We start from the raw sequence: 243,793 nt of genomic DNA, 5'->3' as shown, positions 1-243,793 counted from the left end.
TATCAGCTTATTACAATGGTAAGTATTTCAACAACTTTAACTTTACTGAATTTGTTCATAACATTTAGAATTAAAATTTGTATCGTGTTTGTTATGAACAGTTTCCACGTGTTCCCCAGAGACGCGGGCAGGGCCTTCCTAGTTCCCATGGCAACACTAAAAAAAACTACGAACTCTAGCTAAGTACCAAAATTGAAATGCTAATTAGCTAATTGCTCTGTTTGTTTTCTCTAAACTACCTGGCCTCCCACCCCTCCACGCTGCCATTCTGGGACTAACATGCAAATAAAAACCCCTTAGGATCATGGGAGTATTTTTAGGAGATAAAAATGAATATAAATCAAAAACTGAACACAATAGAGGAGTCTAGACAAATGCCCTAGCTGAGGAAGAGGGAAACACATCCCCTGACTGGCTTTTAACCATCGCCATCACCTAAGAAAGAACAGACTATATTAGGCTCTGAGAAGCCGGGAGATAGAGACAGAGAGCTCTGGTGCTGCCACCACGGAAGGAATGGGGACAGCTGTTGTTCTGGACTTCAGCAACAGACTCTGCACACCACGCCTCCTCATCCTCGGGCCACTGGTGTGCCACAAGGAAAGGAGAAAGGACAGCTGCTACTCGGGACTCCAGTGACAGACTCTGCACGCCTCCTTCCTTTCGGCTGCCTGGGAAAGCTACGACTGCGGGGGTGAGCTCTGCGTCGAGCCCCCTGCCCAGCTGATCTTTTTAATAAAGAGCTGATGATTAATAAAGGCATTAGCCCTGTTCATTTCAGTGTTCATCTTTTCTCACTTCCATTTCAAATTTTCACCTCCATTTTCAATCTGCTTACTGCTAGTTGGACCCTCCTCTAGGCAGGGACAGAGCTCTCAGCAAGGACAAATACTACAAAAATTAAACAATTCTTACATTTGTCTTGTCCCGGCAGAAAACAGATATTAAAGGTGTCTTTTCAGAGGCATCTTTAATGCCAGGAAATAACTAAGCACAGGTGTGCTTTCGGTAGCTCTGCTTAAGCACCAGCACAGCATGGCCTCACTGCTAAATGAAAACGGGCAGCAGAAACCCCAACTATCCCCGAGTAACATGAGCTCCAGTTCCAGAAACTCTAGGAGAGGCACCCTTAGGAATCCATTCCCGCACCTTCCATTGACAAAACTCAGGAAATTAGCTGCAGATTCATGTTTTTACTCCCTTAGGGGGACAAGCTCTGAATGCAGGACAGGGAAGTGTGAGGGGGTGTGAGGGTGTGTACGGCTACAGGAGCAATGAATGCCTGGATGGGACCATTCAAGGACGAATGGCTCCTGTGTGTGGGTGTCTAAGAAGTCCAGGGGAATTTTACGGCACCTTTTTTCTCTGAGCACCGCCAGCCTACGGAGGCCAAAGCTCGTATTTCAAAAGAAAGCCTCTGCCAGAGCGCGGCCTCGCTGCAGCAGGGCCAAGCCAGCACGGCGGGTAAGAGCTGTCGCCATATCAGCCGAGAAGGGGCGGGACACCGCTCGGCGGAGCGCGCACGCGCTCTGCTCGCGCAGGCCCGGCCGCGCTCCGGCCCCTTCTCTCTGCCCTGCCACGTACGGGCGGTGGCGGCGGCGGCCGTGCCCGGACTCGCGCGGGGCTGGACGGGGGAGGGGGGGCTGCACCGGCGGGACGGCGGAGAAGCCAGAGTAAGAGAGCTGGGGCTGCTCCCGGGGGCAGCCGCGTGTGGAAGCGGCGGGAAGGAGGGGGGGGGGGGGGCAGCTTTGGGTTTGGGGTGAGCCGACCGCCACCTCCTCCCGGCCCCATCGTTCCCCGGTGCCAGGGGCGACGCGGCCCCTGGCGGAGGAGCCGGGAGACCTCTCGCGTCCCCCCGGCCGCGGCTGAGGGAGGCGGAAAGCGCCCGCGGCCTCCTGGGCCCGGGGCAGCGGGAGATCCCGGGATCCTGCCTTTGCACGGCCCGGTGTTTCTTGGGTCACCCAGCCGCTTTCCTTTGGGAGCCACAGGAGCTGCCGGCTCCTCATTGCCAGGCAGGGATTAGCTGTGATTTCTGTTCCCCTTTGGGCCGGGCCTGCCCGTATGGGAAGTGGAGAAAACCGAAAAGAGTTCTTCTCCGTTCTGCTCCCTCGCGTCACCCCCCCACCTGTCTTGGGAAAAGTCATGGCTCTTTCTCGGATGGCGTTTGGGAGGCAGTCCTGCTTGCTCTTGTTTCTGTCGGCATCACCCTGATCCTTAACCCTGTTTTGACAGAAAAGATTGAAGCAGGAGTGTCTGTCTTTCCCCTGCCTGGGCAAGACTGTTTTTCTTGCTGCTGTGCAAAAAGGGTAGTGAAATACAACGTGGTCATGAGATGCTGGTTTTAGAGGGGATCCTGAAGTGACTGGCCTAGATTGGGCAATCCCAGTCCACATGCAGCACTTAGATTTGTGCATGATTGGAATGGAAAGTGAGCCAGGAGGGGAGGAAAAGTCTGTACCTGCAAAATGCAAGTGGTACACCAGGAAGGTTAGAAAGATGTCAGTGTGATTCTTATGGGAAGCAGTCTGAAAGATGGAGACATAAACGTTTTTTGGTTGGTTGGTTCCTCCCCGCCCCAGGAAAGTAGACACTGATTTTGTTAAAAAGCTCATTAGTGTGCATTCTGGATGTGTTCTCCATAGAACTGTCTCAATGGAGTCATCCATTCAGCTGTGTCACAGTGAGGGAAAAAGCTTCAGTGCTGTGTAATTCAGCAATTTGAGTATTTCACATAGTTTTCTGTAACAGTTGCAAGCAGCTGTGTCTTTAAATCTGGACACCTTCAAGCAGAATGGAGAACAGCTAGACCAAGAAAAAGTGCATTTATTCTCCTGCTACCTTTTTGTAGTCTGTGATGGATAGCAGGTGTCTGTGGGTAATGCTGGTAAATAAGGCATTACAGTAGCTCCTTTCCTTGCACCAAGAAATGAACGATACATTCAATCTGTTGAAAGGCCACAGGAGTTCAGCTGTGTCCACTAAAATGTGCGTGTGTATGTTTAGGCCTTAGAGATGAGGTTCAATTCTTACTGTTAACAGTTTCTGAGTAGCATATGTTGTAATGCTGAAGAAGCAAAACCAGTGCCCAGATCTAACACTTAAACAATTTGAGGGGGTAGCTAAATGAACTCTTTGGTTCAACCAGTCTTTGATGCATTATCTGTATTTGTCCAGTGCAGTAAACTTAACCTGGATCTGTAGCAGCTCTGGGGTGAAAGGGGTGCTATCTACATGCCTTACTCCTTTCATAAGATGTCAGTGAGGCAGCAGAAAAGTAGTCTCTTCCTGTTCCCCTGCTTAGTGTGTCACAGCACTCTCTCACTGTCAGGAGCAGGCACAACCCTTTTAAAGGGGAGCACTTCATACCCAGGATGAAGGAAGCAGCTGCCAGCCTTGGAGAACCAGAGTGGCTTTGTGTCTTCTCTGGGGTTTGCTTTTTCTCTGCCTTCATCCTCTGTGTTCCAGTTTACTTCCAGTTGAGTTGAAAGAGGAGAGCTGGGAAGCCCAGCTTTATGTGAATGAAGGGGAACCTACTTTTTTTCTCTGGTTAGCAGTGAAACATCTAAAAATCAGATTATGGATTTTTGAAATTGGCTGTGCACGTGAAAGAGAGGAGTTGCTAGAAGGATTCACCCATGGGGTCAGAGGGAGGAGCCAGGTGTGTTCCCTATTGGAGTGTTCTGTATGCCGAATCATCTCTTGATCTTAGTCCTGGAAAGGAATACATTGCTATTAGGAATTCCTACATGCCATTAGAAAATTAAAAATTATTGTTACATTGTGGATAAAGCAAGGGCTTTTTTAAATAGAGTATATTCACTAAGATGTTCTAAAGTGAAAGATTGATGTGAATTGTGTCATTCTAGGGAAGTGTGACTGTAAATATGTTTATTTTCTGATGCAGCTTACTGTTCTCTGGCATTGACAGTGCATGGCGGCTTACCTTAACTCTGTCCTGAAGTGAGGTGGGAAAACTGTCCAATAATCCAGCATCACTAAGACAGACAAGGTAATGAGAAACGTGTATTTTTGGAAAGGAGATGAAAGCAAACCTGTGGGTCAATACTGTTTTATTTTTTAATACTTAAATTAAAAAAATCCCAACTACCAACCAACTTGTGCAAAAACCCTATGCTTTTAAATCTAATTTAAAATTAATTAGGCTGGGTTGATGTGCCTGCAGTCAAGACTCCTATGTTGCAAAACCCGACTAATGCATTAGTGAGCATTAACAATCCTATAAACCTCACAGTTTCATCACAGTGCCTCAGCAGCAACGTGGCTGTGTTAATTGCTGGTCCCTTTTCCCTGCAATTAGGCTGTATCCACCTACCTCGTCTTACGTGTGATGAGGAGAGTGAGTTTTGTTCAATAATTGCTTGTATATTTTTGGGCTAAACAAAGGGCTTTGCCTGAAATTTTGCTTTGTATTAAGTTAATTACCAACACCCCCAGAAATTTAATTGCAGTCTAAAGATAGCATTATACCCCATCTTTTTAATGCAAAATATTGTCACTGAAACAGTAGAGTTAAATATATACAGGTGCATCAAGGAATGTATTAAAGGCTTTAGCTGAGTGTCTTGTTTCTGGTTGGAGAGAATTTTCAATGCAGTACTTTAAAAATAGACTGACTATAGCAAAATTCATTTTTCTCATAAGGCACTGTGTTATAACATCCTTAAAGGTAAAGGAAAAATATCTGCATATCTCTGAGAGTTCTTGTGCAACAGAATGAACAACATACTTGCCTGCATGGGGCTTCAGAAATCTTGATTTTGATATGGACTGCCTACATTTTAAGATCTCCTGTAATTGTATTTCAGATGTTAAGATAACTGCTTCTTTAGTTGCTCCTCTTTCCAGATCTATTGTTTTGGCCCTGTCCAGAGTAGTGAAAAGAGGAGGGGACATTTGACTAACTACCTGGCTCTCTTTTTGTGTTTTTTTTTCCTCCTCTCATCCTCTCATTCCTCTTTTGAGTAACTTCGCTGTAGTTTCAGATTTTTAAATGTAAAGCCTTTGTGTTTTTGAAGGAGAGATGATTAATACAAAGTGGTAATTTTAAAATTTTCTTACATAAAATGTTAAAGATATAACAGAAGTATATGCTGTCTGCTGCTAGGACACAAGGTGACTTTGTTGCACTTCCTACTCAGTTGGAGCAATTGCTCGCCTCTTAAAACATTGAGAGTAACAGACTGTTCGGACCATGTGTTGAGCCCAACGAGTAGCTAATGTGTGGTGTACTGAACTGCTTTTAAAAGTCTCAAATTTTGGTTAAAATATCCCAATCAAAGTTACCAAAAATTTAAAAATTGTGTATCTTCTTTTCTGGAGAGGATCACTCAGTGAGTTCTGATCATCCACATGATAAAACCAATGTTTAGCCATGCACTTATTTGTTCAGGAAATACTACATGATTCAGCTTGATCCCCTTAGTAAAGCCACCGTAGAACCTGAAATCTTTGAGGTATTTGTTCTGGCAGTCTTTTCTTAAATGAAAAAAAAAGCCATTTGTTCTTTTTCAAAATAGGGGGGCATGTAAAAGTAATCCAGTTAGGTGATAATGTAAAGCTTCAGAACTGTCATCAGATAGATGATGATAAAATAGATATTATAATAACTAACAGTTCAGTTTTCTGAAATGTTCTTAATGTTTTGCTGCTAACAGGTCTGCAGGTGATAAGGAATCCACCATGAATGGGCAGCTGGACTTAAGTGGGAAGCTGATCATCAAAGCTCAGCTTGGGGAAGATATTAGGAGAATCCCTATTCATAATGAAGATATCACTTATGATGAATTGGTGCTAATGATGCAAAGAGTTTTTAGAGGAAAACTTCTGAGCAATGATGAAGTCACAATAAAATATAAAGATGAAGGTAAGGTTTAATTACTGCTGTTGAGGTTTAATTTACTACTGTTGCTCTGATACGGTTTATCTATGGATAGAAACTTTAACATTCACCTTTTAGAATTGTCCAATGTCACAGGCAAATGCAAGTGATTTCTTGTGATCACTTTTTTGATCAGACAATAGAAGTTGTATTTCATTATCTCCTGTTATGTTCTCTTAACAGCATTTCCTTCATTTTTTTCCTGAAATATTTCCTCAGTTTTTTCTCTCTGAAAGTGTACTTTTTGCTGTTGCAAGAAGTTGATTGCAGGTTTCTCTTCTGTTCATTCGTGTAATTTTTTTTTTGAGTTTTCAGTGGTTTTGAAGGTGTAAAGAGAATAAACATGTATGATCTTAACACAAGTTATTACAAGACAGAAAGCTTGATCTATGTGGTAGTAATTCTTGATTATTTTTCTCCATCAGTAAAGATTAGAAAAATAATTTTAACTTGAAATATGCATTAAAAGTTATCTTTCCTCTCTGGGACCATTTGAATCTGTTGCACATTGGTTGTTCCAAAGAAAATACTGATCATTAGTGTTAAAACAGATATAACCTTGAGGACTTCCACAGAATGAGGAGAGCCCTATTTGAGATGCATAGAGACAGAAAGTTGTGATTGGAGGGCTTTTCCGCTTTGAATGTCAATGAGGCATGGGTAAGTTGTTTAATTTGGGACAGAGGGATGGTGTTCATAAAATGAAACTTGGAATGAAGTGATAAATCCAAAGTCTCTTAAAGACTGATGATTATGCTGTTGCACAGTAAAAAGTGCCATATTACTGAAGCATTCAGATTCATTTCTCTTAATATTCCTAGGAAACTTTAGTGCTGCCTGTGATGCTTAAAATGTGCCTGTGCTGCCTAACTTTTGTTCATATATCTAAGCAATATAATTTCACTTTGAAGAGCCCTGAGACATGTTTTTGAGGTTCATGAAGTTTTTGAGATGCTGCTTATCAAAACTGTAAGTAGCGTAGGCCTTGGGTCTTGACCAATATTTTGGGTCTTGATCTCTAGTGAGAGGGAAGTCAGTGGATTTGTGGTGGTTTTGTTTTCCCTCTTACCACATTTTTTGCTTTCTGAAATGAGAAAGGTGAAAGGAGACTGGATGCTTTTTCATTAGATTAAATTGAGTTATTTTGGGTTTTTTGCATTCTTACATGTGCTTTAAGTATGGTCATCTGGGGTTTTTGGTGTATACTACTCTGTTTTATTCAAGATAAGATAATGATGTATGATGAAGAGAGTAATTAGTTTCATTCTTTGGTTGTCTTTCACAGTCTAGAGACTTCCTGCTTTCACTTTTAGTTTTCTTTGTCTCAGAACTGTATTTGGTTTGCATGGCCAGGTTTTGGTAGTGGGGAGGGCTACAGGGGAGGCCAAAGCCAGGCAGCTCCAGGACAGACATGCCACTGGCCAAGGCTAAATCAGACGTAGTGGTAATGCCTCTGTGGTAACGTATTTAAAAAGGAAAAAAAAAAAAAAAAAGTTATGGCACAGATGTAGGTTTGGCCAGAGAAGAGAGGAGCAAGAATATGCAAGAGGACTAGCTCTGCAGACACCAAGGTCAGTGGAGAAGGTGGGCAGGAGGTGCTCCAGGCAGCAGAGCAGAGATTCCTGTGCTGACCATGGTGAGGCAGAATGTGCCCCCACAGCTCATGGAGGTCCATGGAAGTGCAGCCTGTGGAGGAGCCTTACACCATAGCAGCTGGATGCCTGAGAAGAGTCTGTGATGCTGTGGGAGGCCTGTGCTGAAACAGGTTCCTGACAGGACCCATGGAGAGAGGAACTCATGCTCAAGCAGGTTTTCCTGGTAGGACTTGTGACCCTATGGGGGACCCATGCTGGAGCAGGCTGTTCTTGAAGGACTGCATTCAATGGAAAAGTGATCCACATTGGAGTAGTTCCGGGAGAACTGTTGCCAATGGGATGCGCTCACACTGGAGAAGTTTATGGAGGATTCTCCCATGGGAGGGACCCCAGGCTGGAGCAGGGGAAGAGCTCCTCTGCCTGAGCAGTGGTAGAAACCATAACCTTCATTCTTTGTGCCCCTGCACCACTGGGAGAGGAGGAGATAGAGCTGCAAAGGAAGAAGGGGTTGAAAGGTGAATTATCCTGCTCCGATTTTGATTGGTAATACATTCAGTTAATTTTCCTAAGTTGAACCTGTTTTGCTCATGAGGGTAATTGATTTGTGATCTCTCCCTGTTCTTATCTCATGTCTTGTTCTTTCACTCTATGTTCTCTGCCCTGGCCACTTGTGGAGGGGAGTGGTGGAGTGTAGCAGTCAGAGGCCCTGCAAGGCCTCCATGGCGGTCACTAGCCTAAGATAAGAAATGCAGAGTCATGATGAGTGGACCAGAGCTACCCCTCTTCCGCACATCAGACCCCTGTTATCTCTCTGTAAGGCTATAGGTCGTATTCTCCTCGACCCCAGCGATAGGTCAAATCCTGATCCCTCAACAGCCTATAAACCCATACCATTGCCCAGCTCAGACGGAAGAGCTGTCACTGGAACCCTTTGCAGAAGCTGCCAATAAAGACATCTTCGCAGAACTCCACACAGCCTTCACCTCTCTCATTCCCTGCGTCTGCTGAGGCACTTTGCGAGCACAGAGCTGAAATCACTAAGAGCTGAAATCACTCCACAAGTGCTCGCTAAAGTAGCCAACGGCTCGGAGCTAGCCGGATGGCCCAGACAGGCTGCGCCTCATCAGCACAGTGCTATCTGGGACACCTACGGCGGCTGCTGCCCCGGGGGCCAGACGGACCCCTGGGGACCCCAAGCCATAATAATGGAGTGGCTTTGGTGGGTACCTGGCATCCAGCCAGGGTTAACCCACTGCACAGAATGTGCTACTATTCACTGTGATTTCAGTGTATGTTATGCTAACTGATCATCACTGCTGTAAACTATGGTAGCTGATCATCACTATTGTAAACAAATAAATGTTCTTGCTATCAGAGTTAGTTGCAAGTGATCAAGGAAAAGGTTAACAAGGCTTCAGTTTGCTTGTCATGTGAGAGCTGTTATATCCTTAACTTCATTTCAGCTAAGCTAAGATTCTTCTTTAAATCTATTTCAGTCATTAGATGCATTGGAATATATACATTTTAGCTATTTCTGTTTTGTTATTTATCCCTGCAGATCTGCAGGAATGCTTGTCTGGATCTGTTATGAGGAGATTAAACTTAAACTGGTCTAATGATGTCCACTACTTCCACAACCTCCATCTATGTCTTCTCTGAATTCATGTGCACAGTCTTTCAGTGTTCAAAGAATGTTTCATCTACCCTTTCATATTCCTACATTATGTTTAGGTTATGTGGTGATTTTATTAATTACCAAAGAAAAGAAGCCTCAGGTTGAATTCTGCTTTGTGAAGTCAAGTTTTATATTCATGCTTTCAAACTCCTGAGCTAAGGAAATTGCTCTGCTAGATGTGAAACAATTTTCATGTCCTATTTAAAGTTCTTGAACACACAAAACCCAATGTCAGCTAAAAAATCTCAACCCCAAACAAACTGAAGAGGACTGTCAGCAGTGAATTTGTATGAATCAAAGAGTAAAATTGCATCTTAAGCACACCATGAGTTACACATGCTAAAAGGCCTGAGAAAGATAAATTCCTAAAATAATAGGATTAGAAAGGAAAATAAAGGAAAGTCTGTTTTATTTTTCAACCAAAAATAATTAACATTGTGTAATTCTATCTGTGTCATGGTAACAGGAATTAAGCTTCATTGGCATTCCTTAAGATGAGGTTTTTTGCTATATCTAACATACTTAAATTGTCAGACAATTCCATGGCTTGACATATACCTTATGAATCCTAGCCTATACTCTACTTGGATAATAAATTGATGGCTGTCAATAGGAATCATAGAACTGACTTTATGCATCTAACAAAATTCTGTACTTGGTACTTCTCAGCCTTTTTTTTTTTGTCCCCTAACAATTTAAAATACAAATTTTTTTCATTATTCTTAATGCCTTCAACCTAAAGGTTAAAGTAGGTGAGGGAGAATTAAGATGGGATGATCCTAGGTCTTTTGGGTGACATTAATCCATGTAAGCGATGTGTATTGATGTGCATTTTCATTTCACAGTGCAGGAGAGACTGTTTAGAAAATGCATCTTTGTTCGGGTAGTGAATCTGAGTGTTGACTGGTATGACAGAAGAGCATCAAAGGATGGTTTGCCAATGTTGTGGATTGCTGAGAGACATAATTAGAGTGTTACCATGATAATAAGGAATAGAAGGGCTTTGTGTTAAGACACCGGTGGATTTTGGTATCAGCATTTAGGAAAGGTTACTGAAAACCAGGAGAAAGTCTTGAGTTGGAGGGAGCACACACCTCATCACACCCCTCTTTACTGCCAAAGCAAAAAAAGATCTGTTTAACTTTGATGAAGTCTGATTGTCCAAGTCCTGTTATGGATCATCAGGGGAACTGATCCTCCTCTTCCTGGCACTGGCAAGGTGGCACCAGTGAGGCTGCATGTCTGTGCTCCCTTTTAATGTGTGCACTCCAGGACAAAAAGAACTTGGAAAGGCTGCAGAGGGGTCCAGCAGGGTGTGGTGAGGACAGGGAGGGACTTTGTGCAGGTGGCCTTCAGGGAGCATTGGAGGGAGCTGAGCTTATTCACTGTGCTGCTGAGGGCAGAGCCAGTGGAAAAGGAGTTGCAAAGATCATTGAAGGTGAGCAATTTGCAGTAGCACCAGATGGCAGCAGCCAGAAATTTCAGTTTGAGAGGCTGAGCATGAGTTTTGGCAAGGAGGCAGTGTGTCACTAGAACAGGCTGCCTGGTGGGGTTTGGAGCCCTTGTTTGTGGAGACTTTCCAATCTCTACTCAGAGAATCCATGACTGATGCTGCTATCAACAGATGTCTTTTGAGATTGTGAAAGTGAAAACAGGAACATAAAAAAAATCTTGGGAGGCAACAGTATTTCTTTCAGGAAAACTTGAAAATTATTTTATATGCCATCATTTTATTAGTGTTTGTAACCTAAGAAAGCACCTTCTTTCAAGACAGACAGGCTCTGTGAGATGTCATTAATAATACTTAATTTAGGAAACTTTCCTTTGCAGAGGTGTTACTTGTAGTCAGGGATGATAAAATTAGAATGTGTAGTTTTTGAAATTCTGAGCTGTTTTTGACTTGATATCATGTGTTTTATTACTCTTCATATTGAGACATTAATTTATTTGAAAATTTTTACCGTAAAAATGCAGTTTGCCCTTGTCACCAATGTGTAAGGAATTTATATACACAGAATTTTTAGGCAGTAATCTGTAACAGAAAACATGTTCCTGTGTCTGTCCACAGAGGCCCCTTGCTACAGTGAAGGAGCCGGGGCAGCCTGGAGTTGGCCTTGTTCCAACCTGTGTAGCATTTATCTAAACACTGTTACTTTTCAAGATGAAACTTCACTAGATGGTGTTTCACCTCAGTTTTCAGTTTTCAAACTGCTCCGGCAGGAAGCATTCCTGCAATCCCTTGTGCCAGTACACGTTTTCCTGATAAATTGCTCCCACTCTTTCCTTTGCACTGCTTAGCTTGGGTTCATTTAAGCTATGAATAACCTGTTGAACATGTTAAACACCAGAAAATCTGTCCTGTCAAAGACAATAGTTTTGTTTTAGTTGTGATTTTGTTGAGTAAGCAAAGATGTTAACGCAGCTTTCTTTGACTCAACTTAAAATTGTGAGAGACCAGACTTAATGGGAACTTGGTATCTCTTTTGAGGATTAATGCAATTAAAGGTGATCAGTGCTTTGTGCATAGCCCTTTGTATCTTAAGAATAAATGATCCCATCCAGTTCTAATGTAGTTCCTGTGACAGATGGCAATGTGCAAATTCATTAGGATCCTGTGACATGGAAGAAATCCATGACTAAGATTTGTGACTTTGTGTAAAATTCCTGTTTGAGAGGAGTTTTCTTCTATTTTGGCGTCTTCATGCCTTCATACTTATTTGTGTGTTAAAGTTGAGAGAGATCTTTACTATTCACTTCTACACATGAACTTTGTTTGTCAGCAAGGGAAAGGTAATAGTCTTGCAACTCATGTTCTGAATGTAACCTGAGGAAGTGTTCTAGACATTTGAAATTTTATTTGGGTTTTTAAAAACTGAATTGGGTTTGGCTTGTGCCGTTTATCTGACTCTTGTCTGTTCATGAACAGCATGGTTCTGGAGCCACTTTGGCATAGGCATTTCACTTTTAACTTCTTCCTAGTGTTGGACTTCATGAATTCTTAGCTCTAATATTTCATCCTGTATGTAAACATAAAAGAATGATGAACTATATGGAACATCAAAGGGCTAATGTCAGAAAACTCCCTTTTGGAGCCATTCATGCTTCTGTCTTACCTTCTGTGCACAATTTCTCTGCACACTGGTTCTTGCACTAAAATAATAATCATTTTTTCTAGTGACTTCACAGTCAAATACGAAGGTTATTTTTGAGTAATGAAGGAACATGTCCTGATGTGAAGCTCAGTAGTCATAGGCTGTGATTTTAATGTAACTTTTTCTTGTTCTTTTTAGATGGAGATCTTATAACAATTTTTGATAGCTCAGATCTCTCCTTTGCAATTCAATGCAGTAGGATACTTAAGCTGACATTGTTTGGTAAGTATAGTAGACTGTATTTTTCTATTTATTTTACATAATATTTATTAAAATTCAGGCAGTGGGCTTCACTGAGAGGTACAAAATACTTCTATTTGTCAGAAGGTGAAGAAAATGAAACCAATAAGTTGGTACTGCTGAGTTAATACATAATACCTATTTTCTCTTGATGTTTTTCATGGCACTTTCAAACTTAATGGACGCGGAAATTACTGCTTTTTACACTTGCTCGAAGTGTAAAAAGCATTAAAGTATTTGACATGTGTGCATATACATGTGATCAGTGGTTCTTTCTTCCTTAGTGCTCTTTTCCATGTTCTCTTCCACTCTAGCATTTGTGGGATTTTCTTCACAGGTGCATGAGAATTTGAAGCTGACACTTATCTTGCAGTAGTATACTGTTCCAAACTAGTGTTAGTTGCTTGGAGTTGAATAGATGTTAACATTTATCCTTTAGCCTTTGTGTAAAAGTTCTTTATTTTCAAACTACCATAGGTAACTTAGCATGTAATTCCAAGCCTTTAACCTGGACACTGACCTTATTAATGAATTGCAGTGTTGTGTGGACTGTGTTAGTTCTAAAGGGACAGCTTTCCAGAACCACTGCATCATTCAGGGTATATTCAGGGAAATGAGTAAACAATGCAGACACTTACTGTGGACTTTGCTTTGATACTGTAGCTTTTGCTGAACTGAGATTATATTAAAGGAACAGTAAGCTCTAGAATGAGTTCAGTCTGTGTGGACTAAACTTTGTCACTTTAAACTCGACAAAGGATGATGATGCTACAAGCAAGTAAAAGTTGGAATTTTTTTGGTCATCTTAAACTGGATGTTACTACAGTCTTAAGTTTATCTATTTGCTGTTTTGCAGTGAATGGACAACCAAGACCCCTAGAATCTAACCAGGTGAAGTACCTGCGCCGAGAGTTGATAGAACTTCGCAATAAAGTCAATCGTTTACTGGACTGTTTAGAACCACCAGCGGAACCAGGGCTTTCCACTAATCTGCCTGAGAGTGGTAGGCAGCCTGGCAAAGAGTTGTTTGCTTTGATTTGCAGAGTGGTGTGCTGTTTAACAAAGTAAAACAAGGATCATTCTTAATTGTTGCTTGATTGCCCAGAACTTAATTTTTAATGCTTTAGTTATTTCAGAGACAGAATTTTTGTTTGATGTGTCTGGAGTAAAACACTGTAACTAACACCTGTGAACTCCAGCAATGTCTTGAGAGGGCTTTTAGCCAAATTAATAGTTTGTTGTTGGCGAAGAGTTCTTGCTTGCAGTTGAGTAGTCCCTCTGCTTACTTTGGGATAGCTCTGGTGCTTATCTTGTGTTGCTAAGCAAGTTTGATTCACTAAAACAGTAAGAAGTGAATTCAGCAAAAATTATATCCACTTTTTTTGCCAGGTTAGGAAATTGAATCCACACATTTTGCGCTCAGACCAGCATCAGAGCTGTCTCAGGGTAAGCAGCATGAGGGTGCAGGTAGGGGTGGGACAGGATTTTTGGGGGAGGGCAAAATGGGAAAGAAAGTCTTGTTATCACAGTTTCAAGGTATTAATCTAGCTTAGGGCAGTTGTACTGCAAATACTGTATCTCTGTGTGCTTAACTACAGAGTTTAGGTAAGCTGGACACAGAAAATAATTAGACAAAGTCATTAAGTAGAGTGCTCTGAGTAAAGAGGTGAACCGAGAACATCAGCCTGCCTTTTAGGAAATGTTGCTTTTGTATTTGCACTTTGAAATTTTACTGCTTTTGTTGTTTAAAAAAAAATCCCAGCCCTGTTCCTACAATATATGCAATTAGTAATTTCAGTAAAATACCATGGATTCTGGTTACAAACTATTTGGAAGGAGGTTAGAGTGATGATCTAAGAGTGTAAACAAAACTAGCCAGTCTGTATCTATCTGTAGTTGTTTGCTTTTAACAGAAAATGTGGCAGTATTAGGTAAGGCATTTCTGATCAATTCAGCTACTTCTATAGTTGCACAGATCTCAACTTCACCTGTCAGCGTAGGAAAAATTAGTGGAGAAAGGTAGAGTACAAACCAGAAACTGCAGATGATAAAACACCATAATAAATTGGAACTATCCTGTATGTTTTCCTAATTTTGAATTCTTTGTGGGCAATTCATTTGTCTGAAGCAGGAGCTTTGTGCCTTTGACTTTTATAACACATGATATATTTTACTGATAGTCCACAGTGTTAGTGTATCTTTAAGTAACTGTGAAAGAAACCTAAGCTTTGTGATCCATCCCAGTTTCAAATACATCAGTGATTCTTCACTGTTATCCTAACATGCACATTTGAACAGTTACAATTATAAAGCCCCCAGCTGTGCGATGTTGCAGTTGCTGTAGTGCAATGTGTGTGTGTGCGCTGGTGTTTCAGTTCTGGAGAGCTGGTAACTGGGCATTTTGCTTTGTAGATGCTGTAGATGGTAGGGACGAAAAGCCTGCTGCTGCTGACGCTAACGTTAAGCCATCCACTCAAGTTATAGCAGCGAGCATGTCTGCATTCGATCCGCTAAAGAACCAGGATGAAATCAGCAAGAATGTCATGTCAGCCTTTGGCTTGACAGATGATCAGGTGTCAGGTAAGGATGTGGCTGGTGAGAAGGAAAGCTAAACCTTTTCATAATCCATTGCTCCAGTTTTGATTTGTGACAAAGCATTTTTATGTTGGATGTATTAAGCTGTGTTCTGTGTTCACTATGTCTTTTCAGAATTCTAAAACTTGCTATGTTAAGGTGTTGTATCTGTGTGCTAACTTTTGTATACAAAATATTGAAATGCTGCTGTTGATTTTAGCATTGTGTTTTAGCTTGGAGTACAAAATGGCTTCATTTTTTAAAATTTGAATTATTTAAAGCTATTGTGTGGACTAACTTAATTGGTATCTGCCAGTGATAGTAGAACTCACTGCTCTGCTTTAAGGTTTGGTCTTGCAGTTTGTGTTCTTGGCTTGTGCTTCTGCTGTTTGGGTAATTCAGAATGTGTTGTATGATCCCACCTTTTCTCTGTTTCATTTTAGAAGTAAATAGAATCAACTTTTTCACTGTTAACAGAAAGTAATAACGTACTTGTCTGAATTATATTTATTTTTGAAGAGCTGAAGGACTGCTGGCCCTAGTAATAGAATGCTAAGCATATGAAAACTGATTATACTAAACTGAATGCTGTCAACTTGAGACAGGATAACTGAAGCTAGAAAAGCAGTGTAGAATGTGATAAGGAGTGTGATGCAGAACTTAGGGAAGTGATTTTGCACAGAACCTGTGCGGGCCTGGCAAGGTTTAATGGTTAATTGAAACATGAGAGTGAAACCGCTGTTAGCTAACAGGATTTGCTGTGTACTCTCATCTCCAGAGCAAGTGAGTTTTATATGTTGTGTGAAGTAATGATACAGATGAGGAAACCAGTAGGAACTGGAGGTCGTTCCTCCAGTATGCCTGCCATGGCAAAAGTGTGGAGTAAAAGGAACAGATCTGCACTGATTGTGACTGTGCAGTATCTAAAGTTGTACCCACAGACAGTGATTAAGTTCAATATGAAGTACAGGTCTGTGGACTAGGCCTGTTGTGTGATCTCTTCCTCCATGGCACATTTTGGGTATTGTCACAGCATGGTTCTTTCACAAACCAGATGGTACTTGAAAACTTGCAGTGGGCTATCTGAACAAGTAAGCAATAGCAAGTGAAGCACAACTGGCAGAAAATTTGAGTTAATTTTTGAATGAGTGGTTTTGTCAGTGTCAGTTAATATTTTGATGAGGGATATTTCAATATTGTGTCTCCATAATTCTTCTGAGAGAGTGAAATTACTTGACCGTTCTTTGAATGTACAGAGAACTCCACAGAGGACCATTTAAGCAGGGTGTAAGAAATCCCATTTCTAAAGCTGTAATCCTGCAGTTATGTATATAAATGTGAATCAAGTAGTAGGCAGATTTAATTAACTTTCCCTTAATATGGTTAACATGAAAACACAATTAGGGACTTGTTGGATGCATATTTATATTGTGTAAATGTAACTATCTTAAAATTGCAGATGTATTGCAGTTCTAGTACTTGTGCTTAACTTAAAGCATATATTTGAAAATAGTGTATCTTAGCATTCATACAGTTGGAACGATCCAGGTTTAAGCTCCCTTGTGTCTAACAAAATATTTTGCATTAAATTGTAGTATATTATATTTGTTCACATGTGTGTTTCAGAACTTCTTACTAATGTAGAGAAAATCAGAATTCCCAGTTTCCATGCTGTCTTTGGGTGTCAGGTGGAATATTTTCAGAATTAGCAGAGCAGACAATTGCTTTTAGACTAAAGCCTGCCATATCCCGTCTGGGAATGTGATTTTAACACCTCTTTGGAGGTTTTCTGTTCACATGCTGCTTAACTATCAGTAAAACACTTTGTGGCCTGGTCCATGTGTTTCACAGTAAGACACTAATCCATTTGAATAGTTCCATGCAACCTTCTACCTTTCCTTCAGATAAGAAATAGTAGGTAAGTGCATGTTGTGTCCAAACATGGGCGACTCCTCAGTGTGTGTGTGTGTGAACAGTTAACACTAGAAGCTGTTGAAAAAATAAAAATATGCTGTCATTAAGGGTTTTATCTCACAAATGAGTCAGGTTCCTCAGAAGAATGAAATCTGAGTGACCTAGAGATAGGTGGAAAATTCTGCCCCCTCTGCCTGCGTGTCCCACCTCCCCCGCCCCGAGTATTTTCAAATGAAAGTGTAGGTGTGCAAATATACACTTAGTTCTTAGTTTTAACTTGGATATGACACACGTGTAAATCTGAAGTGGAAAAAATGTTAAAAACATTGCAAGGCAGGGATCTTGTATTAGAATTTTTTAATTCCAACTGTGTATGTGTTCATTTCACATACTGTATTTTGTTCTTGCTCCTCTAGGACCACCCAGTGCCCCTGCAGAGGAGCGATCAGGAACACCGGACAGCATTGCTTCCTCTTCTTCTGCAGCCCATCCCCCTGGGGTTCAGGCACAGCAGCCACCCTACCCCAGCACACAGCCACAGACAGGGCAGGTGGAAGGTAAGCAGAGTGCTTTTCTACTGTCCAGGATGTGAAGGATGGTGTCTGATTCTGCCTTGAATTAGCAGACCCAAAGTGTATACCAAACTGCAAATCGATGTGCGCCCCTAGGCAGAACAGCTTTTGTCCTCACTGCCCGTGCTGGTTCATACAAAAACAGCAGGTGGAGCAGTGGCTGTTTGAAAGGGCGGGTGGTGTAACACGAGAGAATTTTCATGGTACTGTTTTCTGCTTGCATCTGTGCTTGTGTCATACACTGTGTGTTGTGTTGAGCTTTCACTCAAGTAACAGTTTGTGGACTTGTCTACTATGTATTAAAACTGTTGTTTACTCACCATTTCTACCTAACAGACTGGAGCTAATATTTCATTGCTTCCCTTTTGTGTATGGCTCTGTGCTAGTCAGGTTAAACCCTGTAACCATCTTAAATGCATGGTAGTTCCTTATAACTCCTGACAGCTCAGCTGGCTCTCCTTTAAAGTTAAGGTCTTAACTCTGGTATTCACATTTGTTTGCAATATGCCCTTAAAATGTTATTTAATTTCTCAAAATTTACCTATTCTGAGGTTTCCTACATTTGGGCATCATTTCTTCTGGTGCTATTTTCTAAGTGTGCTGAGCCTTCAGACCTTCATGCTTCTGGATTAAACTGTCTTTGAGATAACCTGCTTTGTTGCTTCTTCCTCCATATGAAGAATAATATAAAATTGTTTCTGTGCTGGTGTAGGCACAAGTGAGAGCCCCCTGATGCTTGCTTTACTGATGTAATGGCTCAGACAAGTGTGAGATGGTGATCACAGTATCCATAGTCACTTGGATTGTCTTGCCTGAAGGGAATAAGTAATATTTTGATCGAGCACAGCATTTGAACAGATGGTACTTATATATAATATTTAAGAAGGTATGAATCCTGTTGGTTGAAGTGGAGCTTATGAAACACTTCTGCTGCTTTCAGCCTTTTTTTGCTTATTAGTCAAGTGTTATAACATAGCAAGAGACACCTTTGTAGCTTAAAGATAGAGCAGTTCGGTGTTTATATATAAAAGTTACTTTTGCAAAAAAGGGCTGCAGGTTCTTCTGTTGGCAGCCAGAAAACTTAATGTTCAGCAACCATATTCTCAGCTACTGAACTTGCATTTTATGAGTTTTAATTTTTTTACTTTAGTTTAATGCAGTAAGGTAAGAAGTTTTAAGTGTTGCCGTTAAACTGGAACTGAAACAAAGAAGTGAAACACTTAAAAGCACTAGCAATGCTAGCTTGGAATCCTGTGTGGCTGCTAACACCAGGGAAGGGGAAAAGTGTTTGTTTCAGTAAAACTCATCTTACTTGGGGAGATGTTATCTAGGCTCATGTATCAGAGTAGATGTAGTTATTTTTCTAAACTTGGGTCAAGGAAAGTATAGTGCAACAGCACTAATTATAAAGGGTTTGATCTGTAGTTTTATGTAGTTTTTATTATTGCTACTGCAATCTTTTAAGTATTGATTATATTTTCTTCACTCTGTGGTTCAGTCTTCGGGAAGAGATCAGAAGTATCTTTTGTCTTTGTTCATTAGAAATTAGAAATACATTGCTTATGCTGTGTGTGGTACGTATGTGGTAAACAGCATTCTCTCACCAAAGCTGGGTAATGTAAGTGCGATTATCAATTTTATTCCAAAGTGTTCCAAAGTGATTCTTTGAAGCCTTCTTTGAGGTTTACTGAGGTTTGATATCACCTCAGTCCAGTGGTAATTTGGGGGCTTGTACTGTCCCCACAAAGCCATAACCCAGCCAGAACTTTGGATAGGTTTTGACTGTTAGGTTTTCATACAGGATGGACTCACATAAATGACACTGCTGGTGAACAGCAGGTTCTGTTAGAAACTAGTTTTGGAACTAGTTTGAAACTATTAGTTCACTTTCTAAAAAACCCAAAACTCCCCAAGCTCTACTTCCCCCACACACTTTCCCAGTATTTTGAAGATATAAGTAAACTGGTGATGCCAATCATGTGTCATTCTGGTGTATCGGGCTTTTTTTTTAATGGCTTTCTCTGCCAGTAAATGCTGTGATGATTGTGGTTGGGTATTAGGTTGTTACATGTGAATATCAAAGTCACCTCACTTCTGTGTGCTGATATTACTGAAGGGCTGCCTCCCTTAAGGAGTTTTCAGCATTCACTAATTTGAATTAAATTGATCCAGCAAAGATGTTCCAGTACAGTGCTGTGTCTTGTGGCCTCTGCTTTTCTATCATTAAATTCAGTCCTGAGCACACACAAGAAGCAATTATATACCAATGTGGATGCTTTTTTTAGTCTTTGCTGAAATACATGTGAAATCTCAGTCTCATAAGCACTTAATGATCTTCTAGGGAAAAGAATATTGTGTGAATATATGTAAATGGTCTATATTCTGAATCAGACTAAAAGTCTTATTCAGTGCACAGGAACAATGGTAAATGCTGGCAGACCCTTCACTGCAATAAGCACTGCTAATTACAAAACCAGACATCAGTGCTATAGTTCATCTAGTTTTCAGAATAAAAATCCAGGGAAAGAAAAGACTCTGTCTGAGGACCCAGAGTATCCCTGCCTGTATTCATGGCTGTAAATTAAGAATGTTTTCTTAAATGGCACTGGAACACCTCTCTGTTTGTCACTAATATCTCAGCCCAGGAGAAGACAGCAAACCTTCTCAGAAACCTGTGGTAAAACTCCATGCTGTTTCTTAGCTATCCCTTTACCTGGGATTTCCAGCAGGTGCCAGTGTGGTCTCTCCGTTAGCCTGTAGGGAACTATCCCAAGATAGGCAGCCTGCTGGTTATTCTCCCAGAACTTCCCCATGTCAAATGAGCTTCAGAAAGAGAACTTTCTGAATTTCTAATTCTTAATTATCAAGCTATCAGGCTTAAATTCTCTTCAAGCCTTGTGTTTTGCACTCTCATCATCCCACAATAATTGCACACCAAAACATATTTTAAGTGACTGCATCAGTATAAAGTATTCTAAACACCTTACTGTGAATATAAAATACTGTTACTTTCAGCTGCAAATAATACAGGCAAAAGAAGAAATAAGGAGTTACTTTAAATCAGTGTGGACAGGGATCTATCTGGGGGAACTTGGAGCACAGTCGAGTTGCTTTGGTCTCTGTGCAGCTCTGAACATAGAGTTTATAGTCTATTTATACAGTCTGCTGATCTTTGCAGAATGAATAATAGTACAGTAACACTTCATAATAGTAAAGTTTCCATGTCTGCTTCAGTTCAGCTAAGCTTTAGTTTTGGCAGATAATTGATTTTTTTCTTATGCTGTGGCTTTCTAGATTGAAAAACAACAGAAGCATAAAGCCTCAATAGGACCCATAGGTTGTGTAAACAAATATTCTGCCTCTTCTTGCCAAGAAGTTGAAAACAGGGAATGTAGGAAAAATAAGCATTGACTTGGACTACCAAATTTAAGGATATATGGTTTTATTTTTGCTTCGGGTGTATACCGCTGTGTCTCTTAAGAAAACTTGGCAATGCTAAGAGGTGGATGTCTTATCTGGAAAATGTGGTCAGCATAAATAATGTACCACTTGTTTACAGTACTTGGTTGCAGAAATGGTCTTAAAAAGCTAATCTAAATGGACAATCTGAGGACATGTTTAACATTTGAAGTACTTTTATTTACAGTGTAAGTTCTAGAGCAGTTATGAAGATGTTTAAAGATTCCTGGTCTGTTACCCACCAGAGTAGTGCTAACTAAGGAGCATAGATTCTGGCAGGCTCTGAAAATGTGCAATAGTAAGCCTCACATAACTCTTTAGATAAACTTCATTTAGTCAGAGCAGCATGTTTCAGAAACTAAAATCTGTACTTTGATGTCACTGGGTTTGTTTCTGTGATGTTGAACTGTCAGGGTATCATTCACTGTAATGCACCAGGGTACTGGGCTTCAACGAAATGCATTTTTAATCCCTAGGTCAGATGTATCAGCAGTACCAGCAGCCTGGTTACCCTGCTCAGCAGCCGCAGGCTCAGCCCCAGCAGCAGTACGGCGTGCAGTACCCAGGTAAGCAGCTCTGCAACAGCAGCTCAGCAGAAGGACCTTTCCTGCAGTGCCTGACCCTGTCAAGCTTCAGTTCCTGACCTTGTGGGGCAGGTCAGGGTGCTCAGCTGCCCAGATTCCTTATGGGAACTGGCACAATTCAGAAATTGCCGGGAAGAGAGAGCTGTAGCTGTTTATGTTGTTAATATGTAGTCAAAGTTCAGTCCTACTTGATTATGACCAAAGGCAGACCTCATTATTAATCAGCAGAATGCCTTGTTAGAAAGGCAGGCAAAATTAATCACCTTAAGGGTGAGCAGCCTTCACGATTATATTCTGCAGTCATGAGATTCTAGCAAGTAAGTGACTAAATATCTCAATTTAGCTTCCTTAAATATCAAAGGTGGCTAAAGATGACCCCTATTTCTTGCATCTAGAATGATTTCCGTGTCCAAAATTTACTGGTGTAAACACTGTAGTTCTCATTCAGTAAATCCTTGGCTAATAGACATACTGTAAATCCCAGAGACACTTTCATAGTTTCTCTTTCTTAGTTAGTTAATTAGTTCTTGACAGTTTTTCTTTTTTAGTTTTTGATTTTGCTGATACCTTAAATAAAGGTGCCAATAGACTTTCAGCAGAAGAATATTTTAGTGCACTAGAGGATTATGTACAGTATCTGCAGTGAAATACAAAAAGCTGGCTTTGGTGTATGCCCAAAATAAACAACCTCAGAACTTGCAGATCCTTTGGGAGCAGCTGGCACCTAGGAATGCATAGCATATGCTAGGAATGATAATCCAGATGAGGTTTAGGGATGAACCTGTAAGAGTAGATTCTGTAACAAATTGCATTTTGCTTAATAATTTTAGAAAATTATACAAAGCATTTATCATTCCTTGTTTTAAAAAATCCTTCCTAAACTAAACGAAAGACTCCCATTAAGTGACTCAGAGACAGTGTGACCTTTTCTTGGTGCACAGTTCGGAGTGCATCACTTTTTATATAGATGAGAAGATTTGCAGAGCTCATGAAGAAATTCCATGCTTAGCTTGGATAAGAACCCTAGAATACTTGGACTAAAGGTTTGTGCCTCAGACCTTGTTCCTGTGCACTGTGTGAGAGCTCGTTGGTTTGAGTGTCTAAATGGTATCTTGTTCTCTGCAGACTTCTTGCCCCCCCCCCCGTTTCTAATTAGAATACAGAGGCAGATGTACTGAGGTATAATTTCAGAAGTAGCAAGCCTGTTGGAAGTAGAAGAGTCTATCTGACACTCTAGACTTAAAAACTGAGTGGGGAAACAAAGGAGTTCCAATCTGCTTTCTAGACATATCCTACCATCATCTAATCCATTATATTACTGATCTTCCTGTGAAAGCTGTAGTGCAATGTGAGTTTTGCTTTCAAGCATCATTGTCAAGTATGAATGAAATGCCACCAGAAACTTACTGGGGCACCTCTGTTTGTCATAACTTAGTTCACAATTAATGTTAAGAGTTTGCTTTGAGGACCTATTGACAGCAGCCTTTGGAGATGTTGAGTCATAGCATCTTTTTGTTCATTTTGCTTTAGTTCTCATGAGTATTGTCTCCTTTCAAACCCATGTCTCCCCAAGAGCAGGATACCTTCCCATTCTTGTAGATCTGCTAGGCAACAGTGGCTATTTATGGGTGTATAAATGGACCCTTCAGAGGTTTGTCTCATGAGTAAATTTTGATCCCAGTTTCAAGGTGAGTTTACTGCAGTGCATTCTTACCCTTACTCTTTCCATTTAGGGCTGTGCAGTTTTAATAATTTGTGTGTCTGGTGTTTAATGCTGACAGGATTCCAGTCACTGGAGAGGTTTCATTGCAAGTAGCTGCAGGTGTGTTTCATGATGGATAGAAGTAGCTATTTCGTCATGAAAGGACTTTGTTCCATTTTAAAATTTCTGAGAAGAGAAATTCCTTTTGGAAGCTAGTGTTATACAGAAAAATCAAATTTGGGACATGTGTAAATGGAAGTTTTGTGCTAAAGTGTTCTGTTCTACTTAACCTTTTCACATTTAATGCTAAAGAACTGAAAACACCTATGATTTCACCTATGATTTTTTTTTAATACAAAACCCTGAGAGTATTGTCAAAACAGTTTAATTAGGAGGTTTTATTTGGGAAAAGGATTGAATTTTGCCTCATTTGCCAATGAAGACTTTATATTTTTTTTGTGTGCTTTAAGGAAAAGACTACTTGCCTTTTTTTTTTTTCTTCATTTCTTGTCAGTCACAGGAAAACTGTTTTATAGTAGCTGTTGTCAGTGTGCTGTGCTGCCACGGTGTGCACCAAAACCCCGGCCGTGTGCTTATGTGAAAGGCAGGAAAACTCGCATTTCACGCTTGGTTTGCCTTTTCTGTGCTTCCTGCATCGTTTTGCGTTTGTCACTGTGAGCACTAGGAGCAAAAGGTTTTTCTGCAGGCACCCACGGTTCCTTAGTGTCTCTCACCCCACCTTGCTCTCTGCCTTTCCAGCAGGCTACAGCCAGCAGCAACCCCCATCGCAGCAAGCCCAGCAGTTCCCGGCCTACAGCCAGGCGGCTGCCCCGGCCCCGGCCGCCGCCTTCCCGGGGCAGGCGCAGCAGCTGCCGGCGCAGCAGCCGCCGCAGTACCCGGCGGGCAGCTTCCCCCCGCAGCCCTACACCACGCAGGCCTCCCAGCCCGCCGCCTACAGCGGGTCCCAGGCGGCCCCGGGCACCTTCCAGCCGCGGCCCGGCTTCACCCCTCCGCCTGGCAGTACCATGACCCCCCCGCCCAGCGGGCCCAACCCCTACGCCCGCAGCCGTCCCCCTTTCGGGCCGCAGGGCTACACCCAGCCCGGGCCCGGCTACCGCTAAGGAGGTGCCCCTGAAGACAGCGACTGACACGTGCGATTCCATCCCAACGGACTCCAGAATTTTTAATTGAGATTCCAGAACTGTAATGAGGCAAAACTATAGCTGTTGATTAAATTCTGCTGAGGGGAGGGAAATGACCAAATCTTTCCTGCTTTAAATTGTATTCGCTTCCTAGTTTAATTTGGGGCTGGGTGGTTTTTGGAAAACACTACTTAAATGTCTGTAAAGTGATTGACATTCTAGCTTGCCTTGTCTGAAGGATATGAAGATACTAGTTGGAAGTTTAGCCCACTTGTCAGGCTTGTTTTTACTAATACCATGATGTACTAAATTAGATTCATTCTGGAAGTCAAACTAGATATGATGTATTATAAATTGTAATGTTCACATGAAAAAACTAATAAAAAACCCTGAATCTATTAAATGCCTGATCTTGATTTTAGAAGTTAGGTAATACTGAAGAAGACAACTGTGATAAGACCAGTGTGCATGCTGGGTGCAAAGACTCTGGTGAAGAGCAGCAGTGCTGGGGTTTGGAGGAGGAGGAGCAGATTTCTGGGTGTGTAAATGGAGAGATGCTGGGACTGCAGATGGCTTTCACAGCAGGGGGTGGTTTTGTGCTGTCTGCTGTCATTAATTGTCAAGTGACTCTTTAACTAAATCGTTAGGAACTAATCCTAAAGCTTAAAGCCTCTTACCAATTTTGCTTTAACAAGGTGTGGGAGAGAAGTCATGTATTACTTGAAAATTTAAACCAAAAGTGTATCTTTAAAAAAGAACTCTTAAAAAAACCCCAACTTTCTACAGGCTCTTTGCCACCCAGAAGAACTTGGGAGTGCAATCCTAGTAACTCAATTTTGAGCCAAGAAAAAGCAGATCAAGGGCTGTAATGAAGTCAATAGACCACATTACAGCAAAGGGCAAAACATTTTCCCAGTTAATATTTTCCATTTTGCAGATTCCAGGAATATGGAGAACTAAATGGGGAATAAAAAATGAGCTGGAGCAAGCTGCTTGAGCTCTCCTAAAGACAAATCAGGAAGTTGACTGAAAATATTCCTACCTTCAGCATCCTTAAATAGTGCTGTGCCCACAGCTACTCAGTAAGCTGTGGCTGTACCATTTCTGCTCTCAGACCTAATGCACCCCATGTTCATTGCACTATTCAACAGGGGCTTGGTTCCAGCAAGCAGTTTGTTCTGAATAATAGCATTTAGCACAGAAACTAAGCCTTGTTTTCATGTAAAACACTTGAAAAAACCACTTGATTAAAAAATATTTTATTAGGAGTACAGTGTACCTGCAATGTACTTTATAAGGTATTTTCTATAAATGACTGCTATATAGATCTGGTAGTTCTTGTTCATATTTCTTCAATACATTAGTAAGGTAATGAATAACACCTTTTAAAAAACCTACATCTCTTTATTTAGTTCATAAATGTTCAAGCAGTACAACAAGTAGCTTTGGGAGAGGTTTTAATCAAAATAACTATAAAGCAGTTTTAAAGTTCAGTTATCAGTATTTCCCCTTTGTCCCCAATGAAAACTGTTTTAAACCAGAATTTTTCTTTTTAAATAAAAGAAACCTGATCATGCTGTTATAATTAGCTTATTCTTTTTCAATTGTCTTTCCAAATTCTCTTTCACAGTACATACGTTTGGCTTTTGAACCAGTAAGTGTCAGGCTCTGAAAACTACATTTTCCTGAAAAACCCCAGCCCTGGAGGCCAGCTTTGTTTTTTCATTCCATGTACATATGTACCTGTCCACTTCAATTAGAGAACACCAACCCTCCCTGCTAGCCACTGCCAGGCTCATGGGCAGCAGCTCTGACTCCATAGTGACAGGCTGAACATGGCTTTGGCTGGGGCTGAAATATTTGAAAACAAACATGGAAGAAAACCCCACTGAACTTGATCATTTAAAGCTGCACATACAGCAACCTACCTCGGCATTTTGGCAGGAGCATAAACTGTACATGTAAGGAGAAAGTGCTTCAAGTTTACTGGCTGCAGGATATTAAAAATTATAGGATCTTTTCTATAATTTATGACGGGGAGATGTTACAGATGGATTAGGATGGGTAGCTTATGGCACTTGCATTACAGGACCAGTGAATATTTAAAACTAACACACATTGCATTCCATGACCAACTCTGGCATATCTGTGCCTTAAACATTTATTGCAACATCGTGATAAATAATATACACACTATCTTTTAAAATACCATATAAACCATACCTCAAGAATAGGGAGCCAGCTTCCCTATACATTATCCTACAACATGTCCCTAGCCTGTATTTGTTTTTTAAATTCTAAAAACAAATTTGTAACACTGGATAACTACAGTAAGCAGCCTACACTATTACACAGTGAATGCAGTATTGGCATTTTAGACTGGTATAAGCCTTGCACGTCTGCCAACACCGCAGTGCCGGGTGCACCGTAAGCATTGCCTTCCTGCAGCCTGCGCTGGGCAGTCGGGCCTTTGCGCCCTCTTCGTGTGGCATCTACCACTTGCCAGGTATCGATGTGCCACACTCGTACCAGCGCACGTAGTTAATCTGAGTCTCCCCGCCTATCTTCCCAAATTTGACAGGTTCCTGACGAACTGCCCTGAAAAATCCTGGAACAGAAAACAAAGTTTTGTTTGCATGAAGTTCTCAGGACAGTACCGTGGTCTGGTTCCTTGAGAAGTCTGTAACTAACAGTGAGTGGCTGAAATAGTCACCAAGCTGTTAACCCACCAAGCTGTTTGCTGCCCCTACATCCACTAGCACTCTGCAATTTGCCAACCCAGCTCAAAGCTAAAATGCTTGGGATGGCAGTGCAGAGGTGAAGCCTGCCTTCCCTGGATATCCCAGCACCCTGCCGTGGGTAGGGCTGGCTGGGTACAGCCTGTGCCCCCTCCGTCCCCTCTCTGGCCATGCTGGGCTCTCAGAACAGGAGGCTGCTCTGCATTGCAAAATGACAGTGACAAATAGTCCCCACTGTGCAGCCTTGACACTGCAGTGAGCCTCAATAAAACCTGGCCACTGGGGAAAGTTCACAGTATCTCTCCATCCAAATCATCCTCCTGCTTTCAGTCTGTTGCCTTTGACAAGACACTTGCTTCCCATTCGAACAATCAACATTAGGTTACAAATTAAAGTGAGGAATTGGGGCTCCATCCAACCTGACCATAAGGAATGTATGTGTGGCTGGAACAGGCACATGTACACACACACAAAAAATACTGTTCTGCAGCTGAGAGACAGCATCAGCCGTGGTTCTCTCACAGCACTTCAGGTCAAATATGTGTAATTAATTCAGAAGTCAACCCGCTGCAGCTAGAACAATTGGTCTGTTGGTCTTTTCTTTCCTCTGTTCAGTTCATGTGCTAGAAATACAAGCTACTGACAAGGTGAAGTCTTTTGTTTGATTGTTTTGTTGTTTATTTTGGCCTAAAAATGATTGTAGCTCATGAATTCACTCAAATACAGTTGCCAAAATAAAACTGGTTATAAGTGTCTTTTAAACTGAGTAATAAGGTTGTTAGGTAAAAGTTTTTTAAAATATTCAAATATTTTTAAAAGTGTGAGTCTGGTACAACTGAGAAGTTTGCTGTCCTGGCAATGCAAATTGGATATTGACCATCTCTTAAGCAAAATATCTTTTCAAATGGGCAGCACTGACTGGGAAGGGAAAAGCAAAAACCTCTTTAGAAGAAACTCACAAAACACAAACACCCTTCAGACCGTTCAATTACTTTGTTTTTTGGAAAAACTTGTGAAAGACTTAGGAACTTCACATTCACCTCCCACACCTACTTCAATGCGTATCTGGACTCCTGTGGGGTGTTTTGTAAATGAAGCACAGGAAGGTTTGGTCAACACGCTGATATTGTACTGAAAACTGTTTTGCTGTTTTTCTCAGTAAAATGTTCCATGACACACTCAGCATGTGTGCACGTACCAGTACAGCCTGAGTTCTTACGCCACAAGGAACAAAACACCTCACCCTGGCACTGCTGCCAGCAGCAAGTTCAGCTGAGAGAAGTACAAATTTCTTATACCTCAGCCTCAGCAATGGGTGAAAAATAGCCAGGCAGGTGATGGCTGTGTGTGATGTCCACTTAGACCTGACTGGAATTTTGGGCACCCTTTTGCAATCAGTACACACAAAATTACTGCAGCATGAATTATATTTTCCAGCCATAAATTTTCAATTTCTCATTTGTACCAAACAAGGTATTTAATGCCCAACTGATTATGTACTGTGCTTTAAATCAACCTTGCTAGTTTGAACACACCACTTAATGCCTTTCTGCAAACTCAAATTTCTGGCTCGGTTTAAATACGTAATACCAACTGTGAATAATTTGCTGGGCTGTTTTAAACAGGAGAGAGGCTGTTTGCTACCTAACAGAACTCAAGTCATAACTGTCTTAATAAGTCATCATTCACTGTCAAAGAACTTCTTGACCCTCTTCTGCCTGCAAAGCTGGCAGCTCCTTTCATTGCCCACCCCAGCAGTGGGCATTGAATCCACTGGCAGGAAATAGAAACAAACAAAGGAATTGCCAAGGCTTGCTACAGAGACAGGTGCTGGGAATTACCATCTTTGACTGGTAGATCTTCTTGCTGTCCTGTCCTTCCATCTAAGAATGAGTCTACAAATTGGCAGTGATCTTCTCCATGGCCCCTCTGGTCTCCTATGTTATAAAATTTTCCTGAAAGCAAAGAAGCAGCAGAGTTAGTGAAGGCTATTTCCAAAAACCACTGGAGGCAATGGGTTGTGCTCTTTCCTCTGTGAGGAAGCCAAGGTGAACGCTATGATTCTTTTCCTCTCAGGACCTGTAGCTGTAATTTGAACATGACGTGCAGGCTCCAAGTGCTCATGGCTAAGGCAAAAGTGCCCCACTCCTGGCCAAAATCTATGCCTGGACATCATTTTTCCCCCTCCTTACATTTCATACAGTAAGGGAAATTCTGTTACTACCAAGAACATCATCAAAAAGCAGTAGTGATTTGGTAGTGATTTGAATGGAAGGCAGGTCTGGTTCCCTGTCAGGAAGCCCCCAGTACCTTCAGAGATGTTTTTATAGACCACCTCCTAACATAGCCAAGGCCTGTTGTATAAATCATCATATTTTTACAACATGTATGTGCAAGTGATAGACCTTAACATAGGGCTTGGATACTAAGTACTTATCCAGAGCATGGAGTGTGCCCATGTATTTGCTTGCAGGATTGCTTAACAGGACACTTGACTGCAACTGAGTAGAAATCAAGGTCCTAAATGTCCCATGTAGCATGTGCTGACTTTCCAGGCTGTGCTTATCCTGCTAACAGGCACAGTGAAGGAACTTTGACAGATGTTTTTACTTGCTGATTTGATTTGCAAGACATTAGTAAAATTCAGTTCAGAAGATGGAAGAGAGCATGCTACCTTCTCTTCCCAAACCTGGGACAGAAACCTTTGAAAATAAACTTACCATTCTTTCTTATCATCTTTCACAGCATTTAGTTGTCAGTATGTTCAACCTTTGGCTGAGATGTTGAAAGGAAAGGAGAGAATTTAGAAGAAGGCTCAGGATGCAAGTATAAGCTAGACAGAAAGTCCAGTTACTCATTAGATATTGGGTGTCCTGGAGCCTTGAATCCGTGCCAGTCTGGCCATTTGAGAGGTGGTGGGGTGGGTTATAATACTGCTCCCAAAGAACAATTAATAAAAAAGCAGCCTACCAATAAATTCCAATGTTTTTGTGATCTGAACAATACTTTGCCAAAATTTCTCACCTCCAGTTCATGGCCTCTGTGCATGTGGTTCTTCTCTATAATAATTTACAAAATTATTTATTGCTATCTAGCTTTGGCTGCAAATATGTTTTTTTTCCGTAGAACTGGTCAGAGGGAGTTCCTTTCAGCAAATTTTTGCTCTGAAATTAAGAACATTCAGGCTGCCCAAAAAAGCCTTTTTTTTTTTTCCACAGCTGTAGAAGGTCACACATAGAATTAATTTTTTTCCTTCCCTCAATAAATACTTATTTTTAGGTGGCCTGCTTTTCTGGAATGCCTACAGTGACTGCTCTGGAGGACTGTTAAATGAGGTCAGCAGTAGATGCTGGTTTATGGAACAGGTCTGGCATGTGAAACAGAGATCATTTTTTCTCCATAAGAGAGAGAATAAGCCAGATATTTTAATGGCTAACACCAGACAGTAACTTGCAGATACACACATATTCTTCTGGCCCACAGCTTAACCTATGTATAACTCAAACAATTGGTCTTCATAAATTAGCAGCATTCTCAGTGAGTATTACATTCTTACTGCCCAATTATTTCCGTAATAAAAGAACACACTTAAAACTTTGTGTGTCAATTTTTTTCCCCAGTGTTCCCTTGTGGGTGGCCTTACAATCTTACATACAAACTTTGTTTTATACATTGTAAATTCCACAGCACTAGAAGAATAAATTAATGCTAAAAAACAGCATGCAAAGATACAGTTGCTGCCTGCCTTATACAATGGCATTTGGACAATGCAGCCAAGTTTCGAGGCAATTACACTGCTTCAAGAACAAAGCTTTGGAAGATTTTTCAGTGTCCAGTGGAATTCAGAGCTCAGTGCAGCCCTGCATGCCGGCACACAGGGTCCAGCTGGCTGATGCTTGCAGGGACACTTCCGCTGGCCTCAGGGGCACCGCAAGGCGAGGTGACCGTGAAACACATCAGAACAGAACTTGGCTTCAAACAGGAAACTTTTCACTGCACACAGAGGCCTCACCTAGCAAACCGGCCAAAGCAGCTTTCCTTCTACATAAATATTTCACTTTTTAAAAATATTGTGACAACTGGTCAGCACTGGCTGTAACAATTCAAGTGCAAGAACCAAGCTTAGCAAGTATAATGAATACAGTGTGTCTACCTCATCTTTTTCCAGCAACGTTAAACCACCACCCTTCCAGCAAGAACAAAAACAATCTAATGAAAATAGGAAAATGGGCTCCTGATATTAAACTTTTCAGATTGGAGTTGCTTTCATTGCAGTGTTAATTCACTTGATTTAGGGCTAAAGTCTAGTCCTGCTAGATTAGCACTGCTATTTCCTCTGCTGGCTGGTTTTGGGACAAATCATGCCTCATTGCCAGTGCTTGTCATTTGATCAGAGCTGGTTAGTACAGCAACAGTTGCATGAATGATACATCTGTTCAAAACATTCTCTTTTATTCACATAATCCTAAGATATTATTTACATATGGAGTATTGTACTTACTATTAATGACAAGGCTTTCCTTCCTTTTCTACTCATCAGAGAATGGTGCTGGATGCAAGGCAGGGAAGCTTAAAATTATGGCAACATGGGCTGCCGTACACATCCCTGCTCTTTTCCTTCCATATTCTTTCCACACAGCCCAGAGTCCTGCTCCTGTGAGGTGCTGAGCTCAGAGATGGGGCAACTTTAGGTTATGAAAGTGGATTCTTCCAGCCACAGCCTCTCCTAGCTAATTCAATGTGATGTGTTGAACACATTTGCCTGACTTGCTCTCAAAAGGCATTTCCCACACATCTTTGTGCTTAGATGCCATGATAATGCCATTGTCACAGAGCTGTCTGTGATAAGAGACTTCACACAGAAAAAAGCCAGGAGCCCAGGATGCATTATAAGAAGTTAACATATTTCTTAATGTAGCAGATACAGCTTGCACAAGCTGCATGAGACACAAAGATCTCCTATCAACTAACTGAAAAACACTTCTCACAGGATGTTTCCCTAGCATGTCACCTGATTCAGGTCTTAAACACGTCACACTCAACTGGTCTTAAAACACCAAACAAAACTTGACAATGTATAACCAGGAAGTTTCCCTTAGTAATAAAATATGATATGAGGAAAACAAAAAGGAGGGGGGAAAAGGTCATAAGCAAAAATGGGGCAGGTGAAAACAAAGCAAAAATGTCAAAGCAGGTGAGTAAAACCTGTTAACTACATACTAACTAGTTAGTATGATATATATGATATATATGTATATATCATATATAAATATCATGTATTTATAAGCCTCCCAGTAATGAAGTAACCAGATGTTTACTGAAAGGAGTGGGAATGCCAGGTGTAAACCTGGTATAAAATGAGGTCCTCATCCTCTAATTAATAATTATTCCAGGCTACTTTTTAAACACCAATTTGGCTGTTTTACAATATATGCTGTTCACTCTGTTCTTTATCAGTTTTCTGTATGATCCCCAGTATATGTATAGGTACTTAAAATCAGACGATCACCACAGAGAGGTTCCTTTGGAGTCTGAAAACTCTGTATCAAACATATCAATGGTTACTGAGCACAAGCAGATTACTGTTTATGATTAATCCGTGGACTAAATTAAACAAATCTGATCACACTTCAGCAGAGCTCATCTTCTTAAACCTATTATTTTGGAAACCATAGTATCTTTCAGGGATATATAATATGGACAGCATTGATTTGAATGTTGCTTACCTGTAAGTGAATCACTGAGGTATATCTTGTATCTCAAAGAATTGCACAGCTGCACACCCACAAACTTCTTGTACCAAGTCCTCTTTACATATTGTTTGCCTTTGCATTCTGAGTATGTGTCTGAATTGAATGGGATTTCAGTCCAGATAGCATCTTTCCCCACTGCAGAAGAGGAAAAAAGAGGCTGAAGTATGATGCTGCCTACAAAATTACATATAACAAATGCATCTGAATAACTAGAATTAGAAGCCTTGATGGAGCAGAATGTACTATGACACCTGCATTTTGAACATGAGAAATATTTCAGGGAAGCGCCAAAGTATGCAGATACAATTGGTGCTGTGAACTCCTCCTGCTGTCCTCTGGTGCAGGTTTGGAATAGGTTCATTCTAGGACCTTGTTAGGGGGACAATGTTTGTACTGGAAATACTCTCATTTACGAAGTGTGTGATACAGTCACCATTCTTCAGTGCATTCAAGCCAAGACAATCAACTTGCAGCAAACTGTGGTCTAACAAAAATACATATAAAAATGAAGTGCCATTAATTATGTGGAGAAAAATGGTCCCACAGTGTTTGTCAAAGTGAAAGTGATGACTATTACAAATACAAAAAAGAGCCCAATTTGCTCGAATGATCTCAGCTCTTCTTCAAAAGCTCAGTCCACCTTCCATCAAGGACAGGAAGAGTCTTGTAAGTGGCCTAAAGCAGAGCTAGATGAAGCCTTCTGAAGCAGAAAATTTTCCTAAAACACAAAGACAGATAAATAGAATCCTCCAAGTTGTGCTCTGTTAACTCACTTAAAAACTTTGGAGTAGCTTATTCATTTTGCAGAGCTTTCTTTTCTTTAATGACAAGGTTGAGAAAATATGAGGCTGTCCTTTGCTCATTTGTGTACATTGGTTTGAAGCCATCCCAGCTGCCATGGGAGCTCCACATCACGTTGATTGCCTTATGCTCAGGTAAACAAACAGCCTCACATGAATTCCTTAGCAGGGCCATGGGTGGAAGGAGTGAAAATGTGTGTGAATGCTGTTCGATTCTGTAACTCATCCAGCTGGTGCAGCAGAGCCACCCTCCTTGTAAAATTCTGCTATCTCATTTCTGAAAAAACTGCTGATCAGATTTATACATAAAACACTTACTTGGAATTGGCTCACTCACTCTTGGGTCCGCTGGGGGAAGAAAACAAACATTCAATCAGACACTGTAAAATGAACGTTTCCAATAATTCTATGGAAAAGCATTGGTAAGTGATTTTTTACAGCTGACATAAGCTGGAATTTGTGAAACAGAAAAAGTTTTGGAAGCAAAGTTAACTTGTATCAAATTAAATTAGAAGAAATATATTTCTTGTGTGAAACTTCAGTATCAATGAGCTTTTAATAATTTTACTTATGGGACAAAACCAGCCAAGCAGAGTTCTAGTAAAAACAAGTGTTCAAACCTGTAACCAGCAACACCCAATTGTACTGTGTCTTATTAAAATTTCTATTTCAAAACCTAAATAATAAAAAGGGCACATCTGTAATACTGGCCACAAAAAACTTGGTTTGAAAGCCCAAATGTGAGAAATGGATGTGTGCAATTAAGAAAAAACAAAACTGGATACTTAATTTGTGCAAACTAAATAGTTTTGCACCTTGTCATTCATGAAAACTGCACTTGGCACAAACATTTTTATTCACTTTTAACAATCTGGAATTACAAAGAGTGTATTCAGAGTTTTTAAATATGTGTGGCATAGTCTGCACTCCTCCCTGAGTAATCCTTTGCTCAGCCAAAATTTTCATCCATCAGTGACAGCACTAGTTGAGGACTATTAAATTATTACACCTGGCTCAAAACACAGATTGAGAAACTCCTTTTAAAAAGGCTAAGTCCATTTTGTGTTTTGTGTGGTCTTTCAGTACCACCAAGCAATAAACACTTCTGCACAAAAGATGGTATCTTGCTTGCCTAAAGTCAACAAGTCAGCAAGAATAGGGAAAGCAAAAGCTTTCTGATTCTCACCTCTGAGTCAGAGAGAACTTGACTTAGGAACCAACCAGTGGTGAAAACAGGCTTGTATACAGCTCTTTAACAGTTTCACTGGAGAGTAAACAGGGTGGAAGGACACTGGGACACTGACTTTTCACAACAGCTCTTTCTCAATCCTTATTTCAGCCAAACAACATCAGTGTTTTACAGCAGCCTTATTGAACAGGTAGCAAAAACACCTATGAACACACCGGCACAAAAAACCCTAATGTTCCCCATCCAGAAGCTGCTAATGAGCTGGATAGATGCAAAAAGGTCAGGAATATAAATCTTAAATGACTGAGCCCTCTCTAAGGATGAAGTAATTTTCTTTGCAATGAATACCAGACAATGTTCCTCTGTTTTTTTCTCTTGCAGTCTGTCCATCTTACATCCTCACACAACATAGTTCTGATCCCAGGCTGACTTTCCAGGCACGGTGGTAAAAAGCCAATGAGGAGACAGTAAAGAGCAAGACTGAATGCACAAAATGAAATAAGAGAGCCTTTCATGCATCCCACAAACATGAGTACTAAAGGCACTGTAAATGATGGTCTGATCTTTGAGAGTTCTTACCTGATTCAGTACTGAATGCCACAACATTGCTGCTTGGACCTTCGCCAAGGGGGTTCCTAGGTTTCACATGGAATTCATAACTGGGGAATAAAATAGAAGAGATTAACATTTTGCAAACTAAGCATTCATGAATAGTCTGGAGCTAGCAAGCAACACACACATTGGTGCCTCTCCCCTCCTGGAGAACAAAAGAGCCCAATTTCTTGCCACAAAACCACGGAGACATTTTCTGTCCTAACTGTATAAGACTTGAACTGAACACAAAATTAACCAGTCCTTTTGATGATTCTTTGCACACCTACTATTAATATTTGATTTAATTTAATACTGACTTGTCTGTCTCCTCTCACACAGCAGTTTTAGTTCTGGCAAAGGGAGCAAGTTCAGATTAGGTCTGAGGCAACCTGATAAGCAGAGACTGAGTAAAGGACGTTGCTATTTATTTGTACTTTTTACTGTTTTAAGAACACAAACCTCCAATTCAATGCCTGTTAGGCCCACCCACAATGACAGACAGGACCTGTAGGGAAACACAGGGCAAGTCTTCCAGGACAGGAGCTCAGCCAAGGCAAAGATCCAATTGCTTGAACGTATGTTAAAAATAAGTATATGAAGCAATGACAAGACACTGGGCAGAGTCTCTTTTGCATGTGTTTTTACTGATGTGGCACAATACCGGTCTGTGCTGTAGTTATCTCATGATCCCTTTTCATCACTGTGTTGGGAACCAAACAGAGTGCTGTGAAAACAACACGACTGAAGAAAAAAATCCAAACCAGCCTCCTCTTCTTAAGCCTCCCCCACCTTTCAGTGCTTGATTAACAGTGGAAGTGCCATGTATAGTGGGACATCTCCCACGCTCTGACCACACACACGGTGAATCTCTCCTAACAGAGAGGGTCTCTTCGTCAGTGATAGGGAGCCATAGGACACGAGTCAAAGGGACTGTAGGTCTGGGAAATGGGCCCCAAATTAGAGGCACTTTTGCTGTAAACACATAAAAAAAGGGAGTCCCAGAAGTGGGCACATTCAGCCCTTGACCCGAGAAGGATCATTTACCCATGATAATTTTGGTGGCTCGTGACTGTAACATAGCATTGTAATGTATTGCTGGAATCATTTCCAAACAGCAATTTTCTAAAGAAAGAAAACTCCCATACCACACTCTGCACAGTTTGTAAACTCCATTTGCAATTCCCCAGAAGAACAATTCAATCCCAACTTTGGATTACCTCTCATTCCTCCTTGGCTCCTGCAAAACCTCAGCTAATTAACCTCAGTGGAGTATTCATGCAGTACCCAGCAACTGTTTTCCATCCACTGTACTTCTAAGACAATATTTAACTTTAAAATTGCTTACTTAAGCAATTGCCTTTATTTCTAGGGTTTTATTTTCTTTTTGAGGGAAATACTTATATAGACCAGTATGCTGAACAGATACATTGTGGAAATTCATGGATATTGCTAAGAGAAACATGGGCTTGTTTTGAGCTGAAAAAGTCTATTTGGAGAAATCTTGACATTTATTTAAACATGTCAAAAAAGCATTTGGAACTACCCATATTACCCCACAATAGGAGGGAGACATTAACTAAATAATCAATTTAAGAAATTTATAAATCTTCATTCTCAACTTCAAATTGATTAAACAAAGACATGGTTTAAAAAATAGGACCTGAGTAGTTAGTATTCACAATGGCCATGTGATAAAGTAACTTTTTTGGTCAAGAAGTATTCTCATCTGGTAGGAAATGTCATAATACAGAGAACTGTAGCAAAGGAGTCGGAGATTCTTTCTGAAGAATCACTGAAGCATAAACAAAGATTTTGTAATATATTGGGGGTCTTAAAGTAATAGCTAGATGATACATTTTAAAAAATGTAGAAATTAATCCACACCTAGAGATAAAAGACTGCAAAGAAGTTTTCCTGCTTCCGTTACAGGAGGAACACCTGATCTAAAGCTATTACTGTAATAGTGATCATCAAGATGGAATGTTCTATTGCTTTATGGGCAGTTTATGGTTTGATCTCATGGGTGATAATAATCTGGGTTTGTCCCTTTGTATGTATTTTGCTGATTTTTGAACAAATATATTGTTCTCAATAGTTGATATACCCTACATTGGGCTGCATCAGGCAACATTCTTCATAGGAATCAGAATTGTTCCCAAAAATCTTTAGTCTATGAACTTGGACTCACCAATTCTCTAATTCCAAAAAGACAAAAACAAGAACTGAAGGTTATTTTCCAAGCACTGTTTTTCAAATTGTGGTTTAGAGATCACTAGGTTCTTTGCAAAAGACCAAACCACAGCTTGGAAAATTAAGGCAAAATTTAAATAAAGAACTAAAATCTACAGATAGAGATTTCAGCTTATGTAAACATATAAAGAAAATTGGAGAAAAGAAAAATAATAAAGAAATGTCCAAAGTTTGGCTCAGTCAATTAGGGAAGCCTCTTATTAATAATGTTAAAAGGAAATTTTAGACACTAAAATACAGGCAATTTTACAGTTCTGTGGTATGTGTTTTTACAAGCATCACTGGCTCCTTTCCTTTGCCAATTTCAATCCTAAAACAATACCAGTGGCTTCCACAGTACAAAAATAACAAACAACCACTTTTGGAGATGAAGAGAATTAGCTAGTTGACGGAACACTGAAAGGCAGAGGAAGGAAATGTCGGACTGGGATCACAGTATGGCATAGTTTACTGTATTTTTAAAGCTATATTGTAGCTGTTGTAATAGAAGACAATCTAAAGTCTTCCTTTTTTTGTGTCAGGTGAAAGATCTGAAAAATATACTTAAAATGGTGAAAAAAGGGTACCATATGCACTGTTATGCACTCCTACAGAAACCACAAGGAAAGGGGAAAATGCTTAGAGTTTCAAGAAGAATGTATGGCAAAATTAATAGAATCCATGTCTACTGCTTATCTAGACTTACCTAACAAGAAATTGGAGTCTACATTCCATCTTTATATCTGCCTGCCTAATATACCCAAAACTCTGCTGTCCTATGCAAGCAGCAATCTAATGCAGCACACCTTTAACATCTGTAAGATTGTGCTCCTATAAACTTTTGGAGACCAGGTCTTTCAAATCCTCCCAAACTGTGTAAGACAGTAAAAGTCCTTCTGCACATTAAATGGACTTGACTTACAGTAATTACTACTTGGAGTGTATTTTTCCACCACAGGAAATCACTATACCACATGGAACTCTGGCAAATGCAGCTGCTCCTGCATTTTTCAAACCATGCAAAGGAGAAGATTGAAGATTGCAGAACTGAAAATAGGTGAAGAGAGATGTTCACCATAATAGGAGAACTGGAGCAGCTGAGTACAGTCCTGGGACTTCAGGTCAGTTTCTGAAGAGATGCTGGTGTTGGAGGCAATTGTGCAGGGCTCCATGCACAGAGTCCTCTGTCTCTGCAGAGTGTGCTTGGATAGCAGTGTGACCATTAAAGAAAGAGAGAGAGAGAAACAAAGAGAAAAGAAAGAGAAGAGGAAGAAAGAGGAAGAAAGAGGAAGAAAGAGAACAGACTGCTATGCTTTTTTTGAGGTATCTTTCTCCTAACACAGTAGGAAGAAGGGCTAAGAGCAATGGGAAATGCTTATCCACAAACCCTGATATCAACAGCAATTTAGTACAGTATCTGATAGTTTTTTAATAAAACAAATAGAAACCTCCAGCATTTTTCTGCCACTTTCTGAATTTTGCTGCATTGAAGCTTTCTTTGTAGTTTCTATCTCTTGACCCTTGCTGTTAACAAAAGCTAAACTCTCTGCATTGATAGAGGTTTTCTTGGGTTTTTCCTTGTATGGGATTAGAACATTTGAGTGCTAACTACAATACAAAACCATATTAGATAACGGTGATAACAGCCTTGGGACAAAATTGAACCCAAAAATCCAACAGAAACAACTTGAGACATTTTTAAAAAGGAGAAGAGTATATTTGAAATCACCAAAATAATTAATAGGGAAGCAGATTAGCTTCCCTAATGGGAAGCTATACAAAACTATGGAATGCAAGCATCACAGGCTGTTTGTTTCTTATTAATACTCTTTTTCTACAGCAGTAGGCTGATGGGACACATCTTCCAATGGCTACTCAAACTTCCCCAGATCTATTTGTGACAAGTCTTAATATTTTTCTTAAATACCTTCCAATTACTGCCATCACAAACATACATGAGAACAGTTTTTAGCAGTCTTCAGGCTCTTTTTTGAAGGCTTGTACAAAAATTTGGGCTGTAGAACTTCTTGGACACTATGGTCTGGGCTATGGGCTACACTGCCCTTAAACAAACCACAATGTACACTGACTGAAATAAAAAAGTTCCGGGATAGGGCAGGGATACAGAAATAAGAACTACATATTTTGGCAGAGAAACCAGCAGAAATAACAAAAAATCTCATTGGAAAAAAAAAACCAAACAAGATCTGCATTTAATATTTTAGGCTGGGAAAGTCCATGAAAAAACTACAGGTCAATGAAACCAATTTTTTTTTCCAAGGAGAATATGCAGAGGAACACCATTATTACTACAGAAGAGATGGAATTAAGACAACCAAAACCACAGTAAGTCCATTTTTTTCTCAGGCCTTTCAATGTTTATTGCAAACAGGCAGCTCAAGGAAAAAAATACTGAAAATTGTGGATAACCTTATCTTGGCTCACATATGGAAGATCTTGATTGACTATTAACAAAGGAGAAGTTACTGCAATGCTTTCTTAGGAAATTTTAATGTAAAATAAGGAAAGAGCAGAGTCCTGGGTATGCCATTGGGAGTTCCAATGTGAGCAGCTTTTTAAGGAAACTCAGAAACTGAAGACCTGTATGACAACTTAGATGGAATATTGCAGGTCTCATTCCTCAAATGGTTGCTTGGAAGTTAGACTGTAACTACTTTGACCAAAACGATCAGTCTTGCAGTTTGACTCTCTTCCAAGTGGAATAAACACTGCATTTCCCACTATAAGAATCACAGAATTTCCACGTGGAGGATGAAAAATTATTAGTTCGTACTAGTGCATTTTTTTCTCTCACTTTTCTTTGCTAAGATAGAAATGACATTTGTATTAACACACTAAGCCACCTCTGCCTGCGTTAAAGAAACTGGAGGAAACTGAGATCTACAAGACCAGAAACTGCCCCTAAGGTCCAATCTCACATATGTGTTGTAAGATATCTATGAAGGTGACCTGGTCCAGGCCCCTTTTCATGGCAAGGCTGGCTTAGCAGCTTTGAGCTCAGGGTTCATCAAGTACAGTAATAACAGACACTCAGTGTTTGAACAGCAGAGTAAAGAATGAGTAGCTGACTATGTTCAGACTAATCAGGAGAAAGAAGAATAAATGGAATTTGGTTGTTACAATCTTTTCATTAACAGAAGAATAAAGATAGCAAAAACTGCAGAAATTTTGGTGTGCCCTTTAATGTGATACTGAACAGGGGGCTGAGTGAAATGTGACCTGGACCTACTCTAAAGTCCTTGGAAATAATATGAAGGGTAACAGAAGCTAACTGCAGTCATAATCAACACTGTATATGTGAATATTAGATCACAGAAGTACATCTATAAGAGAAACATTTAAGCAGAAGACATTCATAAAACAAGAGGAAGTTTTCTTCAGGCACCAGTTATATCCAATGAACTATCTGTATAAGGAATATGTATATCGTTATCTAGCTCACATAGCATAACAACACTACATGCTTTGAGACATTTCAGGTAAAGATTACAACCAGAAGCAAATCTGATGAAATTAAACAGAATTCTAGACTGAAGCCAATCAGTAGCTTACTGACAGCAAGAGTACCAATTTTAAGAACTGACCAACCAAATAATGGATATCAAGATTTGAACTTTCCACGTTACTTAAACTATCAGAAATCTTCTAAAATTTGAAATCCTCCAATCCTGCATTTGACAATTCTCTAGGTGAAAAAGAGGATAAAATATTTGTCCTATGAGGAAAAATCCTTTAAATTAATGTGTGCTTGTCAACTGTGAGGCATGTCTCACTGTGGGAAAATGGCATGGATATGATATGTCTTTCCTTGGGCAAAAAACATGGATCTCAGAATTCCAATGAAATCACTTTGTACAGGAGGCTCTAAAACATTTTTTAAGAAAAACCCCCAAACAACTCATTGCAATAGAAAGCAGCTGACTGTGCCCCACATTTATTTAAAGGGTCTATATCCTCATAGTCAGAAATTTTTCAAATCTCTATTTTACTTTCATCTCAGAGTATCAGACTTGCAGTAAAGTCACCAGGAACACACAAAGGTGGCATATATAAGACAGAAAAGCAACAAACTTCCATAATATACACAACTTGATTTGTTTAAAATTAACCTTCACAAGTTTTGGTACACTTATGAAAGCCCATTTTCATTTCCATCTCCATATTATCATGGTATGAATCTACTAAAATCAAATACTTGATAACTGTACTTAAAGTCTAAACTCTTTTTTCAGCCAGTGCATTTTTTCTGGATCTAGTCACTTTTCAGACAGATAAATGGACACACAGAATACTACACCATAAGCCTCATCCCATTTAACCTCTGTGTTTGTACTTACTGACAGCTGCAGTTGCACATACAATTTTTGATGAGCGACTGTAAAAGTCTCTTTGTTGCCACTGTCCAAATTCCTGAAATATTTAAAGTCTGGCAATTAGGTCCTAATCTTAAAAGCTGCCTTGTGTAAAGGCCAGCTCAAAGGGAGAAGGGTGTCTGCCTTGCTGCAGAGCTTCCCAGAGGTGTAGCAGCATGATCTATTTGAAGAATGCAAAAGAGTGAAGCAAACAAACAGCATGATCTGGTACCCAGTTTTTCCCTGCTGCTCGTCCTCTCCCTTCACACCAAAAAGTTGTTTGTCTTGCTTCCCTCCTGTTGGGCAATTAACTCTTTAGCTTCTGGGCCAGGCATTACCATATCCTACCTGAAGTACCTCAACAGGATGCTGGACCTTGACTAATATGACTGCAGACCATCTCTGAGAGGTACAGCTCCTCAAGAGCCTACATCTGCACAACTACAGGCTTCAACTGGCTTGCTGCTAGAGGGCCTTTCTGGTTTAGACTTACCCATGGAGGCTGAGATAACAGGTTCATAAACATTTTTATGCCTTTTTGGGAAGTCTCTGTTTCGGTCTGTCTGCTTTAGATATGTCCTGAACTGCCTTTAGCTCTGAATGCACTGGACCTTCAGACCAGCACAGGGGGTTCACACAAGCCTCACTGAGGGTTTCAGGAAAGCTGGAAAAAATAGAGTCTCTAATTCAGCTTGTCAGTTTCTCCAAAGTGTTCCCAGGCCAAGAGGTTCTTCCCAGTTAATCCACCTTCTGCTACTGAGCATCTCTCTTTCTATATATTGCTGGAACTTTTGCAAATGCTGATCTCTTGTGGGAGGGATTTCTATTTCTCTTCCAAGTTTCTTTTCCAGCTCTACCTCTTCTACAGCTCTTCCCTTTGAGGCTAGTTATGGAAAAGTTTCCTTCCCAGTCTTAATGTATTACTTGATACATTTTTAAACATACCAGGGACTCTGTTAATAAATATTGAGCTGTGTTTAATTTTTGCTCTTCCTCCCATTTGCAGTCAGTTTTATCCACAAGCCCATTTCCTTCATCTAATGAGCATCTCCTGATAGACAGAAGACTTTTATTATGGACATGTGATGTTTCTTGGCAGAACAGATACTGTCTACATGATGCCACCTGTCTTAACCACTTTTTTGTTTTCCCTGAATTTAGCGTGCCAGCAAGCCTGGATTTAAGTGGTAGCAGTACCTTCTTGTGCTTCTGCCAAAGCTCTCAAGGTGTCCTCAAAATTAGGAAATACACATTTTGTTTGGAATGGGAGTTTTGTTCAACAGAGCCACTCTGAGGACTTTAAGGACTATATCCTTAAATCTGGTGAGACTTGGGGGACATGCACCTCTGCAATTTGTATCAAAGGTTTTCAATTTTGGGCGATGGCCCTCTGGATCCAGAAAGGCTTTCACTGTCTTTCCTTTTTGAGGCTGTGGTTGGTGAATGGTAGCTGTTTCCTGCTCCAGAAAAGTTATCCCTTTATATCTCAGATTATCTAAAACAGAAATATCCATTCACCAAAGCAAAATGGATGGTCTTGCAGGAAAACCCCCAAGTGTCACTCATTAACTTTCTGATCAATTAGCAAACAATGTAACAAAAGACAATGGGTTTTCTTCTCTGCTCTGAATTTTACCATAAAAAGAAGACTACTTTTAAATGAGATTTGATATCTAAAGATTAATCATGCTTATTTGAACTACTTGCATGAGAGGCACACCATGAACTGGAATTCATTCACTCATTTTTAATTTGCCAGCTTTTTTAAGACACTGAAACAAAATTATATATTCAGGACAAACATGTTTTTCCTCTCCCCGGTAATTTTCTTACTTTTGACAAGTAGTCTTTCTGATACAATAGGTCACTTCTGCAGCTTGTCCAGACCAAAAATACTCTTGGAAATTTCCTAAAGATTCCTCAAATATGTTTTATCTGTTAACTTACAAGAAAGATAAACCAAACCATACATTTTTTTTTCCTATCAAAACAGGACTAAAACCGATCAGGTCATATTTCCATAGGTATTTCCATTTTTTTTGTGGCAGACAGCTGAGAGTCTAAATTAGTTGAATTAACTTAGAAAATTATATTATTTAGCTACCTTGTGTCAGGTTTTAGGTTTTCCACAGTAGAATGGGTTTGATTTGTAGTGATAATTGATTTCTCCTTTTCACCATCACTTCCTCCATTTTCAGTTGACACAACCTCATACTCTGGAAAATTACAGTAAAGAAAAATTAGATCAAGTAACATCTCTTACTTGAACTTCTTAAATACAACCAGATAGTGAATGAGTATGCCATTTTACAGGGATGCAACCTTTCTGCCTTTTGCCAGCCTGAAGTCAATATACGATTTGGACTTTTGAATTCATTCAAGTTGGAAAAGAAAAAGCAGGAAATGAATGAGCATGCAAATATGTGCATGCACACACAGACAAACACCAAAAACTACTGGCTCCATCCAGTGCCTGCTTGTTACTCAGTGCACAAGGCAACAAACTGCCCTTTATTTCTGTGGCAACACAAAGGAGCAAAGCATGAGCAGAATGGTCTTGGCCCCTGGCACATGCAGTTTTTATGAAAACAAGGAGGTGAGTGTGATGACTGTTTTGGTTATTATTTGTCAGACCTTTCCATTATGCACTGGACCCAATGAAACCCATTGTACACAGTTAAAGTCAAGCAAAGTAAGGATTCAAAAAGCAAAATTATGCAAGAAATTATGTTTTCTGTTTCCACCTTTCTATCTGAAACAGCACATTTATTTAAAAAAAGAGATGTGATGCTTAAATAAGATGATTGGAAAAACATGCATAAACTACAAAAATAGAAAGAGATGACAGGAAAATTGGTTTAAGCCTGTCTAAACAAGTAATGTACTGGTGCCAATATGAAGCAATCACTGTTTTCAGAAAACAGGATTCAATGCCTTCTCTTGAATTCAGAACTGATTTTGATGAGTCATTAACTGAGTTGTTAGTTAACTTCAATGTTCAATTTTTGTCAGCTAATGTTGAAATACAGAAGACGATGGAAGAATTAAAAATGGCCATCTTGCATGTTTACCTGCCTGTGTGCTGTGTCCTGCATGACTCACAGGCATTTATTCTTAATATAAACCCCTTGCTTTAGAAATGAAAAAAACCACAGATTCGTTTAACAGATGGGCTTGTTGGCCCTCTTGCAATGGGTCGTAATACTGCAAGTATTACACTGGCAAAGTTCTGCTGACTAGATGGATGTAAGCTTTGTGTCTGGCCCACTGTGAATCTACAGCCTCAGGTCAAGAAGGATGCCTACATTACGTGTGTGCATCTAAATATAGTGGTGTATTGTTGGAACTTCTTGACTAGATCTTACCAGATCCTCTACAGAGAGGAGCCAGAAAATTGGAGGAGATACGGACTCATATTTCTTAAGTATCTTTTCATGTCATCACTGACACCAAGATCCTTGTTGTGTTAATCTTGCTATAATCTAGTAGCATTTTCTTATCCACACTTCAGCTGACAGTAGCACAAAAAATCCCCAAACCACTGGGCTCCTTTAATCCCTGGTGATTAAAGTATTTTTAAATGGCAAAAAACTACTGCAAAAGTAAATTAAGCTGGAGGAATGGAGCTTAATGGAGGAAAGAAATCAAACCAACCAGTCACAGTGTCATTGTCTGGTTTTTCCCAATCCAATATGACAAAGGATGGACAGCCCTCTACAGTCACCACCGTGAGGTTGGTTGGAGGATTTTGCGGAGGACGAGTGGGTTCTTCCTTACTGCCAACTTCTTCTTGAGGAAAATGTTCAAGAGAGCTTGTGATGGAGCAAGGCACATCATCATCTTTCTTCATGTACTTGACATGGGGGGCTAAGAACAATAGGAAAGAGCTGTTCAGTAGAGTGTTTTTGCAAAATGGCAATGCCATTTCACCTGGTGCACAACATCCATCCCAGGGCACCAAGCAAAAGTCTGCACAAGTAAAACACTAAGCTTTCAGAATAAACCCCAAATATTCAATATTAAGCTGCTTTTTCTCATTTTTGTTTGTTTGTTTTGGATTTTATGTTTTTGTTTTTTGGTTTTTTTTCTTGTTTTTAAAATTTTACTTGTTGTTGTTTGACCTGGAATCTGCAGTGCTTCACCCCCTTCCCACTGGCACCACTGATGAAATGACATTCTGAAGGTATTAACAGGTGATGTACACTGCTTGAAAGAATTAAAAGCTGTCACAAAATAGAAAAATCATAAAAAGAAATTATATAATAAAATGAGACTATAATTCTACTTGCAGCTTTTGAGGGGTATGCTAATACAAAGACATCACATACACTTTGTTTCACCAGAAGGAGCAATAACTTTAGTCCAGAAAGTAAAATTTAGTCTAGAAAATGCTGGTTTGTACTAGAGCTCTTACATCTGCCACTAAAGTGACAGAGAATCAAATAAAATGTTGGTTTTTGAATAACCAAATAAGATAATTTGATGCAAGATAGCTCAGACTTCATATGCTCCCTAAAATAAAAATACCAATAGCTATGAATATCCTACCTTGATACCTTGGTTTTCCTGAAGAATCTGTTTCTGATGTAGGACTTGAGCTGAAGACAGTTGCATCAACTGAAGAAAACACAGTTATAATTTGCAATAAATACAAAGTTTCAGCGTTAGAACTGCAGCATTTCAGAGTCCCTTTGGCATTTTAAATAATTATAAGAATAGATAAATGGTAGGCATTTGCTACCAGATCTGGCTCTTCATTTTAGGGTTTTTTTCTGTGGTGCTGTGTAAACCCTGTATTTACCTGCTAGTCCAGCCAGCCATAATCAAAATGACAGATTTCATGACTGGATTCATGCTGCTGGATTCAGTTCATGTAATATATGTAAAATACTTTCTAGACTATTGTCTTGCATTTGCTTTAATTTAATTATTGGTAAGGAAGAAGAAGGTCAGCCATGGAAAAAGGATCTTTTTGCACTGTGCTGGCTGTTTAGCTTGGAGCTTTTTTGATGTTCCTGGGATATATAGAACTATTACATTGGCACAGTAACTTCTCTAAAAATGAAAATAAAGAAATAAAAAAAAAAATCTGTCTTCAGAGTGTACAACTTCCACAAAATTTGAAGGAAATTGAAAGCGAATACACTGGTGAAGAGAAATGTGCTAAAGCAGTCAGGATTCATGATACAATGTTGTATCAATTAGCCACTACAATGAACGTGATGCAAATACTACGATGGACCTCAACAGATAAAACACAATACCTTCCTAACAAGCATTTATAAATAAATTTAGCATCCAGCATGCTTTACTGGGCACTGTGGGTCACAGTGAGTTCATGATCATTGTAAGGAGACAAGAATTTAAGTATTACTATAAATCCAGGAAAATTAGAAGCAGCATCATTCCTGACAATATTCATGACCAAGAACTACACATTTGGGCTCAAAAATTCTAAGCACATCCTCCTCCAAACCCATTACTGTATGCCACCTTGAAAAGACTTAGCTCTGAATCTGTAATCAACTCCCAGTTTTATAAAGGACAAATTATCCACTGACCACTATGACTGCACTACTACAACTTTTTTTTTCTATTTAAATGGTGGCATTTTGATCAAATAAAGGAAGCTATCACATCCATGATGAGCACTGTCAGTAACTGACAAATATGTTGAATTTATGTCCTGGGAAAATTGAAACATCCAGGAAAAGAAGTAAGTGCCTTATCCAGTCTTTGCACAGCTTTAAATGGGCACAGAATAGTATTGAAAGCCTACTAAGCATGTATGAATTTCTAGGAAGATGGAAGCCTTGTCATGTTCTCAATTACCAAGATGTGTATGAGAAGGGAGCTAGATCTCAGTAAAATCAGAAAAGTCACTAAGTGGCATAAAAGAAATCAGAATTACTCCAGACAGAATACTTTTTACGTTAAATATGCAATGCATCAATAAAGTTCAGGGAAAGGAGGAAAAAGAAAAATGGAAACCTTAATGCTAATTAAAAAAAAAAAAAAAAAAGAAAAATTAAGGAACCAGAACAGTTTGTAACATGCTTACCATAATACTCTGGAGTTGCAAAAGCGGTAGGTGTCTTATATAATGTTCCTGTCCTCACAGGTAGTGTTGGTCCAGCAAGCTTAGCTATAGTGAAAGATGGAGGGAATTGTAGCAACAAGACATTCAGCATTTGAAGGAGTAAAACTGCTTTCTGATTTCTAAGAGAACTCAGTTTTGTGACAACTCCTTCATGCAACAAGTATTTTCATTCAAATCATAGTAATCCCTCAGCTGGATTTAGGAAAGTTCTGGACTGTGCTAGTTGCAAATGTAACCCAATCCTGAAACCCAGTAAGAAATTTCTTTGCTACTTTGAGGTTGTCTTGGAGGACTTTAGTTGATTAGAATATAACCTGGTTTAATGCATAGAACCATCCTATGCAGACTGGTAAAAGGATGCAAAATGACCACCACTGACTTTGCTGTTCCTTGAAGAAAGAGCACATTTCTTCCTGAGTTGCAAGGCACAATAGCTGAAGTCAGCAACTGAAACTTGGATTCTTCCCTCAAATATAGGCAAGATTAATTTCTGCTCTCAATACAGCACATACATTAGTGGTGCTGGAACATTTCTAGTGATGAACACCAAGTCCTTAACTGTGGTCTGCACTAAGAGTTTAACCACAGAACAGTACTGGAGCTTCCACTAAATGAAATTAAGATACACTTCAAATGAAAGGAAAGAAAATGCAGCCAAGTTCAGCATTTTCAACATTTATAGCACTGTATCTATTGCTCAAGAAGAAAAGTTTCCTTGCTGAAATCATTTCTGTAGTAGGTTCCATATGTCTGGACAGAAACCGATAGAGGCAATATTATCACTTATAATTAGACAACTATTTTAAAGAAGTATTTTAGATTATGTGACATTGCTGTTATTCTTCAGCTGTTACCACCTAATAAAGAAAACAGATTTCTAAGAGGCAAACAATCCAGGGTAAAGGTCTTGATTTCTTGCATAACAGCTGTAAAAGACAAGAATTAAATTCATAAAACATGCAGATACTCCCAGATAATCATGATATGACAGTGAAATCTCAACCCTGAAGAGTCAAGAACTATATAATGTAGTTACCTCCCCGTCATATGTGATACAGAACATGGCAACTGAAGGCAGAACTCTGGTGAGCCAAGTTTAAGACAACAAAAATCCCTACTTTCCAGTAATTTTCTTAATAAAGTGGAAATCTGAAAGATTCTTGCTAGAGTTCAGTTTCACAAAGTTTCTGGAACTCTCATTTCCATTTTTTTACCCATTCATGAGACTTTTAATGTCTGCATAAAAAACTTTCCATAATATCCACTGGATGAGTTAGAAGGATGCAAGTAAGGAATTAATCACAGTGTTAATGAGAAAGGGGACAGAATTCTGACAGGTAAAATCCAAGAAGAACATTGAGGCAAATTTTTCCTGTTACTACAGTGGAACTGTCTCTCCAGGGAACCAGAAGAAACAAAATTATAATGTTTAAAACTAAGCTGGATAGAACAGTAGGAAATACAGAAGAAGGAAAATCTACTGTCCCCACAAGGAAGAACCAGATCATTTAACCAATTTATTCCATCTTGAAAGCCTAGGCAGGTATGGCAAATGCTGACTATCACATAACCTGGCCTTCACTGTAAGGAAAAAGGTTAAAATTTCTAAACACTGGTAAATTAATTAGACACTTAATGGAGAGAATTAGTATAGACCCCAATACAAGCAAAAGAAAATATATCAGGTCTTAGGACTGATGATGTCTTCTGTTTTCTTGGAACTGTTACTAAGGAAACACCACCCAACAACAACAAGTACAGACACAGTATTTCAATCTTGGCTCTGCTGATGAATAAATACATAGGCTGCTTCATCCAATCTGGAGATTCTTGCTACTCATCTGCCACACAAAATACTAATAGCACATAAAGTCCCACATGAAATACACAAAAAAATCCTCAATAGGAAATCCAGTATAGCTGTATATTCATATATAGCTGTATATTCTAATATATAAAGACCTTTATATCTCCAAGGAACTACAGAAATCAATATGAAGAGGAAAAAAGCTGTCATGATGTTAAGCTTAAGGAGATGATAGTTTCTGACTACATGGAATAATGTTAGCCTAAGGATTCTTATATGGAATCCACTGACAGAACATCCATGTGGATACTGAATACCCACTTCAGGATTAACTTAAAATAAAATAGGAAGGGTGAAAGTTTCTATGTCCTCTTAAACCAATACTGAGAAGCCAGAATACTTTAGCACAATAATCAAACTAAACTCTGCACATGAAACAACTCAGCTTGCTCCACCTCCCAGTGCAGTTAGTTGTCTGGGTGACTATTAGCTCATTTTTTGCAGTAGTTAATGGATGTACCATATATATATATATATATATATATATATATATATATATATATACACACACATATATATATATATATATATATATATACATATATATATATGAGCAATTCCATAACAAATAACCAGTTAGGACTAGGCACTGAAGCACAATAGTCAACATCTCCCATCCAACATGCACATTAAATAGCAAAAAATTGTATTAGTAGACATTAAATATTCTTAAAGTTGATCTTAAAAGATGACTTGGAGTGTGCTGTTTTGCTTTCAGCTCCCTTACTAGGTGTGATTTCGATATAACTAGGTTAGGGAAACAGAAAAGAAACATGGTTTTTGTAAGAAGACAAAAGACACAAGGCCTGTATGTTCCAAAAGTCTAGTTTCTATAGATATCACAGATCAAAGAAATCTATGCTGTAGAATTCCCTATACCCTGCTAGCCAGTATTATCTCACACACAATAAAATATTTATGCTGAAAAGGTTGAAATACCTGGACTCCCTGGTTTACCAGTCACAGTGTTAGGAGGCAGAGGTTTTCTTCTCATTTGTGTAGGTCTGGCAGGAGGTATAGGAGGGTGCTGAGGGCCAGGTGGTATAGTCACTGAATGACATTACAAGACAGCATTATTAATTATTTAACCTCAAATTCCATAAAATCAGAAACACACTAGATGTTGTATTCTGACTTCTCAAGCAATGTTTCATGTCTGATTTAATATCAAAAGTGGAGAGGTGAGATTAGGAGCTGATCTGAGTTGTATTTTCAGCCTTAAATCTCTGAGAAATGTGTGTCATGAAGTTTTAAACAAAGTTTACACTGAAAAAATGTAGCTCCTTTGAGATTTTGCATAAGTGTTTCAGTGATTCATTTTCTTTGTTGTTACTCATTTTTGTCAACAGTAATTTTTTGGCATTCAAATAGATACATCTTCACATAACAAACATCAACTCAATGTGCTAGGAAACATCTTTAGTATCCTACTCACAAAATTTCTGACCTCTTGTACTTTCTGACTAATAAAACCAGCCACCCTCAGCTTGAAGCAAAAGACATAAGAAAATGAAATATTCATTAGGAATGCTTTATTCTATGTCATTCAAAACTGAAAAAAGTACTGTCACCTCATACACTGACATGGCTAAAGACAATTGCTGTTGTCGAAATTTCTGAAGCACTTTACTTGGTTATTTCAATGTGCAGCTCCAGCCAGTACCCATTACATTTATCTGATAATTTTTTTGACAGTGAGGTCTAAAAGGAAAACCTAAGCTCCTTAATTCATACTTACAAATAATTTTACTGTATTTTCCAGACAATTATGAAGGGTTTTATTATGCAAAGGAAAGGCAAAGGAAAAGATTTTTGTTCCTTTGCCCTTCTTTCCTTAAGAAAATCCAGGAGATATGTGCAACACATTTATGTAACAAAAGCCTTTTTGTACTTAAAAGGAGAAAATCCTCAAGAGTAGTATAATTCTCATGAGGCTGCCAATGTCAACAACTATGCAAGTTGCCTGATACTGAATTACTGGCTCCATAAGGTACCTCAGGTCCTGTGTATCAGATCTCAGTTTACCGTATAAATAGAGAGATTGTGGGCGAGAAGGAAGCAGATCCAAAGACTCATTTAGGAGAGCTTTTTTGGAAATATTTACAATATACGAACAGGAATATCTCCATCTCTCTCTCTTCCTTTTTCCTTTTTGGACTCTTGTAGTCACTTATAAAATAGTTGGTATTATTTTTTTTTAAATGCCTCAGATCAAGACAGAAAATAATGCTCTATCTAATTTAGGAGAATGTAGTGGTTTTGAAAATAGCATTTGTAGGTTTCATAGTCATTCTTAACTTCCAGATGGAGATGAAAAAAATATGCTTAAGGCCTGAAAAAGGTATAATAAATTCTTGTATATATGTTATCATACCCTAGATATTACTGTATGGTAGTATTCATCATTACTTTTCCCCCTGCCCATAATTAGAGAAAGGATTGTCCAAGATGTTTATGAAGTAAAAGTGTGCAAGTACTGGCTTGCCAGTGGTTTCTATTATATTTTCTGAGCAGCACAACTACAACAGTTACAGGCAAACTAAAACATCACATTCAGTGTACTGGTTCTCAAGTGAATCTACTGTACTGTACTCTGGAAAAACAAGAATTCCTGCTTTTCCCTTCTGCTACTTCCCATGATGACTTGGGCGCTGGTCGATGATGCTACCAAATCTAATTACCAGTGTGTGGACACTGAACTTGTAAACTAGGATGCACAATAGAATTTAGGGATTTTGTGTGTAGATTCTTGTAAGGACAACAACATGGTGAAATATTTGGATTTAATTAATCTCTAGGCTTATTACGGACTGTGAGTCCTTGACTCAGTCACTCTTGATGAAGGAGAGTCCATCTCCTTCATCCACTCTTCTTGATGAAGGAAAGTCCATTACCACCTTTATTGGTGACACAGACAATGGGAATGATTGCACCCTCAGCAATTCTGTGGTTGACACCAAGCTGGTCGTGCAGTAGACACATTGGAGGGAAGGATCCCATCCAGACAACCCTGGCAGGTTGAGTAGTGGCCAATGCAAACCTCCTGAAGTCCATCACGGCCAAGTACAAAATCCAGCTCCTGGATTGGGTGCAATCACCAGTCTCAGCACTGGCTAGACAAGAGATTAAAAACATCCCTGTTCTACAGATATGGACTTGAGGATACTGGTGGATGCAAAACTAGAGACTAGCCAGCAACATGGCCTCGCAGCCCAGAAAGCCATTTTTATCCCAGGCTGCACCAAAAGGAGTCTGGCCAGCAGGGCAAGGGAAGTGATTCTACCCCTCTGGTCTCATGAGGCCCCATCGGGAGTGCTGCATCCAGGTCTGGGGTCTCCCGTAAAACAACAACATGAGCCTGTTAGAGCAAGTCCATGAAAGGGCCACAAAATCCATCCGAGGGCTGGAGCTCTTCTCCGATGAAGAAACTTAGAGTTGTGGTTGTTTAATGCCGAGAAGAGAAGGCTCCAGAGAGACTTCAGTGCAACCTGCAGTACTTAAAGAGGGCTTGTGAGAGAAATGGAGAAAGGGATTCTAACAGGGCCTTTAGTGGTAGGACAAGGAGAGACAGTTTTAAACTGTTTAAAGGGTAGATTCATATTAGATAATAATATACTGGAAGAGAGTTGGTTTAGATTAGATATTAGGAAGAAATTCTTTACTGTGAGGGTGGTGAGGCCCTGGCAAGGGTTGTCCAGATAAATTGTGGATGCTCCATCCCCAGCACTGTTCAAGGCCAGGTTGGATTGGGCTTGGAGCAGCCTGGCTTGGTGGAAGGTGTCGCTCCCAAGCCAGCTGGGGTGGAATTCTTTGATCTTTAAAGGTTCATTCTTACCCAAACCATTCTATGATTCCATGAATTTTGATATACATTTTAAGGCCTCATGAAGAGAGCTGAGATTGCAGTTATACAAAAAAATTATGAAACAGTACCAGCTAATTTCACAACTATACCCAACTGCCTTTTATGACTACAGTTCAAGGTATTGACTGACCTCAAAGATCTAAAAGCTTAACTTTAGACATCAAATGTCATAAAACAAGTAAAAGTTGGTCTTAATGTCCCTTCAAATCTATGTGCATAAAAAACCTTCACGTCTCGGCAATCACAAGTTGGATTTACTTAAGGAAACACCACTACCTGACATTCAGTAACCAAAAGTGCTGAGTATCATCCTTGTTTTGAATTTACACTTTGCCTTCAGCTGCTAATAGTACATCACGCTACACTTTACAAAGTACAGTGGTCAGACTGAATAAACTTAAAAACAATAAAACATCAGAACCTGGCCATCAAGATAGGCTCTTATCTTTGTAGAGGTAAATTAGGTGCAAAGGAAATTCAACATGGATTAGGAACACACAGTAGTTTATAAAATAGTGTTTTAAAATCCAGTAATATGTCCTTCAAGAAGCTACCTAAAAAGAACATCTGCAGCTGAGTAGTAAATCCAAGAGTAAAACAAAAGATTTCATTTTCAGTCGGTTTCTATGTCAGTAAAAAACAGAGCTAAAGCAAATTTCATGCTTGATTATGCTTATGAAACAGAGAAATTTGTTACACATTAGGCTATTTACCTGTTTTATCTATGTTCCAGTTAAAATATTTTGATTGTTTTGAAAACATGATTGCAAGACTTGCCAGAAGAGTAAACCTTACAAGTCTTATGCATGTAAAAAAACCTGTAACCTGTTTTACTCCACATTGTTATTTTCCTTCCAGCCTAATATTCTAGTTTTTCCAGTCCCAGTATTCAATGAAACTTCCTCATACATCTTGGTTATGCACATACATTCCCCATACAAGTTGTTTATGCTTTTACCTTATTCAACTTTGCATTGTGGAAACTATTAGCATGAAAAAAATCAGTGCTTACAGTATTGTAGCTGCTAGGTCATAAGGATGCAACTCTGGTGATGAAAATTTTTACCATATGTAGTGACTAAGCATATGTAAGTGACTAAGTACTGGCTAAAAATTACTCCTATTTTTATCCCTTTTAGTAGCATCCTGAAGCCATAAGAATGTGCATTGATGAGGATGATTAAGAATTATTTTTTCTTCTCAGTGGAGGTGCTTTTTGTGCAGAAAAGGCAGCATTTTTTTTTAATAACAACTGTTAAAAATTGCTTTATTGTTTACTTTTATTAACCTTACCAGAAATCAGCTTTTGCCAGGTGTCACCATATTCTGGAGGTCTTTTGACATCCATGTCAATTGGTCTGGCAGGAGCCTCAGGTGTATAAAGGTCATCTGTGAAAAAAAGGAAATTAAGTAAGTACTTACAGTGTGGCACCAAGTCATGGTATACTTGTATATTGAATATGTTCAAACTCCAGCTGACATGATGTGCAAAACCAAAATGTGTCTCATCTATCATTTTACTGATAACTTAGTGATACCCATTATCTTCTTATTCAGGTAAGTGGAAAGTGATCTGGTTCTACAAAGTCTGCAGTTTAATTTTAAACATTCCTCGAGTAAAGTATATTTGGAAAGAGAAAATTAATAAGATGAAGAGATAACAGATGAGTTAAACCAAGATTATATGTGGAAAAATGAGTAGAGAGAATATTCTAGTTTTTCAGTGTAAAGAATAAATTGTCCATTGGTTCTTGCAAAGGGCAAAATTCTCCTTCTCCCCATTATATGATCTCTGGTCATCCTCCATATTAAATAGTTTGAGCAATTCTGGACCAAATATATTCACCATATTTGGAGTACAGGAGACAAAGTATACACAACTTCCAGTTTGTATATAAGAGAAAGTCCTACTTAAAAGTTATATAAACACATTTTTTTAAAAGTAAGTGGCACTAAAAAATCAACACAACTCCTGGTACAGAACAACTGGTTCACATGATGATATTTATAGGACAGCCAAACGGTTAAATTAATATCCTGTCTCTGCATAAGGTAAGTATGTTTGCTTTATAAAGACTGTATATACAGTAAAGCAAGAAGATGCAGTGCAACTTCATAATGTTTGTGGGAAAAACTGCCCCGCACCCTTGCTCATGATGTAAGACAAAAAGCCCTAAAATTTGTTATATTAAAAAAATAAATCTCAATATTACTTTAATTATCAAATTCCAACCCTGTTCCAACATGATCTAATCACTCCAGCTAAAGATTTCATAGATTTATAATCTGGTTCTCAATTTGTTTTGATATTTCATTAGTATTTTAATGGTATGAAACAGATCATTTTTCAATTACTTCACTATTTGACCTTTTTTGTTGCATGTTCCTTACAAATCCACAGTCCAAACATGATAAATAATTTACTGAAGATTAAAGTAAGCTGGGAGTAAGACTTGCAGTAAGCTGGGAACAGGATGCAGGTGATCAGGTCCCTGTGTCTAAAATATCTGAACATATCATACGGTTTTATATAACTGCAATTTGTCTTCAGGTAATTAAAAAGATTAATTAGATCTTCAGCTATACAAAGCACCAGAGTGATAAATCCATGTTTCCTGTGAATGATGTTTAAGGAAGAAAAGGCATGAGAAGACCAGCACCAACCTTAAAAAAAAAAAAAAAAAAAAAAAAAATTCTTGTACATCATGAGGTATAGTTAGAGCATGTTTAGTTTCTCAGCTCACCTTTAAGTGAACATAAACAAAATGTGGCAGCACATTGACTAATTCACACTAAATCACCCAAGTGTATATTACAAGTCTAGATTATTTTTGCATGTTACCGTCTCTAGAGAAAATCTCTCTTCTGCTTCTTAGAACCTAATTTAGATTCACAATCTTTTCTGAGTTATGTCAGCTGAGAATGAACAAAATATTGTACATGTTCTAGTTCGAAAAAGTAATTTTGTTTTCTTTTCAGAAACATGCACTGCTGTTCTGCCATTAGTAAAGTAGTAATGAAAAATAAGTCAACATTTCAAACCACAATACCTTCATGTTGACAAAATCTCCTATTTCGAGTATTTCAATACACTTTAAAGTTACATTAAAGTTTGTGTTTTCACACGAAGTACCTGCACAACCAAAGTTTGCTGTATTTGTCATAGCATTTGCCTTATTCTACCTAATGTAACTTGCTTATTAAAAACACTTACCACATTCATCCAAGCTTTTACCAGAATTTAGAATAGATCTATTACTTGCATATGTCTTTGTGTCTTCTTTTAACTCTATTTTTTTTTTTTCCTGGAAACACTCATGGGGTCTTGGATATGTTAAACTTACCTCTCTGTCTTTCATAGTAGGAATACTATTAGAAGGGTGGATCATTTAAAGGGAAATAATGGAAAAAGTGCCCTTGATAAAATAAACTGAAATACCTTTATACTTGAGTTCCTCTGGAACTTGGCTATACACACACAGTTTAAAAAATAAAAAGAAAATAGAACACAAAGTTAATGGTCATTTTAATGAAAACCATGTATGCCTCCCTTCCACAAGAGACATAGAAATGTTGCTCTAAGTTTGTTTGCTGACATTTGTCAGGAAGCAGTAGATCATGAGCAGTATTTATATGGCTAGGATTAAATTAAAAAGCAACCCAGTAAGGTAAGTTGCATACACCAACATGAAAAGCCTTCTGGATAAAATGGCATTCTAGAGAAAATGGCTAAAATGTGGCAAAAAACTAAAAGGAATGCTAGTCATGAGGAAGCAATTCCTGCCTCTTTTCCCACAGTCCAGTTTACCACCTGGCACTACAGCTGGCCAGGAGGCTGAAAAGCCTGCGAGGAAAACAGCCACAACCCCATGTGCTGGTGGTGGAATAAACAAATTCCACTGCTTATCATCTGGGCCCTGCAGCCGCCAAGCCCTCTCTGCATGGGGTGAAACATATTTGCACTGAGGCCAACGAACCCAGTCAGGAGGAAGAAATGGAGCACAATCAACAGCAGTGCCAGTCCAGCAAGGTATTAAAAGATCCAAACTGGTGTCCAAATAATGGAATATCCAAGAATTGGTGATGTAACATCTAAAGGTAAGTCTGAAAACATATTGTTACATATATGGCATATTCCTAACAGCCTACTTTAAAATTTTAATCATCTTAGGTCAAAAGTTCAGGATTTTGATAAGCCAACCACAGAAAATAGTTAAAAAGGAACTTTTTTTGTCTTTGCTCAGCTGATAGGATTTGGGGTTCCAGGTTATACAGTTCTTTCCCAAGACTCTTTTGCAGACTTATGAATTCTTTTGCAATAGATAATTAACTGCACATTGCTTGGGAGAGATACAGAAGATTTCTTTAATTGGTTATCTGAATTCCTTTTTGTGCAAATTTATTTTTGTGGGCACCGTCAGTCTGGTGTCTCAGACACTGGTGCAATACCGTGATGTACTTGCCTTACAGAAGACTTGGGATTTCACTTACTGATCATCCAGAAAAGTACAGACTGAAAAGTTGTGACAAGTTGCAGTCTCCTCTCAATATGCCACAAATGTATGAAATTCATTGTTGATTTCTCTTACACTTCTGAGAAGAAAGGTGCAGATTCACAGAAAGGTGTCTATGAGTTGTTGTGGCAGTGGGGTTGGAGGTACAAAGAAGTGGGCAGGAGATAACAAAGGCCTTTGGTACTTTGGATACCAAGTTTGACGTAAAGGGCTCACTTGGCAGCGCACAAAATTTAGCTAAGAGACATCTACAGCATGTTTCTTTAACTTAGAGAAAAAATATACTTATTTAACTTGGCAATGGAAACCACTACTGGAAGTATCATTTTTCAGAAGAATTCTAAAAGAAGGTACTTATTTACCAGTGAGTACACATAGCATGCCCAATAATTAGTAGTTCTGTGCTGACTTCTGACACCATCTACCACAAAGAAGCTCTAGTTCTTCCTCATACCAGGCACTACTATAAAGACATAGAAATAATAACAAATGGTGGACACACCAAGAGGGCCACTTAAAATATGATTGCTTAAAACAATACTTTAGCAACTTAAACCAACATTAAAAGCACAAAACCCCCCATGCAACAGTTTACTACTATTATGTTTATACTACTGATGTACTTAGCATGTATTCATTTTTGCTGGTGTTTTTAATAACCTACCAATGCCTCTGCCGAGGTTATGACTATAGGGGAGAAGAGAAAAGCTCAATGTACTGTGTAATGTAATTGTCTGTTTGTCCATAATTTCATAATGTGATCACTCCTGGAGATCTGTGTGCATTCTCCTATTCCAGTAAACACTTAGAAAGCTCACTTGTAAGGTGATTTCAAGTGCAAGTTAACAACAAAACCTTTTGACCCACAACTACTGAAATCAGGAATTTATTGCTTTAACTGACTCTGATGTCCTGGAATTTGATGGCCTCATTTAATTTACCAGAAGGACTATGAAAGGTCAAAGAACACGTAGCTCTAGTGAAGGCATTCCCTCCATGTGTAATACAGAAATGTATGCCATACTCTAAACAGGTTAAATTTAATTCAATTTAAATATACAACCATCTCTGCTGAGTTTTTGCCATTTCTAACAACATTGTAGGCTTGTGAAAATGTACAGGAATGAGTAGCTCAAGACATTTTATAATCAGCAACAGGTATTAAATTGCCAAATATACCAGAAAGAAACATTACACAGGCAAAAATATTTAGAACAGATGGAAAGATGGAATATCACTCAGGCTATCCTAATCTAGCTAGCATAGAAATAGTAACAGGAACCAGCAATAATATGGGACAATAGCACTTTTAGTGGGTGGTCAGCCAAAAGTTTGCCTTGAATATGTACATTATTTACTTATTTATAATTTCAAACTTGAACTGTTGGTGAAGAATCCCAAAAATATATATTTAATTAACCAATGGCTGTATAAAAAGAGAAATCCCCAATGCTATTTGTATTGATACAATAAATTAATGCTCTATGAAAAAAAAAAAAAAAAAGGATTCATTATGAATTCAAAATACTATGATGATTGGATGGAAAAATCAAGTACAACTGAAAAAGGATAAATGATCTTTTCCCCAAGCAGACCTGTACTTTTAACAAATCTTTGTGGTTAGGGATGTTTATTTAAGGATATGTGAATTGAAGCTCTCATTGTCATCTGCTATCCACCAACATGGAATTTTTTGGTGCTGAAGTATCCAAGCCTGAATACTGCACAGTCCAAATAGTGCATGGTCTGAATGTGAGTAGGTCTGATGTGAACACAGCACATGCATGGAGAGTTACTAGAGAGATATTTGGCTTTCAGGCTTCCCTACCAAGCCTCCTGACTTGGACTCAAACAAATGGGTGATCTTTTTCAATGAAGTGTTTTCCAGTACTTATTGTGGATCTGACATCTAGAAAACATTAGTAAAGAGTAGCCACACAGTAATCAGTCTGTAAATTTACACAGACTGAGTGCCAATATAATTTCATAATCACCCTTGAGAATTGTATAACAAGATCAGTAGAAGCAATTACACATGGCACTCTGAGGAATTAAATTCTGTAATAAAACATGATGAGATATTTTGCAGGGCTCAAGATGACTTGGGGAAGTCACATTCCAATCTTTTATTGATAAATTAAGAAAAACCACCTCAAACCCAGAACTCTACCTGTTGTCGGCACAATCCACTTTGGCAGTCCAGGTGCTTTTGTTCTGGCTGGTGCTAGTGTGGTTTTACTAAAAGCTGTGAGAGAGTTTCGAAAGAAAAAAAAGAAGAAAAAAATAAAGAAATTCCATGAGAAGAATTTCGAACAGACTTCTATGTGATGCCAAGAATTCCACGCTAGAGAAGAAGTAACACCTGCTGTGATGACACACATAGTTTTGGTTTAATTTCTTTTTCTTTTTTTTTTTCTAACTTGGAAATGCTTTACCACTAGACTTATTAATTGATTGAAAAATACCCCCCTTTTTTTTCTTCCCAGCAATACTTAAAATTCCACTAAGAATAGATAAAATTAATTAACTATTTAATCTCCTCCCCATCCCAGACTGAATAAACAATTATTACCAGGTCTGGTCTGTGATTTATCCGATGGCTGTGGTCTTGCAGAAGTGAGACGAGTTTTATGAGGTGCTAAAAGAAATAAGGTCTTGTTTCAATGCTGTGTGTAACAGAACACGGACAGAGCAGCGCGATTTGCCAGACAAAAAAGGTCCATGCACCAATGTGATACAGCAAAATGGACACAGGAGAGTTCTATGAGTTCTAATCCAAAATGCATGTGGAAAATGCTAGTTTCTTTAGTGGCCAGATGACTCCATCATGCAGTCTGACCAGTTACATTCATATGTAGGTTTAGGAAAAAGATATAAAATATTTACAGCCAGTTACCCAACTGTATATGGATACAGAGTTAGCTCTGCAAGGTATCCATGGCCTTAAGATATTTAATTAGGTTCTGTAAAAAACAAACAAACAAAAAACCTCAAAATAAAACACCAAACTGAAGCCCCCCAAACCAAAGACTTAGACAAAACTATCAAACATCAAAATATTGCTGACAAAACAACTGGGAGCATTCAATGCAGACACTGCGCAGGGCAGCTGAAGCACAGTGTCATCAGCAAGGTTGAAATCAGAAGCCCTCAACCTTTTTTCATTGTTGCCTTTCACTTGCAAAATAATTTTGATAGTTTAGATGTTATGGGATCTATGGAAGCTGAAAGCATAAGCAGTAGTCACTGTTATCTTGTGCCCAATTAGCAATATCTGTAAATCAGTTTCTTTTAAGTAAAGCTGGCTATTTGATATTCAAGACAAATAAACATTCAACCCATAACGCTTAATTCAGCCTCTCCAAAGCATCAGAGCATATACTCATATTACAGAGAACATATTACTCATTTTTGATATTTAGATTGGGGAAGTTTTACAGATTTAGATTTTGCAAGGAAAAAGTTGGAACTCCGTTAACTCACTGTTTGCAACAATGTATACATATGAATATCCAATACACAGCTCTAATACTGTTTACAAACTTCATATAATCTTCGATATCTGAGGCAATACTGAGCAAATTGCATTTTCAGAGTAATAAACTAAAATATTTGATAAGAGGAAAAATAAATTTTCATATTACATATTTGAAACAGTTTTAAAGGTAATAATGAGCAGACCATTAAACGTAAAACTGTACTGATTTTACTTAAGACCTACAGACTCTCAATACAACAACTTAAGAAAATCTTTAAAAATTACCTGTATTGAACCGAGGAATTACGGTTGCTTGACCAGTTTTGGGCCTGGGTGAAATGTGGTATGTTTCATTGGGAACTGAAAATGGACATATTACTGCTTAGCAAGTGCAAATGATTTCCTTTTAAACATAAGACATCACAGGTGGAAAGGAAATTCAAACTGTCTGTGCAGATCATAAACAAAAGAGTCAGTGCTAGAAATCTGGCTGAAAATCATGCTTTTATACATGTAAAAGACTTTTTGTGTCTGGTAAGATATATATCATTAGTAAGTCAGACAAAACCAGAAAAGATTATAAGGCAATGCCTTTTTACATGACTCCTCAGCCTTGTACTTATTTCTATAAAGAATCACATGAATAAGAAAAATGGCTGGAAAATTAAAACCAGCAACATTTTATACATGCACTGGACTGTAACTAACAAATGAACATGACAAAGATATATTAAGGTATTTCTGTTGATTAAAGTGTAGGTTTAGCCATATAGCAAAAGCAGAGAAAGTAAAGATTGATGAAAAATAAACTGATGTAATATTCTCATTACCCAAAGTTATTTTGGACCCATCAACAACATGAACTGTTATAAGGTTAATTGATCCCAGGTGTGTTGCCCTTGGAGCTATAAAAAAATAAACCATTGCTCTGTGAGAAGGCAAATTAAAGAAGTTGGATTTCATGAAGGATCTGTCTCCATTGTTTCCTTAAAACCTATCTGCACATCTGCTAGGAAAATTTTAACAGACATGAGACAGGCACATTCTGATTAGTCTGGATGTATTTTCATGCTGACAATCAGACAGTGCAACTATTCTGCTGGGCCCCCACTAACTTCAGAATACTTGCCCTAAACCTGGAGTTCTGACAGTCTTTGGTCTTTCTCATACTTGTTGATTACCTTACACTTCTCAAAAAATTCTAGAATTTTTGAGTATGTACTTATTTTTCAGACCTCACTCAAATTTAAATGAATTAATTGAAAGGTCTCTAAGTTACTGGATGAAAAGGACAGACTGGCAGGCAGAGGCACACACTACATGGCTCTTTGTCTTTCAGAAATAAGATAAAAGTATGGAAGCTGGAAAATAACCTACTTACATACTCACTAAAAAGTGCCATTTATATTTCGCAGTAAACATTTGTTTACAATTTTTCCTACCAGTAGCTTGTTTTACCTTTATAATGATTTAAACTTTAAAAGGCAAAAAATAAGCCTCTAAATTCTGTTCTGTAAAATTCTTTCCCTAAAACTAAATTTGTAGTGGTACTAAAAGATGGCACTTATTAACTATGACATGATTGGAACTAGCACCTATTGAACTGACACTTAGAATCTAACTTGGTTATTGAACAGCCTTTCAAAACATGGTATTTAGAAAAGAAATCTTTTTCCTGGACTGTTCAGTTTGATGTTCACAGTAATACATATGTAGATATGGTATATGTATAGATAGAATATAGGTCTTGAATGAATAGGGTCTCTGCTTGAAATATTTTTGGCCATAAAAAATGCACAAGGAGAAAGCAGTGGGGGGAAAATTACTAAACTATTCATTAAACTATTTGTCTAAAAATAAAATTTTATCAATTCGGAGGTTAGATCAGAGAGAAGGAAAGGTCAGGAACTGCTCTTATGGACATGTTGTCTCTCCTCACTTAACTTTGTTTTTCTCCTGTTACCTTCCTCCTTAGCAAGTTTTATTGAAATAGATCACCCGATGGTAAAGCTGAGATATCATCACCCTTCATTATAGATGTGCATCCCTGAATCTACAATGGTTACTGCAAAAATCACTGGTATTGAAGGCACCTCTACTCTGAGCATGTAAATATCTTGGACTGAAACTCTGTAACCCGATTTTCAAAAGTACTTGAGAAATTGAATCAAATGTATTTAGAATAATAAAATTCCACCAAAACAAAAGAACTTTTTGAATGTAAGCACAGAAATGTATTTTTATTAAAATTAATTAAATTTCTCACATTTTTGATGGCTACTAAACCCATCCAACTGCTTTCCATGGAAATTGATCCAATTCTTGGGCGTTCACTTTGATATAATTTATGAACAAGTTCTCAGCTGAACAATGATACAAAATTCTGTCTACTTATTATGCATGCTGCATGACCACAAAACTCAGTGACAGCAGAAATATAACTAAGGCATTGCCACAGTAACACTTCTAAAGTTACAAACTGTAAATTACCAGGTTTAGTTTGTGGTACTTCTGGCCCAACAGATGTTTTGGATTTGGAAGGAATGAGCAGTGTTTCTTTTGGAGCTGAAAGAAAAGGAAAAATATTATTATTGTATTCTTCAGGAGTCATGATCCAATGCTATACTTAGCCCACAGAAAATGCGTATCTCAAATGCCTGAAAAAAAGACAGTAAGAATTCCATGGCTTTCTGGAACCTGAAACAAAATGACTAGCCAAAGCACAAAAAAGTCCCAGCAGTGTGCTGTAGGATAAGTTGAGTTAGTGGCTAAAATTCTTGCTCTAAAAGAAAAATTAGGTCACTGACTTTGGTTGGAGATCTGACAAATACAGACTTCTGACCAGACATAAGCTGTAGGCTATTTTTGCTTTATTTGACAAACAGAAATGAGAATCCTCTGTGCTAAGATACATGCACATGGCAGCAGAATGAAAGATAGTGGAATGGTGTTATATAAATACCACAATGGAGCATGTTCTCTAGAAATTTCTCCATTGAAAAATTAGAAATACCTGCATCTTAATCTTAAGGAAACTTATTTACCCATTGTTGCCCTTGATGGACCAGTAGTAGAAGATTTTGTAATAATTGGTTGTGGAGTTGTCGGATATATTGCTGTTAAGGAGAAAATGTGAAAAATCTTAGAATATTAATCTGTAATCTAAACAAAACAGCATTTGCTAAAACCTGCAAAATGTCCCAAACTAAGGAGTAGAGGAATATCTTGATAATCAACTGCTGACAGATATAATTATTTCTCTATTAACTTCTGCTATACATTTATACCAAAAATGGGAAGCCACACAGCCCCTCCATAACTATTTTTAAAGCTACTTTCATTTCAGTACAGCGGTCAATGTCTGTTGCTAACTGCACGAGCACATTGTAAACAAGTTCTGCTGCATTTCAAGAAAAGATAAAAAAAAAAGCTCACAGAGGAGCACACAAGATTACCAGTAATCACAGAGAACTCAGTCTGCCTAGCGACTGAAATTTGTCAATACCCACATTACTACATTTCAGCATTTCAGTCATCATTTGCTATGTGCAATAGACAGAGGAATACCATTATATATATTATACATATTTACTATTATTTGTAGTGCAGTTTTGGTTTATTTTGGAATGATCATCTGAAATTTAATGCATTTGTTTCACCACAAAACTGGCTAAGAATAATCCCATTAAGAAGCACAAAACCTGAAACTTGGGGAAAGAATGATTAAACACAAAATTAAAATAATTACTCCATTACCAGGTTTGGTGTATGGCACTCTTGGTCTTTCAGTTGTTTTTCGTTTGGTATGAATGAACTGCTTTTCAGTTGGAGCTGGAATAAAAACAAAAAGCACCCAAAACAATAATTGAAAAAATGCACTGCTTTTCACAGCACACAAGGAACATAGGTATGATCTAGAATAAGGCAAATTATGTAAGAATAAGCTGAAAGCTGGAATTCCTGCAAAGAAAGGAAAACAAATTAAATGGTCACTTATACAAGAAGACTTCTAAAAAATATATATACAAATTTGTAGCTTTGCATCAAGCAGTCTGGAATAGAGTCATTACCATCATCATACTGTAATAGGACAAAAATAGACAGTGGTAACCTGTGTCTTCCTCATCTGCCACACATGAGTATATGAGGACAGGCTTTCTTTTTCAGTGGAACATTTATGTCAAAGTTGATTTCTAAATTAAATTATTTTGTTCTTATGTGGGAATGATTTAGTATTGTTAACCTCACACTATTCAGATAAAAAAATCTTGTAAATAAAAGTAGGAATCATTTACTGGAAAAGGTTATCTTACCACTTTTTAGTCTGTGGTCTACACCAATGTAAGGCAAGATGATCTGCCTTGCCTGTGCAGTTTTCATCCCCCTTGCTCTGAAGAATCATTTTCTGCATGTGATTATTACTCAGGTAGCTCAGGTGTTTACAACAGAGCACCTACTTCATAAAGCTAGATGAACAGATACTGAATGAATACTAACCTAAGTATCATTGCATACAGGGAATAGATATTGAAATAGAAACATGTTTAAAAGCAGTTTTAATTTCCTCTTCCTTCAAAAGAAAAGAAACATAGTTTGAATATTATAAAATGCCTATTAATATTTCATTAAATATTAAATATATACCATTTCATTCTCAGGAAATCACAGTCAAGGTCTGTCTCTGAAGCTGGGGACAGAAAACTGGTTGAACAACAATTGCTCAAGCAATGCTCCTGCTCCCAGATACTGCTTGGGCTCAGTGACCCTTACTTGGTCCACATCTGACAATAAAGTTAAGAAGGAAGAACACTCATCTTGAAACACTCAGGTTTCATATGTGGTTAAATATATGGTTTCATTCAGGTTAAATATATTAAACACTCAGGTTTCATATATTTAAGCAAGTTTTCTCAACATAGATAACTAGAAGAAAGCAGAGAGGATGGTTTAAAGAAGTAGAGTGGGATTTAGATGGTCACATAGCTGGTCTGGAGACTTGATGCTGTTGTTGATATATTAGATTTTTTTTCTGTAAAATTAAACCATGAGGAGTGGAGAAGAAGAGTATTTTAGAATGAAATTATCCACAATTCACATGAAGAATAGGGGATTAACTCAGTTGGTTAAAGCATGGTGATAATGCAAGGGTTGTGATGGGCCAGTTTGCTTCAGAGTTGAACTTGATGATCCTTGTGGGTCCCTCCCAACTCAGAATATACTGTGATTCTGTGAAGCATCACTATCTGCTCTTTAAATAAAGTCCCCTTTTACTGGAAAATAGATAACATCTGGAGGAATTGCATCATCCTGACTGGAAAGGCTAGAAGAGGAGGAAAAGAACCTTTGAAAGTAAATGAGTTCGCGCATTATCACCCTTATCAAGAGCAAAGAGCAAGTAAGTATCTACAAGTAGAGCAAAATTTCATTATTAGGTTTTAATAAAATATAATGAGCTCTCTCTAAAATTATATTCTCTAAAAAAGGTGGAAAATAGAATAATTATTTATGAAATAACAGTTACCAAATGTTGCTTTTGTTCTTTCAGGAATATGAGGAATCATAGTAGTATCTTGTTCATCAAAGGTTGGAAGAATCTCTGTTGAAAAAAAGTCAATAAATTATCTGAATAATGAAAGGAATCTCCCTTTCCTCCTTTTCTCAAAAAACCTTTCAGCACTATACTGTATACAACAGGAAAGTGATGTTTTAAAACAGCAATGGGCATTTACCGTCAGAAATTTATGGTTAGGAAACAACAGTAACAAACCTTCAGTGAAGTCACTGCTTATATTATATAGGTCTGTTGGATTTATGATGGGAGTCACATAAGCAAAATGTAATTGAAGGGAATCCTTACACTAATCTGGGTGAAAATACATGTATAAAGAAAAAGCAATGCAACAGCGTTAGGAGGTTTCTCTCATAAGAGCTTCAAAAACATGTTGCAAACTTGTACACTTATTAAAGTGTGTTGCTCAGATAGAAGCTGCAAATATCTTTTTATCTTTGATTAAAATACATATGTAGGTACTTTTTCTTCTGTTAATATCTGCATAAAATAAAAAAACTCTTGAACTGTTGAAGTTTCCATCAGATTTAATTGCATCCCTGCAGAGGTTTCTTAACCTAAAATAATAACCAGGTAACAGTGGATGCACTGATTCCCCTCCCCACTGCCACCCCAAAAGCAACTGTTCAATTATCCACTGAAGCTTCAAAAAGACCAGATAATTTACCAGGCTTCCTGTATGGAGCATTCGGAATGGGAGTTCCTCTAGGTTTAAAAGGAATACGTTGTGGTTCTTTAAGAGCTGAAAAAAAATATCTGTTTTAAAGCTTTATACTTTGACAAAATTAGGTTTGTTGCACAGGTACTGCATGTCTCATGCTTGCAAAGAAAAAACAATCCCTGCATGACAGCCTGAAAAACTGAGCGTCAGATACATACAGGAACTCAAGAGAAAACAAAATCCTGAATGAAAATATGGGTGGAAAATTAATCAGGTAAGCAAAATCTAGAGTCAAGCAACAAAGCCCGAAAGAGTACAGACAACTAAAGGGAATATATTTCCATCTGTTTTGCAGAACCCATAACTGCAATACCCATGGTGTGCTAGTCTCCTACAAGTGTCAAAGGAATTACAACGTGTGTGACAGGGAAAAAAATTTTATGTAAAGACAAGAAACCAGCTAGGAATCTTTCAATACCTGCAAGAGAGTAGAACGTAGCTCAATTAGTAGAAAAGAAAATAATTCAAAACCACAAACAGATGTGAAAAACAGACTAATGGTATATAAGCATTGGCCCAAGGAATAGCAAAAAAATAATAATGACCAGCTCAAGGTAACAAATTTACCTGCTGCTGTCTTTTGTTGTTCAACTGTAAATGTACTAACTGCCAAAACTCCATAAAAGCAATAAGATACCCAGAGTCAGTGGTGAGGATAAGTTAGTGGTAAAAATACTCCCTTTAACATGACTGGTTTGTTTTCAATTTGGAACACATTTTTTTTTTTCCCTTTTCTTTGTAAAATTAGTGAATATACTCACTCAAAATAATGTTCAATGGATACTCTCAGAACTGTTAGAAGTTACAGAGGTTTGGCAGTTCATTACTAAGTAAATCCCTATTAAGTTTATTTTAAATGGGGGCCTTCCTTTACCAGGTTACACAAACCTATGAGCGATTTCAGTGAGAGATATTTGGAGTCATACATAAAGGCCCTCAAATAGGTTTTCCTCTAAGCATCTTTTGCCAGGCACAAAAGAGATGCAGTTTCTTCCAACTTCTCATAATGTTAGTTGTGTGTTGTCTACCCTGATGTCCAGATTATTCATCAGTGATAAATGTCATGTGGCTGAAAAGCAGAGGTAACTACTAAAACTCAGACATTAAAAACAGAAATCAGCTCTGCTTTCCTTGAAACACCTATTTAATGATCATCAGAAAATGTATTTCTAATATGAAGAAATATTAATCAACACTTGATTCACTGAGGAAGGAGAACCCAAAAGAACCCCTGGATATTCAAGCACAACAAAACAACAGTGTATGTACCAGGTTTTGTGTGTGGTATATCTGGACTTGGTGATGCCCTGGGCTTGGAAGGGACTCGTCGACTTTCTTTGGGACCTGTGGAAATGAGCAAAGTTTTGAATTTGTTATTGAGGAGGACTCAATAACAATTGAGTCAATTGATTCTTGGACTTGTGAAGATGTGCAAAATTTTGAACACATTGATTCAACATATGTCTGTGGTAAGCACATTTCTCTCTCAGGATTTTTTATTGAGGTGCACAGAGAGAAATGAAAGAGAAAACAATTTCTATTTCTACTTTTTGTTTTTCTCTTGTGGAATGTGTTTAGAGAATTGTTTACTTAGAGTGAGCACTTAGTTAGATCATAGTAGATTGTTTGGGCTTGATGGCCAATCAGATCCACCTGTGTCTGGACTCTGGCAAACAGGGTCACGAGTTGTGAGGAGTTAGATATGATAGAGAAAGTAGCATGTAGTTTTTAGTATCCTCTTTTATATAATATATTAATGTATTAGAGCATAATTATAATAAAGAAATCATTCAGCCTTCTGAAATGGAGTTAAACATCATCATTCTTCCCACTAGGTTCGCCAACATCTACAACATATGTCTTTCAATTTTTCTGATGAATCAGAAGATTCATTTTCTGCTAAGAAATGTTTTAGGGATTATTTCTGTCATTTTAAAATAACCCCAAAGAGATCTCCTGTTAGTGCAATCAATACAATGCCAGTGCAGAGACCAAAGACAAAGTGACTTTTACACTGCAGTGTCAGATCAACTCCACTCCTAACAGCAATAACAAACACAGCTTTCTACAGAGTAAGCTGCTGTAGTTCTAACACTTCCTAGTTGTGCTTCACCAGTGTTTCATATTCAAAAAACCTGCTGCTCATTTAAATCAACTTGGCATTTAAAAAAACCAAAAATCCTCAGCAAAGCAGTCAAAGCAGAAGAAACATGGAAATTTACCTCTAATTTCCAAATTGACAGAGCAATATCCAAAGTTTTGGGAACAGCAAAGTACTGTAATTTTACACTTTTAAAGAAGAAATTCACAAATATTTCTGTCACACTCTAAGGAAATCAAGATGCAGATTTTCCTGTGTGCAAGGTCTAAGGATGAGTGTTAATCGACACATCTCCATTGTGTGTCACTGACATGTATGATATCCAGCTGATTATCTTATTACATGACAGCTGAATAGCAAAATTTGATTATGACAGTGAAGCACAGCCTATACAATAAGTATCTCTGTATCTTCAGAGGGCTCCTCAATTTTTAAAATCTTCAAAGTGATGAACTTTTGTGCACTAAAGGGTAAAATATTGATAAGCTTACTTGCTCTAGTTGGAGGAACACGTGGACTGGATGATGTTTTAGGTTTGGAAGGCCTGTGATACGTGTCTTTAGAAGCTGAAAGAAAGAAACTGGGTTAAGCATTATTAAAGTAATAAGCAGCTTCAAATACAAATACACTGCTCTGTAATGACTGTTGTCCTGGAATGATTCACAATATCAAATTCAAGTGACAAAAATGCCTTAGTTAAATGGATCTGCCTCAAGCAATCATATGACCCAAGATGAATGAAGTGATTGTGTTCTGACAGTAAAATTGAGGTTTGAGTGGAACAGAATTATTTTTCAGTCCTCTGTGAAGGACTGAATTTCATTTCATAAAACTGGAGGGGAAGGGAAGCAGAGAAAGAAAGCTTTCAGGATGCAGCTCTGCCCACCCATGGGGCCCTGCACCTGCAATGGTGCTACCTCCACAGGATGACTGAGAACATATAATTAGGATCATGTTCTGATCTGCACTCTGCTTCTTACCATTAAATGTTGAAGGAAATTTCCCTATCTTATCTGCATAACATCTTGAAAGAAACAAGGATTCTCCTAAATTGTTTCATAAAAAATAAGAAGAGACTGAGAACCTTGACTGTTAAATTATTAAGGAACATGCAAAGAAAGCTGACAATTTTTTTCAGGTCTGCTTTTGACAATTTGTGCTGAAGAACAACAACGTGAGCATTCAAACAAGAAAGCATCATTACCTATTGTTGCCTTTAGTTTCTCAGTTCTAAACCTAATTGTTTCCAGAACTGCATTAGCATAATAAAACAACAAAACCAAAGTATTACCAAGAACAATCACTGTCTGTGCAATAATCATACCATCCCTACTAGGATTGATGACAAATAGTCACTCCTCCCTGAAACTCAGCATCGAAGTATTATGTTCCTCAGAATTTCCTCCAGTTTAAGGTAACAGCTCTAATACAGAACAGATGCCAGATATAAATCTGAAGTTTTTTGTAAATGCCACAAAGAGACTGTGGGTGGGTTTTTTACCTTCAGCTTTGTACACTTTCCTGACTTATTTCAAGGGTTTTTTTCAAGCAATAGGTGCAGACTTACTGCGAGAAAAGGAACCTGACTTGTTGTCTCTCTGCCCATCTCTTCACCAACACCATCTAATACTCCATGTATCTTGGATACCCATACTGGGCCTGGCTGACATGGAGGTTATTTTCTTGATAGCAGCCCCTGTGGTACTCTGTTTTGGATTCATGAGCAAGGAAGTGTTGATAAAATACCAATGTTTTAGTTGTTGCTGAATATGCCTTGTTACAGCATCCAGGAATTCTTTGTTTTTCACTCTGCCCCTAAGCAAGAGAGCTGGGCTAGGGGGTGGGCAGGATGCTCAGAGAGGACACAGTCAGGACAGCAGAACCACCCTAGCCAAAGGGATATTCCACCTCACAAAGTCATGAGTAGCAACAAAACTTTCCAAAGCACCCATTGCTCCTAGACTGGCACTGGTCTGCTTGTGGGATGTGGTGTGTGGTTTCTTTGTACTACTTGCTTTCTTCCACCTCTTTTTATCCTTCCTTATTAAACTGTTTTTATCTTGAACTATGATTTTCTTTTTTTTCTACTTCTGCTCCTCGATTCACTCCCCCAGACCACTGTGGGGTGGAATGAGTGAGAGGTTAGTGTGCGCTTAGCTTCTGGCCAGGGACAACACACAATGGTACCTCACATCACACAAATGTGAGTCGCATACTTTACTTTCTCCCTCTTTAATTCTCCTAAGGTTGTATATGGGTATAACAACCCATGTAGACACAGTTATAGGAAGTATGACACATTCTTAAATCTCTGAACAACACAAGGGCTCTGGAAAAGTGAACCAACAAGTATGAATGAAAGCTTGTTCCTGGAAAAGAAGAAACAGGCACACAATTTAAGAAATACAGAGCAGAATCCTTCCTCTTCACAATGACACCCCTCGTTCTCGCCTTCACTTTGCCAGAACACAAGCAAGTTACACAGAAAAGACTTATTTTCACTGAGAATTGTACAGAAAGCATTCATTGCTGCAGTGACTTACAATGTAATAAAGAATTGAAGATATTTTCAACTTACTAGGTTGCTTATAAATTTTATATGTCACTGGATTTTATCCCTCAAGGAATGTTCCAAAATATGTGCCCAAGGAATGCATACAAATCTGAAGGTCCACTGATTATAGTAGAATCCATAAGACACATGTGTCAGCCTGAAAAGGTAAAGGAACAATGAACTTACCAGGTCTTGTTTGTGGCACCTCTGGGCTCGGTGATGTTCTAGGTTCGGAAGGAACATACTGTGGTCCTTTAGGAACTTGAAAAAAAAAAAAAAAAAGGAAAAAAGGACCAACTACAGCAAATATTAGATTTTTTTGGGAACTGATACTGACAGAACATTAAAGAACACATGCCTTTGGGACCCTATGGAATCACAAAAAACTTGAGTAATGGAGAAATATGAACACTTGGTACATAACAAACCCCAGTGATGATGGAAAACCTCTGTAATAGGACAATATAAAACAAGGCCAGTGTGGTTGCACAGTATAAAAGGTGAAACAGCACATGATAGAAATGGAGTATAGAGACAAACAGTCAAAGGTAGGTAGGTTGTGGTGCTTCCATCCCCTTTGCAGAACACATTTGTGTGAGAAAAAAAGAGAAAAAGATTATTATGAATTGTTAGTGAAAAATCACCCAACCCCCCCTTACAGGATGAATTTTAATAGTAAAAAAGTTATGAGAGTGGAGTGCAATGAAGCAGTGCTTGTGATGGTCAGTGAGAAAAAAACTAAATGTGATGGTCCCCAGGTGATTTACCCTGTAGGTAAAGCTGTTACCTATTGCTGGTTTTAGTTGATCAGTTCTAAGTGTTATAGATTCCAGGACTGTATCAGAAACAAAACAGAAAAGATGTGTTGAAAGTTGAAAAGTTACAATTAGCACTACTTTCTGAATCATGTATTTTGTATACTGCCTCATATAGAAACAGTTGTATTAAAAGAAATATCTGAGAAAGCGGCGTAACCTTCAACATAGTGTGTGCTTAGTTCTCCCACAGACTCCAATGAAATATCCAAACATTATCATTCTGTTATTCAGAAAATGGATATTTAGGGACACAAATCTCTGCCCTTGGTGATGTGTTTCAAATGCACTCTATGTACACAACTGGAATCAGACAGCACTCGCTTGTGTACTGAACACTGTCATTAAAGAGCATTATATAGTGTATTGCATTGCACAGTCATATAATTCAGCTCTAAACTGGAATGGATCTAGAGTCCATTGGTTTAGAGTCATAAGGATGTGAAATTGATGTGTCAATTCTGTGTCAATTCTTCTGCATGGATTGCAATAAAAAAAAAAGAAGATATATCTGCATATTTTAAGACAATTACAAGATAAATGGATGATGCTGTAGAAAACATTCTGTATATTACAGATTCTTGAAGAAACAGTAAGTTGTTGGGCCTTTTGTTTTTGTTTATTAGTTTGTTTTAAACACAGATCAATACAAGCTCATAAAATTTGGGTGACAAAACCATAAACCATTTCTGAGAAGGCCAGACTACAATAACAATGAAAAACGGCCACAAAGGTAAAAAACTGGGCATATGAGAAGTGGCATCTTAAGGTGTAACTTGGAAACAATGTTTTATAATCAGATGCCATGGTTAAAAATTTATGAGAAGACAAGAATTTTGACTGTTTGCTACACGAAGAAATCACATCTAATAGATAACATCAGATTTCAAAAATATTGGTCTGTGTCTACAATTTAAAGGTCTGCAATACAGTGTTTATCCTTAAATTTTTCACATTTACCAAAGGATAATGGATGTTGATATTTGAGACCCTTGCAATTTTCTGTTGCTATTACCAACTGGAAAGCATGGGACAGAAAGTAATTTTTTCTGCCTACTACTTAATTTAACTGCTCTCACATTTAATGAAATAAAAATCTAGTATTTTGGAATACAATATAAAGGATCGTCAATGTCAAGAAATGTTTATACGCAAATACTAAGTATGCATGTATAACTGGGCAATTTACTCCCTCATGCAGAAAATAATAATGACATGAAATTCATTGATTGTGGCTTAGAAGGGAAACAGATTTATTTTAACAATGCAAAGCAACATTGGAAAGAATTATACCCCCCAAGTAGCCTTACTACACACTTTAATTTAATTTGTATTTGGTTTAGTTAGCAAGATTAATCTGAGTGTAATAACACTATTCTCATTCTGTTGCCTTGAAGTAGCAGAGGTTTGTTCTTTTGCTCAGTGAAAAATATCTAGCAAATGTCACTAGTCATGAAAACTGCAATTAAATTGCTGAACAGCACAGAACAGAACTCCATTCTGTTTTAACTGGCTCAGGTTACTAAACAGCTGCTCATAAATAGATTTCAATCCAAAATAAACCATACTAGAAACAATCACAAAGTAGTTTACCATCTTTGGCTTGTGGGATGTGAGGTTTGGGTGAAGTTTTAGGCTTAGAAGGAACACGTTGAGTCACCTTTGGAGCTGGAAGAGAAAATGCGAGCAATAAGTTGGTTAAATTGCACAGCAATTGGCATCTGATACCAGCTGAACACACAAGCACAGAAACCTCACACCTGCAACTGAGAAGTAGGCAAATCAGGTAATACTCTCCATGTGTTTACAACAATCTAAGCAAGAAAGTGGAATTTTAGTCATTTTTGAAGCTCAGTTTTTGTTTGTGTTTTTAAAATAAAAACTGGAACAAGTGCAAATAAGCATAGTTATGAGAAAGGTGATTCAGAGCTGCCAGCATAATTTCTTTTTTCATAAAGGACACATTCCAGCTATGAAGAGAGCAATACACCCAATTGTTTTGAATGCCAAGCAAGATAATTACCTAGAATAAAAATGAGGTTAAATGAAACAATAAAAATGAGGTTAAATGAAACAATCCTGAGGCATAAGGTGACTAACTTCAGTGATGCTTGCTGTGATGTAAATAAAGCAAACAGAACAGCTTGCCAAGGAAATATTATTACCTATGGGTGACCTTGGTGGTTCAATTCTAAGTGTAATAGGATCCAAGACTGCAACAGAAACAGTGTGACAAAGTGAGTAAGGAACACACTACAAAATTTTAAAATTACTCCAGTGGTAAGTAGAAAAGCAGGCACTAACACAACACCACAGTAATATGGATCTTCACGCTGACTTTTAAATCATGGGCAATTAAAATTCGTAATAATAAATACGTAATAATAAGAAATAAGTAATTGGACAAACTTGATGGCAATAGAATCAAAAATATGTGGATATAAATCAGTAAATGCAAGAACAAGCAAGAGAAGAGATTGCAGAGTTTAACTCAGAGACAGCAAGGGACTCTTGATATACAGAATGTCAGGAGTCCCCACACTGAACTCTGTTACTTGAAAGTAGTGTGCTGACCATGACAAAATACTTGAATTTTTCCTCCAAAGTGAGCAATTAAGCAGAGGACTAAAAGGCTGCTACTGGTAGAGCTGTATTTATTAGTCATCTGAAAAAAATTAGTTTGATAAAGCCTGTTCACCTTTGCTCATATCCACTTACAATCTGGATCAAAAAACCAATATACCGTGCCCTTTTCCTGGTCACAAATGAGACAAAAAATTGTACCAAATGAGACAAAAAATTATGAGATAGCAGAATCTATAAAAAATTCTTGGCAATAAAGAAAGCCTATTAAAAGAATTTTAATGCACTAATTCTTTCCTCTCGAGGCAGTAACAAGTAAAGTAGCATATAACACACAGATATAGACACCTAAAGATAGAACCTGTTCTATAACCTACATTCACTTATCTACCAAACTCTCTTATGCAACTACCCATTTTAAAAATGGGTTTCACAGTAAATAACACTATAAAACTTTGATTGCAATTGAGGGGGCTAATACTAAAGTATTTATTGCATGTCTATTAACATACACAGTACAATAATCTGTAGTATTAATATTACTGCAGATGAAGAAAAAAACCCAAAACAACAAGTATTAACTTCTACTGACAGTGGCCAGATACTCCACAGAAATGTCAGACCAGTCACTAATTTTTCAAATGTTCTCACTAGATATGCCTGGTTTGCAAAGACTTTGCCATTATTCAAGCTCATCTGTTATCTTTGGAATTCAAATCCAAAATATTTTCCTAGAAAACAATAATTTATATTTTCAGGTTGTGTTTGAAAAATCAGTCATTTGTTTCAAAGAGAAAAACAGCTTCCAATAATAGAAAGATATTTATATAATTTGTTAGGTCTGCAAACTGTCTTCTGGAGCAATATGGTTTCCTTTTGTACAAGTACTATCCAAAAAAATGGGATGTCTCTTCTTCCCACCTAGAGGAAAAAAAAAACGTTGTTCTCTTCTTTACTTTCTGCACTAATAGCAAGTCTCAAAGTAGATAACTTCAAAAGAAGTGCCTAATCAGACTTAGCTTAAAGTGTTTTGATCTTAGCAGATCATTTGGGCTTCAAATGTGAGGAATGTGTATTTTGGATACTGGGAAAAGTTTGTTTTGTGAAAACCTGCATTTAAGCTGAAAGTAAATGGTCCCATAGTAAATCACATTCAGGTTCAGAAATGAAGAAATGAAGTCTAGGAAATGAGCCTCTGTCCATGTCAATGAACAATCACAAAAAAAAAAAAAGAATTCTACCATGTGTTTAATGCATGAAATGTTGTTGGATATGAACAAAACAAGCAATGATTATCCATTTGATGGATAATCAAAGAGCTGGATGTTCTTGTGCAGCAAAATTGACTTCTCATAGTTTAGTCAAAAGCCAAAGAAAAGACTTAACAAGCAACGCTAAGAAAAGGTTGTTATGCGACATTGATCTTGACAAATCAATGTCATTAGAGGAGTTTTGAGAGTATTTAATGGTGTAGAACTTGTTGCAGTTGAAAACTATGAGTTTAAGTGAGTTGCTGCTAATTGACCAAACCAAACTGGTTCTATTTTATCAAATAATTTGAGTAAGGCTTCAAGCTGTCCTTGTCCTGTGAAGTATCTTATATGTAGTCAGCTTCATCCAGGTTTTAAAGACCAAAGCTAGCCTGATGATAACATCTTGAAGCCCTTCTCAGAATACAGCCTGCACAGTAAATGCAAACAGTGATCCAAATTTTCCTTTGCATTAGATACAGCATTTCGGGGCTCACTGCAAGAGACTCTTGTTCTTAGCCTGCATAAAAAATGTATATATTAAACACATCACTTAATATATATTCCCATACTAAAAAAGGCCATATATTACTTTATATAAACTGTGCTCCTCATTAAAAACAAAATTACTTTTTTTTTTTAATTGAACACAGGTTTGGATGCATTAATTGAATAAACACAGTATTTTCCATTACATGTGAGAAATTGTCAAGCAATATGCCACAAAACTCCTTCTGCAGGAATTGTTTAGCAGTATGTACTTTTAAATGTCATTTTAGATGATGTTATTTCTATATTCCATAAAATCTTTATTATTGCAATAATTTTTATTCTTTCTTCTTCTAATGTAAGTGAAACTTTCAAGTAAATACCTTTGAAGTGATATCCTGTCTTTTAGAAGACATCTCTATGTTAGAAACATGGAGAAATAATAAAGCATCAAGATCATACTTCCATTTGCTGGGTTTGGACCACACATGAATAAGCAAGAAGCCTCCAGGAAATGCTGTTTTCAACTGCACATATTATGAGACCAATGAAAAGAAGAATGACTAAGGATGACTCATAATCATTACCCTCTGCAGTCTTTGGACGTTCATATGTGTAGGGACTCCTAGAAGTGACTGACCCTGGAATGGTTGCTGTTGGAATAAACAGAATTTTCTTAAGAGAAATACAGGTGTATCTGTATCTGCTTTCTAACTGCTGGTACAGCTCAACTGCTCTTGCTCCCCAGCTAAAATCCACCTCTTCAAAACTCTTCAAATGGAAACACTAAGAGAATGATAAATTTACTGAAATTACCCTATGTGCCTTTTGCTGCTTTTGGAAAATACAAAGTGCATTTATGCTACAGGAACACACTGGGAGAAAAGCTCTCTAAAGCTTCACCTTCCTGTTTTACTGAATTTTTAAAATCTGTTTATGGCTGTAGATCACTGAAAAGAAACAATTCCAGAGAACTCAATTTTCTTTGGTAAATCTTTCAATTAATATTCCTGGGTTTCTCCCATAGTGATACAAAGGATAGATATGAAAAGCTTCAGGTGTAAATAAATGTAAAGTCACAGAAAACAAGGCTGAAGATCCCAGCAGATTATCTAGTGCCACAGCACATTAGATCATCAAGTTAACAAGCTCCCCATCTCTATCTAGAGTACTTAACTGGGTTTGAAAGGAACAAAACCCAAACAGTCTGAAAAATATAAAGAACTTTGAAGTCAAAATTGGTAGAATTATTTGATATTAGTGTGACTTTACAAACAGAATCCATTTTCATTCCTAAACACATCTACAATCATTGAGTAATCTTTGTGCTTACCCTTTCAATTTTGCTTTGTTTACTCTGTTTTGACTCTTAGACTCTGTCCCTCCCAAGAGATTTTAATTAGGAAGGAAAAAATGATGGATAAATATTGCACGATGTTCCGCAAACTATATTTTTGGACGCACCAACAATTTGTCATGTTGTATTTCACAAGCACTTTAAGACTCACAAGAAAACTTTCTTAAAGGAAGTTACCTTAAAATTTTGAAATACAATGAAATCTGAGACCTAACATTTCCAAAATCCTGTCAGTTTAGATAGAAAATCACATTCTTAATTTAAAAGTCTCTATTTCCCCACATGAAGGTTTATGGTTGTTTACCTGGGTGGACGGTGTTTAAATTTAAAAGACTGAATTATTTCAGATTTCCAAATTTTCCCTCTTTACTGACATTTTTATAGCTTAGACAGCTTTTATATTTGATAACATTGCCACTATTTTAAGAAGGCAAAATACTCTAAAATGTCTTCAGGATAAATAATTTTTTTCATTTAAGGAAATGCCCAGAGAAGTTGTGGAGCCTCAATCCCTGGAGATATTTTAAAACTTTTCTGTAAACATTCTATCATAGAAAATTCATCATTATCATTTCCTTTTCTGAAAAATGGACAATGTTTAGAGAGAGGTATTCATGTTAACAATAGTAAAAGTGAGGACTACGGCTGGGCATGATCATATTGGCAACAAAACCTTATTTTTTTTCATGTAGGCAACAGATTCAGTTCTCCAAATGCAAGAAAGAGAATGAAACAGTGAACTTTCACTAGAATGTATAGTTGGCTTGCTGGAGAGTCTGAAAATGATTTAAATATTTGGGTTTTTTTATATGAAGTCTTTTTTCTCCACTGCCAAAAAAGGCAAATACTTTACCAGAAACAGCACAAAAATCATATTAATAATGAGAGCCAAAATTAATTGCTTCATCCAAAGGCAGTTATTTGGCAGTAATGGCAGTAAGTCATTGATTAAATATGAATTTGGCATATATTGCTCATTATTTTGAACATATATTTGGCATATTTTTGTTCACTCTGGTGACAACCACTATCACGACACTATCAAGTTTCTAATTTAAGCTGAACTTCCAGGTGATACTGGAACACAGAGATGCTCCTGCTCTTTGACCATTTTGCCACCTAACCAAGAGCCAGCTTATCCCCACGCACTGCATATTTTATGCTCAAATAACATTTTCTCAACAAGAATATCATCTGTCACCTCAGAACACATGCCAGCTTCACTACCTACTTACAAGAGAATCATGACAAGCTTCACCAAGATTAAAAAAATGTGTCTTAGGATTCTTACTTGATTGATTTGTGAGACCACTACTGGGAAAGAAAAAGCCAGAGGCATGTGTACAAATATGGAACAATGCCACTTTCCTTGTAGTCATACAGAAACTTGCTATAGAGCCACTCGGTGTGGAAACACCAGGATAAAATCTTGATCTTGGCAGTCCCAGGGTTTAAAACAAATCTATGCAACAGTTTCCAAATGAGTTGCTTTTTTTTTTCTCAGCCATTTCAAAAAACAACATGCAGGACTCAGATTTATATTCAGACATAGACATCTACAGCAGAGACAAAAGTAATTATTACTACAGTACTGGATTTCCTACACTAAAAATTATGCAGAAGCTATAATCAGCATAAAAAACTAATTATGCACAGTATTCTGAGACAATTCCAAGTCATAAGTGCATTCCTTTAACAAGCTTTAATTTGGCCTGAAGAGAGTTAATTTCTTTTTATGAGCAAAAAATAATTTTCAGGGGATATGGAAAGAATTTAATAAAATCATCTGATCTCTTCTAGCATTGAGTAATATATTCTTACAATAAACAATTATGCAATTTCAAGCTTTCTAATTTAAGTATAAACCATGTAACACCAGAAATATTTTTACAATTCTATTTATTCTTCAGGTCCAGAAAATGCCAGGTGTGTTTTACTATCTGCCATATATCATAGATGAAATTTAACCTTGATGTGAATGTGTTATTTCATTTGGGATCATAAAATATGTCTTTACTGAATTGCAGAACAAAATTCCATTCTTTCACAGTTTCAGGTAAGTCTACATATGCTCTAATGATCACTGAATCAATACAATCCTATGGTTCTATGCAAGATGCTATAACCATCAGCAAAACAGTAGAATTTGTGTTTTCTGGACCCTATGCTGAACTAAGCTGGAAAACTTGTTATTCCAAAATGAAAAGCAGTAAAACAATTTGCTTTGATGTCTGGCTATGTGACTTGGTGACTTGGGATATAGAAGTTAAAAGTTTTTTTGCTTTGCTTCTATTTTTGGGGGGGATCCAATACAAAAATATTATTCCTCAAAGAGGAATTCCTCACCTTTCTGATGATTAAGTGCTGAACTTCACATTCACACAGAAGAAATTCAAACTAAAATGCACTACTTAAGTGATACGCTATAACAAATATTTGCTATGGAAATTAGTTACCAGGTTTAGTTTGTGGCTTTTGGGGTCTGGCAGATGGTCTAGGTTTAGATGCAGAAGTAGTGAGTTTTGCTGCTTTATGAGCTGAAAGAAATATACTGGATTATAAATTTATGTTTTCCACTGTATCACAAAAAAATCAAATGAGGCAATGAATAGCTACTGGGAACAAAAGTAAATGGTAGAATCAGATATGCCAAGAAGGCTTATCAGAAATCTTCTTAAGAATTGACTACTCCAGCAAAATCCCTGTTTGTCTTTCATTGTAAAAGTGAGTAATTGCATTTAAATATGCAATTGAAGCTTGCAATCACATCCAAATATTCCTTTCATTAAGTTAGCGAATTCATTTTCGCAAGATACCTAAGAGATAAAACAATAATGCTTTTTATAATTTTGAATTCCAGGTCAATTTTAAGCCATAAGAAGACATATATAGACAAAATATACAGAAATGTCCTCATTTTTGGGCACAGCAAAGAAATTACTGGCAAATAGCTGAAAGAACATGGAATCAATTTTTAAAAATTTGAACTGCTTCATAGCTGCAGTCATTGAATTCTGCTAATGGAATAGAAGCAGCTAATATAATTGAATAATATAAGTAGAATAGCAGTATCATGTAAATGGTAAAAATTAAGAACAATGAGTCCTAGAAACCGTTTTTCCACTTCACACGCACGGGTTGAAATTGTAATTAGTTAAGCTGCCTGTTAGTCTGACTTCAGATAAAGTGCAAACTCAGTTTCAGGCAGAGGTAAGTAACTTTGTGCATTTTTAAAAAGCAGTACTATGAGACTGCTTTCCAATAAAATGTTTCATAGCAATTGACACAGTGTAAAAGTGTTTGATGTCTACAAAAAGAGCAGAGAGGAGTGAGCCATTAAATGACTGAGAGGTGTTTTTCAAGCCACAATGACATTCAGAAGAATTCATAAAGCAGTGGAATTAACATGTTAACCTAGTACCATAGGAATCCTTCATTGAGAGTCCTGGGATTAACATCCACAATACTACCTTTACACTTGGCAGTTCAATTGTGTTTCCAATGAGTTTTCTGAATAAAGAGTGTTGGTGTAGAAAACCTCTCAGCAAAATGGAAGGCAAAAATTTTTACTGTACCATGGAACTAGCAAAACTGCATGAAGAAAGTGGTTTCTTTTTCTTCTAAGTTTAGAAAAACATTTCTGAATGCTTATCTCCTAATTTTCTTCTTCTTTCAGAGAAATGGATTAAATACAGCGAAAGCTATGAGACAAAGTAACAGAGCACAAACTGTGGCTTGGACTGCAAAGAAGAGTGACTAACAGCTACAGACACATGTATTACCTAGGGTTGCCTTTGGTTGTTCAACAGTCTCAGAAGTTTTAGGCTCCAAAAGTGGTGGTTTAGGGGCTAGAAGAGAAAAATTCAAGTGTAATCAAACCAATCAGTAGATGTATCAACACGAAGCCAAAAGTGTTATCATTCCAATATTTCAGGGGAGTTGTTTTTTAAACAGTCTAGATAAGCCTTACTCTTGCATGTAACACCCTACATCCTTTTTAATTGCACACTGAATGATTGTCTGAGAGTCTGCTTCTAAGGCTCCTTCCCTATATTTATGTTTTCAAGACATTTTTAATGTTGTATTTGAGTCAATCAGCAAATGAATTTCTCTTCTGTTATGGGAGAATAGAGAGAAAGGAGTGATAAGGAAGAAAAGAATGTAGGCTGTAATGAACACCAGAGAATCTATATGGAAGGAAATTTCTAAAGTCCAAAGTTTTGCTGAAAATCCTAAATCAGTACCTGAAGTTAATTGTAAGAGAAGCATAAGACAATAATAGCAGCTCCTGTTTTTTACTGATCTGTCTGTTTATGAGACATGACAACAGAAACATTTTGGGTTTCAAATAATCCCCAGCATAATATTTTTTTGTCCAGTACCTAAATCGTTAAAGGAGGCAAACTAATTTCTCTTAACCCCAAATCCAAAGAAAATTAGTAGAGGTCTGTGGTTTTTTTATCAAAAGGCAGAAAATACACAACACAATGATTATGTTCCTACAGTATTAGTAAAGATGTCATATTTGCTATAGTACGTCTGTGTGAAAATGGGAGATGGGGAGTGGCAAAGGAGATTATAAAAATAATAATCATATTTATTGCTTATAGGAATGATATTAAAACACCCTTGTGCCACCCAGAGTATTTTTTTTCCATTCCAGTCCTTTAAAAAGGTTACAACACTAGAAAACTGGTTTATATTTTTATCACAGGACCCAAATGCATAAAACTGAGGAGCTTAACTCTCATTAAGTTAATGAGACTTCATGACCTATTTGAGAATGATGAGTTAGTCAGGATGTTCACATATTACATAGCTCCTGTCCTTTTTAGGAAGTTTTGCTTACGCATTTTTAGAGAACATATCTCTCCGCATACCATCTTATGAAAATGATGTGCACAATTACCAGGTTTCACATGTTGTACTTCTGGGGTAGCAGATGGTTTCGGTTTAGAAGGAATAAGTGGTATTTCTTTTGGAGCTGAAAGAAAGTGCTCAGTTTGCAATGAAAAATTGTTTAACATGCATTTCCCACAACAAACAGCAGAAGTCACATGCTTATACTGAAGACAACTTAGTATGGAATGTCAAAGCCAGCTGATGAAATCAGATTTTGAAGTGTAGAATGGAGCTGATACTGAAATGCTGTACGTTGATCAGAAATAAGATTCTGTGAGTCCAAAACAATTAAAATTTCCATTTTGAAAGCTGTACATATCAGAGACAATCAGCACATGTGTGTGCATTGGGAGTAAAAGAGATAGAACACTAATAAAAGGATGATGTGTTTTATCATGCAAGAGACAAGTTTTACTTCTCTGAGACAGTAAATCCACCCAGAAGCTTGTTCTCATACACAGGTATGTCAAGAACATTCGATATAACAATGATGGAAGAACAAGACTCTCTAACCAGGAAAAAGAATGATTATGCATGTGAAATGATATGTGGAAGGAATGCATTCATATGGGATGGAGTGCTCAAAACAAACACAGAGTTTTTCACTGGGTGAAAACAACATTACCTAATGTTACCCTTGGCCATTGAAAAGGATAGGAAGTTTTAGGAGTGAAAGATTCCAGAATGGATTCACTTGCTGCTGCTGGAAGAAATGATGACAGTCATAAGAGAGCAAAGAGCTAATGGAAGAAACTCTTCCTTCATGAGCAAAAATAATTTTTTTAAACAAGAACTACAAATATTTCACTAATGTTTGGACATTTATCAGTTTAGTATGCATTAGGGAGAAATTCAGAACTGCACAGAGCTTCAGTGACTATAAATCAGCACATCTGTGATGTGCAAAAATTCTGGATGTTTATTTCCTCCTGCCTTCATTGCAACTGGTCTGGATCTCAACCACTGCCAAGTAAGATTTTAAGTAGAGCTTCTGAACATTTTGAGTTTTGGTCCAATACTTAAGGGAGGTGGTACTGGGTACAATGCAGATATTTAATGAAGAGGACATGTTGAACAATCAATTAGTCACACATTAAAACATAAAATTTGGAATAGAAACCTGACAACAGATCCAGCTGTGGTTTCAGTCCAAAACCACTGAATGTCTGTAACTATTAATCAATTTCACGCTGTTAAGGATGCACTAATGTTAACATTTTTAATGATGTTGCAACAACAAAATGCAACCTACAGTTCACATCACAGTTTTCATCAGAACTACTCCACAAATACTGTTTTTCAATTTTCTATGTGGCACATTTTTTAACATACTGAATCATGTGACTGTGAGTTACCATATGCATTATAGCTGTGAGAAAACATCAAGTTCAACCATTAGCAGCAACATAAATTTGAAATCAGCTCTTAGGGGCTAATCCAAACGTCCACTGAAAATAACAGCAGTGAATTAATTTCACTTGAGTTTTAGAGCATGGCTTGAGCTGCTGAATTAAGAACTAGGTAGAGATTATTGTACCTGGTCCAGCTTCTGCTATTTCAGGCTTACTAGGTGCCACAGGACTTGAAAGAACAGGCTGAGTACCACCGAAAACTATAAAAAAAAACACGTCACATTGTCTGTGATTATTAATTCAACACACAACTTTTTTTGATCACAGAAAAACAACCAAAAAATATGATATGTTACAGCACACCTAATTTGCACTTCACCATAAGCACACCTTACCTCAGGAATGGAGCAGTATTGGATTAGAGTGTGAGCTGAAGGTAGTACTTAAAGTGAGAACTAAAACTAAATTGTCAGCCAACCAAAGCTAACATTGCTTTGGATCACATGGTCCACAGAGCTTAAAGTGACCCAGAAAATACAAAGATAAAAACTTCTGATACCACAATTATAAAGTACACAATCCCCCCGCCACCAAAAACTATAAAAACTAAAAAGCATTGCAAGTTTATTTCCATGAAGAAAAGCAGAAAAGCACCTGCCTTAGTTCTCTTCAGTGCTTTGTTTTGTGTCAATAATTTTTAGTGAATTTTAATGTCATATAATCTGTCATACACACAGGAAAAACAAGGGTAAAGTTAAAAAAATTGCTAAACAGAAAAAAAAAATAGTAAGGAAGGAACTTCCTATGCTGGTAAGACAATATTACAAAAACAAGTTATTTTAGTATTCTTATTAAGATTTAGTCAGTAGTAGTATTAAACCTAGTTTAGTAGTATTAAACCAGGTTTACTTCATGGAAGTATATCTCAAAATAGCCCTAGAAGCTTTCTGAGAAATGAATGTGAGATCAGAAACACTACCAGGAGAGTTTCTCAGCAGAAAACACAAGTTCTCATGTGAAAAAGGATGCTTTCAATGATCATGACTCTCACAGAAGCAACATGGAAGATAATGAAAACATCTAGAATTTATAAAATTTAAGAAAAGGCTGTCCAAACACCAAAAGGGGTTTAACTGAAAAGCTAATGAATTACTATTACCCGCAGTTGTTGTTAGCACATGAGGTGCTCTGAAAAGTGGAGGCATAGGTTTTTCCAGGTCAGCTGAACTTGTAACTGTGGAAAAATGTAATTATCCCTGAGACAGATGCATATTGATGCAGACATAGCAAGGGGGGCAAAAATCAGAAAAAAATAAATTGCTTTACACTGCTTTGCAAGATGCCAACACCACTACAAAAGTGTCATAAATTTCCAAATTAAAAACAAAGTAACAAGACTTCAAAGTTTTGAAGATGTCACATGCACCTAACAGACACACCCTGACAGGAACTGCAGTTCCCGTAAAAGCAGATTTATCAACTGGAGCCAATTGATCTGTACCCATGTAACATGAAAAAACCTGTGCTTTTGACTTCATCTGCACCCATAGAAAGAGACTCATGTACTTTAAATGCATGCAAATGTTAATTTGTACAACCAGGTATTTCTATTGCCAAAGCTTTGCATTTTTCAATATAGCAAAAGCCAGTATTTTGACTAACAGGTTTTAACATAGTACACCTCATTCAATTTGTCATTTGTGGTATTTTATCTAATTGACATAATATAAATTAACACAACTTCTGTGATATATCAAAGAGACAGACTCAGGCAGAAAATTTAACACAAAACTGTTGACATATGACCCAGCAATAAAAGTTTCAAGGTGCAATAGCAACATAACCTGAGAAAAAATTCTTATGAATAGAGAAAACTGCAAAATAATGTGTATGATACACCTAACAGAAAATCCCACATGGTGACATGCCCCAGTCAAGAACATTTCTTTATAATTGATAATGAACACATCTAGCTATTGGTCCTATTAGTCTTAATCTATTCAACAGCTTAAAACCACACAAAAAATATTAATTCCTGTGGTTTCATATGTATTTGAGCCTATACCACAAAATATCACCATGTAATTATAGAGCCTATCAGACACTGCAAACAAAATTCTATTTCAAACACCAAGCAATCAGAGCAAACAGCCTGTAACTGAAACATCCTTGATGCAAAATCAAACACTAAGCAATGGAAGTACCATAAATACAATTACCAGTCTCTGTTTTTGATATTTCTGCAGATGCAGAAGTTTGGGACAGGAAACTAATATGATTAAAGTCCAGTGAAGCTGGAAAAAGAAAACCAAAACAAATATTTTTTGGTATCATCTGAACATATAGACTGTACAGGTTTCAAGACATTACTAAGAAACTAGGGATTCGGGAAAGGAAAACATCTCAAATGAACATGCCATGGATTTCCTAATGTAAATGTATGACAATGCACTGATGATGAAAATGATGAAGGAGCTACTGGAAGAAATATGAAGAAGAGATGACATTACAAGAGAAGTAGAATTGCCATAGCCAAAGCCAGAATTAAATGTGGTTTTGCATGTATGGCCCCTTTCACCTCTATGCTGAACCTTTGCCGAAATCTAGGCCCAAGAGAAGTAGCAGGTTGGCTAAAAGTACAATAATATCTCTTGGGACAATTCCCATCTCTCATCACTACCAGAGCTACAACAAATATCATTACTACCACAGGCAGCTGGCGTCTCAAACTGTGAAGAAACATCTATGATTCACCAAATGCTGAAACGAGGTTTTGATCTTAAAACTCTAACATGGCCTCAAAAGCAGCAGCAAAGCAGAGCATTCCCAATTCCAGGTGATGGCGATGGAAAGGTGTGCCCTCTTGTGCCAGCCCAGCTGGGTTTGCCTCTTTGGAGCGCTGTCGTGTTTGAATGCATCAGAGAAAGCAAGACCCACCCACCACACACAAAGAAGCAGGGGAATGGAGCTGAGGGCCAGGTGCAACAACGTGGTCTCTCTGCAGAATGTCACATGCTTCCTGCAGAAAATGCTCATCGGCCATGGAAAAAGCGTGGGATCAAACAAGAGAACTGCAGAACCGGTGTGGCGAGTGCTTCGGCAAGCCAAGCTGCACCAACAAGACTCCATCCTCTCTATGGAAGATGACAAGGATGCCAGGTGGTTTGGGGTGAGAGGTGTGATGGCAAGTGAAAGAGATGGCAGACAATGGGAAAAGAAGGCTGTTGCTAGTTACCCATCCCAGTTTGTTGAATTGCCGGGGAGGAAGGAGTGCTGGACTTCGGCCTTGGTCTTCGACCAGCTAAGATCAAACACAGAAACTGCCTTCAGGTCCTCTCATAGGCTGCTGTCACACAGGTCACATCAAGACACAGCTATAAACAAGGGGACGTGGCCCTGCTTGGGCCAGGCTACCATGTCACAGCTTCACTGCCCATGGTGGTGGCACAGTGCTGCCTTTCAACTGGTTTTGGCAGCCAAGGCATGAGAGCAAACCTAGAAATGCTTCCCCAGGAAATTTACAGGTAGAATGATTTTTAGTAAGGAGCCATAAGGCTCCAGCCACACCGCTGACCCACTCTTTGGGACACCAGCACATCTGAACAGGCTCATCACTGCAGAGAAGAGCATGGCCAAAGAAAGCAGTGAAGGAGGGAACCATCATTGTGGTTTCCTGTGAGGCAGACAAGGTCCATTCCAGGTCTGATCTCTCGGTTGCTGTGGTCAGACACAGAAATATCTTGAGATATCCACTCAGGCTTGCCACAGCAGTACAAGCAGCACCAGCAGTACAACACCCTAAATGTCTGTATTTAGGGCTACATGTGCCCTTTCCTGGCAGCACCCTGTGACTCAAACCCGCAGTCAAGTGCCTTGCCGTGGTTGCAGCTGCCACAATACTGAGCCTCAGTAGCTAAATGGCTCTACATCCGCAGAAAAATGCCAAAATATCCAGTTCACCAAATCACTCCTTACATTTCCTTGACAGATTCTAACAGTTCTTGCAGAGGTAACATAGCAAGTAATAATCACACCTATGTATTTAGAATTTAAGATCTGATTTCACTTTTTCCTACAATCAATGAAATCCTTCATTCTATGGGTCAGAAATTACTGTCCTTGGCACTAAGAAAACACAGTGTAGACAATTTATCTGTCTGTATATAAATTGTTGCAAGCAAGTGAAAAAAGGAAAATTTTCCACAGAATTCTAGCACATCTTACCACTTACACTTGTACAACTCAACATCTCTTTGTACACTGAAGAACAAGTTCCTTTACTCAAGTGATCTCCTCATACCCTGTTATCCTAATTTTGCACAGGAAGAATGCACAGCCTAATACATAAACCAGTGTCAAATCTGGACTATGTGTACTCACTACTACTGTGCATATTTGCGCATTGCTTTGGGCTTGGTTTCAAGTTTAAGGCAGGCAAGACTTATGACAGTTTACAAATATGCCCTTGGATGCAGCTGATGGCAATAAGGAAATAGTGCTGAGTGATTCCTCTGGGATATTTCGACATTCCCAGTCTTTGGAAATGGAAATCCTTCTGTTCAAGTCTCTTCAACTTGATCCTTTTCTAGCAACATTCAATGACTCACTAACCAAAATGTTTGCACCTGCTTAAGAACTGTAGATAAATCTTTTTTCTGCCTGTGGAGGAGATTTTCCAATGTGCAAAAGGAACAACTTTGATATATTAACACTTATTTAAGCCACTCTTAACAATGGGCCTCCACATACGTATATATACCCATATATACAAAAAATCCTTCACCAGAAAACCCAGACAAGCTAATTGTTTACCAACATAAAAAAAAAAATATCTTATCATTGCAATATTTCATTTCAAATGTCTCAAACATTGCAGCAGATGAAACTAGTTTCTGTCTCCCCAGCTTTATACAGAGCAAGTCAGAATAAACCCTCCATTTAGCAAAGCATTGCTGTCTCTTTTGAGAGACTGCCTAGATGTGAAGAGAACTACAGAGAAGACAGATATCATTACCAGCTGAGACTGGTGGCATTTCTGGCATGCCAGATGTTGTAAATCTTGAAGAAGGAGGCTTCCTTTCACCTAAATCTGGAAAGATAATCTTGTATTAAAAGGCTTAATTGCCTCGGAGCTTCCTGAATAACTCAGGACTTGGCAAAGAGACGTTGCTTTGTTAAAATGGAAGCACAGGGAAAATTGCTTGTAAGTCAGCTGGGCATTGCTCTGTCTCATGGATTGTTAGGCTGGTGTGGAAGTCCTGGGGAAACCAGGTGACCTAATTATTCATACTAATGAGAATTCTTATTACCTAATAACCTTAGCACATAATGCATGGTGGATAGTAAGAAAACACCTTTGGATCCAGAAAGTTGTCAGGGGGCTAGACTTTTAATGGAAACATTACACAGAAATGTGTAAGTTTTTTATTCCCTCTCACAACTAAGTTCTCTCAGCACAGGAAAAAAAACCACTCAAAACTAAGGAAGGCAGGTCCATAGCTGGGAGTCTTAATAATGAGAAAACCAAACACAACCAACTAAAGAGAACTCTCCTCTTTGCCTCTGATCCTCCATCTACAAAGATGAATAATAAGTGCAGATGAGAATCTAGTTAACAACAGCAATAAGTGTATGAATTACTGTGATGAGAACAACTAAAGCAATGCAAAGCTTCAAAAAATAGCAGCAAGGATAAAAAAAGAAGAAAACAAAATTTTTGAAACTATAATGAAGCCAGCTTTTCAATTTTACCCCATGCCATTCTAACAGCTGAAGCTTTGTAGTAATTACAGGCATGGATATTTCCAAATCAGTAGTACCCCTAGCTGCTGTTGAAAAAACAAACAAACAAACAAACCTGAGAAATAATTTAATGCAAGTAAATAAAGAAGGAACATCTGGTGGAGAGAAATTTTACTTTCCAACTCTGCAAAGCATTTATTATTTTTACTTATTTATTTACAAATTAACTTCCTTTGTCAGTTTCAAATACCATTACTAATTACTTAGCTGAAGATCTTAACTTGGGCATCCTCACCTAACTAGGCTCCAGGAAAACCAATATATTCCCAAAGCTGTTACTCGAAGTATAGCTTATTGGAAAGATCTGGCCTTAGTTGTGTTGACTTGCTTATTTTAACACAATACATAGGAAAAAAATCACAGCAAACTGTATGTGAAAAATTGGCAGGATAAAATAAACAAAAAAATCCTATCACTAAAGAGCATGGTATTTTACTTGACTGGAACAGCCTTAAGCTTTGCAAAATTTAAATCTTTTCCTGACACACCTCTTTGATCAATACTACAATTATTCTGCAAGCTACTTGCAGACTTGCTTTAAACTTGTGCTCTGCCTCAACACAAGAACGAGGATGGTGATAGAGGAGTTGAAAAAATAAGATGTAGGGCAACACCCAAGGCAAGCAGTATGCAATAGCTGAAAAGGTCTGAAATCATCGACATGGAAGCAGCAATGAACTTTTCATCACAAACCAATCAAAATGGTATGAAAGGCTTCTGAAAGAATATTATTATAATTTACCAGTGTCTGGTATTTCTGAAGATGTAAAAGTCTGGGGAGTAGAAATAACATGAAGAAAGTCATGTGAAGCTGGAAAATAAAAGCAAAAAAAAATGCTGTATTGTTCTGAAGTGACAAGACTGACAAAACTTCTGGGTAATACTTAACATATTGTGTTCCACAGAAAGGTAGAGAATGAAATGTACAATAACTGATTAAGCATGACTTGAAAATTATTTCCAAAAACATGCATTAATGCATAGTGCATTTTATGACAATTTTAAATTGTTATCAGAGTCATACAAAAAGGTGAAATATAGAATTAAAAAATTAAAATGCAAAGCTATTCAAAATAGGAGAACAAATTATTAATAAAAACTAGCAAACTGGAGAAGGAAAAAGAATGAGAAAACAGGAGCTGGACCAAATGAAACATAGAAACTGTCTTTTGTCATACACTTGAACAGTTGACTGTTGTAATCAATCTGCCCTTCAGTAATGGATTTCCTTCAATGTTAATTTCTTCCAAAAACATATATATCAGGCACTACACTATTGGCATGCTAATGAAATGAAATCTTTCCAACTGGATCTCATCTTATTCTTTTTTTTTCCTTATTTTGGAAAACTGTCAGTTGCCCTAGGCAAATAACGTATATAAAATGATAGAAACACATAACAGAAATTTTGTAAGGACCAACTAGAAAGCGTCTGAATCTTCAGTGATATGTTTTTATGGTGCCAGTTTAGAATTCTGGGCAGAATTATGCCTATGTTTATAGAGAAAGGCTAAAAGGAGAGTGATAGTTTCAAAATATGTTGGAATTTCTTCAGTTTCCATTAATCTCTAACAACTCAGAATCCTTCAGCAAATCAGGATATTCTATTTATGAAACTCAGGTGTGGACAGTCTTATTTAAATTTGATATTTACAGTAAGTCAAATTTAATTTTAAAACTAAGAATTACATGCTGTTGCCAAACATGGAAAACCCCCTGAGCTACTAGCTTAGTATTTCACATAGGATCTCATAAAGAGATCTAATACTTGATGCAGTACTTTCATACCCACACCTATTCTTCATTTATGTAAAACTGAACAAAGTATTTCATAAGGAGCACTGTCTCCTCCAAAAATTCCCAAATGTTAGGGGGATTAACCTCATGAGAAACCATTACCGGGTCGGGTTGGTTGCACAAACAGTCTTTTTTCCCTCAAAAGCTCAAAAAAGAATCTAAGCTTAAAATGCTGAGAGAGCTATGACTTGATGGAGTAGCATCAAACAGCTGAGTGAGGGCTGTGCATTTCCAGATGATGCTAACGCTGAGCTGAGCAAGATGGCAGATGGCTTCAAGTGAGACGTGGGACAATGGCTGCGACAAGGGGAGGGGATGGCTGGGAAAACAGGTTTCTGGCCTTGGAATGCAAGTGCCACGTGCTTGAATGAACTCTTACCAGCAAGGAATTCTCTCTTATTAAATTTTCTGGGTAAGAACTGCAGATATACCGAAAGAAATAAGATGATGACAAGATACGACAACGCTGTCTTTGGGTAGTTTTTAAGCTGACAACAAATACATTTTTCAGGCAGTTACACAGACACAAGAATGGTGAATAAGCAGCTCTCTGTGAATGCTGGTAGCCAAGATTAACATTTGCAGATCAACATGATGCTAAGATAATGGAAAAAAAATCATGGAACTAATCTGCTCATTACCCATTTCCATCTCTATTGTTTTTGCAGAAGGTAGAAATATGGATTTCAAAGCGGGACTCTGAGTAGCTAAGAGCAAACATGAAGCAAAATTTTATCATTCCAAGATAGACTTGTCTGGCAAGTGATACAAAATCTGATTTCCACTGTAACTAACAAGCTTTTTTTTTGTTTGAAGGTCTCTTTGTTCCATCAATTTCTACTCCATTCATATTTAGCATATCCTATCTAATCAAGCTGAATCCTTATTACTTCAGAGGACTTTATTCACAGCAAGGCAGCTACAACCCAATATTTGATATTCACACCACTTGCAGGTCTCTAGTCACTACTGCAATATGTATAACTATTTTTAAAGGAGTTGTAATGGCAAAAGATAAGGGAAGAGTAGTACAATGAAATCAGTGAAATAATTTTTGAAGTTAGTAATAACACCTACTATCTGTTATCTGTGATGAGGATTATTACAAAGACCTTCTGGTTTCCTCACTTTGAAGTATGGATAACCTGAACTGTGCTTTAATGAAATTGGAGTCAAGATGCAATTGCGCACTCTTACCCAAAAACCATCATGAACAAGCTTCCATCATGTGCAGGTTTTGCACTACTGTGCTGCTACTAATCCTACTTAACATTGTGTACTGGTCATTAAGTATTTTTCTTTCTGTTAAAACCCCCATTCAAATAATTAGATTGTAGTGTTCATTTCTAGTACAGGAAATCTGAATATACATGCCAAAAAGTGAGCAGTCTTTTTTTTCACACATTGGATCTGCTTTCCCATTTACTTTCAATCCACTTTATCACATTAACAATTTGGATCCCAGGTTACTATCCGGATATAGCTGGACTCAGCAGTTGGACCAGATGATCACTGTAGGTCCCTTGCAAATGGAACCATTCTATTCTATATTTCTAGAGAAGAAAACACTGCCAACTAAAGCCATATGATTCACAGCTTTTGGCAAAAGCTCCCATTGATCCATTCACACCCAGTAAGAACTACAAGATATCTCCCAAAGGCATCAGAACATTGAAGACATGTTCACAAAGCTATCTTTTCAGAAACATTTGAATTCAAAATATCGTGACCACACAGGAAGTTTACAAAACAAAGGAGAGATCTCCCTCTAGCACAATCCAGATAGATAAATAAAGAAAAAATTCTTCAGGGGAACTAGGGCAGAATATAGGTCAGATGCAGTTGAACTTCATAAATTAAATTTTGCTTCCTTTGCTGGTTTTATGACAGCAGGTGATCAAGGCATGCAGAGGCACAGTGCATAGAAATGTCCTCTGTATAACCATGCCCTAACTCTCACAGAATATCTTTGACTTCAACAGTGACTTCATGGGGAGCACAGATGCTCCCTCTGACCCAATGGCTGGGCCTAGCCTCACATATTTAAATCCCACTTTTGCCAAGTGAAACTATTCAAAGGGAATGGAGGACATGAGAACAAAACCATAATAAATACTTGAATTAAACACTTATTTTATCCTCAAGTGTTGCTATTATTCCACCTTTACCACTGAGACAAACATAGAATTAAATTATTGTTCCCTTTTTTTACAGAAAGAAAACATAATCCCTAATAATAATCCCTAATCCTAATAATCCCTAATTATTTTCAGTTCTTCAGACACATTTACAGCAAATAGCTTCTTAAATCATCGTGTTTCTCTTTTTCCAGTGCTGCTGCTACTTGGATTTAGTCAAATGTTTCTCTCCATCCCCTCAAACATATCTTGAAAAGAGCTGTCAAAAAAATCTAACAAATTAAGAATAAATTGTGAAGATTATTTTCACATTCTTAAGAACCTGCTTCAAATATGCATTTCAAGAACTAAAAGGCATTGCTGGAAATTATTTTAAAATTTGGCAGACTACATTAAACAAAAGTATGCCGTCCTAATAAACCAGCACTATTCTATGATAACTTCTTGACTGATGCTTAATGAAATGTAAATGAATCTGATTCAAGGGCCCTCCAGGTAACTAGTGTAATAGCTGTTAATACTGAAAGCAGCAACAAGCAATAGTTTTGGTAGAATGAGCTATTTAACACAAACACAAGGAAAATATGGGCCTGTTATGAAATCAGAGGTCTTGAGAAAGGGAGACAAAGGGTACAATGTAGAGGAGCAGAGGGACGACATTGTGAGAGATGGGACTAAATTTGGCACTGGACACCCCTTGCCACAAACAGCTCAACATCAGTTGAAAAAACTGCACACTTGGAACTGGACAAAAATTAGTTTAGGGTAACAACAAGGACACAGAAATAATATCTACCATACATAAATGGTCCCCCATGCAGTGAGCTCAGATCTGAGCTGTCTCCCAGCAGAAGAAAGCAAGAAAGAAGGGAGGAGGAAGAAAGCATCCACACAAACATCATATTCTTCCCAGCACAGGACTCCAGATGCTCATAACTTGCTGAAATATCCCCACTCACCACCAACATAAGCATCAAAGCACTGAGCTTAGGGTCCATTTACGTAATGAAAGGGTGTACAGAGCACCACAAAAAGATACAATGTAAGAAGTTTGTGTGTTACTGTTTTAATTACAATACTTCTTTTATTGGAGCAAGCTTTGTGAAGATAGTTTTTCAGTAAAATTTACTCATATTTACAAAAAAAGTAATTACCAAGTTCTGTCAATGGACTTTTTGGAGCATCAGGGATTCTGGATCCAGAAGGAAGTAGCTGTATTTCGTTAGAAGCTACAATAAGAAAAATAACCAAAACATCTCTTGATTAAGAATAATACAAGGCACAACATGGATTTATACTTGGCTTCTGGACCACTCACTCCTGAAAAAATATATAATTAATTAAAAAAAAAAAAAGTTCCAACCAAGAGAAAAACCCACATAAATTGTCACTTTAAAAGGTATGTGGAACATGAAGGAAGCCCTTTTTTCCCTAATTGTTAAATAAAGATCTATCAATCATGGGAATTTGACAATGAACATCTGTCAGTAACCGCGAGCACTTAGTTTAAAATTAATCAATGATCCATCTTGATTAGTTTTCATATTTTAATCTTTGAAACATAGCAAAACCAAGGAAAGTTGAGTATGTTTAAAAAAGGGTAATTAGAAATTAAAATGAAATTAGACTGACTGCTGATTTCACTTCAGTAGATTCTGGAAATCTGCTGTCAAATTTAAATGAAAAAAGAAAGAAGTGCAAGTAAGACATTAACATGAATCAATAGGATTGTGGAAAATGCATTTATTGAGAAGCATTAGCAGTCCTCTTTGTGGGAAGATCTGCTTTTCAGTCCTGCAAACATTCCTGGTCCTTCTCTTTATCATACATCCTCCTGAATGCAGGCTAGCTGCGCTTTAGAAAAATCCAAGCAAAGTTTTTAAGAAAATAGAATTAAATACAACCTCAAGTTTAGATTTGTCCTCGTAATTTTCCATGGCTCAGGGAAGAAAGTACAAGCAATAAAATCAACATTAGAGAATTCAGAATTCTGAATACCAGAACTAAACAGGTAGTACACCAAATCACAAAACTAACTATAAAACACTGAGATAAAAAAAAAAAAAAAAAAAAAAAAAAAAAAATCAGTAGAGTTCTTCTTTCCTTCAAGGCAAATACAATTATATCCCATCACATGCTATATAAAATTGTTCTTACTCATTGCTGTTGGTGTTACCTAAATGAATCTGTAATAAGAAGAAAATCAAGGAGGTAATTATTTAAATTCTATCACTGAGGTCAATTTTACAGACAGAAATTTTATGTCATGTCAAACATACAGATCACATAGACAGAAAGCATTAATTTCAAAAATCGAATCACACAGTGAAATCTGTGAATGCCACAGTTCAGCCAGAGCTAGGTTCATCCTGCTTTATAATTCATTCCAGTATTAGTCACTGGAACCACAAAAGAAACCAGAATATTTTAATCAGGACTTCCCTTGGAGCCAAAACAAAGAGTAGTAGAAAAGCAGTAGAAAAAATTTTCTACAGCAAGTAGTAGAAAAATTCTGCTGAAGGTAAAAAAGTGCAGAAAGAATGTAAAGAGCAGAAAAATTAGTTACCTGATATGTTTTGAGTTTGCACCAATTTTGGTTTAGGCGTCAATTTAAGATCTTCAGGTCCATGTGTTTTCTCAGCCTGAGCTAGAAGAAAGAAGCTTAATGTAATTTAAAATCCCCCTGAACTTTTCTTGATCCACTGCCCAAAGCCTGATGCTTTTCTTATCACCATTTCATCTCATATGATTAGAATGATTTCTACAGCAGCTCAAATCCATCAGGATTAATATTTACTTTTGTTTTCAGATGTGAAATCTATATGTGTGTTTTGCTGCAGTTTTATATTAACAAAAGAAAATAAAAGTCATGAACTGCAAAGTTTAGGTCAGAAACTCATACTGTACTTCTGTTACAGCCTCTTAAATTCATTGTAATAGATTATAAACAAGATCCATTACATCACAAAGTGTATTTACAAATATTTTCCTTGTTATTCTGAATGGGTTTTAATCCTTCTAATATAAAAATTTTCAGGAATGTAATATATACTTACCTGTAATATCTTGGCTCTTTCAATTTTCTAGTAATTTAAAATAGGTTTGATTTCCATTCATACTTCTAATTATACATTTTTAGAGTAATATACAGGCAGTTTATTAAACAGCAATTAAATGTACCTAAACTGAATTGCTGGCCATATTTTAATATACTACTGCATAACTATCTCTGCAAGCTGTTTCACGTAACAATTAATGCCAATAATAACTAAGGTTACTTCTTTCCTCTGTATCTTACTGGAGATCCCAGGGGTGTTTAATCAGTCATGCAGTACTCAGAATTGGTCATCTAAGACTGTAAAATTACAAGGCCTATGGGTATGGAACACAGAATGGTAAGGTCTTAGCCTTGAATGCCACAAGCACATTAATGCCCTCCACAGAGCAAATTGCACAGTATTTAGTGCCAGTTGCTATTTGGAAGAGATCTTTAATATTGATGGTTGGCATTAATATAGCACTAGGTTTTAGTATTAATTTAATAAAAGAGCATTTTCTTTTTGAGACACATTAGAAGACAGTTTGGTTTTTCCTGCATGTCCTCCAAGCATTTTCCACAATCTACTTAACACGCTTCAAGCAAGAGCTGATTGTGGAGGTTTATAAGCTTCTTATTTCATTTAGCGAAAAAAAAAGTGCTGTTTCCCACATTCTAAATAGTGGGATTCAGATGGTATTACACTTATAACAGTTACACTATTTTCTAGTTTGGAGTATGTGTCACACAGTCTGGAACCTTTACAGATGCTGCCTTGTTAGGGCTCACTTCAGCTTCTAAGTCAGTCACAGTGCTGCCATCAGTGCAAGGAGAAGTTCACTGTCCAGAGAAGGCAGAGCAATTTCTCTCTATGAAACTTGTGGGAGAGAATTCACTCATAAGAAATACTGAAGCAACCACTAAGTACCTGTACCTCAGGAGCAGTTCAAAATCTAACATTTCTTGTTGGTGAGGTGCAATAATGAAAACAAAACAAAACAAAACAAAACAAAACAAAACAAACCAAAAACAAAACAAAAAACAAACAAACAAACAAACAAACAAAAAAAACCAAATACAAGCAAATACAGAACTCATGATATTTTGGATTTTTTTTTTTTTTTAGAGGTCAGAGGGTTTACACTCAAATGAAATGTGTCTTAGCTGAGCAAGCTGAACAAGATAAAACATGCCTAGAATTAGAACAAAAGAAGCCAAGCTCTCAATTTTGCAGAAAACATTGTAGGAATGACATGAAAATAAGACAGACATTTTTCTTAAGAAGAAGATGCAGAAAGTTTAGGCTCTGAAAGTTAAATTAGAGAAAAGAGAAATGCCTCTGACTATTCCAGGGCAGCAGGCAAGCTAGGCCTATTGTAGTGGTTCAAGGCTGTCTGTAAAGTAAAGCATTAACACAGCCAAGTTACTTTAATATCACAGCATGGAATACAGCAAGCATGCACCTAGGCAATGTTTCTTAAACTATTTCCTCTGATTTCTCTTGCCTCACTTTTCCTCTACAAGTGGAATTAAGACATTCTGATGAAAATATTAATCTCACTCGTGATATACCCTGTGAGCACAAGGGGAACTCTTCAGGGGGCAGGCAGAATGAGGACAGGAGGCACAGAACTTGGAAGACATGGCATCAAAGGAGATATTTCAACTGAACATTAACCCTAGTTAATGGATTCACAGGTGGCACTTTTCATTTCAAGCCTATTCTGTATTTCACAAATCTAATTCACTAAATTTGTAGTATAACCCCTCACATAAATAACTAGCTTTCTTTTTTTTCCTTTTTTTCTTCTTTTTTCTTTTTTTCTGAAAGAGAAACGAGTTCTTTCATGTCCCACATGTCCCAGACTAATGTGCTCATATTTCTAGGGGTTGGTGAGCTCTTTTTTTTTTTAAAAAAAAAAAAAAAAAAAAAATTCTTTCATGTCCCAGACTAACGTGCTCATATTTCTAAGGGTTGGTGAGCTCCAATTTCCCTGTGAAGTTAATAGAAAGACACATTTAGCAGAGAAGAAAAGTTTTTTGAGGTATATTAGACAACAATTCAAAGATTGAGGAAAGCACTAGAGATTTGAGCAGTTGTGTTAAGAATAAATTAGTCCTGAGTGGAAAATATTGGAACAAGCCTGGCAAAAACAAAGAATGAAAGCATTTACTAACAAGTCTTTCCATGGAAATGCATGCCAAGGGAGGGGAGGATTGAAATTGAGAAAATTATGGGATGTCTGGTAGACAAATACATGAAAAAAAGTTCCTAAACTGTGTCACATCACAGAACACACCCTTTGATGAAGAGCCAGTGGAATACAAGAGCAGCCCAGCTCAGAGCCTTTCAGATAGACTGCCTGCTGAAACACTTGGAGCTCCCTTCTTCCCTCCTAGCATGGCTGATGACACAACAGCTACTACAGCACAGAGCTCCTTCTAAATCACCGTTCTCCTGCCAGTCTGGCACCAGTCCTTAAATCTTCCACAGCAAATAATTATTATGCCTTACTCAAAGAATCCAGTATAATTTTTCAAATTGCAATGTCTGAATGAAATATAATGAAGTAGATCCTCTTGCTAAACTCAATTAATTATGTCTATATACTAAACAGTTTAAATGCAACCCTTACAAAGTGTTGGTGCTCAGATCCCTCACCTAAGTTACTCATAAAAGAATACTTCAGCATTTTAGCCAGAGAAGTTATTTTTCCATGTTCCATGGCAAGACAGAATTACACTTGAAGAACATTTTTCTTTTAAAGGATTCATTTTCACTTCCCTGTTTCCTGGCTTCTTTTTTTTTTTTTTTCTCTTTAACTGAAATACTGTAACCACAATGGAGCATGATATGCTCTAATATGAGGCACTGGTGCTGAGATCAACAAATAATATCTGAAAGGAATGGTCACCACAGGGAAAAAAAGCATGGAAGCAAAACCACAAAGGAAGCTTGAAATGGAAGATGAAAATTATTCTAAATATTTCAATAAGTAACTATTGGTGTGAGAGCAATAAGAATGTGTTTAGTTGTAACAAATTGTTACTAAATTGATACAAGGAAAGATAGTATTTGCAAATTTTTACCAGTATAATGAGACCTTATCCAACTTCATAGACATACAATTCTGTGCCATGCTAGACATGACAATGTTTATGGTTAGAAATTCTACATGTTGGTACATAAATATAATTACAGAACACAAAGGAAATGGTATGAACCAATACTCTCCTCCCCAGCTGCTACATTTCACACTCTTTAGCTGACTGACCAATATATTCCATCAACAAGGAATGACACATTTTGATTAGATGAATGCAAGCTTGAGGGCTGAGATTTGAGGACATGGATTCTGTCGGAGAACCAACCATACAAATGTATTCAGTTTTCACTTTCACCAAAAAATGGCAAAGTTCTAGAAAATACACTTCCAGATTGCCATTTCTTAAACAGCAGTTACTTAAACAAGGTAAATAATCTAGTAACATAGTAAAAAAATTTAATTTCACAAGAGACCTTGAACTGTAAGAGAAAACAAACCAATCAAACAACCTAAAAAGACTCCTTACAGCTTTCTAAAAAGGATCCACACATTTTCAATGCATCCTTTGATAATAAATTCTTGTGAAGAGGCATCCTTTTATTCCCTTTTAATATTTAGGATGAACAGAAAAGAGCCATCCATATGAAGGCTTTGCAGAAAGGAAGAAAAGGTTTAAAGTAGAATCTGGAAAATATATTTATCTATTGAGTAGGAAATAAAGTTCTAACATTTTCACAGAAGAAAAAAAGATGGATCAGTTAGTCTGAAAGACTGTTGTCAATGATTACATGGTATTGCTGCATTTCTTTACCCTTTTTAATTCCCTATGTATTTTTTGGGAGGGTTATTTATTCTGTTTTGTTTTTTTTTTTTTAAGACTAAGGTGTTATGATGAAGTTAAGCATAGCATTTTTAAATATACTTAAGGAATAAAATAAACACAATCATATTTAAGGGCAGTATCTGTCTGAACTGTGTGATGTCAAAGAAACCACATGCTACACTACTTCATCCAGCCAGGAAAGACTTTATAAACAGAGGGGAGTAATGCCAGCAAGATCCCAAAATATGCCTAAACTAAACCAAAGCAAACCTTTGGTCATTGTTTCCTCAAATTCCTTTTTAATTTTAATTTCTTGCCACTGTTTAAGCATTCCTTCTTCCTTTCAGCAAAGAAGTTGGCAGAAGCCAGCTATTGTCTCTTGTGACAGCAGAACCAAGACTTCCAACTCAGTTATAGGATTAGAGCCAGACTATAGAAAATGAAGATAGGCATATGCCTTATTAAACAATTCTGAAATGTGGGTCAATAAAGTGGGTGATAATTTGATCTTCATCATCTGACTCTGAACAATTCAGCTCTTTCAAATCCTTTTCTCCCCCGCCCTCAGACTGAAAATGTTCAAATATATGACTGTACTTGTCATACAAATTCATAAAGTAGTCTGTGTTACACAAAAAAAGCTCACTTTGCCATTTTTTAAATTTCAAGGCATCCATCATGCCACAAAGTATGGTTCTAATTCTAAGTAGTTTTATAAACCTAATAATTATATCACCTGAAACTTTCGTCCAAAATTAGATCCAGATTTTTATCCACATTACCACTTCTTGCTAATTTAGCCACTATCCTCCTGTTTTCCAACTACTATTTTAACTTTAGAGCACAAAGATGGGTTTCATTTTAGTTTATGTATTTGGCAAAGATATTCCACAGTGTTTCTAAAAACAGAATTTTCATTACCTGGAAGGGACTGTGGGGAGATTTCTTGAACTTCTGGTGTTTTGGATTCAGCAGGCCATACTCCAGTTTCATTCTTAGCTAAAAGAACAGACATTAGAGAGTAATTAAAAATATATATCTGCTCTCTTTTAGCACAGATTTCTTTCTGTCCCACTTTAGTTTGACGAAGTAGGCCACCATGGATAAATGTGGACAGCTGAGTACCTTTAGGACCCAATGAACTTCCACTGCACAGTCACTACAAGTGATGTTAAACACATGAGGTTTTGGTTTTGTTTTGTTAATTAAAAAATACTTTAAAATAAAATTTACAGCAAGGATTTAAAGACTTAGGAATCATTATTTTCACAGTGCAAAATGGTTTTCAGCATTTCTCATTTGCTTAGCATTTCTGCTTACCCAGTTTTTTCCTGGATGCTTGACGTATGTCATCTACTGTCAGGAGAGGAGAAAGTTTCTGCTGACTTTCATTGAGACCTGGAACAATAAGGTGCACTACAGAGAAAGATAGGTGCCATTAATTCCAGAAGACATGAAAGCAAACAGTCTGCTCTCTGAGATACCTGACTAACTACTACTGAACCACTGGGAGTTCAGTCTGAATATGTGAGAAATTAATTTGCTCTATCCTGTAATTATCTCTCCCATTTGGTGCTATTTCCCCTTTGTACCACTCCTTCTATCACCACCATCTCATTATTTACCAGAGTTGGAAACCATTTGACACTGGAACACACAAACCTGTAATACTGCAGCATCACGGATACTGGGACAAATTCTGTCTGGTGGGCCACGTGGGTTCAACACCAGACTGGGTTAGTATGTGTGTGTTTGACTCACATCAATACACTGAAACTCACACAAAGAAAACTTAAGCCGAAGTTATGCCATCATAGAAAATATATAAATGAATAAACAATAAATCCAGGAATAAATTGGTCACAAGGTACATGGTGCAGTGAGCCTTTCCTGGAAATTTCAGGCAGACTAGTAGTTCACCACACTCTGACAGACTTTCCCCTGGTTTTATGTTCTAAGCCAATACTGCATATTCTTATAGGTGAAACAAGAACATAAAGCATGAAACTGAATGGCTTGGAGGGAAACAGTAATGCCCCCAGATCTAATATCAAATTCTAATTTCAAGATCTCTGTAGTTTAATATATCAGGTTTGTGACTGTAGATGTGATGTTACTGTGCTACCTTAAAAGCCCAGTTAGAACAATCCCTCATCTCAACAAGACCTTTGCCATAGAACTTCATTTGAAGTATGAAAGAACTCCTTGGCTTAAACAGTAACAGTGTCTTCTTTTAAATACAATGACAATAAAATTATTCTATCTCACTTAAGCTACAAAATTCTTGAACCATCTGTACCAACATAAAATGTAACAAAAACTGTCTGCACCAGCTGCAAAATACCCTTTGATATGCAAGGAAAAACAATTAAGATCAAGAAAATTAAAAGCATTTGCACAATTCTAAGTTTCAACCAGGGGTTAAGAGAAATAATAAAAATATCTTCTAGTCACCTAATATTGCTCCTGGGAGAGAAGAACTATCTGGTACTTTTGACTGTGTCCGATTTTGAATAACTGTGGAGACAACACAGGGATATTAGAAGGTAATTAAAATAAACAAAAAAAAAAAACAAAAGAAAAAAACCAAACAAAAAAAAAAACAAAAACAAAAAAAAAAACCAACCAACAACAACAACCCCACAAAATAAGAAACAAAACCACACCTGAAACAAACCTCAGTATTCTAAAAACCTTTCCTCAATATTTGCAGATAAGGACACCATCCTAATCCTTTCTGTATTTACATTCAGTTTAAGAGACAGCAAACTGCATTTCCTCTACATCATCTCTTAATTGTGCATCTCTTTCCCCTGGCATATTAATTCTGGTTAAACTGACATTCTGTGCTTATGTTATTATAGGGGCAGCTGCAGGACATCCCATTGCTCTGACACTCATTTTAATCTCAAGTTAGTCTTGCAGAGTTTAAGAATAAATTTTTTTTAAATGCACAAACTTACTTTGTTTGATTATTGTGACAGGAACCAACTTCTTATTATCACTCAGTATAATCTGAAAAAAGAGAAAAAAAAGATAAAAACAGAGCCTTGGGAGAACTACCATAATAGTAATTGAACTGAGTAATAAAAATAGAGGGTTCTAATCCAATACCACGCCTGTCCCAAGTTAACGCTGGATATGGCTCTGGTCCTGGTCCCTGATGATTGTGCTATTGCTTTGATTCCCATGGACTAATGTGTTAATATTGCATTTTGATCTCCTTCTAGCAGCTTGAGATGTTTTGCTCAATAAAAACATAGCATTTGACAGCTTAGGAAACCCCAATTCTTTTTTCTCTTATGGATCTCTGGAGCACTCACTGGGGAGTCGTCCAGAATGCTGAAAAAAAGCTGAAATTTAACTACAGCAAAACATGTGAAACATACAATTATAATTTGGTCACAGGACACAAACATATTCTCAGGAATACTATATTTAGAACATAGACTATTCCAGAACCAGGTGCACATTTGTAAACCACAAGCACTCTTGGGTGCATAGCCTGATTAAAGTAGATTAGCTCAGAAAAATTTTATTTAGTGGAATTGTTTCCAAAGGACAAGCGGCCAGCCACCCACATGATTCTTACATTTTTATGCTAAATACTTGGACTTTTATGCTGTTCATTATTCTTTGGCCCAGATTACATCTTGCCTAAATGTGAATATCCAATTATATTGATATCATAAAAAAAAGGAATACATGAATGGACCCCACAGTTATTAGAAGAAAACAGCTGATAACAAAGATAAGAATTATGAACAAATTTTGAAAGCTTAATAATATACTCAAGTGATGAGAGAAGGTAGACTGTAACGCTAACAACATAAAAATGCTAAATACATTAAAAGGGGAATTTTTTTTTTAGTTATATTTGAGTTAAAAAAAGAAAATAACTCCAACAGTCACTTTCCATGCTAAATGCATTCTGCTCAAATCAGAATCAGATAATGTTAATTTTGCATTTTATGACATCTAGTCTACTTCATGTAAAAGAATACTTGCATGAAAGTCAGCATTTGATGACAAAATGCTAATCACTTACCTAAGGATAGCTATTTTTGTTCTATTCTAAATACTTCCAAAAAGCCTTAAAAACAATGGTTGGGAACACATTAAACACATACCAAAGTTTAAGAAGCTGGAAGAAGGCCAATCTCCATAAGTAAGATGGACCTTTCCTTGGGGAAATGGATGGAGGCAACTCACTCTATGATTATTGTCTGCTACCTAATAACAATTTTGCATTGGTTGAACATGGTCTTAAATTAATGGAGATTTCAATCATTGTCATTATATTAGGATAGAAATAATCTTCCTTCTTTATTTTTCCTTTTTTTACATTTCCACTTTGTTTTCTAGTGAAAAAAATTAGTTGCAGATGATCTGCTTTTGAAGTAGTTCTCCCTATTCATGTGACTAACAAATGGGATAGAATGCATTTGTTGGAAGAAGGTGTTCATTTTATTGTATTTCTCCTCAGAAGCCTTACATTCAAATAAACAGCTCTGAAGCTGTAGTGAGCACTTGTGTAACCTCTACTGTAGAACTTCTAATCATAATTACTATCAGCCTTTTTACTAGTAAAGAGTTCTTATATTGACAAGAGCATTATTTCTCTGTTGGGTAATAATGGATGGCTACAATGATAGCAATATAAAAATTCAAAATACAGTTAAATATATTAAAAATGTAGTTTATCACTCAAGAATGAATAATTTATATGAAATCCATGTTCCCCAGCTGCTATAATTAGACTGCTCACCTGCACAAATCTGTAACCACTGCACTTGAAATCTACCCATGTCGTCAAGCCTTCTCCTCAGTTTCCGCAAAGTGACTAATTTAGATATCCCTAGTAATATTTACTACTTACACAAACTATTTTGGAAATGCCAGCCCATCATCTGTACGAATGGCACTATCAACCATATTTTCCAGACAGGGAATATAAAGCATATAGATATTAGGAACATTAGTTATTTAAACAACTGCTGCCATCATGAAAGAAGATGGCAAATAATATATTCCTTATTTTCAGAGGAAAATGAGAGATGTAAATTATACCATAGGTCAGGCATCTCACTTCTTACCATATACATACAGCATATTCTTACAGGACCGCAAATCTCAAACGTTCTGTGAAACAGCACATGGCAACATTACTTTAAGAGACTTGTTCTTTCTTTCTGTGCTGTATTCTGATACTTCAAAAAGCCAAAACTAACTGGCATGCACATAAGAGACTTGTCCAGGAAGGATTAGGGTCAGTCTGGACCAAATAAGGTTTAGAAGAGCAGTAAAGTTTCCTTCTAGAGTTTAACAAATGGCAAAAGCTAAGAGTCCTTTTTGGCTGGAAAACTGGGGAGAACATCACCTTCCAAGCCAACATGAAACTAGAGGAACTTAACCAGAAAGACAAGGAAATAAATTTCTACTGTATTTTCTCTGCCCTACCACTACCCCTTGTTTATGAAGGGAAGAAGAATGACCAGTTCTAGAGCACTCCTTTTCTTCCGCTCTCTCATTAGCTGCTGCTCACACAGCCCCGGGAACTTAGACAAACTTAAAGGAAGAAACTGCCAAAAGAAACACAAGACGATATGTGTCTGATGTTGAAAGGGCAGTATGACTAGATGAGTTGGTAACATTGTTTTAATAAACAGCCTTTAAAAATGTCCTTACAGAGAAGAGTTAGGACCATGTTGATATGAGTCAGTTGTGTCTTTGGAGTAAAATAAAGCACAAACTTGGCCTAAATAACACTCATTTTGGATTTGCATCAATGATCTGATCACACCACTGAAACATACTCCACCTAGTGCTGTGGAAACTGAAGGAACAATGTAAACTATCTGCGTTTTGGCTTTCTGCACCAGTAAAGCAAGAATGATAAGAGAATTTTCAGAATAATCTATGTTATGTTTTCATTATATTTCTGTGGAAGGTGATAAAACAGTACTGCTCTGGAGCTGAGCCCTGTGAAGATCACAAAAAGGACCAGACATTGGCTCTAGTCCTCCTTTCATACTTGAGCTGTGCAAATATTTGGAGAACTGTTTTAGCTCACTTTCTCAGGACATCTCCCACATAAGTAGAATCCCTACTTGCACAGAAGCAGTGTAACAGTCAGGGTTCTGGCACACAGGGTTTGCTGAGAGGAGCAAAGGAACTCAGCTTGCACTCCATGTCCCAGAATGAATTACCTGATCTTGGGCTGTGCAACTTTAAAGATTCTCGTGGGACCAAGGGGAAGAACAGTAAAGTTGACTTCATCAACGTCATGAGTTGAGCACCCTCCTGAATATCTAACCAACTGGATTTATATTGCTCACAAATAAAACCTTTTCTCGTGAACTCATGACATAAGTATATTTCCAATAATATAAGCATTCCACTGATCTAACTGTATGTAGTGCAATTATTGAAGTATTACTGCCCTAAATGAATGGACATGGCCTCAAGTTGCACTGGGGAGGCTTAGATCAGATATTAGGAAAATTCATTTTCACAGAGAGGGGTGTCAAGCATTGGAAATGACTGCCCAGGGAAATGGTGGAGTCATCATGCCTGGAAGTGTTAAAAAATACATGGATACAACACTTGAAGACATGGTTTAATGGTAAACATGGTGGTGGTGCTGGGCTAGCACTTGGACTTGAGGAAATTTAAGATCTTTTCCAACCTCATTGATTCTATGATTCTGTGCATACCTAATTATTCCTAGAAGAAAATGTATTTAAGGAATTATGGCTTGATTCCTGAAGGAATTCCAGGTCTGAGAATTACAGACCATTTATAATATTCTGAAATATGAAAAACAAACAATGAGAAAACACACATTACCACCTCCTACCATGAAAACATTTGGAAAATCTCAGACAGAAGAGAATTGTGAAGAATGGGTAATTAATTTTGTAATAATTAACACTCATTAATTAACCCTCTAAAATCTCTAAAGTAAGAGGGATTCCTACATTTCTTGGGAAGTTATCCCATAATCTGCCTCAGAGATAGCAACCTAAAAAGAAGCAGAACAAAAAAAATCCTCCAGAAGATTATAATATTAGATGCTGAAACTTGCACTTTGATAAAAAAAACAAGGAAAGGAAATATAAAGAAAAAAAATTAATCTCATAGTAGAGCTGGTAATGCTCAGAAGTTATGACTAAAATGTCTATTTTTCACTAAAAAAAAGAGTGGGGTTTGTATTAAAATCCACTAGCTGGTTTGATCCAGAGAGCCTTCATTTCTGCTTCAGCTCTTAGAAGAAAAAAACATCTGGGTACATGAATCCATAATCAAATGAAATCCAACCACGCTTGCTTGAGAATGTTTACAGAAAAAGTCAGATGAGGGGAAAAATTTTTATTTATAAAAATCAATTTTTTAATGAAATGGTAAAAATTCTACCATGCCACATAAAAGGATTTAATGAACAGCCTAGCAAACTTGGTTAAGTTGCCGTTTCCAGCTTCCTCTGGTTCTGCAAACACTTGCTTCACATATGGGAGCTATCAGTGAATTCAGTGGGATGACTAATTTAGAAGACCTGAGTATATACAAAATTACTCTATAAAATCACATCACCAAGTTATCCCTAAGTTAATTGATCACAACAAATATCACCGTTTAACAAACCTGACTACTACAAAGGAATAAGCCACTTTTAAGTTTTGAATCTACAGATGGGAATCATCAGATTTATCTTTGATTGGCTGGAATAAGTGTATGCAATCATCTCAGTTACAATTCTCAATTATTTTTTCCATCAACACATTTAAACATTTTCCATATAGTGCATTTAACAGATTGTTTTCTATATTGGTAGTTTGTGGCCTTGATAATTTCTTTCTCACTGAAGACTAACAGAGAATTAAAATTTTGATCATATGAAACATGAATCACATAAAAAAAGAGACTGTTTTGCATACCTGTGTTTGGGAATTGGGTACCAACTTATACATATTCTGGAGTTGTCCATTTACTTTTTTACCTGTTTTGACAGAAAGATAAATAAATACACAGAATTATTTTTTGTTTTGTCCAAAGCAAAGCAAACCAAGTTTATTCACCTTTTATTTGTTGATAAGTTAGAAGGCTTAATTAAAAGCCTATATAAAAACAAATCATGGAAAAAATTTTTTGTTCTGTGTCTCCAGATCCATTAATACATCTGCAAGGCCTTCTCTTCACATTTTGACAGCAAGGAAATCAAATGTATTCTTCACGTTTTGTTTATGGTTTTGTTTATCTCAATGTATCAACAAATACCCAGACTTAAATTCAATCTTTTTTTCTTAAGTTGTCCTCTTAGTTTCTAAGTATTAGAAGGTTCTTGTGATGCAGCTGTTGAGTAAGCCAAGAAACATTTCTCTTCAGCACCTACTCTACTCTAGCATGCTGCTTCAAACTTTCTCTATATCTTCCACCTTTACACTTTTCTGCTGCCTTTCCAACAATGGATGTGCAAACAAGAGTCAAGCTACATGTTACCATATTTTTTTCAAATTCCATCCAAAACAGATGAGAAGTAGAAAAAAAACCCTCAACTCTAAAGCAATATCAATTGAGATTCATTTAAGTTGGAACAAAGTCTTTCAAAGTGCTTGATACTTCTAAAGAACAGGACTTACTATTGGCCCAAATTCAAGGGAAAAGTGACAGAAGTTTCACAATGACTTCATGAGAAAATCATGGTAAGATGCTATGAAATAAGCTACTTTCATCTCTTCTGAAAAAAATCAGTTAAATAAATGCTGAAATTTTGCCATGCCTTTCATGTGTTCTCAAATCATGAATTAAAAGCAGATTCTTGTCCCAACCCCTCCCAACATAACAAAAATTCAGCGTGTAGATTCAACAAATCCAGGAACATGCAAAAGAACTTTCAGTTTCTACTAATTGATGTATTCTTCAGTGGAAAAAAGAACATTTACAGTGAAGGATGTTTGGTTTAGGTTGAGATGCTTCTCCTATATGAGAAATACTTGATAAAAACCAGGAAATTAGTACAGAAGAGACGTGTCTGTGTTGATTGATAACCTTTACAGGCATCTGGTTATACATTTATTATAAATACACACTCTCTTTTCACTGCCCACATTTCCTGTATCTACCTGCTATACACTAAAAATATGAACGGCTTGAATTTAAGAGTGCTGACAATTTTCCCTTGTAAGATTCTTTATTAGTAGACCAGAATGAAGACATGCAGGGTAATCACAAACTCCATGGATTTAGCTGCTGCAGAAGCATCACTGAATACACAAGTCTGCATTGCAGACAAAAGAAATCTTATGTAAATAGACTATTAACTCTTACAAGAAATAATCTTCCAACCAAAGTCAATGGGCCTCCATACCCTTACAAGAATTATTCTCATGACCTATTAAAAATGTAAAATGTCTGTAAGAAACACCACTTGGAAATACATTACATAGAAAGATAAAATTTGGGGATGTTTTCTCAGACCTGAACAAGTAATAAACTATAAACATTTTGCACTCATCACTCCCTCTTATTTTAAGTGCTGAAATATATTTCATCACTTGCTCTACAGATGACTTTAAGATGTTTGAAATGTAGAAAAAAACAGAAAAAACACTTGGTAAGAGAACTATAAGGCTGAGAAACAGAGCTTTTTGTGAGTCAGGTATAGGAAAAGGCTACCCCTGTAATCCTCTTTAAGCTATGGTATAGCAATGCCATTATTCTGGACTGCTAAAACAGCTCTATGGACACTGGACAGGTGCTTCAAAGTTACAGCTTTGTACTTTATAATGAAGGCCAGCAAAGCTCTTTATTAGAGAGTATGAAGGTTTCCCCAGTGTTACAAGCCACCACACTGCTCCCCTCCCTTATCCTCAAGTACATTGAGCTCTGTAACTCACCTGCAAGTCAAAACTGAAGTCCAAATTAAATTTCTGCAGGAAATCTCATATGAATAAGGCTCTCTAATGAGAATTCCCATTCTTTATATTTTGAGTCAAGCTAAAAATACTAAGCATAGGAGTTTCCAGCATCTTCTGAGCAACATCATATTTCAAAACACCTTTATGCAAATACTTGAGGAAAATAAATCAAATTGGATAATCTCTGTTAAGTCCTCTCTTCTCATTACAAGGAGGAAAACTCCACTGATGCCTGTTTCCTCTACTTGTATGAGTGACTCTTTCAGCAATACATGCTTTTACAAGGGTTAATTTGACATCACTTTTCCTGTATTGTCTTGGGATTTCAGAGGAGAACCTTAAAATATGAATGACAGCCAGCCAGAGGTGTTATACACTGCCTCCATGAAAACAAAAACAAAAGCATACATGACACTGCATGCTTCAGACATGATTCATTTAATACTTTGAAAATTAGCTTCATATTCAACTTTTGAGTGGAATCATAAAGGGCCCATTGAGGCAGGACAGGCCTTGTCTAGCTTGAAGACCAGCTTCAATGTAAATGGAAGTGTAAAAGAAGATTCAAACCATGCTAATAATTTCCATCACTCATACTAGCTCATGGAAGAAATTCAATAGATTAGTTGGATGATGGTTTAGTTCATTACTTGATCATCTTATTATTCATGGCCTAAGGAAAAAGCTTAGAATCCAGTCAGAAGTATGAATATTCATACTCAACATTTGATGTGGATCTGTACTAAACACCATTAGAATTCTATCAACCTGCAGCAGATCCTCTATTTGCAATGACAAGAGAACACCTTTCAGAAGACTAGGTGGCAGTTTTTCAAAACCAAAATATTTCTAGTTTCAGCAATTCATAAAAGAATTTTTAGGGGCAGAATGGATGGCATTTAAACAATAAAAACTTGATCAGTGGCTTATTCTAATTAATACCATAATAGAGGAAAAAATACTGTCAAAATCAGCAGCTATTTGATCAACTGTTGTCAAATACTTACTAGAGAGCACTGTCTTATGATTCAAAGTCTTGCTCCAAATACTATCCTCTGCATTGTCTTTAACTCCAAATTCATAAGGTGTGTTTGGCTTCAGGTTGTCAATCACTGTCTCTGTAGCTGGGCAGAGCTGAAAAACCCATTTCTTGTCTTTACCTTTTTCTCTGTAGCGAACTGTATAGAACCTGCTTGGGAAAAGAAAATAGATCTAGGTAAAGGAATTCACTATAACAATTTTTGTGATGAAATAATAATAAATCTTAAAAAATCTATTGTTCTTGTTCTTTCTGGCTCTTTATGGTCACCAAATATCAGCAAAACCAGATTTATTCCATATATAAATACCCCATCATACAGACCCTGACATTAGGATTGTTGTACAAAGAGCAAAAGGACAGTCTCCTTATTCACAAACACCCACTGTACGTGAGGTTCTAACCAGAAAGTGTAAGCTCATTGTCCAAGCAATTTCTGTGATTCCAACATATGCCAGAACCAGTCAATTGAATTATGAGTCTGCTAGTCAAGAAGCCTCTACTGATTTCTCAAAATCATCTATATCCATCCAGTGAAAGGTGTTCCCATCAAAATTAGTCCAAAAACATTCTCCAGGGAAGACCAGTAATATCTATTTTTGTATAATACATTCCTCATTCAGATATTCCATTATGCATTGCCCCCACTTCAAATAAAAAAATAAACCAAGACATTACTTTCAGCAGTTTAAATTAATAGCATGATGAATACTAACAGATTGTGAAATTAGGAAACATTTCTACAGAAATTGCCCAATTCTGTCAAGGAGCACCACCCTGAAAAAGCATGACTGCAATGTTAACCAATCAAAAAAAAGGTGTAAATGGTGAGAGCTTCAACACAAGAACTCCCCTGCTGACTATAGTCTCATTTTCAGTACACATGCTGAATCACTACCAGAACAGAGTGGCGGTTTCTTTTCTGGGAAAAGCAAATCTCAGAGAGTTTTGGCAACTTTTTAATCCAAGTATTACTGAAAATTGTTACACATACCATAAATAATTCATATCCATCATCCATATCTATCTCACATTTACATCATCTGAAAAGGGACTAATTCAATCCAATTGTATTTCGCCACACTTAAATAGAACAACTTAATGCTTGCAAATCAAGGTTGCAAGATTTATTACAGGCATTATACCGACAGTTATACAGAGACAAAGGAAGAGAACTTAAAAAACCCCAAGCAACCAAAAAGAAGGTTCTTAACTGAAAAACTTTCAAAAGTCCAGACTAAAATTACTTAGTGGACCAAACCATACAGTCAATTCATAAAGCTGCTTCTGCTGAAGTTACAGAAGAGTGCTTTTAGAGTACAGTTTACATGAAATGTGACTGTTAAGTAGACATAAATTCCTACTTCACTTTTAAAACACAACCTAAGACAAGGCAAGTGTCACTCATGGAAAATATTTCCATACATAATGGTTCACTTTATTTATATATTTTATCTCATAACTGTCAAATTTGTTTTCTTGGCACCAAAAATATAGATTCTCCTGGTAAACCAGGAGCTACAATTCAGCTCATTCAGATACTTCACCAGGTTACAAGATCAATATTTATGTTGGCTCACATAACTTCATTCACTCTACTACTTTCTGTTCAGAACGAGATATAGTCTAAAAACTTGAAAAGGAAGGGAAAAAAACAGTATGGGAAAAAAAAAAAAAAAAAAAAAAAAAAAGTAGTGAATATTCTCTCTCAGTTCCAGGACTACCAAGTAATAATCTGCCTCCTTACTTCTGTGGGCAGTGATCTAATCAAATGTCAAATAATAGACCTAATTGTCAGTTAAACTGACAAAGAACATTTTAAACAATCAATTATTGGCAACATTAAAAGAAGGAAAAATTCTTCTCCTTTATCCTCTTAATCTATTTGTATGTAGTCACAGAGACATTAACCAACAGGAAAAGCTTGTTTGAACTCCCTGTCACTGTCTTGCAAAGGATGTAACTTTAATAAACAAATTCTATCCTCATCACAAATGCCTCTTACTGGACCCCATACAGTCTTTTGGTGAGGGATTTGGAAGTATAGACAGACATCAGATGTGAATTCAAGTGGAAACAGTCACCTTCTTCCCTTGCCTGAAAGAGGAATTTTCATTGGTTTTCATCTTCATCCTCACCTTTTCCTACCTATTTTAATCCAATGGAATAGAAATAAAGTGTTTGCATGTTATGGAAAAAAGAGAGCATACTGTTTCAGTTCAGTTATTGAACAATCTAAAATAACAGCTGCATCAGAAACAAGGAGAAAAAAAACACTAAAAACTTATTGATAACGAATAGGCTTTAAAGTGGCTGTCCCCACTTGCTTCTAGTGGACAAAATGTTCTACTTTTTAATGCTGTCTCTACACCTGGAAATTCCTTCACTCTAATATAAATTAAAATACTAAGAACACATGCACAACAAAAATAGGCCCCATTTTTCACTTAAATTCAAGACTATTATAAAATCTGAAAAGAAGATTTTCATAATTGTGCCAAACTATGCCATTAGAAAGAGAAACATACAGCAGAGAAGAAATGTGCTTTCAACTCCAAGATTTCCAAGCCTATAAAAACTTCACCAAGGGTATAAGTATTTCAGTGGAAACTTGCCATAGCGAGTATTAAAAACACTGACTGCAATGACAGAATTTCCTCAACCATTTTAATAAAAAGTAATAAAAATTAAGTTCCATTTAAGAATTTGCAGGTCACAATTATTTGACTATTAAAAATATCTAAATATCTACATGTGCTTTTGGGGAAATGCAATCATTTGTTTAGAGTAAAAATTCAGAAATGCCAAGTTTTGTCATTAAAGAACAACAACTCATTGTTAAAGAAGACCAACAAACTGCCAAATAAAATGCAATTTCAGTGTCTGCCTGAGAAAAATCATAGAATGTTTAGCATCTATATTCTTGAAACTCTGTATCTTTGATGATATTTTTTACTTTGTTTGCCTCTACATAAGACATACACAAAATGTGATGGCAGAAATAAAATAAGTAAGACTAAGTTCATAATTTAGAGGAAGCCACAAGAGCACAAGATTACTCATAGGCCAGCCACTGTAGTGATTACTATATCTGCAAAGTCAATGTAAATGACTCTCAGCCTGACACAGGTTATTTCTCTTTTATGTTCAGCTTACATAGTTTGTTTTTCAAAACTCTACAATGCAAGGCTGTGCTCAGACAGCCTTTTTGTTGCACTAGAAATCAAAATAAAATGACCATTTTAAAGAAACCGCACAGAAGGTTTTTGCTTTTGAGATGAAGCAAATCTTATTCACTGTTAAAAGAAGTAGAATTCTAGGATGGATAGGCAAGACATTAAGTTTTCATTTATCAGTGTGAATGATACTGTTTTTCCAAGAATTCCAGTGTCATTTTTCCAGTTTTTAACCAAATCTAATTTCAGCCAGATTCCCAGAACATGCTTGCACAGTCAAATATTCAGACACAAACAATTAGATACTGGAAATCTTATAAGGCAGATGGTTTTGTGAGATTTCAAGACTAGGTCAGTTTGTATAAATATGATGGATTTATTTGGAACCAGGTCCCAACCAAAACTCCAAACAATATAATCAAGACTATTTTAGTCACACGTAACACTAAACAAACAATTAAGCCTTGGAGATATAAGAACATTCCAGCTCTGTGATTTTGTATTGCCAGAGACAAAAGATTATAAAGCTGATTTTTTTTCTGTTCATAGAAATGCAATCAGAATTTTTTTTAAAGAGACTATCAGCATACCAGGTATTTATTTATAGTTAGACTTCATCAGAAGTGCAGCTTCCATTTAATGTTAGAAAGCAATAAAAGAAACGGTTTGAACTATGATTTTTCAGACACTGAGCATTGCACAAATTGACCCATGAAGTTGATTATATTGTTCCTTTTTTTACTGCTAAGTTTACTTTAAAGTAACAGACACTGGCATATATAAAAATTTGAAAGAATTACACCAGTGATGCTTACCAGTTAAATTTGCAAAGCACTTTCTAGTTTAGTTTTGACTTTTACATAATCACTAAAATTCACTTCTTTTACTTGAAACTTTCAGTAGAATGACTGAAATGAAGAGTCAGAGGCTCTGAAGAAGAAGAGACTTGATAGCAACAAATCATTCCGGTTTAAATAAGCTTTTAGCATGTACTCCTAATGCAGCAACTCAAAACCATCTGAAACTCACAGCGTGTATTTACTGCTTATGTTTTCCTTTAAGAAATTCTGCTATTTTTAAAATACATATTGAATGACACTTGCAATACAAAGTATGACTTAGTTGGTAGCTGCATAATGATAGACGTTTTTAACTAGGCACAGGAGGTCATAGGCACATATCTTCCTGAATTTAGCGTTTTAAAATATCTACTTCTATGTACTACACAACAAAAAGTCTAAGTATGGACTCTTCCCTGGTTTTCCCTTACCATTTTTCCTACCTTTTTTTAGTATCAGATAAAAACAAAATAAAACAAAATCTGTGCTACTTGCAAGTATGACATTAGGACATTTAAATCACAGGCAAACCAATTAAAACAATGTCAATGTGAATTTTTCATAGTATTTAATTTAAAGACATACCTTCAAGTTTTAAATTCCTATTTTTCCATGTATCTGAAAGTGTGTTTGTTTTTCTATACAATCCACTCAATAGAATATTATATTTTACTGTATCTATAAACCCTGCTTTAATTTAACATGGAAAATAATGGGTTTTGTTCCATCCCCTGACTTTTCTTCCTGAAGAATTGAAAATCAAAGTCCACCTTTTTCGACCCCCAGCTACAGAGATGTTCTAATCAAAGCAAACACAAAAAAAGAAAAATCTGGAGTATTCTCTCTTTTTCAGTCCTAGATGGACAGTAAATGAAGCCCCAGTACTTTTATTTTGACAGATCTGTCCAGTAATATTTGTTTGAACGCAGCTAGGCAGAGAGGAAACAAGCCTTTTACTCGCTTGGAAATAACAAAAAGGCAAACTGAACATGGTTGTGCAGCCAGATATCATGACTTTGCCATCTTCCCTCATCAACTGTCTTCCACTCGTGTCAGAAAGCAGAGGATGCTGAGAAAGGTTCCACCAACTGTGCTTTCTGGTGTTATGTAGTTTTCATCAGTTACATAAAAGTAATCACTTGAGTTTTTTAATTTAGATATTTTTGGTTTATTTTAAATTCTAGTGCTAAGAATCTGATGAGAGATAGTCACTTCAAGAATGCTTCAAAATTTCACCTTCCATTTGTGGTCCACAAAAATGGCAGTGAATACATTTGCATCAACAAGGGATTAGCATTTGGGGTTATCTTGAGGGAAATATGTAGCACTCTATTGGCTTATGCTCTTAATGTCTAGGGAGTTAAGCCAAAAGAATGGTTTGTTGAAAAATCTCACAGTAAATTTTTTTCACTGGAGTTTCTTAAAAATTTCATAGATACAGAAGACCACTATGTTCCCTGAAGAAGCAAGCAGTAATTTCACTGAAGCAGTAAAAGATATCAATGCTGAGAATATGGCACCACTTATTCCAAACTCATTTGCTCACAAAACCAGATCTTCCAAGAAACATCCCACTGAGGTCAAACTTGCACTAGAGAAAATTTTGGCCAGCTGAACTGTGCTATTCCATGTGGTTTTTATCTTCTGACTGAGTAACACATTAAAATAACTTTCATTTTGCAACATTCGCACAAAAGCCTAACATCCACATTGAGATGGTAAAATCTGAGGCAGAGAACAGTGACTCCATTTCAGGTCATAGAGTTACAAATTTAAACCTTGGTGGGATGTTTAGTGACAGAACTGAGTCAAGAGTCCTGACTGCTGTACTGCCAATGCCAAAGGTTAGAGGTTAGCCACTAACAGCAATCTTGAGGATGATTAACAGTCACAGTAAGCAGAATATACCAGATGAAAAAGCATCAAGTCATGTAGCCTGCCCCTGAAATAGATTGAAATATCAGTGAATCTGTTACTGGCTTTTTAAGTCTTGTACTTTTATCATAACACTAACTTGCTAAGAATGGGCTGCTCCCTATTTTTTTCTTATTGTACATTATCAACAGTCATCCAAATTATTATAATAAATAATAATTTGTTCTGTTTTTCTTCTCCTGACTAGAAATATATACGGATATAATCCCTCTTAGAAGATATACACCCCTTAGAAGATATCCCCCTTCTAGATGTACACACCATGGCTACATGGACAATTGTTCTCATCATTTATACAAATCACAAGCACTTTGGTCCAGTAAAGGTAAAATTAATAAGAGCACCAATTAAGTGACTTGTTTTTTTTCTTCATTAACTTCCTTGTTATACTTGATTGCAAAACAGAAATCTGGTTATAGGTATCTACCAATCTTTGATAAGATCATTTGTAACTTGATATAAATGTTTTTCAACTAGCTACTCCTGTCTGACAATATTTCAGTAAAATGTGCACATTAAAAGTAATTCCTGAGAGGAGGAATACCTCAGAATATATTCTAAACATAGCAAGGCACTAGTAGCACACTGCCCTAACTGAAAAACTATGTTAAAAACTTTGTTCAAACTTTGAGTCAATGGATGTCCAAAAAGAAAATTCAGCTAATGAAGAGAAAACACAGAATTGATGAAGACATGGTGGTGGATACCATTTGCCTTGAATTTCCAGGTGGATTAATACAGGATACAGGCTTCTCCTGAAGTGCTCTTCATTCCCACTGCACAATGGCTGCTGCAACATTGGTGCTGACACATCACATAAACATAAATGCCTTGGTAAAAATGGTGCTAAAATCACAGTTCTAAAAGTTACAAACTCATCCAAGATCAGCTCATTTCTTCAGTTTCACACAGTAGGAAAATATTTGCTTCTTCCTTTATTGAAAGAGCAAAATCTAAGCCTTAACCAACTTTTATTTCTATTGAAGAAAAATCTGATCAAATTTCATCCTTGGACATGACTAACATTGCATAACTGTTTCCTAACAAACATTAACATTTTTTCAATAGTGTTTGAAATTCTGGTTGGCGATGAAGATTCAAATATTTTTCATGAGAAATTTCTGATGCTTGAGAAGGATCAGTCCTTTTGTGAGGTATGAAACTTTTGTAAAGGTATGAAAAAAGTAATTCTGGCTAAATGGGATGTGTTTTTTAAGATAGCCAATGTTTGACATCCAGTTTAATCATGTCAGCTAGAGTTTTCTTATGAACACCAGAGTAAGAAAAGTCAAGTCTAAATTAGACAGCTACGAATTTGACAAATATTAGACAGGTAAAAGAAATGTTCTGAATCTTAAAAAAAAAAAAGGCACATTTAAAACCCAAAAGATAACAGTTGCAAAACAGACATAGATGCATCCCATGTATCCACAATGTTTCTTTTTAGTTTTACAAAAAGTTGAGTAGAACAGAGCTTCACATAATGTAAATGCAAGTAAAAACATTCTTCTGTCATCAAGGAAGAATATAAAGAGAACACAAAAATACAGAATAGGGAAAACATCTGCATTAGCAATTTAAATAATTTTATTCATCTACAAAGGGTTGACTAAATCCTAATAGTGCGCTTAATTGAGAAGCTCTTCTGTACTATGACTTCTCTTGAAACTGCTACTTGGCAAGCCTTCCTGAGTTTCCCACCCACTGAGCCACCCAGTAAATGCCAAAAATACTGACACAGAAGAGATACTTTTTTACTTACAACAGAAAATTAATGAAAGCTGTACTGTACCAGTTTTAGTGATAAGACAAAATAAAGGAAACAAAAATCAAATGGTGTTAAAACAAGGTATCCTAGGGTGATGGTATAGTGTTTTTATCCCAAATCGTGTGTTCTGTTTATGCCTGATATTATGTTCTGTGCCTTCAGGACTGACTCTGAAAGTGAAGGATTGTTTTGTCTTGTTATCAGCCGGCTCACCTCCCACTATGGTCTGTGTCTAGGAGAGGCTTGGCTGGCTTTGCTTGCTTGCTTGCTTGCTGGCTTGCTTGCTTTTGCTTTTGCTTATTAGTTAGTTTAGCTAGGCAGTCCAATTTTTACCCGGGACTGTTTCTTTTTCCCTCCCCTTTCCCTTTCCTGGATAGCATCCGAATCTGCTCTGGACCTGGGACTGGGAAATATCAAGAAACACTGAGAGTCTGCATTTTGTGACCTGCAGCAGCCATCCCCAGCGCCGGAGACTGATAGCTGGGCAACCACTCCCAGGAGAGACTTTCTGAATTTGTCATCTCTTCAGAATGGTGAAAGGGTTTTGTCATCTGGTGTTGTTTTTTTGTATTGGGGAGTGGTTTTGCTTGTTAAATAAACAGGGTTTTTTCCATTTCTCTCTGAGGAAATCCTTCCTGAACCAGCTGGTGGAGGGGCCGTGGGGGGTTTGCTTTCTGGGGACTCCTTCCAGAGGTCTTCTCCCAAATCTTGCCCTAAACTAGGACACAAGGCATCATTCCCCCACCTCAGCACAACAGACTTTTTTTACACTTTTTCAGTCAACTCTAAAGTAAAATATTTCCTGTGATTTAACAAAGTTTCAATTGGTTCAGATACAAATGAAGGTAGAGCCAAGGCCATTAGTTTAAGAACAAAGGATCCAGTGTGAAATAGCAAGATTTGTAATTCAGCGTGTAGACATCTTACTAAACTTGCTGTCAAGTAAAGATTTGCAAAGTACTAGAGTGAGCAAATGCAAAAACTGACTTCACATTCAGAACTATTGTTTGCAACATTTTAATTTTTACTGTAAAATTTATTTTAATCACAGCAGAGAGCTGCACTGAGTGAACTCATGGTAGCAATAACCCCCATCTATTTCTGTAGTTACCTGTCACTAGCACAGTTACTTGTTGCTGTCCAGTCATGTTGAGGGTTGACTAGGATGCCCCAGGAGAGAAATACAGAGGTTGGGGTGAGAGTGCCAACCACCAGCTGCAGAGGCTTCTGTGTCTTGTTCCGACCTACATAAGAAACATATAAAGTTAATTTCTCACCCCTGCATTATGCAAAGGAAAGTTTTTGCAGATGGATAATTAAGTAAATGAAGATTTACTTCTGTTCCAAGGTTGAAGGGAAAGGTACAACAGTTCTCTAATTTTCATGGTCACTATTTCTAACACATGATTTACAAAAGTGGCAGTGTCCATTGTCATTTTTTCAACCTAATATTCCAGTTAAAACTAGTTTTTGAAAATTATCATTTGGTGGTTGAAGTGTGTTTAGTATAAGAATAGGTAGATTAAATTAAAACCTCTGACTATCTTGGTCTATATCACAGAAGACACAACAGAGTCCAGAACATTAGAAAGACTCCATGGATGTGATAAAAATAGTAATTTCTTGGCAGGTTTCTCAGTAACACTGTAAATATATCTACACATAATAAATATTTTTTAGAGCATTCTTAAGAGTAAAACAAAACCTAAAAAAAGTTCTTTTGCTTTTAACTGCAGGCAGATCTGAGTCAGTGTCTGTATCTGCAAGACTTTTCTCTTTTAATTACTGACTATATTGAAATCAGGTTTTGCATGATACTGAACTTCAGCTTTGCTCTGTATGAAGGAATACAGTTCTTGTGTGGAGAAAGAACTTATTTTAAAGAAAGTTTAAAAGCTAATAGATGGAAATGAACAAATGATGTAAAGACTCTATTTTGAACCCATAGTTTATGGACTGATACAGGCCCAAGGAGAATCTCTGGTGTTTGAAAGATGATTGAATATAGGAAATCAATATATTCTCTACATCACATTACATACTTCAAAAATCTAAAGGATCTGTACCTCCTCAAAACATACAGTTGACCAACATTTCCTGAAAATTTATAAGCCACTGATCTAAAGGGCTTTTTTCCTCACTGTTGTGAACCAGTTTTGTTGTGAACTTTCTGCTCATGCCTTTTGAACCCTATTATCTCTTCACTTAACCAGCCCCAGCTGACAGTCTGATTTGTATTTTCAACCAATACATGTGTGTACATTTGGAAATGTTAACCATGTCGGTTTTTACTTTATGTTGATGATTAATATGTTGCTACAAAACCTCTATTAAAAACCAATATATGTATGTTGCATATGAAAAGTAAATAACTTTGCAAAATATTTCCAGACATATTGTGCTATACCTGGCTAAGAGGAAGAAAATATTTACCCCCAAGCATTACCAGGAGTTAGGGGAAAAAAATCACCTAAGATCATTGAATAATTTGGTTTGGAAGGGACCTTTAAGGACCTTCCAAGTCCCCTGCTATGAGCAGAGACATCTTCAACTGGATCAGGTTTCTCAGACCTGATCTGTCCAGCCTGACCTTGAGTGCCTCCAGGGATAGGTCATGAGTTTATTTTTTGTAACAGTCAAGTCATCCTGAAAGAAGTCTCCATATTAAAATACTGAATTAAGTCTCCATATTAAAGTAAGGAATTCAGAACTAACAATATTAACAACATGATTAAAGCCATATAGAAAGACTTTGAAATAATTGAGAATAAAATTCAGATTTCTACTCTGCTGTGCATAGATTCAGTTGGAAATATCACTCTTTCTGTAACTTCTTGCATCAGCAAACTTAGTAGTAGTATTGATATAGAGACAGAGACGGACACACACTACCATTTTTCAGTGAGGAACTAAGAGCATTAACATGTCTGTGGATGAAGAAATCCTTACTTGTAGTTTGGGAAGAATAACTTTAATATCTTTAAACATCAGAAATTAGTATTCTAAATTTCAATTCTCATTTGTAAGAACTTTATGCAAAAAATCTTTAGGTACATCTTCATGTTTTGAACACCATGTGTATGACTACTGACTAGGAAACACTGTCCTACATTTTACCTTTCCACATATGGAATTTGTGCATCCCAGTGAAGTGCCTACAGGTAGAAACATCTTTTCAGAGAAACCCAGCACAAGGGTCTGTTTTCTTCAATTTTTTTAAGAAAGAGATTCAGTAATATTAAAATACCTGAACAAGATTTTTTGTTATTTGAAACACGTGCTGGTCTTACTGAAACCAAATACCGCGGCTCTGCATCTGCAAATGAACGAAAAAGCAATTAGTACAGATGTGCTATTTATTTGAAAAAAATAGATGAATCTGAAATTAATAAGAAAAAGTCAAGTAGTCAGTGAATTCTTGACACATTGTCCAATCTTCATGATCTTTAGGCTGTTTTTTTTTAAAATTCATTGAGTTCAGAATCATAAATGATTCAATTAAAACAAGGTTGAGATGCTTATTTTAGTTTGGGAAATGTCTCTTCAGAAATAAGATTTTTCCCTTACTCTTAAAGCCAGATGTTAGAGATTCCTGCCCTTCTTAATTATTTCAAACCAAGCTCTATTCCCTTTTAACTGCAACATGACAGAAGTTGTCTTAGGAGATTCCAGCAAGATATCCACAGGCAGAATTTGGCTCACTCTATACCAACCAAGATTATTTTTATTATAGCTTTTAAAGAAAGGATTACTCTACATAGAATTCTTATTCTAGTTAGACACATTTATCTAAATGTATAACTATAAATTATAGACTGAATTTCCTGCACTTTTCAGTGTAACAGGCACCTTGAATTCTACCAACTAAAGAGAACTGTTAAGAAATCATTCATTTTTCTCTTACATTCAGATTTCTGTAAAGAGAGAGAGAAAGGAAAAGCAGTACCAAAAAATCAATAGTTTGCTGTACTACTGAAAAGGTTCTGCCAGTGTGGGGAAAACCACTATAACTTAACTTCATTGATTCTGTGCTCCTAAAGCACCGGAAACTCATACTATGGATGTACTTTATTTGTTTAATTAGTCTTTTTAAATGGGTTTCATTGCACCCAATAACCAAGATAAGCATTGAAAACAGCTGTTCAAAGCAGTGTGGAAAAAAGGATTAGTTAAAAAAAGGAACCCCAAAGTGCAAACACACCTTCATTTGCAAAAAATGTTTTTTTAATATTTAGAGAGGTACACAAGTGTGGGAGCTGTGTAACCACCTGGATATTTTTTGTATTGAGACTGAAAATTAGAAATAAGCAACACTTTAAAATAATCTTGTTTCCCTCTATTTCAAACCCAGTTTTCTGCTCTGCATTTTTGCCCACTTGTGAGACTGCTCTAACTCTCACAAAGTATTCAACTTTCAAAGTATTCAACTCAATTCAAAGTATTCAAGAGGATTATTTTAAAGCATGACCTTGAAAGTTTGAGAACTACAAAGCCAGTCTTCAAAACTCTAAAAATGTATGGGTTTATGGACAAATGTCCAAGGATTGTGAAAGAAAGTTATTCAAATACTTTGAAACAATTTTTCCCTGCTCCACAAATGGAAAAATTATTTCTGGCTGAAATCTGAAATTACTTGTATAGAAATATATAGAATATATATATAGCAGTATATATATATATATAACAGTATAGAAATATAGCAGTATATTTATAGCAGTATATATATATATATATATATATAGCACTATAGAAATAGATTAACTGCTAAACAAAATATGGCAATACACAAAGATTGTTAATGCCTCACTGGACATCTCAGCTACAAAACCTGGCAGTTTTCAGGATTCAGTAGTTCTAGCAGGTGTTTTTGTAACCAAGTGATCTCTGTGGATATATTTTGTATTATATGCTGTTCATTAAGCTTTATTTTGGTGAATTTAACAAATGTTGCCTTAATAAAGAATACAACACATTCCCATTTTCCAGAGAATTCATGGCTCTTCTGACTGTAATTCAACCTACAAAAGGAAGTATTCAGGAAAACAGACTGAGACTAGATGTTGAGAGAGGGCTGTTAGAGAAAAGGCAGGTTTAAAAGTACCACTTCTTTAGAATCACTGAATTTAAGACAATATTATGATCATTGTAACTGAAATCAGAAAATGACATTGTTAAAGAAATCCATTTAATACCTGGGATGCAACGATAAATTTCTGTGCTGTACTTAAGATATATCTTTATTTAGAAATATGATTCCATGATTCCTGAGCAGAACCACCCATGCTACTATATAGATGTTAAGAGTAGAGCAATTGTGATTTAAGTTAATTTAAATTTAAGTTAAATTGGTTTGATGCACAGTACCAAACCATTATGCACAGACTGGGGGACACATGCCTTGAAATGCTTTTATTCTGGGCATATACATTCTATATCCAAGGCACTTGAAATTAAAAAAAATGCAGAGAGCTTTTTCATTATCATATAATTAGCCCTGACTCATTCAAATTGGGAGTTCTTTCTTAGTCTTCCACTGCAATTCAACATTTCTTTTAGTAAGTTCAGAAGACTACTGAGTTTCTACATTGATTCAGTCTTTTTGCTGAGAAATATGACTATCAGTCATCATCACAATGCTGAAATCATCTGATGCTATGACTCAATTAATTTTCAGGGCGTTAAAATATTGCCTCACCCACGTATTAAATTCTGTCGAGTTACAGGAACTATTTCATGATAATCTGTGTTCTTTTATGATGACTATATATTCATAATCCATTCCACAGTTCCATGTCTATAAGAAGCAGGAATCTTGGGGAGAAGTGAGTAACACAGCAGAAGAAAATGAAAATTCTGCAGAATACCAGAACTTTAATAAAACCATAATTTACTTTGCATTAATTCATGTAATGCTTAAGAGATAAATTGGTGAAATAGGAGGTAGATAGACAAATGTGACAGTCAGTCATAAAACCAGGGATATTTGTCTGGATGTAATTATGATTCACAGAATAGATGAGCTATTTGTATGAAAATATATTTATGAAGAGAACCTTGTTTGAAAAATAAATTTATAACCTCAAGTAAAAGCAAACTACACCACGGAGTACAGACAATCCTCTTTTAAACTGAATATTTCTTATTTTCTTTGAAATGTATTTAGTAAGGAATGGATAGTTACATAATTAAGATCAATGTTGAAATGTCTGGACAGAGATGCATGAATCCAGCATCTGCCTCCAAAAATCATTTCAACATTAATCAATATATAACAGAGTAATATACAATAAAGATGCAAAATATAGATCTGTCTCTCATCTGTGATGATCCACAATCTCATAAATGAAGGATCCCCACAAAGCAGTGCAAGCTTTAACTAGTTAAGTTTGAAATACATTTGCAAATTTGCTATGAAAATCTTAGTAGCTCCTTGATGCCTAACACATTCTTGGAGGGCTGCTACTCTAAGCCCACTTGTTTGAATCTGTTACTGTCTAACCCCCTTTATTAAGGCTAGAACAACAAATATCTTAGCTAAGAACTCCTTTCAGATCAGAAATAAAGCCCAAAGAGTGATCACCTTCAATTCTTTATCCACAAAATACTCTAGGAAAACGCCCATGTGTACCAGAGAAGAGTTCCTCCATAAATCCATGCCTAATTATTAGCGGTATAATTCCCCAAACATAGGCTATTATATTAATAAATAAAATTATTAAAATAAAAAAGCTTCTATTACTCACCTTAACAGCTTATGAAGACAACCAGAATGTAACAAAAATACATGCCACTGACATATCTGATTAACATAGGAGAGCACTTACTTTCACATGCCATGAGCTAGGCTATCAAATCAGTGGCAGCAGGCAACTAACACACACTACAAAATGCTAGGAAATTCTGCTTCTGTTTAAGCACACCCTTCAGGGCCCAACCAATATGCACTTGAAAGTAAAACAGCATAAGTATGAACTGACTGATGAACTTAGAATAAATCTTAAAATAGTGTCACAAATGCATCATTAGAATTCATGGACCACTGGATCAGAAATCAAAATAAAGTATTTTTTGCCTTCAGGCTGCAAGCCTTAGTCTGTATTTAGAGATTGCTAAAGTCTTACCATGGGATGTTGTTAAGGGCAAAGTTGGAGGAAGGGAAGGATGGAAAGTATTGTAGCATAATAAGCATGGGAGAAGACAGAGAAGTGGGACAAAGAGGCTGACATGAATGAACCCGCTGCCGGCCAATTCCTTGTCTAGAGGAAGGGGCATCTACTGACCTCCTCCAGCTCCTCCCTTCCACTAGGCTCAGTCAGCATCAGCAATGAGACCCTGCTTTCTGGTAAGTTAGCAGGAGGCAACATAATGCTGAATTAACATTCACATTATGTGGCATCCTGAAAAGCATGTAGCTAATACAACTGCCAGTTTCTGCTAATTGACAAGAAAATGCACAGCAAGATCTTTTAGCTAAGCACTGCTCTAGCACAGATCCCACTTGTCTAGCACAGAGTTTCACTTTCTAAAATGTGCTCAAGGTGGTACTAGAACCCTCTCATACATATACATAAACACAAAATTCACACAACACTTACTGGCATTGTTATGAAGCAGGATTACTAATACATTCTCTTCTTACTCTGTACAAACTTGTACAAAAAAAGGAAACAAAAGCATTGCCCAACTTTGAGCTGGTTTTAGAAATTGAAAGGGAAAATGATTTTGTTCACTCTGTTAAGTAATTGCTGTTCATTCTTACAAAACTTTCCTGTCTCCACCCAACTTTTTGGGTTTCTCCAACAGTATCAACAATTTCTAGGAGGTTGGCTTGCAATCTTCCTAGCCAAGTTAGAAAAGACTAACACAAACCCCTTAAGCAAATACTCTTTCTTTACGAGCCAGGAAGACTGAAAAAAATAAAGTCTTAAGTCAAGCCCAGAGCTTTTGGATGGTCCATTCACCTTTTTATTAGTCTAGTGGATATCTTTTTATATTCTTTTAATATCTTTTGACACTGAATAGCTTTCATGACCAAAAATCGTGTTGTTTACTGTCATGTGAGCACATAAAGTACACTCAGCACAAACCACATCTTGTGTCCTGAAACAGAGGCATAATTCTTGTAAACAAACTTTGCTGCTGCCTTGTCATTGTCATTGACATTTCAGTATGATTCAGATCTATCTACTAGTGCATGAAGCTGCTTAAGACTTTGCTGCCGGCAGAAACTCATTACAAGTTCAGGAAATCCAACATAATGCTCTTTTCTTTGTCCATGTCCTCTGCAGGCAGATCCCAATTTATTGATAATGCTATTCAATTGCTGCCTCAGATACTATATAATTTGCAAATCAAAGGGAAAATAGATATTTTAAGATAATTACTCCAGTGAGATGCTGAATATTTTAATGGATGAAATGTAGGTGAATGTCACACATTGTACAAAGTCATATATCTTTTCTGAAAATCCTAGGAAATGTCATGTCCTTAATAATTTCTTTAAAAATATATCCATCTATAGACATGTAATTTTATAAATTAATACATCTGCTGCCTTCAAGCTTCCTGTTAACACGATCATAAAAGGTGTGTGACCCAGCAGAAAAGCTGACAATAAATTTCATATTAATCTACAATGGGTGGGTTGGAAATATGGAATGTGTGGGCCTTAGAAATATATATTGTTGTGTATATTGTTTCATCTTCCATATTCCATTTCCAACTGGGACAATTATCCCAAACAGAATACTGATTATGCTGCTCTATTAACAAAACCAGAGATGCAGAACTAAATCAAGGAAATGTGGAAATGTCTGCAAGACACTTCATTCTACCTTGTAGACCTATACTCCTCGTTAGAAAGGAGAAATTATATTTTAAAGGACTGATGCATTTTAGAAAGGGAATAATGACTTATATGTGAAGCCTATGTGTTATCTTACACTGGCCTAACACCTAAATTAATGCCTTTATTTTTTTAGTAGGGTCTACAGCTGATTGTGTATCTGTATGATTTTTCCTTAAAATTTTCACAGAATAAACAATTTTAATGCTACCAGAACAAGATCCATTTTCATGCATCTTCCATTTTCCTGGATCTAATCTCTCTCCCAGGGGATTATATTCCATAGCATTGCTCTTTAATGCATTAGAGAAACCTACATACCTTTTAGAGAGTAACAAATGCCCTTAAATGTCCATTTATAATCTTTACCTTTCAGCTACAAACCAATTTAAGGTTGTGATCATGGTCTCTAAATTGACTGGGAAAGGTTTCTCTTTCCATGAAAGAGACTAAAACTGACAAGAAGTGAGGAAGCATTAAATTGTATTAGTCTTGGTCTAAATAGACCACAATAAATTTTCATATTTGGGAACCACTTCTTCCACATTCTGCTCAACAAAAGCCTCACCTAACACTGTTCAGGGAAGCCTATAAGCTCACTCGCTTTCTGTAAAATTCAGGTAGGTCAAAGCATGAGAGAACCAAAAAGGAGTTCTCAGGACAAAAATGAATGTTTTTTATATAAATCTAGTTGCTTTGACTGTGGTAAAATGTGTGGAACACACTGAAGACCACTTTCAGAGTGTGCAATTGGGTCACTAGAACATCTAGAACGTGGGATAGATAACCTAGAGTGTGAAATTTAAAAGTACATTGTTTTAATATGAAGATAACATACTAGGCCAACTTCATCACATATGAGATGTACTAGGAGCACAAAGATAATCTGAGATTTTTCAGCAATAGGGTCTAAGGGGTTTATATCTTTGGCATATTTCTTGAGAGTATTTTTATTGCCCCTCTACAACACCTTAGTTTTTCTAAAATCAATATAAAGTGTATGCTAGAGCTGAGGCCTCTGGCTGCCACAATAAAACTTAATCATTATTCCTAGAATTGAGAACCATTCTGCAATTCTTCCAGTTTCTGCCAGCAACTGATCCCTAAATATGGTGGGGAGGAGGGAGTGTGCTAGCAATCATCTCTGTCTTCATTTCTGCCACAGAAGTCACTCTAAAGTAGAGCCAAAAGCACAACTGATGTTTATTGCTTTAGCTTGTGTTCCATACACATTTGGAAAGCACAGTCAAAGCTGCAGTTTAATGCTGTGTTTAATATTTGTGAAATGGGAAAGATTATGCACTCTCTGCTTCCAATAAACAAGTCCCCAAGGCATTCAATCTAACCCTAAATCTCTCAACTAAAAGCAACAGCTCCAATAAATGTACTGGTAATTGCCTTAAATAAATGTTTGCATCTCGAAGTACATATTGCTGATAACTTCTTTTATTCCTGTCTTTTCAAAGATGACATTTTCTGAAGGTTAGAAATGCTTGTCTTGCTATCTATATTATGTTGCATTTTGCATGTTTAGTTACTGGACATTCAGAAGTCACAAGGATAGATTTATTGTCACAGGGAAACTGACAACTTCTATTAGCATGAGGGAGACAAAATTTTGACATTATTCTCCTTTGAAGTAATCATAAAGGAAGAGTATTCCTCAACATTTGTGCTCTTCCCTCTCCAGAGACTCTACAGCAAATAGATATGCATATGGTCAGTGCTCTCATGTGCTATGGAACTAAAGAAAGGTGCCTAGATTCCAGCCATTAACTGTTGTGGTTAAAGCTACAAAATATCAATATACCTGAAATTCCAGGTGACCTTGAGCTTTCAGTTTTTAGTTTTTCAAAACATTAGGTATAAAAGCTTTTATTAAATAGGGAGTGCAAATGATCTTACACAATGTTACATTCAGTCCTTTTTTTGCTCTTCCCTAAGATCTCTGAGTACCCAAAAAATATTAATCCTCACTACAGCTGCAACAGGCATTGTTATGCCTAATGCACAGTATACCACAGAAAATCCTGTACATCATTCTTAGTGAACTGATTCAAAAGTTACACATAGGATGAATCAGGTAAGCCAGACCCAGCTTAAGTGATGGTTTTGAAGTCAAACACTGGATGGGTGATAGAATTACAGAGAGATCTCAGGTGTAGCAACTCATGAAAAGCAAAGTTAACCTTTGCCGCAGCAATCCTATCAGTCTCTAATATCTTAATTATTCCATGTCTAACATCTTATTTTTTCAGTTTTTATTTTGCAGTTTCCAGTTTGGAGCAGACACCCACAATGGCCTTAACCGACCACATCAAAAACATGGTAATTATTACTTCTATGCTTATGCATCCTTTTCTCCCCCTTGTTTTACACCAAGATCACAAACATTACAATGATGAGGGTAAATTGATTCATTTTAGGCTAGAAAAGCTTAAAGAAAACAATAGGACAATCCTTAGGGATTTAACAGATTTCTCAGAAGGTCAAATCCTAATAAATCAATGTTTTAATAATATATTCTTCCTTCTCCCTATTCCAGAAAAACAGGATACAGCATTCTTGACATGGTTTAATCTCTTCCATAAAACAACTCACGCAACTCCATCGGTAACGTCTGACATGGAAGTTAGAGGCTAATCTATAACATAATACTGGAGTAGATCCCTACAAGAAGAGGCATCATGTTGATATGAATGTTTCTGTCAAAAGGAAACAACCACACAATTCTCAAGACTGTTTCACTTCTTCTTCTATTATTTGTTAAAAGCATGTACATTTCCTTGTATTCTACTTGCATCTTTAGGCAAACCATTCCATTTGATCTGTGATGTCTTCAATATAGTACAGGCTCTCTCTAAAATGAAAATCCCCAAAACAAATACCAGTAAGCACAATTTCCAGACAACAAGAACTAGTTGTAATCCTTGAAGAACCTGCTAATTCCACTCTCCACTGAAATTCTTGACAGCAACCTTAAACAAACACAAAGAAACCATGAGCAACAACCCAATAAAACAAAAAATTAGGTGAACAAAAGGTTCATATTCTCCACAATCTCTTCCCATAATTCATTACAACAACAACATACAAAGCAAATATGTCTTACCAAGTTCTGTTACATAGTTTTTTCCTTCTGAAGGTAAAGGAATATACTGATTAGAAAAGAAGTTGCTTCCATAACCCAGGACAAAACCTTCTAGTTTGGTGCTTTGACTTGGTCGAAGATACCTCATGCAAACAGTGTCATCTGTTGCATTGATCTGAACCTTCAGACTCTGCCTTTTCACTGGGGAAAGAGTGAAAAAGAGGAGATCAGAATGCATTATCTTGCAAGCACATATTCAGCAATGGAACATGACAATATAACAATATATTGGCTGTTTAGTTTGCTAATAGCATGCAACTGAAAAAACTTTTATAGGTGATGTCCCCTGGAAACACAATGTATTTATAAAAGTGAACTAACAATTATGTATAATAGTGGTTGCCAACATGACTGTTTTTCCACTAGTTTAGCATTATCATTTGCTTTAACATCTGTAACTATAGCAGTAAAACCATGCATGAACTAAGTGGAAAAAATGCAAGTGTTTTTTCCTTTAAGTGCAAGAGTTATAGTCGTACTAGCCATATGTAGGACCCATAGGAGAGAAAGGTACAAGTTTTTGGTTTTATTTTTATTTTTGCTTCTTAGTAGAAAATATGAAGTTGTAAAATTAAGTTAATCACACTCAAAAATTATGGTAGAGGATAAACAGTAACTAGATCCAAATAAATATTTCACAATTTTTTTCCCCTTTGTTGAGCTGGAAATGTAATTTTGTATTTGGAATTACACCAGGACACCTAACTAACATAAATACTTTACTCAAAACTACAAAGAAACTCTTTTTAAACATTCATTTTTATGCTTTCCAGGGGAACAGCACATAAGTAAGAAACATCTTGCATATCCATCTGCAAAAATTTAACTTGTAGTAACAGAGAATGACTTCATAACAGAATAACTTTTTAGGCTACAAGTTGGTGTTTTGGCTTCTTCTTGGTGGTGTAAGGGAGGATTGGCTTTTCCTTTTCCTTTCCTTGGTATGTACAATTTTAATACTCCCTTGTTACTGTTAAGCCTATCATATTTTCAGAACTGTTGAATAGCTGGCTTTTCCCCAAACTTACAACACTAGCACTGGACTAGTACATTTTGGGTTGTTATTTCTCTTTTCAGTCTCAAAACATAAATTTTTATCCCCAGCAGATTTTCAGGCATCTGTCCAATCATGAGGGCTGAAATTAACTTATCAGGAAAAAACAGAATTTTGCAGACAATAATTTTACTTCAGGAACTAAATCCTGAAGAAAAACTATGAGATAAATAATATACCATTGAATAATAGGATAGAGTGATACTAAACTTCTTTCTTTATTTCTTTCTCTCAGTAATTGCTGACTGATATTAAAACTTTCTCTAGACAAGTACATACTGATTCTCTGGTATCACCCCAACATACCCTGCTTTTTTTAGAGAAATTCTAATGACTAGAGTTGACAAGAGACCAAAACCCTCACTTTGTTTTAGTAGACGATTTGAGCATCTGCAGTTGTCTGCACACAGCATGTAAAGCCTTAAGCCAACACTTTATGCCTCTTCCTTTTACAGAAAGAAGCGTACAAGTAAAATTGACAGAAAACATCTGCCTCTCTTCCTTTATCTAAAGACTGATCAAGAAAAAACATTCAGCCAGGAAACTGTCATCATTTTCTGAAGGCAACTCTGCCAGATTCCAGAAGACTGCAAGGCTTCTAGAAAACTCAGTTCTCTGGCATTTTCAGCAGAGCAATACCTTCATGGGGAAAAGGTCGGCAGTGGCTTCTAATCTCCATGACATCCTGGCTCCTTTATTTTCAGTACGCAAGACTGCTAAGAATGGGCAACTCTAAATATTGACAGGGCTCCAAATAGCACAAACCAGGGAAAAAACACAACACATTTCAAATACCCCTGATGGGCTTCATAAAGACACTAAGTAAAAACTGGTAAAAAAGTTTAGGATTATTATCTCTGACTGACAGTAAGCTACATCTGTTTAAATTATGGATTCTTCAAAACCCATTAAGCATTATTGAAATGATGGTCTCCTAGTCTCTATTGAGTATTCATGTCTAAGAATAAAATAAGACTTACAGAACTTAATTCAAATATGGTAATCTGATTCCCATAATAAATTTTTAATCAGTCGCAATCCTGAATTTACAAAAAAAAAAAAAATAGAGAAGATCTATTTAATTTTAAATTTACAATAATTTAAACCAAATTTTCCCCACAATTGTATCTACGTATCTCTCAGTTATACTTTACATCAATTTGAAGACTTAATTTCTACTTCAAGATTATATTCAACTGGGTCTGATTTCAGTTAGATGGATACCGTTGATTATTCATAAGCAATCAAGTATAGTGACAAAGAATCCTTGATTTTATTAAAGCCTTAAAACTCTCAGTGAGGTTTCTGCAATTAGAAAGCTTAAATGGGATCCCAAAACAGTAGTAGCTTTGAGATAAGACCCTTTAGACCTCTTTTTTATAGCTAACATATCAAAACCACCAAGAGAGCTTTTAAAATCAAAGACAGTTCTAGCAGAAAATAAACAGAAATAATACATTTTTTTAAAAAGAGAATAAGGCAGGAAATAAGAAAAGGAGATGCACTTGAAATTTTAAAAAAAATCCTTGTCCTCAATACCCTGTCTTGACAGGGCAGGTAATTTTCCTTTACTTTTAAGTAAATTAATACTATTAATTTACTTTTTGCCTGGATGGCAAAAAGTATTGCAGAGTCCCTGTAGAGTTTAGGAAAATAACATTAAGAAAAAATTATTTAGGTTGGAAAAAACCATCAAGATCATCAAGTTCAACCATAAACCCAGCACTGTCAAGGCCACCACTAAACCATGTCCCCAGGTGCCACATCCACAAAACTTTCAAACACCTCCAGGGATGGTGCCTCAAACATCATCAGTCTGTTCCAATGTTTCATGACCCTTTTGGTGAAGATATTTTTCCTAGTATCCAATCTAAAGCTCCCCTGGCACAATTTGAGGCCATTTGACCTTGTCATGTCACTTGTTACTTGAGAGAAGAGGCTGACCCCCATGTTGCCCCTACATCCTCCTTTCAGGCAGTTGTAGAGAGAGATAAGGTCCCCCCTCAGCCTCCTTTTCTCCAGCGCCCTCAACAATTCCTCATAAGACTTTTGGTCCAGTCCCTTCACCAGCTTTGTGGCCCTTCTGTGGACATGCTTCAGCTCCTCAACATCTTTTTTGTAGAGAGGGACACAAAATTTAATATAGGATTTAGAGTACAGCCCTACCAGTGCCAAGCACAGGGGGGTGACCACTTCCCTGGCTCTGCTGGGCACACTATTGCTGATACAGGCCAGGCTTCCATTGGGCTCTTGTTCAGCTGCTGGTGACCAGCATATCCAAGTCCTTTCTCACCAGGCAACTTTGGGTTGTCATGAGCCGGGTGCAGGATCAGCATTTGGCCTTGTTGAAGGTACACAGCATATACAATCTTTCACTTATCCAGTAAGTATGTGACCTTGTCAAAAGAGGAGATCAGGTTAGGCAAGCAGGACCTGTCTTTCCTAAAACCTGACCCAAAGAGCAGCAAAGAGCAAGGCAGACAAATCTCTCCACTTTAACTTAGCTGTGTGTTTTTCAGGGAAAATAACCACTAAAGCAACAACACAGACGCCACACTTCATATGACTAAACCACATTCCTATTCATGGGCTGTGTGCATTCCAGAATCAGTGAAAATGAGGGATAAATATTAGCTGGTAAAACAATAAATGACCAGTTTCTGGAAGCATATGAACAGAAGTGGAGCAACCAAGGACAAGAAGAGCTCAATCCTACGTACTGCACAGATACTGCCAGTCAAGTCAAAAGAGGGCCAGCCTGGAGCAAGGTGGATATAAATGATATATAAATTATCTTAGTAAATGGGGACTGTCCCCAGGAGCATATTAGCAATATAGATTTCACTTGTGTTGATCTCACAGTGTTTTGAACAACTAACCAGGAAAGCATTCTCATTCTGGGTAATATGTATTTTTAGTCATCACTCAGATAAACATTCATTAAATATGATTGGATGGACAAGGGAAGTCATAGGAATTTAACTCTTATGATACTGTGGTAAGAATCTATTTGATTTGAGAAAATAATTTTGTCATATTAGGATTCCAGGAGACCTTTTTTCCCTGAATCTCCTTGATGAAAGACTTGAATGATAAACTAGATGCCCTCTAATTCCATTTATTTGTGCCAGTTTTTGGCATTTATTAGTGAAAGCCTGCTCTTAAGTATTTGCATTTGTATTGTAATTCTTTTACATTGAGGCCATTTCCAAATGGAAGATTCTGAGATCTATAGCCACCTCTGAAACACAATCTTTCCCTCCATGCTTGCCAACAGAAATTCCACACTGATCTGCAAGTATTCTCTTCAACAAAAGGCAGTTGATGGCCAAGATCAGCAGGAGAAACTGTGCAAAGCACATCTGAAGTAACAGCACAATGTTAAGTGTATGAGAGCACTTGGAGTGCTGGAATCACAGGAAAGGAGTCTGCCTATACTGGGAGAGAATGAAAAACAGCTTAATAATGAATCAGCTGCACCATATGACAACCAGCCACCACCAACTCTTCAGAAAGAAGAAAATAGGTACCAATGGCCAAAAAAATCCAGCTGGAAGAACTATAGTTTGGCTAGTTAGAATGTATAGGCAACAGGAGACAAAGGCAAGAAAATATTGAAACTTTTAAAAGTTTAGATGTTCCTTTCACTCATACCAGGAGTCTACTGTGCGCTTTAAGTGTGCATGGTCTCTTGTGATCAAATACAGTCCTATTTTTTGTTTTTATCCATAGAGGATTCTTGAACTCTGCCCTACAAAACTAGAGGGTGAATACAGCTGTAGTGTATTACACCAAATTTGGCTTTGTTGCCAGAATTCCTTTTGCCTTACATTGAAACTGTTTATTCTCCACCATTTCAACGATTTTAAGGGGCATGAAGGCAAGACCCAGCACTGCCTCCCAGAGTGCTAGACAAATGAAGTGTGCCTTATGAAAATATATTAGCACCATTTATTTGTGAGCACTACCTCATTTATTCAAATGATTCACAGCAGTGCTTTGATTTTTCCAAATCTGGTGTCATAGTACCACCAGGCAAGTTTTCAATGATAATCTAAAACTATGAAACTTTTATTTTCTGCTCTTTTATATTTTTGTATTTATTTTGGCTGCCAAACATGGAGAAATATTGGTTGTTTGGCTGCAACCCAAATATGTCTTAAAATGGGAAACTTAAAAATAGTTCTGTTTCTATGTACTACAATAAACAAGACACACTTCTAAAGCAGCCACAAGCACAGAATAATGGAATAACTTAGGGTGAAAGGAACTTCTCTAGTTCAACTCCCTGCTTAAAGCAGACCTCAAGTTGCTCAGGGCCACATCCAGCTGAGTCTTGAACACCTCTGAGGACACAGATTCCATAACATCTCTGGGGTAATCTGTTTCAGTGCTTAGCATACTTCTATTTAAAAAAAAAGTCCTAATATCTAAGTGGAATTTCCTGTATTCCAGTTTGTGCCCAGTGACTCTTGCCAAGTTACTCTGCAATTCTGCAGAAATCTTTCTTTGTATTCTCCAGTAAGATGGCTGAGGATCCTTTCTCCTGAGAGATTACATTAAACACTAAGGTTCCTAGCCATGAAATTTACATTCACAAACACTCTGAATGATGAAAGTAAGTGCCATATGAAGAGGGCAACCAAGAATACCTTTTTAGGGGAGGGTGAGCTAACAGCCTTCCATGAAGTTTTGGGGAACTTCATTTGCAAATGACAATCATTTTTTTCAAAGTATTATTATGTCTACACAAGTCTAACATTGCTTCAGAAGAATTGGCTGTCAATATGCAGCAGTTAAGTGTGCAAAACACAAACATGTCTATCTACAAAAACCTAACTCTTGAGCTCTCAACTTACACCTTCAAACTCCTTCAATTCCAAAGAAGGCAACGTTTCTTGGGTGTATCAACACTCTTAACAGAATGCACACAGCAAATAAAACAGGATAAACTGTAATTCCCTCCATATTTCTTTCATATCTGGGGCCATTTTAGTAATTTAAATTATAGACAAATTCACTACTAAAGGAGTACGAGTAGCTGAAATATGCAGTAGTGAAACTCCTCAATACTGGTGTTCAGCTGAAAGTAGTGACCCAAAAGGAAGAGATGACCTGTGAGGGCCCAGGGTCAGCCCCATCCCTTCCTGTGTTCTTTCTCACAGCACTATTTCAAGGTTACTGACACCTTTTTCTCCAGTTGCTATGCACATTTAGTTTTATTAATGTTAATCAGAAATCTGCTGCTCTCTAATTTTATAAACTAAATATATACTTCTGAAAGAGAATTGTTAGAGCATTTATATTACAAAATTACAAGGTTTTAAAACTCATTTTGTCAATTCCTCTCTAATGATTACCACAGTTCAGAACTGAGTGAATAAGCTGTACTCATTAGTACCTTAGGACCAGTTAGATCAATGCAGAGGTAAAGACATAGTTATTAGCAATTCCAGCTTCAATGTATCTACAAAAATCATCGTACAAAGGAAATTTATTGCTCATATGTTGCCATCTGTTTCACCTGTTTTCAGGTCATTCGAGAACTTCACTGACGTTCCACTTCCATCTTTATCACTATCTCCTTCACAAGGCTCCTTAAATATGCTGGTTTAAAATTGCTTTTTTGACTTCATAAAGTAACTGTCCTTATTTTTAGGGTGCAAAGCTGAAAACAGCCTGGATTTAAACTTGGGATCCTATTTCAGTGGTCCAACTCCCAATTCTACCTTACATTCTGCAGATCATTTTTCATTATTTATTAAAATAGGGAACAAAACTGAAAACAAGAAAGAAAACTGTGGTTTGAAAATAACCAAGCCTGCAGCTCTGTTGGAAAAGGGAACAGTCTCTGAAAAGTTCTGTCGTATGATTTAAAAGAACCTGACCCTGGCTCCTCTTGTGGGATTCTGTTTAATTTTTATTTTAAACCTTATAAAATTCAGCTACTTTTTGTGTCCAGTTAGTAAACTTAGTTTGGTGTTTGATGGTAAAAATTTATAAAATTCAACATTGAAAAATTTAACATTTTTGAAGGATAGGGACAAAACCAAGCCTATTCATTATTTTCAATGCACCTTTGAACCTCCTTCAAGTTGAACAATTTTTGATAGATAACACTTTTAAAATTAACAGTGCACAAATTTAAAAGGACAAGACAAAAATAAAACAACCTGAAACCCTTATTTCAATTTAGATTATGGATCATTTATTTGCAGTAGGATAAAGCTTAATTTCGATCTGATGTCTTTAGGCTCTCCAGGGCCATGTTCCCCTGGCTTTACTCTCAAAGCTCCTTATTTGTTGTTGTTTTTTCCAGACTGGCCTGGTATGTATTTTTCAGGATGTAATTTCACCTGGACAGAGCTGATGAGACAGTGACTGCATCTTGCCCAGAAGAGCTGTCTTTCCAATCCTGGCTCCTTCTCCTGTCCAAGGAAGCAAGTCCAAGGCAACTCCACCCAGGCTGGGCTATGAAGAAAACTGTCCTGGCCAAAGAACCTGACAGATTCTGCATAAATATATTCAATAAAGGCAAGCAGAAGACTGTGGGGAGCAAAGAGAGCCTCACAAATTTTCTGGGTCTAACTCTCTTTTTTAAAGCCTTTAAAGAGCATTAGCCAATGCAAACACCAAAAGAGAAATGTGGTCTTTGAACATGGCCTCATACAAGGTGGTCATACTTTAGAGCTGATCAGCTGAATAAAATCAAAGACTTTCTTTAATAACCTCTCCTCAGTAGGAAAAGCTCAACAAAACACTAAGAACTTGAGCAGGTGAAGATTTCAAATGCTGTTGGACTTTCTCTGCCCATAAACTTCAAATGTATTGAAGCAATTGGTATCAAAGATAATAGACCTTAATGCAGGAAGTCTCTTATACCTGTGTTCATGAGCAGGCAGTGCATTATCACTGCCATTGCCTACTCAGTGGCAGGCAGTGTTTGGCATCTCCCTTCCGCCACCTTCCACTTACAAGTATCAGTGCATTTTTTGAAGAGTTGAAAATCGAAGGCATCATAAAAAACAGTGTCTGGAACTGCAGACACCTTTGCATCCATGAGAAGAGTGAGGACACTACAATCCAGGATGTTGGTGTTTATTACTGAGTGCACAGGCAATCTGCTACATGGGTTACTGTGTACCCAGGTTGTAGTGAGGGACTCATTCCCTACAGCCAATTTGAAGTCTGTTCCTTACATGTGATCACCATTTATTATACCACAATATGTAAATTTTTTTTCACTCTGTGACTGCACATCTGGGGATCTTTTGAAACACTTTGGGAGGAATCATTCAAAATAAGAATATCAAAATAACCAACAGCAAGAAAGTATAAGTTCTACTGTGTAGAATTTATTAAGGCAGCTCCAAATCAACAGTTAAAAAAACCTCAAGCAGTAATAAATTGAAATTTGCATGTTTATCTGCACTAATAGAACAAAATAGGTAATCAAACAATGAAATCCTCTTCTCTGATAAGTATTAACTTATTTGCCATAATCCAAGCAAATGAAAGAGCAAGTCTTTAGCTGAGTATTCTGTAACATTGGGTTAGATGATTTTAAAGCTAACTTTGTTTTACCTCCTTCTCTGATTACACACATGGTTATTTTTTAGGGACAAACCTGCTTAAAAATAGTAGTATTTAGACAGCTAGGAGGATTTACAAGCTGTAGTAACAGAATAAATTTGAAATGTACTTCCAATCCTTTAGTTGTAAATTAATCTATAAGTCTCAGAATCCCCAACTTGTCTAGGTATGTTTCAAAATTGTTACCTTCTCTATTTTAAATCCGAAGAAATGGATCTCAGTCCTTTTATGCACTAGTTCTCACTTTTAAAAGTTCTCTTATCACTAATGGATAAATACATAGAGCACTGCAAAACAGACCATCTTGGTAAATTCAGGAAAAAATCACATTCAATGACTCAAGGTACGGAATATATTACCCAGAAAAGAAGCCTGAGAAAATAGGAGTCATTGAGCTTGGAGGAAAAGTACATAGATAGATATGAATACAGTATCCAAATACATATGGCAAACAAAGCCCTGAGGAAAAGCAGTATAAATTATTTCTACTCCATATTTGGAGCAGACTGCAGCAAGGAATATATCTACAAGGAGCTACACTCTAGAACAAACTGTCTTGGGAATAAGAACAAGGTGGTCAAAATGAGTTCAGGAAGTCTATTTCAGCCCTATGTTTCCTTGTAAAAAATTACTATTTTTTTTCAATTGAAGGCTACTACTTTTGTTCTGCACATCTAAATATACACCATAAAGCCTCAAGGAGAGATGCCCTCCTCAGTGCACCACATGAATCCCGGTATCCTGCTTCCCATCTCTAACACATAGAAAATGAAAATCCAATAAGGCATGGCCTTTTCAGTATATGAATAAGCATAAGAGAATTGACAGGGAGAAGTAAGATTATTTTATTATGTGAGAAGAGAAAAATATCTCAGTGCAATTGATTGAGTAAAGGCAAGAAGGATCATCCAGGAAACCGCAAGCTGTTGTCCCTAGCCTCAGTCACCGGGAACAGTCACACCTGTGCACATGATGAACAAGAAGGTGATTTGGAACAGCCAGAGCAAATTTACCAAGACCAGGCTGTCTGGCAAAGCTTGCTGCCTTCTGTAATGTTATTCCTGGCTTTGCATACAATGGGAAAGGGATGAACAACATTTACTTCAACTTTGGCACAATTTCCACAGGTATCCTTCCTGTCAGACTGGAGAAATGCAGACTGGATGCCTACATTACAGGGGAGATGGAAATCTCGGCTCAAAGAATAGCAGTCAGTGCTTAAAAGTCCCAAGTCCCTTTAGATACCTCTTTGACATTGCTTAAGAAGCTCTTTCTGGTTCTTGAGCAACATCCAGTGTAATTCCTATACTCATTTCAGAGAGGGAGAATGTTTTGTGCTTTGTGTACACTTGGGAAAGAACTTGGGTCATGGAAAAGAGTAGAGGCAGATGAGTTGTCCATAATGACCTGCTTTGGAATTGAAGGGAAACAAACAACATGCAGAAGCCCATTCAGAAATAGGTGACATTCTGTTTATAAGTCCCCCACTATGCTGAGTATAGTCAAAGCAAGAATCTTTAAAATAATATGCAAAAAGATGGAAATGGAATGGGATTATCCACTTTCTGAAGTCACAATGGTTTTCCACTTCCAGCATTGCAACCTGCATATGATTACACAAAATACATGTGTTCTCTGCTCAAAATAACACCCAAGACATAGAGGACTTCAAATAGAGCAAGGATTAATTGCTCTGAATGTCACTTGGCAAAGGTGCTTGCAATATTCTGTGTTAACTTTGGAATAAATTCCCCACTTTTAAGAAGCAGACAGATGATAAAGCAATTAAATATCTGAAGCACGCATAAGAATTCTTCGGCAGCGTTGTATATCAAATGCTAAACTCAGAGAGAGGAAGAAAACTCTGTCAGTAACAAAAGCAGTACTGAAATATTAAATTCTATTGTGCTTGAACAACTATGATTTGGGCTAGTCAATGGAGTTAAGTCTGTCAACAAAGCTTTTAGCCAGTTACTTTCCTTTGGTTTAGAAAGCTGTAGACACAAACAAACAAACAAAATGTAAATTTTTTTAAAATTGCCCTATGTTTCCAAAAGAGTAGTCAAAATAAAGTGGTATCACTTACGCTCCTGGTCTCCAAACTGAACGTTCTCACACATGTCTATGACACTTGCTGGATACAGCCCAGTCCTATAAGGATTGATTCCAACTGCACATAGTTTTTCCAGCTGGAAAATGTACCTCATCTTGCACCATTAGATGAGACAGATCTCAGGACTGATGACCTGGCTTCTTACTACTACTCTAAAATAAACCGAACAAAAACCCCAACAGATTAAGAAAAATCAGAGGTGATCCTTTTAATCTTCTTCTATATTGTTCCACATTTTGAGTATGCAAAGATCAAAGGAAAAATTCTACAGTTCAAACACATCTGGAGAAAAGAAGCAACAAATTGCCAGTACATCTTTAATTTTAAAAAGTACTAATAAATGCTTCATAAGTTTAGATTGTATTATTGAATTCCTAAATTTGACAGAAATTTTTCAGCTCTATGTACACATTGTGAGCAAGAAGCATTGTTAACTCATCTTAAGAAAACTAAAATATGAAGTAAATGGTTCTAAATGAGTGGACTAGAGAAAATAATGGTCACCAAGCTTAATGAGTATACAACATGTAAAATAAAAGCTATGTCTATGATCAAGCGAGTACTAAGATAAGACAAATACTTATTTTTTATAATGAAGGTGTTTCATCTTTTCTCCCACATATTTCCCTTCCTACCCAGGACATGGCATAGAATTCATGTTCGCCACCTATATTTCCAAATTCTTTACCTGTAACATCACCTGCTCTATTTTCACCATGTTGCCTTTTATCTACAGAGATGAAAGAAAGCTGCAGGAAGTAATCTCTCCTTCCAACCTATCTTTCTATGTCTGTATTATTTTTTAAAATAAATTCTCCAGCCAGTGCTTCATTGAAAGAAAAATGCCAATAATGAATACTATCAGCTACACAAAAGGAAGGCTTATGAACATTTTGGGGTGGGATAGGGGCACATACATCTATGCACAAAACCATCAGCTAAGCAAACTTTGTAGGCCTGACTTTGCATTTTCACTTGTGCTTTTCTCAGGCATTTATCCAAATGCTCATGGAGAATTTATGGTATGTAGGAAGCTGTGTCTCTCTCATTACCAATCTTGTAACCCAGTGTGCAGTAGATTACATTCATTCCCAAGGAATGCTCTCTGACTTCAGAGTGTATTAAGCACATAAATAATGCTTCACGACTTCAGAGCTTTTAAATGAGATGGTCTTCCCTGTGCCAGTTTTTTTTTTTTTTTTTTTTTTGACAACTGACAAGTGTTTTAATACTACAAAAACAAATTATTGGAAAAAAATCCAGAAGGGGCAGGTCATGGAAAAAATTATTCACAATGCCTGAAGTTTCAACAGGGCATAAATGAGATTATCTATTCCCTATATGTAACTTTTCTACATCCTTAATTCTACGAGCAACTTCAAATAAGTACAATAATAGCATATGATCTCCCTTGCTAATTGCTGTAAGCATTTCTGAGTGGAAAGGGAACACAATAAACATCTGTTACATTACTGAGAAACTGCTTTCTAAGAATTCATGGCTGTACATTAACAACATACTACTGCTTTTATCAACTGCTATTTGATCACATTACCAAAATTGTGAGAGTACAGGGGATTGATGAGAGTGTGAAAGATTAAAAGAGATATTTTTTGATGTAATGCATTTACCAAAAGCAAATGAGCAAGATCCCACACTGCCTTTGTGAGTGCATGTGTATGCCTCAGTGTACTAGAGAGTCTGTGTGAATTCACACTCATGACAAAAGTGCAAGGTGCGTAAAGATTTTCCAATGGAGCAAAAATCCCCAAATCTGCCAATAATTCAAAAGAATTTCTTTAGCTAGAATTAATTGCATAATTAGTATTTTAACCTTTTGGGAAAGAAATCTTATTTATGTTGACATAGACTTGATTAACAAAGGACATAAATCACCTTCAACTCCATAACACTGAGTTACATCAGATGTACCAGCTGCTAAGGAGCACTGAATAACCAACACAAGCAAGAAGACATTTCTATTAGAATTGCCAGGTTTTGTGTTCCTCTTAACTAAACCAAAGAACAGGAAGGAATGTTGATAAGATGCAGTATTGGTGCTTGTCAGATCATAGCTAAAAGCTGGTGCTCATTTGTAAGGTAGCAAGTGATGAGCTGTCACTGTGGATCAATTTCATAGTCATGTCCACACAGTAAATGTCTCTTAACTAGCTTTATGACAAAAGAAGGAGACCTATTGATTCAAGCTGAATAGAAAACCTCACCACTTTTACTTGAGTCAGCTCTTCATCAAACTAAGGGGATTCATGGTTCTTAAGCCTGACTGCAGCCACTTCCCTGACTGTGAAATAAGTTGCACACTGTGCTATAAATAAAATCTGCCCTGCCATTTAATCCAACTACTTCAGTGTTTGCATGAGCCACAGAATGGAATTCTGCCAAAATGTTCAGGTCAAACAGTAGAGTTTTCTTTCTATTATTTGTACCCCAGAGCTCAATTTCTTATCAACTTTCAGACTATTGCACCCATGCCTTTGCTTTCAGCGTATGTTTGTTTATGTTGTACAGACACTGAGATTTCAAAAGAACAGTGATAAGCGATAAAGCCTGAAAGTCCTCTAATTTTCTCAGTGTGCATTTTTCTTGTTCATGTATAGGCTTGAACTGTGGTAATGGGGTAACCTAAAATGTCAGAAAATGTTTTAACTTCGAAGTCAGAAAATTATCTTCTGGGATATTTCAAGCATGCATATTTGTATTTTTGAACCAACCACAATTTCATGTGTTCTAAAATTACTCCAGAGTTCCAGCCCAGAAAGAAAAATTAAAGCGAATAATTAATATAAAACAGATATTTTTATAAATATTAATTTATATTAATTATATTAATTATAAAACAGATATTACAAGCAGCTGAAAAAAGAACAGTCTTTTCCAAATGTGAGTTTAAAAATAATGTTATTCCACATACACTCTCAGTCCTTTAAAATTGGCCAGGTTCCCAAAGTATTAATTATGTAAACTCATATCAAGCATTCTGTGGCCATTTATAGATTCATAAACTAATGACACGACCGCAGGTGATTGGAAAGAATCTTTTCCCACTGTACTGAATTGTGCTGTTCTTAAGCAGATTTTAAGAATAATGCAAAACCTTAGAACTATATAAAAATATAAAATAAAATAAAATAAAAAATATAAAAATAGCCCTAAAAAATCCCCTCATACTTTGACAATCCATTTTGCCATCAACTCTTCAGCTTGAGAAAGAGTATAGAATTACAATTTCTTTTTAAGAACATACAGTGTTCTTAAAGAAAAAGAAAAATGCCAATAATGCATACCAATGCCAATAATGAATGTGCTAGCCCTAGTGTTAGCACACCCCATACACACAAAATAAAAAAAAATCAAATCATATGCAGAGGTTTAGGCACTTCATTAAGCTGGGTTTTATCAAAGTGGATTTATTCACATGAAGCCCTGATGACATGTTTGTTCAAGGTAAACAGTATTTATATAAGAGCCATTGCTACAATTAGCCTAAGAACAATTATTATTGCAATCACTTCATTTATTTTTCTTCCAGAAGATGCTCTAAATAATACTAAATTATTGCAAAGTGATAGACCTCCGCAACAAATCTAAAGCATTTTAGAGAACACAGGTTATATTTTGTCTTCCAACCTCTGAACAAGTGCCATAAAGCTTCCCTCCAGACTGGGAGAAAAGTAGTTTTCCTCCTACAAAAAAGCATTCCCTACCTCCCTGCCTTTAGGTCTAGAATCTTCATAACTCGAGCCCCAACTCTTTACCAGCATTTTATTCAGCAGCTCTGAATGGGTGCAGACTCTGTGTTGATAATCTTAATGCAACCATCCTTCCATAACCTTGCCTGGATTCCTGCACACTTTGATGACATCACTTTGGTGAAGCAGTGAGTGCAAAAACATTCCATTCTGGTGACCATAACTACAATCATGACTTCATGAACAGTACAAAATCACTTGGTGGTTCAAAACTTGACCTGTGTTTTCTTCACCTTGATATGACACACACTGGCTTGCTCAAGTGAGGAGGTTTAGAGTTGACATAGCCAGAGTAAAATGGCACATGACTGTTATGCTTTGAGGGATGGCAGTACTGGAATAGTTGGTCCTGTCCTTGCCCATACAAAAGTTTAGTTCATGATGCTGCCAGTAGTCATCTTCACAACCACCACTCTCACAACACAATAAGGCAAATACATATCTCACAAAGCAAACTAGCATTACATACATGCTGTCCTGTATTGTAAAAAAACAATTTTTAACTAAGACCATTTGAACTAAGGCCTGTCAAGCAAGTCTGAGTAGGATCTGGCCTGTTTCCAGCTGCCCTTTTCCACTTGGGAAGACACTGCAGACCAGGCTGTTAAGCTAAGGGCACCTATTTCAGGCTGCAGGCTGTCCAGAACACGAATACCTGCTTCTTTTCTCAACAGGATTCACCATGCTAGTCAGAAGGACTCCAACTGGCTTCTGCAAAAAGGCAGTAGTCAAGAACTCTCCACAGCAACAAATTTGTCTTGCTCACAAACAATTTCAAGTCCGCACTTGAATTCCCCCAAGGAAAATAAATCCAATAAGAGTTGCATGAACAGTCCTGACTATGGCAGGTCACTGCTAGCCATTTTTTCCCCCTGGAGCAGACAGAGGTTTTTGTTTCCACACACAGTGTGCAGTACACACCTGGTGAGTCCAAAAGGTCCAAAGAAGCCTCAAACCCATTGTCCATTTACTGTATCATCAGTCAACAGACACAGACTATACCATCCATCCAGAGTTGGTCTGGCTCCACAGCAGCAGCAGGATTTAGCCTACAGCTCTCCCCTGAAGTGAATTATGTAGCTTGCCCTTCTGGAACAGCTAGAGTCAGAGGTTATATGAAGGAGGGCTGAAAAATAGAGTTCAAAAAGGGATACTTGTGAACACGAAAATTATAATGAAGAGGTGGAAGGTTACACAGATTATCCAGCAGTGACATCATTTTGGAGGTGTTCATATGTAGTGGAATTTAATTCTGGCAGAATCCACCCATATGCATCATCACAATGTTGCACCACTGTTTGTGCCAATACAAAAATGGAATTCTGGTATTACAGATTATCTTTGAACTCAGAAGCCTGACACTCAGTACTGGGTTTTGATATGTTTATGTGCAAGCCTAGGACACAACTGTCTGCGTGATAAGATAAATTTGATTAAATGAACTGCTATAATTGTTACATTCTTACAGTCTATTTTCACTCTGAGCAAGAATCAGCCAAATTTGCCATGACATATCTAGTTACTGAAAACCCTTGTCACTCTATTACACCAGCTAAAGGATCCCTTTTAAATTTCCTGTTGGACTTGACACTTATGTGCCATTAAATATAAGAAAATATTTCACAAAAAAAAAAAAAAAAAAAAAAAACCAAATTAATTTTGCACTTCTTTTTCCAGACACAACAAAAAATGAAGTTCAATAATTTAGTTCAAACTGGTTCTTCTTCATAAGAACATTTTTTAAAAGTTAATGCATTGTGCATTTTGATAAATAGTTCCCAGAAAGATGTTTGATAAACCATGGGGATAGTAACATATAAACCACATGTCATTTCAATCCTTTCGTGATATTTTAATATGCCAGCTTCACTGCATGCTCAAAACCCCACAACTTCCAGGAGACTTTTCCCTGTCTTCAGTTTTTGCCCTGCCACCCTACAGCTACCAAAAGGGTGATTCTGGCAGGAAGGGACAGGGCAGCACAAAAATTTAAAGTTTGGCTGTTGCAATATAATAACTGTGATACATTGAAATAACTCTACATTGTTTTAACTGTTTGACACTAGTAAATGAAAACACATGCTCTGCTTAGTAAGATGTATTACGTAACATAGCATAGCCAGCAAACTTAGCTAGGAATAAAATTAGTCTACTCCTTTTCTCAAATGTCAAAGTTTGGGAGTCTACTGTAAATACAGCATTCACTCTAAAAGAGATGTCAGTTATAATTACCTTAAGTACAAATATTAGTTAGTAGCTATCTAAAATATCAGACCAAACATATTCAGTACTTCCAAACAAAGAAACAAATCCTCAGTGCAAAACAATTCTTTTTCCCACTTAACCCCACTGCTGACAACTGCAGATACAAGGAAGTTTTGGATCTGGTTTTCCCTACAGGAGTCTGTAAATCAGGCTTTTTCACATGGCCCCCTAAGAAATGTCAAGTCCATATTCTTTTTCCCTAAGAAGACAGCAAACAGGAGAAAGCCAAATTAGGGTTTCCTGAGCCCTTCCTGGACAGCAGAGTAGCATAGGCCTGAGTCCTGGAAAGTAGAACCAGGATGGACCTGAATTCCACTGTACCTGATGACTAATTCAAATAGTAGGAAAACCACAGTGGTCAGAAACATGTCAAAAAATCCGTGGGGGAAAAAAAAAAAAAACCACCAGAAAAACATTCAGACTTTTTTTTTTTTTAATTACTTCCTAAAATTGAAATTTTATAAGAAGAGATCAACCCCAAATTCTTTTCAGCTCTAACAAAGTAAAACAGAACATGAAGATAGACAAAAGCTATCAGAAACAGAGAATGTAGTGAAAAACCACATATCCATGTGCCTCTGTGCTGTAACTGGAAAGTCGAGTGACAAAATAAAAAACATGAAATGCTGCTTTACCAAACACTAAGAACTTATTCTTCAGCTGTTCCTTCAACAATTGTATCAACTCCAACTGGAAAGATGACAGTGAAACACGGTTTATAAGGCAGCACAATCTCGTGGAGTATGTCCTGTAACTTGTTTGTTCTGGATTCTGTGGCTTTGTTTTCTCATCTGTCTCAGATCCAGGATGCTCTGCTTACCAACTCATTCTCTAAAGACAACTCTTTTTGTCTGTACTTAATTCCTGTCTAGAGAGACAACACTGAGCTCTTTAAGAATGGAACTTTTCTGTTATGCAGAACCATAAAAATTAGAGCATGTTTCCATCCATCAATAAAGCACAATAGTGTTGAACTTCAGAATCATATATGTTGGATGGCACTGGCATAATGGCATAATAAGAGAGACAAAAACAAGAAGAAAAATTCTAGTTAGAAGAAAACTTTAGAAGCTAGACAAAGTTGAACGGACAGCTGCTGAAATACTGGATGAAATGTCATCTGTAATGGTACCAGCATCTCTCACTGTGCTGTTCTGTGATCCTTCACTCAGTATCCAAAGGCACTGACTGCAGAATTTTCTTAGCAAGTGATCCCCCAGATGAAACACAAACATAAGTGTGAAAAACCCACTGCCTTCATACTAAAACACACTACCCACCAGCCTTCCTTTCCAAATTATATTGTGTTTCCTTATTATTATTATTCCTCCAACAATACCTTAATCTTTGAAGTTAAAACAATGAAAGAATTCATTAATAAAAAACACTCTTTTGAGAACAGCAATAATATTTTCTTTTTCATCCTAGTAAAACACACACGTGTGGAGGTGAAAGTACAAAAATATATGGGAAAAGGGAGCAATTTGTGTTCCAGCCTCCTGACCAGCCCATTTGCACACAGTCTCTCAAACAGCTCTGGAAGTCACTGTACTGGCTCTGTTCCTTTGCAGCTGCAGGAGGCAAGATGTTCCTTCCACCTTGTACCAGTGAAAGGAAATCCCAGTCCACGAGACATGGGGTCAGTGTTTCACCTCTGGGAGAGAAGATTTGTGCACTAGAATTGCAAAGTGCTGGAAAGAAGGGCAAGATTTACTCTGATAACCTGTTTCCACAAGTACCTGCACCACCAGAAAGCAAGTTTGGCTAGATTGCGCTCTCCTTCAAGTTATGAACTTGATTCCATTGTTCTCCAGAGAGCAAGAGTGACTCTGAAACCTCAGTTACATACTTTGGGACTTAAAGAGCACAGAAGTTCACTGGAATTTAAGCTTACATAGCAAGGCAGAGAAGCCCTCTTAAAACAGAATATTACCAGTACATATTTTCATTTTTAAACCTCTTTAAGATCTACATATAGTCTTTGCTTACAAAAAAAGTCTGTAGTCCCTATCAAACAAGACAATGCTGTAGAAGGCAATCCTTTGAACATTTCCAGATAGCAGCTAAGTACTAATACACTTACTTTTTCAATGCAATTCTTTGTAAAGAGTAACTGGAGAGGCAGCTACAAACAAAATAATTTGACTGATGTTTCTACACTGCAAGGGGAGAATCTTAAAAAATATATTTCACTGAAAAGAAATTAAGTTTCCACCTGCAGCTTTATGCATTTGGCAAACAGAACTTCACTTCTGCAATGTTATTTTAGGACAGAAAAAATGCATGCCAAAGTTAATCTTGCAGTGGATTAGAAGCTTTGTCTGAGCATAAACTTAGAGCCACTATTCTACAGTAGTGAGCAGAAAGTCCAGTGAAGCCATTTAAAAAAGACAAGTACTGGAAAAGTTCCTTCCCTCAGTCCAGGCAATACATACAGGATTCCTGTCTGGTCAACATAATCCTCTCTTAAGTCCTTTTTTCGCAAAACTAAATTCTTAGAGTTAGTTTGACTTGAACTGCATATCTGTTACTCAGAGACTACACACTGTTCCACTATTACTAGTATACAGAAAACTCCACATTGGCTCCAGAAGATGAGATTAAAAGAAAGATAATTTCAAAAGAATGTCATCTTATGGAAGAAAGAAAAATAATGAAATTCTAAAAAAAAAAAAAAAGTCTCCTAAGGAGGGATGGGGGTGAAAAAAATTACCTCAACTCCCCAAAATACCTTTAGGTTTCCCTTCTATGAAAGAGAATCTCCTAGGAATCCCTCAAAGTGCTTATTTATTAATAAATATTCTCATAACTAAATCACAGGTTCGTCTAAATGTCAGTGGCTGCAGGAGAATGCAGATATAAAATGCATTACAAAGCACAGTGGACTCAGGCAAGCACTTCCACAAAGTGAGAGCAATATGTGCAGTACAGAAACAGTTGTGAAACTGCTGCCTTAATGCCAAGGCACTATGAACTGTTTTACCATCCAGATAGAGAAATATTATTTTAATTTTATGCTATGACTGCTCTTCCTGCAGTAAGCAATAAAATACTATTAAAATACCAATGTTATGTGTGTCATATAACCAAGGAGAAGAAGAGATCACTGCCAGCTTCGCAAATCTACTGTACTTCCAGACTCTGGGAGAAAGGAATGGTTAAACAAATATTCACACAGGTTTGGAGTGGTTTTTCTACTTGTATACATTTTAATCAATCATATTTCTCTCCCTCAAAATGCACACAAGCTGACCTACACTAATCAATGCCTACTGAATTGTTAAGGATAGATATAAAGGGAAAGTATACAAGTTCTTTCAAAGACAAAACTGAAATCTTCCACCAGCAACACAGGGTGCTTCCAAGTCACATTGTCTTTAAGATACTAAACCACAGACCTGCACAGTGCTGTCCAAATAACTATAAAATTATTAAAGACAGTAACTTTGTCATGATAATTCTCACTAGAGTCATAAGATACCATGAAAATTTTTAAGCTTATTTTATTCAAGAGCTTTAAGGTTGCTGTTATACCTGGTTTTGCCCTTTTCCCTGACCTTCTTTCATCTTGGCTGTTACCTTTAATCATTCCTAACATGTTGAAAGCAAATTTCCATAACAAAATATGAGCTTTAAAAACCCCTAAGTCCCACAAGAGAAAAACAAACAAACCCCCAGAAAGTTGTTCATAGCTACTTGCCTCTGGGCAATGTCTGAGTATTTCCCAGGTTTAGTGCAATATATCCACAGAAAAGAAGACAGACAAATCTTGACATCATGGTCACAAACCCAACCTCGCACTGGGAATGGCTCTGACAGGTATCACACAGAAGTACTGCAGCTGCATTTAAGTGAACCGTTCTCTCTGTGACAAGAGGCAGCAACACTTCGACACGAGCTTAGTTTACACAGTGGGAGGAGACACGATGACATCATTCACTCCCACTGCAAAATGAGAATTAGCATAAAAAAATATTATCAGGCTCCCCCAGCAATAATCTTCTGGGGTTTGTTATAAGATCTTTTCCACCACTAAGGGTAAGACATCACCATTTCATTACTTATATTTCATGAATATAAAATCATGAATATCAAACTTTCTATTAATGGAAAACTGATTTGAGAGACATTTTCACTGTTTTGTCCAAGAGAGCTGGACTTAAACTGCAAAAACAGCATTTGCAGTACTCGGAGAACTGTTTGCTATATTGACCTCAGTAGTTTTGCAATCTCAACATTTTTCTTAAGGTTAATTCAGGCTACTTGTGGCTTTCATCCAGGCAAAATAAATTCTAGTTTAATTTGATGTGACATTAAAAACAGACATTGTAAATATTTATTCAGCAAAAGAACTGGACTTGAAAAATCTAAATGTCACTTTTTCACTTGTATCTAGTGTTGGCAATTTAAAAATACTTTATAATTTTCCCTTTCATAAGTGTCTGGTGAGTTAATGGGTACAATGCACATTGAAAGGAATAAAGCAACACTTTTCATTCCAGGGAGACCTTCTCACCAGTTACTCCAGTTACCAGTTTTTCTACTTTAGGTAGAAAAGAAGTTCAATTTTTCCATTAAAAGCTGTTGCATTCTATGTTTACAATGAGCCAAGTAAGCACAGCATTTGGTCCCACTCACAAGTGAGAAAATGGGAAGGAAAGGGTAAAGCAGAAGAAAAGGAAGAATTTAGTCTCAGTATCTGAAAAAGTTTCCAAAGTTTCTATTCAACTAAGTAGTGGTAGCTCTCTCTCTCTCTCCCTCAAAATAAAAACCCCAAACCCAAACAAGGAACAACCCAACAAACAAAGAAAACCCAAAACAGTCCCTAAGGGAAAAAAAAAATGACACAAAAAAAATCGAACCAAAATCAAACCCAAAAGAACCATCAACAACGAAACCTAAACATAGATCTTGCTTACAATATGTGAAGTTCTTCAGTAGGCTTTGTCTGCTCCCACTCCTTGCTTGACAGGACCTGACATTGTTCTGCTTCCATAGTGTTTATAAGCAGGGAAAATCCCAAAGCTCATACCTGGGTTAGAAACTAGTAGTTTTAAATAGAAAGGTAATATCTTGAAGCATACAGGAACATTTCTTAAAGATCAGATTCATCGTGTATTTAAAAAGGCCCCGTGTTTGCCATAGTTCAATTCACAACAGAAACCAGCAATCATTGTCTTAGAAACAAACCTGAGGAATTTCAAGCTCTTCTAATCAATATGGACAACACACAGCTATAACAAAACCAGCTGGACTATGGGAATGTGTTCCAGACTCATCATACTATCTGAATTAGGACATAAGGAAGCGCACTTATTATTCACTAACTCAAATCTGGGAAGAGCAACTTGAAAGTCAATATTTGAGACAGACCCCAAAACACTGTTACCTGAAGGATCTTTGGGAGGATTCAGATCTTGAATATAAACACTCTGAGCAGGTAAATGAGACAGGTACTGCAGGGACTGCTGGGCTCCAAGACAGTTTGGATGGGTGGTAACGAAGGATCTCTGAAGCCCGGTCTTTAGAGCATATGGTTTATTGTAAACGATGAAGGGCCCTGCTTAGAGTTGCTAGCCGCAACTCGTGGCAGGCCCAGGGAGAGCAGGAAGAGAGAGAGAGAGAGAGAGAGAGAGTGACAGGTGGGTGTCCCAGCAGGAGGGTCCCAGAGAGAGAGCGTCCAGTCCCTCGGCCACACCTTATCAGGGGGCTTCAAGGTGGGCTGGGACAGGACTTGGGCCAATGGGGTTACAGACATCTGATACTTCAGGGGAGGGTTACAGGTATGGGATGAACCACACATTGAGGGGTGATACAGAACATTCCATTTGACCTTAGGATCTATCAGAAGGGGGGATTGTTTCCAGCTTGGCTGCATTATTGTTTTCGAGATGCTCAGTGATCAAGGTTTGGTATTTCAAACCTCGTTTTCATCTCGATATCTGTATTCTCTGATTCTTTTGCCAGGCCATCATATTTATAGGGCCTTGCTATTTCATCTTCCCCAACATCTCCCCCGTTCTGATGAACAACTAAGATGTTAGATACTGTCTTACTCATTATGTTCTGCACACACTGAAGTATACAGGGTACTGCTACTAAAACTACAATTATCACTATCAGGATAATCAAACCTACTTTACAGAGTTCCTTTAGCCAGGGTGCAAAGCTCCAACCATCAAACAAATTGTCTAGCCAGGATGGATAGACAGATGGTATCAGAGCCTGAAGACTTGGCTAAAGCAACCCAGACATTTGTATTTGATTGACTTACAGGTAAAGCTTCACTACAAAAACTAAAACAAAAGAACAAAAGCAACATGCACGCGCACAAACGATAAAACTTCATTCTTTTCTTGAGCTGTTCCTGGCAGATCACTTTCTCCTGATGATTCTGTGCACCTCAGGTCTGGGTGCTTGCTTCTTGGTTTGTACTTGTGGAAGTACTGGCTGATGTGAGGGTGTCAGCGGGCTTTGATGTGTGGTAGGGCTTCACGTTCTTTGCTGGGACCCACTTAAGTCCTCCACGTGTGGAAACACATGCAAACCCCTTTCCCCATGTTATAAGATTGTATGGTCCTTCTATTTGTCGTGAATCTAAGTTTTTAATCAAAACTGGGGGTTGCTCTTTTAGTTTTGCTTTTTTGTTGTTCAAAAAGTGTCTGTACGTGGGGGGGTCAGGCTCTTCTGCAGAGCTATTTAGAAAATTGTAAACATACAGAGCCTTATTCAGCCTCCTTTGAGGTGCAGCCAGGTCTTTTCCCCCTTTCTGTTGATCTAAAATGCGTTTCAAGGTTTGATGTGTTCTTTCTATTATACCTTGACTCGTGGGAGAGTAAGGAATGCCAAATGTATGGCGAACACCCCAGTCATTCAGGAACGCAGCTAATTCTTGTGAAGCATATGAAGGGCCATTATCTGTTTTGATTTCTTGGGGGACACCCAAATAGGAGAAAGCTTGTGAAAAATGCTGGCAGACATGCTTAGCTGTTTCTCCTGTATTTGTCAAAGTGGCTGTCACATTCAACCCTCCCCCTTCTCGTTGCACGGTTTGTGTGCTTGGTTGTAGTCCAGTCCTGCTTGGGTCAGGTGCAGGATGCGGTGGCAGCGGCAGGGACGCGGGGGGAGGAGGCACGGTACCCGGTGGCGATGGAGGCAGGTGAAGGGTGGCTGGAGGCTGCGTCTGCGCAGGAGCTGCTGATGGCTGTAGTGTTGGGGTTTCCAGAGGCTGTGCGAGGCGCGCTGCAGTGGGGGCTACTTGTGATGAGGCTGTAGCAGACTCCGGCTGGGCTGGTGGTGTGGGCGGAGACACTTGTAGATGCGGTGATCCCGGAAGTTGTGGCGACGCGGACTGGTGTCCTGCGGCTGGAATTGGGAGCGGTGGTGCTGGCGTGGGAGGGCACAGTGATGTCGGCTGGGGGTAGACTGCAGCATGGAGCGTGTGGGAGCCGGGAGGCTGGATCAAAGGCGTGGCGGAGGCGGCGTGGGGGGGCGGCAGTGTCGCAGTGTGAGGCAGGACTTCCGAGGGTCGCAGGGACTGCGCATGCGGGGGGCGTGTCACGGGGTCCGCGTGGTGAGGCATCATGGCGGCCGCCTCGGGGAGCGCAGCAGGGATCGTGTCTGTGGCCACAGAAGGGAACGGCAGGGCGTCGCCGCCCACAGGAGGTGGCAGCGCCATGGTGTGGAGCCCCGGAGCGCCACTGCGCGATGGGGGCGGGTTGGGCCGCGGCAGCGCCGCGGCGCTCCGAGCCGGCAGCGGCGCCGGAAGCAGGGGTGCGGTGGGGGGTGTAGGGGCAGAGGACTGGGCTGCTGTCGCGGTTCCGGCGGTGGCCGCGGTCCCCAGCGCAGCTGCAGCGGCAGCAGGAGCGGGAGGGCTGGCTAGGGATCGCCGTGGAGCGGGGACAGGGCGCGGAGGGCTAGCCGGCGTCTGTGCCGCGGAGCTGAGCTGCTGGCAGCTCGCAAGCTGGGCTGGGGCAGGGACCGGGCGGTCGGGGAGGCACGGGACCACAGCAGTGGGCATGTCTGAGGGGGGGCGGTGACAACGGTGGGGGAGCCACCGCGCAGGAGGCGCGGGGCGGCTTGGTGGGCTGGACCGCTCCATCCCACAGCACAAAGGACGCTGTCGTGGTCAGCACGGTAGATCCGGAATCGGCAAAAGGCACCGGCGGCAAAGAAGTGGCGGATGCCTGCGGGAAGTCAGGCAGCGCCGGCGCCGCGGCAGCGAGGGGAACCTGCACTGTTTGCAGAAACGTGGCCACGTGATTCTGCAGGAGGCCGGCGATGGCGGCAGCCACAGACGCACAGCACATGGCTGGGGGAGCAGCGGGACTCGCGGGGGGGAGGGGGGGGGTACAGCCGCGGTCACGGGGGGAGGGGGGTGCGGGGCCGGTGCAGCGCCAGCAGCGGGAGGTGTTGCCGCGATCACATTGCTGGGCGGGCTCGCTGGGGCGGAGGCGGGGGAGGGGCCCGACCTGGAGCAGGGGGGGCGAACCGCGGCAACCGGAACGGCAGGGGTGAGCGGAGTGGGGGATGCGGGGATGGAGGGAGCAGCGGGAGGGGCCGCGGGGTCCGGTGGGGGGGCTTGAGCAGCGGGTGCCGCGATCACGAGGGCGGGGGGAGGGGCCGCGGGCGCCGCAGCCGCGTGGCGCGGGGGGGAGGCGGTGGGTGTGCCCCGCTGCGGACTCGCGGCAGCATGGAGGGGATTTTCAGGGACAGCATGGCCAGGCTGAGCAGCTGCCGCGGGCTTCTGCTGTGCAGCAAACAGCTCAACCAATGCTCTGCATGCCGGGAGGAGGTGAACGCCAGTCAAATCCCGGCGTGAAATGTCATTAAAGAGTCTATTTCCAACTGAGTCACAAAAGTCTCTGGTAAAGACGGCTGAACGGTTCGCATTCGGGAAATTAACTAGAGTCCATTCTAAAAGGTTTTTTAACTCTTGCTTAGGTAAAGTACTGTTACTGCAGCGTAAAGAATGCTTAAGTTCCTTATAGAGATCCCGATCAGGGGCAGAGTGGGATTGTCCCATTTTTACACCAGTGTAGCTCACCTCGATATCTCAGGGGCAGGGTCCTCACTCAGAACTCCGACGTGGGGGGCTGGCCAGGCACTCCAGTCGGCGCTCAGGACTCTGCTTGAGGTCCCCCTCAGAGCTCCGGTTTCAGGCGTCGCTCAGGAACGTCTTTCCGTGCTCGGGGCCTCCAGACTCCACTCAGAGCTTCAGTGCAGGCAGTGCAGAGCAGTGCTCGCCTGTGCTCGGTGCACGTGGAGGGGTGCCACGGCGAGGTTCCTCAGAGAGCTCTAGGTAGCTGCCGCGCAGCAGCGGCCGCCTATGCTCGAGGATTGCCAGGCGAATTCCTCCGAGAGCTACAGGTACTCGCTACCTTGTAACGAATCCCCGTGCTTGAGGATTGCCTCACTAAAGTTATAGAGCTCTGGCTTTCACGCTGCCCAGCAACGATACGCCGTGCTCACAACACCGGTTAGGAGGCTACAACTGGTTATTTAGTTACCATCCATGGAGAAGTCTCCCACAGGTAGAAAAGCTGAAGAGGTCTTCAGACACGTGGGGTTGCCGGTCTGTGGGGGTCGGTCTTCCTCGTTGGGCGCCAATCTGCGGGGACTGCTGGGCTCCAGGACAGTTTGGATGGGTGGTAACAAAGGATCTCTGAAGCCCGGTCTTTAGAGCATATGGTTTATTGTAAACGATGAAGGGCCCTGCTTAGAGTTGCTAGCCGCAACTCGTGGCAGGCCCAGGGAGAGCAGGGAGAGAGAGAGAGAGAGAGAGAGAGTGACAGGTGGGTGTTCCAGCAGGAGGGTCCCAGAGAGAGAGCGTCCGGTCTCTCGGCCACACCTTATCAGGGGGCTTCAAGGTGGGCTGGGACAGGACTTGGGCCAATGGGGTTACAGACATCTGATACTTCAGGGGAGGGTTACAGGTATGGGATGAACCACACATTGAGGGGTGATACAGAACATTCCATTTGACCTTAGGATCTATCAGAAGGGGGGATTGTTTCCAGCTTGGCTGCATTATTGTTTTCGAGATGCTCAGTGATCAAGGTTTGGTATTTCAAACCTTGTTTTCATCTCAATATCTGTATTCTCTGATTCTTTTGCCAGGCCATCATATTTATAGGGCCTTGCTATTTCATCTTCCCCAACAGGTACCATTTGAATGAGATGAAAAGATGTTTGAAAGACTGTACAGTTAGACAGGGGTCTCACAAAACACCACACCAAAAGAGTGTTAAATGGCAAGAAAGATGGATACAGAGAGCAAATATGCCATTATTATTTTTTTTTAAAGTTGAAGTACTATTTTTAAAAATGCTCCAGAAACCATATTCTATTTTTTCTCTTCAAAATTAAAAAATAAGATATCAGTCATTTGATGTAACTGTCTCTCAGGAGCAGTAATGGGAAAAATTGCTCCATGGTCACACAGAGCTGTCTTTGTATTAGTGTAAACTGGACTCGCCTATTTGTCTTACAGCAAATTCACTTTCCTTCAAAAGATTACACAACACCTTCCAAAAAAAACGCACAAAGGCCAACTTCTACTCAGAGAAATCTTAGTGAAACAAACATATTAATTATTTGCCTACCTCACAACCTCCCTCATAGATAAATATAGTCCCATCCCTGTTTTCACAACTACTTGCTTCTCTGCTGCCACTTACATCTTACTTCTTCTTCCTTGGTGCATTTTTCAACCATGTCTCCTCTGCTTTGGTGTTCTATATAGATATTTAACCTTCCCCTTGAGACCCTGGCAGACTATGCAGGTCCCTTTCCCTCTGATCCCTGTAGAACACAGCTCTTCTCAGCCCAGAGTTCTAAAACCCATGTCAAGATGTATTGGAAAATCAGGTGACCCCCAATGGGATAGCTTTATTAAGAAGATAGCTTTATTAAAACTATATTATATTACATTAATTATACTATTTAAAGAGATACTATACTATTCTGCATACTTCTTACTTACCTGACTAACAAACTCGTGACTCTCTGCTGAGAGTCTGAGACACAGCTGGATCCGATTGGTCATTGAACCCAAACAACCTTCACCAGAATCCAATCAAGCAATTACTTCAGGTAAACAATCTCCATACCACATTCCACATGGGGAAAACAAAGGAGCAGAGATAAAGATTGTTTTCTCTTCCTCTCTCTGTGCTTCTCCTGAGAGACAGAATTATGTCTCTCTGTCCAGATAATGTGAATGTCACAAAGATGCATTTTCTTCTATCTTATCAAGGATATGCTTCATCAGGGACAATTTTGGTATAAGCAGATGCAAGTGTAGCTTTCCATTAAATATATGTCAAGAGTACAAAAATCAGTTGTAGAATATTCTTTTATAATTTTCTAATATGGTCTCCTCATCTGCACCATCCACAGATGATAAACAGATAATCACTGATTTTGTCCGCTTCTTTTCTAGGAAACCTCTGCTACATGAAAAATGGGGGGGGAAATCAGATTTTGCTTTCCTTTTTCCTAAATCCTCCTGCCATTTCAATGGATGTTGACCACTGCAGTGCAAAACTAAAAAAGGGAACATAATGGAGCTCCTGGGACTTCAAACACTATCCTGCATGGCTGGATGCTTCCACAATGATGTTCAGATATCCAATTTCTCCTCTTGTTGGAGAGCTGCTTCACAATCCCCATTGAAACAGAGAGAGAATCTGATTTCCAGTCACAGAGTTATCAAACCCAGCACATTCCGCAGGTTTCTCTCATTCACACAGGTCTGGAAGTACATTACCCATCCTTTGACTCCTCAGAAGGAAAATGTTAAAAAGCAAAGAAAATTCAGTTAATGACAGTTTTGCGTTACACCTTTAACATTTTTATGTTAAAGAATATCATATGGCAAGAATATGGAGCTAAATGCAGGAAAGAAATGTCTCAAACAGATCAAAAAGGAAAAGACAAAACCTCGATCCTCTAGTGACTCCTTTTCAGCACCAAACTAATGTTTAAGTAATAAAGTCAAGTACTCAAAAGTTTACTTGCTTACCTAAACTGGTTCTCTGTGGGTTAGGTCTCAAAAATGGAGATTCCAAGAAGATAGTATCATAGTACATCTGGCGGCAAAACAGAGCTTTTCTAGTCCTATTGAAATAGTTACCAGACCAGCAAGTACAATGAAAACAAAAGTATGGAAAGAAAAACTGGGGGGATGGGAGGAAGAGCAGGAGACAAGATTTTCCATTTTGTTTCCAAATACAAATATGCTTTTGTTGAGATTTGGGCTCTGTCCCAATTCACCTGTCATTCCTGATTATTTTGACCAGCAAAAGCCAAGGTGCCTCAACTCCATGCTGTTCTAATTTAAAGCAGAAAGAATGTGCAAAGAATAACATTAACAAACAAAATCCTGTCTTCACTTTGAAAAGCGCAATAATGCCATGTGGATCTCTCCAAGAGTAAGGACTTACAGTTAACTTGGTCTGTCTTTTCACAGAACATTTCTGGTTGATACTGTACATTTCAGCAATGCTTTTCAATTATTTGTGAAGTGTCTTTTTCATAAAATATGCTATATAAATGTTAATTATAATTTTCATTCTCTTATGGGTGACTCTTTTTCTTGCAAATATGGGATCTCCTCTAAAGGCCTTCAGGAAAAAAAAAGATGCCAAAGAACATTCTTTCAGATGTGCTGTTTATAGAAGAAAAAGAAGAAAAAAGAAAATCGTAACTCTACTCTCTAGAAGCCTGTAATTACTTTTTTTCCAATATTCCATTCCCATTTTGACAAGCAAATATTTGAGCTCTCGTGCTATCAAAAATACAGGGATCATACATTAGTCTGTTAGTCAAAGGTAACACATATTCATTTCATAGCATAAAAGACAAAGACAGGGCATTATAATGTCCTATCACAAACTGATTTCCAAATTAATGGGATCGGAGACAAAGTGAAAAGAATAAATTCAGTGAAAAGGAGTGGATAAAATAGCTGGTTCTTGTGACATGTTTTACATAGCTCAAACCCTTTCAGCATGCACTCATTTGACACTCGTCATTTCAGACCATGACTAGTCTTTTCTAATAGGCAGTGTATTCCACCAAAATTCAGTACAACATGGAGTGAAATAAAAAATCACATTAATTTAATTTCTCTAATAAGTATTTAATTTCTCTATTAAGTATTGACTTATTGTTCCCTTTGTAATGCAAATAACCTGCTACACTCAGTTCTGCAGTTTTAATAACATTATCATGACCTGCCACATGAAGAATCAACAGAATTCCAGGTTTTCAACAGTGCCACTCCTCCCTGTCATCAAGACTTTGTATTATTTTATTTGGGGCTTATTTTGCCCTTTAAAATTATTTTTTAACAGTCAGGTTTTGACTGACTCCAAGGAAGGACTCTGAAGAGTGTCACTAGGCTCCTGGTACCATCCACATGGGGGAAAAACATTTTTTCCTTAAAACCAGTCTAAACCTCCTTTGGTTTAGCTATCTCAAGCTCCCACCACACAGCAATGTGAGGAGCCTAGCTCCATGTTCTTGGCCACCTCTTGAGAAACACTTTAAGGGCTGCTGTTAGGTTCCCTTGTCCTGACTGAGCAAGTCCCTGACCATCTTGGTTGCCCTTCTCTAGAGTTGCTCCAGTTTATTGTTGTCTGTCCTGAACTTGGGAGTGGGGTGAGAGACCAACAGTGGATGCTGTCCAGGTATGTAATTCACCAAGTGGTGAGTAGTGGGGGGAAATTACCAGCAGTCTCCTGGACATGCTGTTGTTCATACAGCCCTGGACACTGCTGACCTGCCTTGCTGCCAGGACACACTGCAGGCTCCTGTGCAGCCTTCTGCCCACCAAGATCCCCCACTGCTTTTCAGCAGGGCTGCTCTCAACCAGTCAGTCCCCAGCCTGTGTCACTGCAGGGGCTACTCCCAAACAGATACAGGACTTTGCAGTTGTATTTGTTGAATTTCATGCAGGGGCTACTCCCAAACAGATACAGGACTTTGCAGTTGTATTTGTTGAATTTCATGATGCCCATTCCTCCAGGGTGGTGAGGTCCCTCTGAATGGCAGCCCTGCCCTAAAGAGTATCAAGTGATCATCCAAATTTGTGTCAAAGATGGTCCTAAGATAACCAGCTATGGTGCTCCGCTTGTTAACCCCCATCTAGGTAGAGTATGATCCACTACCTACTGCCCTCTGAGCCCAATCATCCAACCACTTACTTGGCCAGATATTTGATCACAGTCTCTGTGACCCACTTTGGTAGATGCGCACTCCATCAAATACATGATGTGTGCTACAATTTATATTTTAAAACACTATCTAGAAACCAGCTTCTTTAAGCAAACACACAACACATCAAATGGGTTCCTTGCCTGCAGCCTTCATTGTTACATCTTAACAGAAATAAATCTGCCCAACCTCATCAAGCCTCTAGAGCAAAACCCTAGCCTGGTCTTTGAAGCACAACGTAATTACTAAGTACTGAAGACAGTACTTCTGTCTGTCTGTGAAGAAAACAACCTTATTCTCCTCTCCTATCAACACCTTCATGCCATTTGAGATAATTAAAACAATTACAGCCTCTCTATTATTGGATTACCCCCGAACATTCCTTCCAAACATCTTCTGTCTCTGCCTTTCCCACCATCATATCTCTAAATACTTATCACTGCCTAAACACGATGTGATTAACTTGAAATGCAGGCAAAAGCAAAGAGCAAAACACAAAAAGGCACGTGACAGTAATGAGCTTTTAACCGATTAATTGCATGAATCAAATAAATCTTAGCATATATTTATTTTCCTGTGATTAGAATGAATTTTGGCTAGCCTAAAGTATTCTCAATTATAATTTAATTATTCTACACATGCTTAAAATACGAGCAAAGACTTTAAGCATCAGTCCTGTCCCAGATTGCTTAGGAAGGTGGGCTTCATAATCCATGCTGTACCGAGTCTTGGTCTTTCAATACTCCATTACAATGTTTCTTTGTGGAAGTCAGCACCTCCTGGTCTCTTTGAGTCTCCACAATATGTTCTGACTTGTGAAGATAATGGAAGATCACAGTCCAGATTAGTGAACTCAGATGTGAAGTCTGGAGTCTATTACTATACACTAGGATAGGCTACAAAATCTGTTTATACATTCAGAACATGAATGTTGATGCCATTGGCAATTCTATTTTGAAGAAGACAGATGTCTTTATCACAAATCTGCAGAAGCACTCACCTCTGAAGATAACAATGAAGTGCTAATGATTGACTTCTCTGATGTTTGCCAAGTTACATTATAGTGGGTTTGTAAAGGAGTAAATACCAGATGGCACATTTCATATCACCTATCTGACACAGATTCAGTTTATTTTGGATTATTGCCACAGGACAAACTCCTACACCCTTATGCTACCGCTTCCTCATTGCTCAGCCACATTCTAATCACAGAATTCACAGAATCACTAGGTTGGAAGAGACCTTAAAAATCATTGAGTCCAACCCAACCCTAACACCTCAACTAAATCATAGCATCAAGTGTCACATCCAATCTCTTTTCAAACACATCCAGGGATGGTGACTCCACCACCTCCCTGGCCAGACCATTCCAGTTCTTCATGACTCTTTCTGTGAAAAAAATTTTCCTAATATCGAACCCATATTTTCCTTGATGCAGCTTAAGACTGTGTCCTCTGGTTCTGTAAGTTGCTGCCTGAAGAAAGAGACCAACCCCCACCTGACTACAGCCACTTTCAGGAAGTTGCAGAGAGTGATAAGATCACCTCTGAGTCTCCTTTTCTCCAGGCTAACCAACCCCAGCTCCCTCAGCCGTTCCTCAATCAATTACTTCTGGCTTCCATCTCAAACAGATATAATACGCTTCCTTACTTCTCAATACATCCACCATTTTTCTGTACCCTGCGCCCTCACCTCTGGTTCGATCCTTAGTGGCCTTCCCAGTGTGCCAGCTCCCGGGGATCCCGTCCCGAGAGCTCCGGGCGCCGCCGCCGGCGGCCGCCAGGGCGCAACCTCGGGACAGCGGCGGCCAGCGGGGACAGTCCCGCGCTGGGACAGCGGGACGGGGACAGCGGGGACAGCACCGGCCAGCGGCCGGCTCCACAGCCCGGAGCGCACTGCAGCTCCCAAGCGGTCGGCAAGCCCGCTGGAGCACCAGCAGAACAAGATGTGCCCCTACGCAGCACAATCCGTGTCTCTCAGAGAGAGGAAGGACTGGGAAGATTGCTACTGCTCAATCTGCGCCTCTGTGTACCCACAGACCGACAGTGGCGGCCACCAAGGCCTGCTAGTTCTGCTCGTAGGTTGGGATTTTCCCTATTTATTTCATGACGCCTCCTAGCATAAGCTCCAAGGACAGAATAGAGGGAGATGCCAAACTGCTCTTGTATCGAGGCAATGCGCAAAAGCATACAAGGCTGTTGATTGTGCTCTTTTACTTAAAATAGAAAAATTTATTCTCCCCATGGCTGCCGGCTCAATTTACCAAAGGAAAAGAAAAGAAAAAAAAGAAAAAAAAAAAAAAAATCTGCCTCACGGCACTGGGGACACTGAACTGGAATACAACTCAGTATGGAATCTGGCCCACTCCAGAGACAGCAGGTGCAGCCTGAAACTGCACTTTTTTCCTTCTTCCCTCCTCCCTTTCTCTACACCAATCTTTCAAATATTCTGACAAAAAGCCAGGGGAAGCCCTGCAAAAGTAGAGCAAATAATAAAAACAAAACACTGTTAACTTTTAAGAAAAGCAGAGAAGTCATCTCCAAGTTATATGGAGGAAGATAACCAGATTCTTAGTTTTATTAAAAGATATTATTTTCTTGGCATAAGAAAATTAGTTTGTTGGCTAGGATGCACAGATTTGATGAATGCACGCAAAGACAGGAGGGAAATATTTCATGTTTTTTCCTCTCTCCTTATGAGTCATTTTGGCCTAAAACACATCTTCCAGCAACTTTTTGGCTGAATTTGGCTACATTAGTTTGCACTCGACATCAGCAGGCTTATCTAGGTCAGAATACTGTGAATAATATTTGAGTGTCATTGCTTGTCACTACTCTGCAAAGAATTTAAACATATAAAAACCACTAAGAACTATACACTTCACTTAAAACTGAAAAAGGCAGCTAGTGAGCAACAGAAACACATTATTCTAAAGTACACAGCACATTTATTATAAAGAACTTTTTCACATTAACATGAAATTCATATGTTTACTTGTCATAATTGTCCTCTATATCCAGGGATAAAAAATTAGGAAGTTATATTACATGAAGATTAAAGTAATAGTGCATGCACAATTTATTTGAAGCAAACTAAACCAGGATTAAATAAACTCTAAATACTGTTTTTAGAACAAAATTATTTGCATGGCACTGTTAGAGCAAGTATTTAACAGCTGTAAATCTAATCAAAACAACTCTGAAACATTATACTCAAAGTACATTATCTGTAGAGGAAAGGGGTTATGTTTCACTTCAAAAATGAACAGCAACTGCACATTACCAGCAGGTAGCTCTCAAATGTGTGTTAGGAGATTTCTTTTATGCCAAGGACTGTGCTTAGCTTTAGCAAAAAGCACAGCCCAAAAGAAATTACTTTGTATCGTCAAACAGTGCATCAGGCCTAACATTCTTGCTTTAGGTTCAAGACAGAACAACAATTACTTAATCCTGGTCTCAGCCTGGTTCTGTGGACCAAATGGCCAGCAGTGGTGCCATGGGTTGACCCAGGCCAGATGCCAGGCACCCATGAAAGCCACTCACTCACTCCCCTCTGCAGTTGGACAGAGGGGAGAAAATTTAACCAAGGGTCTATGGGTTGGGATCAGGACTGGGAGAGATCACTCATTAAATACCATCACAGGCAAATCAGGCTCAACTTAGAGATACAAAGTGAATTTATTACTAACAAAATCAGAGCAGGATAATGAGAAGTAAAATAGGCCCTTAAAAACCACCTTCCCCTCACCCTTCCGTCCCTTCCAGCTCTACTGCCTACCAGTGGTACAAGGAGACAGGGAATGAGGGTTATGGTCAATTCATCACCTGGGGCTTCTCCTGCTGCTCAGGGAGAGGAGTTGTTCCTCTGCTTCTTGGGAAGACAGTTCTCCATCAACTTCTCTGACATGACTCAATCTCACAAACAACAGCCCTCCCAAAACTGCTGCAACCAGAGTCCATCCCACGGGCAACAGTCCTCCCAAAACTGCTGCTGTGTGGGTCACTCTTCCATGGGGTGCAGTCCTTTAAGGACAGGCTGCTCCAGCCTGGGAGCCAGGGCTTCTCTCTCCATGGGTCTCCCATGGGGTCACAGCCTCCTCCAGGCATCCACCTGCTCCAGTGTGAGCACCTCCCTCACAGGTGGATCTCTGCATCCCTGGTGGACCTCCATGGGCTGCAAGGGGATAACCTGCTTCATCATGGTCCTCACCATGGCCTGCAGGGGACTCTCAGTTCCAGTGCCAGGAGCACCTCCTGTCCTTCCTTCTCCACTGACCTCAATGTCTGCAGAGTTGTTCTCACATATTCTCATTGCTGCTCCTCTGATTGTAATTAAAACCGTGCCACCACCTTTGTTATGATTTCTCTTTAAATCTGTTATCACAGAGGCCTTACGACTATCTCCAGTTGGCCCAGGCTTGACCAGCAGCATGTCCATCTTTCGAGCTGCCAGGAATTGACTCTTCTGGACACAGTGGAAGCTTCCAGCAGCTTCTCACAGAAGCCACCTCTGTGGCCATCCCCACTAGCAAAAACCAAGCCATGCAAACCCAAGCACCTATAGAGGGTTACATCCTATACAGTGCATCTTACCTTCCCATTCAGTTCCATTTGAAAATAGTCCAGCTGTGCTATCCAAAACATTCCCATCACATCAACAAAATTAAGTGGGGATGAGCAGGAGAGTCCTTTTTCAGGCATTCACATATATATACACACACGTATATATATGTAAAAATGAAACCAGTGCACTTCCTAGCATGAAAAGTAAATACTGATTTCAAGAACACAATGTTTTCTGTAAATTTAAAATTTTTCAATTCCGTAAATTCCTAAATTTAAAATACTATTGACAGCTAAAGAAATTCAGCAGTCTTCCTCACACCAAATGAAAGGGTATATGCAACACAGAAGAGTTATAATATCACATGTCCAGAAAAAAAAAAACAAAAACACAATTTGCCTGAAAAAATCCTTAGTATTTGGGAAATCTAGAGTTTGGGAATTGTCTCATAATTTGAAGAGCAGGGAAATTGAATTCTGAATTCTTTGCTAGTTTAAAATCCTTTTTTAAAAGACTTTCATATAAAATTGGATTTTGTTTTGTGAAGATATGTAGAACCTCTTGAACCTGGTTTTACCTCAAGATCTTGAAAAACTTTCAAGGAACATAGATATAGTGTCCAAAGTGCAAGTCTTCAAGAGCTCAGACAGTCTGTGAGAGCTGGGAACTGCTACAGAGACATGGACACTCTCTGGAGTACACCCAGTTGTAACAGTACATTTTGGAAATCTCTTCTTGTGCAACAGTGAGGTATTTTTGTAACAGTTGATACTGCTATTAATCAAATAAAGTCTGCATCTCTGTTTCTGTTCCAGCAAACACAAGTGAACACACAGAAACACGCACGCAAACTTAGAGCTCATTTCAAAACCTTTTCCTGCAAAATTATTGTTTCTGCATTTTCAGAAAGAGGTTGACAGCATAGAGTAGGACAACTTTGAAGCATTCCTGAATTAAGTACAGAGCGCCAGGTGACCCTCAACTATTAATTCCCATTTAATCACTAGATAAATACTTCACTAGTTCAGTAACTGTATTCTGCCGATTTGTATCAATCATAAAATGTAAGGGTATTCTCCAAGCAAGGAGACTTCCTCTCTCAAGACGTTAATCCCTGGTGTCGCTGCAGACAAATGAGAACTTGGAGCATCATGTTCATTTTACAGAGTTGACACCTGGCTGCAATCACCACCAGTTCCCCACAGAGATGTTTGCAGAGGACCCTGACCTGCCCTCAAATTACGGCAACCCACAAAACACCATAAAAACAAATCTTCTGGATGACTATTACATGACAGTATAAAATCCTCATTGGCAAGGTACAAGAAGCTACATAACCACATACGTGATTATCCCCTAGCATAACAAGAAAATAAGAATTTTGGGATACTTCACAGATGGCAAATTAAATTTGTTCCAAATAAAAATATTAATATATTTGTATCAATTAATATAAAAAATTGAAGTTTTAAAATAAGCTCTGTATTTGCTACACCAATGAAAAAGCAAAGTATTCAATTATGAAAACATTAACATATGCCTGCTCACCATTGCACTGATTTTCAATTTTAATGTTGTAATTAAGAGAGAATATGAAGATAATTTGTGGGTTTGATTGATTCATGTGTTATCTTTTCCTTCCTTTTCACATTGCAAATATCTTGCTATACCCTCTTCAGTGCACAGGGAAAAAAAATTAAATCTCCCATTTTATTTTAGTTAAAAGCTACTTACTGGCATACTGTGAGAAAATGAATCTCTGAATCTTAGCTACAAATCTGTGCATTCCAGATCAGAAGCAGTAGTTGTCCTCAAATGGATCTAAATCTCCTTTTACCTATGAAATTGGAAATATGTTCTGATCTTGCATGTGCTATTCTTATCTTTATAAGCAGATGCTGAACATGCTTTTTGCACAGATGAGCTTTAAAAAGGAATTGACAAACAGAGGAGATTTCCTACTTTAAGTGTGGCATAAGATAAGCCACCAAAACTTACAAAGAAAAGAATGCCATTTGGTAAGAAAACTCTTCAGACTGTAAAGGCAGGAAAGAATTACGATACCACCATTTCTTAGAATAATTTGATGAGAAAATGAAAAGACAGATGTGCAAAATAATCAGTATGCAAAGAAGTCATGGTTTGTCCAAACAGAATGGATCCCAGTCTCATTGCATGATGAAATCACTTTTCAATTAAAGCAGTGTACATGCTTCCCTGTGGATGAAAGTTTCCCTAGCCTACTCAGGAAAGTGCTCAAAACTTCAAATTACTAGTGGGATGTGTCTGGCCTTTGGATAGTATCAGAACGGCTAAATAGCTTGCATTCCCCTGTATAATTTATAACAACTACGATAATACCAAGAGATTTCGTTTAGAGAATTTGAACATAAAAGGGCATCAAAAGCTCTCAGAAGTCTGCAAACAGAACTCCTGGAATGGTATAAAAATGTTACAGAATAATGTAAATATAATAATTTTTATTATATTTATAAAACATCAGTTTTGCTACTTTACCAAATTACAATCCAGTCTTGGCTGCTGGAATAATTTAGTAGGTGGAGATAAACCTTTTGATTAACTACACATGGATATGCACACATACCTTTTATAACAAGCCTTTCCTTTAACAGCAAAATATTCTGTCATCTGCCACATCCCTAAAAATTTGTGTGCAATGATGAGTCAAAGTAGTTTAGGAGAAAACCCCACAGCATCAATGGTATTGTGCAAGCAGTACAAACATGGAGTTAATCTACTGAATCAACTAATTCTTAACTTGGTGTTCAAGATGTTGGCTCACCCTCAGTGAACCACTAACAAGGGAACAAGTGCTGCAATGTAGAGCGGTCTCAAGAATAGAGAATAACAGCAGAAAGAAAGACGACCTCTTGATACTCTCAGGGTATGCTGAAACCAAAATCAGTTCAGTCTTGCGTCAGAGGCTTCTTCCCCCTGTTCCCCCTGAAACGATACGCGGAATAAATAAATAGACTCCATAACCTGGGGTAGTTATGAAGTGGGTATGTATGTCAGCGCCCGGCACAAGTGAGATAGCTCTCCAAAACTTGTGCCCCGAGCCTCAGTCTGACCTACACTTTTATTCCTAAAGACGTTCTATATGCAATACATTGCACAACTTTTCATGCATATTCAACCCCTTGCCCCGCCTGTCTTCGCTTCTCATGCTAACTAAGTCCACGCCCTTCTGGGCACGCGTGGTTTGCTGTGGTGGTCGTACGGGGGTCTCTTGGTGGTCCTGAGGCTGAAGATTGTGGTCTTCCTCATGATTGAACTTTTGAACTTTTCCTCTCTGCGCGTGCGCTTTTGGTCCTTTGGTGCTTATCTGAGTACGTCTGTCAGTCTTGATAGACTTGGAGACAGAGGAGCTTCTTTATCTGGGTTCTTTGCTTCTTCTGGTATTGTTCTTTATGCAAGAAGCTTCGGAAATTTGCATTTTCCTATGCCCTTTGTACTAGGCAGAGGTTTCTTAAGTAAAAGGTTGAAAATTCAACAGATAACTCTACAAGCTAAATTATAAATGCTTAATTCATTTTGTTAACCTAACTCTAAAAATCTCTGTTTCAGTCCCCCCTTTTCTTAAAATAGAGTAAATTCTTTTACTACAGGGGTCTTGATTTAAATTCTGATCTACCATCATGACCATCCTCTTTCAGTAAGATTCTATGAGTTCTAGGGAGTGAGGTCAGACTGGCCATGTGTTTTAACATCCTCTAATTCTACATGAGTGTTAAAATAGACATCATTAAACTTACAGTAACTAAAATTAATAGAATTATAATTGGGTGACATAAAGTGTTCTAAACAGTGTATTTCACTAGTTATGATTTGTGTTTATTAGCTAGTGATTGGTGCTGGATACACCAAGTTAAGAGACTTAACATACAGGAGGTTAGTGACATGTCTTGGCTAGACATTCTCTTTCGCACCCCATATGGTTTTTCATAAAGCAATTCAAAGTGGTTTAGCTTTTCTTTAGTCTTGGGTTTGGTTCGGATCTGAATGGGAGGGATTGAGGCCATGACAAATTAGCCTCTTGTCCCAATTGTACAATTTGTTGTTTGATCAAATGATTCATTTTTTTTACCTGACCACTTGATTGTGGGTTATATGGGGTGTGAAGTTCTCAGTCTATGTTCAAGTATTGGCTAACTTGTTGCACGAATTTTACAATAAAATGTGGTCTTCTATTTGAGGAGATTGTGGCCAGGACTCTAAAGTGTGGTATGTTTTCTTGTACCAATACCTTAGTTACTTCTTGAGCTTTAGAAGTCCTGGTGGGGAATGCTTCTGGCCATCCTGAAAAGGTATCTGTTAGCACCAGTAAAAACTTATACCCCCCTTTTCTTAGCAATTCTGTGAAATTAATCTGCCATTGCTGCTCTGGCCCATGACCTTTCCTAATCTGGCCAAGCTTTGGTTTGGGAGTATTTTTGGGGTTGGTTTGGAGGCAAAGGTCACATTGTCGAGTTGTAAATGTCTAGTTATGATAGAGCATCAATACCCCAATGGGTTTTCTGGTGTTCTTTTATTAGGGACCATAATAAATAGGAGGGTATAACTAATTTTCCTTCTATGGTGGCCCATCCCTCTTGGTTATAGTCTCCTTTTTGCTCATAGATTAATTTTTTTTCTAGTTTGTTGTATCTTGGCTTACCTTCAGGGGAAATTTGCCTGTCTGGAATCAGGGTTGCCTCAGTTATTACCTCAATTCTTGCTGCTTCTTTTGCTTCCCTATCCACCAGCTCATTTCCTTCTTCTGATTCTGAGTTTATCTTCTGATGTGCCTTGATGTGCATGATCGCTACCTTCTCTGGCAACTGGACTGCTTCTAGAAGTCGCAGCACTTCTGATGCATGTTTAATATTTTTCCCTTGAGAGTTCAGCAGTCCTTTCTCTTTCTAAATGGCTCCGTGAGCATGCACTACTCCAAATGCATACTTCGAGTCTGTGTATATGTTTATTTCTTTCTCTCTTGTCAATTCTAGGACCCGAGTTAGAGCAATTATCTCAGCCTTCTGCGCAGAGGTATTTGTAGGCAGGGGCCCAGATTCTATTACTTCTTTGCATGTCGTAATTGCGTACCCGGCGTGCCGTTTTCTACTGATGATATAACTGCTTCTATCGGTAAACCAGATTTTTGCCTTCTCGAGAGGGGTGTCCTTTAAATCAGGGTGGCTGGAGTAGATGGCTTCGATGATCTCCAGGCAGTCATGTTCTACTGGTTCCCCTTGGTTTCTACTGAGGAAGGAGGCTGGATTGACAATGTTAGTCACTACTATCTCTACATCATCCTGCTCTACCATAATAGCTTGGTATCTCAGGAACCATTGTGGGGAAAGCCAATGCCCGCCTTCTACCTCCAGCACTGCAGACACCATGTGAGACACTAGCACAGTCATTTTCTGGCCCAGGGTGAATTTGCGTGCCTCTTGGATGTTCAGTACGACTGCTGCAACAGCTCTGAGGCACCCAGGCCACCCTTTAGCTGCTGTATTTAAGTGCTTAGAGAAGTAAGCCACTGCTCTCTGATATGGGCTGAGGTCCTGTGCTAGTATTCCCAAGGCAATTCCTTGCTTCTCATGGGAGAATAAAAGGAAAGGCTTACTCACGTCCTGCAATCCCAGGGCTGGAGCTGACATGAGGGCTTTTTTTTTCAGCTGGTTGAAAGCTTGCATAGCTTCCTTTGTCCATTGGATGTTCCGTCCAGGCCATGCATGCTTCCCTTGTCCGTGCGGCTATCAGGATGTCATCTACGTACTATAGCAGCTTCCCTTCTTCTGGAGGGGCTTCTCAGGTCTCTAATTCTTTTGCAAGTTGTTCTCCAAACAAAGTGGGTGAGTTTTTGAATCCTTGTGGGAGTCTGGTCCATGTCAGTTGAGTTCTTCGCCCGCTCTTAGGATTTTCCCATTCAAATGCAAAAATTTTCTGGCTGGCTTCATGGATAGGAAGGCAAAAGAAGGCATCTTTTAAATTTAAAATGGTAAACCAAGTTAGCTCGAGTGTTAAGCAAGTTAATAACGTGTAGGGATTGGCCACTACAGGATACAAATCTTCAGTTACCTTGTTTGTGGCTCGCAGATCCTGTACTAACCAGTATGACCCATCAGGTTTGCGAACTGGTAGAATGGGGGTATTAAAATCAGATTGACATTCTTTTAATAATCCAAGACGCAAAAAGTTCTCAATCACTGGGCTAGTCCCTTCCCTATCCTTCCTCTTCAAGGGATACTGTTTAAGCTTGACAGGTTGCTTTCCCTCTTTTAACTTGATCTATATAGGGCAGCGTTTTTCGCTCTCCCTGGTACATCAGAGGCCCATGCCCTAGGAAATACTTGATTCATTATCTTTTTATCAATTTCAGTTTCTCTCATGACTTCACTGGTGGTTAATATCAAACTCAATACTTCTACATACTTTTGATCATTTACCTCCAGAGTCATCTCCCCATTTTTAAATGTAATAGTTGCTTGTAATTGTCCCAGCAAATCTCTGCCCAAAAGTGGCTCAGGGGAATTGGGCATATATAGAAATTTGTGGATCCCCCACTGCTTTCTCAGTTTGTATTTCAGTGGCCTAAAGAAAAATGCCTTTTCAGTTTGGCCAGTCACTCTTGTAACTATAGCATAATCATCCCTTATGGGCATTAAAGCTGTATTTAGAACCGAGTATGTTGCTCTAGTATCAGCTAGGAATTTTACTTCTTTTTTTTCACTTTTCTTAGCTTTAGAATTACAACTAGAAGGTCTGCTGTAGTAGTTTCTTTTGTTCTCACTTAAATAACATAAATTGTAACAAGGTATTATATTCTAATGTACTTGTAGGAGGTTATCTTGCCTCCTCCTTTAGACAATATCATGGTCATCAATGGAAGCAATATGTGATTGAACTTTTTCAGTTCTGAGGGTTCGTAACTTGTGCTTGTCGGTCACAGCAGGGCAGCACAGTGAGGCTGCTTAACAGGGCAGGATGCATACATATACTTTCATTCGTCTACATTCACTTAACTTTATTTTTTACTTACTCTCACACACAACAAAACAACCACAACAATAAGGTACCTTTTATTTTTCAACACACCTATTACATTTTTAGGTGCCCCTGGCTAGTCCCAGTGTTCTTGGATACCCCTCAATCTAGCTGTGTGGTTCTCAACTCTAGATCCTCTCAGACTTGTTATGAACAGTTTCCAGGTGTTCCCCAGAGACGCGGGCAGGGCTTTCCTAGTTCCCATGGCAACACTAAAAGAAAACTACTAACTCTAGCTAAGTACCGATATTGAAATGCTAATTAGCTAATTGCTCTGTTTGTTTTCTCTAAACTACCTGGCCTCCCACCCCTCCACGCTGCCATTCTGGGACTAACATGCAAATAAAAACCCCTTAGGATCATGGGAGTATTTTTAGGAGATAAAAATGAATATAAATCAAAAACTGAACACAATAGAGGAGTCTAGATAAATGCCCTAGCTGAGGAAGAGGGAAACACATCCCCTGACTGGCTTTTAACCATCGCCATCACCTAAGAAAGAACAGACTATATTAGGCTCTGAGAAGCAGGGAGATAGAGACAGAGAGCCCTGGTGCTGCCACCATGGAAGGAGCGGGGACAGCTGTTGTTCTGGACTTCAGCAACAGACTCTGCACACCACGCCTCCTCATCCTCGGGCCACCGGTGTGCCATAAGGAAAGGAGAAAGGACAGCTGCTGCTCGGGACTCCAGTGACCGACTCTGCACGCCGCCTTCCCTTCGGCTGCCTGGGAAAGCTACGACCGCGGGGGCGAGCTCTGCGTCGAGCCCCCTGCCCAGCTGATCTTTTTAATAAAGAGCTGAACATTAATAAAGGCATTAGCTCTGTTCATTTCAAGACTTATCTTCAAACTGGCAAAATTTTACTCAATCTTGGGTGCTCTCAACAACCCAGCAAACTTAACCCTGGATGCTCTTGGAACATGAACCCCTCAATCCAGCAGGTTTGAATCAACCCTGGATGCTCTTGGAACATCAATCCCTCAATCCAGCAGGTTTGAGTCAACCCTGGATGCTCTTGGAACATGAACCCCTCAATCCAGCAGAATTTTTAGGGGCTCCTCCCGCACATTTTACCTTTTATTTTTCCCAATAGATTATGCCAAGAAAACCTTCTTTTTACCTTGTAATTATTTTTTTTTTCTAGTTAATTACCTTTTGTTCCCCCCTCCTCACCAAGGGGTCCCACTCTTTCTCTGAGACCCAGTCCAAGGGGGGGTTCTCTCACTCTTTTTATCACTCGCTTCGTCTCTTTACTGGCCGTTTTTCTCGCGAAAAAAACGGAAACGCAGCATGGGAGACTGCCGCTCTCGCTTAGCAGGTCTGGGGTAACCAGCCCGCCTCTCATTCACACACATTCATCCCCCCTTTATCCGCCCTGTAATGCAAAGGATCTCTCAGTGACAGCTTTTAACACCAAAGGACAGTACTATTGTATAACAAACACTTAACTCTTAGCCCAGCCGGGCTCGCTGGCTACTTTTGCAAGCCCTTTACCAACTAGCGATGCTTGTAAGCGGTGCTTGTAACTCCTAGCTTGTACCACGCTCCCACTAGCTGCACTATCAGCTAGCGGTTGTTCAAAGCAGCTCCTCAAACCGCGGCTTGTGCCCGCGCGCCCGCTGCGCTATCAGCTAGGCCGCGCCTAAAGCACCTTTGCAAGCCCCGACTTAAGCCCCGCGGCGCGCTCCCCGCTCGCCAGGGACAGCCCGTGCCACGCATGCGCACCACCCGCTCTATCAGGTAGAGTGGCTGCTAGCCGCTCCGCGCATGCGCACTACCCGCACTATCAGGTAGTGTGGTTGAGAGCTGCCCCGCGCATGCGCTTTCTAGCACCGCTGCGCCGCGTGTCTGTATCTTAGCAACGCCGCACCGTGCTCCACCATTTCACTCACACATACACACACACGCACAAGCACGCACGTCCGGACGTAACAGACACACCACACTGCAATCGGGACACACACCACACACTGAAATCGCGATTTCGCCCTCCCCGAGCTGCGCTATCAGCTGGGGAGGTCCTCCCGCCGCCGGCCTCTCCCCCGATGGCGGTCTGCTTGCAAGCCCCTGGGCAAACCTGCGCGCAAAAACGTCTTTTTGCGACTTATCAGTGCCAACCTTAAGAAAAGAAATTAATACATACCGCTTTCATCCGCTAGTCGACGGGCCGTGGTCTGCTCCCCGCAGTGTACAGCCGAGGCGCAGAGTCCCTCCGGGGAAAAGCCCCGTGGCGCCTGAGGGTGTCTGCTCCCAACCGGACCCGCGGGTGAGCAGAGCAGTCCCTTCGTGGTCGCCAACTGAAACGATACACGGAATAAATAAAATAGACTCCATAACCTGGGGTAGTTATGAAGTGGGTATGTATGTCAGCGCTCAAGTGAGATAGCTCTCCAAAACTTGTGCCCCGAGCCTCAGTCTGACCTACACTTTTATTCTTAAAGACGCTCTATATGCAATACATTGCACAACTTTTCATGCATATTCAATCCCTTGCCCCGCCTGTCTTCGCTTCTCATGCTAACTAAGTCCACGCCCTTCTGGGCACGCGTGGTTTGCTGTGGTGGTCGTACGGGGGTCTCTTGGTGGTCCTGAGGCTGAAGATTGTGGTCTTCCTCATGATTGAACTTTTGAACTTTTCCTCTCTGCGCGTGCGCTTTTGGTCCTTTGGTGCTTATCTGAGTACGTCTGTCAGTCTTGATAGACTTGGAGACAGAGGAGCTTCTTTATTTGGGTTCTTTGCTTCTTCTGGTATTGTTCTTTATGCAAGAAGCTTCGGAAATTTGCATTTTCCTATGTCCTTTGTACTAGGCAGAGGTTTCTTAAGTAAAAGGTTGAAAATTCAACACATAACTCTACAAGCTAAATTATAAATGCTTAATTCATTTTGTTAACCTAACTCTAAAAATCTCTGTTTCACCCCCCCACACACACCGTTTTCTTCTTTAGGAGAACTGAAAAAAAAGTCAAACATGACATGGACTTAATTCACAGAAATTCCTCAGGCATTGGTTATGCACTTTCCACAGATGTTAGCCGTTTTCAAATGGAAATTACAGTGTCAGACATCATTTTCTCAGAAAAACAGTTTTAAACTCTTTTGATCAGAAGAGATTTAGCTCAGTTTCACGTGAGTCAGGGTGAACAATTTCTAGAGGGTCCCCTGGGAACAGCATTTGGATGCTAAAAGACAAAAGCTCTTCAAGCAACATGACAATAGCAAAACTAGAGGCATCTTCTGTAGTGTGCAAGTAGAGGAAGGGAATGGTGGGAAGAAGTGCATAAGAAGTATAGGGATTTTCCAACAGAGCATGTGAGAAAGCAGCCAATAAACTGACAAAGCATACAGCATCACTTATTTCACAAACAACATTTAGTCTCTAAGGTACAAAAGGGGTTTTTTTAGCTTTCAAAACAACTCACAAAGCTGCCAACTGTTACTCAACGCATTATCAAGTTAATGGAGGGAAGGGGTTGGTGTGTGGGAGACAAAGAGAGAGCTTTTATCTTCTCCAACACTGACCAAAAGAATGAAGTCAAAAGTAACAACTCCAGGCATAGGTCAGGGTTCTCCCCTGCAGGGCAGTGCTTAGCTGGATGAATAGTAAAATGAGTACACAAAAATGTGCATGAAACCACTGCCTTGAGACCTCCATATTCAATAGTTGAGTATTGAAAATGAGTATTAAAAATATATACACCTGGTTACATGAGCCTAAGTTAGCCTTTATTTTTCATTCATCTGACCTTTTCCTTTTCTAAAAATGAAAAGTTCTACTTAGTCACCAGCATGTCCCTTACATGCTTATTTTACAGCATTCATTTTATGCTTGCTCTGCTTTATTGATATAAAGGTAGTAGCCCTTCTGTTGCATTGTGAAATTTTCCTTACCTTCCTTTTAACACTGTGATGAAGAAATTTACTATAGTAGGAATATTTCTGCAAAGTAATACTTAAAATCATTAAATAAACATTTTTGAATATTCACCTTGCGTGTTGCCAAAAGTCAAAATAATCCTAATAAACTGCAACAAAGATGTCCTGGATTTAGACCATAATATTTAATTTCCTCTGCCTTCATCCAATGAATAACTGTCAAAATACTTGTAGTTCTGGCTTGAAACAACAAAGGCTTTTGCAAAGGAACTATTCTCCTCTGACCACGCTCCACTTTACTCCTGTCTCTCAAAAAAGTAGGGCAGACACATTATTTAAGACACTCAAGTTCAAATGCTGAAAAATTCACAGGCATTCAGCAAGTTTTCAATCCACCTCACTATCCACTTACCTAACCCATAATTTGTCAGTTGGTCTATATAATATCCTATTATTGGGATTTCACAGGACACAGAAGGAATCCCAGACCATCCTGTGTTTTAAGTAGTGTCTGCAGCGTCCAGTGGAACCTTAAGCAGGTTACTGCTCAACAATCCATAATTTTATAATTCCAGCATTTTAAACTTCAACACCTGCTTCTACAGCCAGAAACTTGGTACTGCAGAGAAAGACTGTTAGCTGTTCTAAGAAAGGGGAAAAAATATATATGAATAGAAAACATCTCAGCAAATTCAGTCCCTCAGGTTGAGACTTAAAGGACTCTAAAGAATTCAGAGGGGTCTGAAACCAGAAAGACACCCATGTTAAGCTATTCCAGAAATAATAAGAGTAACAGAATCTCGTGTCAGAAGCTAGTGGCATGTTACAAAAAAAAAGGAACACTTACAATCAAAATACCAGTTTCAAGATCTCAGATGGTGCGAATTTTATCGTTAGCAAAAATAAGTTCTAAGGGATGCAGAGTTATAGTACTTTGTCTCTTTTGGGCCTGGTAAATGTCAACAGGAAATTGTTGAGAAAAATTATCTTTCAAAGACCTGCTTAGTAAATATTGACCATGTATGAACTCTAATTCCAATACCAATGCCATTTCAGAATTCCCTTAATTCTCAATGAGAGTTGATCATATCATAAGCATTAACAATGAAGATACTAATTTGCAATGAATGTGCCAAGCCAGAAAGGAATTAGGAGAGAACATTCTTATGGAAATACTTCAGAGTTTAAGACTTTTTACTCCATTTTTCTCTGTGGGTAGGGTATGCTAAGCATGGGTATGATCACTTACGGCAGTTCCCTTACCCTGGTGTGAAGAAATCCTTTGTAATGCCTCCACCAGAGTACGACAACACAGATGTAAAGGAATGTGGTTTGAGAGACCTCACATAGCTTGTACAATGACAGACTGGCAAAATTAACAGAACACAGAAATTTAACATCTGGCTGAACTGACAATGTTGAGAACAAGGTTTCAGATTCATTCCAGAAAGCAAGAATGCTTCTGTAATGCAAAGATCCCATATAAGAGACAGATTTCATCTGAACCTTAGGAAAGCTATGCCAGTGGCACATAAATTTAAAAAAAAAAAATAAAAAAGGTCACAAACAAGACTTTAAATCACAAAAAGCAAGAAAATAATCAGGTTCAGAAGACAGCATGATAAGGTAAAGATACAAGACTTCCATCTGTCCAAGAAAATGGTACAGATAAAAAAATAAAAAAAAAAAAAAAAAAAAAAAACAAAAACAAAAACAAAAAAACTAGCACTTTTGATTTCATAAAAACCAATTGATACCTGAAGCTCCAAGCAGATTATGCTTTACCCTCCAATCTTTTCTAATACATTGTTAGACATTGGATTTGCTGCTCTGACTACCTCTTCAGGCAAAACATCCCAATGTTCATCATCCCTGAATCTTGCCTTTAGACGTTACACCTGTCACAAGCAGAAGCAAAACTGAGGGAAGCCAAAGGCTTATACATCCCCAGGGATAAACTCAACTCAGCTTTTGTAGCTTTTCTAATCTTATTCAGCTGGCTTGTGTGATAAAACCCCACACCCCCATACTTATTTAAACTAATTAGCAGGGAAACAAGGGACCAAAAAAACCCCAAAGTACTTCTTGAGTAAAATCAGCCAAAAAAATTAGCATATGACTCATGTTTAAGTTGCCCCACTGCATTTTACAAGACTTCCAAAATAGCTACACAATGCAGCATCATTTATATAATGTGAAAGATAGCCCAAACAGTGTAAAATACTGATTTTCAAATTATTATTTGCAAATACTACTGCCATATTTTCATATTTTGTAGCACATTACCATATGTTTACAAAAACTACAAACTTCCCTTTCTCAGAACACATAATTTATTTATTACACATCATTAAATACATGCCTGAATAGGATTTTTGACTAACAGTGTTAATCACCCTGAGGGCATGCAATCATAACAAAATAAGGTAATTATAAAATCACATCTGATCTGTGGCTTTAGATGAAATGTATGTTTATCAATAAGAAATTTTGGAGTATTGTACAACCTTCTGAGCAAATGCAATTTAAACATGGAAGAGGATTGACCATACAGGATAACTGAAATATTTCTGCATGGTAACAAGAGAATGTATCTATCTACAGTGTAATTGCCTATGTATACAGTTTCAATAAGAGAATACTTAGGTAAATGGACAGGTAACTAAGTAGGGACTTTATTACACAAAAGCTGAATTAATTGGTATTAGTTTGCAAACTTAATAAATTAGTAGTAACAGCAAGAGCAAGAGTCCTCTGCCCCCTTATTTTATTTAACGTGTATGATAGTCATAATAGGATACTACTGTTCCTCAGTCACTCTGCTCTCTGAAGGAAGCAAACAGAGATGGAACAGCAGGAAAATAAAACATATGAACACAGAAAAACCCAAGACAAAGGAATGTAAAAGCAACAGGAAAACTAAGAAAAGAACTAAAAAAGAGCTCAGAAAATAATTATTTTTTGATATGGTGGTATATACCAGCTGCTCTTAATGTAAATTTTGACAAGATATTTGAATAATACAGTGGGTTTGAAAAACGCAGGGAAGCTTTGACACATTCGTACGCTGAAATCTGCTCCCTGAAACAGTTGCCTTCTCTTGCAGACAGAAACAACCTGTGCATACAGAGAAAGAAATCTCTCAGCTACATGTCCTTGCATGGTCTTTCTGCTTAGTCTAAGAAAATACTTATGGTGAGGCTGTTAGAACAAGTTCATTCATCATCTTAAAAACATTATTTTATTAATACAAAATACAGTGGATATGACTTTGAGACAGAAGAATACTTACTATATTTTTGGCTAAATAACTAGAGATGAGTCAAAAGGAACTTCTTGTCAGTACCCTGCCCCAGGCAAACAAAACAATCTGTGTATTTTACAATCAAGCTCAAGAGGAAGAGGCTGCTTGCTCATAACTCCCTAAATAGTTTAGGACACGTGCAGAGTTTCCACACTCACACTGATATTTCTATCAGAACCTCTGGTGAACAATCACAAGTTGACTCTCCCAGTTGCCAGTGGGAGAATCCATCTAGTTCAAACACTGCTAGGCACACTACCATGATGCCATTTCTCTGAGGCATGGTTAAGAGTCCTGACTGATTTTCTGATACATTTTGCATTAGAAACTGGCACTAGTCCCATAACAACACTCCCACTCTCTGTCTCACTGGTGGGCAGAATGCCAAAAAGAAGAAAACAGGCTAGATGGTTCTTACCATTTTAAGCCCTCCTCCATAGGCAGCCAAGCAGTCAAAAAACTCTATTTAAAATCTTTTCAGATATCTTCTGTGAACCACACAGTTGTCCTTTGCAGCTTGATCACTTCCTTCTCCTCTCATATACATTAAATACAAGTATTTCCAATGAGACATCCATATTCTAACCACATACAGAGAAAGGAAGCAATGTTTTCCTTCGATGGAACTACAGAAAGATCCTCTTTTCACAGAATACAAGAATAGCAATCAGAATAAAAACAGCTTTAACAAGCAGCATCAGCAACAAAAACATACTGTTAAGTAGTCACGAAGTAAGGTGATGCCTGTCCAAGCTCATGGACATTTACTCAGTATTATGTTATATAAACTTTATTTTAAAATAAAATTTATGTTTTCCTAAATTTCCAGTGTGGGATCAATTACAACAAGAGAATTATTTTGTCAGCCTACAATTAAATACCATTGTCTTTGTTATGATCATTGATGATTAAGCCACAAGGATTTTTTTAGGTGGTCACATGTAGTCTTTTGTCTTATCTTAGGCTGAATTAATTTGGCATTGCAACTGTAAAAGTCAGGAAATTTTAGCTTACTGGAAATTATTCTAGCAATTCCATTTTTTCTGAACATACTTAAGGCTAAACATCAGACTTTTATCTGCTTTCACAATCCTGTAAGACATGGCTTACTCGTGTACAGTGCCTATAGTATTTACAATCACCATCCTTAAGTGGCAAGAGTTGTCAAAAGCAAGGGAATCCATTTGTTTATCTTCGTCACTCAGGAATGACTAATAACTCCACTACCTAAAAGTTGAGAATTAGAAAAAAAAAAACCCTGTATATTGTGCTCAATATTTTTTTTCCCTAGCAGATGCATCTGACACTCCCTCCTTCTGCAAGTAAGCCAAGCCAGATGAAAAGCAAGGGAAGAACACTGTGTAACATTGTTCTTGATGAACTCTAAAAGGATCAATAAAAGTATTAGTGTAGTTGGAAAGTCTGGCCATTCTGATTAACCTGAAAGGAGCAGGCACTTCACTGATACACTTTTCAATCTTCTTTACACAGATTAAATAATACTGCTGAAGTTTGACTGCAAAGCAGAGGACAAAAAAAGAAAATTCACTTTGTTTTGCTGACATTGTTGAACACTTATCTGGCTGCTCTGTCACCATATCTTGTTTAGTCTAACATGAAACTACTCTTCTTGCCAGTGAATAAAAACTCCTCCTCAAGCATCTGACTCAGATACAATCTAAAAATAATATTCACTATCAGATATAAAACTCAGAGAGAAAAGCTATATTGAAATGGAGAAGAAATTAACATCACAAAAATTTACATCCAAGTAGCATTCAAATAGCTTCCCACACATTAAAGCAAATTTTGGATTAGTCAAGTCTACAGAAAGCTGCAATCCTTTAAAAACCATATTAAAAATGAGCCGGTCATTGACAAGGCTGCATTTGTGGATGCCATTCTGAGCAATAAGACTTTAGCCCAAGCAAAGATTTGCAAAGAGAACAACTTTTTAAAATGGCAAAATAAAATGAAGACCTTAAATAAAAGTGCATACTGAGGCTAGCGTTTCTGTCTTGGAAGCTTGGGCTCCTTTTGAGTAAGATATGAAAGAGATTTGCTTCTTTCAAAGTTTATTTTCAGGCTTGCTAACTACAAACTCTTAAAAAACTCCTAGATATGGAACAAAAGTCTTCAAATAATATAGAAAATATGTTCATTTACTTTGTTTTAATGACCATGCAGGGCAAATTTGGAAAACCTGTGTTTCAACAGAATAATTTTAAAGTGAGTAAATTTATCTGAGTAGAGCAGATTCACAGAAGACTTTTTTTTCTCCTTTTGTCCACCTGCATTAGGGTTTTGTTGGTTTGTCTTTTATGATGATTGTTAAGCTGTACATCCCAGAACTTCCTTATCTTTCATATTTTTAAAGTAATACATATGACAGAAGCAAAACAGCTTATAATATATTCACAATTATTTCCTGCTATTTACATCTTCTTGTGTGAGAGAAAATATATTTTGCTTTGGGAAAGTTTTTTGTTTTGTTCATGTGACAGAGAGGCCATGATATTAGAAATATTGCATTAAAAGTCCACAGCAGGTGAGCTATATGCATCATTAATTCAAAACAATATGACTTCTGTTCTGCTCATTGTAGAGGTTGTAGCAGTTCTGTAAATCAGTGCCATTCACATCCTAGAGAGTCCTGGATTCAGCCAGTTTGGGGGGTGGAACTACATACCCAAACTGACCCTGAGAAAGTTTTCACATAAACATGTCTGTAGGAACACAGACATAGACACATAACTAAAATTTATTGGGAAACTCTTTGGTCTCCAGTACTCTGTCAAAGTCAAAATGTTCAGGCAGAAGTCAAACCATGAAGCAATCACATCTGCTTAAAAATTTGTCCTCTGCTTTAATATTCATAGTTTACATGCGTATTCAGAAAATTACATTAGTCTGGAAAGATACTATGTGCAAGAATGGTGATGCATGTTTAAAAATCCCAAATAAATACAACTATTTATCCAAACATAACTATATATGTACATAGGTACACCAATAACCACTTTCCCAGGGAAAACTTATTTCCCTCCAGCTTTAGGCTTGCATCAATAGGGTTTCCCTCCTTTTACCTTGCCTCAACTTTCACCAACTTTGTCTTCAGTAGCCATGTGAGACATAAACCACATCTATATAACAGCCATTTGATGATAAGGGTATTGTTTGAATTCTTTCACTTATTTAATTTGAATTATTAATGCTAATTTTATCTAATTGCACATGGTTATTCTCTCTTTAAATAAAGGTAGCAGGATTCCAGTTCATTTTCCTCATCACCACTGCAGCTTTAAGCATGTCCTACAAACCACAGTGGAGTGTGCAGAAAGCTTTCCACACCAGTGCTGTTAGCAGAAAGCTACAAATCTCCACCCACTAATATTTCCTGACAACCCACAGCTTCAGTCCTAAACTAAGAAGGGTCAATTGCTGGAATAATCTCTCAATTCAGAGATTAAAGCCCTGGCAACGTAATTCCATTGCTATACAACTTCCACGTGGGGAAGGAAAGAACCTTTTGGCAGAGACAAGCACTTTCCAGAGTAAAAATGTCATTGTTTACTTCTTCCCTTTCAACTCCAGGCAGAGTCACCAAGCCTGCTATGCTTGGAGAATTGCCTGGTGGTTTGATCAGCCTGAGGCAAGCAGGAGGTGCTTGAAAGCTCATCCAGATCCATTTGTGATACCACAGTTTATTTTCTATGCAAAGAACAATTGACAGTTACTTCAGTTGATTTTTTGAGGTTTTCATGTTTAGATAATCTTTTGCACTGTTTTCCTTCAGCAGTGCAACTAGAGGAGAGAATATCAAAGTTGTTCTTTGTGCTGTGGCAAAGACTCAGATGCACAATATTTGGCCTAGCTATAGTTCCAAAATATCCTAATGTGGACATAGCTTTTACTGGCAAAAGAATACTAGTTAATGTCACAGTTTGCTGAATTAGGCTGAGCAGTTTTTTAATAATTTATACTTTTTCCATTTCTACAAGGTTTCAGCTGTCCAACAATTTTCCTAACCCAAGTGTCCTCTAAATAAATATGCTCCTCAGCAACCAAAAGCAAATCCCAAGTCAGGCCCAGATCCAGGGTAAAATTCACACCATTTAAAGTCACTTCCTAAAGAGATGGCAGGACAGAGTGAGTATTTATTTAACAGAGTATGACTGTATCTCCATTTCTGCTTCCAAGCTTTGTGTTAGAATCCTTTTATTTTGGCAGGCATACAGTAATGACTTTCTGCCATAAAATAAGTATTTCCACATTAGAAACTTTTCACTCGTCTCTCCTGAAACCTTTTCATTTCACTCCTGAATATTTTACATGGATGTGCATTGCCAAGTTGCAAAACCAACCATCTTCTTCAATTGCATTTTTCAAGATAAAACACAGGTGCAATGACGATGATAGTTGTTTGACTTTAGATAAAATGTTAGTGAGTGCTGACAACATCCTGAATCCGTGTAAATAGTTTGCATGTTTTTCTGACTTGGCACTGCCTAGAATTTGGACAGGTATGTTAAAGAATGAGCACATAACCAATGAAACAAAAGGAGTTTCATTTAAGGGTGTCTCTTTCTTGACAGAGGGCCAGAGAAAGGGAGGATGATCAGGATTTGAGCTGGTCTCTGTAATGTAGAAAAGACTCTCTAAGCCACTAGATCCTTCCACTTACATCTTCTGGGTATTCACTTCATTTATACACTTCTGTTTGTAAGTTGATGTTTGAGTGGTTTAGAAGAAGGAAAAACAACTGTCAGCTGTGCAAGCTGTAAATTTTTGGTACACAAAATCTCTTTAACTTTCTTTTAACTAGAGTCAAATCTTCCAGCCACAGAGCAGTGAAGTATAACTGGTGCAATCTTGAGACAATGAAACAGTCATAAACAATATCATATGCCAGTTCTGAGTATTGATATGAATTAATTAATCTATTTATTAGGATAAGAGGAGAATACAGGCAAAATATGAATTAGGCATCCTTCTGAATCTAGAACATTCAGGCTATTGCAAGAAGAAACTGCAATTCTAGGAACCAAACGACTAAACTGAAATTGTACCACAATTTACTGATAGTGGAAGAATAGGCTTGGGAATGAAAAGCTCTGCTGTTCAAAGAGCTGCTGAAACTGTCTTGAAGTGAGCCAGTTTGAAGTTACTAAGCCAGACAAAGTTAACCACATCAGTGGCAGAAATGGCCAGTTACTGAAAGTGTAGTAGAAGGCCTATAATGACAACATAGAATTTCTATTCTAAACACACTGGCCTCCTCAAGAGTGTTTTTGAAAACCCTCTTCCTGTTTTTCTGTTGTGCAGAACAGCGTGGTAGTGATGAAGAAACTACAAATTCCAAATTATTTACTTATTTAAGCCATATCATTTCCTTACTGCAAACACACACTGAAAAGTTTATTTCATAAAAAATCAGAAAGGTGATCTAAATGATATCTGTCTAGGAGGGCAAGGAGATGACATATCACCTAACACAATGGTGAGTTGGACACGCACAGTATCAAAATCTTGGTACTAACTTGGGCATCTTTGCATCTCCAGACCTCAGTGCAGTGAGCCAGCCCTTCTAAAATAAATTCAAACATATTTTGGAAAATGCCATTCACAATTTTTCCTTAAATCAGGTCACACAAAGCAAGAGGAGAATAAGATCCCAATCATCTCTCCTGGCCAAGCTCTGCACTAGCTCTCCAGTCGTTCCTCATTAGCCAGGACCCCCTTGGTTCACAGCTGGGAGAAGGTGCAATTAACAAAGAGCTGTTACTACCAGTGGAAAACCCACAAATTCCCAGAGGCACGTGCAATGTGTGTCTCACAAACCACACCCTTACTGACAGAGTACACTGCGTTCAAAGGCTCACAACTTCCTCAAACACTGCTTCCCCTCAGAGCATGCCAAAACAATAATCCCAGAAAAGCCAACACCCACATGAACTTTTAAACTGTCTTTTTAAAAAGAGCACATTCGTTACTAAGTTTTTTTGTCTTGCCTCTTTGTAATGATTGAAAAAAATACTGTCTTAAACCAGAATGAAAGAAACATGACAAACGGGAATTAAACTAACTTGATTACAAATTTAAATACATGAGGTAAAGTTGAACACCATTAATACCAAATGGAAAGATTTAATACCTTGATATCTACTTTTATCTACTTAGAGAATATTATCTGCACAAGTGTCCTTCAGCTTGTATTCCTCAAAATACAAGAATAAGTTTAAGAAAAAAGAGGCAAACCATAATGCAACAAAATGTGCTGATGACCTAGCTACACAAATCATTAAAAAGAGATGGTTGAATGAATAAAAATCATTAAGAAATCATTAATGACTTTGTTGTCATTAAGATAACAAAGAATATCACTGTGCCTAAGCAGTGTATAAAGTATAGAAGGTACAAGAGATGCAGCTGTCTCTGCCCCGTGCCCCAAACTCAAAAAAAAGGAGATGGCAGAACTGAAAAGATAAAGAAAAGAAGCCACAGTGGGCAAAGTTTAGAAGTAGATTCCACAGGAAGAAGAAATTTATTTCAAAATAAATGAATAAATTGGCCAACCAAAAAAAAAAAAAAAAAAAAAAAAAAAAAAAAAAAAACAACAAAAACAAAAAAAAAAAACAAACAACCCACCCCAAACTTTTCAACAGGGGAAACAGCAGCTGAAGGCTCCTACACTAAAGATGTGTGAATCAGTAGTGGAATCTTAAAGGTGAATGGGAAGCAATTGTTTGTTTTCTCCCTAATCATGAGGCCAGAAAGCATTGAACAAAACTTTCAAGAGCAGAAATGGAACATTCCACTTGTTTCTTTTTTCTTCTAAAATATTTACTTAAAAAAATAGTATGGGATTCAAAACAGCATGTATATACAATTTGTCTCTGCTACTTTCTCACAAGATGTTTACAGAATCTTAATATTGCTGCAGCATAAAGAACATTTATGCGCAACAATGTAAGCAAAATAGCTTCATTTTCTTAGAAAATCAGACCACAAATCATATACTAGTCCTCAGACAGTTCTGGTAAACCAGGTGCTTCAAAATAGTTTTATTCCATGTGCTGTTCTTCCATGTTTCATCTGGTTCAAATCCAAGTGTCCTGAGGATGGTAGTATTAAATGCACTAATATATTATCATTATATATTCATGTACTAAATAAAAAAATCTACATAAAAAATCTAAACGTGTGGGGGGGAAAGATTAGTAGATTGGAGGAAATCTCATTTTACACAAATCTCATAGCTGTTCTATGTTCACAGTTTTAATGAGTTCTAAATAATTTCCCAGAGTAAGAAAGATTAAGATTAAAAAATACAGACAACATGCAGAAAAAAAGTACAATTGTGAGACACAAAGCTGTGAGTTTAGGGAATATGAACAAAATCAGGAGGATTGTTTTCATACCCTGAAAAACTACACAAAGTGGATTTTTACTTTCGTCTTTTGGGGGTGGGTAGTGGAATCCAATCCAAAGAAAGCTATAAGTCTTAGAGTGTATCATATACCTAAACTAGGAAAAAACCAAACCTGACCATTTTAAGCAATAGTAATACTGGTAATTTCAGTACTATTTTTCATTGTAAAACAAAAAAAAAAATTAACAACTATTTATGGAATATAAATATCCATGGGCTTGAATTATTTCTTTTTTCCTCAAAGTTAATTAATTCATATATGTCATCCTTTTCCAAAAGTAATTTCAGTTTTGACAAATGCACATTCTTAATATAAAAAAGAAATTATCTAATATTCCTGAAAAAAGTCTGGATAAAAGGTAAGAGCATTTCACATCAAAGAATGGGTAGTAGAAAGTAGCTTTAATAAATGCAGTACTTTCTGTGGAAGATTTACAGCAGTGACAGAAGCTTAAATAAAATGCAGAGTCTACAGTTGCCTACTGTTACCTACACATGAAATTCTCTACGGGAGGGAAACACCAATGGAGCCCATTCTTTGATACCAAAATGAAAAAGCATAAGCAGGGTAACAACTTGTACCTGTTATGAAAGATCACACTATACACGGTATTGCTTAGAAAATGTTACTTGGGGTTAGTTACAAGAACACTTGCCAAAAGTGAATCTCAAATGGCAGTAATTTTGAATTAGCCTAAGATTATGAGATCATCAAAAATATCTCACTTCATAATTGTACTTTAACTCATTAATGAATCATGAAGTTAGATTTCAAAACTACTCATCTATGCAGTGATCAGATAAATGGAAGTGGAATAAAAACTACAAGATGCACACCACCATCATACACACTAACTACTGAACCTAACTTTATATAAATATCCTTTTGATTGTATAAAGGAAATCTGGTTCTGGGGAATACACAATCAACTACTACAGAGTTACTAACAACTGGGTTTCGCATACATAATGTTAATTGATCAAACTACTGAGGACAAGTTAATTCTATATGTAAATTACTGTGAAATATCATATACCGTTTATCCTTTACATTTTGAATTTTCTCCAATCTTATAAGCCTTCTCTCTTACTGAGCATCATAAATGCCGATATTTCTAATTTCCTGATGCATATATTCAGTTGAAACATGAGCATTTTTACATCCCCTTTAGGCTAAATTAGCCCTGTGAAGGGCCATGGCAGCGGTAGCTGGTATTGTTTACTGTGGAACCCAGGCTTTCCAGAGTAACTGGAAGAAGCTACACAAGAAGAAACATGATAACTTTCAGATTACTGGCAAAGCTCTCCACTCTGTGCTCAAGAAGTTCTAGCAGTGAATTTCTGAGAGGCAGCATGGCATCATGACAAAGGGAATAGCAAAGATCTGCTCCTGGGAGGCTGTGACAAAAGGATGGAGATACCTCCAGAGCAGTGGTGATCCACCAAGGAGGGATATTTTTGTATACTCCATCTTCCCAGTAAGTAACCCTAATAACATCAAGGCCATATTGCTTCTAGTGCAAACGCAGTGGATACCCACAACAAAATGTAACCTGCAGCTCCTGATTCTTTCTTAACAACTGGAAAAGAGATGCTGGCTCAGAGATGACTGGGGACAAGAAACCAGTGCAAGTCATTAACTCTGGGAGACATCTATTTTATTGAAACATCCTGGAGACTGTTTCAGTCTCACACCAGGGACAAAGATACAAAAGAAAAGTTCTTGGGGGACACCAAAGTTGTAAAATACAGTAAGCTATGTCACAAAGAATGAAAATAGTTGTGGTTTACATTCACAACATTTTTAAAGGATATGAATTATTGAAGACCTAGACAATAAAAGTAAACCAAAAATATATAACACTCAAATTGCAAAACTTATTTACTAGTACTACAAATAGCTGTTGCATTTTTTATACCTACAGATGTATCAAAATATAATCAATCTAAGCAGACAAATCAATACTAGGTTTCATTTCAGAACACTTAAGCTTAACACAAAAAACATATAATACAAAGCCTTGTCATTAACAAATAGGGTTGATAGTCATAACATATGGCCTTACTACAGTGGACACCACTGTCCAAAAAAATCAAAAGTTACAACTGACACATGAAATAATAGAAAAACAGAACAAAGAAGCAGCCTCACCCCAAAAGGAAAATTAATCTTAAAGAAAAAACAGATTAATCTCAACAAAACCAGATACTGATAAAAATGAAAATCACAGAAGTTTCAGACTGATAAGCGATGCAAATATGAAACTCAACATCATATCAACATAATTATCATCTTTTGTTTGACCCAATTAAAGAGATCATAAACATCCATCTTTCTTTTAGGAATTAAAATAAGAACTTTACTTAGTCAAATGGCAAATCAACTCAGCAGAAATTCCCTAGGAAAAATTTAATTAGACTTTTCTTTTACTTTAGAATCTGTTGTGCATCAACATAATGACTGGTAAAACTAGACACAAACAACAACCAGCTTAACCTAGGCTGGAATTGCAAGCATATTATTGTTCTCATAATTATGTGGATTTTGAATGACATGATCTGTAAGAAAGACTAAAACTAAGACAACAACCTAAATATATTATTTCAGATAATATTTTACAAAACTTTTATCTTTATAGGCCACTGTTATCAATTGACATTACAAGTGTATAGAAAAAATACTCTCTGTTCTGGTCTAAGTACTAAAAACAATTGCTCTGCATATCAACATCTGTAACAGCTTGCTGGCACCCTCTTCAAAATCTGGGGTGGTGCAAGGGGAAAACAATACACAGTCCACTCAACTCGTGACTGAGGTTCATTTGTTCAGCAGCACTATGACTACATAAGCCATCCTAGTCAGTACAAAAATAAATAAAATAATTAGCAAAGAGGAGAAGAAAAAGTCTGTGGCACCTGTCACTACAATCTCTCAATGCTAATAATTCAGTTCACTTCTAAATGTTAACTTATTTATTATACAAACTGATTATTTCACTTCCTATAGAGGAACTTACACATGCTAGCTACATTTTTTACTACATGTAATTAACTAAGTCTGTAGAAAAAGTCAATATATTTCATAGTTTCATATTAAAGATTTAACTTATAGAGTGAGAGAGGTCAAATACCTCACTTGACTCATATTACCCTGAAGGAAAATAAGCAGAACTAAAGCATTTAAACATTAGATTTTTGGTCAGCAGTCCAGACTTAGCTAACCAAACCAAACAAAACAAAAATTACAAACCCCAGAAAAACAAAACAAGCTAAAACCAAAAATATGCCACTGTGCCAAACCAGAGACTTTTCAAAGGATTTATTTTTTTTTTACAATTTCCCACAAGAAGTGTAATTTCTATAATTTTCCCAAGTCAAGATTAAAGTAATTCTCACAATACAAAAAATGTGGCATTTGATCCATTTGATGACAGAAATAAAACAATATACAATATACTTAAATAGCTAAACTACAAAATAAATATTAGATAAATAGCTAGATAAGCACAGCCATGTTTCAGCTTGGCCACATGTTAAGTTTGAAAGGTCTGTTGAGTTTCCACGATGCAGGACTCTCAGATTACTGGTGGAATCTGTCAGAGTACATGGATTAGTGTCTTTTTCCATTAATATGTTTTGCTGAATATGACATTTTCAAGAAAATACATGTGCGTGAAGCTGCACATGACACATGAGAGGATACAGCAGGGAAGCTGATACAGAAAGAACACATTCAGTGTTTAGTAGGGCCTCTTCCAGAATGTCTGGTGGCAGCACTACCTGTTTAATGCCAAGTTTAATGCCCAACCAATTCAGCTGTTTATTTAGTGAGAACTGCCAACAAAGATATGAACATGATAAACAGTAGTTACTTGTGCAGTTTGGAGAGCTGCCTGCTGGGAGTGGAAGTGATGCAAACAAGACTCAACAGACTATGAAACAAGCATTGGAAGACAGTTTTAGACATAAATTTGTATTTGGGGTTTCATGGATGTTAGTGGCTGAATGTGATTTCAACACTCCTAGCTGCAGTAAAGCAATTGTTAATAGATTATCAAAATTCACTAGGTATAAATCAGTAATTGAGGGTATTGAATTACTTCAGTCTTTAAATTACAGATGTTAATTCTATGCATATACTTCCATATTCTCCAATTAATGTACTCTCCATATCTATTAATAACATCTCCTTTTCTGTCATTAAAATAGATGTAGTTAGCAATGTAGGAACTAGCTGTTCTCTGAACATTGTCTCAAAACACAAGTCCACACAAGCATAATACGCAATCCAAATTCTACATGCCAAAGGGAAAACCAAAAAAGATTACTGCATAGCTTAACCTGCATAAAACTGCGAAGGTTAACTCTCAAAGGTTAAAAGTCTTTGAGGTCTTAAAGATTCAAGACGTTTTGACCATGGCTGGCACCATATTAGACTGTGTCAGAGGAATTAACCAGGACAGTCCTATCTGGGAAGTAAATTAGTACCATACAGACAGCTTAGAAAGGAAAAGGAACAACACATGAGAGAAGCAGAGAAAAAGTTTGCCATTAAATGGTGAGACAATGAGTCAAACCTCAGACATTCCACTTTGGGCTGATATCTCGTCTTTCTTGTGGGGCTTATTCCTTAGGGGCTTTTTTCTATCAGTCCAGCGTGTCAGGAGAAAAAAGTTTAGAGCAGCAAGAACCAGCCATCAGGCCTTGGAACCTTGAGCCCTTCCCAAAAGAAACAAGACCTCTATGTTATTTTAGGATTGCTTTTTAAACAAATGATTTTGCAACTTTAAAACAAATCTCAAAGAGCATACCTTAACATTTAATGAGAAAAAACATAGAAAGAATAACGTCTTCATTAGTTCAATCAGTTCTCAAAGGAAGTGACTATGGTAAAAAAAATAGAAAAATTATATCTATGTGCATAAATCCCTCTGTCACCATTTTTTCTCCTATCTCAGTATTTCCAAGTCACTGTAAATCACCACACCATAATTTCCCTGAAAATTGAGATATTACCTAAAAACATAAAAGTTTTGAAATTATTTGAAAGCAAGTCAGGAAACAGAAAAATATGTCACCTCTTACTCCTTTTGGAGCAGCACATTAAGGGCTGCAATCTACAAGGCATGAAAAATGTTATTATCATTGTCATGTGGGATTTTTTTTTTTTTTTTAATATTAACATCCATAATGTTCTTTGCCATAGTATGGTTCCAATTCTATTATTCATATATTACAGACAAAAATACTAAAGAACAACCATGGTTCAATGTTAAGGGCTTCTTGAGGTGAAGTACAGCATTCCAAAATTCACCCTCAAAAAAACATGCTAAAATAACATGCAGACTCTATAAAATAACAGCTTTTCTATTATTAAACATTACCACCTTAATCCAGCAGAAGGCACCAATTCTTAACAGAAAGAGCAAAAGCTATTTCTGCTCCTGCCACCTTTCCCCCTTCATTCCTTTTATAGTTCTAAACCCTGGAGAGGACAGAAGTAATTAAAAAATGAGCTTGCTTTACTTGCAGCTTTGTCAGCATCTTACTCAGGTGACAGCAATATACTGCTTTTGAGTGTTTTTTGTTTGGTTAAAAGGGAAACCAAATGTAGGCGTTGTTTACATATGGAGTAAATTTAACCAATGATGATTAAATAAGGAAAAAATGGAGAACATTCAAGTCCTTTCTCACAAGATTATATTTTGTCACAAACATCATACGCTATTTTTAGGTGAGCAACAATGCTTTTAAGTTTTTGATCTCTCTTTAAATAAGATAGCAGCTGGCTTAGCGCACCTGTATTAAAAACATGAGGATGCCAATGTCCAGGTTATTTTCAGAAACAACTCAAAGATGAGCAAAAGCATTAAGAAGAATCTTAAGATGACTTGGCTCTTTTAGTATCTTCACTGTTGACAACTGGAACGTGCCAAAACCATGATATTAATTAATGTTACATTATTTCTCAACAGATAAGCTAAAGGAGTTTTTAGAACACCATAGAAGCAAGCAGGGCGCTTAGATGTTCCTAACTTTTCCTGAAATTAACCCCCACAGCTTTTTTAAAAATTCTAAAAACACCAACCAACAAGTTAACAGGGGAAGATATTTGTTAGCAACCCACAAAGATAATTCTACTTTTTTGACTTAGGTTACAAAGTAAAATGTAAATCTCAACTTTAAATAATCACTAGAAGAAGAGAATCTGATCCTCCCATCATCATGCACATACCCACGTCAAAAACTCATCACGTCATAGGTATGCCACTATGTTGGATTTCTGTTGAAGTGACACTTACAGGCATAATTTATCATTTAAAGATTCTGGAAACATGCTGCAAACATAGAAAATATAGTCAAGATAGTCAAAGAGCCCTTGCTGTGCTCTGTCACTGTACCATACACTAGAAGAAAACATGCTACATCATCTTAGTTGTACCAACAGCTACATTTGCACAATTGTTTCTGCATTACTTCTTGTTAATAAAGGCAAGATGACAGAAGTAACAGGCAGGAGAGTGGCATCCACCGTCCTCCAGCAGTCTGCCAGCTTCGCACACAAGCCTGCTTCTTTGCAGCTTCGTTCTTCGCCTCTTGCAAGCTACCGCGATCTCTGGCTGCCGGAGGCGAAGAAGTGGCTACTTCGCGCACAGATGACAGGAGTGGCAGCGATGCCTTCCGGGGCGCCGCTTCTGCCGAAAGACGCCGGGAACCGGCGCTTCCCTTCGGCCAGCTCCGGAGCGCTGCGTTCTGCTTCTCTAGTCGTCTGCATCTTAGCCAAAAGCTTTTCCGCTACATTTCACAAGGAGAAAGCCTACCAGCACTGCTCACGTTCGCCGATCTTGCCCAGAAATGGGATTTGCTGCTCATGTCAAGGACACTGCACTTTCCTGGGCAAGCTGCAAAGTGCTGGCAGATGGCCGTGCTCTCTGCCCACTCCTGCCCAGCTCTTCGTAGTAGCGGGCACATTCCAGCCTGGCGAAGGCAAAAGACCTCGAGAGCTGTCATGCTGCATTAGGAGAGCTGAGATGCTGAAAAGCAGCAAAGCTGAACAGCCTGGCTGTTATAAATAGAGGCGAATAATTTGTTCAGCCTTTCGAAGGTCAATAAGAAATTTATTGATTACAGCAAGTGATGGCAAGCAAACAGCGCTGGGTGTAGCCAGGGAGTCCCTGCTCCGCGAACGGCTCATACCGTTTCCCCCTTCCCAGAGTCTTTTTATACTCTCTTCCTTCCGTGTCCGCTGTATCTCTGGATGTACTCTGCGCTTGCGCCCTCTGTTGCTAGGGGGTCTTCTTCTACTCTCTGGTGGTCGTTGGAGGAAGGCTCCTCTCTTCTTCCTCGACGAAAGTCCACGACCCTGTAATGGTCTTTTCCATATAAGGTTATATGTTATATGCATCTAAGCTCAAATCTTGTTACCTACACAAGGCTTCCCCTTTGGCTTCCTGTTATTTACACAAGGCTTTCCCCTTTTTGTCCTGATGAACAAAGAGTCTTTTCTAACTTATCACAATCCCCCCTTTTCTTTTTCTTTATTTTGTTCATCAAACCTTTTTAATTCTTGTAAGCTAAGGGCTAAGGTTTCATTAGTCTCAGGATCCTCTGGTATGGGTTCATATTTGGCCCTTATCAACGTGCGGTGAGCAGCCTCTAGTCTCCTCTTTACTACGTCTATGACCTTATTAAAAATACACAGGCCAAAGGTTAGTCCTAAAATCAGTAAAATTAGGGGTCCTGCAATTGTGGATAATAGGGTAGTCAGCCACGGGGAACTGTTGAACTAGGTTTCATACTAACTTTGTTGGGCTTCTCTTTCCCTTTTTCGTTTCTCTAATTTTTCTCTTAGTTTTGTCATTGTATCCCTGACTACTCCTGTGTGATCTGCATAGATACAGCACTCCTCTTTGAGTGCTGCACATAGCCCCCCTTGCTGTAGGAGCAGGAGGTCCAATCCTCTCCTATTTTGCAAAACCACTTCAGATAGGGATCTTACCGATTTCTCTAAGGCTGATATCTATTGCTTTATTCGCTCTAAGTCTTCATCCACTGCTACTCTTAGAGAGTGAAATTCTTTCGTTTGTTTTACTAAGGAGGTCACTCCCATGCTTACACCCGCTCCCCCCATGAGCATTAAAGCAGCTACTGTAAGTGTAGTAAAAGGTTCTCGTTTTTTTAGATGGTGTGCTGGGGTAGTTTGTAGGTTATATACATAGTCTAGAGGGTGATAGATAATTTTTGGGATTATGACGACTTGTATGCAGTAATCTGAGGTCTCATCGAAAATTTCCAGGGAGATGCAGAGTGTGAGTCCTCTTTTTGCACAGATCCACTTTGTGTTCTTAGCAGGGAGTAACCACTTGGCTGGCTTATCTTTTCGTTTTGCTGTAGTTATTATTTCGCACAGGAATTCCATGTGCTGGGGCACTTGGCCAATGCATCTCCCCTTCCCTGTTACTGAAGCCAATGTGATTCCTTGCCCCCGCGAATCTTTCTAATTACATGAAGGGGGGTTACTGCCATTTGCACGTCTCGCCTTTTCTGATATTCTAACAGCTTCGTAAATGGGGGTTTAACATCAAAGCAAAGCTAACAATGCTCTGTAAGCCGGGGGTTAGTTACATTCAAGACCCGGTACGCTCCCTCTACTAGCTTCTAAAGGGTGTTAAATCGAGAATCCTCGCTAGGGCGTGCTATTGTCTGGGTAACAACCGTTGAGTATTCTGTTTCTGTGTTACTTTGATTATTGATTATTTCAACATAACTTGGCTCTCTGTCTTTAGCTATTACCGGGTTAGGGCCTACTGGTCGGGTATCTGGTGAGATCGGCTCCTTCATTATGGTGAACATGTTGCTTCTGTCCTTACCGGGTTCCACGTACTGAAAACCCCACGTCCGTCCCACTGTCTATCTTGGATCTGATGGTTTAGTTACATTCAGATACACAAATTGACAATTCCCCTGATTGACTATGCCGCCCGACCAGTCCTTCTGTGGAGCTTTACAGCCGTAGGGTCCCCAAGAAACATTAAGCCATTGATCTCCTTCTACTGATTAATCTGATGCTATTGTTTCACAGCCCCAATGCCCACAGAAGTATTCCCTGGGATAATTGCAATATCCCTTTCCTGGATTTGATGCTGGACACATATAGAAACCTATTTTATTTAGACATGGTTCGATGGGGGCCAATGTGCATAGTGACGATGTAAAAGTAGGAGATCTGGATGATATCCGAGTTTGAATTTCCTTCCCATCTACTCGGGTTAGTATCCATTTAAAGGGTTGATGTGAAAATTGAGAATATCCTCCTGGCAATAACATAACCAGAGTTACAATAATGATAACTTGCCAAGGAGGATGGAGTCTTGTTTTTGCACTTAACTCATAATTCCCCACCATTCCCCTTTTAGCTTGTTGCCCTTTGTGTCTGCCCGGGGTGGTTGAGTTGGTACCTTTGGGGAGATTATCAATACTTAGTCGGGAGTATTTCTGTATTATTCTACTTGGGATTGGGAAGAGCCTGGTTCTTTCCCCTATGCCTCTCCCGCCGACTCGGGTGCTTCGAGCCGCGGGGATTACTATCTTCTCGGCAGCAGCGGTACTCTCTAGCGCATCCATTCTCTTTTCCCCTTCTAGCTTTATACTGCTCCCAGTTCTTATCCTTGACCGGGGATAAGTCACACGGGACTTCTCTCAGTTCTTTCTGACAACACCGGTTTACAATATGGGCAACAAAGGGGGCAGGTTCATTCAGGTGGAAACAAGAGTTCTCAGGGTTAAGCCCTTTTCTGTAAACTTTCCACCTCCCTTGGATTTGAGCCTCACCCACTTATTCTTCAATTCCCTTAACTCTAATATGATTCTTGTTAATCCTCGCTCTAGCTCGTAGCAGCTGGAGCAGATCCCAGTAGGTGGCTTTCCTTTGCAACAATGGACCCACTACCATTCTTGGCAAGTTTTACAAACAGGGCACACAAAAGGATAACATTTCTTTACATATTATTCTATAATCATCAGCCAAGGGGTAAGTGTCTCTTTTCTGTTCCTTTTCTTGGTCTATTTGGATTACCCACACTGAGTCCGTTAGTCTTTCTTCAAGGTGACCTTCAGGTTTCCAGGTTGGCTCATTACTTTCTAATGGTCAGCCGTAGTGATCGGTCTTTTAACTCGGCTTGCGTGGGTCCATCCCTTCTCGGCGGTCTGAATTGCAGTCTCTGTGGTGAGTAAAACAATGAAGGGGCCTTCCCAACGAGTTGTTAAAGAATTTTCTTTCCACAATTTAATGAGTACTCTATCTCCAGGTTTAATCTTATGTATTGTTAGGTCTAACGGAAGTCTCTGAGTTAACAGCCCCTTTTTCCCTCAATTCTCTCCTTCTGTTCATAATTTGTACAATATAGGTATTGATCTGAGAATCTTTCAAACAAGGGTGATCTACAGGGGCCTCCATGTCATAGGGCATTCTGAATAGCATTTCAAAAGGGGATATCCCCACATCAGTGCGGGGTTGAGTGTGGATATTTAATAGAGCCAAGGGCAAACACTTGACCCAAGACATCTTTGTTTCTAGCATTAATTTAGTTAACTGTTTCTTGATTTCCCTATTCATCCACTCCACTGTCCCGGAACTTTGCGGGTGCCATGGGGTATGGTACTTCCACTGGGTCCCGAGGGTGGTGAGAACATCTTTTGCTATTTTTGAAGTGAAGTGGGGGCCTCTATCAGAATCTAAGATTTCTATCATCCCGCATCTAGGTATGATTTGTTCTAAAAATATCTTAACTACCGCATGAGATGTTGCTCTGGCGGTGGGGAATGCTTCTACATAGCGTGTCAAGTGATCTATTAATATCAACAAGTACTTGTATCTCCCTATTTTGGGTAGTTCAGTAAAGTCTACTTGTATATGAGAGAAAGGTCTTTGTGCTAACTCTCTCCCACCCATTGGTCTCTCTCTTTGTTGCTGCTTGTTTACCTTTTGACAGGTCAGGCAGCGTTGGGTTACCTGTTTAGCCAGAGTATAGATCTCTATACACATGTATTTGATGGCAAACTGATCAACTAAGGCCTGGGTGCCCCAATGGGTTTTATCATGTATAGCCTGCAGGATTCTCATGGCTATTCCTTTCAGGAGTACTTCTCGACCATCGGGTAATACCCACTTGCCTTCCTCTTTTTCCCGTATTCCCATTTGGTCTAATTTTTCTTTTTCTTGTACTGTGAATGTTAATAAATATTTCTTTGAGCCATGATACCAGCAATGTTTCTTTGGGGGGTTACCACAAACACATCTGATGGAATAATTTCCAAATATTTTCTAACTTGACCAACATGGTGTTGTTCTTAAATCATCCCCACAAGTGGAACAATCCTCCCTTTGTGTAACCTCAATCTTATGTTTTAAAGTCAGTAGCGCAGCTTTCTTGGCCTCTTGATCAGCTAAATTGTTTCCCCTAATGGGGGCTCCTATTCCTGTTTGATGGCTACGGACATGCACCACTGCTATCTTTTCTGGATATCTGAGGGCTTGTAAAACTCGTCGGATTAGCTCCTCATGTATTAACCCCTTTCCTTGTGAGTTAATTAATCCTCTCTCTTCTTAAATTTTACTAAAAGTGTGTACTGCCCCATAAGCATATTTAGAATCAGTGTAGATGGTTCCGGATTTTCCTTTTAATAATTCTAATGCTCTGAGTACTGCATATAGTTCACATGCTTGTGCTGACCAGCTAGGGCTAAGGGGGCCAGATTCTATTATCCTGAAGGCTTTTCTATCCACCACAGCATATCCGGATTTCCGCTTCCCCTCAACAACCCGGGAGGATCCATCCACATATAACCGGGCCCCTGAGGCTAGTTCTTCCTCTTCCAAATCTGGTCGTATTTTGGTTTGTTCTTCAATTTGTTGGAGGCAGTCATGTCCCACTTCAGTAGTTGGTTCCCCGTATAGGAATTGAGCAGGATTTTGTAAACTGGTAGTTTCTATAGTCAATTTAGGGGATGATATTAGGATGCCCTCATATTTTAGCAGCCTGGCATCTGTTATCCATTTTTCAGCTTTTTGTTGCAAACCTCCCCGGATGTTATGAGGGGATAAGACCCGCAGCTCACTTCTAAAGGTTATTTTCCCTGCTTCTTCTACTAAGAGTGCAGCAGCTACTATTACTTGTAAGCAGGTGGGCCACCCTCTATTAACGGGGTCTAAAAGTTTGGAGAGATATGCCACTGGTTTTTTGTTCCCGGCCCAGTCCTGGACCAGCACCCCATATGCAGTTCCCTCTTCCACATTAATAAATAGGAAGAATGGTCTTTTTAGATCAGGGAGACTGAGCACTGGTGCATTTACCAATTCAACCTTTAGGGCCTTTAGTCGGTCCTCATCCTCAGGTGTCCACTTGAGTAATCCTTTCTTAGTTAATTTTTCATACAGAAATTTAACTTTCCCACTAAAGTTCACTATCCACTGTCGACAGTATCCAAAAAGTCTTAACAACTGCCGTATCTGTCTCTTATTTTGTGGGGCTTGTAATGAGAGTATACCTTGGACCCTTTCAGCATCTAATTTCTTAGTTCCTTTGGTTAACATATGTCCCAAGTATTTTACTTCTTCCTCTACAAACTGTAGCTTAGACTTTGAAACCTTAAGTCCCTTCAAACTCAGGAAGTTTAGTAGCTTTATGCTTTCCTTACTTACTATCTCCTCCTCCTTGCCTGCGATTAATAAATCATCTACATATTGTACCAAAGCTGTTCCTTCACCTAAGGAATAATCTGCCAATATTTGTTCTAATGCTTGTCCAAATAAATTAGGGGATTCTGTAAACCCCTGAGGGAGGACAGTCCATCTCAATTGTTGCTTTCGATGGGTATCCGGGTCTTCCCATTCAAAGGCAAAATAATCTCTGGAGGCTTCTTTAAGAGGGCAGGCCCAGAAGGCGTCTTTTAAGTCTATTACACTGTACCATTTATTTTCAGGGCCTAATTGACTTAAAAGTGTATATGGGTTAGCTACTACGGGAAATCTTTCAACAGTTCTTTTATTAATTTCTCTTAAGTCATGAACTAGCCTATAACTACCATTTGGTTTCTTTACGGGTAAGATGGGTGTGTTAAAAGGAGACATACATGGTTCAAGGAGACCTTGTTTTAAGAGTCTCTCGATTTCGGGTTTTAACCCTTGCCTCCCTTCTTTAGACAGAGGGTATTGTTTTATTCTCACGGGTATTTCAGGGTCCCGGATGGTTACTTCAAAGGTTCAATATTCAATCTTCCTACAGTATGGGGGGTGTACCACACTTCCGGATTGATTTCAGCTTACGGTCCTTAGGGGACACAGTTTTACACTCAATTTCTCTTCTATTACTTCCACTCCTATTCCTAATTCAATCATCAAGTCCCGTCTGAGTAGATTATAATCCGCCTCGGGAACTAATAAAAAGGATCCCACCCCCAATTTAGAATCAGTCTCTAAAAGAACATCTTTTATCACAGGTACTCCAAAAGGCTCCCCTTTTGCCCCAATTACCTGTACTGTGTTAGATGAAATTTTACACCCCCGGGGAAGGGGTCTGCACGGTTGATCTTTCCGCCCCTGAGTCCACAAAGAACTCGTATTCTTGCTGCTGGGGACCTATTTTTGGCTTTACCAGGGGCTCCGTTTTTTCTCTTGTCCCCAGCAGATAGAGTCCCTGACACCCCTAGTCTTCCTGAAACTGTTTTTCATCAGCCATCCTTTGTTGGCATTCTCGCCTAATGTGACCCCTCCTCCCACAGTAAAAGCAGGCAATTTCTCTCTCTTCTTTCCTCTTACCAATCTCATCACTCCGCTTTGGAATTCGCTTATTTCCCCGCACGGCTGCCCCTTTCTGTAAAGGGGGGGCAGTTTTCTACCCTTCTCGAACTGCCACTACCATCATCCTAACTTGCTTTTTATGAGTTTCATCTTCCCTCCTTACATAAACTTTCTGCGCCTCTCGCAATAATTCATCCAATCCTCTTCCTTGCTAATCCTCTAATTTTTCTAACTTCTTCCAAATGTCCACCCATGAGTTCGCTACAAACTGTGTTTTTAGCAGGGCCTCCCCTACTGGGGTATCAGGGTCTACTCCAGAGTATAACTGAAAGATTTTTCTCAGTCTTTCTAACCATTCTGTGGGGTCTTCATCCTTTTTTTGCTGTTCTCGAAAAGCCCTGTGAATATTCTGTCCTCGAGGGACAGATCTTCTTATTCCATGTATTATAATATTCTGCAAATCTACCATATGGGCTCTGTGTTGCGGATCCTGGTTGTTCTAGTCAGGGCGTTGCATAGGCCACTTGGTGTCTGCAAGGAACGCTTGTTGCTGTTCATCATCCCATATTCTCATCCCTACATCTCTAATCATCCTCCTTTCCTCTGAGGTAAATAATATACCTAAAATAGATTGTATCTCATCCCAAGTATAAACGTTCGGACCCAGAAATTGGTCTAATCTTTCGGCAACTCCAAGGGGGTCCTCTAAGAGGTGTCCCATTTCCTTTTTGAACTCTCTCACATCTCCCGAGTTCAAGGGTACAGATACATATTTAACTCTTAAGATTTGAGTGGGTTGCCCCAGTTGCCCTGCATTAGGGTTAGGGACCATCCCCATTCTTGCTTCTCAGAGTAGGAACAATCCCAATTCCTCCCGCCTTTTCCTAGTCTGGCTTCTAGTTACCCGCTGGTTATTTCCCTGGAGCGCAGCGTTCAACCCATCCCCCTCCGAGTCATCTTTTGCCGAGTCATTTTGTGCCGGGGCAGAGGAGTCAGGATGTTGTGGTGAATGTGGAGGCAGGGGTGGGTAAAGATTCTGGGGAGGAGAATGGGGGGGAGGGGTTGGTGGTAGAGGAGGTGATGGAGGGGGAGGAGGTATGTAGGGTGGAGGGGTGGAATCAGGTAGGTCTGTATCCTCTTTCACTCTTTTCTTTTTCTCCCTAGTACTAAGTGCAAACAACTTAGTGTGAGTTTCCCCCATTATCCAGAGGGAGGCGTACTCGCTCTCCTCTAAGTTAAAGGGCTCTTTAGAATTCACGTAAATATTTAAAGCCTGACATATCCAATCCTCAAATGAGCCGAACACTGGCCAGTACAAATGGTCTCCTCTTATTTGTTTCCCTCCCCACACCTCTATGCAGTAGTGCACCATTTTCACCTTGTCCTTTCCTTTCCTGGTGGGGAAGGCATCCCGACTTTTAATCATTAGTCCTAATGGGCTATCTGGAGGAATTTGGGGAAGCTTTACAGGGTTTCTCCCACCCATGGGACCAGAGGGCTTGCTTTTCCTCTGTCCCATCTTCCGGAGTGCCTTCACACACACATCTCTACGCTTCCCTCAATTCGTGGCCCAGCCCGTTGCTGGGTGTGGGAAATGCACTACTATGAGATCCACACTCACGTCGTCTCACAGAGACGTCTCACTCATTACACTCCGGGATCCCAACCCCAACCGAGCAGGCCCCGCTCCCTCTGAACGGGGCAACCTCAGTAGCCCCGAAGGACCACTGAAAGGTACTTACACAGTCCTGTGTCTTCGCCCGGGACTTCGTGCACAAAGATTAAGGGGTTGCCGCCTATTCTTTGCTTGCCACCAAATTTGGGTTCGTCGGTAAGGGTCCCAGGAGGAGGACTCCTGAGCGGGGCTCACTGCCAAGGCAGCGAGGGTGCCTCACCGGGAGGAGCTTCCAAGGATAGCCCTTATCCAAGTCACGGCACCAGATTGTTATAAATAGAGGCGAATAATTTGTTCAGCCTTTCGAGGGTCAATAAGAAATTTATTGATTACAGCAAGCGATGGCAAGCAAACAGCGCTGGGTGTAGCCGTGGAGTCCCTGCTCCGCGAACGGCTCATACCGTTTCCCCCTTCCCAGAGTCTTTTTATACTCTCTTCCTTCCATGTCCGCTGTATCTCTGGATGTACTCTGCGCTTACACCCTCTGTTGCTAGGGGGTCTTCTTCTACTCTCTGGTGGTCGTTGGAGGAAGGCTCCTCCCTTCTTCCTCGATGAAAGTCCATGACCCTGTAATGGTCTTTTCCATATAGGGTTATATGTTATATGCAGCTAAGCTCAAATCCTGTTACCAAAGGCTTCCCCTTTGGCTTCCTGTTATTTACACAAGACTTTCCCCTTTTTGTCGTAATGAAAAAAGAGTCTTTTCTAACTTACCACAATGGCTCCGCTTCAATACGGTGCAATTGCCTGAATGGGACAAATGAAACAGCAGAGCAGCGGGCTTCTGTGCGCACTGAAGGCAATTGCAAGCATGCAGCAGCTGCTCCTTGCCAAGCACAGGCAGCTGCCTATGTTCTTCTTTCTTGACAAACTCACTGCTGCCCTTCTTTTCGGCAGCTGCCATCGTGTTCTCTGCATCTGGGAGCCTCAGGGGACGAGCAAGATTCTCCAAGGAGGGATGCGTCAGGACTACGTAAAAACCCAGGCAAGTTGTCCTGGAACACCTTCCATCCGCATGCCAAGAGTGAATTCAGCAGGCAGGAGAGTGGCAGCCACTGTCCTCCAGCAGTCTGCCAGATTCGCACACAAGCCTGCTTCTTTGCGCCTTCGTTCTTCGCCTCTTGCAAGCTACCGCGATCTCTGGCTGCCGGAGGTGGAGAAGCGGCTACTTGGCGCACAGAAGACTGGAACGGCAGCGGTGCCTTCCGCAGCGCCGCTTCTGCCGAAAGACGCCGGCAACCGGCGCTTCCCTTTGGCCAGCTCCGGAGCGCCGTCTTCTGCCTCTCTAGTCGTCTACATCTTAGCGAAAAATTTCTCCGCTGCATTTCGCAAGGAGAAAGCCTACCAGCACTGCTCACGTTCGCCGATCTTGCCCAGAAATGGGATTTGCTGCGCATGTCAAGGACACGGCACTTTCCTGGGCAAGCTGCAAAGTGCTGGCAGATGGCCGTGCTCTCTGCCCGCTCCTGCCCAGCTCTGGGTAGTAGCGGGCACATTCCAGCCTGGCGAAGGCAAAAAACCTCGAGAGCTTTCACGCAGCTTTAGGAGAGCTGAGATGCTGAAAAGCAGCAAAGCTGAACAGCCGGGCTCAGCTTCAATAGGGTGCAATTGCCTGAATGGGGAAAACGAAGCAGCAGAGCAGCGGGCTTCTGTGCGCACTGAAGGCAATTGCAAGCATGCAGCAGCTGCTCCTTGCCAAGCACAGGCAGCTGCCTATGTTCTTCTTTCTTGACAAACTCACTGCTGCCCTTCTTTTCAGCAGCTGCCATCGAGTTCTCTGCATCTGGGAGCCACAGGGTACGAGCAGGATTTTCCCAGGAGGGATGCGTCAGGACTACGTCAAAACCCAGGCAAGTTGTCCTGGAACACCTTCCATCCGCATGCCAAGAGTGAATTCAGCAGGCAGGAGAGTGGCAGCCAGCGTCCTCCAGCAGTCTGCCAGCTTCAAACACAAGCCGGCTTCTTGGCGGCTTCCTTCTTCGCCTCTTGCAAGCTACCGCGATCTCTGGCTGCCGGAGGTGGAGAAGCGGCTACTTCGCGCACAGAAGACTGGAACGGCAGCGGTGCCTTCCGCAGCGCCGCTTCTGCCGAAAGACGCCGGCAACCGGCGCTTCCCTTCGGCCAGCTCCGGAGCGCCGTCTTCTGCCTCTCTAGTCGTCTACATCTTAGCGAAAAACTTCTCCGCTGCATTTCGCAAGGAGAAAGCCTACCAGCACTGCTCACGTTCGCCGATCTTGCCCAGAAATGGGATTTGCTGCTCATGTCAAGGACACTGCACTTTCCTGGGCAAGCTGCAAAGTGCTGGCAGATGGCCGTGCTCTCTGCCCGCTCCTGCCCAGCTCTGGGTAGTAGCGGGCACATTCCAGCCTGGCAAAGGCAAAAAACCTCGAGAGCTTTCACGCAGCTTTAGGAGAGCTGAGATGCTGAAAAGCAGCAAAGCTGAACAGCCGGGCTCAGCTTCAATAGGGTGCAATTGCCTGAATGGGGAAAACGAAGCAGCAGAGCAGCGGGCTTCTGTGCGCACTGAAGGCAATTGCAAGCATGCAGCAGCTGCTCCTTGCCAAGCACAGGCAGCTGCCTATGTTCTTCTTTCTTGACAAACTCACTACTGCCCTTTTCAGCAGCTGCCATCGTGTTCTCTGCATCTGGGAGCCTCAGGGGACGAGCGGGATTTTCCCAGGAGGGATGCGTCAGGACTACGTCAAAACCCAGGCAAGTTGTCCTGGAACGCCTTCCATCCGCATGCCAAGAGTGAATTCAGCAGGCAGGAGAGTGGCAGCCAGCGTCCTCCAGCAGTCTGCCAGCTTCGAACACAAGCCGGCTTCTTGGCGGCTTCCTTCTTCGCCTCTTGCAAGCTACCGCGATCTCTGGCTGCCGGAGGCGGAGAAGCGGCTACTTCGCGCACAGAAGACTGGAACGGCAGCGGTGCCTTCCGGAGCGCCGCTTCTGCCGAAAGACGCCGGCAACCGGCGCTTCCCTTCAGCCAGCTCCGGAGCGCTGTCTTCCGCCTCTCTAGTCGTCTACATCTTAGCGAAAAACTTCTCCGCTGCATTTCGCAAGGAGAAAGCCTACCAGCACTGCTCACGTTCGCCGATCTTGCCCAGAAATGGGATTTGCTGCTCATGTCAAGGACACTGCACTTTCCTGGGCAAGCTGCAAAGTGCTGGCAGATGGCCGTGCTCTCTGCCCGCTCCTGCCCAGCTCTGGGTAGTAGCGGGCACATTCCAGCCTGGCGAAGGCAAAAAACCTCGAGAGCTTTCACGCAGCTTTAGGAGAGCTGAGATGCTGAAAAGCAGCAAAGCTGAACAGCCGGGCTCAGCTTCAATAGGGTGCAATTGCCTGAATGGGGAAAACGAAGCAGCAGAGCAGCGGGCTTCTGTGCGCACTGAAGGCAATTGCAAGCATGCAGCAGCTGCTCCTTGCCAAGCACAGGCAGCTGCCTATGTTCTTCTTTCTTGACAAACTCACTGCTGCCCTTCTTTTCAGCAGTTGCCATCGTGTTCTCTGCATCTGGGAGCCTCAGGGGACGAGCGGGATTTTCCCAGGAGGGATTCGTCAGGACTACGTAAACACCCAGGCAAGTTGTCCTGGAACGCCTTCCATCCGCATGCCAAGAGTGAATTCAGCAGGCAGGAGAGTGGCAGCCAGCGTCCTCCAGCAGTCTGCCAGCTTCGAACACAAGCCGGCTTCTTGGCGGCTTCCTTCTTCGCCTCTTGCAAGCTACCGCGATCTCTGGCTGCCGGAGGCGGAGAAGCGGCTACTTCGCGCACAGAAGACTGGAACGGCAGCGGTGCCTTCCGCAGCGCCGCTTTTGCCGAAAGACGCCGGCAACCGGCGCTTCCCTTCGGCCAGCTCCGGAGCGCCGTCTTCTGCCTCTCTAGTCGTCTACATCTTAGCGAAAAACTTCTCCGCTGCATTTCGCAAGGAGAAAGCCTACCAGCACTGCTCACATTCGCCGATCTTGCCCAGAAATGGGATTTGCTGCTCATGTCAAGGACACTGCACTTTCCTGGGCAAGCTGCAAAGTGCTGGCAGATGGCCGTGCTCTCTGCCCGCTCCTGCCCAGCTCTGGGTAGTAGCGGGCACATTCCAGCCTGGCGAAGGCAAAAAACCTCGAGAGCTTTCACGCAGCTTTAGGAGAGCTGAGATGCTGAAAAGCAGCAAAGCTGAACAGCCGGGCTCAGCTTCAGTACGGTGCAATTGCCTGAATGGGGAAAACGAAGCAGCAGAGCAGCGGGCTTCTGTGCGCACTGAAGGCAATTGCAAGCATGCAGCAGCTGCTCCTTGCCAAGCACAGGCAGCTGCCTATGTTCTTCTTTCTTGACAAACTCACTGCTGCCCTTCTTTTCAGCAGTTGTCATCGTGTTCTCTGCATCTGGGAGCCTCAGGGGACGAGCGGGATTTTCCCAGGAGGGATTCGTCAGGACTACGTAAACACCCAGGCAAGTTGTCCTGGAACGCCTTCCATCCGCATGCCAAGAGTGAATTCAGCAGGCAGGAGAGTGGCAGCCAGCGTCCTCCAGCAGTCTGCCAGCTTCGAACACAAGCCGGCTTCTTGGCGGCTTCCTTCTTCGCCTCTTGCAAGCTACCGCGATCTCTGGCTGCCGGAGGCGGAGAAGCGGCTACTTCGCGCACAGAAAACTGGAACGGCAGCGGTGCCTTCCGGAGCGCCGCTTCTGCCGAAAGACGCAGGCAACCGGCGCTTCCCTTCGGCCAGCTCCGGAGCGCCGTCTTCTGCCTCTCTAGTCGTCTACATCTTAGCGAAAAACTTCTCCGCTGCATTTCGCAAGGAGAAAGCCTACCAGCACTGCTCACGTTCGCCGATCTTGCCCAGAAATGGGATTTGCTGCTCATGTCAAGGACACTGCACTTTCCTGGGCAAGCTGCAAAGTGCTGGCAGATGGCCGTGCTCTCTGCCGGCTCCTGCCCAGCTCTGGGTAGTAGCGGGCACATTCCAGCCTGGCGAAGGCAAAAAACCTCGAGAGCTTTCACGCAGCTTTAGGAGAGCTGAGATGCTGAAAAGCAGCAAAGCTGAACAGCCGGGCTCAGCTTCAATAGGGTGCAATTGCCTGAATGGGGAAAACGAAGCAGCAGAGCAGCGGGCTTCTGTGCGCACTGAAGGCAATTGCAAGCATGCAGCAGCTGCTCCTTGCCAAGCACAGGCAGCTGCCTATGTTCTTCTTTCTTGACAAACTCACTGCTGCCCTTCTTTTCAGCAGTTGCCATCGTGTTCTCTGCATCTGGGAGCCTCAGGGGACGAGCGGGATTTTCCCAGGAGGGATTCGTCAGGACTACGTAAACACCCAGGCAAGTTGTCCTGGAACGCCTTCCATCCGCATGCCAAGAGTGAATTCAGCAGGCAGGAGAGTGGCAGCCAGCGTCCTCCAGCAGTCTGCCAGCTTCGAACACAAGCCGGCTTCTTGGCGGCTTCCTTCTTCGCCTCTTGCAAGCTACCGCGATCTCTGGCTGCCGGAGGCAGAGAAGCGGCTACTTGGCGCACAGAAGACTGGAACGGCAGCGGTGCCTTCCGCAGCGCCGCTTCTGCCGAAAGACGCCGGCAACCGGCGCTTCCCTTCGGCCAGCTCCGGAGCGCCGTGTTCTGCCTCTCTAGTCGTCTACATCTTAGCGAAAAACTTCTCCACTGCATTTCGCAAGGAGAAAGCCTACCAGCACTGCTCACGTTCGCCGATCTTGCCCAGAAATGGGATTTGCTGCTCATGTCAAGGACACTGCACTTTCCTGGGCAAGCTGCAAAGTGCTGGCAGATGGCCGTGCTCTCTGCCCGCTCCTGCCCAGCTCTGGGTAGTAGCGGGCACATTCCAGCCTGGCGAAGGCAAAAAACCTCGAGAGCTTTCACGCAGCTTTAGGAGAGCTGAGATGCTGAAAAGCAGCAAAGCTGAACAGCCGGGCTCAGCTTCAATAGGGTGCAATTGCCTGAATGGGGAAAACGAAGCAGCAGAGCAGCGGGCTTCTGTGCGCACTGAAGGCAATTGCAAGCATGCAGCAGCTGCTCCTTGCCAAGCACAGGCAGCTGCCTATGTTCTTCTTTCTTGACAAACTCACTGCTGCCCTTCTTTTCAGCAGCTGCCATCGTGTTCTCTGCATCTGGGAGCCTCAGGGGACGAGCGGGATTTTCCCAGGAGGGATGCGTCAGGACTACGTAAACACCCAGGCAAGTTGTCCTGGAACGCCTTCCATCCGCATGCCAAGAGTGAATTCAGCAGGCAGGAGAGTGGCAGCCAGCGTCCTCCAGCAGTCTGCCAGCTTCGAACACAAGCCGGCTTCTTGGCGGCTTCGTTCTTCGCCTCTTGCAAGCTACTGCGATCTCTGGCTGCCGGAGGCGGAGAAGCGGCTACTTCGCGCACAGAAGACTGGAACGGCAGCGGTGCCTTCCGCAGCGCCGCTTTTGCCGAAAGACGCCGGCAACCGGCGCTTCCCTTCGGCCAGCTCCGGAGCGCCGTCTTCTGCCTCTCTAGTCGTCTACATCTTAGCGAAAAACTTCTCCGCTGCATTTCGCAAGGAGAAAGCCTACCAGCACTGCTCACGTTCGCCGATCTTGCCCAGAAATGGGATTTGCTGCTCATGTCAAGGACACTGCACTTTCCTGGGCAAGCTGCAAAGTGCTGGCAGATGGCCGTGCTCTCTGCCCGCTCCTGCCCAGCTCTGGGTAGTAGCGGGCACATTCCAGCCTGGCGAAGGCAAAAAACCTCGAGAGCTTTCACGCAGCTTTAGGAGAGCTGAGATGCTGAAAAGCAGCAAAGCTGAACAGCCGGGCTCAGCTTCAATAGGGTGCAATTGCCTGAATGGGGAAAACAAAGCAGCAGAGCAGCGGGCTTCTGTGCGCACTGAAGGCAATTGCAAGCATGCAGCAGCTGCTCCTTGCCAAGCACAGGCAGCTGCCTATGTTCTTCTTTCTTGACAAACTCACTGCTGCCCTTCTTTTCAGCAGTTGCCATCGTGTTCTCTGCATCTGGGAGCCTCAGGGGACAAGCGGGATTTTCCCAGGAGGGATTCGTCAGGACTACGTAAACACCCAGGCAAGTTGTCCTGGAACGCCTTCCATCCGCATGCCAAGAGTGAATTCAGCAGGCAGGAGAGTGGCAGCCAGCGTCCTCCAGCAGTCTGCCAGCTTCGAACACAAGCCGGCTTCTTGGCGGCTTCCTTCTTCGCCTCTTGCAAGCTACCGCGATCTCTGGCTGCCGGAGGCGGAGAAGCGGCTACTTCGCGCACAGAAGACTGGAACGGCAGCGGTGCCTTCCGCAGCGCCGCTTTTGCCGAAAGACGCCGGCAACCGGCGCTTCCCTTCGGCCAGCTCCGGAGCGCCGTCTTCTGCCTCTCTAGTCGTCTACATCTTAGCGAAAAACTTCTCCGCTGCATTTCGCAAGGAGAAAGCCTACCAGCACTGCTCACGTTCGCCGATCTTGCCCAGAAATGGGATTTGCTGCTCATGTCAAGGACACTGCACTTTCCTGGGCAAGCTGCAAAGTGCTGGCAGATGGCCGTGCTCTCTGCCCGCTCCTGCCCAGCTCTGGGTAGTAGCGGGCACATTCCAGCCTGGCGAAGGCAAAAAACCTCGAGAGCTTTCACGCAGCTTTAGGAGAGCTGAGATGCTGAAAAGCAGCAAAGCTGAACAGCCGGGCTCAGCTTCAATAGGGTGCAATTGCCTGAATGGGGAAAACGAAGCAGCAGAGCAGCGGGCTTCTGTGCGCACTGAAGGCAATTGCAAGCATGCAGCAGCTGCTCCTTGCCAAGCACAGGCAGCTGCCTATGTTCTTCTTTCTTGACAAACTCACTGCTGCCCTTCTTTTCAGCAGTTGCCATCGTGTTCTCTGCATCTGGGAGCCTCAGGGGACGAGCGGGATTTTCCCAGGAGGGATTCGTCAGGACTACGTAAACACCCAGGCAAGTTGTCCTGGAATGCCTTCCATCCGCATGCCAAGAGTGAATTCAGCAGGCAGGAGAGTGGCAGCCAGCGTCCTCCAGCAGTCTGCCAGCTTCGAACACAAGCCGGCTTCTTGGCGGCTTCGTTCTTCGCCTCTTGCAAGCTACCGCAATCTCTGGCTGCCGGAGGCGGAGAAGCGGCTACTTCGCGCACAGAAGACTGGAACGGCAGCGGTGCCTTCCGCAGCGCCGCTTTTGCCGAAAGACGCCGGCAACCGGCGCTTCCCTTCGGCCAGCTCCGGAGCGCCGTCTTCTGCCTCTCTAGTCGTCTACATCTTAGCGAAAAACTTCTCCGCTGCATTTCGCAAGGAGAAAGCCTACCAGCACTGCTCACGTTCGCCGATCTTGCCCAGAAATGGGATTTGCTGCTCATGTCAAGGACACTGCACTTTCCTGGGCAAGCTGCAAAGTGCTGGCAGATGGCCGTGCTCTCTGCCCGCTCCTGCCCAGCTCTGGGTAGTAGCGGGCACATTCCAGCCTGGCGAAGGCAAAAAACCTCGAGAGCTTTCACGCAGCTTTAGGAGAGCTGAGATGCTGAAAAGCAGCAAAGCTGAACAGCCGGGCTCAGCTTCAGTACGGTGCAATTGCCTGAATGGGGAAAACGAAGCAGCAGAGCAGCGGGCTTCTGTGCGCACTGAAGGCAATTGCAAGCATGCAGCAGCTGCTCCTTGCCAAGCACAGGCAGCTGCCTATGTTCTTCTTTCTTGACAAACTCACTGCTGCCCTTCTTTTCAGCAGCTGCCATCGTGTTCTCTGCATCTGGGAGCCTCAGGGGACGAGCGGGATTTTCCCAGGAGGGATGCGTCAGGACTATGTAAACACCCAGGCAAGTTGTCCTGGAACGCCTTCCATCCGCATGCCAAGAGGGAATTCAGCAGGCAGGAGAGTGGCAGCCAGCGTCCTCCAGCAGTCTGCCAGCTTCGAACACAAGCCGGCTTCTTGGCGGCTTCCTTCTTCGCCTCTTGCAAGCTACCGCGATCTCTGGCTGCCGGAGGCGGAGAAGCGGCTACTTCGCGCACAGAAGACTGGAACGGCAGCGGTGCCTTCCGCAGCGCCGCTTCTGCCGAAAGACGCCGGCAACCGGCGCTTCCCTTCGGCCAGCTCCGGAGCGCCGTCTTCTGCCTCTCTAGTCGTCTACATCTTAGCGAAAAACTTCTCCGCTGCATTTCGCAAGGAGAAAGCCTACCAGCACTGCTCACATTCGCCGATCTTGCCCAGAAATGGGATTTGCTGCTCATGTCAAGGACACTGCACTTTCCTGGGCAAGCTGCAAAGTGCTGGCAGATGGCCGTGCTCTCTGCCCGCTCCTGCCCAGCTCTGGGTAGTAGCGGGCACATTCCAGCCTGGCGAAGGCAAAAAACCTCGAGAGCTTTCACGCAGCTTTAGGAGAGCTGAGATGCTGAAAAGCAGCAAAGCTGAACAGCCGGGCTCAGCTTCAGTACGGTGCAATTGCCTGAATGGGGAAAACGAAGCAGCAGAGCAGCGGGCTTCTGTGCGCACTGAAGGCAATTGCAAGCATGCAGCAGCTGCTCCTTGCCAAGCACAGGCAGCTGCCTATGTTCTTCTTTCTTGACAAACTCACTGCTGCCCTTCTTTTCAGCAGCTGCCATTGTGTTCTCTGCATCTGGGAGCCTCAGTGGACGAGCGGGATTTTCCCAGGAGGGATGCGTCAGCGCTACGTAAACACCCAGGCAAGTTGTCCTGGAACGCCTTCCATCCGCATGCCAAGAGGGAATTCAGCAGGCAGGAGAGTGGCAGCCAGCGTCCTCCAGCAGTCTGCCAGCTTCGAACGCAAGCCGGCTTCTTGGCGGCTTCCTTCTTCGCCTCTTGCAAGCTACCGCGATCTCTGGCTGCCGGAGGCGGAGAAGCGGCTACTTCGCGCACAGAAGACTGGAACGGCAGCGGTGCCTTCGGGAGCGCCGCTTTTGCCGAAAGACGTCGGCAACCGGCGCTTCCCTTCGGCCAGCTCCGGAGCGCCGTCTTCTGCCTCTCTAGTCGTCTACATCTTAGCGAAAAACTTCTCCGCTGCATTTCGCAAGGAGAAAGCCTACCAGCACTGCTCACGTTCGCCGATCTTGCCCAGAAATGGGATTTGCTGCTCATGTCAAGGACACTGCACTTTCCTGGGCAAGCTGCAAAGTGCTGGCAGATGGCCGTGCTCTCTGCCCGCTCCTGCCCAGCTCTGGGTAGTAGCGGGCACATTCCAGCCTGGCGAAGGCAAAAAACCTCGAGAGCTTTCACGCAGCTTTAGGAGAGCTGAGATGCTGAAAAGCAGCAAAGCTGAACAGCCGGGCTCAGCTTCAATAGGGTGCAATTGCCTGAATGGGGAAAACGAAGCAGCAGAGCAGCGGGCTTCTGTGCGCACTGAAGGCAATTGCAAGCATGCAGCAGCTGCTCCTTGCCAAGCACAGGCAGCTGCCTATGTTCTTCTTTCTTGACAAACTCACTGCTGCCCTTCTTTTCAGCAGCTGCCATCGTGTTCTCTGCATCTGGGAGCCTCAGGGGACGAGCGGGATTTTCCCAGGAGGGATGCGTCAGCGCTACGTAAACACCCAGGCAAGTTGTCCTGGAACGCCTTCCATCCGCATGCCAAGAGGGAATTCAGCAGGCAGGAGAGTGGCAGCCAGCGTCCTCCAGCAGTCTGCCAGCTTCGAACACAAGCCGGCTTCTTGGCGGCTTCCTTCTTCGCCTCTTGCAAGCTACCGCGATCTCTGGCTGCCGGAGGCGGAGAAGCGGCTACTTCGCGCACAGAAGACTGGAACGGCAGCGGTGCCTTCGGGAGCGCCGCTTTTGCCGAAAGACGCCGGCAACCGGCGCTTCCCTTCGGCCAGCTCCGGAGCGCCGTCTTCTGCCTCTCTAGTCGTCTACATCTTAGCGAAAAACTTCTCCGCTGCATTTCGCAAGGAGAAAGCCTACCAGCACTGCTCACGTTCGCCGATCTTGCCCAGAAATGGGATTTGCTGCTCATGTCAAGGACACTGCACTTTCCTGGGCAAGCTGCAAAGTGCTGGCAGATGGCCGTGCTCTCTGCCCGCTCCTGCCCAGCTCTGGGTAGTAGCGGGCACATTCCAGCCTGGCGAAGGCAAAAAACCTCGAGAGCTTTCACGCAGCTTTAGGAGAGCTGAGATGCTGAAAAGCAGCAAAGCTGAACAGCCGGGCTCAGCTTCAATAGGGTGCAATTGCCTGAATGGGGAAAATGAAGCAGCAGAGCAGCGGGCTTCTGTGCGCACTGAAGGCAATTGCAAGCATGCAGCAGCTGCTCCTTGCCAAGCACAGGCAGCTGCCTATGTTCTTCTTTCTTGACAAACTCACTGCTGCCCTTCTTTTCAGCAGCTGCCATCGTGTTCTCTGCATCTGGGAGCCTCAGGGGACGAGCAGGATTTTCCCAGGAGGGATGCGTCAGGACTACGTCAAAACCCAGGCAAGTTGTCCTGGAACACCTTCCATCCGCATGCCAAGAGTGAATTCAGCAGGCAGGAGAGTGGCAGCCAGCGTCCTCCAGCAGTCTGCCAGCTTCGAACACAAGCCGGCTTCTTGGCGGCTTCGTTCTTCGCCTCTTGCAAGCTACCGCGATCTCTGGCTGCCGGAGGCGGAGAAGCGGCTACTTCGCGCACAGAAGACTGGAACGGCAGCGGTGCCTTCCGCAGCGCCGCTTTTGCCGAAAGACGCCGGCAACCGGCGCTTCCCTTCGGCCAGCTCCGGAGCGCCGTCTTCTGCCTCTCTAGTCGTCTACATCTTAGCGAAAAACTTCTCCGCTGCATTTCGCAAGGAGAAAGCCTACCAGCACTGCTCACGTTCGCCGATCTTGCCCAGAAATGGGATTTGCTGCTCATGTCAAGGACACTGCACTTTCCTGGGCAAGCTGCAAAGTGCTGGCAGATGGCCGTGCTCTCTGCCCGCTCCTGCCCAGCTCTGGGTAGTAGCGGGCACATTCCAGCCTGGCGAAGGCAAAAAACCTCGAGAGCTTTCACGCAGCTTTAGGAGAGCTGAGATGCTGAAAAGCAGCAAAGCTGAACAGCCGGGCTCAGCTTCAATAGGGTGCAATTGCCTGAATGGGGAAAACAAAGCAGCAGAGCAGCGGGCTTCTGTGCGCACTGAAGGCAATTGCAAGCATGCAGCAGCTGCTCCTTGCCAAGCACAGGCAGCTGCCTATGTTCTTCTTTCTTGACAAACTCACTGCTGCCCTTCTTTTCAGCAGTTGCCATCGTGTTCTCTGCATCTGGGAGCCTCAGGGGACAAGCGGGATTTTCCCAGGAGGGATTCGTCAGGACTACGTAAACACCCAGGCAAGTTGTCCTGGAACGCCTTCCATCCGCATGCCAAGAGTGAATTCAGCAGGCAGGAGAGTGGCAGCCAGCGTCCTCCAGCAGTCTGCCAGCTTCGAACACAAGCCGGCTTCTTGGCGGCTTCGTTCTTCGCCTCTTGCAAGCTACCGCAATCTCTGGCTGCCGGAGGCGGAGAAGCGGCTACTTCGCGCACAGAAGACTGGAACGGCAGCGGTGCCTTCCGCAGCGCCGCTTTTGCCGAAAGACGCCGGCAACCGGCGCTTCCCTTCGGCCAGCTCCGGAGCGCCGTCTTCTGCCTCTCTAGTCGTCTACATCTTAGCGAAAAACTTCTCCGCTGCATTTCGCAAGGAGAAAGCCTACCAGCACTGCTCACGTTCGCCGATCTTGCCCAGAAATGGGATTTGCTGCTCATGTCAAGGACACTGCACTTTCCTGGGCAAGCTGCAAAGTGCTGGCAGATGGCCGTGCTCTCTGCCCGCTCCTGCCCAGCTCTGGGTAGTAGCGGGCACATTCCAGCCTGGCGAAGGCAAAAAACCTCGAGAGCTTTCACGCAGCTTTAGGAGAGCTGAGATGCTGAAAAGCAGCAAAGCTGAACAGCCGGGCTCAGCTTCAGTACGGTGCAATTGCCTGAATGGGGAAAACGAAGCAGCAGAGCAGCGGGCTTCTGTGCGCACTGAAGGCAATTGCAAGCATGCAGCAGCTGCTCCTTGCCAAGCACAGGCAGCCGCCTATGTTCTTCTTTCTTGACAAACTCACTGCTGCCCTTCTTTTCAGCAGTTGTCATCGTGTTCTCTGCATCTGGGAGCCTCAGGGGACGAGCGGGATTTTCCCAGGAGGGATTCGTCAGGACTACGTAAACACCCAGGCAAGTTGTCCTGGAACGCCTTCCATCCGCATGCCAAGAGTGAATTCAGCAGGCAGGAGAGTGGCAGCCAGCGTCCTCCAGCAGTCTGCCAGCTTCGAACACAAGCCGGCTTCTTGGCGGCTTCCTTCTTCGCCTCTTGCAAGCTACCGCGATCTCTGGCTGCCGGAGGCGGAGAAGCGGCTACTTCGCGCACAGAAAACTGGAACGGCAGCGGTGCCTTCCGCAGCGCCGCTTTTGCCGAAAGACGCCGGCAACCGGCGCTTCCCTTCGGCCAGCTCCGGAGCGCCGTCTTCTGCCTCTCTAGTCGTCTACATCTTAGCGAAAAACTTCTCCGCTGCATTTCGCAAGGAGAAAGCCTACCAGCACTGCTCACGTTCGCCGATCTTGCCCAGAAATGGGATTTGCTGCTCATGTCAAGGACACTGCACTTTCCTGGGCAAGCTGCAAAGTGCTGGCAGATGGCCGTGCTCTCTGCCCGCTCCTGCCCAGCTCTGGGTAGTAGCGGGCACATTCCAGCCTGGCGAAGGCAAAAAACCTCGAGAGCTTTCACGCAGCTTTAGGAGAGCTGAGATGCTGAAAAGCAGCAAAGCTGAACAGCCGGGCTCAGCTTCAATAGGGTGCAATTGCCTGAATGGGGAAAACAAAGCAGCAGAGCAGCGGGCTTCTGTGCGCACTGAAGGCAATTGCAAGCATGCAGCAGCTGCTCCTTGCCAAGCACAGGCAGCTGCCTATGTTCTTCTTTCTTGACAAACTCACTGCTGCCCTTCTTTTCAGCAGTTGCCATCGTGTTCTCTGCATCTGGGAGCCTCAGGGGACAAGCGGGATTTTCCCAGGAGGGATTCGTCAGGACTACGTAAACACCCAGGCAAGTTGTCCTGGAACGCCTTCCATCCGCATGCCAAGAGTGAATTCAGCAGGCAGGAGAGTGGCAGCCAGCGTCCTCCAGCAGTCTGCCAGCTTCGAACACAAGCCGGCTTCTTGGCGGCTTCCTTCTTCGCCTCTTGCAAGCTACCGCGATCTCTGGCTGCCGGAGGCGGAGAAGCGGCTACTTCGCGCACAGAAGACTGGAACGGCAGCGGTGCCTTCCGGAGCGCCGCTTTTGCCGAAAGACGCCGGCAACCGGCGCTTCCCTTCGGCCAGCTCCGGAGCGCCGTCTTCTGCCTCTCTAGTCGTCTACATCTTAGCGAAAAACTTCTCCGCTGCATTTCGCAAGGAGAAAGCCTACCAGCACTGCTCACGTTCGCCGATCTTGCCCAGAAATGGGATTTGCTGCTCATGTCAAGGACACTGCACTTTCCTGGGCAAGCTGCAAAGTGCTGGCAGATGGCCGTGCTCTCTGCCCGCTCCTGCCCAGCTCTGGGTAGTAGCGGGCACATTCCAGCCTGGCGAAGGCAAAAAACCTCGAGAGCTTTCACGCAGCTTTAGGAGAGCTGAGATGCTGAAAAGCAGCAAAGCTGAACAGCCGGGCTCAGCTTCAATAGGGTGCAATTGCCTGAATGGGGAAAACGAAGCAGCAGAGCAGCGGGCTTCTGTGCGCACTGAAGGCAATTGCAAGCATGCAGCAGCTGCTCCTTGCCAAGCACAGGCAGCTGCCTATGTTCTTCTTTCTTGACAAACTCACTGCTGCCCTTCTTTTCAGCAGTTGCCATCGTGTTCTCTGCATCTGGGAGCCTCAGGGGACGAGCGGGATTTTCCCAGGAGGGATTCGTCAGGACTACGTAAACACCCAGGCAAGTTGTCCTGGAACGCCTTCCATCCGCATGCCAAGAGTGAATTCAGCAGGCAGGAGAGTGGCAGCCAGCGTCCTCCAGCAGTCTGCCAGCTTCGAACACAAGCCGGCTTCTTGGCGGCTTCGTTCTTCGCCTCTTGCAAGCTACCGCAATCTCTGGCTGCCGGAGGCGGAGAAGCGGCTACTTCGCGCACAGAAGACTGGAACGGCAGCGGTGCCTTCCGCAGCGCCGCTTTTGCCGAAAGACGCCGGCAACCGGCGCTTCCCTTCGGCCAGCTCCGGAGCGCCGTCTTCTGCCTCTCTAGTCGTCTACATCTTAGCGAAAAACTTCTCCGCTGCATTTCGCAAGGAGAAAGCCTACCAGCACTGCTCACGTTCGCCGATCTTGCCCAGAAATGGGATTTGCTGCTCATGTCAAGGACACTGCACTTTCCTGGGCAAGCTGCAAAGTGCTGGCAGATGGCCGTGCTCTCTGCCCGCTCCTGCCCAGCTCTGGGTAGTAGCGGGCACATTCCAGCCTGGCGAAGGCAAAAAACCTCGAGAGCTTTCACGCAGCTTTAGGAGAGCTGAGATGCTGAAAAGCAGCAAAGCTGAACAGCCGGGCTCAGCTTCAGTACGGTGCAATTGCCTGAATGGGGAAAACGAAGCAGCAGAGCAGCGGGCTTCTGTGCGCACTGAAGGCAATTGCAAGCATGCAGCAGCTGCTCCTTGCCAAGCACAGGCAGCCGCCTATGTTCTTCTTTCTTGACAAACTCACTGCTGCCCTTCTTTTCAGCAGTTGTCATCGTGTTCTCTGCATCTGGGAGCCTCAGGGGACGAGCGGGATTTTCCCAGGAGGGATTCGTCAGGACTACGTAAACACCCAGGCAAGTTGTCCTGGAACGCCTTCCATCCGCATGCCAAGAGTGAATTCAGCAGGCAGGAGAGTGGCAGCCAGCGTCCTCCAGCAGTCTGCCAGCTTCGAACACAAGCCGGCTTCTTGGCGGCTTCCTTCTTCGCCTCTTGCAAGCTACCGCGATCTCTGGCTGCCGGAGGCGGAGAAGCGGCTACTTCGCGCACAGAAAACTGGAACGGCAGCGGTGCCTTCCGCAGCGCCGCTTTTGCCGAAAGACGCCGGCAACCGGCGCTTCCCTTCGGCCAGCTCCGGAGCGCCGTCTTCTGCCTCTCTAGTCGTCTACATCTTAGCGAAAAACTTCTCCGCTGCATTTCGCAAGGAGAAAGCCTACCAGCACTGCTCACGTTCGCCGATCTTGCCCAGAAATGGGATTTGCTGCTCATGTCAAGGACACTGCACTTTCCTGGGCAAGCTGCAAAGTGCTGGCAGATGGCCGTGCTCTCTGCCCGCTCCTGCCCAGCTCTGGGTAGTAGCGGGCACATTCCAGCCTGGCGAAGGCAAAAAACCTCGAGAGCTTTCACGCAGCTTTAGGAGAGCTGAGATGCTGAAAAGCAGCAAAGCTGAACAGCCGGGCTCAGCTTCAATAGGGTGCAATTGCCTGAATGGGGAAAACAAAGCAGCAGAGCAGCGGGCTTCTGTGCGCACTGAAGGCAATTGCAAGCATGCAGCAGCTGCTCCTTGCCAAGCACAGGCAGCTGCCTATGTTCTTCTTTCTTGACAAACTCACTGCTGCCCTTCTTTTCAGCAGTTGCCATCGTGTTCTCTGCATCTGGGAGCCTCAGGGGACAAGCGGGATTTTCCCAGGAGGGATTCGTCAGGACTACGTAAACACCCAGGCAAGTTGTCCTGGAACGCCTTCCATCCGCATGCCAAGAGTGAATTCAGCAGGCAGGAGAGTGGCAGCCAGCGTCCTCCAGCAGTCTGCCAGCTTCGAACACAAGCCGGCTTCTTGGCGACTTCGTTCTTCGCCTCTTGCAAGCTACCGCGATCTCTGGCTGCCGGAGGCGGAGAAGCGGCTACTTCGCGCACAGAAGACTGGAACGGCAGCGGTGCCTTCCGGAGCGCCGCTTTTGCCGAAAGACGCCGGCAACCGGCGCTTCCCTTCGGCCAGCTCCGGAGCGCCGTCTTCTGCCTCTCTAGTCGTCTACATCTTAGCGAAAAACTTCTCCGCTGCATTTCGCAAGGAGAAAGCCTACCAGCACTGCTCACGTTCGCCGATCTTGCCCAGAAATGGGATTTGCTGCTCATGTCAAGGACACTGCACTTTCCTGGGCAAGCTGCAAAGTGCTGGCAGATGGCCGTGCTCTCTGCCCGCTCCTGCCCAGCTCTGGGTAGTAGCGGGCACATTCCAGCCTGGCGAAGGCAAAAAACCTCGAGAGCTTTCACGCAGCTTTAGGAGAGCTGAGATGCTGAAAAGCAGCAAAGCTGAACAGCCGGGCTCAGCTTCAGTACGGTGCAATTGCCTGAATGGGGAAAACGAAGCAGCAGAGCAGCGGGCTTCTGTGCGCACTGAAGGCAATTGCAAGCATGCAGCAGCTGCTCCTTGCCAAGCACAGGCAGCCGCCTATGTTCTTCTTTCTTGACAAACTCACTGCTGCCCTTCTTTTCAGCAGTTGTCATCGTGTTCTCTGCATCTGGGAGCCTCAGGGGACGAGCGGGATTTTCCCAGGAGGGATTCGTCAGGACTACGTAAACACCCAGGCAAGTTGTCCTGGAACGCCTTCCATCCGCATGCCAAGAGTGAATTCAGCAGGCAGGAGAGTGGCAGCCAGCGTCCTCCAGCAGTCTGCCAGCTTCGAACACAAGCCGGCTTCTTGGCGGCTTCCTTCTTCGCCTCTTGCAAGCTACCGCGATCTCTGGCTGCCGGAGGCGGAGAAGCGGCTACTTCGCGCACAGAAAACTGGAACGGCAGCGGTGCCTTCCGCAGCGCCGCTTTTGCCGAAAGACGCCGGCAACCGGCGCTTCCCTTCGGCCAGCTCCGGAGCGCCGTCTTCTGCCTCTCTAGTCGTCTACATCTTAGCGAAAAACTTCTCCGCTGCATTTCGCAAGGAGAAAGCCTACCAGCACTGCTCACGTTCGCCGATCTTGCCCAGAAATGGGATTTGCTGCTCATGTCAAGGACACTGCACTTTCCTGGGCAAGCTGCAAAGTGCTGGCAGATGGCCGTGCTCTCTGCCGGCTCCTGCCCAGCTCTGGGTAGTAGCGGGCACATTCCAGCCTGGCGAAGGCAAAAAACCTCGAGAGCTTTCACGCAGCTTTAGGAGAGCTGAGATGCTGAAAAGCAGCAAAGCTGAACAGCCGGGCTCAGCTTCAGTACGGTGCAATTGCCTGAATGGGGAAAACAAAGCAGCAGAGCAGCGGGCTTCTGTGCGCACTGAAGGCAATTGCAAGCATGCAGCAGCTGCTCCTTGCCAAGCACAGGCAGCTGCCTATGTTCTTCTTTCTTGACAAACTCACTGCTGCCCTTCTTTTCAGCAGTTGCCATCGTGTTCTCTGCATCTGGGAGCCTCAGGGGACAAGCGGGATTTTCCCAGGAGGGATTCGTCAGGACTACATAAACACCCAGGCAAGTTGTCCTGGAACGCCTTCCATCCGCATGCCAAGAGTGAATTCAGCAGGCAGGAGAGTGGCAGCCAGCGTCCTCCAGCAGTCTGCCAGCTTCGAACACAAGCCGGCTTCTTGGCGGCTTCGTTCTTCGCCTCTTGCAAGCTACCGCGATCTCTGGCTGCCGGAGGCGGAGAAGCGGCTACTTCGCGCACAGAAGACTGGAACGGCAGCGGTGCCTTCCGGAGCGCCGCTTTTGCCGAAAGACGCCGGCAACCGGCGCTTCCCTTCGGCCAGCTCCGGAGCGCCGTCTTCTGCCTCTCTAGTCGTCTACATCTTAGCGAAAAACTTCTCCGCTGCATTTCGCAAGGAGAAAGCCTACCAGCACTGCTCACGTTCGCCGATCTTGCCCAGAAATGGGATTTGCTGCTCATGTCAAGGACACTGCACTTTCCTGGGCAAGCTGCAAAGTGCTGGCAGATGGCCGTGCTCTCTGCCCGCTCCTGCCCAGCTCTGGGTAGTAGCGGGCACATTCCAGCCTGGCGAAGGCAAAAAACCTCGAGAGCTTTCACGCAGCTTTAGGAGAGCTGAGATGCTGAAAAGCAGCAAAGCTGAACAGCCGGGCTCAGCTTCAATAGGGTGCAATTGCCTGAATGGGGAAAACGAAGCAGCAGAGCAGCGGGCTTCTGTGCGCACTGAAGGCAATTGCAAGCATGCAGCAGCTGCTCCTTGCCAAGCACAGGCAGCTGCCTATGTTCTTCTTTCTTGACAAACTCACTGCTGCCCTTCTTTTCAGCAGTTGCCATCGTGTTCTCTGCATCTGGGAGCCTCAGGGGACGAGCGGGATTTTCCCAGGAGGGATTCGTCAGGACTACGTAAACACCCAGGCAAGTTGTCCTGGAACGCCTTCCATCCGCATGCCAAGAGTGAATTCAGCAGGCAGGAGAGTGGCAGCCAGCGTCCTCCAGCAGTCTGCCAGCTTCGAACACAAGCCGGCTTCTTGGCGGCTTCCTTCTTCGCCTCTTGCAAGCTACCGCGATCTCTGGCTGCCGGAGGCGGAGAAGCGGCTACTTCGCGCACAGAAAACTGGAACGGCAGCGGTGCCTTCCGCAGCGCCGCTTTTGCCGAAAGACGCCGGCAACCGGCGCTTCCCTTCGGCCAGCTCCGGAGCGCCGTCTTCTGCCTCTCTAGTCGTCTACATCTTAGCGAAAAACTTCTCCGCTGCATTTCGCAAGGAGAAAGCCTACCAGCACTGCTCACGTTCGCCGATCTTGCCCAGAAATGGGATTTGCTGCTCATGTCAAGGACACTGCACTTTCCTGGGCAAGCTGCAAAGTGCTGGCAGATGGCCGTGCTCTCTGCCCGCTCCTGCCCAGCTCTGGGTAGTAGCGGGCACATTCCAGCCTGGCGAAGGCAAAAAACCTCGAGAGCTTTCACGCAGCTTTAGGAGAGCTGAGATGCTGAAAAGCAGCAAAGCTGAACAGCCGGGCTCAGCTTCAATAGGGTGCAATTGCCTGAATGGGGAAAACAAAGCAGCAGAGCAGCGGGCTTCTGTGCGCACTGAAGGCAATTGCAAGCATGCAGCAGCTGCTCCTTGCCAAGCACAGGCAGCTGCCTATGTTCTTCTTTCTTGACAAACTCACTGCTGCCCTTCTTTTCAGCAGTTGCCATCGTGTTCTCTGCATCTGGGAGCCTCAGGGGACAAGCGGGATTTTCCCAGGAGGGATTCGTCAGGACTACGTAAACACCCAGGCAAGTTGTCCTGGAACGCCTTCCATCCGCATGCCAAGAGTGAATTCAGCAGGCAGGAGAGTGGCAGCCAGCGTCCTCCAGCAGTCTGCCAGCTTCGAACACAAGCCGGCTTCTTGGCGGCTTCGTTCTTCGCCTCTTGCAAGCTACCGCGATCTCTGGCTGCCGGAGGCGGAGAAGCGGCTACTTCGCGCACAGAAGACTGGAACGGCAGCGGTGCCTTCCGGAGCGCCGCTTTTGCCGAAAGACGCCGGCAACCGGCGCTTCCCTTCGGCCAGCTCCGGAGCGCCGTCTTCTGCCTCTCTAGTCGTCTACATCTTAGCGAAAAACTTCTCCGCTGCATTTCGCAAGGAGAAAGCCTACCAGCACTGCTCACGTTCGCCGATCTTGCCCAGAAATGGGATTTGCTGCTCATGTCAAGGACACTGCACTTTCCTGGGCAAGCTGCAAAGTGCTGGCAGATGGCCGTGCTCTCTGCCCGCTCCTGCCCAGCTCTGGGTAGTAGCGGGCACATTCCAGCCTGGCGAAGGCAAAAAACCTCGAGAGCTTTCACGCAGCTTTAGGAGAGCTGAGATGCTGAAAAGCAGCAAAGCTGAACAGCCGGGCTCAGCTTCAATAGGGTGCAATTGCCTGAATGGGGAAAACGAAGCAGCAGAGCAGCGGGCTTCTGTGCGCACTGAAGGCAATTGCAAGCATGCAGCAGCTGCTCCTTGCCAAGCACAGGCAGCTGCCTATGTTCTTCTTTCTTGACAAACTCACTGCTGCCCTTCTTTTCAGCAGTTGCCATCGTGTTCTCTGCATCTGGGAGCCTCAGGGGACGAGCGGGATTTTCCCAGGAGGGATTCGTCAGGACTACGTAAACACCCAGGCAAGTTGTCCTGGAACGCCTTCCATCCGCATGCCAAGAGTGAATTCAGCAGGCAGGAGAGTGGCAGCCAGCGTCCTCCAGCAGTCTGCCAGCTTCGAACACAAGCCGGCTTCTTGGCGGCTTCGTTCTTCGCCTCTTGCAAGCTACCGCAATCTCTGGCTGCCGGAGGCGGAGAAGCGGCTACTTCGCGCACAGAAGACTGGAACGGCAGCGGTGCCTTCCGCAGCGCCGCTTTTGCCGAAAGACGCCGGCAACCGGCGCTTCCCTTCGGCCAGCTCCGGAGCGCCGTCTTCTGCCTCTCTAGTCGTCTACATCTTAGCGAAAAACTTCTCCGCTGCATTTCGCAAGGAGAAAGCCTACCAGCACTGCTCACGTTCGCCGATCTTGCCCAGAAATGGGATTTGCTGCTCATGTCAAGGACACTGCACTTTCCTGGGCAAGCTGCAAAGTGCTGGCAGATGGCCGTGCTCTCTGCCCGCTCCTGCCCAGCTCTGGGTAGTAGCGGGCACATTCCAGCCTGGCGAAGGCAAAAAACCTCGAGAGCTTTCACGCAGCTTTAGGAGAGCTGAGATGCTGAAAAGCAGCAAAGCTGAACAGCCGGGCTCAGCTTCAGTACGGTGCAATTGCCTGAATGGGGAAAACGAAGCAGCAGAGCAGCGGGCTTCTGTGCGCACTGAAGGCAATTGCAAGCATGCAGCAGCTGCTCCTTGCCAAGCACAGGCAGCCGCCTATGTTCTTCTTTCTTGACAAACTCACTGCTGCCCTTCTTTTCAGCAGTTGCCATCGTGTTCTCTGCATCTGGGAGCCTCAGGGGACGAGCGGGATTTTCCCAGGAGGGATTCGTCAGGACTACGTAAACACCCAGGCAAGTTGTCCTGGAACGCCTTCCATCCGCATGCCAAGAGTGAATTCAGCAGGCAGGAGAGTGGCAGCCAGCGTCCTCCAGCAGTCTGCCAGCTTCGAACACAAGCCGGCTTCTTGGCGGCTTCCTTCTTCGCCTCTTGCAAGCTACCGCGATCTCTGGCTGCCGGAGGCGGAGAAGCGGCTACTTCGCGCACAGAAAACTGGAACGGCAGCGGTGCCTTCCGCAGCGCCGCTTTTGCCGAAAGACGCCGGCAACCGGCGCTTCCCTTCGGCCAGCTCCGGAGCGCCGTCTTCTGCCTCTCTAGTCGTCTACATCTTAGCGAAAAACTTCTCCGCTGCATTTCGCAAGGAGAAAGCCTACCAGCACTGCTCACGTTCGCCGATCTTGCCCAGAAATGGGATTTGCTGCTCATGTCAAGGACACTGCACTTTCCTGGGCAAGCTGCAAAGTGCTGGCAGATGGCCGTGCTCTCTGCCCGCTCCTGCCCAGCTCTGGGTAGTAGCGGGCACATTCCAGCCTGGCGAAGGCAAAAAACCTCGAGAGCTTTCACGCAGCTTTAGGAGAGCTGAGATGCTGAAAAGCAGCAAAGCTGAACAGCCGGGCTCAGCTTCAATAGGGTGCAATTGCCTGAATGGGGAAAACAAAGCAGCAGAGCAGCGGGCTTCTGTGCGCACTGAAGGCAATTGCAAGCATGCAGCAGCTGCTCCTTGCCAAGCACAGGCAGCTGCCTATGTTCTTCTTTCTTGACAAACTCACTGCTGCCCTTCTTTTCAGCAGTTGCCATCGTGTTCTCTGCATCTGGGAGCCTCAGGGGACAAGCGGGATTTTCCCAGGAGGGATTCGTCAGGACTACGTAAACACCCAGGCAAGTTGTCCTGGAACGCCTTCCATCCGCATGCCAAGAGTGAATTCAGCAGGCAGGAGAGTGGCAGCCAGCGTCCTCCAGCAGTCTGCCAGCTTCGAACACAAGCCGGCTTCTTGGCGGCTTCGTTCTTCGCCTCTTGCAAGCTACCGCAATCTCTGGCTGCCGGAGGCGGAGAAGCGGCTACTTCGCGCACAGAAGACTGGAACGGCAGCGGTGCCTTCCGCAGCGCCGCTTTTGCCGAAAGACGCCGGCAACCGGCGCTTCCCTTCGGCCAGCTCCGGAGCGCCGTCTTCTGCCTCTCTAGTCGTCTACATCTTAGCGAAAAACTTCTCCGCTGCATTTCGCAAGGAGAAAGCCTACCAGCACTGCTCACGTTCGCCGATCTTGCCCAGAAATGGGATTTGCTGCTCATGTCAAGGACACTGCACTTTCCTGGGCAAGCTGCAAAGTGCTGGCAGATGGCCGTGCTCTCTGCCCGCTCCTGCCCAGCTCTGGGTAGTAGCGGGCACATTCCAGCCTGGCGAAGGCAAAAAACCTCGAGAGCTTTCACGCAGCTTTAGGAGAGCTGAGATGCTGAAAAGCAGCAAAGCTGAACAGCCGGGCTCAGCTTCAGTACGGTGCAATTGCCTGAATGGGGAAAACGAAGCAGCAGAGCAGCGGGCTTCTGTGCGCACTGAAGGCAATTGCAAGCATGCAGCAGCTGCTCCTTGCCAAGCACAGGCAGCCGCCTATGTTCTTCTTTCTTGACAAACTCACTGCTGCCCTTCTTTTCAGCAGTTGTCATCGTGTTCTCTGCATCTGGGAGCCTCAGGGGACGAGCGGGATTTTCCCAGGAGGGATTCGTCAGGACTACGTAAACACCCAGGCAAGTTGTCCTGGAACGCCTTCCATCCGCATGCCAAGAGTGAATTCAGCAGGCAGGAGAGTGGCAGCCAGCGTCCTCCAGCAGTCTGCCAGCTTCGAACACAAGCCGGCTTCTTGGCGGCTTCCTTCTTCGCCTCTTGCAAGCTACCGCGATCTCTGGCTGCCGGAGGCGGAGAAGCGGCTACTTCGCGCACAGAAAACTGGAACGGCAGCGGTGCCTTCCGCAGCGCCGCTTTTGCCGAAAGACGCCGGCAACCGGCGCTTCCCTTCGGCCAGCTCCGGAGCGCCGTCTTCTGCCTCTCTAGTCGTCTACATCTTAGCGAAAAACTTCTCCGCTGCATTTCGCAAGGAGAAAGCCTACCAGCACTGCTCACGTTCGCCGATCTTGCCCAGAAATGGGATTTGCTGCTCATGTCAAGGACACTGCACTTTCCTGGGCAAGCTGCAAAGTGCTGGCAGATGGCCGTGCTCTCTGCCCGCTCCTGCCCAGCTCTGGGTAGTAGCGGGCACATTCCAGCCTGGCGAAGGCAAAAAACCTCGAGAGCTTTCACGCAGCTTTAGGAGAGCTGAGATGCTGAAAAGCAGCAAAGCTGAACAGCCGGGCTCAGCTTCAATAGGGTGCAATTGCCTGAATGGGGAAAACAAAGCAGCAGAGCAGCGGGCTTCTGTGCGCACTGAAGGCAATTGCAAGCATGCAGCAGCTGCTCCTTGCCAAGCACAGGCAGCTGCCTATGTTCTTCTTTCTTGACAAACTCACTGCTGCCCTTCTTTTCAGCAGTTGCCATCGTGTTCTCTGCATCTGGGAGCCTCAGGGGACAAGCGGGATTTTCCCAGGAGGGATTCGTCAGGACTACGTAAACACCCAGGCAAGTTGTCCTGGAACGCCTTCCATCCGCATGCCAAGAGTGAATTCAGCAGGCAGGAGAGTGGCAGCCAGCGTCCTCCAGCAGTCTGCCAGCTTCGAACACAAGCCGGCTTCTTGGCGGCTTCGTTCTTCGCCTCTTGCAAGCTACCGCGATCTCTGGCTGCCGGAGGCGGAGAAGCGGCTACTTCGCGCACAGAAGACTGGAACGGCAGCGGTGCCTTCCGGAGCGCCGCTTTTGCCGAAAGACGCCGGCAACCGGCGCTTCCCTTCGGCCAGCTCCGGAGCGCCGTCTTCTGCCTCTCTAGTCGTCTACATCTTAGCGAAAAACTTCTCCGCTGCATTTCGCAAGGAGAAAGCCTACCAGCACTGCTCACGTTCGCCGATCTTGCCCAGAAATGGGATTTGCTGCTCATGTCAAGGACACTGCACTTTCCTGGGCAAGCTGCAAAGTGCTGGCAGATGGCCGTGCTCTCTGCCCGCTCCTGCCCAGCTCTGGGTAGTAGCGGGCACATTCCAGCCTGGCGAAGGCAAAAAACCTCGAGAGCTTTCACGCAGCTTTAGGAGAGCTGAGATGCTGAAAAGCAGCAAAGCTGAACAGCCGGGCTCAGCTTCAATAGGGTGCAATTGCCTGAATGGGGAAAACGAAGCAGCAGAGCAGCGGGCTTCTGTGCGCACTGAAGGCAATTGCAAGCATGCAGCAGCTGCTCCTTGCCAAGCACAGGCAGCTGCCTATGTTCTTCTTTCTTGACAAACTCACTGCTGCCCTTCTTTTCAGCAGTTGCCATCGTGTTCTCTGCATCTGGGAGCCTCAGGGGACGAGCGGGATTTTCCCAGGAGGGATTCGTCAGGACTACGTAAACACCCAGGCAAGTTGTCCTGGAACGCCTTCCATCCGCATGCCAAGAGTGAATTCAGCAGGCAGGAGAGTGGCAGCCAGCGTCCTCCAGCAGTCTGCCAGCTTCGAACACAAGCCGGCTTCTTGGCGGCTTCGTTCTTCGCCTCTTGCAAGCTACCGCAATCTCTGGCTGCCGGAGGCGGAGAAGCGGCTACTTCGCGCACAGAAGACTGGAACGGCAGCGGTGCCTTCCGCAGCGCCGCTTTTGCCGAAAGACGCCGGCAACCGGCGCTTCCCTTCGGCCAGCTCCGGAGCGCCGTCTTCTGCCTCTCTAGTCGTCTACATCTTAGCGAAAAACTTCTCCGCTGCATTTCGCAAGGAGAAAGCCTACCAGCACTGCTCACGTTCGCCGATCTTGCCCAGAAATGGGATTTGCTGCTCATGTCAAGGACACTGCACTTTCCTGGGCAAGCTGCAAAGTGCTGGCAGATGGCCGTGCTCTCTGCCCGCTCCTGCCCAGCTCTGGGTAGTAGCGGGCACATTCCAGCCTGGCGAAGGCAAAAAACCTCGAGAGCTTTCACGCAGCTTTAGGAGAGCTGAGATGCTGAAAAGCAGCAAAGCTGAACAGCCGGGCTCAGCTTCAGTACGGTGCAATTGCCTGAATGGGGAAAACGAAGCAGCAGAGCAGCGGGCTTCTGTGCGCACTGAAGGCAATTGCAAGCATGCAGCAGCTGCTCCTTGCCAAGCACAGGCAGCCGCCTATGTTCTTCTTTCTTGACAAACTCACTGCTGCCCTTCTTTTCAGCAGTTGTCATCGTGTTCTCTGCATCTGGGAGCCTCAGGGGACGAGCGGGATTTTCCCAGGAGGGATTCGTCAGGACTACGTAAACACCCAGGCAAGTTGTCCTGGAACGCCTTCCATCCGCATGCCAAGAGTGAATTCAGCAGGCAGGAGAGTGGCAGCCAGCGTCCTCCAGCAGTCTGCCAGCTTCGAACACAAGCCGGCTTCTTGGCGGCTTCCTTCTTCGCCTCTTGCAAGCTACCGCGATCTCTGGCTGCCGGAGGCGGAGAAGCGGCTACTTCGCGCACAGAAAACTGGAACGGCAGCGGTGCCTTCCGCAGCGCCGCTTTTGCCGAAAGACGCCGGCAACCGGCGCTTCCCTTCGGCCAGCTCCGGAGCGCCGTCTTCTGCCTCTCTAGTCGTCTACATCTTAGCGAAAAACTTCTCCGCTGCATTTCGCAAGGAGAAAGCCTACCAGCACTGCTCACGTTCGCCGATCTTGCCCAGAAATGGGATTTGCTGCTCATGTCAAGGACACTGCACTTTCCTGGGCAAGCTGCAAAGTGCTGGCAGATGGCCGTGCTCTCTGCCCGCTCCTGCCCAGCTCTGGGTAGTAGCGGGCACATTCCAGCCTGGCGAAGGCAAAAAACCTCGAGAGCTTTCACGCAGCTTTAGGAGAGCTGAGATGCTGAAAAGCAGCAAAGCTGAACAGCCGGGCTCAGCTTCAATAGGGTGCAATTGCCTGAATGGGGAAAACAAAGCAGCAGAGCAGCGGGCTTCTGTGCGCACTGAAGGCAATTGCAAGCATGCAGCAGCTGCTCCTTGCCAAGCACAGGCAGCTGCCTATGTTCTTCTTTCTTGACAAACTCACTGCTGCCCTTCTTTTCAGCAGTTGCCATCGTGTTCTCTGCATCTGGGAGCCTCAGGGGACAAGCGGGATTTTCCCAGGAGGGATTCGTCAGGACTACGTAAACACCCAGGCAAGTTGTCCTGGAACGCCTTCCATCCGCATGCCAAGAGTGAATTCAGCAGGCAGGAGAGTGGCAGCCAGCGTCCTCCAGCAGTCTGCCAGCTTCGAACACAAGCCGGCTTCTTGGCGGCTTCCTTCTTCGCCTCTTGCAAGCTACCGCGATCTCTGGCTGCCGGAGGCGGAGAAGCGGCTACTTCGCGCACAGAAGACTGGAGCGGCAGCGGTGCCTTCCGGAGCGCCGCTTCTGCCGAAAGACGCCGGCAACCGGCGCTTCCCTTCGGCCAGCTCCGGAGCGCCGTGTTCTGCCTCTCTAGTCGTCTACATCTTAGCGAAAAACTTCTCCGCTGCATTTCGCAAGGAGAAAGCCTACCAGCACTGCTCACGTTCGCCGATCTTGCCCAGAAATGGGATTTGCTGCTCATGTCAAGGACACTGCACTTTCCTGGGCAAGCTGCAAAGTGCTGGCAGATGGCCGTGCTCTCTGCCCGCTCCTGCCCAGCTCTGGGTAGTAGCGGGCACATTCCAGCCTGGCGAAGGCAAAAAACCTCGAGAGCTTTCACGCAGCTTTAGGAGAGCTGAGATGCTGAAAAGCAGCAAAGCTGAACAGCCGGGCTCAGCTTCAGTACGGTGCAATTGCCTGAATGGGGAAAACGAAGCAGCAGAGCAGCGGGCTTCTGTGCGCACTGAAGGCAATTGCAAGCATGCAGCAGCTGCTCCTTGCCAAGCACAGGCAGCCGCCTATGTTCTTCTTTCTTGACAAACTCACTGCTGCCCTTCTTTTCAGCAGTTGTCATCGTGTTCTCTGCATCTGGGAGCCTCAGGGGACGAGCGGGATTTTCCCAGGAGGGATTCGTCAGGACTACGTAAACACCCAGGCAAGTTGTCCTGGAACGCCTTCCATCCGCATGCCAAGAGTGAATTCAGCAGGCAGGAGAGTGGCAGCCAGCGTCCTCCAGCAGTCTGCCAGCTTCGAACACAAGCCGGCTTCTTGGCGGCTTCCTTCTTCGCCTCTTGCAAGCTACCGCGATCTCTGGCTGCCGGAGGCGGAGAAGCGGCTACTTCGCGCACAGAAAACTGGAACGGCAGCGGTGCCTTCCGCAGCGCCGCTTTTGCCGAAAGACGCCGGCAACCGGCGCTTCCCTTCGGCCAGCTCCGGAGCGCCGTCTTCTGCCTCTCTAGTCGTCTACATCTTAGCGAAAAACTTCTCCGCTGCATTTCGCAAGGAGAAAGCCTACCAGCACTGCTCACGTTCGCCGATCTTGCCCAGAAATGGGATTTGCTGCTCATGTCAAGGACACTGCACTTTCCTGGGCAAGCTGCAAAGTGCTGGCAGATGGCCGTGCTCTCTGCCCGCTCCTGCCCAGCTCTGGGTAGTAGCGGGCACATTCCAGCCTGGCGAAGGCAAAAAACCTCGAGAGCTTTCACGCAGCTTTAGGAGAGCTGAGATGCTGAAAAGCAGCAAAGCTGAACAGCCGGGCTCAGCTTCAGTACGGTGCAATTGCCTGAATGGGGAAAACAAAGCAGCAGAGCAGCGGGCTTCTGTGCGCACTGAAGGCAATTGCAAGCATGCAGCAGCTGCTCCTTGCCAAGCACAGGCAGCTGCCTATGTTCTTCTTTCTTGACAAACTCACTGCTGCCCTTCTTTTCAGCAGTTGCCATCGTGTTCTCTGCATCTGGGAGCCTCAGGGGACAAGCGGGATTTTCCCAGGAGGGATTCGTCAGGACTACGTAAACACCCAGGCAAGTTGTCCTGGAACGCCTTCCATCCGCATGCCAAGAGTGAATTCAGCAGGCAGGAGAGTGGCAGCCAGCGTCCTCCAGCAGTCTGCCAGCTTCGAACACAAGCCGGCTTCTTGGCGGCTTCGTTCTTCGCCTCTTGCAAGCTACCGCGATCTCTGGCTGCCGGAGGCGGAGAAGCGGCTACTTCGCGCACAGAAGACTGGAACGGCAGCGGTGCCTTCCGGAGCGCCGCTTTTGCCGAAAGACGCCGGCAACCGGCGCTTCCCTTCGGCCAGCTCCGGAGCGCCGTCTTCTGCCTCTCTAGTCGTCTACATCTTAGCGAAAAACTTCTCCGCTGCATTTCGCAAGGAGAAAGCCTACCAGCACTGCTCACGTTCGCCGATCTTGCCCAGAAATGGGATTTGCTGCTCATGTCAAGGACACTGCACTTTCCTGGGCAAGCTGCAAAGTGCTGGCAGATGGCCGTGCTCTCTGCCCGCTCCTGCCCAGCTCTGGGTAGTAGCGGGCACATTCCAGCCTGGCGAAGGCAAAAAACCTCGAGAGCTTTCACGCAGCTTTAGGAGAGCTGAGATGCTGAAAAGCAGCAAAGCTGAACAGCCGGGCTCAGCTTCAATAGGGTGCAATTGCCTGAATGGGGAAAACGAAGCAGCAGAGCAGCGGGCTTCTGTGCGCACTGAAGGCAATTGCAAGCATGCAGCAGCTGCTCCTTGCCAAGCACAGGCAGCCGCCTATGTTCTTCTTTCTTGACAAACTCACTGCTGCCCTTCTTTTCAGCAGTTGCCATCGTGTTCTCTGCATCTGGGAGCCTCAGGGGACGAGCGGGATTTTCCCAGGAGGGATTCGTCAGGACTACGTAAACACCCAGGCAAGTTGTCCTGGAACGCCTTCCATCCGCATGCCAAGAGTGAATTCAGCAGGCAGGAGAGTGGCAGCCAGCGTCCTCCAGCAGTCTGCCAGCTTCGAACACAAGCCGGCTTCTTGGCGGCTTCCTTCTTCGCCTCTTGCAAGCTACCGCGATCTCTGGCTGCCGGAGGCGGAGAAGCGGCTACTTCGCGCACAGAAAACTGGAACGGCAGCGGTGCCTTCCGCAGCGCCGCTTTTGCCGAAAGACGCCGGCAACCGGCGCTTCCCTTCGGCCAGCTCCGGAGCGCCGTCTTCTGCCTCTCTAGTCGTCTACATCTTAGCGAAAAACTTCTCCGCTGCATTTCGCAAGGAGAAAGCCTACCAGCACTGCTCACGTTCGCCGATCTTGCCCAGAAATGGGATTTGCTGCTCATGTCAAGGACACTGCACTTTCCTGGGCAAACTGCAAAGTGCTGGCAGATGGCCGTGCTCTCTGCCCGCTCCTGCCCAGCTCTGGGTAGTAGCGGGCACATTCCAGCCTGGCGAAGGCAAAAAACCTCGAGAGCTTTCACGCAGCTTTAGGAGAGCTGAGATGCTGAAAAGCAGCAAAGCTGAACAGCCGGGCTCAGCTTCAATAGGGTGCAATTGCCTGAATGGGGAAAACAAAGCAGCAGAGCAGCGGGCTTCTGTGCGCACTGAAGGCAATTGCAAGCATGCAGCAGCTGCTCCTTGCCAAGCACAGGCAGCTGCCTATGTTCTTCTTTCTTGACAAACTCACTGCTGCCCTTCTTTTCAGCAGTTGCCATCGTGTTCTCTGCATCTGGGAGCCTCAGGGGACAAGCGGGATTTTCCCAGGAGGGATTCGTCAGGACTACGTAAACACCCAGGCAAGTTGTCCTGGAACGCCTTCCATCCGCATGCCAAGAGTGAATTCAGCAGGCAGGAGAGTGGCAGCCAGCGTCCTCCAGCAGTCTGCCAGCTTCGAACACAAGCCGGCTTCTTGGCGGCTTCCTTCTTCGCCTCTTGCAAGCTACCGCGATCTCTGGCTGCCGGAGGCGGAGAAGCGGCTACTTCGCGCACAGAAGACTGGAACGGCAGCGGTGCCTTCCGGAGCGCCGCTTTTGCCGAAAGACGCCGGCAACCGGCGCTTCCCTTCGGCCAGCTCCGGAGCGCCGTCTTCTGCCTCTCTAGTCGTCTACATCTTAGCGAAAAACTTCTCCGCTGCATTTCGCAAGGAGAAAGCCTACCAGCACTGCTCACGTTCGCCGATCTTGCCCAGAAATGGGATTTGCTGCTCATGTCAAGGACACTGCACTTTCCTGGGCAAGCTGCAAAGTGCTGGCAGATGGCCGTGCTCTCTGCCCGCTCCTGCCCAGCTCTGGGTAGTAGCGGGCACATTCCAGCCTGGCGAAGGCAAAAAACCTCGAGAGCTTTCACGCAGCTTTAGGAGAGCTGAGATGCTGAAAAGCAGCAAAGCTGAACAGCCGGGCTCAGCTTCAATAGGGTGCAATTGCCTGAATGGGGAAAACGAAGCAGCAGAGCAGCGGGCTTCTGTGCGCACTGAAGGCAATTGCAAGCATGCAGCAGCTGCTCCTTGCCAAGCACAGGCAGCTGCCTATGTTCTTCTTTCTTGACAAACTCACTGCTGCCCTTCTTTTCAGCAGTTGCCATCGTGTTCTCTGCATCTGGGAGCCTCAGGGGACGAGCGGGATTTTCCCAGGAGGGATTCGTCAGGACTACGTAAACACCCAGGCAAGTTGTCCTGGAACGCCTTCCATCCGCATGCCAAGAGTGAATTCAGCAGGCAGGAGAGTGGCAGCCAGCGTCCTCCAGCAGTCTGCCAGCTTCGAACACAAGCCGGCTTCTTGGCGGCTTCGTTCTTCGCCTCTTGCAAGCTACCGCAATCTCTGGCTGCCGGAGGCGGAGAAGCGGCTACTTCGCGCACAGAAGACTGGAACGGCAGCGGTGCCTTTCGCAGCGCCGCTTTTGCCGAAAGACGCCGGCAACCGGCGCTTCCCTTCGGCCAGCTCCGGAGCGCCGTCTTCTGCCTCTCTAGTCGTCTACATCTTAGCGAAAAACTTCTCCGCTGCATTTCGCAAGGAGAAAGCCTACCAGCACTGCTCACGTTCGCCGATCTTGCCCAGAAATGGGATTTGCTGCTCATGTCAAGGACACTGCACTTTCCTGGGCAAGCTGCAAAGTGCTGGCAGATGGCCGTGCTCTCTGCCCGCTCCTGCCCAGCTCTGGGTAGTAGCGGGCACATTCCAGCCTGGCGAAGGCAAAAAACCTCGAGAGCTTTCACGCAGCTTTAGGAGAGCTGAGATGCTGAAAAGCAGCAAAGCTGAACAGCCGGGCTCAGCTTCAGTACGGTGCAATTGCCTGAATGGGGAAAACGAAGCAGCAGAGCAGCGGGCTTCTGTGCGCACTGAAGGCAATTGCAAGCATGCAGCAGCTGCTCCTTGCCAAGCACAGGCAGCCGCCTATGTTCTTCTTTCTTGACAAACTCACTGCTGCCCTTCTTTTCAGCAGTTGTCATCGTGTTCTCTGCATCTGGGAGCCTCAGGGGACGAGCGGGATTTTCCCAGGAGGGATTCGTCAGGACTACGTAAACACCCAGGCAAGTTGTCCTGGAACGCCTTCCATCCGCATGCCAAGAGTGAATTCAGCAGGCAGGAGAGTGGCAGCCAGCGTCCTCCAGCAGTCTGCCAGCTTCGAACACAAGCCGGCTTCTTGGCGGCTTCCTTCTTCGCCTCTTGCAAGCTACCGCGATCTCTGGCTGCCGGAGGCGGAGAAGCGGCTACTTCGCGCACAGAAAACTGGAACGGCAGCGGTGCCTTCCGCAGCGCCGCTTTTGCCGAAAGACGCCGGCAACCGGCGCTTCCCTTCGGCCAGCTCCGGAGCGCCGTCTTCTGCCTCTCTAGTCGTCTACATCTTAGCGAAAAACTTCTCCGCTGCATTTCGCAAGGAGAAAGCCTACCAGCACTGCTCACGTTCGCCGATCTTGCCCAGAAATGGGATTTGCTGCTCATGTCAAGGACACTGCACTTTCCTGGGCAAGCTGCAAAGTGCTGGCAGATGGCCGTGCTCTCTGCCCGCTCCTGCCCAGCTCTGGGTAGTAGCGGGCACATTCCAGCCTGGCGAAGGCAAAAAACCTCGAGAGCTTTCACGCAGCTTTAGGAGAGCTGAGATGCTGAAAAGCAGCAAAGCTGAACAGCCGGGCTCAGCTTCAATAGGGTGCAATTGCCTGAATGGGGAAAACAAAGCAGCAGAGCAGCGGGCTTCTGTGCGCACTGAAGGCAATTGCAAGCATGCAGCAGCTGCTCCTTGCCAAGCACAGGCAGCTGCCTATGTTCTTCTTTCTTGACAAACTCACTGCTGCCCTTCTTTTCAGCAGTTGCCATCGTGTTCTCTGCATCTGGGAGCCTCAGGGGACAAGCGGGATTTTCCCAGGAGGGATTCGTCAGGACTACGTAAACACCCAGGCAAGTTGTCCTGGAACGCCTTCCATCCGCATGCCAAGAGTGAATTCAGCAGGCAGGAGAGTGGCAGCCAGCGTCCTCCAGCAGTCTGCCAGCTTCGAACACAAGCCGGCTTCTTGGCGGCTTCGTTCTTCGCCTCTTGCAAGCTACCGCGATCTCTGGCTGCCGGAGGCGGAGAAGCGGCTACTTCGCGCACAGAAAACTGGAACGGCAGCGGTGCCTTCCGCAGCGCCGCTTTTGCCGAAAGACGCCGGCAACCGGCGCTTCCCTTCGGCCAGCTCCGGAGCGCCGTCTTCTGCCTCTCTAGTCGTCTACATCTTAGCGAAAAACTTCTCCGCTGCATTTCGCAAGGAGAAAGCCTACCAGCACTGCTCACGTTCGCCGATCTTGCCCAGAAATGGGATTTGCTGCTCATGTCAAGGACACTGCACTTTCCTGGGCAAGCTGCAAAGTGCTGGCAGATGGCCGTGCTCTCTGCCCGCTCCTGCCCAGCTCTGGGTAGTAGCGGGCACATTCCAGCCTGGCGAAGGCAAAAAACCTCGAGAGCTTTCACGCAGCTTTAGGAGAGCTGAGATGCTGAAAAGCAGCAAAGCTGAACAGCCGGGCTCAGCTTCAATAGGGTGCAATTGCCTGAATGGGGAAAACAAAGCAGCAGAGCAGCGGGCTTCTGTGCGCACTGAAGGCAATTGCAAGCATGCAGCAGCTGCTCCTTGCCAAGCACAGGCAGCTGCCTATGTTCTTCTTTCTTGACAAACTCACTGCTGCCCTTCTTTTCAGCAGTTGCCATCGTGTTCTCTGCATCTGGGAGCCTCAGGGGACAAGCGGGATTTTCCCAGGAGGGATTCGTCAGGACTACGTAAACACCCAGGCAAGTTGTCCTGGAACGCCTTCCATCCGCATGCCAAGAGTGAATTCAGCAGGCAGGAGAGTGGCAGCCAGCGTCCTCCAGCAGTCTGCCAGCTTCGAACACAAGCCGGCTTCTTGGCGGCTTCGTTCTTCGCCTCTTGCAAGCTACCGCGATCTCTGGCTGCCGGAGGCGGAGAAGCGGCTACTTCGCGCACAGAAGACTGGAACGGCAGCGGTGCCTTCCGGAGCGCCGCTTTTGCCGAAAGACGCCGGCAACCGGCGCTTCCCTTCGGCCAGCTCCGGAGCGCCGTCTTCTGCCTCTCTAGTCGTCTACATCTTAGCGAAAAACTTCTCCGCTGCATTTCGCAAGGAGAAAGCCTACCAGCACTGCTCACGTTCGCCGATCTTGCCCAGAAATGGGATTTGCTGCTCATGTCAAGGACACTGCACTTTCCTGGGCAAGCTGCAAAGTGCTGGCAGATGGCCGTGCTCTCTGCCCGCTCCTGCCCAGCTCTGGGTAGTAGCGGGCACATTCCAGCCTGGCGAAGGCAAAAAACCTCGAGAGCTTTCACGCAGCTTTAGGAGAGCTGAGATGCTGAAAAGCAGCAAAGCTGAACAGCCGGGCTCAGCTTCAGTACGGTGCAATTGCCTGAATGGGGAAAACGAAGCAGCAGAGCAGCGGGCTTCTGTGCGCACTGAAGGCAATTGCAAGCATGCAGCAGCTGCTCCTTGCCAAGCACAGGCAGCCGCCTATGTTCTTCTTTCTTGACAAACTCACTGCTGCCCTTCTTTTCAGCAGTTGTCATCGTGTTCTCTGCATCTGGGAGCCTCAGGGGACGAGCGGGATTTTCCCAGGAGGGATTCGTCAGGACTACGTAAACACCCAGGCAAGTTGTCCTGGAACGCCTTCCATCCGCATGCCAAGAGTGAATTCAGCAGGCAGGAGAGTGGCAGCCAGCGTCCTCCAGCAGTCTGCCAGCTTCGAACACAAGCCGGCTTCTTGGCGGCTTCCTTCTTCGCCTCTTGCAAGCTACCGCGATCTCTGGCTGCCGGAGGCGGAGAAGCGGCTACTTCGCGCACAGAAAACTGGAACGGCAGCGGTGCCTTCCGCAGCGCCGCTTTTGCCGAAAGACGCCGGCAACCGGCGCTTCCCTTCGGCCAGCTCCGGAGCGCCGTCTTCTGCCTCTCTAGTCGTCTACATCTTAGCGAAAAACTTCTCCGCTGCATTTCGCAAGGAGAAAGCCTACCAGCACTGCTCACGTTCGCCGATCTTGCCCAGAAATGGGATTTGCTGCTCATGTCAAGGACACTGCACTTTCCTGGGCAAGCTGCAAAGTGCTGGCAGATGGCCGTGCTCTCTGCCCGCTCCTGCCCAGCTCTGGGTAGTAGCGGGCACATTCCAGCCTGGCGAAGGCAAAAAACCTCGAGAGCTTTCACGCAGCTTTAGGAGAGCTGAGATGCTGAAAAGCAGCAAAGCTGAACAGCCGGGCTCAGCTTCAGTACGGTGCAATTGCCTGAATGGGGAAAACGAAGCAGCAGAGCAGCGGGCTTCTGTGCGCACTGAAGGCAATTGCAAGCATGCAGCAGCTGCTCCTTGCCAAGCACAGGCAGCTGCCTATGTTCTTCTTTCTTGACAAACTCACTGCTGCCCTTCTTTTCAGCAGTTGCCATCGTGTTCTCTGCATCTGGGAGCCTCAGGGGACGAGCGGGATTTTCCCAGGAGGGATTCGTCAGGACTACGTAAACACCCAGGCAAGTTGTCCTGGAACGCCTTCCATCCGCATGCCAAGAGTGAATTCAGCAGGCAGGAGAGTGGCAGCCAGCGTCCTCCAGCAGTCTGCCAGCTTCGAACACAAGCCGGCTTCTTGGCGGCTTCGTTCTTCGCCTCTTGCAAGCTACCGCGATCTCTGGCTGCCGGAGGCGGAGAAGCGGCTACTTCGCGCACAGAAGACTGGAACGGCAGCGGTGCCTTCCGGAGCGCCGCTTTTGCCGAAAGACGCCGGCAACCGGCGCTTCCCTTCGGCCAGCTCCGGAGCGCCGTCTTCTGCCTCTCTAGTCGTCTACATCTTAGCGAAAAACTTCTCCGCTGCATTTCGCAAGGAGAAAGCCTACCAGCACTGCTCACGTTCGCCGATCTTGCCCAGAAATGGGATTTGCTGCTCATGTCAAGGACACTGCACTTTCCTGGGCAAGCTGCAAAGTGCTGGCAGATGGCCGTGCTCTCTGCCCGCTCCTGCCCAGCTCTGGGTAGTAGCGGGCACATTCCAGCCTGGCGAAGGCAAAAAACCTCGAGAGCTTTCACGCAGCTTTAGGAGAGCTGAGATGCTGAAAAGCAGCAAAGCTGAACAGCCGGGCTCAGCTTCAATAGGGTGCAATTGCCTGAATGGGGAAAACGAAGCAGCAGAGCAGCGGGCTTCTGTGCGCACTGAAGGCAATTGCAAGCATGCAGCAGCTGCTCCTTGCCAAGCACAGGCAGCTGCCTATGTTCTTCTTTCTTGACAAACTCACTGCTGCCCTTCTTTTCAGCAGTTGCCATCGTGTTCTCTGCATCTGGGAGCCTCAGGGGACGAGCGGGATTTTCCCAGGAGGGATTCGTCAGGACTACGTAAACACCCAGGCAAGTTGTCCTGGAACGCCTTCCATCCGCATGCCAAGAGTGAATTCAGCAGGCAGGAGAGTGGCAGCCAGCGTCCTCCAGCAGTCTGCCAGCTTCGAACACAAGCCGGCTTCTTGGCGGCTTCCTTCTTCGCCTCTTGCAAGCTACCGCGATCTCTGGCTGCCGGAGGCGGAGAAGCGGCTACTTCGCGCACAGAAAACTGGAACGGCAGCGGTGCCTTCCGCAGCGCCGCTTTTGCCGAAAGACGCCGGCAACCGGCGCTTCCCTTCGGCCAGCTCCGGAGCGCCGTCTTCTGCCTCTCTAGTCGTCTACATCTTAGCGAAAAACTTCTCCGCTGCATTTCGCAAGGAGAAAGCCTACCAGCACTGCTCACGTTCGCCGATCTTGCCCAGAAATGGGATTTGCTGCTCATGTCAAGGACACTGCACTTTCCTGGGCAAGCTGCAAAGTGCTGGCAGATGGCCGTGCTCTCTGCCCGCTCCTGCCCAGCTCTGGGTAGTAGCGGGCACATTCCAGCCTGGCGAAGGCAAAAAACCTCGAGAGCTTTCACGCAGCTTTAGGAGAGCTGAGATGCTGAAAAGCAGCAAAGCTGAACAGCCGGGCTCAGCTTCAATAGGGTGCAATTGCCTGAATGGGGAAAACAAAGCAGCAGAGCAGCGGGCTTCTGTGCGCACTGAAGGCAATTGCAAGCATGCAGCAGCTGCTCCTTGCCAAGCACAGGCAGCTGCCTATGTTCTTCTTTCTTGACAAACTCACTGCTGCCCTTCTTTTCAGCAGTTGCCATCGTGTTCTCTGCATCTGGGAGCCTCAGGGGACAAGCGGGATTTTCCCAGGAGGGATTCGTCAGGACTACGTAAACACCCAGGCAAGTTGTCCTGGAACGCCTTCCATCCGCATGCCAAGAGTGAATTCAGCAGGCAGGAGAGTGGCAGCCAGCGTCCTCCAGCAGTCTGCCAGCTTCGAACACAAGCCGGCTTCTTGGCAGCTTCGTTCTTCGCCTCTTGCAAGCTACCGCGATCTCTGGCTGCCGGAGGCGGAGAAGCGGCTACTTCGCGCACAGAAGACTGGAACGGCAGCGGTGCCTTCCGGAGCGCCGCTTTTGCCGAAAGACGCCGGCAACCGGCGCTTCCCTTCGGCCAGCTCCGGAGCGCCGTCTTCTGCCTCTCTAGTCGTCTACATCTTAGCGAAAAACTTCTCCGCTGCATTTCGCAAGGAGAAAGCCTACCAGCACTGCTCACGTTCGCCGATCTTGCCCAGAAATGGGATTTGCTGCTCATGTCAAGGACACTGCACTTTCCTGGGCAAGCTGCAAAGTGCTGGCAGATGGCTGTGCTCTCTGCCCGCTCCTGCCCAGCTCTGGGTAGTAGCGGGCACATTCCAGCCTGGCGAAGGCAAAAAACCTCGAGAGCTTTCACGCAGCTTTAGGAGAGCTGAGATGCTGAAAAGCAGCAAAGCTGAACAGCCGGGCTCAGCTTCAATAGGGTGCAATTGCCTGAATGGGGAAAACGAAGCAGCAGAGCAGCGGGCTTCTGTGCGCACTGAAGGCAATTGCAAGCATGCAGCAGCTGCTCCTTGCCAAGCACAGGCAGCTGCCTATGTTCTTCTTTCTTGACAAAC

General features: G+C 41.2%; 2 protein-coding genes across 10 annotated transcripts; one reads left to right on the top strand and one right to left on the bottom strand.

The window, feature by feature from the left end:
* Window positions 1-1,541: 1,541 nt before the first annotated feature.
* TFG (trafficking from ER to golgi regulator) lies at window positions 1,542-24,911 on the top strand. Of its 4 annotated transcripts, none has more exons than XM_053970127.1 (9): window positions 1,543-1,673; window positions 3,905-4,009; window positions 5,676-5,884; window positions 12,460-12,543; window positions 13,418-13,564; window positions 14,974-15,141; window positions 17,466-17,606; window positions 21,557-21,646; window positions 24,129-24,911. In XM_053970127.1, the coding sequence occupies exons 3-9, from the start codon at window positions 5,701-5,703 to the stop codon at window positions 24,485-24,487; spliced, it is 1,173 nt and encodes a 390-aa protein (XP_053826102.1). In that variant the 5' UTR covers window positions 1,543-1,673; window positions 3,905-4,009; window positions 5,676-5,700; the 3' UTR covers window positions 24,488-24,911. The 4 variants fall into 4 exon arrangements, with proteins under 4 accessions (XP_053826104.1, XP_053826102.1, XP_053826103.1 ...); XM_053970126.1 differs by having other exon boundaries at window positions 1,545-1,673; window positions 24,126-24,911; XM_053970129.1 differs by lacking the exon at window positions 14,974-15,141 and having other exon boundaries at window positions 1,542-1,673; window positions 24,126-24,911.
* Window positions 24,912-25,751: 840 nt separating this feature from the next.
* On the bottom strand, window positions 25,752-153,627 carry ABI3BP (ABI family member 3 binding protein). 6 transcript variants are annotated; one of them, XM_053970119.1, is made up of 40 exons: window positions 153,511-153,627; window positions 132,977-133,156; window positions 124,267-124,335; window positions 122,131-122,263; window positions 113,270-113,451; window positions 110,283-110,344; window positions 105,309-105,360; window positions 104,800-104,862; window positions 103,666-103,761; window positions 103,267-103,344; window positions 98,005-98,085; window positions 96,593-96,667; window positions 85,887-85,961; window positions 84,975-85,052; window positions 84,357-84,431; window positions 83,230-83,295; window positions 75,362-75,436; window positions 73,741-73,788; window positions 73,140-73,214; window positions 70,891-70,965; window positions 69,568-69,642; window positions 68,245-68,319; window positions 67,530-67,604; window positions 65,765-65,839; window positions 65,053-65,124; window positions 64,499-64,573; window positions 62,294-62,368; window positions 61,103-61,168; window positions 60,701-60,775; window positions 55,310-55,405; window positions 51,091-51,201; window positions 48,246-48,329; window positions 46,733-46,801; window positions 45,839-46,051; window positions 44,289-44,400; window positions 35,568-35,647; window positions 34,118-34,147; window positions 32,973-33,134; window positions 29,088-29,201; window positions 25,752-27,116 (listed from the first exon to the last, which is right to left on the bottom strand). In XM_053970119.1, the coding sequence occupies exons 1-40, from the start codon at window positions 153,587-153,589 to the stop codon at window positions 27,001-27,003; spliced, it is 3,567 nt and encodes a 1,188-aa protein (XP_053826094.1). In that variant the 5' UTR covers window positions 153,590-153,627; the 3' UTR covers window positions 25,752-27,000. The 6 variants fall into 6 exon arrangements, with proteins under 6 accessions (XP_053826094.1, XP_053826095.1, XP_053826097.1 ...); XM_053970120.1 differs by having other exon boundaries at window positions 84,975-85,049; XM_053970122.1 differs by lacking the exon at window positions 65,053-65,124.
* Window positions 153,628-243,793: the final 90,166 nt, after the last annotated feature.

The sequence above is a fragment of the Vidua macroura genome, chromosome 2, assembly GCF_024509145.1.
Source record: "Vidua macroura isolate BioBank_ID:100142 chromosome 2, ASM2450914v1, whole genome shotgun sequence".
NCBI classification, from domain to species: domain Eukaryota; kingdom Metazoa; phylum Chordata; class Aves; order Passeriformes; family Viduidae; genus Vidua; species Vidua macroura.
The sequence above is the reverse complement of the archived record's forward strand: the minus strand, read 5'-3'. Positions and strand labels throughout refer to the sequence as shown.

Coding starts and splice junctions, on each gene's coding strand:
- ABI3BP (XM_053970119.1), bottom strand. CDS start 153,589: ATGATGTCAAGATTTGTCTGTCTTCTTTTCTGTGGATATATTGCACTA. Junction 133,157..153,510: donor TACTCAGACATTGCCCAGAG/GCAAGTAGCTAT, acceptor CTCTTTCCCCAG/TGAAAAGGCAGAGTCTGAAG. Junction 64,574..65,052: donor TCCATCAAGGGCAACAATGG/GTAAATAAGTTT, acceptor CTTTTCTTTCAG/CTCCAAAAGAAACACTGCTC.
- TFG (XM_053970126.1), top strand. CDS start 5,701: ATGAATGGGCAGCTGGACTTAAGTGGGAAGCTGATCATCAAAGCTCAG. Junction 15,142..17,465: donor GACAGATGATCAGGTGTCAG/GTAAGGATGTGG, acceptor TTGCTCCTCTAG/GACCACCCAGTGCCCCTGCA. Junction 17,607..21,556: donor ACAGACAGGGCAGGTGGAAG/GTAAGCAGAGTG, acceptor TTTAATCCCTAG/GTCAGATGTATCAGCAGTAC.